Source organism: Dasypus novemcinctus, chromosome 11 (assembly GCF_030445035.2).
Source record: "Dasypus novemcinctus isolate mDasNov1 chromosome 11, mDasNov1.1.hap2, whole genome shotgun sequence".
NCBI classification, from domain to species: Eukaryota; Metazoa; Chordata; class Mammalia; order Cingulata; family Dasypodidae; genus Dasypus; species Dasypus novemcinctus.
Genome location: NC_080683.1, coordinates 15234392 through 15481647, shown reverse-complemented (window position 1 = coordinate 15481647; position 247256 = coordinate 15234392). Strand labels below are relative to the sequence as shown.

The 247256-nt window shown below is 51.1% G+C and overlaps 13 protein-coding genes and 1 long non-coding RNA gene across 27 annotated transcripts; 6 read left to right on the top strand and 8 right to left on the bottom strand.

The window, feature by feature from the left end:
* Window positions 1-10381: 10381 nt before the first annotated feature.
* Window positions 10382-13367, top strand: DNPH1 (2'-deoxynucleoside 5'-phosphate N-hydrolase 1). Its single transcript, XM_058306764.1, has 4 exons — window positions 10382-10600; window positions 12663-12731; window positions 12917-13027; window positions 13183-13367. Exons 1-4 carry the CDS (start codon window positions 10411-10413, stop codon window positions 13329-13331), a joined length of 519 nt encoding a protein of 172 aa, XP_058162747.1. The 5' UTR covers window positions 10382-10410; the 3' UTR covers window positions 13332-13367.
* A 460-nt stretch (window positions 13368-13827) lies between these two features.
* CUL9 (cullin 9) lies at window positions 13828-52836 on the bottom strand. Of its 6 annotated transcripts, XM_058306761.2 has the most exons (41): window positions 52742-52836; window positions 50351-50957; window positions 49663-49817; window positions 48825-49340; window positions 46261-46396; window positions 45921-46114; window positions 45259-45664; window positions 44664-44856; window positions 42080-42287; window positions 39977-40173; window positions 39381-39598; window positions 38368-38614; window positions 38175-38280; window positions 36972-37199; window positions 36623-36713; window positions 36314-36485; window positions 34760-34865; window positions 34372-34467; window positions 33931-34106; window positions 33501-33634; window positions 32973-33152; window positions 32720-32829; window positions 32434-32616; window positions 32122-32282; window positions 31629-31857; window positions 31342-31531; window positions 25729-25874; window positions 25462-25591; window positions 25105-25304; window positions 24058-24308; window positions 22745-23090; window positions 17719-17859; window positions 17415-17579; window positions 17022-17185; window positions 16577-16670; window positions 15986-16060; window positions 15747-15857; window positions 15511-15628; window positions 15000-15133; window positions 14266-14342; window positions 13828-14178 (listed from the first exon to the last, which is right to left on the bottom strand). In XM_058306761.2, exons 2-41 carry the CDS (start codon window positions 50946-50948, stop codon window positions 13983-13985), a joined length of 7578 nt encoding a protein of 2525 aa, XP_058162744.1. In that variant the 5' UTR covers window positions 50949-50957; window positions 52742-52836; the 3' UTR covers window positions 13828-13982. The 6 variants fall into 6 exon arrangements, with proteins under 6 accessions (XP_058162744.1, XP_058162745.1, XP_058162746.2 ...); XM_058306762.2 differs by lacking the exon at window positions 52742-52836 and having other exon boundaries at window positions 50351-51071; XM_058306763.2 differs by lacking the exon at window positions 52742-52836 and having other exon boundaries at window positions 49663-49782.
* Window positions 52837-53509: 673 nt separating this feature from the next.
* SRF (serum response factor) lies at window positions 53510-63035 on the bottom strand. Its single transcript, XM_004451372.5, has 7 exons — window positions 62410-63035; window positions 60441-60707; window positions 58635-58893; window positions 57949-58068; window positions 56746-56937; window positions 56140-56216; window positions 53510-55927 (listed from the first exon to the last, which is right to left on the bottom strand). Exons 1-7 carry the CDS (start codon window positions 62926-62928, stop codon window positions 55832-55834), a joined length of 1530 nt encoding a protein of 509 aa, XP_004451429.1. The 5' UTR covers window positions 62929-63035; the 3' UTR covers window positions 53510-55831.
* Window positions 63036-63931: 896 nt separating this feature from the next.
* On the top strand, window positions 63932-100554 carry LOC111762526 (uncharacterized). The gene is made up of 3 exons (XR_002795631.3): window positions 63932-64550; window positions 77101-77217; window positions 99368-100554. It is a non-coding gene; the product is annotated as an uncharacterized lncRNA (long non-coding RNA).
* On the bottom strand, window positions 89467-150408 carry PTK7 (protein tyrosine kinase 7 (inactive)). The gene is made up of 20 exons (XM_004451371.5): window positions 150109-150408; window positions 112883-113170; window positions 112358-112460; window positions 111784-111974; window positions 111530-111680; window positions 110539-110687; window positions 110049-110315; window positions 106486-106619; window positions 106236-106371; window positions 106001-106120; window positions 104636-104785; window positions 104373-104523; window positions 104149-104276; window positions 103177-103380; window positions 102269-102424; window positions 101410-101642; window positions 100551-100631; window positions 91987-92138; window positions 90892-91070; window positions 89467-90484 (listed from the first exon to the last, which is right to left on the bottom strand). The coding sequence occupies exons 1-20, from the start codon at window positions 150185-150187 to the stop codon at window positions 90324-90326; spliced, it is 3213 nt and encodes a 1070-aa protein (XP_004451428.1). The 5' UTR covers window positions 150188-150408; the 3' UTR covers window positions 89467-90323.
* A 1212-nt stretch (window positions 150409-151620) lies between these two features.
* Window positions 151621-172384, bottom strand: KLC4 (kinesin light chain 4). 2 transcript variants are annotated; one of them, XM_004451362.5, is made up of 16 exons: window positions 172201-172384; window positions 170323-170605; window positions 169612-169842; window positions 167585-167666; window positions 166791-167010; window positions 165777-165864; window positions 164109-164210; window positions 163703-163876; window positions 162699-162798; window positions 162449-162501; window positions 162173-162243; window positions 161416-161524; window positions 153471-153611; window positions 153107-153222; window positions 152707-152770; window positions 151621-152048 (listed from the first exon to the last, which is right to left on the bottom strand). In XM_004451362.5, exons 2-16 carry the CDS (start codon window positions 170578-170580, stop codon window positions 151998-152000), a joined length of 1860 nt encoding a protein of 619 aa, XP_004451419.1. In that variant the 5' UTR covers window positions 170581-170605; window positions 172201-172384; the 3' UTR covers window positions 151621-151997. The 2 variants fall into 2 exon arrangements, with proteins under 2 accessions (XP_004451419.1, XP_004451418.1); XM_004451361.5 differs by lacking the exon at window positions 172201-172384 and adding an exon at window positions 171277-171362.
* On the top strand, window positions 172368-176704 carry MRPL2 (mitochondrial ribosomal protein L2). 3 transcript variants are annotated; one of them, XM_012522514.4, is made up of 8 exons: window positions 172373-172486; window positions 172630-172750; window positions 174050-174218; window positions 175155-175296; window positions 175409-175524; window positions 175601-175711; window positions 175991-176064; window positions 176441-176704. In XM_012522514.4, the coding sequence occupies exons 2-8, from the start codon at window positions 172703-172705 to the stop codon at window positions 176651-176653; spliced, it is 873 nt and encodes a 290-aa protein (XP_012377968.1). In that variant the 5' UTR covers window positions 172373-172486; window positions 172630-172702; the 3' UTR covers window positions 176654-176704. The 3 variants fall into 3 exon arrangements, with proteins under 3 accessions (XP_004451421.1, XP_012377968.1, XP_012377969.1); XM_012522515.4 differs by lacking the exon at window positions 172630-172750 and adding an exon at window positions 172805-172907 and having other exon boundaries at window positions 172376-172486; XM_004451364.4 differs by lacking the exon at window positions 172630-172750 and having other exon boundaries at window positions 172368-172629.
* Window positions 176705-176948: 244 nt separating this feature from the next.
* On the top strand, window positions 176949-191649 carry CUL7 (cullin 7). Its single transcript, XM_071218460.1, has 27 exons — window positions 176949-177176; window positions 177330-177408; window positions 178276-178863; window positions 179262-179413; window positions 179566-180066; window positions 180515-180650; window positions 180748-180944; window positions 181202-181457; window positions 182040-182268; window positions 182356-182461; window positions 183544-183771; window positions 183957-184047; window positions 184153-184324; window positions 184489-184594; window positions 184878-184973; window positions 185123-185298; window positions 185538-185671; window positions 186206-186388; window positions 186629-186735; window positions 186824-187006; window positions 188744-188904; window positions 189013-189229; window positions 189318-189573; window positions 190321-190466; window positions 190584-190710; window positions 190807-191012; window positions 191255-191649. The coding sequence occupies exons 3-27, from the start codon at window positions 178284-178286 to the stop codon at window positions 191576-191578; spliced, it is 5070 nt and encodes a 1689-aa protein (XP_071074561.1). The 5' UTR covers window positions 176949-177176; window positions 177330-177408; window positions 178276-178283; the 3' UTR covers window positions 191579-191649.
* A 1800-nt stretch (window positions 191650-193449) lies between these two features.
* RRP36 (ribosomal RNA processing 36) lies at window positions 193450-200193 on the bottom strand. Of its 3 annotated transcripts, none has more exons than XM_071218464.1 (7): window positions 200027-200193; window positions 197161-197308; window positions 196958-197024; window positions 196770-196874; window positions 196333-196407; window positions 196106-196223; window positions 193450-195724 (listed from the first exon to the last, which is right to left on the bottom strand). In XM_071218464.1, the coding sequence occupies exons 1-7, from the start codon at window positions 200142-200144 to the stop codon at window positions 195588-195590; spliced, it is 768 nt and encodes a 255-aa protein (XP_071074565.1). In that variant the 5' UTR covers window positions 200145-200193; the 3' UTR covers window positions 193450-195587. The 3 variants fall into 3 exon arrangements, with proteins under 3 accessions (XP_071074565.1, XP_071074566.1, XP_071074567.1); XM_071218465.1 differs by lacking the exon at window positions 200027-200193 and adding an exon at window positions 199922-200009 and having other exon boundaries at window positions 194678-195724; XM_071218466.1 differs by lacking the exon at window positions 200027-200193 and adding an exon at window positions 199758-199837 and having other exon boundaries at window positions 194678-195724.
* Window positions 200194-200543: 350 nt separating this feature from the next.
* KLHDC3 (kelch domain containing 3) lies at window positions 200544-206719 on the bottom strand. Of its 3 annotated transcripts, XM_071218463.1 has the most exons (12): window positions 206241-206356; window positions 203861-204073; window positions 203526-203702; window positions 203241-203356; window positions 202984-203055; window positions 202807-202862; window positions 202649-202716; window positions 202494-202580; window positions 202232-202340; window positions 202040-202113; window positions 201838-201916; window positions 200544-201169 (listed from the first exon to the last, which is right to left on the bottom strand). In XM_071218463.1, the coding sequence occupies exons 2-12, from the start codon at window positions 204012-204014 to the stop codon at window positions 201103-201105; spliced, it is 1059 nt and encodes a 352-aa protein (XP_071074564.1). In that variant the 5' UTR covers window positions 204015-204073; window positions 206241-206356; the 3' UTR covers window positions 200544-201102. The 3 variants fall into 3 exon arrangements, with proteins under 3 accessions (XP_071074564.1, XP_071074562.1, XP_071074563.1); XM_071218461.1 differs by having other exon boundaries at window positions 202649-202862; window positions 206241-206719; XM_071218462.1 differs by lacking the exon at window positions 206241-206356 and adding an exon at window positions 204310-204330 and having other exon boundaries at window positions 202649-202862.
* MEA1 (male-enhanced antigen 1) lies at window positions 206560-214416 on the top strand. The gene is made up of 4 exons (XM_004451354.3): window positions 206560-206674; window positions 207173-207453; window positions 207539-207641; window positions 207957-214416. The coding sequence occupies exons 1-4, from the start codon at window positions 206560-206562 to the stop codon at window positions 208106-208108; spliced, it is 651 nt and encodes a 216-aa protein (XP_004451411.3). The 3' UTR covers window positions 208109-214416.
* Window positions 208236-226766, bottom strand: PPP2R5D (protein phosphatase 2 regulatory subunit B'delta). The gene is made up of 16 exons (XM_004484921.4): window positions 226604-226766; window positions 221875-221952; window positions 213524-213722; window positions 213077-213276; window positions 212881-212991; window positions 212657-212749; window positions 212105-212235; window positions 211907-211966; window positions 211703-211811; window positions 211432-211485; window positions 210963-211133; window positions 210731-210858; window positions 209989-210090; window positions 209805-209877; window positions 209560-209676; window positions 208236-209404 (listed from the first exon to the last, which is right to left on the bottom strand). Exons 1-16 carry the CDS (start codon window positions 226628-226630, stop codon window positions 209267-209269), a joined length of 1791 nt encoding a protein of 596 aa, XP_004484978.3. The 5' UTR covers window positions 226631-226766; the 3' UTR covers window positions 208236-209266.
* A 2711-nt stretch (window positions 226767-229477) lies between these two features.
* Window positions 229478-241726, top strand: PEX6 (peroxisomal biogenesis factor 6). Of its 2 annotated transcripts, none has more exons than XM_004451351.5 (17): window positions 229478-230431; window positions 233382-233542; window positions 233981-234064; window positions 236777-236879; window positions 236954-237087; window positions 237680-237791; window positions 238119-238327; window positions 238735-238930; window positions 239126-239202; window positions 239353-239485; window positions 239566-239771; window positions 239906-239967; window positions 240119-240227; window positions 240463-240579; window positions 240717-240794; window positions 240939-241078; window positions 241290-241726. In XM_004451351.5, exons 1-17 carry the CDS (start codon window positions 229550-229552, stop codon window positions 241424-241426), a joined length of 2940 nt encoding a protein of 979 aa, XP_004451408.2. In that variant the 5' UTR covers window positions 229478-229549; the 3' UTR covers window positions 241427-241726. The 2 variants fall into 2 exon arrangements, with proteins under 2 accessions (XP_004451408.2, XP_023442578.1); XM_023586810.3 differs by having other exon boundaries at window positions 229479-230167.
* Window positions 241727-241845: 119 nt separating this feature from the next.
* Window positions 241846-245108, bottom strand: GNMT (glycine N-methyltransferase). Its single transcript, XM_058306757.2, has 6 exons — window positions 244859-245108; window positions 243879-244006; window positions 242870-242986; window positions 242515-242657; window positions 242288-242409; window positions 241846-242207 (listed from the first exon to the last, which is right to left on the bottom strand). Exons 1-6 carry the CDS (start codon window positions 245062-245064, stop codon window positions 242036-242038), a joined length of 888 nt encoding a protein of 295 aa, XP_058162740.1. The 5' UTR covers window positions 245065-245108; the 3' UTR covers window positions 241846-242035.
* Window positions 245109-247256: the final 2148 nt, after the last annotated feature.

The window sequence follows — 247256 nt, the reverse complement described above, 5'->3', positions numbered from 1 at the left end:
GGCTCGGGGCGGCGCATCCCCCGCGGCCGGGGCGGGGCGGGGGCGGCTCAGAGCGGCGCGGGGCGGCCGGCTCCCTCCCGCGGCGGCGGCGGCGGCGGCGGCGGCGGCCTCCCGGCCCGGACCATCCCGGCCCGGCCCGACCCGGCCCGGCTGCTCCTCGGGCGCCAGCGGCGGCAGCGGCGGAGCGGGGAGCTGCCCACAATGCACCGCGCCGCCAGCATCAGCACCGGCCTGACATCACCGCCCGCCGCCGCGCCTGACATCACCGCCCCTTCTCTGACATCACGTTCCACCCTGCCCCTCTCACCTTCTCCCGCCGGCCGTCTGCGCTCGGATGGTCCGGCTCCAGGTCCCTGCTTCTTCTCATGGGTCCCTGCCACTCCCTTGCCACCCCCCCCCCCCACCTGCGACTCCATCACCCCTTACCTGTCCCCAGAAAACTCACCTGTCTCCATCACTCTTTATCGCCCTCACTCCCAGCAGGTCCCTAACAATCCCCGCCCGTCGGCGTCAGCCTCGCCTAACTCCCCCACTCCATTCTCCATATATTCATATTTCTTTACTCTAAACCCGTTTTCCCTCACCGGGACCCAACCTTCCACGTGTCCCCATCATCCGTCTCCTCTAATATCACCCCCTACTTGTTCTACCCACCACTCCTCAGCTGTAACAATCTCCGCTCCACACATATGCCTCGCCTCACGGCTCAATCTATCCCTCTCTTTTTTGACCTTTTCTCCCATCTGTTGACAAACTGTCATTGTTTCTCCCTGCTTACCAAATAAGATGCACACTCTTTACTATGACATTAAAAACTCTTCCCAGAGCCAATGTGGTTCAAGCAGTTGTGCTCCTGCCTTCCACATAGCTGGCCCCCCATTCGGTTCCCAGTGCCTCCTGAAAACAACAACAACAACAAAAACAAACAAACAACAAGCAAAACAAACGAAAAAACCGCCTCAGGGAAGCCGAGGTGGCTCCCAGCATCTTAAAACGATAACACTGAGCTAAATCCATTAGGTCAGTGTTTTGTTTTGTTTTTAGGTGCTGGGGATTGAACCTGGGACCTCAGCCATAACCCACTGAATGAACTGGGGGAGAGTGTAAACTACAACATAAACTATCATCCATGCGGTGTAGCAGTGCTCCAAAATGTACTCATCAAATGCCATGAACGTACCACACTAACAAAAGAAATTAACAATGTGGGAGGAGTGTGGGGTGTGGGGAGTGGGGTATATGGGAACCTCTTATATATTAAGATTTATTTATTTAGTATTTATTTTTTACTTATTTCTCTCCCCTTCCCCCTATTATCTGCTCTCTGTATCCATTCGCTTTGTGTTCTGTGTCCGCTTACATTCTTGTCATGCGGCACAGGGAAACTGTGTCACTTTTTTTGTTGCATCATCTTGCTGTGTCACCTCTTCATGTGTGCAATGCCACTCTGGGACGGGTTATGCTTTTTTTTTCACACGAGGTGGCTCTCCTTATGGGGCACACTCCGTGCACATTAGGCACCCCTATGCGGAGACACCCCTGCATGGCATGGCACTCCTTGTGTGTGGTAGCACTGTGCATGGGCCAACTCACCACATGGGTCAGGAGGCCTTGGGTATCAAACTCTGGACCCTCCATATGGTAGGTGGATGCTCTATCAGTTGAGCCACAACCGCTTCTCTTACATTGTTTAATGTAATATTTTGTGTGATCTATGTATCTTTAAAAAAAGAGATAATAAAAAATATCAACAACAACAAAAAGAAAAAACCCCAAACCTCTTTCCATCCTGGGCTCATCAAGCCTATTACAAACCTTCCAACCTTCTAACCTTCCAACAGTGGATTACTCAACATTCCCTGAACATAACCTGCACTTTATCTCTCCCAATTCTTTTCTTCCATCTTTAATGCTTTCAACAAATGCATACTGAATGCCCTCAATTATAAGAACAAGAACAAGAACAAGAACAATAGCAGGTGGCTACTTATTCCTGCCAAACTGTTCTAACTTCACACATATTAAGTCATTTAATCCTCATATCTGCCCTTTGAGGTAAGACTACTATTGCTATCCCCAAAGATACAGGAGTTTAGGTAAGTTTCATTAGATTACACAGCTGAACCGTGGCAGAGCTGGGATCTAAACCCCGGCTCCAGAGTCTGTGCTGGGCTACTGTAAAGAGAAAGGACCATTGAGTCTGCAGGGGGTCGACAAGGGAGGCTTCTCAGAGGAGGGGCATTCAGCTGTAATTTGAAGGATTAGTAGGAGTTAGCCAACAGACAAGTGGGGTCAGGGCAGAGAGTGGAAGGGACTTCCAGGCTGAGAAGACAGCAGAAAACGAGAGGTGAACAGGTGCAAGATCAGGCAGTGTCTCGTGTCCCAAGCTAAGAAGACTGGATTTTATCCATTGATCTGGTGGAAATGTAGGGGATGCTATAGTGAGACACTCAAATCCCCATTTAGAATCTAGGTACTTGTTCCCCCAGCTGCCCGGATGTTGAAGGCTGTCTGCTCTCAGCTGACTTCCTCTCTGGGAAATGCCTTTGGCCAAGGGATCTGCCTCACCCAAGACCATGCCCCCCTTCCTGGGTCATCCGAGATCCAATCAATGACCAGCCAATGAGTGTCAAGGCCCAGCCCATTTACCCCAACTTGCGACAGCTCTGAAGGGACATCCCATTTTCAAAACTCTTGATAGGGTCAGCTGAGGCTTCTGTCAAGACTGCAGCAGTGCTCCATTTCCCCATCTGCCCACTCCTGCTTTCTTCACTCCTCCATATACATTGGTCCCAAGAGTACGTCACAGTTAACCTACCACATGATGATCTCTGCCTTAGAGTCCTTGCTCAGAGGAATCTGACCCTTAAACAGGAAATCACTGAAGAATTTTGAGCAGAGGAAAAACACAGTCTGATCTGGGTAATGGGTTAGAATTCTAGGTTGACAGGTTTTTTTCTTTTTTCTTTTTCTTTCGGTACTTTAAAAATCTTTGGAAATAACTCAATTGTCCATCAACTGATGAATGAGTGAACAGAATGTGGTATATACATACGATGGAATACTATGCTGCTGTAAGAAGAAATGAAATTGGGACACATATGATAACACGGATGAACCTTGAAGACATTGTTGAGTGAAATAAGCCAGACACAAAAGGACAGATTTTGCATGGTCTTACTAATATGAACTAAAGACAAAGAATAAATGTATGGGGTTAAAATCCAGAGCACAGGTTGTTAGGAGATAAGAGGAGGGCTGAGAAGGAGCCGTGATGCTTAATGTGTATATTAATAAAAGTTTTAATTAACTTGACCGTAATGGTGTGGAAATGGATAGAGTTGATGGTAACACATTATAGTGAGGAGAATTAATGCACCTGGTTTATAAATGGGATTGTGGCTGAAAAGGGTAGTCCAGGAATGTAAGTGTCAACTGAAAGAAAGCTAGAGAATAATCTAGGACTGAATAACTCAGTGAACCCAGAGGTGAATGAGAATTATGGTTAATAGTAGAAATGCAAGAATGTACTTTTTTTTCCTCCAAATTCTACTCAATTTATTCATTTTTTAAAAGATATTACATTAAAAAAATATGAGGTCCCCATTCGCCCCCACCGCCTCCACCCCACCACTCCCCCCCCCAATAACACTCTCCCCCATCATCATGTCACATCCATTGCGTCTGGTGAGTATATCTCCGGGCATCGCTGCACCCCATGTCCCGTGTTCCACACCATAGCCCACACTCTCCCACGTTCCATCCTGTGGGCCATGGGAGGACATACAACATCCGGCAGTTGTCCCTGGGGCACCACCCAGGGCAACTCCAAGTCCCAAGAATGCCTCCACATCTCATCTCTTCCTCCCCTTCCCCTCACCCAGCAGACACCATGACCACATTTTCCACATCAATGCCACATTTTCTCGATTATTAACCACAATAGTTCATGAATAGATTATCATTAAGTCCTAGAACAAATGTACATCACTACTACAAAGTGGTAAGAATGTGGAGAAGCAGGGGAAAATACCATTAATGTAACCTATGGACTACAGTTAACAGCAATACTATAATATTCTTGCATCAATGCCAGAGATGTACTGTGTTAATAATAGGGGAGTATGGAAAAATATACCACATGTATGCTATGGACCATAGTTAGTGGTAATAGTCTGATGATATTATCTCATAATCTGTAACAAATATTCCACAACAATGTAGTGTGTTGATGAAGGGGTGTCATATGGAAATTTCACACATGTGCATGATTATTTTGTAAGTTCACAACTTCTCTAATAAAAATAAATTTTTAAAAATATTTTTTATTTTTAAAGAAGCTTTAGATTACATAAATGTTACATAAAAAATATAGGGGATTCCCATAAACCCCACCCCCTCCAAACTTTCCCACATTAACGTCTTTCATTAGTGTGGTTCATTTATTACAATAGATGAACAATTGAAGCTTTGTACTAAGCAAGAACTATAGTTTACATTATAGTTTACACACTTTGGCCCACACAATTTTATACATTTTGACAAAATGTATAATGGCCTGTATCCATCATTGCAATGTCATGCAGCACAATTCCAATGTTTCCAAAATGTTCCCCCATGTTGCACCTCTTCTTCCCTCTCCCTCCCCTCAGAACCTCTGGTGGCCACTCCCTTTATATCGATGTTACAATTTCTTCCATTGCTAGGATAATAATTAATCTACTTTAGTCCATAGTTGCTTTCCCCCCTTATATTTGTTCATTCCTCAATATTGAGGATTTGGGGATGGTGATGCCCACTCTGCCTCCAATTGAGAGGGGGCTTAGAAACGAGATTTTAAAAAATCTTGTTCGGGGAGTGGATGTGGCTCAAGCAGTTGAGTACTCGCTTTCCACATGGAGGTCCCCGGTTCAGTTCCTGGTGCCTCCTAAAAAGACAAACAAATATCAAGTAGACATTGAGCAAAACAATGAGGGAGTCATCTGCGGGTGGTGGAGGGGCGAGATCTTGTTCAGTGTCTTCTAGCTCGCATAGTATCTGACAAGTCTGCAGTCATCTTCCTTCTGTCCTTCTGTATGGCATGTGCCTCCCTGGAGGCAGTTGGCTGGAGCAATCCTAAAGCTTACCTCCTTTGTTTGCCATCTTTCAGGGATTATTGTCCAACGTGGCCTGATATCCAGTGCTTGGAAATCATTGTTTCATGTATTCTGTCCAGTTTTTTATTTGTTAAAGTGGAAGGACAAATCTGCTCCTGTTACTCCTACTTGGCCAGAGCAGAGATTTGACCTGGGATTTAAATGTCAGGAGGGTGAGGATAAACTTGAAGGGATCCTCCAGATGCTTGATTTCTACCTTCTTTGAATTGCTCAATGCTTTGCACTTGCTGCATGGCCTTAACTGGACTTCTTCTTTCTTTGAGTAAAGGCCATCCCTTCCCCAAGTCAAAGAGGGTCTGAAGTCTCAGACTCTCCTGTACTCCATTTTGTAGGTCCTTTAGTACACACAGCATGGCTTACCCAAAATAAATGCTTAAACCTGTAGATTAAAAGACATTTGAAGAACATAAGAAGTGGGTAGGATTAAACCATAGCGTCTAGAGATGCATATTTGGGTGATAAAACCATAAAGAAACATAAGGAAGTTTCTTTTTATCCTTCTTCGGTGTCCTTACTATAAAAGTAAGGACAGAGGTTACTTTTGGAGGAAGGGAGGGGGCTGTGAGTGGGATGAGGAACATGGAAGCTGAAGATTTTTCTCGATATGGTGATGGTTACCAGAGCATTTGTTTTATAATAGCTCATTTATTTTAGGTGGTTTTTGTAACTGGGTTTAATTTCATGACCAAAAGTTTGTTTTGTCCCCTAAATGAATAAAATGACTGACTGAATGAATATGGGCATTGAGCATCAATGGTTACTGACATCCAGGCATTCTGTGCCCAATGATGAAAGTACATAGCACCACCTGTGAAGTAGTCTTTTCTCTTTAGGGCCAAGCCATTTTGTTGAGGGACTTCTAGGGGCTCTAGGAAGGGGTGGGGATGGGACCCAATGCCGGCTAACCGGCAGGGACCTCCCGACCTCGCAACCTCGCAGCTGCGGACTAGAGTAGTTTTGCCCCAAACTGAATCTGAATCTGATCGGTCCAGACCCAGCTCCAATTTATAGAAAATACAGGGCACAAAAAGAACTTGTTAAAGGACACCACAGGGATAAAATCAGCAAAATCCAGACTGTAGGGAACTCTGCAGGACAAAGGAGCCCTTTTCTTTGAGAAGAAAAGGGAGAGTGAGAGGCAGGGGCAGCATACAGATTAAAGAGACTTAAAATACATGTTGGCTGGTCACAATATGTGCACCTTATTTGGATCCTGATTTTAAACATTGATGGAATATTTTAAGGAAATCTTGTTCTATCTTTTAGCTGACAATAGTAGTTTGGTTACATTTAAAAATAAAAGAGTCCTTATTTGTAGAGATACATTTGGAAATATTTAAAGACAAATAGTATGATCTGGAATTTGCATCACAGTAGTACAGTGAGGAAATTGGGTGAGTGTTTAAATGAACCAAGATTGATCATAAGGTGATTCAATGGTTATTGAATCTGGATGATAGGTACATGGGGGCTCATTATACTAATTTCTCTACTTTATTTTTGAAAAACAGCTTTATTGAGATATCATTAACATACCAATAAAATGTCCCAATTGTAAATGTGCGATTTAGTGATTTTTAGTACGGTTATCAACTACAGTCCAGTTCTAGAACATTGCATCACCCCTTGTATCCTCTGCATTCAATTCCTGTTTCCGCCCCAGCCCTAGCCTTAGGCAACTATGGGCCTACTCTCTGTCTCTATACATGGGTCTTTTCTGGGCATTTCATTTAATTGGAATCATGCAATATGTCGTCTTTTGGTATTCTTTCTACTAGTGTATAAATTTGGTATTTTCTACAGTAAGAAGAAAATAACTTTTGTCGAGTTGAACAATGACTTTACCTTTGTACAGCACTTTGTGTTTTGCAGTGTGCTTTCACATACTTTATCTAGTTTGCATCATATTTAAAATAGGTGAGTAAGTCAAGCAGGGTGACATTTCTTACCAATTTTACAGATAAGGAAACTGAGACTCATAGGGTTTAAGGGATCAGAAGGCCACAGAAATAGTGAGTAACTGAATCAGCACTTGACTCTGGCCTCCTGGCCTGGTGAACTATTTTCCCCGATCACCCTGACTCTCTAAACTGTCCACTGATCCCCCATCTCCCAACCCCACTCTGTCACCCTGCCACCCCACCTCAGGCTTCTCTGCTTTGAGCCTGAAGGCCTGATTGTAAGCCGTGGCTGGTCCTGCATTCTCAACCACGTGAATGGGATATAGAACCAATTTCAGGGATGGTTTCCCATCTGTAGAAAGATAAAATATCCCTTGTAGGGTAGTCTGGGGAAGTAAATGTCAGTTGAAAGAAAGCTAAAGAAAAATCTAGGGACTGAATAACACAGTGAACCCAGAGGTAGATGAGAATTGTGGTTGAAGGTACAAATGCAAGAGAGCCCTTCTGTGAGCTAAAGCAGATGTACATGCTATTGCAGGATGGTGGAAATGTGGAGAAGCATGGGAAAACTACAATTGGTGTTAACCACAGACCCATAGACTGTGGTTAACAGCAATACTATAATATTCATGCATTAATGCCAAAGATGTACTGTTAATAATGGGGAATGTGGAAAAAGTGTGCCAAATATATGCTATGGACCATGGTTGGTGGTGAGAGTCTGATGATATTATCTCAACATCTATAAGAAATGGTCCACCACCGTGTGGTGTGTTGGTGAAGGGGTGTTGTACAGGAGTTCTACACATGTGCAAGATAGTTTTATAACTTCACAGCCTCCATAATAAAAAATATTTTTTTAATAAATAGTGTGGGTTGGGGGGGAACACACCAAATGCGAGATAGAGACTATGGTTAGTAATATTTTGACAATGCTCATGCATAGTTTGTAATAAATGTTTCACAACAATGCAAGATGGTGGTAGGAGGTGATGTATGGGACCCCTGTATGTTGCTATGCATGTTTATTTTGTAAGTTCACAATCTTTACTATTCACTTATTGTTTATGCATGTTCATGTATGAATGAAATACTCCAGTGAAAAGCATGTTTTATGAAATATCCCCTCTACTCTTTCTCCTTCAGCCTGAAGTGGGAAGGGGATGCCAGCCACAACAAAGGTGTGACCCCTCAGGGGATAGGGGCTTTTTTTTTTTTACAGACACAAAGGCAGAAACAAGATGTTCTCTGTGTATGTGTGTGTGTGCATTTCTCATCTGTGGAGAGAACTGGAGGGAAGATGTGGGAGAGGATAAGGAGGGCTAAGGAGGTTGCCTCCATCTGGCTTGATGAACAGAAATACCTGAAAATCTCTTTTCCCTCTGTGTATCTTATTATTATTATCATGTCTTCTCTATAAGTCCATGCTTTGGAATTTTGATAGTTATTCTTCAGAAAGAATATGGAAGAAACCACTGGGGGTGCTCTCCCTCCGTGCATCTCAGGACTCACTTTCCCCTGTATACCTTCTTGTTCCATTTGAATTTTTAAAAAAGATTTATTTATTTCTCTCCCCTCCCTCCCCTCCCTCCCCTCCCTCCCCCCACCCCGGTTGTCTATTCTCTGTGTCTCTTCACTGCATCTTGTTTCTTTGTCCACTTCTGTTGTTGTCAGCGGTACGGGAATCTGTGTCTCTGTTGCGTCATCTTGTTGTGTCAGCTCTCCGTGTATGCGGCACCATTCTTGGGCAGGCTGCTCTTTTGAGCTGGACGGCTCTCCTTACAGGGCACACTCCTTGAACGTGGGGCTCCCCTATGCGGGGGACACCCCTATGCGGGAGACACCCCTGCGTGACAGGGCACTCCTTGCACGCATCAGCGCTGTGCATGGGCCAGCTCCACACAGGTCAAGGAGGCCCGGGGTTTGAACCGCGGGCCTCCCATGTGGTAGACGGACGCCCTAATCACTGGGCCAAGTCCGCTTCCCTTCATTTGAATCTTGTCATAGACCTGTGTTGTTTTCCTAGCAAAACAAGGGGGAAATCATCATTACTGGTGAGCGATGGTGTGTTTGCCTGTCTTCCTGAAGATACTGCTCATATCCACCTACTATAGCACTGAGCAGATTATATAGCACTGACAAATGCATCATTTTATTTAACCCACCCCTTCATTCAACAAATATCTAATAAGTGTGTCCTATGTGCCAGGCACAGTTCTAGAAGCCAGGGATACAGCAGTGAACAAAACAGACAGAACCCCCTGTCCTCCCAGAAGCTTACATTCCCCTGGGCTTAGGAAGACATACAACAAAGTAAACATGGTATAGGGAAAAGAGAGGAAGCAGGGAAGGGTGGGAGGGAGCACCAGGGGATGGAGGCTGCCATATTAAACGGGGTGGCTGGGGAAGGGGACTGTGAACAAAGTCCTGCGAGAGGCGAGGGAGCAAGCTATGAAGGCATCTGAGAGCAGAGTTCCCAGCAGAGGGAAGTGCAATGCCGCAGCTCTGAGAGAGCTGGGGAAAAGTGAGTGACAGGAGGAGAAACTGGGCTTAGGTAAGGGGGGGGGGGGGCTTGTGGACCATGGTGAGGCTTTTGGTTTTTACCCAGGTGAGATGGGAGCCATCCCAGGATGCTGAGCAGATGAGGGCCATGCTTAACTAATGTGTTCATACAGGCACTCTGGCTGCTGAGGGGAGAACAGACTGAGGAGGGGAGAGGCTGTTAGGAGGCCATTAAGAGAAGTGGGTGGCCCTGGCCCCTCCTGCTAACCCCAGCTCTGGTCTGTGTCTGATGCAGAACATGAGGTCGTAGTTATTCGGCTATATCTTGTGTCGCTCAAACTTAAAATAAAAGGGATCATTGAGAGAGTGAGAAGGGACAGGCGGGTGCCTTGGATGAGAGTGGCAGCAGGGGATTCTGGAAAAATAGGGCAGAGAGCACCGACAGGGGCTGCTGATGGAATGGATGCAAGGTTGGAGAGAAAGAAGAGTTGGAAAAAACTCCAAGGCTTTGGGCGTGAGCAGCTGGTAGGACGGAATTGCCTCTTCCTGAGATGGGGAAGAAGGCACCCGGGAGCAGAAGCGGGTGGGGTGGCGAAGACCGCGAGCTCCGCCGGCACAAGTCCAAGCTGAGGTGCCTGCCAGGTACAGGAATGAGGCATCTGGGAGATGGTGGGGGTCCTAAGAGGGTCCCGGCTGCAGGCGCACGCGGCTGTCCTCAGCGTCTGGACGGTGATGAGATACTTCCCAAGCGAGGTCCCCATTCCACAGGTGTGGACGCCTGGGAGCCGAGCCCCGCCCGCGCGGGTCACGTGGCCGCGGGCGGCCGCCCCCTGGCGCTGCGGGGCTGCGCGATGGCGGCGGCGGCGGGAGCGCGGGAGCCGGGGGCGCCGGGGGCGCCGGGCCGCCGGAGCCTGTACTTCTGCGGGAGCATCCGCGGCGGACGCGAGGACCGGGCGCTGTACGCGCGGATCGTGTCGCGGCTGCGGCGCTTCGGGACTGTGCTCACGGAGCACGTGGCCGCCCCCGAGCTGGAGGAGAGCGGTGAGGCCCGCGGGGGGCGCGCGGGGCGGCGAGGGTGGGTGCGGGACCCGATGGCGGGGAAGGCGGCCCGACTCTCCTCCCCTCACCCTGGAAGCTGCCCTCCCGGTAGGCGGTGACCGGCCGTGACCCCCGCGGCGCGTCCCCGCTGCCCGGAGCCCGCCCTCGCGCCCCGAGTGCTCCCTCTGACGCCCTGGGAAACAAGCCGCCGGGCTTAGGGCCGCTTTTGTCGGAAAACACTTGCAGTGTGAGCCGCCTGTCATCGTTCAGTTTATATCTTGACTTTTGGAGCCTTCTTGGAGAACTGTCCTCAGCTCCTTCCAGGTGCGTTTGCAACGAGGAGCAGAAGAGGGGCGGATTGGGCCTCTTTACTGTTTCCAGCCACCCGCTGTCACCTCCTTGCCTGTTAGTCATCCTTTGAGCACAGTTTAGCCTTTACCTCCCTGGCCCCCGGCAAGTTGGCTTTGCTTAGGAGGTCTTTACATACTTTGTTTAGGTACTTTGAAAAACCTGAGCTCACAAAAAATACTAGAGCTAACTCTGGTGGGAGATACTGAACTGCGCACAGGCTCACTGCCTGCAGGTGCACTGCCTTTTCCCAGGCCGTACCTCGGTGCCCCTCTGCTGACTTCGCCCCTGTCAGCCTCCCCTTCCTTGGCTTCCCTGACTTGATAGAGTTCCCCATCTCTCTGTACTCTCAACCTTTCTCCTTCGTGCACGCCTCCACCTGTTAATTCTAGCATGTCCTGGGGCTCAACTCCCTTCCGATTGAGCCTGTAGGGAGCTCTACCAGCTCTTGCTGGAGTTCTCACCTTTCTCACAAGCTGTGGGCCTGCTGGACAGCATCAGGTGGGAGAGCTGCCGTCATCTTAAAACTGCAAAAGAGTTCAGCATCTTCTCCCCCACCTGAAATGAAGCTTTTCCTCTTGCTTTCTCCTCTTCCATCTCTTAGATCCTGACAGAACCCGTTCTCGTGGTCACCCTCAGCCTCTCTCTCACACCCTCCACGGTTTGCTGGAGGCTGCTGGGTATCCTTAAGTATGGCTTGGATCCACTGATCTATTTCAGTTTAAAATTGTACCTAGAGCTCTTGTATTTTTGCTGAGGAAGCCTCAAGTGGTTCCCCATTGCCCTCGCCAGGAGCAGATCCACGTTCTGTGGGGGCCTTAGGCAATTCTGGAAGCTCTCTTTAAAAGGACAGCATTGCTGGGGGCTTGGAAAGGGCCTGTGCGAATGAAGGACTTGGAAGCTTTAAGTTCATTAGTTTTCATGATATATCCACCCCTCCCTGTTGATTCTTGAGCTTCAGGGTGTTTAGGTATCACTGGGGTAGCAGATTTCCTGGCCCCAGTAATTCTGACACAGCAGTCTGGGGGTAAAGCCTTAGATTAGACATTTTTGAACAAGCTCTTGGGTGACTGTGCTCTGGTGCAGGTGGCTGTGATCCTCCCCGTGCTGAAGGGTAACATTTAATCCAGCTGGAACTCTGAGCTCTTACCTTCTGACCCATCTGCCTCTCCTTCCGCTGTGCCCACCTCTTCCTCCTGGCTGTGCCTTGCATTAGGCCAGTGGTTCTCAGACGTTGGTGTGGATCAGAATCAACCGTGGGTACAGAATCATCAAGTTCTCCACTCTGTCCCCACCAGCGCTTGAGAAGGGTCACCTTAGGCTCTGCTGGTTGTTCATCCTTTCCTCCTGCGTGCTAGACTCTTGCTCTTGCCTGCCATTTGTACCACCTGGTCTGCTGGTCCTTCTCTCCACCCTAAGGCCAAACACCCTTGCGCCTTTCTCTAATCACTCAGACCCACAGTGAATTAGTCCTTCCCTGAATTCACCTGGATTGCTTGTCTGGCCCTCTCACATCCCATCTTACACAGGACTGGCTTTCACTTGTGGATTTTCCACCTCCTCACTCCTTTTCACAGACTTAGTGTTGGAAGGGCCATTAGAGGTCATCTAGCATCTGAGAATGATGGATATGGGGGCGGTGAGGGTAGAGGAAAGTTACTGAGTACTGAGAACCGGGGTGGGGGTGCATCCTTGACCAGCTCTCCTTCAACCACAGGGGAGGAGGCTGCTGGGGGCGACAGGCTCATCCATGAGCGGGACCTGGCCTGGTTGCAGCAGGCAGATGGTGAGTGGTCTCCCCCACCCCAGACTCCTCTGGGGTGCTGCATTCCCCTGAATATCCCTGGCCTCCACACCGAGCAGGGGCTCCCTAGAGCTCCCTCCTCACCACAACCAGACTGAGTCTTTTCCTTACAGTCCCCAAGCGCCACAGACACTGAGCCTTTTTCTCAGTCTCGCCTTTCTTCCCAGTGGTCGTGGCAGAAGTGACACAGCCATCCTTGGGGGTAGGCTATGAGCTGGGCCGGGCTGTGGCCCTCAAGAAGCCGATCCTGTGCCTGTTCCGCCCCCAGTCTGGCCGAGGTGAGCGCTCCAAGCCCTGGAGCCTCTGTGGACCTGTCCCTCACCTCCTCCCTGTGGGCTCTGAGGACGGTGCCTACCCCCATCAAGGGACGGGAAGGGAGAGGTGTGAGGAAATGTGGGAGGGAGACACCGCCACCTCCCTCCTCTCTCCCCAGTGCTTTCCGCCATGGTCCGGGGAGCCGTGGATGGCTCGCAGTTCCAGGTGTGGGACTACGAAGAGGGAGAGGTGGAGGCCCTGCTGGACCGATACTTCAAGGCTGGCCCCCCCACGCATGTGTCTGCCTCCCCTCACCCGACTGCTTGACTTGATCCCTCCTTATTAAATTCTTCTGAGCCCAGATCCTGCTCTAGTAACCTTCCTGCCCCTTAGCCCCAGCCCTAAATTAATTCTGTGTTTGTGCTTGTGGGCAGAGAGGCAGGTCCCCAGCAGCTCCTCTCCTTGGCCCACTGCATTTTAAGATCTAGAAGGAACTTGTGAAAGCCTATAAGCCCAAGATGAGGATACCTCTTAATACCTTCATGCCCCTGCCAGGAGCAGGAAGGCGTCTGAGGAACGCGGGTGGTAGAGGACAGCCGTGCTGCTGTCTCCTCTGAAGCTGGGCTGGCTCTGTAGCTGGAGCACCTTGATTTCCCTTTATCAGTTTAGGTCAGATGGGTCTACTTTGGGCCCTTTTCTGAGGGCAGAAGAGTCTGGAGGTTGACAGAAAATAGTAAAGACTGAGGAGGGGCAGGGGGTGGGGTGGGGAGAAGTGGGGTGTGAAGCTGGCCTTCAGTGAAGCTGCCTAGCCTACCTGCGGAGGTATGTGAAAAAAAGTTTATTCAGCAAACAGAGGAAGGTGCTGCGACACAGGGAGTTCCCTTCCCTGGAGAGCAGTGGGAAGGACCGAGACCCCTCCCTGCCCACTCAACCCCCGGACTCCAGGGGGGCGCCAGGTGGCCCCCGCGTCCTGCCCCCTCAGTCGTAGACCTCGTCATCCTCCTCCTCATCGCCAAAGAAGAAAGTCTCTCGGTCCAGGTTCTCCGACTCCTCATCATAGGAGAAGCTGTCGTTGTCCAGCTCCTCGTCGAACTCGTCCTGCTGCCACTCGGGTACATCGTCCTCGTCGTCCTCGTCGTCCTCGTCCACCTCCAGGCCCGAGCAGCCCTGGGGCCTGGGGAGAGCCGCCACCCTCAGCCCAGGAGGAAGTCCACCTTTCCCAGCGCCCCCGCCCTGGCGCTGACCACCCTTCTCCACTCACTGATGGCCGGGCATATTGGATCCCTTGGCCTCCCGGGCCTTGAAGCCTGCTGGACTCTGGAGGCCAACCCGGAAATCCTGCAAGGAGACAGGAAGCTCTGGGTAGGGGGCGAGGACACTGGGCCTTCATGCCTCGCGTTCCTTCAGCCAGTGTTTTCTGAGGGCCTACTAGGTGCCAGGCCTGGGAGGAATGCTCCCACTGCCTCTCCCTCCCCTGCCCTCCCCCAGCACTTATACCAGGACCTTCGGTGTCATGTAACTCGGTGGTCTCCAGGGCTACGGCGGGAGGCACACCCCTGTGCTTAAGGAGCTTACAAAGTGTGTCTGTGTCTTTCCTGTCTGAGCAGTCAGGAAGCTCCCTAGGGCAGGATTCATAGTTTAGACTCACCGTCAAGGTGTCAGAACTGGAAAGGAGCTTGGATCCCTTACTCCAGTGGGCCCCCACCCCTGGGACTCTGAATCTACACAGTTGAAAAAGTTCCTCAAGTGATTCTGATAAGCACTGGGCCAGATAACTCTGATCTGGGAAAGCCAACCCTTTACCCTGGAGGAAACCCAGGGAGGCTAAGTGTCAGGCCCTGGCAGCACCCAGTAGGCCGGCGAGGAGCTGCGAGGGCCACCCAGTTCTAACATGCACTCACCCTCACTGCCTCTCCTTTGGGACTCCCCCCAGAGCAGGAAACCCAAACCTGCCAAGGACAGGGGAAGAAGAGGGCAGGAGTCGGGGCAGGCTACCTGGGTGGAGTGCTGCAGGATGGCGAGGAGCCTTTCCTGGATCCGCCGGAGCAGCTCCAGGCCCGTGTTGAGGCAGTCCGCCCGCAGGAGCCGCAGGGAGGAGGCCAGGTCTTGGCACCGCAGCAGGGTCTCCTCTGTGGGGGGAGTGGGGTGGGGGGAAGAACAGGTCACAGAGACTCCCTCCACTTCATTCTCAACCATTCCTTCCTTCAGCCAACACCTACTGGACAGCTACCAAGTGCCAGGCCCCACTCCAGACACTCACTCTCACAGAGCTGACCTTGTAATGGCGGGGGATAGACTGGGATGAGACAAAAGGCTGGGTGAAGAGCTGTGCTCACAGCACAGACTTCATACCTAAATTTAGAAAAGCCTAATGGCGGCAAGGCTGTGAAGGAGTAAGAAGAGGAAGGCAGCGTGAACGGGTGTGGCTGGAGAGGGGGCGGCTTTGGCCACCTGTTGGTCTGGTTGGGGACAGGACCCTCAGGGCAGTGGGGGAAGAGCGCCTCACCGAGGAGGATCTGCAGAGCGTTGGTGTGCAGCTCCAGGTTCTCCGTCTGCTGCTCCACCACGTCCATGTGCTCAGTGTCCTGGCTGTAGAAGCTGTACACACAGGCGTAGGCCAGCACCTAGGGGCGCAGGTCAGCCCCTGCTCGGCCCCAACCTCCCTGGGCACCTCCCGCCCAGCCCAGGCAGGGCAGGTGAAAGCAGCACGGCCATCCTCCTCCCGCCCTCCCACCACACAACCTTTCGAGCCTGTTCAAGACCCCGGCAGGCATCACTGAGGAAGAGGAAGGCTTTTGGCGGGGGCACCTCGTGGATGGCAGCTACACGGTTCCGCAAGTTGATGGAAAATTCCTGTCCGGAGGAAGGCGGGTCAGCAGCAGCCACCGTCATCACAGCCCTCCATCCCCTCTGGGCCCTGGGCCCCTCCCCGTCTCTCAGAGCCCCCCACCTCACCCACCTGGCCACCTCCCCCTGCTCACCCGGGCCTGGTGATGGAAAGTGCACCTCTCGTTATAGTCCTGGAAGCGCTTCTCCTGGCGAGCCGCTTTGCTTACCTGGTAGAGGCAGGCGGGGGTTGGTGGGTGCTTTGTGTGGACGGGATGGGGCTGATAATTGTAAAAGCTACCATTTCTGGAGGCCTCTCTACCCTTGACCTAGGTTTTTTCCCTAGTCCTCATAACTGTGTCAGGTAGGTAACATTATCATCACTTTTTACCAATGAAATGTTGAGGCTTAGAGACTACACCGACCGGCTCAAAGCCCCACACTAAGTGGAAGAGTCAGGATCTGACTCCTAAGTCCTTGCCCTTCCCTGCTGTGCCCTGGTGTCCCCTGAGAATGCCCCAGTCCCCCGCCCTTCCCGTAGCTACCCCACCTCAAGAAGTCCTGTTCTGGAGCTGTGAACAGATGAGCTGTGACCAGACCACCCTGCACACCCCCACAGCGCCTGTGGCCCTGGGGGCATCAGTGCTCTCCTAACTGAGCCTCTGTCCCTGCAGCTGTCAGGCCCGTCTGCACCCACCCTGACTGCTCTCAGCCCTCCGCCCAACGCCCGGGCCTCGTGCCCTTACCATGGCAGAGCAGTTATAATAGTCTTTGTGACTTGGTTTCCAGGATTTGAGGCAGCGCCAGCAGAATCCATGGTTGCACTTGGCACAGGTCATGCTGTGGAGGAAGCGCGCTGGTCAGAGGGCTCCTGCCGCTGGCTGAGCCCTGGGCACGTCACTGATGGTGCTCCTGGCCCCCGTCCCCTCCCGCTGCCTGACAGTCTCCGTAATCCCTACTGAATGCACCCTGCTTCCGAATTTCTCCAGACAGCGTAGACTTAAAAGTGGGCGGGTACCGCTGAGATCGAGGAGACCACCCTGGTGGGTGCCGAGTGAGCGTGATCAAGTAGCTGCCCTTGTCTGCTGAGCTTATGATGAGCCCTACTGCCCCTTCCTCACTGCCAGGCCTCCCACCCTCGCAGACCCCTTGCCTTCTGACCCCTCACTGCCCACGGTACCCCCTTCTTACTGCAGACACCCCTCGTTCTTCTCAATGGGAGCCTGACAGCTGGGACAGCGCTTGGAGATGAGTTTGGCCAGGTGCTTGCTCTGGGCCTCCACGCTCATGCCATCGTAGTAGCCGCCATCATCAACCCACTGAGACATGTGGCTACAGCTGGCGGGGTAGTGTGCCTAGAGCAGGAGGGGGCCGTGAGGACACAGCCGAGCCCCTGGAGGGCGGCCCTGACAGTGCGCGTGCGGGAGGGTGGGAGAAGACACAGGCCACGGAGGAGGAGGAGGAGTGGAGCTCAGCTGGGTGGCGCGGGATGAGGAAGGGCAAGCCACAGTCTGTGTGCGTGGTGGCAGGGGCCGCCAAGCCAGGGAGGAGGGTCAGTCCTCACCCGCAGCCCGGAGCGCCCACCTCGGGGAAGCTGCAGTTGAAGCAGGAGGCCCAGCCGCACTTGGCGCAGGCCGTCCCGCAGCCCAGGCCCTGACGGCACAGGATGCGGTCGCAGCCCTGGGGGTTGGTGCACCAGGTCAGGTTGGAGCAGCTTTCGACGTAGCCACGCAGGAGGGCCTTCTCGAACTGTGGGGCCACAGGAGCCACAAAGTGAGGGCCTGGTGCTCCAGGACGTCACAGCTCTCCCTCAGCCCCACCGCAGGCCCCCAGGACCCGGCCTGCCCGTGACTCTGCCCTGCAGCCCCTCTGAGAGGAGGGTGGATACCTTGGAGATGACCTCTGGAGAGGAGACGATGGCCCGGACGAAGGCTCCGGTGGGCTGGGCAGGGCAGTCGGCAATGGGGCAGGTGCAGTTCAGCACAAGGTTCTGCTCAATTCGAGTTGTCAGGTACTCGCTCCAGCAAGACTAGGGAGGAGAAGGGTCTGCTCAGAAGGTGCGGGAGCAGCGCAGGAGGAAGGTGTCCTGGTCTAAGTTAGCAGCCTGTCTCACTCCTCCCCTTCCCTCCCTGGTGACTTAAGAGGCCCAGCCAAGCCTGATTCTAGATTAACATCACAAATCAACCCTGATCTTTCTGGCTTCCAAGGGTTTCCTGGAATTGGCCCCAAGTACAGCTGTCTTTGAGAATGCATGGGTCGGGGTATTTGCCTAATTATAATTACCCCTTTGGGATGGACATGGAGGGAATGGGTAAAAGAATCAAGAAAAAGCCGGGGAGGAAAATCAAGTTTTAGAACGATTCAGAGAAAGCAAGAAGGTCAGAGAGAAAGGAGGCCTGGGAAGCAGGTCACCTTGTCCCCACTGGGTGCCCGGCCCCGACCGCCCACGCAGCCGTGGTCTCCCTTCCAGCTCAGGTGCTGATCTCCGCTGCCTCTGCCTTGATGCCCGTATCCCGGGAACACAGGCAAGGGGCCCCAGGCCCCTTCCCCTAAACCTGTCTGCCTGGTGCAGCCCCCAAATGGCGAGCGATGGCGCTGCCGCCCTCCCAGCCAGAGCGTCAAATCCACTCTGCCCCTGGATTCTCTCCCCATCACTGCCCCGCCCTCAACAGTGTTAGCCCTCACCCGCAACTGCCCAGAGGGCCTGTCATGGTCAGTGGCCCCCCTTCTCCCCTGGCTCGCCCTCAAGCCACCTGGTACATGCAGCAGACGCTCCACTAACCCCTTCCCCTCCCATTACCTACTGCCGGCCTTTTCAGAACGGTGGCCAGTGGGTCAAAGTGACTCAAAGGAAAGCACCGCCCCAAACAAAACAAAATCCTTTTGGAACTAAAACAAATCCAGATGAATTGGGGAGCTGACTGTAAAATTCTTGTATTTTTCAGATGAAACAGGAAATGTCTCCAAATTCAGGTCCCACACTTGCAGGCACACAGGTGCCTCACGGTCCCTCACAGCCAAGGAAGTGAAACACTGCCCTGCGGGACAAAATTCCAGCTTCCCAGAGCCCCCTCCCCCCATCTCTGGGCTTGCTCTTGGCTTATGAAGTTTCCACGTCCAGCCCACCTGGAAGGCCGGGTCCAGGCCTGTACCAGCGTTTCCCTTCTCTGAGCTCCTTTGCATTTCCATTTGTGCCATTCAGCTGTGACTTATTCCTAAATTCCTCCTTGCCTGGGGCTCTTCCTCAGTCACGTTTTCAGGGAGTTTTCAGGCTCCCTGATCTATGTCTCTACAGGATGGGGGACCCCAGGGCTCTGTGCCCTGGGCCTGCTCCTCTTTCCCTGGGTGATGCCCTCCAGGCCTCTCCACTTAATTCCAAGTTCAAAAATCCACTGTCCACTTGCCAGGCCCTACAAGTGCCTGACCAGCAGCTCAAACTTTGCCTACCCTAAACAGATTTAATCTCCCCTCAAAAACCTGCTCTTCACCTCCCATCCCCAGAGCCATTTTCTCCAACTCAGAAAAGCCAACACATTTCATCCACCTAGAGGCTCAGGTCAAAGACACAAATCATCCTTGATTCTCTTTCCTAAGCCCCAGTCAAATCCAGCCAGTTCTGTCAGCTTGACCTCCACATGCATCCAAATTCACTTCTTCACCACGGCTGCTGGCTCCAACTACCACCATCTCTTGCCTCTTTTAATAACAGTCTCCTAATGTGCATCTGTTCTTGTTTTGTCTACACCTTTTCTCCATACAATAGCCAAAATTATCTTTAAAAAAATAAAAATTGCTTAAAACCCACCAGTGGCTTCCATCAATAAAATCCACTATCAGCAAACTGTACAGGGGAAGTGGATATGGCTCAAGCAGTTGGGTGCCCACCTACCACACAAAAGGTCTGGGTTTGATTCCCGGTGCCTCATAAAGAAGATGAGCCAGAGAGTAGGCTGACATGACGGGCTGGAGCAGCCAGCTGATGCAACGAGATGAAGCAATGACATGACACAATGAAGAGACACAAGGAGGAAACACAAGGGACACAACCAGTAGGGAGTGAAGGTGGTTCAAGAGCTTGGGTGCCACCCTCCCACTTGGGAGATTCCCAGTGCCACCTAAAAAAAAAGAAGATGAACACACAATGAACAGACAACAGAGAGCAGACAGCAAACACAAATAACGGGGTATGGGGAGAAATAATTAAAATAAACATTAAAAAAAAACAACAGTCTGGTGATTCCTCAGAAAGTTAAACATAGAATTACTATATGATCCAGCAATTCCACTCTTAGGTTTATACCTAAGTTAAAAGAACTGAAAGCAGCAACTCAAACAGATACTTGTACACCAATGTTCATAGCAGCATTATTCGCAATAGCCAAAAGGTGAAAACAACCCAAGTGTCTATCAACAGATGAAGGGATAAAAAGTGATACATATATACAATGGACTATCATTCAGCCATGAAAAGGAATAAAGTTCTGATACATGTGGCAACATGGGTGAACCTTGAAGCCTGACACAAAAAGACAAGTATTACAGGATTCCAGTTATATGAAATATCTAGAATGGGCAAAATCGTAGAGACAGACAGATAAGAGGCTACCATGGGCTGGGTGGGGGGTGGGGGAAGGAATGGGGAGTTATTGTTTAATAGGTAATAAAAAGTTATATGATGGAAGGTGGTGATGGTAGCACAACTTTGTAAAACTAATGAATGTCACCTAAAATGGTTAAAATGGCAGGTTTTATTATATATGTTACCTCAATTAAAAAACATGTGGGAGTGGCTGTGGCTCAAGCAGTTGGGTGCCCACCTCCCACATGGGAGGTCCCGGGTTTGTTTCCCTGTGTGTCCTAAAGAAGACAAGCAGATGTAACGAGCTGAAGCAATGAGCTGACGAACAAGCAGACACAACAAGTGGGGAGTGGCTGTGGCTCAAGCAGCTGGGCACCTGCCTCCCACATGGGAGGGCCTGGGTTTAGTTCCCGGTACCTCCTAAAGACGAAGAGCAGACAATGAGCGGACAAGGAGTGGATACAACAATCAGAGACAAGGAGTAGAGAACGGGCAGACACAGTGAGCAGACAAGGAGCAATGACTAGACAGATGAAGGAGCCATTTCAGGGGGCAGATAATGTGAAAGAAAAAATAAAATCCACTGCCAATCCTGACCTCAGTAGCCTGCCTCTCTCTCTGTGTCTGCTACCACTCCTCTGCCCCTCGCCGTGCTTTCGCCACCAGTGTCAGCTCCCTGATGCTTGCTGTTCTTTCTGTTTGGAACACTCTTTCCTCAGATATTCACCTCCTCAGGCAGGCCTTCCCTGACCTCCCAATCTAAAGAACCAGCAGATCCCTTATCCCTACTCCTAACCACAGTCACTTCCTCTGACATAACCAAGGGGTATTTTCTTTCACTGCACTTAGCATAAAAGAGGGGAGGAAGGGCCCTGGAGTGAGACTGCCAAAGTTCAAATCCTGTCTTGGGCAAATTACTGCACCTCCGAGTACCTTGATCTGTCATCTGTAAAATGGGGGGATAAAAATACCCAACTTGTAAACTACTAAAAGCATTAAATAAAATAATGCGTGTAAAACAAGGGTTGGCCCAAGGTGAGTCCTCCACAAATATTAGCTGTTATTATTATTAGACCTCAGGTCACTTCATGCTTGGATTTTTTCTTACTCCTTCATTCAGCACTCAGTGCTATGCACATAACGGGTCAATGACAAATATTAGTTGAGTAAAGAAATGAATGTATTAAAGAAAAGACTGAAGAACCTGGGGACAAGGGAGCATAAACAACTATGTGAGAAGAGTAAAGAGAAGCAGAGAAAGGGACGTGGAAAGTACATATCCACACACATGCAAACGGATACTTCCCAGGTGCGCCCACCACCGAGCAGGTGCTGTTGGGAGGGGCAGTGAGAATTCATGGCAACAGGAGCGCTCACCCTGCCAGGCTGGCGGAGCTGGGCTTGGCACCAGTTCTAAAGAGCAGTGAGGCAGGGACGTGAGCACTCAGCACTCCCAGTCCTGCGCGCCGCGGCCTCGCACTCAGCCTTTGAAGACTGCTCACTCTCCCCCGCTTCAGCCTCACAGCAGCAAGCCCTGACTTCCCCCAGTCCTCGTCTACCTTTCTGTTACTTCCTGGTTCACACCACTTCTTTGAATTTTAGATGAAAGTTTATGATAAAAAAAAGTGATGGCGTTCTGAAATAAGGGCACTGGGATGGTGATAAGGAAACCATAAACTGCAATTATCACCAGTTAAATAATTTCTCATCTACAAAGTGCTGTAACATATATTTCATACCTATGTCAGCAATTCTTGAACTTGGCTGAACACTAGAATGACCTGAGTTGGTTTTTTTTTTCACCTTTTAATTAGAAAATATTTCAAAAGTTCAGAAAAGTTGAAAGACTAGCACAGCTGTAGGCAAACTATGGCTCCAGGGCCAAATCTGGCCCATCTGTTATTTTTTTTTTTATTTTTAGGAGGTACGAGGGATTAAATCCAGGACCTCATTCATGGGAAGAAGGCACTCAACCAATGACCTACACACACTCCCCACCTGAGGAGCTTTTAAAAATCCAGACGCCTGGGTTTCATCTCCAGATATTCTGATTTAACTCACCTGGGGTGCAGCCTGAGCATCAGGACTTTTAAAAGCTCCCTAAGTAATAACAAAATGCAGCAACGTTTGAGAACCGCTGATATATACCACCAGATCCTAACAACCACCCTTCAGAGAGTCCAGGCAAGTGGCACCATCTACAAATGGCAAACTAGTTTACGTGGGACAGTGCTCAGGTTAGCAAAGGGTAGCGCTGGGACTCGAACACACGAGCTCCCGGGGAACCGCGTCAGGGTGGAGAGCAGGGAGAGGAGAGCAGGTGGCGGGGGCTCACCTTACAGCAGTAGTGCATGCAGCAGAGACAGGGCAAGTCGTCATCGGGCGCCAGGGGGCTGATGCAGACAGGGCAGTGGTCGGGGCGTATGGGGGCCGCCTGGGCCTGGGGTACGCATAGCCCAGCTGCCAGCAGCAGTGGCTCAGGGTCATCGCTGTAGCTCTGCAGCAGCTGCTCGGCGCCCCAGTGGGAATGGGCCAGCAGATGCCGAGCCACATCTGGCTCTAGGTTTAGCGTCTCCTGCACCTGCCGCACCGTCTGCTCCATCAACCCTTCCACCTCCTGGGGGCTCATGGTGCGGCCTGCAGGCAGCTGCAGCGATGCCAGGGTGCTCACAGCTTCTGGGCTTGGGGGCGAGAAGATAGTCGTTAGGATCCAACTTATCCAACCCGCTAAACTCCAAGCCACTAACCTCCACCTGGCCCTGAGCCTCCCGCTCGCCTAGTCAGCCTGAAGAAAAGCACCCTGAAGGCACTGCACTGTCAGATCACACTCCTCCATGCAAGTGTTTGGACATGCAGGGCTGGGGCTGGCTGTGGCAATGACTGAGGGCACTACTGGTTATCTAGTGGGCGGGGGTCAGGATGCTAACTGACCCACAGTAGATGGGACAGTCCCACTGTAGGTCCCACCCAAAATACCAACAGCACCTCTGGTGAGAAACAGTGGTCCACAGTCTTACTGCTCAAGGTGTGTGGTCTGTGCACCAGCAGCAGAGGTTTTATTGGGGCTGGTTTGAAACGCTCCACCCCTGACCTACTGAATCAGAATCTGCATTTTAACAAGAGCCCCTTGTTAAAGTTTGGGAAAGATTATTCTAGGGAACACATTTTACCCACAACGTAAATAGCAGACATGAAAAGTAGTGTCATAACTTCTGGTGATCTGGGTCTTCATGTTAACAGTTTCAGGGGTGCCGGCAAATTCCTCTGCAGAATAGGCTCCTTGAAAACTTGAGTTTGTGTATTTCACTGAGCAGAGTGCACAGTTAGCACTCAGCACATTTATACAGGTGTGTGTGTGTCTGGGTCCCTTGCCTAAGGGCTGGCTCTAGGAGGATGACCCCTGATTGGGAAGGCAAAGAAGGGGCAGTGGCTCAGGAGCCAGAATGAGGACCAGCAGAGTGGGGGAAATAACAGGGACAGAGAAAGTGGGAAGAGACAGAGAAAGACACTGTTTTTTCACAGGGGAGCCCGGCTTTGGTGGTACAAGCCTGTCCCATCTCACTGCACACTCATCTCTCCCAGACAGCCCAGGCCTCTCCACTGACATGGAGCCCTGGCAGTGGAGGCGGGGGGAGGCGGGGTGGCTACCTAGGCTTGGAGGCCTCGGTGCTCTGGCTGCCACAGAAGGGGATGTCTGCCTGACCCCGGCAGGGCCCCATGGGCTCTGGGGCGGCATACACCAGGATCTGGGGCTGATCGTCGTGCCGTTCCACGTAGCCTTGGCCCAGGAGGTGCAGGATGCAAGAGAGGACATCTGTACTGGTGCAGGCCACGCCCCCAGCAACAGTGTGGCCCAGGCTTCCGGGGGCGTTGGGGCCCTTCTGCCAGGCCTCCAGCACCTGAAAGGGAGGAGGGCAAACAGGCCGGCCGCTTTCACCTCAGAAGGCAGGCAGTACACATTCTCTGGAGCCAGCCTGTCTGGGTTCAAGGCCCGGCTCTGCCACTCACTAGCTGCGTGACTGCAGGTAAGTTACTAAACTTGCCTGTGCTTCACTTTTCTTCTCTATCAAATGGGGATAATAACATCTATCTCATAGGGTGGTTGTGACGATTGAAAGACTTAATTCAGGAAGCGGACGTGGCTCAATGGATAGAGCGTCCGTCTACCATATGGAGGGTCCAGGGCCTCCTGATCCGTGTGGTGAGCTGGCCCGTGCGCAAAGCTGCTACCACGTGCAATGAGGGCTGTGCCACTCAAGGGCGTCCCCGCGTAGGGGCCCCCCACATGCAAGGAGTGCCGCCTGCATGACAAAAGCGCAGCCCACCCAGGAGTGGCGCCGCACACATGAAGAGCTGATTAAGCAAGATGATGCAACAAAAAAGAGATGGAGTAGGATAATGCAAGCAGATGCAGGAGAACACAGAGCAAATGGCTGCAGAGAGCAGACTACGGGGGGGAAGGGGAGGGGAATAAATAAAATAAATTAAAAAATGAAAGACTTAATTCATATAAACTCTTAGGACAGGGCCTGACACAGTAAACCATGTCTTGTCTCTCCTTTCTTCGTACCTGCCCTATCAGGAATGGAAATGTCACCCCAGGACTCTCCTACTGAGGGAGTTTACCCTCCCCCATGGTGACCTTGCCCCAATCGTGACTCTGTCCCCCAACTTCATGGCCCCCTCCCCACCTACCAGACAAACCAGCTGATCAATGTGGAGGCCCTTTTCCCCATGGGCTTTGAGAATTCGGACCAGAAGACAGCTCAAGAGGTTCCTCTTCTGTTCCAGGCTTCGGCCCTCATCCTCTTCTACATTCAGGTATGTCTGGGGAGGTATCAGCCACAGGGCCGCCCCAACGGGCTGCGGCCCCGGCTCCCGAAGCCGCAGCACACCTGGAACCCACTCCCAGTCAGGTACCCGAAGAGGGAGAGGGAGATGAGGGGGGCTCGGAGGACACCGTCCTCCTCACTCCCTACTGCACTACCTTCCCTAGAGGCGCCCCCACCCTCTGCCCTCCGAGCAGAGCTCAGCCCGTCCCGACTGACGTACCCCCATGTGGAAAGTCGTGACCCTCGTGCAGTGTCAAAGGGCCATTCTCAGAGGTCAGGGGCAGAAGTGCCTGGAGCAGCAGCTCTGGGGAGAGGTTGGAATCCTTCAGCAAGGTCTCCACTGATACCTCCTGGAGAGGAGAAACAGGGTCCATCAGGGCCTCCCGAGGAGAGAGTGGAGGGCAAGAGGAGGGGAGGGAGGAGGAAAGGAGTGTGGAAGTTGGGGAGAGGAACAGTGACGAAGCGGCCGAGCTGAGGCAGCAGTCACCTCTGTGTGATTGAACTTCAGCAGCAGCCACATCTGCACGGTGGACACGTGCAGGGTCTGGTCCCCGAACTGCAGCTCGGCCCGGCCCAGCCACGTCCACTGCAGCCGTCTCTGCGGGCCTCGCTCGAGGGCTGGGTGGCTCTGACCTAGAGCAGGACCAGGGGGCGGGGGGGGGGGGGCAGATAGGAGGGGAAAGGCAGGGGTGAGGGGCTGGGCAAGGGACCCCGTTAGTCAAGCTTTGCTCCTGTGCGTCCCTGCAGGAAGCAGGCCTGGGCTTTTACAGACAGAGCGGTTCCTGGCCTGAGCCCCTAGACCCCAGCCTCCCTGGCAGGCCAGGGCTGTCCTGTGCCTCTCCTGTGCCTACCCTGTGCCACGCAGGCTCTGCAGAAAAAACTGCAGAGTGAGAAGAACTGGATTTTTCCCTCAAGGAGCTGACAGTTTTAAAAACCCATTAAGCTGGTCTCTTCCTCAGCCAAGGTGAGCCTGGAACGTTTTCTCATGGGAGAAATCAAGGAAGCCATCAAAGGGAGAGAATGTCAAAAGGGATCAGGACCTACCTGAGAGGTGGCCAAAGAAGGGACGATTTCAGTATCAAAAAGAGTAACAACTGAAATGGGTTGAAACACATGAAATATTTTTAAATCCTTGAGTTCATGATGACATGTATTTTTAAAGACTTCAGTGGTCATCTTTTTGGAGGATGCTAGGGAACTAATACATTATTTTGAAAACCAGTTAAAAACAAGGGGTTGGGGGAAGAATCAAGCCTTTCCTGTATAAACCATACTTCATCAAACCAATTGTTGATGAGAGGAAGCTTCTCTTTACAGAGACAGTATTCTAGCTAACAAATGAAGAAGGAATGACAAGATCAGAATATAACTATTTCGTAACCCCTAAGGAAGTGATGGGCCCAAACAACAACGATCGTGACTGACTGACTGCAAGTGAAAAACTGATGGGAGACTATGTGTAATATGTATATCAGACTGACAGCACTGAGGCCCACAGAACCATCCTAACATCACAAAGAGAGAGAGCCAGACCGTGCCTCAGGATGGACGCACCCAGCACCACCTATGAAGCATTCTAGCCCCGAAGTCCCAACCAGATTCTGAATAAGCCTCCATGTCTAAATATCTAAATAAAGGAGACAGGAACATGCTACAGGATGCTATGTGGATGCAGTTGGCAAAATTCAGACTATGGACAACTCCAGTTGGCAATCAATCCAGTTTCTTTCGGAAATAATTGCAAGGGGGATAAAAGGGACAGAGGGAACCTACAGATTAAGAGAGACTCAAGTCATAATTCAACCAAATGCATTAAACAAAATAAGTTTTGAGACAATCAGGGAAATATGAATAGAGAGTGTATAGTTGATGATATTAGAGTTACAAATTTCCAAAAATGTGATAGTTATGGTGTCCCTATTTTTTAAAAGAGTGACTTCGTTTTCTAGATTTGGTGGTGGGGGAAAGTGGGTGGGGTACAAATGAAACAAGATTGGTCACAAGTCGATCTATGTTGGTACACTGGAGTTTGCTATCTATTCTACTTCTACGTGTTTTAAATTTATCATACTAAAAAAGATTATTGAAGAGGGTGAAAATAAGCTATTCTCAGACAAATGGAAACTGGTTTACCATCAGTACTCCCTCAGTGAAAAAATTTCTAAAGAAGAAAACTGAACTTGGAAGGATCAAGACACAAAAGGAATGGTGACTAAAGTATAAATATAAATATCAACTGAATAAAATAATAATAATGACTAAAAAGAATAGTTAAAAAAGGTAATTCCAAAATACTGGACAACACTAACAAAGAAGATGGGAATTGGTACTGCAATTAAGATTTTCTGATGTCCTTTCACTGTGCAGAAGAGTGGAAAGTGTTGTTAACAAATCAGGCATATGGGTTGAAAATACAAGGGTCAAACTAAAGAAATAGAAAGTGTAACTTCCAACTGGTAGAGACAAACACGGAATTTAAAAAAAGAAAATCCTCAATCAATCCAGAAGAAGAAAGCACAAGACAAAATCTTATGTATAAAGGTATATAATTTATTCTTCTTTAAACTCTACATGTTTTATATATACCTTTGTATCTAAAATGAAAAATGTAAGAAGGACAGACAAAAAATATAAAATAAGAGGTTAAAAATCAAGGCCAAATATATCATTACTCATAATAATTACAAATAGGCTAAAATTGACCACTCAAGAGATTTTCAGGTAGAATAAAAAACAAGGGAGCTAATGTGGCTCAAGCAGTTGAATGTCCACCTCCCACACAGGAGGTCCCAGGTTTGGTTCCTAGTGCCTCCTAAAGAAGACAAACAAACAATGAGCAAAAATAACAAGCAATAAGGAAAAACTACTAAAAAACATTGAATTGTAGGGAAGCATGTAGCTCAAGCAGTTGGGTGCCTGCCTACAACATGAGGCCCCAGGTTCAGTTCCTGGTACCTCCTAAAGAAGATGAGTGAGGCAGAGAGCTGATGCAAGACGACACAACGAGGAGACACAATGAGAAACACAATGAGGGACACAACAAGCAGGGAGCAGAGGTGGTTCAAGTGACTGGGTACCTCCCTCCCACATGGGAGGTCCTGGGTTTGGTTCCTGGTGCCTCCTAAAAAAGGAAGACGAACAGACATAGGGAACACACAACCAACAGACAAAGAGCAGGCAGGGAGTGCCAACAAGGGGGGAGAAATAAATTTAAGGAAAAAAACCTTTTTTAAAAAAACATTGAATTGTGTACACTTAAAATGTGTGAATTATAAGGTTTGTGAACTATATGTCAATGAAATTATTTTTTTAATCTAAGATTTATAAGACATGCCTAAAATGTAAGGGTATGGCATGGTTAAAAGTGAAATGGTACTGGGGGGAAATTTTGATGAGTAGAATACTGGCATAGTTTTAAAGTACCTTCCCCCACACATTGCTTATTAGAATTAAGGGAAAAAATATTAACTATACAGTGGAGACATGAGAAAATCCTTTGACCAGATAATCAAAATGTCACAAATGAGGAGCAGATGGACACTGTGGGCCTCCAGATCCAATACCCTGAGGAGTACACAACCATCTCTTAGTTATTCCAGCGAGGAATGCATGCTCTGAATCTAATCATGAGAAATATCATAAAAACCAAGCATGAGGAACTCTTAAAAAGGTAAAAAGACTGTATTCATCAAAAATATCAAAGTCATAAAAGATAAAGAAAGGCTGAGAAACTGCTCTAGATTAAAGGAGGCTAAAGAAACATGACAACTAAATGTAATATGAGATCCTAGACGGGATTCTATCCTGGACAAAAACAAACAAACAAAAAAACATTATGATTATGAGGTCAACTGGCAAAACTGAAAGTAATTTAGGAACAAAGGGCCATCATATATGCAATTTATTCTCAATGGTTCAGAAAAAAACGAGTATATGTACATTTATAAACACACACACATAGATATTCAGATAGGTATAAAGAGGGCAAATGATAAAAGTTAAAGGGGGAAAGCAGATATGGTTCAAGCAACTGGGCTCCTGTCTACCATATAGGAGGGTTCAATACCCAGGGCCTCCTGGTGAAGGCAAGCTGGCCCATGTGGAGTGCTCCTCCGCGCAGGAGTGCTGGCCCATGTGGAGAGCTGACGCAGCAAGATGATGCAACAATAAGAGACACAGAGGAGAGATAATAGGAGATGCAGCAGACCAGGGAGCCTAGGCGGTGCAAAAGAATGATCGCCTCTCTCCCACTCCGGAAGGTCCCAAGATCAGTTCCTGGAGCCACCTAATGAGAATACAAGCAGACACAGAAGAACACACAGCAAATGGATACAGAGAGCAGACAATGGAGGGAGGGGGAAGAAATAAAATAAAAATAAATCTTAAAAAAAAAAAAGTAAATGGGGAAAATGTTAACAAAAGGTAAATCAGGATAAAGAGAATTTGGGTATTAGCATTATTCTTGCAGATTTTCTGTATATTTAAAATTATTTCCAATAGAGAAAAAGTTTAAAGTGAAAGGAAAGAAAGATACTAACCAAAAGAAAGCTGGTATACTACTAAGACCAGACAAAAAAGAAAAAAAGCTTTACTAGAAAAAAAGATGACCACTTCATAATGATAATAATAAGGTTTAATTTACCATGAATATTCTAAACCTGTGTAGTCCATCCATTATGGTAGTCTCAAATACCTATTTAAATTTAAGCTAGTTAAAATTAAATGAAATATTCAGTTCCTCAGCTACACTAGTCCCATTTCAAGTGCTCAGTAATCACGAATGACTACCATACTGAACAGTATGGAGAAGAATTTTTCCATCATTGCAGAAAGTTGTTCTAGACAATGATGTCAAATTATCCTAAATTTGTACCTAATGACACAGTAAAAAAATATAGAAAGCAAAATTGATATGATGACAAGTAAATTAGGAAATAAAATGATAGATTTTAGCACACCCTCTCTCAGTAATAGAACAAGATGACAAAAATTAGTAACCTTATAGATCTGAACAATACAATTAACATGGTCAATTTAAAGGAGTATGTAGAATCCTATATTCCAAAAGATGAAGAGTACATATTCTTCTTATTCACTCATGGATCACATAAAATTTGACCATCTATGAGGCCATAAAGAAAGACTCAATAAATTGCAAAGATTTGGAATCAGAGAAACCAGATTCATGGCCACAATGGAACAAAGGTTTCAGAACCCTAAAACAAAAAGATAACTAAACAAACTACAATTTGCTTGCAAAATTTAAAATATATATCTATAAAACTAATAGATGAAAGAAGAAATAATAATGGAAGTTAGAAAATTCTTAAAATTAAATAATAAAAATACTGCATAATGAAACTTACGGAACCTCCCAAATGTCCATCAACAGCATAATGGGTAAACATATTCATACAATGGAACAGGACTCAGCAATACAAAAGAACAAACCAATGACACAACTGACAACCTGGAAAACCTCCAGAGACTTCATTTGAAAGAAATCAGACTCATCATAATGCATATTCTATGATTCCGTTATGTGATGTTAAGACACAGGCAGACATCTATGGTGATAAAGGGAAGAATAATGGTTTTTCTTGGAAGAAGATACTGCCTAGAAGGAGACATGGAAGAGGAAACCTTCTGGGGTGCTGGCTGGTAGTTACATGGGTGTTTAAGTACGTAGTAATTCCTTGAGCTGTGTAATTAAGGTTTGTGTACTTTACTGAACGACTAGTGATACCTCAATTTCTAAACATTTAAAAAACTTTATGGAGTACAGCTAAAGCAATATTAAGGGGGAAATAAATAGCCTTAAATACTTTTATTTGGGGAAAAAAAAGTCTGAAAAAACAAAAAAACTAATTAAGCATGCAACGTAAAGTTAGAAAAAGAAAAAAGAAAACAAAGTCATTAAAATGTGAAGAAAATGATAAAAGCAGAAATTAATGAAGATACAACCCACAACTTTTTCTCCCTTCCCTGCTGTCCCTACAGACTATTTTTCTTTATATTTTTGTCCAAAGGTTCTCTCCACTTCCTCTCTTGCCACCCCAATCTCATCCCACTCTCTAATTTCCTCTCTCTAGCTCCTCACTCTGGCTGTAGAAGTTGGAGAAGTGGTCAAGGGCATCACAGAATCCTCCAGGAAGGCACTTTCTGGGATGGTACAGGTAGCAGAGTGGGGAGACCGGCCAGCAGCGTGGCGACAGGACCAGCACAGAAACTGGTAGACTTGGGTCTTCGATAAATAGCTCTTTCTTGGCCTCCTGTTCCTCCTCTTCCTCCTGAGGGATAGAAGGATTTCAAGGGCCCTTGGCTCCCTTCTTTGGGCTAATCTCCTCGTGCTCGCCTATCCTCCCAATTCTTTCCCCTGGTTCTTACCTCCTCTTCCTCCAGTCCTTGCTCCTTCTCATCCTCCCGCTCCAAGAGCAGCCTGTCAAGCTGCTGGAGCTGGTAAAGGTGGAACCGGCGCTGCAGCTCCTCGGAGGTGTTCAGGCTCTGCAGCATCTGCTGCGGGAGGCGGTTGGGGAAGCAGAGGCCAATCTGCTCCAGCACGGCCCCCTCCAGCCAGCTTGAGCCCAGGCTCAGGAGACGGTCTGCCAGGTAGTGCCTGTAGCACACAGTCCAGGCCGAGCCTCAGACTAGGTGCCCGGCATGGCCAGGCCCAGCCTCCCCTCCAGAACTCAGGTCTTCTGTCCCAGCCTGCCTGAGTCCACAGGTCCTACCTCACCTCTTCCTTTCTGCTCCCTTGCCATCTCTCTATCTTAATCTCTCCTCCTTATTGCCTCCTCCTTATCTCCCTTCTAAGACCCCCACGTTCCCCCTCTCTAGACCCTGAGCCTCTTGTTCCCTCCTTCTCAGGACCTGCACTCACTGGTAGAAGTGCTCAAAAGTGGTGGCCAGCTCCAGGCCAGAAAGAACCATGATGGGCTCCAGGTGCCGCTGAAGCCGCCCCAGCATTTCCACTGCAGGCGCTCCACCAACCAGGCCGCCCTGGATCTGCTGGTCGATGTGCCGGGCAAACTGCTCGCTCATCTGGGGGTGTAAGAAAGGGCACCGGGAAAGCCATGAGCACAGGAATGTAAAGGGAGAGTGGGGAGTGAGAGATCGAAGGGCAGAGCAGAAAGGAGACGCACATGGAAGCTGCTCCTGCGGCCCTGCTGACCAGGAGGCTGGCTGTACTCACGTGGGCAGTGGTGAGGAAGGACTGCTGCAGCAAGGCGCCGGAGAAGCCACTGCGCAGAGCCAGCGTGAAGGCTGCCCGAGGCCCGAACAGCTCCGAGCCGGCTCTCTGCAGCTGCTCATAGAGGTCACAGTAACGAGGCACGAAGTCCGGGGCTCTCCAGGCTGCAGCCAGGAACCTGCTGACCTGAGGATAAAGGGCAAGAAAAGCAAGGGTAAAAGGCGCAGTCCCATATGGTGACAGCCTAGCAGCGCACCCATCGCTCGGACTGCAGCTTCCTCCTGCGCACCTGTTCCTGCACCACGCTCAGCCAGCACTGGGTTATGTTTCTCAGGCTGCTGCTTGGAAGAACTGGGGAAGGTCCAGGGCTCCGCTCCCGCCCCTTACTGTTCTTGCTGACTGTGGAGACAGAGGGCAAAGGAAGGAGTGTCATCTCAGCCTCTGGGTGAGTCCTGACCCCCTGGAAAGGCAGGGGTGGGGGACGGAGCCAGACAGCACCATTGCCCAGATTCCTGACTCAACTGGCCCTGGCTGGAACTTACAGGGCCTGCTGGATGGCTCAGGGGAAGGTCCGGGAGGAGGCTCCACGTGTACCAGCAAGTGGCAAAGGCGACGAACTCGAGAGGCAAAGCACGCTGCTCGGCTCAGGGGATCCCGAGAGTTCTCCCTTTGCTCTAAGTACTGATCCAGCAGCCAACCCAGGGAGCTCACACCTTCGGCATCTGAGAAAGCAAATAGATCAGGAACAGGTCTCCACGGGCAACGGGGAACAGGAGAGCCTGGGAGCGGCAGAGAGAAGGAGCAATTGTACAAAAAGATTGGGGGACAGCAGAGCCCCAAGTGCCCCCCACCCCCACCAAGGTTTGCTTTAGCTAGAGTCTGGGGATATGGTAACAGGTTGGGGTGGTGGTAGAAGGGGAGACTCCAACACGAGAGCCTCAGGGAGGAGTCCCGGGGCAGGAAGACGGGATAGACAGGAACCTTGAGAACACGAGCACTGACTCGGGTGATCCCTGCACATAATTAATTCTGAGGAGCTGGTTAGTGGGGCCAGGAGTGGGGCTGGTTACCGGGGCAGGTGATGTTCTGCACCAGAGGGCTGACCAGGGCCTCCCAGCAGGTCTTGCCCAGCGCTTGGGCGGCCTCATCGTCAGGGAGGAAGCGATCCGCAAAATTCTGTTCATGACGCAAAACCCTATTCAGTCTGGGAACAAGGAGTGTATGGTCAAGGATTAAAGGCACAGGTTTCCCTAAGGCGTCCCCTCAACTGCACAACAACTCCACTCACTCCATGCTCTCTCCCATTGCCGTTTCCCAACTCCCACCAGGCAACACATACCTCTCATCTATGTCCATTTTCCCCCTCAAATCCTGGCTCCAGAGTTGCCTTCCAGACTCCCACAGAAACCTATCTCCCACCATTTCCTTCTTCACAGCGTCCTGCTCCCCTTAACCATCACTCCTCCTCCCTTCAAGCCTGCTGCCTCCAGCCCCGCACACCTGGGGCAGAGCTGGAGGAGGCGCCTGCGGTCCTCTGCTATGTCCTGGCTCCAGGCTTGTGCCCGAATCGTGTAGAAGAGGCAAGTGCGGCGACACAGCTGCTCCCGGAACAGTGGCCAGAACGTGGGCTTGGGGCCCAGGACCTCCACACCCCGAACCCGGGTGTCGATGCCGCCCTGCAACATGCACAGGCTAACCTGTCCCCTGGGCCCCCTAGCCATCAAGCACTACTGAAGCCAGGCTCCACGGGAGGTCACACAGGCTGAGGCCTCGTTACCTGCACTCCCTAGAGCCGCGTGGGATTCAGCAGGTTCCTGGACTGTCTCCCAAGCAGACCAAGGAGGAACCTTGGCTAGCCCTGGCCCCCAGATGTTAGAGAACCCAGACCCTGCAGGGACCCTGTGCTACCTCCTGACTCCCGAGCCTCTCCCCTGGCCCCACCTGCTGGCAGCGCTTTATGCGGATCTGGATGATGGGCCAGAAGCGGTTCAGATTCTCCAGGAGGATCACCCGGCTGGCGGAGGGCATCACATTCACCTGGCAGGACGGCGGAAGAGGGAGGGAGTGAGCTGTCACCTCCAGAAGTGAGGATGGAAGTGGGGTTGGCAGCAGCCAAGGCTGCTGGGGTTGTGTGCCCTTTACTTCCCCAACATCAAGCCCAGCGGTCCAGGGGGCTCCACATCCCGAATTCTACTCTTGCTGTTTATATGGGAATGTGTCACTGTGGGCAGTGGATTTGGGGGTTACCAAGGGACTGGCACTTCTCATAAGACCCGAAGACAAACAGAAGGATGGGGTGTAAGTGGAAAGGGGGCTCAAGGGTCCCCACCGTGTTGAGCTCAGTGCTGATGCAGCTGGCGCTGTCACCCCCAAGCACCACCACCCTGGCCGGCATGTAACTTGAGTCCTCACTGGCCACCAGCAGAGTCAGCTGTCTGGGAGAGAAGAGGAATCAGTCAAAACTGGGGCCCTGGTCTTAGTTCAAAAGTTACTTAACCGGCCACTTCCTTCTCAGGCTCCTGCTCCTCTGCTGGCTCCCTACATGTCAGTCTTCCCCAGGTCCTCTGCTCTTCCTTTATATTCTCCCAAAGTGACTTCATTTTGACCCGTACTTTCAACCCAAAATGAATACACCAACAACTCTACCTACCTCTCTAGCCCAGAATTCTTTAAAGCCGTGTACCCAACAGACAGTTCTACATCATGACCTAAAGGTCCCTCCAAGGCAAAACGCCCAAAACAGACTCAATCATCTGTCCACATAAACCTGCTCCCCTTCCCACTTTTCTCTCCTAATAAAACTGCCCTCCACCCAGTACTCAAACTAGAACATTCGGTTACAGTGGACTTCACCCTTTCATATCCTCCCACATCCAATCACTGGCAAGCCCTGTAGACTCTACCTCTTAACACCTCCCAACCCAATGCCTCCTCTCCAGTCCTGCTCCCTCTACGAAGACACCGTTTCTCAACGAGGCTGCAGCATAAACCTTGCAACTCTCTCCTGGCCTTCAACCCAAACTTCCACAATAACCAGAGTGAGCTTGCAAAATCAAAAATCTAGTCTTGTCTCACCCCTTCTTAAAGTCCTTCTGGCTCACCAATTTCAGAATAAAGTTCAAATTTCTTAGCTTTCTGTGTGCTGGCTTCTGGCTACTTTTCTGGCCTTAGCTCCTGCCACCCTGCTACCCACACCCTCCAGTCAAGTCAAACATAATCACATAAGGTCCCCTTAAGTACATCATCTTACTTCCATCTTGCACATTTGGCTGTCCCTCTGCCTGGAATGGCCATCGAGCCACCTCTTTCTCTAGCTAATTTCTATTACTAGTAAAATACTTCAAAACTCAGCTCCGTCAACCACTCCTTCAGGAGTCTTCTCTGCTACTTCAGGTGCTGTCGTGGTCTCTCAGGATCCGCTGCACACATTGACCATACCCCCTCTCTTACTCTATACCACTGATTTTCTATCCTGTCTCACCCACTAGACTGCATGCTCCCTGAAGACAGGCACCATATCTTACTATCCTTCTGTCTCCAGCCAGGCAGAGAAAACACATTACACAAATGCCTGTGGGAAGAATGATTCAGGGAGAGTTAACTGATCTCTCTCAACGCCACGCACAGGGCAGTGACATCTGTACTGGGGGCGGGGTGGGGGCAGGGACATGTCACCAGGCTTGGGCAGCAAGCGGGTGCCTATAACCAGCACAAGGCAGGCAGGTCAATGCGTTTATATGTTCACTGCACAAAACGGTTTGGGGTGTGTTCCTCAGGCACACGGGTGATGGATCGGGCTAGGTTGTAGATGGGTGTTTGTGTGTAGATGGGTGTTCGAGGCATATCTGAATATACACGGGTGGGTACGAGGGTGTGTTCACACCTGACAAGAACACCACGGTGCATGTGCAGCGTGATGGCGTGTGAGCCGGTGCTGCCGTTGGACTCCCAGTAGGTCTTGGGATTGCGGTCCGTCAGCTTGCTGGCCCGGTGCGGGTTGGAGGACACCTCCACCTTCTCCCAGCACTTGTCCTCCTTCACTTCCACACTGGAGCCTGCAGGCATCAAAAGGGGTGGAGGTCACAGCCTGGTTAGTTGAGGGAGGTAAAAAGAAAGGGCCTAGGGAATAGGAGGGGAAGAGGAGAACAGATGCTGGGATGGGAGCCAAGGGGAAGTAGATGGAAGCACCAACCTTGGCAGAGATGCCTGAGGAACACGTCAAAGAAGGGGATATTGATGGGCTGGTGGGTCCGTCTGTGGTCTTCAATCTGGCCCAGAACCATCTGCAGCAGGAACATCAGAGAGCAGCATGGAGAAATACACAGAAATCTTTGTGGGGAAAGCCAAGGAGCAAGAGCACACTCAACTCCTTTCTTCCCAAACTGGCAGAACAGAACCACGTGGGGTAAAGGCTGGGGAACAAATGCCCCAGATCTGCCACCTTCTGTGCCCCTGTACCAATCAGGGATATACATGGAATCCCCTTCCCTGCTTCTGGCTTACCCTCTCCCTCAGTTCCATACCCACAAGCCCTTCCTTACCTGGATGCAGCCAGCCAGGATGCTGGAGGTGAGGTTACTGTAGAGCTGGGCATGTTTTTCACACTCTGTCACCAGGTCCCGAAGCTCACAGCCCAGAAGCAGCTGAGCTGAGTGCTTGTCCAAGACTTTGGATAGGACTTCTTTGGCTCCCAGGCAGCAGAGCACCACCGCATAGTCCTTATGTGTTGAGGACAGGCGATGCAGGAAGCAGATCAGCTCCTGAACAATCTAGTACAGAGCCACACAGATAAGTTCATGGGAAACAAAGGGCAGGGGAGGGTGTGCAAGAGTTGACGTTTGGGTTCAGTAAAGGAAGTATGGCAGCTGAGATTTTGGAGAAACTTCAAAGCCCAGAGTAAGGAGAGTACCAAAGACAGGCTGGAACTGAACGCTGGGGTGCTGGAACTCCAGAGTGAGCTGGCAGGAGCTAAGATTGGGCACAGCTTCCCAGGCTTCTTTCTGCTAAGGTCAAACTATCTCAAGAGCCAATCCTGATGCCTGAGCCTCACACTACAGTGCACAAAACCCCGAATGGGGAAGCGGATGTGGCTCAACAGATAGAGCATCCGTCTACCATATGGAGGGTCCAGGGTTCAATCCCCGGGACCTCCCGACCCATGTGGTAAGCTGGCCCACATGCAGTGCTGCTGCGCACAAGGAGTGTCGTGCCCCACGTGCAAGGAGTGCACTCTGTAAGGAGAGCCGCCCCACGTGTAAAAAAGCACAACCCACCCAGGAGTGGTGCCACACACATGGAGAGCTGATACAGCAAGATGACACAACAACAACAAAAAAGAGACACAGTTTCTAAGTGCCACCGGATAATGCAAGTGGACACAGAAGAACACAAAGAGAGCAGACAATGGGGTGGGGGGAAGGAAGGGGAGAGAAATACATAAAATAAATCTTAAAAAAAAAAAAAAAAAACCCAAATGGTGGAGAGCAGGGAATATTTGGATTGGTGAATGTGGGCTTCTTCTAAATCCAGAATCTAAAATCCAGGTGTGGCCCAAAGATTCGTACTTGAGAGACCCCAGTTCTGGAGACTCTTAGATGACATTAGCCTTCTTCTACCTGCCCACACCTGCAGTCCCCACAGAGCCATCGGGAAAGTCTCTTCTGTGCTCTCCAGACCACCTCAGAGGGCATCTGGTACCCCAGATGCTTCCTTTCCCTCGCCCACCCCTGCCAGAGCCATAGTACCTCAGAGTCACTGCTGGGGCCACTCAGGCAGTTGAGGCAGGGCTCTAAGACCTCGTGCCAGGGGAGGACCATTGCCTCAGGTAAGTCCAGCAGCCAGGTCATGACCCTGGGGAGGGGGCGGAAATGAGTGCAGCCGCTCCAGGCTGCCAGCTCCCTCGCCCAGGGCACATGGGCATCTGAGTAGGGCCCTCACCTCAGCACAGTCAGCAGCAGAGTCTTGTGGGGCCCAGGGGCATCCAGAGTCCGCAGCAACAGGAGGAAGGGCTGGCTCTCCTGCTGGAGGCGCTTGAGGAGGGGCCTCACGGCGCCCACCGGGCCACCCTCACGCAGCAGCACCCGCTCCAAGTCCAGGAGCAGTTCTGCAGCTGGGCCCCCCACCAGGGATCGAATCAGTAGCTCAGAGGACCCATCCTGGCCCTGGGAGCGGGGGGCCTCCAGAGCTGCAGTGCAGACACATGGGAGGAAAAAAGCATGCGTGAAGAGGAGTCACGCACGGTGGTCAGACCTAGAAAATCACTCCAAAACTTTCCTCCCATTTTGAGGATGTCTGTAGTTTCTATCCAGTTGTGGGGAGTTTTCTTTTCTGGCCCAAAATATATACTTTGCTACATTAGGGAAAAAATCTAGTATAGCAAACATTGTCAATTAAACACGTCATTTTTATCTCATACAGTAATATAATTACCCTTTTATGTTTATTTCTAAATTTTGTATTGGACAGTCAACATTGGGAAATACTGTTTTTCATTTACTCTCAGAAACCACTGACCTTTTATTACTAAATGTTAACCATGATGTTACATAAGCCAATAAATATGTAAACACAAACGGTTTCTTCCCTATGACATCAGTATTTCAGACTTTCCACACCATAAATTACAATTCCTCTAAAGAAGGCTTCCCAGGAGTCGTTTCAGCCAACCTTCTACTGGACAGTAAGACTAGACCCAAAAGAACCCAGATAGAGGTGAATCCTGTTGTTTAAAGCTATTGAGAGAAGGCAATTTCATTGCAGCCAGACTCTCTCTCTCCTTATGGTCTGGAAGTTCTACTTAAAACATAACCAGAGCACCAGTGCCCTCACTGTTTCCTGAGGATTAATTGTGGCTCTCCAGTGAGGTACTGGTATATAAACCTGAGCCTTCCTGGCCACGGGCTGCTATTGTCCACTCCCTCCAGCAGAACCACCGCCCTTGACAAGGGTACCTGCATGTTCAGGACTGCCCAGGGGCTCTGAGTAGCGATTGAGAAGCATCGTGAGGATGGTGCGCGTAGTGGGCATGGGTTCTGCTCCGGGTGCTACCCCTGAGTGCCTAAACAAAGTGTCCCTCAGCTCGCGGGTTATAATCTGGTCTCCCAGAGTGTGGTGGTTGCACAAGAGCAGATTGAGCAGAAGCAGGCCATTTCTCACTGCAGAGGAGCACCTGGGGGAGGGAAGGTGACCCAGGAAGAAGTTTAAAGAGAGTGAACACAATGAAAGCAGGGCAGTGCAGAGGGGAAGAACACTGCAGCTGGGGAGGGAAGGCCTCCAGTCTCCCTGTGAGGCCAGGACATCTGGCCCCTGACCTCGGGTCACATCACCTAACCCCAAGAAGGTAGGTCAGGGTCTCCATTCTCTCTGGGAACTCCTTAGCCCCAATCACTAGGCTTCTCTACCAACAAGAGTAAGAGGTCCTGCCAATGTTGCATCCAGAGGTAACAAAGTGAGGGGAATTTCTGTGGAGTATATAAGATGTGGGCAGAGGAGTGGAGGGGTTTGGGGCCTAGTTGGAACTTAAGAGTTTGGAAGGTAATGCCCTGACCCCTCGGTGTTCAGCATCAAGATCACAGCTGCAGGGACAGTAAGGAGCAGGCTGTCAGAGCCTGGGCGCGTGGCAGAGTCAATGCTGGCGAAGATCTCTCTGGTCATCTGGGCATCGAACAAAGGGTGGACAGAATCTCGGCCAGTAACAAAAGTAGGAATCTCAGAGGAGCTGGCAATGGCCAGCATCTTCAATGCCTGCAAGGGGAACACGGAAGCAGATTTAGGAGTGGTGAGAGCCACCACGAGGAGGACGTGGAGATCCAGGGCCATCATGTAGAGCCCAAACCTGCAGATAGGTAGACTAAGAGAAGGCAAGAGGGAAAAATGGAGAGGAGGAAGAGGAGGAAGAAGAGGGAGAGGAGGAGGAGGAGGAGGAGAGGGAGGAGGAGAGGAAGAAGGAGGTGGAGAAGTGGGGGGAACAAACTAAGACACCTAAGGCTTGATGGTAAACTCAGCCCACAACTTGTCTGACCCCATGCTCCCAGCACCAAGGCTAACAGATGAGGATGACGACCTCTCCCACGTCTTCCCCTCAGAACAGTGCCCTTTCAGAAAACCTAGTTGTCTTCAAAGGCTTTCCCTGAATTTGTCTCCCCTCTTATTTGATCATTCGTACCTTTGTAAAACCTCTCTTCCCTTGAGTTCCATGACTCCATAATCTCCTGATTCCCCTCCTACCTCTCTGGTTGCCCTCGCCTGGTCCTTAAACACTGAAGCTCCTTGGCCCCTTCTCTTCTTGCTCTGCACTCCCTCCCTAGGCTACCTTATCCACTCCCACAGCTTCATTTATCACCTAAATGCCAACACTCCCAAACCTAGGGTCCCTGGGCTCCAAAGCCAGTACCAGTCCTCAGCAGCAAGGTCACTTGGTTGTCTCAAAAGCAGAGTGGTTGGAATTACAGGAAAAACATGTGTAATGTCCAAAAAAATAGTTTAGTGGCACCAAAGAGAAAAAAAAGAATTAAAAGGAAAAATAAACCATTAGGGTAGAGAGTCCTGGTGAACTGACTCTCCAAAGAAGAAACCCTCTAGGAAAGGATTAGGTTAGAAATAGTTCTCAAGACAACCCCCCTTGTGAGTCCTGGGCCCTCCAAGCAAATGCTACCTTCTAAGGAGGCTTTCTTCTTTTGCTTACCCAACTCTCCTCCAACTGGCTGAGTGCTGTAGGCCTTCAGTTAAAATAAGAGGATGCAATTTTGTTACAGGGAAAGAGTTTGAATTTAGGGACAAATGTTATATTCTGGTCATGCAATTTAAGAGGATCAAGAAGTTCTTTGAGCATACAGAGCCGAAACTGTGAATGCCTGGCTGCTCTTGGAATGAGCAGCATCTAGCTAGCCCCATGAAGGAAAGAACCTTCTGGCCTCTCCCTGGGACAGCCTGCTCTAAGAGGACATGAGCTCCTGTCCATGCTGTTGCTCTCATACTACTGGAATCCACTCTCAAAACTGGCCCTTTGCTATCTGGGTGGCCTGTCCCCCTTAGGGACTCTCAAGCCTACAGAGCTCACACAGCCAGCACCTCTGCCTGGAGTAGCCAGAACATCAGTGTGTCTGTGAGCTCCCCTAGACAAGGGCCTCCTCTATTTTCTGGGCCAAGGGCAGCAGGGAGATGGCAAAGTTGGCTTTTTTAAATCCAAATCTGGGATCTTTTCTGCCTACGGATCCCTCTCTTCCCAAGGAAAAATGGGGGAAAAATATTTTTAGTTTAATCATCACATCTAGAAAATTAGTCTTTAACCAGACACACCTAATTGTAACTAAAACAGCCAAGGAAAATTCAATATGCCTAAAAATTCAACTGCTGAACTTTTTTCCAAACCTCCCCCTCCTCCAACATTCTTCTACCCAGCAAATGGCTACCTCATCCACCCTGCTGCTCAATTTTAAACCTGGGAATCATGCTTAAAAACACTGTTCTCTCTTTCTCCAAATATACACTCAATTGCAGAACTGTTCAGATCCTTAAATCCATCTACTGCTTTCCATCCTAACATCTACTCACTGGTCTAAACCACATGTCATCTCCTCAAGATCAGCAGTCAGTTCCCAACCTGGCTATCACACCCAGCCACCTCTCCCACCAGGCCCAGTCCACTCACCGCCAGCCCTGCCTGCTGCACCAAGACGGATGTCTTATATTCCTGCATGCAAACCAGCACAGCGTAGATGCCACCCTCCCTGGCAAAGAGTGGGCGCCACTCATGCTTGGTCATAAGCAGGTAAAGGAGGCGCAGGGCCAGTACCACCACCATCTTCTCTCCCACCTGGTTGGTCAGCAGCTCCACCAGCGTCTTCACTAGCTTCTCTCTGAGAGAGAGAGGGAGGAAGGGCAAGGGGGGGAGGTAAGGGAGGGAGGGGACACTGAGATTCCCCATCCCATGCCTGACTCCCCATCCATGACTCCATCTAACTGCCTGCCCAATCCCATTCACCAAGACCCAGTCCATCAATCCTCTCTACTCCCCTCCAACTCGCTCCCCCTGCCCTAGTCTCACTCCTGAGCTGTCTCTTCTCTGCAATCTAACTGCTTCTAACTGGGAGGCAGTAGAATGAAAAGGCGAAGAACTCTCGTTCCTCTTTCCAAATAAATCTATAAATTCAATGTAACTCCAATCCAAGTGCCTAAAATGAGTTTTGTTTTTTAAAGAACTGACCAGTAGATTCAGACACAGTAGAAGAAAATATGCAAGAACAGTCAAGAAATTTTTGGAAAAGGAAATTTTGCCTACTGGTTATCAAAATACGAACATAAATGTATAATAATTAAAATTCTCAAACTTATACAGGGCATCCAAACTGATCAAGAGAATGAGAAGAGAGTTAAGGGTAGCATCTCAACCCATGAGGAAAGAAAGGATCATCCAAAAAATGATGTTTGTCATACATTTGAAAAAAATTGAAGTTGGCTCTACTTCATACCACTTGGCAAAAATAAATTCCAAGTGGATTTCAAAGTGATTGTAAAAACTGAAATCATGGATTTTTTAGAAAATACAAGGGATAGGATAGACCCTCTTAAGTAGGATAAAAATAGAAGCCATAAAAAGTTGAACATAGCAACACAAAAAACCTAAAACTTTAGCACAGTGAAAGACACCAGAAACAAAGTCAAGAGACAAGCAACATGAGCTGGAGAAAGGGTTCAATGGAGATGCTGATCTGTAGGAACAGGAAGAAAGCCTCTGGCATTCCAAGATCAGTGTTGGTCCCAAGAGGAAAAGCAGGTATTGACAGTAACTGTAGGCAGTAACAGAGATACTGAGAGAGGAACATAAAATGAGAAATCTGAGAAAGAAGGCAAATAAAGGTAGTGGGAAAGTTCTGTGTTTTTATCCATCTTTCCTCTGAGAACATAAGCTTTATGATGACTACAATGTGAATCAAATATGCATTAAACATCTATCCCCTTCTGTGGTCAAGATTTATTACAAGAAATTTAATACTCATGAGTAATATATATATAAAAATAGATATAGAGATATAAGTTAGACTACTGACCAAAACGTTAACAGTGGTGTTTCTGCATAGCTTTTGAGATGATTTTTATCTTAATAATTTTATGACTTTTAATGTGAGCAGAAAATACAAATCTAATAGTTTTGAAAAAAGCCACACAAAATATTTGAAACATAAATAACAATGGATTAGTAAGCAGAATGTATAAAGAATGTCTATTAATCAATGAGAAAAAGACAAAAACCCAATAAGAACATGGGCAAAGGTTAAAAACAGAACATTTACAAAAGAGGAAACACAAATAATAAATGCAAGCAAATATGCCTAACTTCAATAGAACTAAGGAATTAAACGAGTTACCAATCATTTCAAACTCTGTCAAATCTGATAGATAAAAAACAACAGCCAGTGTTGGGAGGGATGAGGGAAAATAGATCCATTCAAAGGCTATATCTGAACTTGGATACAATCATATTGCATCCAAGCAGTGAAAATGACCAAGCAGCTCCGTGCAGACTGGCATGGAAAGGCCTCTGAGACATTTGGAGTGGGAGGAAAAAAAAATGTAGAAACATGTAAAGTACGATTACATATATTAAAATGCAAAATCACAAAATTTTCTATTTCCAAACACACAACTACAAATGTAAATCTATAGAAAGTCTGCAGGCTACACACCAGACTGTTAAGAACGGTGAGATGGGACTTGGGCTTTTAATTTCATATTCCTTTATATTCCTCAGATTTTTAAAAAGGAGAATACATTCATATATTATTTATATAGCTAAGAAACATGTAAAAACTTTTAAAAAGAAAGTAGGGAGGAAAAAGAACAGAACAGACTCAAGCTCTAGAGCCAAAGGACCTACATTTGAATCCTGGCTCTGCTATCTGTAAAACTCTGGGCAAGCTACTTCATTTCTCTAAGTCTTGGTTTCCTCATCCATTATAATGGGATAATCAAGGTATTAACTTTTTCTTAGGTGTTAGGATTTAATGAGAGCATGCAAGTCAAACACTAAGCACAGTGCCTGGTACTGCATAAGTGCTCAAAAATTATGAGTCGTGGCAAGAGCCTCCCCTCCCACCCAGCTGCAACTTGGGCTGGACCTTCTTTCAGCCCCAGCCTTTCTCACTCTTGACCTCATAGCTCCTTCCCTTTCTAGCACCATTGCTTTACCACTGACAGCTTAAACCAAAAACCTCTTCCCTCCCCAACATTCTAACCTCAGGGATCTGTCAGGACGGACCAAAGGGTGGTCCCGCTCAGTGGCCTCCTCCACAGCCTGCGAGAGGGCGTGGAGCCCTGAAAGCTGCAGGTTTGTGTCCAAGCTGGAGATCTGCACAGTGGCCACGACTCCTGCCACATGCTGATCCAGGGAGCTTCGCGGACCAGGACCCCGCAAGTCTCTGGCCATCTCTGAAATTGGTAGGGGGAGAGGCAGTAGCTAAAAGAAGTGTGGCACCTCCAAGCCAAAAAGACTTTGCAAGTCAAGCCCGGTTATCCCACTGGTATTGAAATACAACGTTATTCGGTACTGTGACTGCATTCAGAACTTTTCCAACTCTGAGAGAGGGAGCTAATGGTCAAATAATGAAGATGAAGATACCTTGGAAAATGGACCCTCCTTTCCCAAGGATACTAAAGAAAAGGATTGATGGTTGATGAGAAGGTCAAAGGGAGGAAGATGGATGCATGGTTTCCAGCTTTTTCCCATGCAGAGGTGGCCTGACACCATGGCTTTCCCCCTACCCTGACTATCTGCTTTCACCTAGGACTTGTTCCAACTTCTTTGCCTTCCCCTCCCAGAACCTGACTCACCGCTTGCTGCCTCCTTCATCTCAGGGGGCAGAGCCATCCCCTCAGTCACCAAAAGCTGGTTAAACAGCTGTGAATCACTCTGTGCCATGGGGAGCTCTGCTTTTGCCTTGGCCGGCTCTGCTTCTGCATGAGGGGACTCGGCCTTTGCTTTGGGGGACTTGGTCTCTTCCTCTGAGAAGTTGGCCTCCGACTTTGACTCCTCTTCCAGATCTGGGGTATAGGAGTGACTTCGTGAAGAAGATGAGCTGTTTCGTTCATCAGGTAGCAGCCCGTACTTGGTGTAGATTTGGGAGTTGAGCAGGTCACTGAGGATGCTGCCCTCAAGCCGATTACTGAGAACCTGCAGCAGACCCTCCACCATCTCGACAGGCACGGAGATCTCGCCCAGAGCCTTTTCCCCCACTGCCTGTCAAAACAAGAAGTGTGCGTTTCGGACAAGCGGACAGCAAGGTCCTGGGGATGGTTATGGGAAGGGTGGCCGCCACCCACCTTGGGCTGCACACCTTCTACATCTAGACCCTCACAGCATTTGTCTCCTCCACCAGCAGGACCTTTTATAGCTCCAGCCTCCTCCTGAGAACTATCCCGTGTCTAGGGCTCCTCTTAGAGACCTCTACTGCTGACCCTATCGCTAACCCTCCAGGTATCCAGTCCTGTAATACCTCATCCAGGTTCTCCCGAAGATTCTGGAAGACTGACTGCTGCTCACATATGTCTAGCTTCTTGATGAAGAAGAGCAGCTCCCACCACTCAGCTTGGGTGAGGAATCCCAATTCTTCAGTTCTCTGAGGCTCGGGCTGGAGGTATGGCAAAGAGTAGAGCCCGTCCACAGGCTTCCAGTCCCAGGAGGGAAATGCTGAGGATAAAGGCATAGGGGTCTCAGCATCCATCAGGAAGAGAGTAGATTTCTGAATCTCTGGGGCAGCCCCTGGTCAGAGGTGGTTTTATCCCAGTCACCACTCCTCTGTTCAGACATGTTATCCATATCCCTCCTGGGCTCACCTGTGCCCAACACAGTAGCCCCTTCCCCCTTCTCCACAGCTGCTGAAGTCATATCCTCAGCAGTGTCCTCGGGGCCCAGGATTTCCAGCATGTGCCAGTGCACCCAGTAGGTGCGGCCTGTTGACTGCCAGAAGACCTGGTATGGAGGAAGGAAGGGAGAAGAATAAAGGGGGCTCAGCCCTTCTGAGCCCTAGGCTGTGAAGGCTTGAGAGGACACGGCTACGCTCAGAGCAGGGCACATAGCCCTTGGATACACATCTGGCCAGACATGGAAAAAACCTTTACTTAGCAAAGGGCTTCTTTTCTCCTGGGAAAATTAAACACAGAACTACCATATGACCTAGTAATTCCACTCTTAGGTATATTCCCAAAAGAACTGAAAACAGGGACTCGAACAGATACTTTTAGACTGAAATTCACAGCAGCATTATTTGTAATAGCAAAAGGTAGAAACAACCCAAGAGTCAACTGCCAGACAAATAAAGAAAATGAGCTCTATCTGTACAAGGGAATATTTGGCCACAAAAAGGAATGAAGTTCTGATACATACTACAACCTGGAAACCTTGAAAACATCATCCTAAGTGACTTAAGCTAGACACAAAAAGGGAAATATTGTATGACTCTCTTATATTACATATCTAGAATAGACAAATTCATAGAAACAGAAAGTAGATTACAGGTCATCAGGGACTGGGGAGGAGGAAATAGGGAGTTATTGCTTAAGGGGTACAGAGTTTCTATTTGGGGTAAACAAAAGTTTTGGAATAGTGATGCTGGTTGCACAACTTTGTGAAGGTAATTAATGTCACTGAATTATACAAAATGGCAATGTTCACATTATATATTTTTCCCACAATAAAAAATAAATTGTATAAAAATCTAAAAAAAACAGTCTTCCTTCCCCTATGTGGGGGTGGACCTTGCGTCACCTTCCTCCTTCCTTCCCTTCCTCTCCTTCCTTTCTCTCTCTTTCACGAGTGTTTTAATTATTTTTAATTTTTTAAAAAGATTTATTTATTTCTCTCTCCTTCCCCCGTTGTCTGATCTCTGTGTCCATTTGCTGTATGTTCTTCTGTGACTGCTTCTATCCTTATCAGAGGCACTGGGAATCTGTGTTTCTTTTTGTTGCGTCATCTTGTTGTGTCAGCTCTCTGTGTGTGCGGCGCCATTCTAGGGCAGGCTGCACTTTCTTTTGCGCTGGGCGGCTCTCCTTAAGGGGTGCACTCCTTGCACGTGGGGTTCCCCTATGCAGGGGACACCCCTGCGTGGCACGGCACTCCTTGCACACATCAGCACTGCGCATGGGCCAGCTCCACACGGGTCAAGGAGGCCTGGGGTCTGAACCATGGACCTCCCATGTGGTAGGCGGACGCCCTATCCACTGGGCCAAGTCCGCTTCCCCTGCGTCTCTTTTTTGTTGCATCATTTTACTGTGTCAGCTGTGGACAGGATGCACTTTTTTCATGTGGGGTGGCTCTCCTTGCAGGGTGCACTTCTTGCGTGTGGGGCACCCCTACATGGGGGTACCCCTGCGTGGCATGGCACTCGTTGCGCACAGCAGCACTGTGCATGGGCCAGCTTACCACACAGGTCAGGAGGCCCTGGGGATTGAACCTTGGACCCTCCATATGGTGGACAGATGCTCTATCAGTTGAGCCACGTCCGCTTCCCTAATATTTATTTATTTTTGGTTGTGGTAAAATAGACATAACATAAAAATCATTCTAAGTACTTTAAGTGGACAAGTCTTTGATATTGAGTACATTGACAGTATTGTGTAACTTTCACCAGTATCAATATCCACACTATTTTCAACATCCCAAACCAAAATTCACACTCACTTAGCAATAACATCCCATTCCACCCTCCCCCAACCCCTGGTAACCACTATTCTGCTTTTTGTCTTTATGAATTTGCTTATTCTAAGTATTTTATATAAGACAAATCATACAATATCTGTCCCTTTATGTTTGACTTATTTCATTTAACATGATGTCCTCAGGGTTCATCCATGTCATCCCATATGTTAATACTGAATTCCTTCTTTCAGCTGAGTAATATTCCATGTATGTATATTTCACGTTTTGTTTATCCGTTCATCAGTTGATGGACACTTGGGTTGCTTCACCTTTTGGCTATTTTGAACAACACTGTGAAAAAACACCGGTATACAGCACCTGTCCAAAACCCTGCTTTCAGTCCTTTAGAGTGTATAACTAGGAGTGGAATCACCGAGTCATATGGTGATTCTATGTTTAATACAGTGGCCGCACAGAAATGTGGAAGGGTTCCTAACACATCTCTTTCTATCCTTAATGGCCTCTACTCCAGCAGTCCTGCCGGGCCTCCACCACTGCAGGTGTTTCTCCACATACGTTTCTGCTTTCTGGGCTTGAATGTCCTCCTGACTTCACAGCCCACCCCCCCCCAGATTTTCTCGGCCTTCCAAATGATCCCTCTCCTCGGTGAGTGGTCCACTGCTGCGGCCCTTTTACATCCCAAACCCCTGCGTGGCCCCAGCCAAAAGAGACCTCGCCCAGTCCCACTGCCACGTGCACTCGCCTGCACAGGGGGCACGCCGTTGTTGCTCTGCCGGAACTCGCCCTCGTCCCCAGCGCTGATCTCTTCGTAGTCATCCAGCATCCGCACCCGCATCCCCGGCGTCAGTGTCTGCTGCACATACTCACCATAGCCACTACGGCTGGAGAACTGAGAGCGCAGGCGGAAAGCCCGCCCTTGTTTCTTGGGGGCACTGCTGATGGTGGGGAGTAAAAGGCCAGGGCCTGAAACGCAGGGCTGAAAGATGGACCGGGTCTGCCTTGGGGGCGACGTGCCCTGCTCGCTGAGGTTCCGGGCCCAGCCCATGCTCCGCACCAGCTCTGAGATGAGGTTGCCAACAGCCATACTGAACTCCAGCTTCCGCTGCCCACGGCTTTTCTCCGAGCTGAACTCCTCCCTCCTTGGGGAATGGGAGTCTCCATCTCCAGCCCCTGGCTCTGGACTGTTATTCAGTTGATCCAGCAGGGAAGTGACACACAGGTAGCGCTTCACCAGGGAGAAGAGCAGCTTTCCTGGGATCTGCAGGATACAATCTTTGGCCTAGGTTCATCTCCCAGCTTTAGCTCCTCCCCTTTCTTCTTGATATCATCCTCTACAGAAAAATATAAAGGACTCATCCCTGAGGCTGTAGTTCTCAAACTTTGGTTTGTGTGAGAAACACACACAGGGAAGGTCTTTAAACACAGATTCCTGGGTTCTAACCTCAGAGATCTAAGAAAGTCTGGAGTGGAGAGTGGGGCATGACCCTTCACTTTAACAAGCTCCCAAGTGGCTCTGGTACTGAGGAACAGTCCTGAACCAACTTTTCAGAAGCCCTAGGCCTCGTACAGAGCTGGAGTACCTGAGGCAGATGAATGCCTTCAAAGGCCATGCAGTGCTCCTCAGAAGATGTGGTCTCTGCAAACAGCTCCAGCAAAGTATAGCGGCTGTCAAAATCCATGTGCTGCTCGATGCCATCTTGCTGGCTCAGCGACAGAAGGACATGAGCCCGACTCCCTGTAATCCACACCCAATCCATATCTTCCCACAAGCCCCAATAATTCCCCTGCTCCCACCTTTTCCAGACTCTCCATCGCCTATCCAAGAGGTTTCCAAACTTAATTGTGAGAAAGCCCCACAGTAAGTACATTTCACATGGTAACCCAGTACAGCATGTGTACATGTAACTGCAACATACTACAAAACTTACCCCTATTAAGTGCTGTGCACTGCTATTTTACTTTCCTTTAAAAAATGTTGGTTGTAACCCACTGAATTGATTTCATAACCAATAAATCTCAACCCAGCTCAGAAAATGTCCCATTGTCTTCTCTGTCACTGCCCTGAAACCAGACAAACTAGGTTCTATCACTTTATCCTGTTGATATAATACCTGTAATGGCCTCTTAGTCTATACTTTCCTTTGCATTGAATTGCTATTCACCAAATTCTAGGTTCTCTTCCAGAGTTGGGATCTCTCTCTTTCTGTTCTTACTCCTTGTGGCCCCGTTCTCTCCAATGCTTTCTTTCTTCCCCTGGCTGATTCTTACCAGCATCGTGGGCTGCCAGAGCCTGCAGCATCTTGCCCGCACTCCGACGGATCTGAGACTCAGGGTTGCACAACATCTGCATGAGCAGGTCCAGGGCCCCTGTTTCCCTGAAGACCCCGGTGAGGGGCCCAATGCTGGCATAGGCACTGAGCACGTGGATGGTGTGGAGCACGGCGGCGGTGAGTTTGGAAGTCCCACCCTCTGCCAGCTGCCTGGCAGCCCTGCGTACCAGTGCCCGCACATCAGCTTCCATCTCTCCCATTGCCACTTCATCCAGACCTCCTGGATCCCGGGGAAAGCTTCCTGAACCCGCAGCTGGCTCATGCTGAGGTCCCTTTGATAGCACCCGTTCACCTAACAGCATGGGGCAGTTGGCATAGACCTCGGGGGCTGACAGCCACATGAGGATGTGCTCTGCCTTGCCTTCAGAGCCCACACCCACTCTGCCCACTTCCCCACACTTCAGGACACTCCATCGGATCAGGTATTCAGGACGCCCATCATGCCCAGGCCGCTGTCGAAGGAGCTCTTCAGGATATGCCTGCAGCCGGGACCCCAAGGGCACCATGATGTCCCCGGCACGCCGTGCCCCCACCATCCTGACCTCCTGGGACATACAAGGAGAAAGATAAAAGCAGTATGGGAAAGGGAAAAGAGTACATGGAGGGGGTGGAGTCTTGGGATATAGATGGGGTGGTGATTGGTAAATTGCAGGTGGAATTCAGAGGTCAAAAAAACGGGCCAGATACAGGATGAAATGTAATGACAGGAGAAGAAGAATAGAGTAAAAACAAGAAGATAAAAGGGACAGGTTTAAGAAATGGAAGAAGTTATGAGAGAAATGAGGAGTAAAAGACAAAGTAACAGAAGGCGCATGGCAGCTAAGCAGGGCAGTCTGGGCAGAAGAGCGGGGTGGCCGAGGGATACAGATCAGGACTTGGAAGGATGGCCTGGGGGAGCAGGAAGGACAGCAGCATGTGAGACAGTGGGGCCAGAACATATGAGAAAAGTTGAGATGAGGAAAGGGCAGGACAAGGAGAATAAATGAGGGAGCAAAGTTGGAATGTGGAGTATAAAGAGGTAGGCCTTGGGAGATATAAAGAATGGAGATGGAAAGGAGTCTGGGATGTGGGGGCAGATGGCTGGATGTGAATATTGTGGAGGGGGGAGGGGCCCAGAGGCCAAATAAAATTACGGGGGAAGAAAGGACCAGGTCCCACTTCATACTTAGGCTAAATGTATGGCAAAGATCTAAGGCAAAGGGTGGAAATCATGAGATGAGGGGTAGGGACTGAGGCCAGGAGATGGTGGGGGTATTTATAGAGAGGGGAAAAGGAAATTGAACTCTGGCTTTTTTGCTAGCTACAAAAATTTAGGCAAATTACTTGACTTCTGAGCCTGTTTCCTTGTCTGTAATTTTTTTTTTAAGGAGGTACCTGGGATTGAACCAGAGACCTTGTACATGGGAAGCAGGCGCTCAACCACTTGAGCTACATCTGCTCCCCTGTAAGAAGGTAATTTTTACACCTACCTCACAAAGTTGTTGTAAAGACTTAATAAGCTCATGTATATAAAGCACTTAAAACAGTGAGCAGCAAGTAGTGAGTGCTCAGTAAACAATCTAATATTATTATTTGTAGATGGGGAAGGTAAGAGCAGTCATTAGTAAACCGAAAGATTACGAGAGAGAGGTATTACTAGAGGTATTATGCCAGAAGATTCTAAAAAGAAGTGGGGTGATGGTTATGCTAATGATCATGATAGGTAGCAGGTGTAGTGGCAACAGAGAATGATGAGAATAAGAATATAAGGTAAATCCAAGTGAAGAAACAGCCGTCAGGGCAGATGTCATGTTGGAGTATAGGAACTGAAAATGAGAGTAGAAGACAGGAGGGAAGGGGAGGAGAAACAAGGATGTGGGGCTGGAAGGGGCAGAGATCAGCTAGCACGGGGAACCAGAATGGAAGGTAACCCGTAATGTGATGGGATCCTGATCGGAGCAGGTTGGAAAAGTAAAAACAATCGGATAGGCCTCAACTGGGGCGAAGGGGGACGGGGACACGTCTGTAAGGTGGGCCTAGAGCAGGAGCAACAAAATTGAGGTGTGAGGAGCAAGGATGCGGGCATAAGGCCAATAGGCAGACGCAGGCAGCAAGGTGAGGCCCACGCTTACACATAGTGGGGGCGATGGACGAGACCCAGCAAAAGGAACAGGACCGGGGGGCGCGGTCCGAGGTGACTGACAGGACCTAGCAAGTCTCGGCCAGATCCGGCTCCCTCCGTCAGCCCCACAGAGTGGGCTGGGGACCGGGGAGGAAACAGGGGAGGGATCGGGGAGGGATCGGGGAGGGATCGGGGAGGGGCCGGGTAGGCGCGGAACTTTCCTCTCACCTCCCACCTCCCGGTTTCGTGCTTGCTGGGACCCAGCGGCCGGTCCCGCCGTCCTGGCCCCGCCCCCCCAGCAGCTCCCTTCCGGGTCACTCCGCGAGTGCACGCAAGAGCGTGCATCTACGGGTCCCACCGCGGCCCACAGTCGAACGCTGCGGAAGAGCGCGCGAGAGGAGCATGCGTAGTGACCGCGGGCGGTTGCGCAGGGGGAAAGCGAGCTAGGCGGGCAGCTGGGACGCTGGGGTCATGTTGCTCTTTTCTCTGCAGGCCGAGTTGGCAGCTCTTTCTGACCACAGTAAACTTAAAAATGCCTCTTCCCTTGTCTAGGTCTGCCTTTCTCATCCCCCACCCTTCATCATGACATCCACTCATCTTCCTCCAACCCAGTAACCTAAATCACAGGCCCTTTCCCACACTCTAACCCTACGGCTGTCCTTTTGAGTTTTCAGTAGGTCACGTGTCCGTGTCTTGCTCAAACCCTTCAGTAATCCTTTGGGTTAATTGTATCACTTTTCCCTTCAATTAAAATTGCTCAACTCCACCTTGGCCTAAGCCCCTAGCTAAGCCATGCACAGGGAAAAAGGCCCCTGCCCCCCAAAAAGTTCCTTACATTAAATCTGGCAGGGTTCAACAACCCAAACTATCTCTTAGCGTTTCAGTTTTCATCAAGCAAAGAGGCTTGCTTCTCAGTGCACCAACTTTTTTGGGATGTGTTTCGTGTTCACACCTCCCTCCCTCCCTATGTGGAAAAACAGAGCCAAAGACCCTACAGTCTGTGCACAAAAATGATACATTTATTGAAAGAGTATTTTTTTTAATACAAAAGAAAGCTCTGTACATAGGACTGTGACCATGTCCACTATTCCTGGGTCAGCATCCCAGGGGAAGTAGAAACCACTGACATACACACCCACATTCACACATACACATTCACTCAGGTACACACACACAGACACACACACATACCCCAGAGCCACCAAGGAAGGGAAATACCAAGGGTTGCTGCACATATAAATGCCACCTCATCCTTGACACACACACATGTTCTCACAAGGCCACGCTCACACAACACACATTATAAGCACTTTGATTCATTCACTGGGTCTGTCTTTTGTGGGAAGGAGAGTAGGAATTCATCAGTCTCCTCCCATGGGTGGGGGAGTGGGGAGTGAGTGAGTGGTGGTGGAGTGAAACAAGAGCAGAGAAAGGGGGCTGGGCAGTTACAGACCTGAGTCCCAAGCTCCCCACTCTCTGGCCCCTGCTTTGCCATGTCCCAGCCTGGTAAGCCACCAATAAGCCCCAGCTATCTCCAGGAGAAAGCCCAGAAAGGTGATTTCCATCTTAGCACCCCAAATCGGGGTAAGACAGCAGTGGGGGTTATAGGTTAGGGGGTTCTCAAACATGTCGGCAAATCATCCCCTTGACAACTAGGCTGTGCGTAAAATCTTCCCCCACCCCTTCACCTAATCACAGAAGCAGGTTTGTTCGTACTGAAGGCAGTTGTAAAGCATTACATAAACTCCTCTGCAACTGCTGCCCTGTTTCTGAAAAAGCTCCCTTTCTGGATATAGGTGGTGAAGGTAGGCTCTGACACAGGGTAAAAGACCCTCCCCCGTGCTGGCCCACCCTCAAGGTCTACCCCAAGGAGGGTAGAGGCGGGTGGGGCACGGCCCCTGTACAAATTACATAAATACTGAGGTTACACTTAGAAAAATAAAGTCATTTTCTTCAAGGCTTTTTGTCTTAATTTAAAAAAGTTACAGTAGCTGCTCACTCCCTGGGAGAGCTGCCCATTTCTGGCTCCCATATGGCTGCACTCAGCCCAAGAGCTGCTCTCACTTCTTCTGACCCCTATTCCTACCTCTCACCCCTCCCAGACCCCACCCTGCTCACTGCAACTTGGGCCCCAGGCAGCTGCAGGCCTGGGGGAGCACAAGGCTGCAATGCCCATGCGTGTGGCACAAATGAAGTCAGTTGCCCAGATCTGACACCCTCCCACCCCACCCCCACATTTGGTCTCCCTCTTCCCTCTCCCTAGCAACAGCCCTAGAGGGCAAAATGAGCCCCAGGGCTGTGGGTCACCCTCCCCACCCCATCGGGGCATGGCCTGAGGGCCCCTCCCCTGGCTTTCTCCTGGAAACAACCCAGGACCGGGCCATCCCAGAATCTCCCCCCCCACACACTGGTGGGCCCCAAGCTCATGGGGTGGCTCTGTCCCCAGGGGCCCAGTCAGTTCTGGGGAGCTCTTGGGCTCCCCAGGGAAGGGGAGTTTGGGTAGGGAGGGGGACGAGAAAAACGCCATAAAAAAAAGTTAAATATTTTAAAAATATATATTTATAGATTTGTTTTCACTTCGTCTCCTCAAATAAAAAGTTCAAAATCAACTTTAAGTAAAGCAGCTGGGAGGAGAGGGGTGGGGAAGACAGGGCGGGGGAGAAGGGAACACTGGTGGTTCCCTCCATCCCAGAAGCCCCTGGAGGTCCAAGGGGAATGGCGAGGCAGGGCAGATGGCCCCAGGAACCTGCCCAGTGCACAGGCCCAGCTACTCAGGAGCTGAAGGGGCAGAAGGGGGGGCGTGAGGGGAAGCCCCCATCTCCCCAGCTGGCTCCCTGAGGGGCAGTGGCAGGGCTCTTTAAACCCAGCCCGTGGCAGACACAGTGCTGACCTGGGATCAGCAAGGAGGCTGGGGAGAGGGCCCCAACTGCTTCCTCAGGGGAGGACGCAGTGCCTGGTCATCCCACAGAAGGCCCATGTGTGGGAAGGTGGGGCACGGTCCCATTGGGTAGAGCTAATACTCATGGCAAACATGGAGCCGAACTGGTGAGGGGCGTCTGAGGATGGAGGGCAGCGCCACCGTCAGCAGAAATGGGGGGGGGTGGAGCTAGACAGAGGGGGGACGAGGGAAGACGGGGTGGAGAGCAGGCAGGCCCATTTCTTTGGCTGGAGTGAGAGGGCTCAGTTCTGTGGCTACCCACTCCTCCTCCCCGCCTCCCTCCTGCGGCCCGTCAACGTGTGTGTAAAGAAAACGTGAAAAGGCAACAATAAATAAGTGGTGCCGTCCCTTGGCCCATCTGTCCAGGGCAGCGGGGCGGATCAGTCACTCTTGGTGCTGTGGGCGGCGTCCAGGTTCACCACCTGTAGCTCGGTGAGGTTGCTGCTGCTCCCGGCCTGCTGCCCTATCACAGCCATCTGGGGGGAAGGGGATGGTGAGCAAGGGAGGGGGAGGGCCTGGCCAGCCAGCTCAGGCTCCCGCTGCTCGCCCGCCAGCCACAAGCCCGACCAGAAAACACGATGCAGGCCTCCGGGCTACAGATTCTGGCTTTGACCAAAACTGGTAATGGGGTCTCCCAAGGTCAGTATAAAGAAGTGGCTGGGATGGGGTGAAAGGTACCCCCACCTACCTGGTGAAGCTGAACTGCAGAAACAGGGATCTGCACTGTCCCAGACGGTGCTGTCAGGAACACCTGGGGGACGCCACCTGCATGGGAAAACAATATAAGACACTCATATCATTGTTCAAAAGAAACTTCCAGATATCGGCGGAGTGATGATAAATGCAAAAATGACTGGGTGAAAAATAAACAAAAAAGCGCTAAAAGTAACTTAAAAAAGAAAAATATTAATAATAAAAATAATGAAAGGAAAAAATAATGAAAATTTTTAAAAATTAAAAAAAAATGAGTGACCAGGTAAGCCTCGGATGCAAGTGTCCAAGGATGCATGTGGTTATGGGTGTTCAAGTGTACATGAATGTCCAGTTAGACAAGTGCATGCATGCAAGAGTGTGTGTGTGCATTTGCATGCAGAGGTATATATGCAGGCATCCAGGTGTGTGCGCAAGAGTGTGGGGGGGGCTTCCAAGTGTGTGTGGGGGAGGGCACATCTGAGAGAGAGAGGTGTATGTGTGCAGGCATCCAAGTGCACATCTGAGCACGGGGGGGCGAGGGGGGAGGCATATGAGTTTAAAGGCGATAATCCTACTTTCTCAGCCCCACCCCTCTGCTCACCTTGCTCCTGGACTTGGCTGTGGGACACCTGCATGGTGGATGGCGCCTGGGAGAAGGCATTGAGCACAGTGAGGCTGCCATCACCCAGGCCCGAGGTGGGTGCATACATCACCGCATGGGGGCTGGGGTACATCATGTGGCCACCCACAGTTGTGGGCACTGATGACGTCATGATGGTGGCAGGCAGTGTCACTGGCAAACACAGACATGTGTCAGGGAGACCGGCACTAATCCCTTCTGACAACCCCCACCCCAACCCCAGGAATTCCAGGCCTCCGGAGCCCTCCTGCCATTTTCCAGATCAGAAGCTAAACAAGATTTGCAACCCTGCTCACCGTTATTGACTAGGGAAGGCCTTGAACACAAGAGCCCCGACTTTTCGTTTTATCCTATCTCATTGTTCTATTTGAATGTCTGTCTGCTGAATTCTCAGTTCCAAGACCCTGAGGTCTTGGGAAAAAACAAAGATTACAACCGCTGACCCATTCTAGGGAAACTCAGATTCTCTTCATTTACGGATCTCCATCTTGCCAATTATATTTGTTCTCACTCCTTCTCCCTCTTCCTAAATGTGCAGCTAACAAACTTGTCTTTTAAACCAGAGCTTCTCAAATATTACTGTGCATATGATCACCTGGGAGTCTTGTTAAAATGCAGATTCTGATTCTGTATGTTTGGGGTAAGCTTAAGACTGAATTATCTACCAAGCTCTCTGAGATGCTAGTGCTGCGAATCACAGATGACACTTTGTGTAAAAGTAAAAACAACCTACAAGTACCACAATTTTGGAAGTGTCTAATTTCCGAAATAACTAGAGACACCCCAGGGGAATTATGGCCACCCCAAACCTAGGATATCCTCCTACGAGGAGACAACTGCTCTATAAATCCTTCCTGGTAGTTAAGCAAATATATGTCTTTGGGCAAGCTGCTTCTTTCGGGGCCTTAGGTTCCTCATCTGAACCAGGAAGGTGGCTTCAAAGGGTCCTAATTTCCCCTAGAACCCATTGCCCCCCTGCAGGGTGGGATTCGAAATCCCACCAGCCACCTTCACCCAATTCTCCTGTAAGGATTAGGCCCAACACTCCAGTCTTCACTTTAAAAAAATTCCCCAACTACATCCAAGAGGATGCTGCCGAGTACCTGCAGAAAGGCTGCATGGGGGAAGGTGGGGCAAGGAGGGTGACAGGGCTCCAAGATATACCTGTCCCGCTGGAGGAGGTCTGCGTGAGGTCTGTGCTGCTGTCACGAGAGGGAGACGCTTGCTGTGGGGCCTGGTGCACCTGAATGGCCTGCACTGGGACCTGCTGGGCCACTGCCCCACCTAAGAGAGAGATTTATTTGTGCTCGCCCTGCCCGGCCACCACTTGGACCAAGCACCCTCACATACCCCCAGGCCCAGGGTCTGGCACACTGGTTCCCAACTCCCATCGCTATCTTTCCTGGGAGCCAGAGGCTCTGCTTGTCCCATCTCGCAGGGTTTCCACACTCTGCTCTCAGCCCTCCCTTCTCCTCCTGCCCCAGGCCTTGCCACCCACCTTCTTCAGCTGGCCCAGGGGCTGGTATTGACCCACCGAGGACCTGATCTGCCTTCCAGTCAACACAGGGAAGTGGTAGAATGTCTACTGTCCCTGTGGCAATCAGGGCACAGAGCCAGGGCTAGCCAAACAAGGTCAGAGGGTTATGGTTGAAACCTACAGACAAGCAGGGGGTCTCAGTGGGGAGGGACATGACTGTCAATGGGACACAAGAGGCCTCTCTCTGGTTCTGGCCCATTTACTCTCTTTCTGAACAAGGAAAGTGGTTCTCCTTGTGCCAGCACTAAACCCACCCTTGGCATGCTCAGTTTGCCCCAGAGAGGACGATGTCTCCCTGACCCTTCAAACTCACCAGGCATGAGGGTGAAGCTGGTTGGCAGTTGCATGAGGCCCCCAGAGACAGGGCCACTGCCTGTACTCTTCAGCACAGTCCCATTGGCACTGCTGATAGCGCTGGGGCTGACGCTAGCAGACACCGGTGCCAGGTAGTTGGTGATGGGGAAGGAGGGGCCGCTGCTGACTTGCATGGTGGTCGAGGTGCTGGGTGCTGTCTGGATGGTGGAGGTGGTACCCGGCAGGTTGGTGACTGTGAATGCTGGCTTCAGCGTGTCCTATACCCAGGGTAAAGTTGGAGCAGTGAGCCTCTACCAGTCCCCACCCCTGCAGAAGCTTCGTGTGGTGACTGTGAGCTTGGACTCTGGCCAGTTCGCCTGGGTTCAGATCCCAGCTCTGCCCTTTACCTACTGCGCTTCAGTTTCCTATCTGGAAAAAGGGGATAGGATCTATCTCGTAGGATGCACGAAGGTTAAACAAATTAACATTCATAAAGCGCTTAGACGAGTGCCTGGCGCACAGAAAGAGCTCTGTAAATGCTGTGATTCCCTCTCTCTGTCCCAGCAGACGGTGGGAATCACACTGGTTCAGGAGTCAGGAAGCCCGGAGTCTGTTCCCAGCTCTGGCAGTGACTGTCTGGGCAACCTGGGACATCGCTTCCTCTCTCTGAGCCTCAGTTTTCCTCTTCTGTAAACATGAGGAGGCTGGGTAAGACATTCACTTTTTTAAAAAAGGGCCCTTCCCACTCTGATCTGCCAGCCTTCTGAGATGGGGTCTGAGAGTTTTTCAGGGACTTGGGGTTGGAGAAAGATCTTGGAGGTGTGGCAATGAAGCATTTTATGCCAAATATTTAAGATTTAAACTACCAAAGGAACCCATTCATCCAAAAGTTTCCTGGGAACAAATGAGCTGTACTGGCAAAAGGTTTGAAAATCATTACAGATGATACACCACTGAGGGAGAGGGGAGTCCAGAGTCCTGCCTCTCCCCTTAGGGAGCCTTTGTTCTTAGAAGGGGAAGGAGGAAGCCGCTAGAGCGGAGAACTGAGGCGACTAGGGGGCTTCAAGATAGGGGGGTTGGGGTGGGGACGGTGCGGGATGTTTGCTAAGCAACTGGGCTGGAGGCCCCTGATTGGCAGAGGCGTTGCTAAGGCAAACAGCGCCGCTTCCTTTGATTGGCCAGCTAAGGACACCCGGAAGGTGGAGCTTCCCAAGATGAGCACGGGAGGAAGCCCAGCCCCCTCTCCTAACCAGGAAAAGGAAGGAGGCGGCGTAACTAGGGCCGGCATCCCGGGAAGCAGGCGTTCGCTCCCTTACGCGCCCGCGCCCTGACACCCTGAGAAGGCAGGCGGCTGGTAATAAGGTAGTCTCCACACAGCCAGCTAGCTGGCCTGCCGACCGTGCTGGGTTCCCAGGACCCTGGGAGCCGGGAGGGCCCCCTTCCTACTCTCTGGCGGCCCAGCCTGCCGGGAGGGCAGGGCTAAGTTACTCCCCCGCCCTGGCCGGGGAGACAGCTGGCGGGAGGAATGCAAGGGCCCTGCCAGGCAGGCGGGCTGCGGGCGGGAGGCCGGCGTGGAGCCGGAGCTGGCCTTATATGGGCACGGAGGCCGCCCGCTTATCTAGGGGGCCGGCCTCCTGTCAGGGTAGCGAGGATGGACACCTGTCCCTCAGGATGAAGGGCACTAACCCGGCTTCACTTCCCGGCGGTGGTGGATGTCTATGCACCTGTCCTGGGCAAGGGAGGGAGAGACACTCCCTCCCTTCTCTGTGCAACAAGTCCCATCCCCTGCCCCCCCCTTCCTCTCCCAAAGGGGATCCAAACACACCTTGGTCTCCCCACTGCTGTCCGACTCAGACACCTGGTAAGTGAGGTCTGTCTCTTCAAAGCCTGTGGCACTCATTCTCTGGTCTGTGGTGGGGTCGGAGCGTGGTGGAGAGTCTGGCGAGTTGAGGCAGGTCTGAATCAGCGCCTTGCCAGTCTCACTGGTGATCATGGGCTGCAGTTTGCGGGTGGCAAAGGTATACACATGGCCTGTCTCGCTGGCCACCAGCAACAGCACCTGTGTCCCTGTCAGCGTAGACAGCTCATAGGCCTGGGGGAAGATGGGCAGATCAGCAAAAATTTTCATCTCTACCTTCCTTGAGAAGTAGAAAAGACCACGTGACTTCAAGCCCCCACTCCAACAATGACCTTCCTCTCCAGTGACTCTAGAGGTGCTTTCTGGATATCAGAAGGTGAGCTGGGGTACAGCAAACTACCCACGCTTCTTCTTTGAGAAGCAGCAGCATCCACCAGTCAACTTACACATGCCCCAAGGAAACAGCCATGGCCCCCTGGAGACAGAACAAATCATCTCTATGGACATGGAGGAGCCCAATTAGCTGCTCCCCACTGAGCTTGGTGCCCCAAGCATCATGGAGAAACAACTCCCATGCCCTCCTCACTGTCACAGGGAGCAGCAATGGCAGTCACACAAAGCATTAGGGATAAAGGACCACCTAAGCTCCTCAAGTTTCTTTCCAGAAACTGCACAGGCCCTAACCTGTGGCCATGGCACTATAATACTGTACACTACCCTGTCTTCTTTCTCTGTCTTGGGGAGGAAGGAAGGAAAAGATGGTCTTGCATCAGAGGTTTCCTTCATGAGCACCCCCAACCCTCTCTATTGATGACCAAGTGACAAGGGACACTGATAGAGTAGTGCCTCGAGTAATGAAAGATGGGGGATGATTAGCACCTCCTACTCCACTATGAGCCCAGACAGGGGTGCCTTTAAGGCTGGCCCCAGAGATGCGATCCTCACTCCCAACAAAGTTCAACACCCCACCTCTGGGAACAGCTCAGCTGGTTTCTATATGGGACAAATACAAATACTAGCCAAAGTCCCTAAGGTTCTGGCTTCTTATCTCCCAGTTCGTCTGCTTTCATCCCTTTCCTGTCTTCTGCACCCCAAGATGACTCCTCTCCTCATCCCTTTTCCCAGATAACTGGCTGACAGAGAAAAATTTCTAGGTACCTCTGTAAATCTCCCTGTGTTGCGCCCAAACTCCATGCACAGATTCTCCCTAGGATTGGAAACCCTATCTGTCCCAAAGGCAGGCAGTTCTGCTGCCTGTCCCACCTGGAGCATGCTGGCTTCCAGTGGGTGGCAATGGAAAACACATGGCCATTGCGGCGCTTGGTCCACGCTGCTCAGGGCAGCACCAGTTCTCCCGCCCTGCTTCCTGACCTGGGTCCCCAGCCCTGCCTGTCCCTCCAGCCAGCACGACTGGGGTGCTGCCCACCTTCCTCCCACACAGGCTCACCCGTTTTCATTACTGCTCCCCTCCCAGCTCCAGCTTCCTCGCCTCCCCACCTTTTCTCCAGCTCCCTGCCTTACAGGTGCTCACCTCCACCTCCCTACCTCCCCAGCGCCCACTCCCAACACCAGAGCGCAGCGGACCTCCGGACCCGACAGCTCAGTAGCCACCCCCCCGGCAGCCTCGCAGCCTCCCAGTGCCGCTTCCTCACCCCTCCACTCCACGAGGGCCCTCTTCCTCTGTCGCGCCGGTCACTCCCACCTCGGAGCCTTTCCCTTCTTTCCCGGGCGTTCGCGGCATGTCCCCTCGCCCCACATTTCCCGGGCGGCCCCTCCCCTTTCGCCCACTCCGGGTAACAGCCATCCCCTCCCACACACCTCCTGCGGACTCGCCGCCTCTCACCTCCGACCGGGCTCGGCCTCCCTCCCGGGCTCCCCCTGCCCATCCCCACCCCTCCCCGGCCCCCCGCGGCCCACCAGCCTCCCCGCCCGGTACCTTCTTCATGATGCCCGTCTTCCTCTTGCTGAAGGTCGTGTAGCGCCGCAGCTTGTTGTCGATGAACTCCATCTTGATCTTCACGCGGCCCCGGGTCTTCTTGCCCGGCTTGGCTCCGCTCACCGCGCCGGTCACCGGGCCGTAGCCCCCGGTGGCCGCCGCCGACGCCTCGGGCCCGCCGACCACCACGCCGAGCTCCATCTCGCTCAGGCTGCGCTTCAGGCCGCGCCGCTCGGCGCCCAGCTCCTCCTCCTCGCCCGACTCCGAGTCGCCCTCGCTGCCGCTGTAGAGGGCCCCCGCGGTGGGCGCCGGGGTGCTGGCCGCCGCCGCTGCAGCCTCCCGCTCGAGGCGGCCCGGGCCGAGCCCCGCGCCGTTCCCGGGGACCCGGCCCCCGTTAGCCCCGCGAGTCCCGCCGCCGCCGCCGCCGCCCGGCCGCCCCGTCGGGGTCCGGTTCAAGCTGCCCCCCAGGGCCGAGCCCCGGCCCAGCGCCGCCGCGGCCCCAGCTTGGCTCGGTAACATGGCGTTCAATGCAGGAGCGCGGACGGGCACTCAGCGCGGAATCGGAGCCGCCGCCGCCGCCGCCATCGGCTTCCCGGTTCCACCCGGCGCTCGCGCTGCCGCTGGTGCCGCTCTCCCCGCCGCCGCCGCGGCGAACCCGGGGCCCCTGCACGCCCGGGCCGACCTGGGCCCTCACTTTCCTGCCCCTGTGGCCCGGGTTGCCCCAGGCCGCGCGCAGCGCCCCCTGTCCGTACGCTCGGGCGGCGCGCCCGGCGGCCGTCAGCGTCCCCCGGGGGGCAGGGGCTGCTGGCCGCGGCCGAGACGGCGGGTGGAGGGGGCCGGGACCACGCGCTGGCGGCGGAGGGATCCCCCGACCCTTCCCCCCATATAAAGAGATACAATGTTTCCTTTTATGGCGAGGCCGCTCCTTATATGGTGAGCCCCAGCGCCCCCGCCCCATTGGTCCGCGGTTCCGGCACCTCCGCTCTCCATTGGCCCGCAGGGGGCGCATATTTGCATAGACAGACCAAACTCGCTGCTGTCATCCTGCGTCAGACGGCGACCCCGAAAGGGGAGGAGCCGACGCCTCTTAAAGGAACAGGAGAGGCGCTGTGACTCCGCCCCCCTGAGCCACAGAATGGTAGAGAATTGGGAAGAACTGGCTGAGAGGAAACCCGGGAGAGGACTGGAGAGCAGCCTTGTGGAGGAGAAGGAGCTGCACTGGCAATCCGAGCACTGGCAAAGCTGGACGCAAACACTGCGGGAGTCGCTGAGTGGATTGTGGGAGAGTTCAGTAAATAAGAAAATACAGCCCAGATACCAAGGAAGGAGTGCAGGGATTGAAGGGAAGGCAAAGTCACTGGCCAAGCGAAGGAGGCTTAGGGTCCCCGGTGTCCAGACTCGCGCGCCTCCGGCGCTGCGCTCCACCCGCTCCTCCCCCACCCCATCCCGCGACTTCCCTTTCCTTTCGCTCTCTTTTCACCGCGACGCGACGACACTTTAGGCCCGCTTCCCGGTTCTCATTCATCATCCCCTACAGTGGGGGGTCTTTGGCAGACGTACATCTGGAAGAGGCCGGAGGAGAAAGTCTGCCTCCCGTCCCCCAGAGGGGGCAGGGAGGAGAGCTGGAGGGCCGTGAAGACTTCCAGCTGCGGGCTGGGCTGGGGGAGGGGGTGGTTCCCAAGATAAAACCCACCCCGCAGCCGGTGCAAAGGCCTGCGAGAAAGTGTAGCTGGGCAGAAAGTTTAAGGGCACGCGCACGCACGCGCACACACGCACACACATGTGCCTGTGGGGGCTTGATGGTGTCTGTACCCCAGAGAGGCATGTTCCTAAATGTAATCCATTCCTGTGGGTGTGGACATTTTGACCCGGCTACTTCAGGTGAGGTGTGACTCACCTCATTCAGGATGGGTCTTAATCCTCTTTCTGGTGTCCTTCATAAACAGAATGAATAGAGACAGAGAAAGCCAGAGAAGCAAGCTGAAAGCAATGAAACTGAGAAGAAAAGGGAGAGACCGGCAGGGCTACCACGTGCCTTGCCATGTGGCAGAGGACCCAAGATTCCCCAGCGGCCAGGATTCAGGAAGATAACATCGCCTCAATGATATCTTGATCTGGACATTTTTCTCAGCCTCAAAGCGGTAAGCTAATAAATCCCATGGTTAAAAAGCCAGCCCATTTCGTGATATCTGCTAAAACAACACCCTTCTCTGAAAAGCCAAGAAAGTCCATGGGGGGGGGGGGATGGCAAGCTTAGAATTGTGACGCTGCAAAGCCCAGGTTCAGGGTCCTGAGTCTGGGTGTTAGCTTCACAGCAGTGAAAATAGCTGGATTATTCCAATCTGGCCAATAGCTAGTCCTGTGGTTGTGCCTGGAAACAAGTGATTTGACCTCTCTGAACTCCATATTCCTCGATGATGGTACCCATCTCATGAGGCTCTGACATAGATTTAAAAAGAAAAACTGTTACTTACTGGAGTAAGTAAGTAGTCAGTGAATAGTAAACAGGAGCTACCTGGGGTAACTCGTCCCTGGGATAAACCTTGAGGTGTATAAGGGGATGGGAGAGGTTGATGATTCCTGCCTTCGAAGTTGTGAGGATTAAATAAAGCAGTTTATTTTCTAAACTGTTGTTGGTGGTGAAATCAATTTACTGTATTACAGACAATCTTTAAAAGAGTAAGTTAGCAGACATCACAAAAAACAAGGGTAGGGGCGGCGGACTTGGCCCAGTGGTTAGGGTGTCCGTCTACCACATGGGAGGTCCGTGGTTCAAACCCCGGGCCTCCTTGACCCGTGTGCAGCTGGCCCATGCATAGTCCTGATGGGCGCAAGGAGTGCCCGTGCCACGCAGGGGTGTCTCCCGCGTAGGAGAGCCCCACACACAAGGAGAGCCGCCCAGCGCGAAAGAAAGTGCAGCCTGCCCAGGAATGGTGCCGCACACACAGAGAGCTGACACAAGATGATGCAATAAAAAGAAACACAGATTCCTATGCCGCTGACAACAACAGAAGCGGACAAAGAAGAAGACACAGCAAATAGACACAGAGAACAGACAACCGAGGTGGGGAGGGAAGGGGAGAGAAATAAATAAATCTTTAAAACAAAAACAAAAAGTAAGGGTAAATAGTGTATAAAACTTTTGTTTGAGTTATAATATAGATTGAACCATATGTAATTGCCATTTTATAAAGTCAAAAAGGTGGAATAGTGTCAATTGGCAATGTCAATGGCATTTCTTAACGTGAGTCACAATCCAAAGACCTTGAGATAAGATGCCTTATATATTAACATAGACTTACGCATCAAATCCTTAAACACTGGAATTAAGAACTTTCTCTTCCTGAGCATTTCCCAATAGTTTCAAAGCGCTTTTTTTTCTTTTCGTAATTTTCTCTGCCCAACAGGTAGTTAAACATATGGAATGTATTAGCACAAGAGGAAGAACAGTTCAAATAGATAAATAGGTTCCAGAAGGGTTTGGGGGCCACAAATGGTGCTTAGAGGTGTGATTTGTAGGAGCAGCAGTCTTATAAACACAGACATAGGGTTTCATTGCTGCCTGGCCTCTAAAGACTTTTTTTGTTTGAGCCCCGTTGTATCGACTCTCAGAGAGTGACAGCCACTAGAGTTAAACGAGGGCTGCTTGGGGTACTGCCTTCAGCGTGGGCGCTCCAGAGGGCAACTGCTCTCTACCCCCTCCAGCCGGGAGGGCATCCTGAATGAGCAAGTTCTCAGCTCCCCTTCTAATAGGCTGCCCTCTCTCTGATTTCACCGGCTCGCGTGTCAGCGCCCCAGCACTTCCACCTGGCTTGGAGTCCTGCTTGGGATGGCTTCATCTTCACAAGCTTTTGTCACCACAAGAGGCCTCCGCCCACTCTGCATTCATTATAGTACTATAGGCCCAGGGGCCTGCGACTGTTGACCGGGATACAGTCGAAAGAAAAAAATGGCTCAGGGATGTGGCACTTTGGGGTCATGTAATATTGAAAACTCAGGAGCTTGTATATAAAATTCTTGTGAATATCCATCCTTTCTAAAAAAATTGTAATTTCTGGCAACTCCAGGCCCCCTGACGCCTGGAGTGAGAGGCCATGTAGAAGAGGCATCTGCTCTCCAGTTCACCGCAGACCCCACACAGCTGAGAGGGCTCAGATAAGTTCTCTGCCTGTCCTCCCTCTCTGGAATGTCAACTTGGGGTTTCTCTGATAAGGCCCAAATCAGAGTAAAATTTCAGTCTAGCCCTCTGGAATAGAGGGAAGCTCAACTCTACCCCAAAGCCTGAAAGACCGCCATCTCGGTACCAAATTCCAGCCTGATCCTATGACAAAGGAAATTTTCCCCTCACACCACACCAGTCCTTTCCCGACCTTTATTTCCTTTTCCTGATTTTTATCACCCAAAAAATATCAGAACAAAAATTAAGGACTGCTTTTAAAAGTTACTAGTACAACACCTAAAACTTTTCATTTGGAATTACCCTTTACCTGGATTTTGTTTTTTTTTAAAAGATTTATTTATTTCTCTCCCCCCGCCCCAGTTGTCTGTTCTCTGTGTCCATTTGCTGCATGTTCTTCTTTGTCCACTTCTGTTGTCGGCGGCACAGGAATCTGTGTTTCTTTTTGTTGCATCATCTTGTTGTGTCACCTCTCCGTGTGTGTTGCGCCATTCCTGGGCAGACTGGACTTTCTTTCGCGCTGGGCAGCTCTCCTTACGGGGCACACTCCTTGCACATGGGGCTCCCCTACGCGGGGGATACCCCTGCGTGGCACGGCACTCCTTGCGCACATCAGCACTGAGCATGGGCCAGCTCCACACAGGTCAAGGAGGCCCGGGGTTTGAACCGCAGACCTCCCATGTGGTAGACGGACACCCTATCCATTGGACCAAGTCCGCTTCCCTACCCGGGTTTTTAAAAGACTTAATTTTATTTATTTTTAATTGTGGTAAAATATAAAGTAAAAATCATTTTAACTACTTTAAGTAGGCAATTCTTTGACATTAGGTACATTGACAAGACTGTGTAACTTTCTCCACTATCTACTTCCAGACTATTTTCATCATCCCAACCAAAACTCATACTCATTTAGTAATAACTCCCCATTTCTCCCCCTACCTCACTCCTGGTAACTACTATTCTGCTTCTGTCCCTACAAATTTGCTTATTCTAAGTTTTTTTTTTTTTTTTAAGATTTATTTATTTCTCTCCCCTCCCCCCACCCTGCCCCAGTTGTCTGTTCTCTGTGTCTATTTGCTGTGTGTTCTTCTTTGTCTGCTTCTGTTGTTGTCAGCGGCATGGGAATCTGTGTTTCTTTTTGTTGCGTCATCTTATTGTGTCAGCTCTCCGTGTGTGCGGCACCATTCCTGGGCAGGCTGCACTTTCTTTCGCGCTGGGTGGCTCTCCTTACGGGGCGCACTCCTTGTGCATGGGGCTGCCCTACACAGGGTCACCTGTGTGGCACGGCACTCCTTGTGCGCATCGCACTGCGCATGGGCCAGCTGCACATGGGTCAAGGAGGACCAGGGTTTGAACCGCGGACCTCCCATGTGGTAGACGGACGCCCTAACCACTGGGTCAAGTCCACTTCCCGATGTACCACATTTTGTTTATACATTCATCTGTTGATAGACACTTGGGTTGCTATCACATTTTAGCTATTGTAAACAATACTGCAATGAACATTGGTATATAGATATCTGAGTTCCTGCTTGCAATTCTTCTGGGTATATATCTAGGAGTGGAATTGTCACCCATATGGTAATTCTATGCTCCATTTTTTGAGGAATTGCCAAACTGTTTACTTCCACAGTGGTTGCACCATTTTACATTCCTATTTTTTGGCCATTTGATTATCTTCTTTGGAAAAATGTCTATTCAAATCCTTGCCCCCCCCCACCTTTTTTTTTAAGGAGATACTAGGGAATGAACCCAGGACGTCATACATGGGAAGCAGGCACTCAACCACTGGGTGTAACTGCTCCCCAGTGAGAGATGGTTTTTCGTTTGTTTTTAGGAGGTACTGGGGATCAAACCTGGAACCTCGTATATGGGAAGCAGGCACTCAACCCCTTGAGCTACATCCACTCCCCCATTTTTTAATTGTCTTTTTGTTGTTGAGCTGTATAAAATATAGTCTGGTTATTAAATCCTTATCAGATATATGGCTTACAAATATTTTCTCCCATTCTGTAGGTTGTCTTTTTACTATCTTGATAATGCCCTTGGATGCACAAAGTTTTAAATTTTAATGAAGTCCATTTTGTCTATTTTTTCTTTTGTTGTATGTGTTATTGATGTAAAATCTAAAAATCCATTGCCTCCTACTGTTGTAGAATTTGAAAGAGGTTCAATTATTTGTGTATAGAGAGGCCAGGACTCAGGAATGATTTTGAGAAGGAAAAATGGTTTATTGATGGCCGGACTTGGGAGCTTTCTGTTTGAATCCCGAGCCGGGAACAAGATTTTTGAGTCCCTTTTATACAGAGAAGAAAGGCCAAATGGTCCTTTTGTTTCAGTTCTCAATAGGCTTGAATTAGCATATATATCTTCCACATCTTAGGTAAGCTTTTAGCATGGACCTCAGGCATTCTAGATAAGTTTTTAGCATATTTGGTTTGCATTTCCCCTGAATACTTAAAGTTTATAGACCTTGCATTGTTAAACTGTTTCCTGGGACTGGAGTCCTTGCCCTGGTCACCACGGGCAGGACTGCAGCCTTTTATCATCCCACTCCCACAAGTCACAGATAGTTTAGGTTATCTCTGAAGAGAAAGAGCCTCCCACCCATAGCCCACATCATTTCCCCCCTTTGCCAAAGTTTAACTTGCTAAGCTTTGGCATAATTATTGTTGGAGCTATGAGGTGGATGGCTGTTTGTTGTTTTGATTGATTATTTATCAGTCTTTAGTGTAGCATCCAGGACTGTTTTTAGAAGTTTAGAAGTTTTTATTCTGGACAGCAGAATCCTGAGGTGGGGGCCCCCTGCAGTCATCCTGGGGCCACTGGTGCTCACATGGATTTCTAATCAGGTTCCAGATTCATCTATTAATTTTGTTTTACCCTTAAAGAGTTTACACCTTTAATCTAAAAGGGATGCTGAAGGGAGATGATCTTTTTTCTGTAACTGCTTCCTGCTGGCCATGGGCTGTTGTCATTGCCTAACAAGGTGTAAACTTTTTATTTTAACTGGAGGAAGATGGATCCGGCATTTTGTATGAAGTTGTATGAAGTTTTCATATGGTTAATAAGATGTTCACTCTGAAAGAAACAAACTTAATTAAAAATTTGGAATACCCGGTTTTAAAAAAGGACATTGGGTTACAGAGGTAGACAAGGTTAGGTGCCTATAAAGATGGCACTCCTTCTTAAAAGCTGGTGGAAATAGCATATATATTCTTTTTTAAGTTATTTATCTTTAGAGAGAAATTGGAACAGATACTTAGCTTTGTCTGAAGACACATTCCAAGCTGTTCAATGATTGGCACTCATTCGCTCCGTCAGATGCTCCTGGTGAACTGACACTCCTTGGGCACCTGGCTTTATTCAGGATTAGAACACTAAGTTGGAAATTCTCTTAGTTTTCAGCTGTGGGAGTGATCAGAACTACAGAATAAAGGTTTTTCATACCTTGGTTTTAATTGTACAATTTTTAGCAATTTTGACTTGTTCAATAGGTGATTCACCATCAGCAAGCAAGCCTCACCTTTGCTACACAGTAGAGTACAGCAGAATATAATAAGTTGACTGAGCCTGGCTGAGACTGCCACCTTATTCTATAGACATGTTTATTAATTGTTTAGAAAATGAATTTACTAGGAATTTAACATGTCCAATATACTCTCGTACTTGATCCAAAATAGAAAAGATAACATTATAATTATTAGGCATATATTTAGTACAGGATAAGAGTACAACACTTAATATTAACTAATGTATTACTTAATGCATAAGGATTCAGAGTTGCAATTATTAGTTTTAAGTTTTAGGTTTGTAATACTTTACATGTTATTTTTTCATGAGAGCAGGCCATAATGCCAGTTGTGTTTAAGTTTTACTTATAGTATCTTGGTATCATGGCTCCACTTAGCATGTTCTTCACGCAGTGAGCAAGTGGCAGCATCCTTGATCCTAGAGAGATTTTCCAGTATTCTACTAGCCTGGTGCATAGTGCTCTCTGGCACTATGGAATAGTGCCAGTCTGGAGGCGATGTTCATTGTACATTTGGCTGTACCGAGTCATCATTGGCTGCTGCATGAGCTTGAAACTGCAATGTTGTTTCCATCGACTTTAGGAGCAGAACCAGAGGCTGATATAGCAAATATTTTAATTGAGGGGTCAGTGACTAGCCTAGCCAATAACTCACATGGAGAGGCAAAATGCATTGTATACAAGGCCTGGTTTGAATGCACAATGTTAAATGTTTGTTAAAGTTTATTCCTTGTTTTTATATATATATTTTAAACAATTTAATGCAACACATTATATATCAAATGACTGTTTACTTACACAATTTTACTATGAAGATAACAGTAGGTACTTTAGTAATAGAGGGAAAAATTATTTTTCATTGTTAAAATGAAAACAGAATATTTCTAATAGAATCAAGATAACTTTTTATTACCATTTACTTAAATATGTACCTTGCGGTGGCCTTCAGACAGGTTTTATTATTACGAAGTTATTTTTTTGCAACTAATACCAATCTAAGTTTTAGTTAACAATGACTTTTAGAACTAGACCTATTTAAACGTTTTTAGTTTGGAAGATGTTTTACAAACTCTTTATAATTGACTATAACCACATTGACTAGCCACCTCATGTTTAAATAAACTTATTAAATTACAATTACCAACCAAAGAAATTTACTGTATTTATTTAAGAGAGCATATCTACAATTTTTTCTTTTAGCCTAATTTCACTAACGTGAACTTATAATTTTATTACTTTAAAGATTTCATACATATAATGTTAATTTAGTTTATAAATTAACTATGGGAGATAACACTTAAGTTAAATAAAATTGAAACCATTATAGTTTATGCAAGGAATGTTTTTTTTTTCCTTACAGGAAGCTAAAAACTTCGTTTCCTTGTTTAAGTTATGAAAATGAATAATTTAAAAGCATACTGACTACTAGGTTTTAAAACACATTACACAATTACTTAATTTGTTTAATCATAATCCAGGAAAGATTTTTCCATAGTTTTTATGGACTTTACTTACTGAAATTTGTTAATAGAGCCACTAATTACCTTTATTTTGTTGGAAAGAAATCTTCTGGAAGAAAATAAGGCTCACCAGACTGTGGAGAAGAAGAAAATAATTTATTCTCAATTTTGCAAGAAGGGGCGCAGAGCCAGATATGGCTGGCACCCCAAACAAAGAAAAATGACACAATTTATACCCCTAAACCTAGCATGCAAGCTCTTCCTCTGTTTCTCCGTAGATCTTCAGAAGTTACAGCTTATCTGAGAAGATCTAACTTTCCAGCGCAAAAGTTTGTGATTTAACTGCTTCCTCTATCACATTCTAACCATTTTACTTTTTACCTGTTCCCCTTTGTTAAATAAGGAATAGAATTTAGTGCTGAAAGGGCACCGATCCAGCTCCTTCTTGGGCATCCTTTCACTGCCCTAAACTGGTTTTCTCCACTGCTGTTCAACCTGGGAGTGGGAGACTGAGGCAGCAGGCTGCCAGGTTACACCAATCAACATTTTTTTTTTTATGTGAAAACTAACCTAATTTTTTGTTTTTTTACATTTTATGGCTGACAAAAGGTTTAAACTGGGAAATTACCGGGCAAACTGATTCTTAATTCCCTAGCCTAGTAGATAGGTTTAATTTGCCACACCTAGTCTTGCCTTTAAAGCTCTTGCAAAGAGGAGGCCCTTTCCCAATTGTTTCTTTTTTTTTTTTTTTTTTAAGATTTATTTATTTATTTAATTCCCCCCCTCCCCTGGTTGTCTGTTCTTGGTGTCTATTTGCTGTGTCTTGTTTCTTTGTCCGCTTCTGTTGTCGTCAGCGGCACGGGAAGTGTGGGCGGCGCCATTCCTGGGCAGGCTGCTCTTTCTTTCACGCTGGGCGGCTTTCCTCACGGGCGCACTCCTTGCGCGTGGGGCTCCCCCACGCGGGGGACACCCTTGTGTGGCACAGCACTCCTTGCGCGCATCAGCGCTGAACATGGCCAGCTCCACACGGGTCAAGGAGGCCCGGGGTTTGAACCGCGGACCTCCCATATGGTAGACGGACGCCCTAACCACTGGGCCAAAGTCCGTTTCCCTCCCAATTGTTTCTATAATCAGATTTCTATGTGACTTTTTCATCCTGCTTAGTTTAATTTGGACTTTAAGAATATTTACATATATAACTGCATATTTAATTTTTAACAATTTGAATAGAGCTCTTTTAAGAATTTTCATTTGTTAATTTGATATTATTATTCTCATGTATGAAGATATACACTGAGCAAATGGACAGACACAAAGAGTTAGACACAGAAACACAACTCATTGATATTACTTATAATTTGCATTATTTTATATACTATTTAGCTTAATTTGGGGTCCAGAAATATATATTACTTATATAACTGCATATTTAACTTCAACAATTTGTGCAAATAGGCAGACATGAATAGTTTGACACAAAAACATAACTTTAGTTACTTTAAATTTCTAATTTTTATAAAACAAGTGTGACTGCAAAACATTTTAAAGCCTCTTGAAACTTTTCTTAATTTGCACTATGACTGTGCAGTTTTACACTATGACCATGCAGTTTTACACAAAAATTTTTTTTCTTAATTAATGGATTGTTACTAAAATGTTCTCAATGCTTTAGCACCATTTTGTTTCAGAACTTTATATTTTACTTTGAAATTAGCAGAATTTTGGATAAGCAACAAGATTAATTTTATATATATTTACTGAGGATATTTGAAGCCTCAGGGAGACAGACTGGTTTCTCTCATGAATTACTACTCTTAAGAACACTGACCATCAGGGCAGGAGACTTCTCCCCCTCCACCCCCCTTTTTGATTTTGGAGATAATAAAACTCCAGTGGTCATTTAACTTTATTCCATCAGGCAGCAATTTATTTAGTTTACACTTGAATTCATGAGAGAAAGGGTTACTGATAACAGGAGAGGAGACAGTGATGTCTCAGCTTTTCTCTGGCCTGTAGGCGCAGAAGCTATTATGAAATAACCGTAGGCAAAGGCAAGGGGTGAGGTTAGGCTTGAAGTAACCATAAACAAAGGAAAGGTTAGTTTAGAATTTACACTTAAATAATAGTTTCAGGCTAAATTCACTCAGCTATAATTTCAGTTATTATTTTTTCACTGTTTTATAATATAAATGCATTTATAAATGATTTTAACTCTTAGTTACAGTTTTTATTAATTTTTTAACCTGTTAATTTTATAACACCTTTTATTCGACTTATAACATATTAAATGAACTTAACCATTACTTTAATTTTTCTTTTAAAGTAAAAGAATAAATCTCTTGCAGTTAGTTTGAAATAAAAATCTACTTTTCAGGATTTGATTTCTAGAACATAATGTTTTTTTAAAAGAGGTTAAGACTCTTCTTCAAACACTGAGGAAATGATGAGGTTAAGCACAAGAAGCTATTTTGATAAAACAGATTTTTTTTGTATACTGATTTTACTCAATTTTAATCATAAAATTTTCCTTCCACAAACCTTCTACACTTTCAGTATTCATTCAGGTTTTGTTTGACACTCTACTCTTTCCAATAATCAATCATTTTATCTTAGGACAAAATCATCTTCTGTTTCCTTAACATTAAAAACACATTTCATATACCCCACATACTAAGTTACCAGGCAAACTTCTTACAACATATAATTGCCATTAATACTAAACAAGCTTGTTAAAATAATGAACTTTTCTTCACTTTAAATACTTAGTAGCATGTAATACCAGAAACAGTTTTTTTGGAAGCAAGTTGGCAGGGGAGGCTGGCTGCTGAAGAAAAGTTTTCTTGTTATAAAATTACCTTTTATTATTATTATTATCAATTCAGTTTTTGTTTAATAATGACTTTCTGCAATTAGCCACTTAAATACCTTAATTTAAACAATGCTTTGTTAAACTTTTATAATTATTTATACCCTTAAGACAAATTTTACTTTCGCAGAACACATTCTCTTACTTAAAGTTACTACAATACCTTCTAAGTACCTGGGCAGAATGCAAACGTATTTTGGCTTTGACACTCTATGGATAAGGGAACTTTACTGCATTTATTCTGATTCTGCTTTTCACCCCCTTCACTCCCCGCCCCCCCCTTCCAGGCAGTCGCGTGCACAACAATCAAACAGGAATGCGGCTTACGAACAGAAGGTGTGGACTCACTGGAAAGGGGCAAGCCGCTCCCCCCTTTCCAGCTTTCTGCCAAAATGGGCAGACAGAACCTACTCAAATTCGCCAACTCTCCCAGGGACCAGCCACCCTGACTGGGGCAGCCCCAACAAACTTGGGTGTGTGGCGCATACACAGATGGCCTCCAAGCCCCGGCAAAGGGGCAGACCAGAGACAAGACAGCAGAGCATGCACAAACATCTAGACTCCGCAAACATCCAGACTCCTCAGTTTTGCCCCATAATCATTTCACCCCCTTGCCAATGGCAAGGGAGGGTTCTAGTGCCACTGAATTCTACTTTACATAACGACACAACTCCAACACTAGCATTGAGCTGACACAGACAGAAGCACAAAGGTTACTAATTTGACCCACAAGTTCTATATATATTTTTTTTCAGCTTGGCTGCCACCACAGCCATCACAAACCTTAGAACACTTAACATTTGGTATGAAGCGAATTCATTCACAATTTAGCACCATAACAAAAGATTTCAGCTAGACTTTTTCCACTGTTTAACTTTATACCCAGACCAAACTCCACTAGAAAAGCCGATCCATTTTCCTGTAACCAAGTTTTTTTTTTTTTTAAATCCAGACCAATTTCCAGGACGTTGGGACTCAAACCTATAAATAGCCCTTCCTATTAAAATCAAGCCTCCACTCCTTTAGTGGATATAAGACTAGTACCAGATTCTAACATGCAGTTAGACAAACCCAAAACACCAGGGTTTTTTCCTGGTTTTTCTCCAGGACATTAGAATTCGAACCGATAAATAGCCCTTCCTATTAAAATCAAGACTCCACTCCTTCAGTGGATATAAGACCAGTACCAGCTTTTAACATGCAGTTAGACAAACCTAAAACACCAGGGCTTTTCCCCGGTTTTTCTCCTTTTCCCAGGCCTAGAGAGAACAGCTTCCCCCCAATTTTCTGGGGCTACTAGGGTTCTCTCGGGAGGTGATCAGCCTTCCCTTCCTAGCAATTAAAGCTAAGGCTTTTCAGACTGTGCTCACCCAGGGAGTCTTACCTTCTTCCATGTTCGGAGTTCTTTTTCATTCCCAGAATCTTTCTCTTCAGACCTTCCATTGCCCTTGATTTTTGTCGGGAAGATTCTGGTGGAGCCCACATCTTTTCTGGATTAAATTTAATCCAGGGGCGCCCAGATTTGGGGTTCACCCGAGTCCTCCTGGCTTCCTTGGGGATTTGGAAGGGGCAGCAAAATGCTACCATCTCTGGCCTTCGTTTGCTGTCCCACCAGAGTCGCCAAAAATGTTGTAGAATTTGAGAGAGGTTCAATTATTTGCATATAGAGAGGCCAGGACTCAGGAATGATTTTGAGAAGGAAAAATGGTTTATAGACGGCCGGCCAGACTCGGGAGCTTTCTGTTTCAATCCCAAGCCCGGAACAAGATTTTTGAGTCCCTTTTATACGGAGAGGAAAGGCAAAATGGTCCTTTTGTTTCAGTTCTCAATAGGCTTGAATTAGCACTACAAAGTCCTGAAGATATTTCCCCATGTTTTCTAGTAAGAATTATATCATTTTATCTCTTATATTTAGGTTACTGACCCATTTTGAATTAATTTTTGTATATGGTGAAAGGTAGGGGTCCACACTCATTTTTTTTGCATATGGGTTTCCTGTTGTCCCAGCACCATTTGTGGAATACCCAGAGGTTCTTAACAGAAGGCAATAGTGACATTTGACAACCTAAACTGATTTCAGTTCAGCTCATTAAACATGGCCTATGTGGGGCCCCATTATGCACTTGGCACTGTGCTGAGTGCCAGAGGCACAATGATGAACTTGGATTAACTTCTTTCTCCCTGGCCCTCCCCTTACAGCCCCCATCCCTGAGTCAGTCCAGGCCTGATGCAGCTGAGCTAGGATGAAAGCTTCCCCCTCCTCCCCTCCCCATGGAGCAGCCTGCCAGCTTTGTCTTTTCTGGAATCACTGCACCCAAAGCCCTCATCAGTTTTCTCAGATATCCTTCCTACTGCTCCATCCTTGGGGGAGACGGTATGCAAGAAGGATGTGACTGGGTGGAGGGGTGATGTGTGGGAATTCTGCAATTAGGCAAGATTGTTTTGTAAGCTCACAACTTCTCTAATTATATATGTGTGTGTGTGTGTGTGTATAAAAGGATATAAATCCTTTTGTGGCTGGATCACAAATCCATCCCCACTGCTAAAAACAAAAACCCCAAACAAAACAAACTAAAAAAATCTGAAGATGCAGCCAGTTGGCAACATCACCTATCCATACAACAGCCATCATTTTGTCTCCCCACCTGTAACACAGCCAACAAGAACAGGATGGACAACCCGGCATGTGGGCACCTGGCAGGGAGCTCCTGAGGGCAGGGACCACCTTGCCACCTCTGCAGCCCAGCCGTGAAGCCCTGTACCTGGGCACAAGGTAAGTACGAAGAAATGAATGCTGAATAAACTCATCTTTGCCAGGAGTATGTTTCCACTTCTGCCTTTTGTTTTTTTTACATTGTGCTATTGAATCTTCATAGCAATACTTTTTCCTCAATCCTCACAACTAATTTTCTTACAGCTTTATTGAGATACATTTTGGATACTATAAAATCCACCCACTTCAAGTATACAATACAGTGAGTTTTAGTATTTTAAGAGTTGGGCAGCTATCACCACAATCTAATTTTTTTATTTTAATTTTTATTCCTCTGCACACACCCCCCACCACCACCACCACCATGGCTCCCTCCCCTGTCTGCTCGTTGTGCGCTCATCTTATTCAGGAGGTACTGGGAACCGAACCAGGGCAGCCCATGTGGGAGGTGAGTGCCCAACCATTTGAGTCATTTCTGCTCGCTGCTCATTATGGCTCATCTTCTCTAGCAGGCACTGGGAACCAAACCCAGGACCTCCCATATGGGAGCCGGGTGCCCAATTGCTTGAGCCACATCTGCTCCCCTCCACAATCTAATTTTATATATATAGATAGATACATACATTTCAAATCATCAGCCCTCCCAAAAAAATCCCAGACCCACTGGCAGTCACTCTCCATTCCTGTCCACTCCCCCTCAGCCTCAGGCTACAGCTCATCTACTTTCTGCCTCTATGGATTTGCCTATTCTGGACATTTCACATAAAGGTAACCTTATAATAGGTAGTCTTTTGTGACTAGCTTCTTTCATTTAGCATAATATTTTCAAGGTTCATTCATATTGTGGCATATGTCAGTACTTAATTCTTTTTTATTGCCAAATAATGTTCCATTGTATGGATATACCACACATATCCATTCATCAGTTGGTGGATAGCGGGTTATCTCTACTTTTTGACTGTTATGAATAATGCTGCTATGTAAGTTCGTATGCTAGTTTTTGTGTGGACCTATCTTTTCATTTCTCTTGAATATATAGCTAGGAGTGGACTTGTTGGGTCATATGGTGTCTTAGTTTGCCAAAAGGCTGCCAATGCAAAGTACCAGAAATGGGTTGGCTTTTATAATGGGGGTTTTATTTACGGTGAAAGCTTACAGTTATGAGGCTGTGCAATGTTCAAATCAAGGCACCACCAGAGATGCTTTCTCACCAAAGTCAGCGACTGCTGATCCTGGTGTCCAGTTATGTGGTGAAGCAAGATGGCAGCCGATCTCTGCTGAGGTCCCTGCCTTCTCCTCCACAATCTACCGTCTCCCGGAGCTCGGCGATGGGCACGAGGCATAGGGCTTGTCTCTTTTGGGCCTCCTCTCTCAGTCTCTTAGGGCTTCTCTGCCTTTCTGAAGCTGTGGGTGAGCATGGGAGTCCTCTCACATGGCAGGACCAAAACTGGTGACTTGCATTCTCCCTGTGTTTCTCTCTCTGTGTCTCCATTTATAGCAGACCCATCAAGGGGGCAGAGACCCAGGCTGGCTCTTGCCTCACTGATGCAGTCCAACCAAAAGCCCTAAAGCAACAGAGATTCTACAGCCCACAAAGTCTACAATATTTACTGTCTGGTCCTTTACAAAAACAACAACAAAAAACGTACAGTGATCTTATCAAGTAATCTAATCAAAGGCCCCTCAACTGAATTGAATGCAATTGAAGGGCCCCACACCCACAGAGACAGATTAGTTCAAGAACATAATCTTTTTCTGGGATTCACAAAATTCAAACTCACATATGGTAACTCTGTATTTAACATTTTGAGGAACAATCAAACTTTTCCAAAGCAGCTGCAGCATTTTACATTCTTGCCAACAATGTATGAGGGTTCTAATTTCTCCACATCCTCATCAATACTTGTTATTGTCTTTTTATTTTAGCCATGCTAGTAGATATGAAGTATCTCACTTGGTTCCCTAAGGACTAATGATGATAATGACTGATGAGCTTTCCATGTACTTACTGGCCATTTTTTTTTTTTATCTTCTTTGGAGAGATGTTCTTTGCCTTTTTAAAAATTGGATGTCTTTTTATAATTAAGTAGTCGAGTTCTTTGTATATTCTATTTTTACCACTGTAGCTAGTAAAATGCTTTAAAGTCAAGACATGAGAGTCCTCCAACCTTGTTCTTTTTCAAGACATTTTTGGCTATTCAGGGTCACTTACCCTTCCAAATAAATTTGGTAATTGGGCTTTTCCATTACTGAAAAAAAGGCTGTTGGGATTTTTATTGAAATTGCATTGAATGTATAAATCAATTTGGGTAGAACTGACATCTTAATGATATTTAGTCTTCCAGTCCATGAGCATGGACCTGTTCCTTCATTTAAGTTTTCTTTGGTTTCTTTTAGCAATGTTTTGCAGTTTTCTGAATACAGGTCCTTTATGTCCTTGGTTAAATTTATTCCTAAATATTTGTTTCTTTTAGTCATTATCATAAATGGAATTTTTTTTTCTGATTTCCTCCTCAGATTGCTCACCAATAGCATATAGAAATACTACTGATTTTTGCATATTAACCTTGTATTACACCATTTTGCTGAACTCATCTATTAATTCTAGTAGCTTTGCTGTAGATTTTTTCAGGATTTTCTAGACATAGGATCATACCATTGGTGAATAGTGAATGCTTTACTTCTTTCTTTCCTACTTGGGTGCTTTTTATTTATCTAGCCTAATTGTTCTAGCTAGAACTTCTAGCATTTATTTCTGCTCTTTTTTTTTTTTTAAGATTTATTTTATTTATTTCTCTCCCCTTTCCCCCCACCCCAGTTGTCTGTTCTCTGTGTTTATTTGTTGAGTCTTTTTTTTTTTTTGTCCACTTCTGTTGTTGTCAGCGGCACGGGAATCTGTGTTTCTTTTTGCTGCGTAATCTTGTGTCATTTCTCCGTGTGAGCTGTGCCATTCTTAGGCAGGCTGCACTTTCTTTCACACTGGGCGGCTCTCCTTACGGGGCACACTTCCTCCAGGTGTGCACTTAGATCTTCAACTTTAGCTCTTTTTTCATTTTTTTTTTAAAAAAGATTTATTTATTTATTTAATTCCCCCCCCCCCCCCCCCCGGTTGTCTGTTCGCTGCGTCTTGTTTCTTTGTCCGCTTCTGTTGTCCTCAGCGGCACAGGAAGTGTGGACGGTGCCATTCCTGGGCAGGCTGCTCTTTCTTTTCACGCTGGGCGGCTTTCCTCACAGGAGCACTCCTTGCGCATGGGGCTCCCTCACGCAGGGGACACCCTTGCGTGGCACGGCACTCCTTGTGCGCATCAGCACTGCGCATGGCCAGCTCCACACAGGTCAAGGAGGCCCGGGGTTTGAACTGCGGACCTCCCATATGGTAGACGGACACCCTAACCACTGGGCCAAAGTCCGTTTCCCTTTTCATTTTTAATATAAGCATTGAGGGCTAAAATTTCCCTCTCAGCACTGGCTTTGCAGTATCCCATAGGCTTTGATATGTTGTGTTCTCATTTTCATTCATCTTAAGATATTTACTGAATTTTCTTGCAGTTTCCTCTTTGACCACTGATTATTTGTGTTTAATTTCCATGTATTTATTAATTTCCCCCTTTTCTATCCATTATTATTTCCACCTTAATTCCATTATGCTCAGAGAAAGTGTTCTGGGGAAGTGGATGTGGCTCAGGCAACTGCGCTCCCGCCTACCACATGGGAGATTGTTGGTTTGGATCCCAGTGCCTCCTAAAGAAGACAGCAAGCTGGCGATGGGCAGGCATGGCTAGTTGACACAACAAGAGACACAAGAAGAAAAGACCATAATGGGTGACACACAGCAGAGGAGGGAGCAGAGGTTCCCGCTGCCTCCTAAAGAAGACAGCAAGAATGTTGCGACGGGTAAGCATGGTAGCAGATGCAACAAGATGACGCAAAAAGAGACATGGGGAGGAAAACCAGAATGAGAGACACAACAAAAAGCAGGGAGCGGAAGTGGCTCAAGCAAGATTAGTGACACCTCCCTCCCACATTGGAGGTCCGGGGTTTAGTTCCCGGTACGCCCTAAAGAAACAAGGAAGACAAACCGACTCAGCAAGCGGAAAAACAAGGGGGTGGGAAGAAGTAAATAAATAAAATAAAAATCTTTTTTTAAAAAAGTGTTTCGCTTAATTTCAATTTTTAAAAATTTATTGAGACTTGTCTTGTCACTCAACATATGGTGTGTCCTGGAGAATGATCCATGAATGCTTGAAAAGAATGTGTATCTTGCTGTTTTGGGGTGTAATGCTCTATAAATGTGTTAGGTCTAGTTCATTTATCACATTATTCAAGCTTTCTCTTTATTCTCTGTCTAGATGTTCTATACAATACTGAATAGTGTATTGAAGTCTCCAACTATTATAGTAAAGACATCTATCTCTCCCTTCAGCTTTGCCAGCGTGTGCCTCATGTATGTTGGGGCACTCAGGTTTGGTGCATAAGCACCTATTATAGTTATTTCTTCTTGGTGAATTGCCCCTTCTATTAATATATAATGACCTTTTTCATCCCTTATAACAATTTTGCATTTAAAATCTATTTTGTCCAATATTATAGTATCATTACTCCAGCTTTTTTTGGTTGAGTGGAGTATCTTTTTCCAACCTTTCACTTGCAACCTGGTTGTGTCCTTACGTACAAGGTGAGTCTCTCGCAGACAGCATAGATATTTTTTATTGATTTTATCAATCCGTGTATTTTGATTAGGGAGCTCAAGCCATTTTCAATGTTATTACTGTAAAGGCATTACTTACTTCATCCATTTTTTCCTTTGGCTTTCCATTGTCATATTTACTATTGTCTGTCTTTTTACCCTTTAATTTACCCTTCCTAATAATCTTCATTTCTAACTCGTCTCTTGCCCTTGTATTTCCTTTTTAGGTTCTGGCACACCCTTTAGTATCTCTTGAAATTCTAGACTTTTGGTAGCATACTCTTTGTTTTTATCTGTGAAGACTTTAAACTCACCCTCACTTTTGAAGGACAGTTTTGCCAGATACAGAATTCTTGGCTGGCAGGGGTTTTTTGGTGTCTTAAATTTATTATATCACTTTCTTCTCGCCTCCATGGTTTCTGATGGGAGGTTGGCACTTAATCTTATTGAGGTTCCCTTGTATGTGAAAAGGAAGAAAGAGTGTCCTTCTATGATATGTTTTGTTTTTCTCTTGCAGTTTTCAGAATCATCTCTTTATCTGATATGTCATTTTGTATAGTAGGTGTCTTGGAGTAGGTCTGTTTGGATTTATTCTGTTTGGGGTGCATTGTCCTTCTTAGATATTTATGTCTTTCATAAGGGTTGGGAAATTATCAGTCATTATTTCCACAAACACTTTCTCTGCCCCTTTTCCATTCTCTTCACCTTCTGGGACACTTATAACACACGTTTGTGCATTTCACATCATCATTCAATTCCCTGAGACCCTGTTCCATGTTTTCCATTCTTTTCTCTGTTCTCCTCTCTTCTCCAGTTTGGATGTTCAGTCCTCGAAATCACTAAGTCTGTCTCCAAGCAATTCAAATCTGCTGTGTCTCTAATGTATTTTTATCCATTCTGTCAGCCTCTATCTTTTGGTTGGGGGGGTTAATCCATTCAGATTCAGTGATATTACTGTAAATGCATTATTTACTTCCACCATTTTATTCTTTGGTTTTCATAGGTCATATCTTATTTTCTCTATTTTTTACTCTTGGTTAACCTTTCTGCTATTCTTGCCTTCTAAACTCTCCTTCAAGCCTCTCTCTCCACTTTCTTTTGGGCTGTAAGGCTCCCTTTAATATTTCCTGCAAAGGTAGATTATTTTTTACAAACTCTCTTAGTTTCAGTTTGTTTTTAAATATTTTAAACTCACCTTCATATTTGAAGGATAATTTTGCCAGATAAAGAATTTTCAGCTGGCAATTTTTCTCTTTCACTGTCTTCTCTCCTTGATGGTTTCTGATGAGAAATCTGTACTAAGTCTTATTGGGCATCCCTTGTATGTGATGGTTTGCCTTTTCCTTGCAGCTCTCAGAATTTTCTCTTTATCTTTGACATTTGACTTTCTAAGTAATATGTGTCTTGTACTAGGTCTGTTCGCATTTATTCTGATTGGGGTACACTGTGCTTCTTGGACGTGTAAGTTCATTTCTTTCATGTGAGTTGGGAAATTTTTAGCCATTAGTTCCTCAAACACTCTCTCTGCCCCTTTTCCCTTTTCTTCTCCTTCTGGAACTCTCATGACACGTATGTTGTTGCGTTATGTTTTATCACTCAACTCCCTGAGTCCCTGCTCAATTTTTTCAATTCTTTTCTCTCTCTCTTCTCCCACTTCAATTTCAGCTGTTCTGTCTTCTGTATCACTTTTTCTTCTCTCATTTCAAGTCTGCTGTTGTATTTCTCAGATGTGCTTTTTATCTCACCTATTGTGTTTTTCATTCCCGTGAACTCTGTTACTTATCTATTCAGGTTTTCAAATTCTTCTTTTTGCTCACTGTCTTCTTGGTGTCCTTTTTCTCTTTAGCCATATTGTCATCCAACTTACTAATTTTATTTTAGAAACTTGTATGAGTCTTGTTGATTAGTTGTCTCAAATCCTGTATCTCATCTGGGGCTTTGAAATATTCCTTTGCTTGGGCCATTTCTTCTGTTTTCTTAGTATGGTTTATATATATATTATGTCCAGGCATCTGATTATGATGGGGTGTTTACTCAGATGTTCAGTTTTTCTTTTCGTATGGATTTAGTGGCAGGAGGCTGTTACTGCTGTTCTTCGATTCTTGATTCAACCTGTTCTGGATATTCAGGACTGCCCGTTAGTTGCTCAGATATGGGCCCTGAACCCAGGAATGCTTTGCAGACCTGCTTCCAAGGGCACTGGGGAGGGAGGCTGTAAAGGCCAGAAGAAGCCTCTTAGTTATTTAAATTTCCTCACATGCAGTTCCTTCGTTGACTAGCAGGTGACAATCTTGGACAAGCCTCTCAATTCAAAGCCCGGTCAGAGTGTGTTCACTGCAACTGCGTACTGTATCAATGTGACAGAGGATCCTGCCTGGAGGCTCTAAGCCTCGCATATCAAACTTCCTCAGAGACTTTTCTCCAACCTTTCCTGGCAGCCTCCTCTCTTTTCCCAGGTGGGAAATAATTCCACTCCCCTCTGCATCCTCAACAACCAGTCCCGGTAGGGAGGAAGGGTCGGATCTCTTTAGTCTCCTGCAGGCTCCCAAGCTAAACAATGCAGCCCTTCCAGGCCAGGACCCAGCAGACCAAATTTGTGGGTCAAAAGCTGAATCAGACTTAGGCTGTGTGTCTCTCTCTCCAAGGAGGTAAATGCCTGCAGCCCCCTTTGTGTAGAGCTGCTGGCCGGAGGCTGGAGAATTAAAATTGTCTATAGGTGGGGAAGGGTGCTGGCAGCTGCAGCTCCAACCCCCAGTTTTGCTCTCAGGATTCTTTTCCTTTGCCCCTCTCTTCTAGGTGTTGTCCAGCCTTCCCGTTGTGTCCTAAACCCTAGAAGATTTTCTTCCAGGCCATTTTTGCCTGTCCTTTAGCCATTTTTTCTGGGAGAGGAGTGAGTCCTGCATTGCGTCTCTCTAATCCGCCATCTTCCCAGAAGTTCTAATGTATTTTTAATCTCATCCATCGTGCCTTTCATTCCCGTAAGCTTTTCTTTGCAGGCCTTCGAATTGTTCTTTATGCTCATTCACTGTCTTCTCAATATCCTTTATCTGTTTACATTTTCCTTCAATTCTTTAAATTGATTTAGATCTGTGTGATTATCATTGTTTTAAATCCTGTAACTCACCAGGATATTTGGTTTGGTCCTTTGGCTGGGTTATCTCTGCCTGTTTATTGGTATGGCTTATAATTTTTTGCTGACGTTTAGGCTTCTGAATATATTGGTGAATTTAATTGTCAATTTCTCTCTCTTGCTTCATATTGCTTTTATTTCACAGCTCTTCTTTGATTTTTGGTTCAATTTTTTCTAAGTCTTTAAAATTGCCCAGCTTAAGTTATCAAAATTGAGCCAGGGTGGGGTGCAGATTTTCTCCCAGGGGTGGGGCAAAGAGAGACCTAAAAGGAGTTCTCCCTTTGCAATTTCCTGGCTGGCCAGCAGATGGTGCTGATCAGCGAACCTTTCCACAGAGGTGTTTCTACCTCTACCTTCTGGTCTGGCCGGAGCAGAGATTGAAAGTGGGCTCTGTTAGCTGAATTCACTTAAAAGAAGCCTTCCAACTCACCCTTCCTTTTCCTGTGTAACAGCTAACAGGGAGGGAGACATCTGTTCCCTTTGGTTGGCTGCAGCGAGCCAGGGTTTTAACCCGGCATAATGTCTTTTTGTTGTTAAAATTTCAGCCCAGTACATTACGTATTATTACTACTACTTTTAGGATGTACTGGGGATTAATCCCAGGACCTTGTATGTGGGAAGCAGGCGCTCAACCACTGAGGCACAACCGCCTCCCTGGCTTAATGTTTTGAGGATGAGGGACAGGAGTCCTTCCCAGTCATCGCGGGGGTTGAGTAACTCAGGTTGTTTCGGGTTTTTCTCTGTCCCACGCCCTCCTGGGAGGTGCACAGCACCATCATGGTCTGCAGACCCCCAAAGAAGGGTCCCTCAGAGAGCTTTTGGCCCTATTGTTTTTGTGAAAGAGTTGACCTCTGCCTGCCTACTCTGACACTATCTTCCTGATTTCCCGACTGTTGCTTCTGTGTACATTTCTGTACATTCTGGATACAAGTCCTTGTCAGATTATGATTTACAAATATTTTCTCCCATTCTGTAGGTTGCTTTTTTTTTTTTTAAGGAGGAACTGAGGATTGAAACTGGGACCTCGTACATGCAAAACAGATGCTCAACCACTGAGCCACACCCACTCCTCATGGGTTGCCTTTTAATTTTCTTAATGGTGCCCTTTGATGCACAGAAGTTTTTAACATTGATAAAGTTTAATTTATCAATTTTTTCTTTTGTGGCTTGTGCTTAAGATGTCATATCTAAGAAACCATCTCCTTTTACCTTTTAAAATTCTTTTGTCTACCTCTATCCTCCCTTTCTTTCTCCTCTTGCTTTTCTCCTTCCCTTCTAAGTCTGAGATAGGCTAAGGGCCCTGTGACAGTTTGATGATATTATGTATGAATTACAAGAGATACTGTTTGTAAACTGCTCTGTTCCTCTGGACATGATAACCATTTGATTGTATTAGATTCAGCCGAAATATCTTTGATTAAAGTATGTTAAGATTAGGGCTTTGATTTGACCACATTATCATGGTTGAGTCCCCATCCCCTTGGTGGGCGGATAAAACAGATTCTCACAGAGAAGAACACAGAGGAAGAGAGACAGCTCATTAGATACGCAGAGGTCCTGGGGAGAGACGAGCCTGATAGTCTATAGCTGACCTTGTGAAGAGACCAGAGCAGCTGAGCCCAGAAAGGAACGAGCCCAGGGGAGAGACGAGCCCTATGCCAGCCTACAGCTGAGATCCAAAGAAGCCGAGACCACAGAACCTAAGAGGAAAAGGAAGGCTGAATCCTCACAGAGGTCGCCTGCCATCTTGCTTCAACAAGTGGCAAATGACTTTGGGTAAGAAAGTACCTCTTATGGCACCTCAAGTTGGACTCTTCAGGGCCTTGTGACTGTAAGCTTCTATCCCAAATAAATGCCCTTTATAAAAGTCACAGAGTTTTTGTGCTTTGCATCAGCACCCCTTTAGCTGCCTAATACAAGCCCCATAAACATTCCTTAACCAGTGATAATATTCCTGGCCAAGAACTGAACTTATTCATGGCAAAGCCCAGCACAGAGCAGGTGCTTAGAACATGTTCAAATAAGATGCTTCAGAGATGCTGGGAACCAGCGGGTCCTGGCCAAACTATTTGCTTGAGCAAATACCATGAACTGGATTGGGTTAAACAAGGAGAATTTATGTGCCCATGGTTTGAGGCTGGAGAAAATTTCAGATCAAGGTGTCATCAAAGCATTGCTTTCTTCCCAAAGACCGTGGTGTCCTGGGGCTGGCTGCTGGCAATCTTTAACACTTAGGTTCTCACATGGCAACACGTGGTGGTGTTTCCTGGTTTCTCCCTTCTCTCCTGGGCTCTGCTGATGTTCAGCTTCTTGCTTCCCATGGCTTTCTCTGTTTGAATTCCATTCCACTTATAAAGGACTCCAGTAATAGGATTAAGACCTATCCTGATTGGGCTGTGCCACACCGTAACTGAAGGAACCTTATCAAAAGGTCATCAGGGAGCGGATGTAGCTCAAGTGGTTGAGCACCTGCTTCCCATATACGGGGTCCTGGGTTCAATCCCTGGTAACTCCTAAAAAAAAAAAAGCCCTACTTACAATGGGTTCACACCCACAGTAATGGATTAAATTTAAGAACATTTTTTCTGGGGTATATATAGCTCTAAACCATGACAGTGCCTTTCAAATATTTTTAAGTGTGACCTACAGTAAGAAATAATTTTTACATGATAATAAATTATTGCTTCCAACTCCTCACACCCTGTGCTGGAATTATACAGCCACATCCTTTGTCATGTGACTTTACAATATCTCCTACTGGGAAAGCGGATGTGGCTCAATTGATAGAGCATCAGCCTTCCATATAGGAGGTCCAGGGTTCAAACCCAGGGCCTCCTAGCCTATGTAGTGAGCTGGCCCACGTGCAGTGCTGCTGCACACAAGGAGTGCCCTGCCATGCAGGGTGTCCCCCACACAGGGGAGCCCCACGCACAAGGAGTGAGCCCCGCAAGGAGAGCCACCCTGCGTGAAAAGCACAGCCTGCCCGGGAGTGGCGGTGCACACAGAGAGCTGACGCAGCAAGATGATGCAACAAAAAGAGACAGATTCCTGGTGCTGCTGACAAGAATCCAAGCAGACACAGAAGAACACACAGTGAATGGACACAAGAAAGCAGACAATGGGGGGGGGGAGATAAAAAATAAATCTTGAAACAAAACAAATCAATATCTCCTACTGGAGTTGATGTTGGGTTTCACCATGTGACTTGCTTTGGCCAATAAAGTGTAACAAAATTGTAGTTTTAAATATGCTTGTATGATCTGGCTTGCCCTCTTGTGCTTCTGCCACTGCATTAGAAGAGCTTGTCCAGATGCCAGGAGAAGAGACCCAAAGCACACTTCCAGCCTGGAGCCAAACCCAGCTGAACTCAACCAAGTCCAGCCAAGATCAGCCCAACCTCACCAACTTGCAGGTCCAAGAGCAAGAAAAATAAATGTTCATCGTAAGCCACTGAGATTTTGGGATTATTAGGCAGCATCACCACCCCCAATAACTGAGTAATACACAACCCAATATACATATATACGTATCAAATATAACAATATTTTATAAGACAATACTTACGGTATACAATATACTGATAGTTTCCATTATGCTTCATTCTTTAAAAATGCTGACTACATCCCAGTTTGAAAAAAACCTACTCTAGAGAAATTGTTCTTGATTTTTGCATCCACTCCAACATGCCCGAGGGATGGAATGTACTGTCTACATTAGCAATAGTGACTCTCTTACCGCTCTGTGATTCTGGGCATACTACCAGACCTCTCTGAGCCTCAGTTTCCTAACCCGTGAAATGAGGATAATTACGCCTGGGTAACAGTTGTGGCACAGATTAAATGAAAGAATGCATGTGCTTAGCAACGTGACTGGTACAGAGTAAGAGCTCAAAAAAAAAAAAATGCCAGCACTTTTCATTACTGAGAAATTTGGAGAGGAGTAGAAGAAACTAGGGCAATCTCAGAGTTGAAGGCTCATTTCTGTAGGATGGGGAAGCAGGCTGAAGTTACTAGAAAGAGGCAGAGGTTACCTGGCATAAGGAGGTGTAGGTAACGCAAAGGCAGGACTCAGACCAGCTGAGGGCTGAGGACTCGGGGGGCAGTGACAAACGAGGGCCCGGCTCTTTGCTCAGCTCCACCCACCTGCTGTCCAGCTCACTCCTAGCGACTTAAACGGACTCAGAGACCTGAGTCTATCTGTCATTAACTGCGTCCCCAGCCCCACCCCAACTTGGGCCCCCTCCCACCTGACCATGAGGACCAGGCCAGCCACAAAAATGGGTAGGAAGTGGGCAGCCAGGGAGCAGCACATGGTCACGGGACAAGGGGGCATCGCCGCCTCCTCATCCACATTCTCGGCTGCTCCTCAAGCCAAAGGGCCAGCGTCTGCGGGCTCATCCCCACCCCGCCCGGTGCGCACGGCCCCTCCTGGTAAGCAAGGGAAGAGGGGACATCATTCAAGACGACAGCAAGGAATGAGCCTCAGAAGCAGGTTGTAAAAAAGGCTTCTTTATTGAGAGCAGCGAGTGTAAAAAAACAAAAACAAACAAAAAAACCCCACACAAACAACAACAAGAAAGGCATGGGGCAGGGGCAGCCTGGCCCTTCCCATCCCCTGCGGGGCCCACCCTCACCCCCCATGCCCACCCACCCCACGCTGCAGTTACATACAAAAGCCGCCCGTGGCGCGTACAAAAAGGGCGGGTTATATAGTGTCAAAAGCTCCTGAAAACTCCTTCATCTGCCAGGCACTTAGAATGAGAAAAGGAGAAAAGGGTGGGGAGAAGGCATGGGTCTAGGGCAGCGTGCAGAGTCCAAGGTGGGGAGCACTCGCCTGCCGAGCCCCCACAATCCTGGCCTAGACCCCGAGGTGGGACCCACGTGCCAAGAGGTCCCTGGGCCCCACGTGCCAAGCACTACCCAGGAACTTGAGTATCTGCAGGACCCCCCAAGCCCAGCTCATCCCCAGCCTCGCCTTCCTCCAGGCAAAGGTGCCAGGTGAGTGGCAGAGCTGGACCTAGTCAGGGGGGGGAAGTCATAGGCCAGAAACTGGGGTTACCTGAGGCACCCCCACTGCCCCTGACGGGGGAAGGGGTGGCAGAGAAAGCTGCGCAGCCCAGGGTCCTAGCCACCCAGTCTGGGTCTGAATCAGCCTCCTGCAGGGCTGGGGGTGAGGAAGTAAGGAAAGCCCAGGCCCTGCCCAGGCCTCAGCAACGCCTGTCGTGCCAGGCCGCGGGGGCCGCGGGCCGCGGAGCACGGGGACCTTGCCCGTCGTGCTGCGGCGGCCCTCAGGAGGTCCTCCCTCCCCTGCCTGTGCCGTCCTGGGGCACAGCCTGCCCGCGCCCCCTCCTCACGGCTTGCCGTCCGCAGGGCCGTCTCCCAGGGTGCTGGCGATCTCGCTGAAGGACGGCCGGTCCTTGGGGCTGAGGGCCCAGCAGCGCTGCATCAGCCGGTACAGCTTGGAAGGGCAGCCCTCGGGTTGCGCGAGTCTTGCCTTCCCAGCCTGCAAGTCTGCAGGGAGGACGGTGGGCGGAGGGTCAGGTTGGCACCCTGGCCGGCCCTCCGCAGTTCCCACGGCAGCCACGAGATGGAGGGGGGTGTGTGCGCCTCAAGGAGCCCGGAGGGCATGCTGCAGCCCAGGGCCGCGAGGCCCCCGCCTGCAGCCCAGTCTGGCCTGCGGGCCAGGGCTGTGCAGGCACAGGAGGCAGGGGCGAGGGAGCTGAGGGGGTCGCAGGGCTGGAGCGGGCACCGGGGCCACGGCTGCTTACCAACCCGTATGAAAGTAGTTCCGTTGTTCTAACATTAGCACGGCCATACCTGTGCACATGCTAGATACGATCCCTGAGAGGGAGGCCGAGGAAGCGCTCTACCTGGAGAACGCCTGGGGTTGGCCCGGAGCCCCCTGGAAGGCTTCCTACCTGCCAGCACCTCGTCATCTGCCTGCCCCCCGTGGGGCATCTCGCCGTGGGTGAACACTTCCCACATCAGCACCCCGAAGGCCCAGACGTCGGACTTGGTGGAGAAGTCGCCCTCCAGGATGGCCTCGGGGGACATCCAGCGCAGCGGCACCCAGGCCTGGCGGAAGTGGTAGTACTCGCTGTGGAGAACAGCCAACAGGGAGGCAGGGATGGGGCGCCGGTGCTCGTGGGGGGCGGGACACGCAGCCTGGGGCGCCCACCTCCTCCCGGGCCCCGTCTCCTCCCGGGGCTGGAGCCCCATCTTTTCCGCATCAACACACTCCTAGAAATTGGTAATATTCATGCTTAAATACTGAAGCGAGGAAGTGTACAAGCATCCACCTGGCGCCTGATAGCTTAAAAATTCCACTACGGCTAAATGTTAATATCAAAAAGCCAATAATAAATAAACGCATCGACCAAGAAATAACAATAGGTAGCATGAACAAAATAAATTCTATTTAGTGACACAATATCAGATGCTGCTGCTGATAAAGATAATAACCAAACACACTTTCTGTATTGGTAGAACAAACAAACAACGTGACAAACGAGAAAATGAGAACGCATTAAAGGGAAAGAAACTTTAAATACTTTGTAGACCCACTCAGTGCTCTACTAATGATGAGCTTTACTGATGACTGAAGCAACAGCCGGAGGGACTGGGGTGACCCGAGGGGGGATCCCAGGAAGTGCTACTCCTGTGTGTGCCCCGCTTTAAAGCCTTAGGCACCAAATTAAAAGCACTGGATTCAGGAAGACAGAGAGAGCCATACAAATAGTTTTAAATATATATGTATATAATTGCACATATATACACTTACTGCTATAAAGCCTAAATACCTGTAACAAAAAAGGTCCATGCTTCTTTATCACTATAAAATTCACGCCCGTCAGGGACTCTGCCCTGTGGCTGGGAACCTGCGGCACCTGGAAGGGGGGTGGGCAGCTCCCCCCAAGGCCTGGAGCCCCGCCACACCCCTGAGCCATATCTATACACGCCCCCGCCCTTTGGGAGGCAGCGGCGAGCCCGCCCACCCCCGCGGGGCCCTCTACCTGTTGTACACGTCCTTGCTGAGCCCCAGGGCCGACACCTTCACCTGTCTCTGGGCGCTGACCAGGCAGTTGCGCGCAGCCAAGTCCTTGTGCACGAAGCGGTTGTTGGACAGGTGCTCCATGCCCAGCGCCACCTGGGTGCACAGGGCCACCTGGGGTGCGAAAGGGGCCTGTCAGGGCAGCCCAGGACCGGAGGATCGGGGAGACCACCCTTGACGTGTCCCTGGTGGGGTCTGGCATGATGCTTCGAATGTCCCCAAGCAAAGGGTTACCGCAGTAGGCGCAGTTTCCTTCTCTGCAAAACGGGGGTAATAAGAGGACCTGATGCACTGGTCGCTGGAAGAGCGGAATCAAATGATTTAATCTAGCAAGTGCTAGATTAAGTGAGTGGCACACAGGACGAGTAAAAAGTAACTGGGCTGTCTTCAAAACCACGTACTCTCTACTAGTTGTGTGCTTGTGTGTGCGTGCATGGGCATGCGTGTGTGACTGTGTTTATACACATATAATTGGTGGTCTCCAGAGAAGGGAACTGGGGACTAGAGTATAGAGAGGTAGGGAAACTTTTTTTTTTAACCTACTTTAAATTATGAAATACATACTGAAAAACAAAATAAAACATATGCAAGAAATAAAACATATGCATACTTTCACAGATAAGGTTAATGCCCACCAAGTTAAACAAAACAAAATTTTTCAGGGCTAGCACCAAGAAACTTCCAAGGCCAATCATACATTTTTCCTCCTCTCGAGAGGTAACTGCTATTCTGAATTTTTGTGCTAATAATTTATTTGCTGTTCTTTTTGGTTTTACCATTTACAGAAATGTTCCTAAACAATATTAGTTCCGTGTTGCCTATTTTTCCACCAGATAAGCCTGGAAGCATACAATAGGTATACATTTTTGTATCTTGATTCTTCATTCAACATTTTGAGTCATCCTTTTTAAAAAATATCATTGTATACAGTTCTCTCTCACTGCTGTATATTGGTTCATCAGGACTATACCGTAAGTTACCAATGCCAATAGATATTCAGTTTGTTTCCAGTTTTGGGCTATGAAGCACAGTGTTGCTAGGAAGATTCTTACAGATGGGTATATATGCATGAGTTTCTCAAGGATTGCCAGGAGTGGGTCATGGAATATGAGTATCTTCAGCTCTATAAAATAATGCCAAACTATTTTCCAAAGTGTAAGAGAGTAGGGAGAAGAGATTTTTCACTGATACCTTTTTTTTTTCTACCTTTGAGCCATGCACGTGTACTCTATTACATATGTTATATATATATACTAAGTGTAATTATAATTCAATTATAGTAAGCACTTTAAAGTATATCTTAATGCACTGAACAAATACTGAGCATTTACTGCATACCATACACAGCCAGAGCTAGTGGCATAAACCGGGTGGCCAAGGCAGGGCTGCTCTAAGAGGGCACTCCACAAGGCAGACTAAAATGGCACCCGCAGCAGGGTACCAGGGAGAACATGGTCCATGCCAACAGAGGAAAAGTCAGAGCTCCAAGAGAGTGGGTGCCTATAAAGACCTACGGCCTGTCATCTCTGCACCTTATCCAAGCCTCAGAGCACCCAGGGGACACCAGGGACCTAGAGCATCTCCTTGGGTGTAAAATCAAGGCAAAGGGGAAGCGCATGTGGCTTAAGCAGCTGGGCTCTTTCCACCATATAGGAGGTCCAGGGTTTGAAGCCCAGGGTCTCCTGGTGAAGGCAAGCTGGCCCATGTGGCGAGCTGGCACAGCAAGATGACGTAACAAAAAGAGACACAGAGGGCGGTGGACTTGGCCCAGTGGGTAGGGCATCGGTCTACCACATGGGAAGTCAGCGGTTCAAAGCCCAGGCCTCCCTGACCTGTGTGGAGCTGGCCCATGCACAGTGCTGATGCGCACAGGGAGTGCCGTGCCACGCAGGGGTGTCCCCTGCGCAAGGAGTGCACCCCATACGGAAAGCCGCCCAGCATGAAAGAAAGTGCAGCCTGCCGAAGAATGGCGCCACCCACACAGAGAAATGACAAAACAAGATGACACAGTAAAAAAAGAAACACAGATTCCCGTGCCGCTGACAACAACAGAAGCGGACAAAGAAGACACAGCAAATAGACACAGAGAACAGACAACCGGGGTGGGAATGGGGGAGGAGAGAAAAAAAGAAAGACACAGAGGAGAGACAATAGGAGATGCAGCAGACCAGGGAGCTGAGGTGGCGCAAGGGAATGATTACCTCTCTCCCACTCTATAAGGTCCCAAGATTGGTTCCCGGAGCCGCCTAATGAGAATACATGCAGACACAGAAGAACAAACAGTGAATGGACACAGAGAGCAGACAATGGAGGGAGGGTGGAGAAATAAATAAATCTTTAAAAAAAAAAATCAAGGCAAAGAGGGAAGCAGATGTGGCTCAGGCGACTGAGCTCCCGCCTACGAGGTCCATGGTTTGGTTCCCGGTGTCTCATAAAAAAGGCAGTGAGCTGGCATGACGGGCAGGCACGGCAAGTTGACACAACAAGATGATGCAACAAGAGACACAAGAGGAAAAACATAATGAGAGACACAACAAAGCAGGGAGCTGAGGTTCCTGGTGCCGCCTGAAGAGGATGAGCAAGACAGTGAGCTGGCATGACGGGCAGGCGCAGCGAGCTGACACAAGATGATGTGATAAGAGACACAAGAAAACACAATGAGAGACATAACAAAGCAGGGAACAGAGGTGGCTTAAGTGATTTGGTGCCTCCCTCCCACATCAGAGGTCCTGGGTTCAGTTCTTAGTTCCTCCTAAAGAAACAAAGATGAATTGACACAGCCAGTGCAAACAATGAGGGTTTGGGGAAAGATACATAAATCTTAAAAAAAAAAAAAAAAAAAAAAAAAAAGGCAAAGAGAAATGCAAAGAGTTTAAGGGACCTGCAGGTTATTTAACAAGTTCTGATGCAAATAAGAGACCACCCGATTAAAGAGAAGAAGGGAAGGCTGGCTGAGCACATCCTTTGCTACCTCCCACTGGGTGCAGTGCTAGGGTCTGTGCGATCCCACAGCCAGGCTTTACATCCAACCTAATTCCACAGCCTGGAGCTTTCCTCAACACCGCAGCTGCCTCTCACAGTTCACACTGCACCGGCATGGGAGGCATGGGAGGAGCTGTCTGCGCACCAGTGAGCCCAGAGGTGGGGCCCTGCAGCAGTCCCCAGAGGCTCAGGGCAGCTTCACCAGCCTGCCTCTCAGGGCAGGACAGCCGGCACAGGGGTCACGTGCAAATGCTGGGGAGGGCCGCTCCCAAGACAGACCTGCCTCGGCCTCCTCTGCACTGGCCAGTTCATCCCTGCTTGGCCCAGCTGCCTTCACTGGTGGTTGGTTTGTTTTTTTAATTTTTTATTAAATTGTCTTTTTTTTTTTTTAAGATACATAAATCACAAAAATGGTGATTTTCTAACTGGGTCACAACCTATTAGGATGTTATCAGATCAATTCAGTGAGTCTTATTCAGTATTAAAAAGAAAAAACAGAAAAAAAGAAATGGGATGGAAATATCAGAGTGTGCCATATTTAGTAAGAGTATCATTCATGAAACGATTTCATTTCTGTAGTATATAGACATGTGTATATTGGCTTATCATTTAAAATATACGTTTTGCTGCTATGGATCTTGGTCAAAAGAGTTTAAAAGATAGTGGTCTAGGGAAGTAGATGTGACTCAAGCAGTTAAGCACCTGCTTCCCACATGGGAGGTCCCAGGTTCAGTTCCTGGTGCCTTCTAAAAAACAAAACAACAAGCAAACAAACTAAAGAAACCAGCTCAGGGGAGCTGATGTGTGGCTCAGTGGTTGAGCACCAGCTTCCCACATTTGAGGTTCTGGGTTCAATCTCCAGCCCCCATACCTAAAAAAAAAAAAAAAAAAGGCAGTGGTCTAAAATCCCTGCTGCCCAATATGGTAAGCCACTAGCCCCTAACCCCTTGTGTCTACTCAGCACTTGAAGGCGGCTAGAGTCACTGAGGAACTGAAGTGGCTACTGCACTGGACAGCACAGACAGGGAATTTTCCATCCTTGCAGCAAGTTCTGTGCGGCTGCGCTGACCTAAACCACTGCGGGCTGGACCCGTCCATATAGCCAACGTACTGAGCGACTCAGCATACAACAGCGGTGCAGAGTGACTGACACCATCCGAGCTAGGAGGAATAAGGAAAGATCTCATCTTTTTGGTGCATTTCTTTAGCAAAAGTGAAGACATAAAATCTCCACATAGCTTCTAACCAGTGCTTAACCAGTAAGAAGGGTGAAAAGTGGTTGGTTGAATAGAATTACCAGGCTCGCCGAGCCTTCTCTGGGTGCAGAGCCCACCTTGGGTCTCTAGGTGAAGGTGAAGCCACAGAGAGGCCAAAATCCCTAATCCCCACCCAGACTGCCATCCTGAGAAAGCGCCAAGAGCCACTGGTGGTAAAAGGGCTGCTTTAGTGGTCACCATAAATGGGACGGACTGTATTTCAGACTGCAAAAGCCCAGGGCATCGTCCAGCCTTGCGTGGTGATCTGTAAGTGCAGAGGCTTCTGGAATGCTTCCTCATTGGGCACGCAGCTCCCCTCTCCTGTTCTCTCTGGTCTGGCTCACAGATTAAACTGGCAGCTAGTCCAGGAGAAGGGCAAGAGTTAGACTTGGCACGGTCACTAACTTGCTATCTTTCCAGAGAGGCAGAGCTTCTGGAAATACTGGCTAAGCAAGTTCAGTAAAAAGGAAATTCTTAGACCCAAACCAGCGAAGTGTTTCCTGGCGACGCTGGGCAAGACGCCATCAGATGATCACAGGATAAATTTTCAAATACTGTTAGAAAGCCTTCTCTTCGGTAAAGACCAGACCCACCCCTTCCTTTCCACCTTTAACACCACCAGGGCTGGCCCAGGTTCTTGGCAACCCATTGTTGCACTCTCCTCACAACAGGCTCTCTGTTTCCCAGCATGGCATCTGGCTGCACGAAGCACGGTCCACCGGGTGTGCTAAACTGATCCTGCTCCTCGGGTGTGCCATTAGGCTGCAGGTGATCCAGGAAGAAATCACAGACTATAGTTCTCTGACTTCAAAATCCCCATTACCTTATCAGCTATTCTAATAAGCATTACTACAACACCCAGGGCCCATGTCTTTGATTAGTATCACTGTCCCACTGCTATCTTGAAAACCTTTTGGGGCTCCTCCAGGCCACCCACAATAAGTACCGTACCCTTGTTTCACCTCCAGCTGGACGGGGAGCTCCCTGCCTACCATCCCCCAGGGTCCTAGAGATATAAAGTAAAAGAAGAAGAGCCCACTAAATTCTTAGCACAAGAAAGTAACTATCAAAAACAACCCTCCCCCCCACCAAGTACAATAGCTATAAGTTTGAGTTTATCTTTCTTAAAAATTTGTATTATCTCCATGAGCAGTGCCTTTCAAACTGTTGAAATCAATTTAGTGGGTCAAAAACAGCATTTTTTTTTTTTTAAAGAAAAAGGATGGGAAATAGAGTACATCAAATAGAGTTTTGTGAAATTTTTAGTTATGTGTGTGTGTGTATGCACTGGATCATGATGTAAATTGCATTTCTTATAGGGGATCCTAATAAAAAAAGTTTCAGAGCCCCTGTCCTACAGCAGGGTTGCTCAAACCTTCATGAACTTAAGAGCTTGTTTGAGGGGCGGCAGACTTGGCCCAGTGGTTAGGGCATCCATCTACCACATGGGAGGTCCGCAGTTCAAACCCCGGGCCTCCTTGACCCGTGTGGAGCTGGCCATGCACAGTGCTGATGCGCGCAAGGAGTGCTGCCCCACACAGGGGTGCCCCCCCACGTGGGGGAGCCCCACATGCAAGGAGTGCGCCTCATAAGGAGAGCTGCCCAGGGCCAAAGAAAGTGCAGCCTGCCCAGGAATGGCGCCGCACACACAGAGAGCTGACACAACAAGATGACGCAACAAAAAGAAACATAGATTCCCGTGCTGCTGACGACAACAGAAGCGGACAAAGAAGAGGCAGCAAATAGACACAGAGAACAGACAACTGGGGTGGGGGGGGGGAGGGGAGAGAAATAAATAAATAAACCTTTAGGAAAAAAAAAAAAAGAGCTTGTTTGAAACATGCAGGTCCTGACACTCAAATGAATACTTACACACCAACAGTCACAGCAGCATTATTCACAACAGCCAAGAGGTGGAAACATCCTCCACGGATGAACAGATAAACAAAATGTGGTATATACATACAATGGAATATTATTCAGCTATGAAAAGGAATGAGGTTCTGACCCTGGCTACAACCTGGGTGAATCCTGAAAACATTATGCAGAATGAAATAAGCCAGAAACAAAGGGACGGATTTATGATCTCAATGACATGAAATATCCAGAAAAGGCAAATTCATAGAGACAGAAAGGAAATCAGTCGTTACCAGGGGCTGGGAAGAGGAGGAAATGGGGAGTTAGTGCTTAATGAGTAGAGTTTTTGGTTGGAGTGATGAAAAATTGTCAATTTTGTTCAATAATTGAAATTGTACAATTTTATGAATGTAATTAATGACTGAATTGTATACTTAAAAATGGTTAAAAGGATCGTACGGTATGTAAATATATCTTAAAACTGCTTAAAAAATTTAAAAGAATAGTTAAAAGGACAATTTCCAAGTTATATACATTTTAACAACCACAATTTTTTACCAAAAAGAACACCCCCTCCGAAAAAAAAAAAAACAGGTCCTCGGGACTTATTCTCATTCCCTTGGACTCAGGTATGGTCCAGAAATGAGCCATTTTTTAAAGCAAATCCTCCATCTGCTGTAGAATATTGTCCCGAGAGAGTGAAGAACCCAACTTGTTGAATCTCCCTGTCAAGGTGAAGAGACCATAGCAAAAAAACAGTACGGCAGAGGATTTTAGGCAAGGGGGTCATGACTGCCAGCCAAACAGAAGCCCTCGGGCCATCTAACGGAGCTAACCGGCTTCCCGGAGGCCTGTCTACATCATTGTCCAGAGAAAGCTACCCAGATCCCCTCCTGAAGCAGCCTCCTTCCTGCCATTCAACCACTTCCAGGCCTTGACAATGAACTCCAGTGGCTTTCTCTACCAGGAAACCTTTGTCCACCCAAGCCAGGGGTTTTTAACCTTCCCTGTTCCACGGACCCCTTTGCCAGGCTGGTTAAAACCATGGACCCCTTACTAATTTCACATCATCCCGTGGATTATTTAATAACTGTATCTTACCGCACTAACACATCCCCACAAGGATAACGGTTTTTTGAATTTCACTTCAAGCTCGTGGACCCCTGGTTAAGAACCCCTGCCCTAGCCCTTCTTCCTCCTGGATGTCTCTGACAACTGACATCTGTTTCTCTCCTTCACTCGCCTCAGGTGTCTCAGCTGAAGTCCGAAAAGCCCGAGTGGAGCTTATGTACCGCATCTCCCCACGAGCGCCGAGGGCAGGAAGCCAGTGGATTTCACTTTGGCCTCCCCAAGGGCCCTTGGGGCCATGCCTGGCTCAGCACACATTTGCAGGCTTTACGAGTATCCTACTTTGAGAGCTCTGGGGCCTGAAGGCCGACCTAGCTGGCCTGTGGCTTCCCAGCTGCAGCTGCTGCAGGTAGTTCCTGCAGCTTCACAAGATGGAGGACGTGGGTGACGTCCAGAGACCAGCTCTGAGGGACCCTGGGCCAGGTCACTCACCCTGTCTGGGCCTCTCTAATGAGAGGGACCTAACCTAAAGGGCATGGAGCAGCTTCCCCAGAGCACCCCACTCGCCTGACTGATCACCCAAACTGTGACCCGGGCGGGCCTACGGGCGAGGAATGGCCCTCACAGTCTCAGCTAAGCCTGACCTGTGCTTCAACTGGTTTGTGAGGTGACTTTGCTGTCAGCTGGGAAGCAAGAGGCTCAGTTGTATGTAAGGAAGAGGATCCACTTCAGAAGTGAAAGGAGGAGGCTGTGGGAAGGAAAAGCCCGAAAGAAGAAAGAAAGAGCTGGGCCACACAAACCCAGGCCTCAGCAAGGGGCTGGCTGAGGTGAGTTTTCCCTTCTTCACTGTTTCGACCGGGGCCTGCTCAACCAGGGGGCCTCAGCCAAGGGCTGTGGGCGCCCCTTTGCCCCAAGAGGAAAGGCTGGGCAGACCTCAGCCAAGTGGAAACCACAGAGGCAGGGGGCCCCGGCAGCCCATTCCTGAGAGGGTTCCGCACTCGAGGGCTGAGGAGAGGTGCTTGGGTCCACAAGCGGCACAGCTGGAAGGGCCCAGGAAGCTGGGCTGCCTGCGGCTTCTCCTGCCAGGGGAAGCCGGGCCTCTTGCCCCAGAGGCAAGGACCAAGAGCTCCACTCTACCAAGGCAATACAAAGCCACTTTCAGGTCTGTGGTCTGGGACAAGTCACTCGGCCTCTCTCCCTCTGGAGAATGGGGACAATAACATCCGCTCTGAGGATTGGTGCGGCCGTGCGGATGACACGCAGGGCTTAGCCCACGCAAGCCCTGGCTAGACGGTACCTCGAGTCCTGGGGCTGCCCTCGCGCCTGCCACCCTGAGGCCTTCTCCCGCCCTCCCTGTCCTCACCTTCTGCCGGGTGCTCAGGGGCTGTGGCTTCAGTTTCTCATCCTTGCTCTTGGAAATCCTCAGGAACTGCTTGAGGTCTCCCTAGAAAAGAAGGCCAGCTGCATGGAGCCCCCGGTCTAAAGCACCCGTTGCGCCTGCCCAGGGCGGGTGAGGAGCCCCCACCCGGATGCCTGCCCCCTCCGCACCCCCGAAGGGAAGGTCCAACGAATGCGGGAATTCATTAACAGACAAAAAAGGAAGAGGACATGCGCCTAGAAGCTCACACAGTAGAAAAGGGGGGAAGATTGTCATTCCCAAACAGGAGAGCCCCCAGGCGGCAGGGCTGACAAAGCCATTGCCCCCAGGGAGCCCCCACCCATATTCATGCACCCCCCCGGGGTTTCTAATCCAACAGACTAGACAGGGGAGAGCACCTGCCACAGAAACATGCATCAAGCGCCCACAGGTACTTGTTGAAAGAACGATTAGGAGTTACCCCCCCACCCCCCAGCTGGAGAACTTGGCAAGTAGCACTTTGAGGACCAAGGGGATCAGGACCCAGACCAGTCGGGGATGAAGAGTCAGGGGCAGAGCTGGGAATGACAGCTTGGCCGCAGCCACAAAAGGCACCGGGGTGCTGAGAAGGAAAGGGAAGCCGGGCTCTGCTCAGTTTACTCTTAAGTGCTGCTGAGCTCGGGGAAGAAGGAAAAGTGACAAACCCAACAAAACCGCAGTCAGGGAAGAAGACATGGGGCCACAGGGAAGACGGGACACGGACGAAGGAAGGGCAGGGGGGCGGACAGCTGGGAGTGCAGGGAGCTGCCCTCCTGTGCCGGCGGCACACCTGCCCCAACACCGCCAGGGCCCCGGGGCAGCGTACCAGGTCCACATACTCCAGCACCATGTAGTGGGGCTCGGCCTCCCGGCACAGCCCCAGCAGCCGCGCCACGTTGGCGTGGTTCAGCTTCCCAAACATCTCGAACTCCCTCCGGAAGTCCAGCTGCTGCTGCTCGTCGCGGCTCTGCAGGCTCTTCACCAGCACCAGGGTCTCTGCCACCCCTTCCTCCAAGCCCTGCGCCTTGGCCAGGAACACCTCCCCGAACTCACTCTTCCCTGTGGGTGCAGGTCCGAGTCAGCCAGCTGCCCGCAGCCCAGCAGAGGGGCCCCTGACGTGGGGCCTCGATGTGACACACTGGGGAGGCTCTACTGCACCCCCACAACCTCCTGGACCGGGCACTAGCCCCGGTTCTGTTGTATAACCCTGAGCAAACCACTCCCGCTCGCTTCCTCTCTGGGCTTCAGTGTCTCCAACAATAAAATAAAGAGAGTGGACAAACATTCAGCATTTTCCCAAGGGTGGTGTGTGTGATAATCGTAGGTGGCTGATGATACACGTCTTAACAGTTAAAAGTTTTAATGTATAGTAAGAAAAGTTGAATTTACTAGTATAAACCCGTAATTTCTCACATTTTTTCCCTAGGTAGGAGCTGACTTTAAGTTAAAAAAAAAAAAAACATTAAGTAAATAACAGTAAAGATGGTGCACAGGAATGACAAAAAAACGTGGCGGTGGATGCAACTGACAGGCATGCAGGGCCACAAGGACTAGCAGCCCCCCACCTATGCGCCCCTCTCCCTCCACCATTCTAGACTCCAGGGACTTCAGAGCCCACAGCACCCAGCCCGCACCAGCTGCTGGCATGTGGTTAGGCAGGGGTAGCTGTGGCCCAGGTGACATACCCAGGGTGGTGATGGGCTGCAGGCTGGTGCGCGGGAAGTGCATCTTATCACTCGTGCTGTGGCGTTTGTTGGTGGCCGCGGGGCCGGAGCCCACGCTGGTCAAGGCCACTTCCTCTTGGATCTCTGCTGAGGGCTGCCCGTTCTGCAGAGGCCCCCCTGGGAAGAAGACGCACAGTTCTCTCTCCCCATCTCCCACTTTCACCAAGTTGGGTCAAATCACGGCATTTCCCGTGAGAGGGCCAGTCCAGCTGTTGCGGTACGTGGCTGGGGGGCTAGCTGGGCATCCCTGAGGGTATGTCCACTTACAATGATGCAGCTGATCACGATCTCTGAAATGGAACAAACTGCACGAGTCTAACCTGTGCCACTGGTGCCCAAGCACTGTATCTACATAAGGGTTTTGCTTTCATAGATGCAGAGCCCTACATGACACAAAAGGGAGAGCATGAAGAGGGAGATCCAGCCCTGGCTCCCCAACGCCTAAGCGGAAAGAAGAAACCCAGGCCCTGCCCCCAGGGAGCTGCCAGGCTGGGGGAGAAGGGTGAACTCCCAGACTAAAGGAGACAGATAGACAAGATGCACAACAGAAACTCGTACACAAATACTAATTATGTCTGCAGTTTAGTGCTGGGGGAGTGAGGCAGGGAAACGTGGAGAGCTGATCCAAGAGGCTCGGGCAAGGAGTCTTGAGCTGGGGGGCTCGGAAGCCAAGGTGCTGGGGACGGGCCAGCACCTGCCTCCAGCAAGGGGCGGGCAGCGCTGCTGCAGGCCTGGCGGCGAGACCCAGCTCCCACAGCCCGCTTCCTGCCCACTTCCTGCGGTGCCTGCCTGCAGCTCTCACGCCTGGGCCTGCAGGAGGGCGCTCAGGACCTGCCTCTGGCCATGTCCACCGCGAGGGGCCCCCTCACCGTTGAGGCATTCCATCTCCGGCTCCTCGCCCTCGGGCTGCTTCTGGAGCCGCTTGGCCTTGCAGCGCTTCTTGCAATAGAACATGAGGCCCAGCACGGCGATGATGTAAGCCACGGCAGCGCCCACCGACAGCCCAATGGTCTGGATCATCTTGTAGGGGGGAGGGCTGCCCAGGCCCTCCGACTCCTCCAGCACGGGCTTGTCTGGGACACACAGAGAGGTCTGTGCAGGGACCCACTTCTCAGTCCTCCCCACCCCACCTCCCAGGCACTCGATGGCCTCACGGAGCCAAGGTGACCCAGGGAGGAAGGGTCCCTCCACTGCCTGCAACCACAGGGGACCACAAGGCCTCGTGTCCCGCGAGGTGGTGGGGAAGGGCTCCAGAGAGACCAGGCCAGCAGTTCCCAAACCAGCTGTGCGTCGGAGCAGAGGCAGGGCGCGCGGTCAGGGCGAGGCCAAGGGGGACCAAGCGGGACCCCCAACTCCTATGCACACCTCAACGGCTTCCACTGGGGGGGCGGTGCTTCCCTTTGATCCATTTAAAGTTCCACTGAGACTAGAAAACTGATTATGCGGCTAAGCCAAGAAAGTTTGAGACTCTCTCATTTAAACCAGCCCCATCTTGTAGATGAGGAAACAGGCCCCAGAGAGGAAGGAGTCTTGTCCTGCCATGACCTGACCTGACGTCCTCCCCAGCCACCCAGGGGAGCAGGTAGCAGCCACGGGAGGCCCGGGAGGAAGCATCTGAGGACATGAGCCACGGGCCACCCTCCCTCCCCCAACACACATGCCAGCCCAGATGGAAGCAGAGGGTCCAGACTGTCCTCTAGCACAGCGGAGGGGACACAAGAGAAGCCCCCCACCCGCACCCCACGAAAGGGCCGGCGGTGCTTTCTGTGCCAGGGGCCTGATGCGCACCGTAAGAAGCCCGGCCCCACTGCCCCCGTGTGGGACACCCCTGCCAGCCATACCCACGACGTAGAGGGGGGCCTCTGTGTGCTTGATGTTGCAGCTGTTGCCCGCGATGCAGGTGTAGCGGCCCGAGTCCTCGGGGGCCACGTCGTGGATCACCAGGGAGCCGTTCTGGAAGATGTGCATCCTGCCGGAGACAGGCCACGGCGCTGCCCACCTCGCCAGCCCGCGGGGAGGCGGGCTGTGGGAGCGGAGGGCTGGGGCACGAGGGGGGCAGCCCTACCTGGGTCCTAGCCTGGTGGGGTCCAGGATGCGGTCTTTGCCCTTCCACTGAATGAGTGGCTTGGGGTCCCCCTGGGCCTCGCAGCGCAGCAGGGCCGTGTGGCCCTGGTACACGGTCGTGCGCTCCGGCTCCACCTTGAAGGTGATGAACACTGGACAGGAAGAGCCAGCGAGGGACAGGGACGTGAGCAGAGCGGCCGCTGGGACGCAGGCCGCAGGCCACGGGCCTGCCAGCCCCGCCCCAGGGCCCGGCCACGGCCGCACCTGCCACGGTGAGCTGGACGTGGGCACGGATCTGGCCCTGTGGCCCGTTAGAGGCGATGCAGGTGTAGTTGCCGGCATCACTGCGCGTCACCTTGGAGAAGTGCAGGTTCCCGGCGTTGTCTGTCACCCACTCCGGGAGGCTGCTCCCATCTGCAGGAGCAAAAGAGGAGGAAACTGGGGATGGACCAAAGTTCCAGGAGAGGCTGACGATGCTCCTCAATCCTCACTGCCCACGAAGTCGGAGCCCTGAGCTAGGCACTGGAAGCCCCCCCAGAGCTACCCTTTTTCCAGCGTGGCAGTCTCGCCTCCTTCTACTGCCATTCCGTTTCCACCACGTTGCACTTCTGCCTGGGCCCAGAATCTGCCTCATTCATGTCCTCACTGCCCATCACACCCCACCACCCCAGGCCCCCACCCTCCCCGAAAGCTCCCCGGCCACCTAAGTGGACAGCCGCCTTGCTCCTCAGACCTCAGCTCCTAGGACCCAACTCTCTCACGCGCACTGTCGGTGGAAATATGAAAACCAGCCCAACCCTTTACAAAACCATTTGGCAATCTGTATCAAAGGTTGTAAAACTGCACACCCTTTTAAACATAATTATTCCAATTCCGGCAATCTCTTCCAAAGGAAATAAACCTAAATCCAGAAAAAGCTTTAGCTTAAAGACTTTTACTGCAGCAATTAAAAGAAAAAAGAGAGGATAGTTAACAACCCAAATCTCAACCATCTAGTAAATGTTTAAGTAAATTACAGTGAATCTGATCATTGGGATATTACTATAATCATCAAAATCAATGTGCACGCCGTGTGTGTAAAAACATGGGAAAATGCTTGGTAACGTTAAGTAAAAAGACATAAAATTACATACAGTATCTACATTTTCTACCTTTTCTAAAGTATGTCTTATTCATATAAGTTGAATAAGTGAAAACTGTTGGTACAGTAAAACTGCTATGTAAAAACAAAAAGGTATGCCTAGAAAAAGAAGAGGACACACACCAAAAAAATGATGGGTGGTGGGATGATGGATCCACCTTTCCCTCAAATTTTCTATCAGAAATAATTTCCACTTTGCTGTTGGAAAGGATAAATTATTTGGAAAAAGAGGAGGGAGGGATCGACAGCACAGTCTGACCAATCACCTATTGCCTGGACTCACCTTATACTGCGTCCGATGATGTAATTTGACCCCCTTTGTGAATGGCTGCCACCTGCCCTTTTCTTCCTAACTGGACTACATAAATGCGCCCCATGTCCCCTGTCCATCCCCACAGTTCCCGGCATGGTGTGGCACTCTGGGGTCCTCAGTCACACATACCTGACCAGTGGGCCGCCCTTCCTGCCCCTGCCCCCATGGTGCCCACCTGCCCGAATCCACTTAATAGTGGGCTTCTCGCGGCCTGTGGCTGAGCAGGACACCGTGGCCTCCTTGTCAAACTCCATGCACTGCTGCGGCTGGGGCGGTGGTGTGAATTTGAGCTTTTCTGTTTCAAAAGAAGGAAGTGAGTGGGCAGAGGAGGAATGGACGACGCTGCGGTTCCTTCCCTTTTGCTCTCCGGCCCCGTGGGCAAGGCACTCCGCCCGCCCATGCCAGCTCACCCAGCACTTGGACACGAGCCTGGGCCTCGACGCTGCCGGCGGGCGTGCTGCTCACGCAGCGGTACCACGTCCCGTCGTACACCTCCACATTGTTGATGCGCAAGGTTCCGTTCTCGGACACCTCGAAGCGCGAGTCCTGCAGCACACGAGGCGCAACCGCAAGAGGTGGTCCTGGGGCAGCCTCAGGGGGAAGGGAGCTGCGGGGGTCCTACCGCCACCCCGATCCGGCAGCAACAATCCCCACTCTCACCTCCGAGATGAGCATCTGGTTTCGGAACCAGACGACTGTGGGTTTGGGTGTGGCCTGGGTCAGGCAGTGCAAGTAGCCAGGCTTGCCCTCCTCCAGCTGGCTGTCCTGGGGCTTCCTCAGCCATGTGGGCACAGCTGGAGGGACAAGGAAGGACGGCGGAGGCTGGAGAGCAGGCCTGCAAGACCGACGGCTCCAACTCCAGGAAAGTCTAATATCCCACGGAGCCCTGAGTTCAGAAGCCCCATCTGCTGGGATGGCGGACGCAGCCGTTCCCTCTTACCAAAGGCCTGGGTGCTGGGACCTCTTGGATATTATCTTGGCTAATGGTCACAGTAAGCCTCCAAAGTACACATTTCTATCCCCCTCTTACAATGAAGAAAACAGAGGTTCAGAGAAGTAACAGGATACAGAACTACGGTCTGTAGGATGCTAAAACCCCTGCTCTTATTATACCACAATGCCAAGGATTGGTCCTCAGATATCTGTTCTGTTTTAGCCACACTCGCTCCCTAAATGATCCCATCCAGCCCACAGTCTTCAAAACTCTGTGTGTGTGGGAGGGGAGAGAGTGTAGCTCAGTGGTTGAGTGCCTGCTTCCCACATACAAGGCCCAGGTTCAATCCCTGGTACCTCCTAAAAACAAACAAATGAAAAAAAAAAAAAAAACAAAAACAACTCTCATTGGGGAGTGGATGTAACTCAGTGGTTCCCATGTGCAAGGTCCTGGGTTCAATCCCCGGTACCTCCTAAAACAAACAAACAAACAAACAAAATGAAACCACCCTGTGTGTGGATGACTCCCAGATCTAAGTCCTGCACCAGTCCTCTCCCCATGAGCTTCAGACTTGCAAATTGCACTGCTCACAGACATCTCCAATTGGCTAACAGATATCTCAAACTTAACACATCCAAAAAGGAACGCTAGATTGCCCCCACCTTCTCACTCAGGTTTTTCCTATCTGAGTAAATAGCACCACTGTCCAGTTAACTGCTGAAGCCAAAAACCTAGCAGTCGTCTTTGACTGTCCTCTCCCCACGTTCACTCCATGCAAATCCTACCTACTTTAGCTCCAAAACAGATGGCAAACTTGACCACCTCCACCTCTGCCACTGTTGTTCAAGCCCCTTCAACGTCTCCCTAGACTACTGCCGACATCTCCTAGCTGGTTTCCCCCTTGACATTCTTGCCCCTAACTTTCTAGTCTCTCAGAGCAGCCAGCGCAATCTTTTGAAAACGTCACTCTCCCACCCAAAGCCCTACAAGGAACTACCTTCCAGACTTGGTGTGGTAGACTGTTTGCAGCAATGGCTGCAGCTACTCCTCCCATCCCTGTGGGATGCGATCCCACCACTTGCCCCACCAAAAGGCAGAGCCCACCATGCCTTGACCCCCTGGAATCTGAGGAGCCCTGTGACTTGCCTCGGCCAACAGAATACAGGGCAAAGGACACCGTGACTTCTGAGGCAATGCCTTCACAGGTTTGCACAGTGTGTGTCTGTCCCCTGGGAACCCAGCCTCCAGGTGAGGAAGCCTGAGCTAGCCTGCTGGAGAAGCCTTGTCGGGGAAACCAAGGCGCCCCAGTCGAAAGCCCCAAGCCGGCTGTCAAGACACAGGAGTGAAGCCATCAGGGCCCAGCACCAGCTGACCCAGCAGCTGACTGCAAATGCCTGCGTAAGTCCGGCCGACCGCACGTGGAGCCGAGATGAGCCAGCTGAACCCTGCCCATGGAACCATAAGCAAATAAAAAGCCAATGTTTCAAGCCACTGGGTTTTGGAATGGTTTTGTTACACAGCAATGGATAACTGATACACTTAAAATACAATTCAAAATTCTTACTGTTCTTACAAGGCCCCACATGATCTAGTCTCCACCTCTCCAGTAACTCAACCATATTCTCAATCATTTACTCAGCTAAGCCACCTGGGGCTACTGCTGCCTCTCCAACATGCCAAGCTCATTTCATCTCAGGCCTGTTCTCCTGGTTTGCTCCCTCCTTACTTTAGGTATCAGCTGAAACGCCACCTTCTCAGAGAGGTCTTCCCTAAACTCAAGCTGATCCCCCACCCACCTCTGTCACTTGTTTTTTCATGACTCATGTAGTCAACTCAATTATTTTTCATTTATTTTGTCACTCCTACTAGAATGCAAGCACCTCAAGGAGAGGCTTTTTTGTATGTTGTAACACAGTGTGCTCAGTACTGAGAACAGTGCCCAGCACACACAAGGCTCTTGACAAATCTCCCTGGAATGAATGCAACCACGGAGCTCTCCCTCCTCTCGCCTCTCCCCTCTACCACTCAGCACCTGACCCAGCCCTCCTTGTGTCACGCCTGCTGCCTCTCATGCCCACAACCTCCTGCTCAGAGTGCACAAGGCTTGGCTCTACCAGTGTCTGCCAAATGACTGAGCAGAGCCCGTGCGCTCAGACTTCACCCTGTGCAAGCATCACCTGGAACACCTGTTAAAAACACTCAGGCCTGGGCCCCCCTCCCAGAGATTCTGGGCCAGGAGATCTGGAGCTGAGCCCCAGATTCTGCATTTTTAAAAGCCCCCCTGATAAGGCAGGTGATTTATAGACCCCCATTTGAGACAGTCTGACTCTGGCTGCTTGCATCTGTCTGGAGACCGCTGTGTAAGTGTTCTGGGCACATGTAACGTGTGCGGCAACTTCTCACCTGATCGACGTGCCCGATCACGAGCAAGTCTTTTGAGATTTCAGTATCTTATCTGGATAAATAATATCATTATGACTTCAAGTTTTTAAAGCCCTTTTCATAGTCAAAGTATTTTTGCAAATTTACCCACTTGGAAAGATACTAGTAAAGGTAAGTGGAAAAAACAGGTTGCAAAATGGTGTGTGTGTGTGTTAACAGTGTGTATCATATATTCTATCTGTAAACTACGGCAAAGGCTTAGAACAAGGCACAGTATTAAAAAAATAAGTAAATACATACATAAATCTTTATGCCTATAGCAAGGCTAATTGGTCTTCACTGTATGTACTTTCAGTCTTATTTACTGCTTTTTTCCTCTATTTCACGGGTAATACATTCACTGTAGAAATTTAGAAAGTATAAGCTAAACAACTAAACTAAACCAAAAATCACTTATAATTGTATCTACCCCCACCTTCCCCAAAAAGAAAAAGGAAAACCCTTTCCGCCTTCTTCATTTGATCTGTCCAACCACCCTGTAGGGTAGATCATGGCTTATCAGTCCCATTTTATGGATGAGGAGACTGAGTCCTAGCAGGGCGGTGATTCTCCACCTAGGTCACCCGAGCACTGGGGGCAGAGCGGACCTGGGCCTCTGCACGCCCCCAGTCCATGGCTCCGTCCTCTGCAGCCAGAGGACCCTTTCCTGCAAGAGCAACCGCCACCTCCTCTGGGTGCAGCCACCCCTCCACCTTCCACCCCCAGCAGTGGCCTGATTCCCAGCCCTGCAGGGCCCAGAGCTGAGGGGGCCTGAGGTGAACGTCAGGAAAGACTCAAGTCCAGGGAAGGCCCCTGGGACCTGGGCCCTCCTCCACCTCTCCCCGACCCTCAGGGCAGAGGTACTCACTGGCCACCGTGATGTTGACGTCCTGCCGCCGCTGCCCGGCCAGGTTGGCTGCGTGGCAGGTGTAGACGCCAGCGTCACTCTCGGCAATACTGGCGAACACGAGCTCATGGCCCTGCTGGGAGACCCGGCCGTGGGAGGGCAGCCGGACTCCTGCATGCTCCCACCACACACTGGGCTCCGGCAGGCCAGGGGGCGGCGGGCAGGCCACACGCTCCTCACCGCAAGCTGTGAACACTCGTGGCTCGAATGGCGGCATGTCTTCAATCTCTGCAGGTATGTGAGCGGGAGGGGACAGCCCAGTGACTGTGCGCCCCGGGTACATGTGCTTCGAGCCACACACCCTCCCCTATGACCCCGTAAGCTTCTGTGCCTCCTCTTTTTACCCCCAGCATCCTTCTCCTCCCTAGGCCCTCCAAGCTGCTTTCTGAGTGGACACAGGAGCCTAAATCTTCTCCAAGCCCAGGACGTGGAAGGCAGCCCAGAGACCCACCTGCGAGGTGCAGCGTGGCCTCCAGGACAACAGGGGGGCCCCTCTGGCCCTGGCCCACGCAGCGGTACACCCCGGCATTGCGCGGCCGCACCTGGGTCAGCAACAGGGACCCATTGGCAAACACCGTGGCTCTGCGGAGGTGCGGAGGCCTATGGAGGGGAGAGGGTGCCATCTGGAAGTAGCCCTCAGGCCTCCCTTTTGGAGGGAAACCTGATGGAACCTCGCCTGTAAAGAGGTAGGAAGGACTCAGCCGGGGACAGGGGAGGAGGCTGGCGTTCCGCACAGGTGTGCGTGGACGTGCACCTGCCCTCGTGCCTGTACAGGTGTGTTCCAACCACAGGAGACCCTGTGCTTGGGACGGCGAGGTGAGGAGCAGTGAAAGGGAGAAACGGTGAGTAACTGCAGAGCTAGAGCCCCAACCAGAAGGACAAACTTTAGCTAAGCCTGCTGGTGGGGCAGCCGACCCCGCAGTGACACCAGGCGGGTGTCTGGCGACATCCTTGGGCTGAGCGCCGGCCCGGGGAGCCAGGCCTCCAAGGACCATGGCCGCGCCTGGCACCGCAGAGGTGCTCTGCTCTCAGAGGCCTGGGCAAGACAGAAGTCCCCAGAGAGTTTGCTTCCTCCAAAAAGGCACGTGTGTGTGTACGGACAGGTGTCCTCGATCCCTGGGATCTTGATATCCAAGCTGTGACCACTCAGGTCCCAAGTCCTCCCATCCCTGGGCCCCTCTCCGCTCAACCCAGAAGATCCACACGGGGAACAGAGCGCCCCCAGCTCATCTAAGCCTTAGTACCAACTGGAAGAAGATGCCCTTCCTGAAGGCCCTTCCCTTTGCTGATCCTGTGAGACTCACCTTGCAAGAGCAAAACAATCTACTGCCACCTACTGGAAATCTGACATAGTGCAGGTGCAAATCTAAGGGGTCTGCAACAGGAATCCACAGTACACAGCCTGCACCCTGGGACCTGAAGGTTCCCTCCCAGAGCCTTACCGACTGCGGTTAGTGATGGGAGTCTCATCCTCAAAGACCCACTGCAGGCTCGGGGGCGGCTGGGCTGAGAATTGGCAGTGGAACATGGCCTCTTCGTTCCTCGCCACCACCACGTCCTGGGGTGCCAGCAGCACCCGGGCAAAGCTCTCATCTGGGGTGGGGGCGGGGGGGAGGTGGAGCACAGGGATGTGAGCCAGCAGGGCGGGAGCCCCTCCCCTCCCCTCGTGACCTCCCCCCCCCAGTCCCAGGCTCACCAGCAATGCTCAAGGTGAAGTTCTGGCTGCTGCAGACCTGGCCGAAGGCGTTGTGGGCACAGCAGGAGTAGAGGCCGCTGTGCTCGGGGCTGGCAGGCCGCAGCGTCAGGTTGCGCTCCTTGCTGCTGACCGTGTGGTTGCTCTGACCATCGGGGAGGGGGCTCCCATCTCGGAACCACTGGTAGGTGGGCCTGGGGGCAGAGGGGGGTCACCAGGGAAGGGGGCCAGTGGAGAGGATATGGAATAAGGTCAGGGCTGAATCCTCATTTACAAAGGGGGACACTGAAGCCTGGGCAGGGGAAGTGACTGGCAGGGGCAGAATCAGGCTGGCAGTCCAGGTCTCTTGGCTCGCAGGGCCCAGGGATCGCTCCACGGGGCAGTGCCGCCCCACCCCGGGTGGTCAGGGGCTGGCATGGAGCAGCACTGGGGAGAGGTTAAGACCTCTGGGGCTGGGGGAGAGCACAGAATGGAGCGAGCCCAGGATTTGGGGGGACGTCCCTTACCTGTCTAGGAAAACCCTCCCCCCAATCTCAACGTCGGCCCCCAGGATGCGGGGCGCGCCCTTGGCTCTTACCGAGGGTGCCCGTCGATGTGGCAGCGCAGCGTGACCTGGGTCTCTGGCTGGATCTCAGCTTCTGAGGCTGGATGCTTCAGGACCACAGGACCCGCCTCGATCCCTGCAGAAGAGGCCGCAGTTGCAAAGCGAGGGCCGAGCAAGCAAGGGCGGGAGGGAGGGTAAGCAGGAAACGGTGGAGCCTAGAGACGCAGGGCAGGGAGGCCCCAGGAAGCTGAAGCCAGGGCTCTGGGGTGGTGGCAGGGACTGGATACCGAATGCCCACCTGGGCCCTGGCAGGTCAAGCCTGATATTTTGCCAAGCTGCCTCACTGCCTTTCCCACATACAAAAGCACCCAGCAGATAAATGGGCCAGAAGGAAACAAAACTTTTAGAAAAAAAATGAGACTTCCCACTTCATCTTATCCACAAAAGCAGAGAGGAGCCGACAGCGCTGCATTCTGCCCGCCCACTCAACTGGGAACAGGAGAAGCTGAGGAAGGCTGGGGGGGTGACAGGAGCCCAGGTCCTGTCCCGCACTCTCACATTTGATGTTGAAGGAGGCATTGGCACTGCGGGCTTCCTCCCCCGTGCCGTCATCCCGGGCCACGCACTGGAAGGCGCCAGAGTCCTGCAGCCGGTCCACGGCCGCGAAGCTCAGGCTGCTGCCCTGGGCGAAGCGCCGCTCCGTGTCCCGGACGGGGGCCCCGTCGAGCAGCCAGTACACATGCACCGGGCCCGGGGCCTCGACCTCGCAGCGCAGCAGTGCCCGGCGGCCCTGCAATGCATCCTGTGAGGACGGCTCCTTGATGAAGACGATGGCTGCTTGGACACCTGCAGAGGGGACACGGGAAGGACAAAGGCGGGTCAGCAGGGGCCGCAGCCGCTGTCCCAGCACTGAGGCCACCCATCACCTTGTGCACAAGGGGACCAAAGGGGCTGGGTGCCCGGGAAGCATTCGGTAAGGGCTGGTGAGCAGGGACCTGGTTCCACAATCACCAAGCGTCCATGGGAAACTTGAGACTGTGCTCAGAACTTGCAGCATAACAGGACGTGGTGCCCTCTCGGCAAGAGGATGGGAGCCTGGAGGGCTACGAGACATCATCATGGCAACGCCAAATGCCAGATGAATGGGGTGGGCAGTCAGTGCCTCTGGAGTGCAGGGAGACCAGAGCCCCAGGGCTGGGTGGGGGCTGCTAGTGCAAGGGGAGGCTTCCAGGAGGAAGAAGACTCCGGCCTGCAGAATCAGATTCCAGGGTCTGATGCCAGACTGAGGGTGGGGGGACACTGGCAGGCGACCTCCCCACCATCCTCACAATGCAGGATGTTGAGCAAAGTTAAACGGTGATGCAGGGAGCACCTCTGAAAGATGAACGGCACTCACACACCCACTGAGGCTCCCGGGTCAGAGGTGGCCCCAGGTGGGGGAGGCTTGGAAGACCACCCACAGGTGCTCTGCAGCCAGCATTCCCCGGGGGCTTCTTGAGAGAACCAATTCCTCCACCATAGAAACTAATATTCCCCAGAACCAGGGCTACCGCCAAAGGCATGTCGGGCCACCCTCACCCCTGCTCTCTAGCTATCGCTGGCCAAGGCCAGCTTTTCTGTGCTAAGGTGAGAAACGAGCCACATAGTTACAGGTTTTCTCTGCCCCCCAACACATACAGGGCTACGGTCAGCTCTGGCCCAGTCCCCCAGGCCAGGGGGGCGCCAAGGGAGAAGTGAAAAGCTTGCGCTGAGCAGCAGGTGGGCTGGGAGGCAGGGGGCGGGGCCTGGCGGGGCGGCTTGGTTACAGCAGCGGGAGTGACCCACTGGGCTCGGTTCCTGGCCCACGTGGGCACCTGCAGAGGCCCAGCGCCGCCCGGCCTGGAGCACCAGCCGCCTGCAGGGGTGGGTGACACAGCGGGAGAGGGCAGCGGGAGCTGGGCAGCCAGGACACACCCCCCGCCCCGTGAAGCGGAAGCCGGCCACCTGGGGCTGCTACCGAGGGAGGCAGGTTCTGCTGCGACCAAACTGGACCGAGCAGCGGCAGGCAGGAAGGGACCGGCGGATTCCTGCCCTCCACGTCCCTGGAGGTGGGGCTCGGTTCTGCAGGGCACAAGAACCAGTCTCCTCACGAAGCCAGTGTCGAGATGAGACAAGTCCAGGATCCCTGGGGACTGGGACCCAAGGGAGGGCTGCCCTGGTGCTGGGCCACCTCCCGACTTCTCAGAGGGGCCAGCCCACCGCGCCCGACACAAGATGTGGTCGCGGAGCTGGACGCGGCGGCTCAGAGCACCCCCAGTGTTTCTCCACAGAGCACCTTTGGGAGAAACGAGCCTCCAGCACGCGGGGCTACACCCCACTCCCGTACAAGTCAACAAGCGTTGTCCTCCGGGCACTCCTTAGCACTTCCCATCACCAGGACAACCCAAACAGCCCCACGTGTTTCCATAGGCCCTATGCAGGAGGGGCCACTGGGCATTCTGGTACAACCCCTTTGCAGTACAGATGGGCAAACTGAGGCCCAGAAAGATGCAGGGACTGGCACAAGATCAGACAGAGCTCCTCCTAGCCCTGTGCTCCTCCTTTCCCCTATCCAGGACTCGAAAGCAACCCTGGAACTAGCTGATCCTACAAAGGGAAGCCTCACTCCCCGCACCAGGTAGGGAGGTGCTCACAGCAGACACACCTCTTGCAGACCGTGCCAAGCACTCAGAGGCGCTTAGCGAGGACTGGCTAAACTGAAGTAACCTCAGAGGAAGTGTGGAGAAGACCTGGCGTGCATGGAGGCGTCTGGAACATTTCCCGACCCCCTCTCATGCCAGATGGGCAGGCTAAGACGGAGGCCCTAGTGGGCCCCTGCAACGTGACTCCCCAAGCCTTGGGCTCCTCGACCCAGGATTCTGGAATTCTCTTCGGGGTCCCTGACATGGTCAAAGACCCAAAACCTCAGAGTATGTATTTGTAACTCCACTTCCTCACTCACCTTCTCCAGGCTAGGTGGGGGGCCAGAGTCTCGCCCAGGGGAGGAGCAGGTCAGGGTTTGGAATCAGACAGATCTAGCTCAAACCCTGGCTCCCACTCGGTGTGAATGGCCTTGGGCAGGTAACGTGGCCCCTCTGTGCCTCCTTGTGCTTCTCTCTGCCTCTCGCACTGGGCATCATGAGCCATAGACGCAAGAATACACAAAGTGCCTTGGACAGAGCTGACCTTAAAAAAGGTAGCTCTTGTGGCTACTGTCGTTATCAGCCTCCCTGCTCAAGGACTTGCATCCAAAGAAAAGTAGAAGCCCTGCACAGCAGACCCAGGAGGCCAACCAAGGTCCAGGAACACTCACACACCCTGGCCAGGGGGCGAGCCACACACCACACACACCAAAGCAGGGGTCTGAGGGCAATCATCAAGTAGTGGGTGGCATGGAGACCCCCTGCCACAGAAACCTGTGCTAGGCAAGGAGACAGCGAGCCTCAGAGGAGCCCTGGCTCAGCTCCAGCCTTCCCCACCCCTGCCTCCAGCATCTCCTCCGGGGGCTGGGGTGCTTCGTGGCTGCGGTGGCGACGGTGCATTCCCAGACTGCCACTCAGAGCCCCCTGCCCCCCATGACAGGGCCTGGGAAACATCAAAGCTTGCCCCGCGGGGCCCTCCATACTGACGTCAGCTCACAGCAGGTCCTGGTTAGTGCTTGGCAGGGGCAGACTTTAGATGTTACAAAAGGCAGGGAGAGCACGGCTTCCAGGCCTTCTCCAAGCCCCCGCCAGACAACGTGCCACCCGGGGGGCCGGCCTGGAGCTGGGGCCAGCACCCGCATTTGCCCGCCATGCCCAACTGCATGGCTTATAAGAGGGGATGTTGGGTGCAGGAGGGTACACAGCCAGGCTCCAGGAAAATGGAGAAGTGAGAGACTTCAGATGCTTCAGCTGATTCCAACGAGAATGGTGGAAAGTGAGGATGGAGGGGGAGGGAGGCTTGGGGGGCTGAGGCCTGCCTCAGGGTGGTTCAGTCGCTAGCACGTTCCGGTTCACAGGGCTGTGGTCTGGGAAAGACCCTCTCCGGCAGCTCACCTGTCCTGGGCTCCCAAACCTGCTCCCTCTTGCACCCTCTGGCCACGCCACGCATCACCCGTCTGCACAGCCCCTCACGGAAATACACAGCCAGCCCAGGTGCCCCCACCGTGGAGTCTTTGTGCCAAAACAAAGAAAGCAGTGCCAGTCTGCCTCTGCTGCTCCCTTGTGATGCCACCGTCGGCTGGCCTCCGGCACCCCTTCCCTCGCTGTGAAATGGGGACACCCGCTCCTACCACCTGGGCTGAGGGCGGGCTGAGTGGACTCCCACCCGTAACGCCCATAGTGCAGTGCGGGGCACACAGACCTGCCGCTTCCAGGCCTGCCCCATGGAAAGAGCGGACTCGTGGAGCCCCTCTGCAATGACAGGCAGGCAGTGCGCGCCATCTGCCCACCCCGGCGCCCGACCCCAACAAAGCCGGGGCTGCCAATACCCAATAAGGAGATTTTCTAAGCCATTTCCTTGGCTCCCGAACAGCCATCTATATGCAGACACTCACTCAGCCCGAGCCCCAGCCCAGCCCCGGGACCCCCCTTTGCCCCCCACCCCCAGCGAGCGTCTGCTCCGGCGCCCGCCCACCTGGTTGCTCTCTGGGCTCCAGGCCCAGCAGCCCCATGCATGTGTATGTGTGCATGCACGTACGTGTAAACACGAGAGCAGCAGGAAGGGTTCCCCATGTAGTTTTGCTCTGAAATAATTTTGGCGACTCCAGTCCAAGTACCCAGCTGGGCTGCTCAGCTACCCATCCCGAGGGGCCAGGCCTCCTGGTCTAGGGAAACCCCCAAGGACCTGGACAGTCACAGACCCACCAGCTGTGATGCCCATTGCCCTCTCTCCTCCCCCCTTGCCGCCGTCAAGTCCATCCATTGGACAGATGCCTCAGGAGCAGGCCGAGGCACCGAGACCCTGGCTGGGAACCAACGCAACTTCCTGCCCATCACCCTCAACCAGAGAAGTACAAATGCTCCTGGTAAGCGAGCCCAAGAGGTCGGGCCTCCTCTCAAGTCTCCCCCACCCGAAACCCTCAGGGCACCAAGCATGAGGCCCCAAGGCCCCGGCAGGACCAGGGTCCCCCCAGCCACCAAACACCCTTGGCCCGCTCCTCCCCCCAGGGGGGCCACACACCGTCCTTGGGCCTCAAGGGCTGAACAGGCACACTTCCACCTGCTCCTGAGCCAGGCCAAGGGCGCAAGGCTCAGAGACACTTGTCGCTTTTTTCAAGACCAAACTGCAGTAGAAAGAAGTCACGTGCATGATGAGTGAACTCATTCTCCCAGCTCTTTGCAGAAATGCAAAAATCCCTGCAGGGGTGTTTGTGAACCTGGGGGTCTGGAACGCCCCTTCCGGCCACCCCCCCAGCGAGGGTACACAGGTTTTAGTACCAACAGCCCAGGCTGTCTGATGATGAGCCCAGAACAAGGGAGTTCAGGGGACAGCTGGCTCTAAGACCCAGAGGTAGAGAAGATTCCACCAGCTTCGGTCTTCCCAGTGTCTGCAGAAGCCTCAGGTCCACTGCCAGGAGGCTCTCTGGCCTCCAAAATCCAGCACAGTCCTTGCTTTGAGCAGGGCAGGACAGAGTGAGGAACCCTGTCCTGGGATTTAACTGTAAGACTGGAGAGGCTCCCAAGTCCGGATTAGAGGCAAAGGACAAAATCACCAGGGATTAGGGCAGACCAGAGCGAGCAGGCCAGCTCTTCTACCCGAGAAGAACCCACAGCTCAGCCCTGCCCCTCCTACCCCGCAGGCCCTGGGCGGGGGAAGATCGACCTCCACCAGGAGGAGCGCGTCCTCGCACCCAGCATCACCTGGCATCTGAGCCCCCAGGGACAAAAATGCCAGCTGGAAACACCGCTACGGTGCCATTCAGCCAGGGGCCACGCCACCGACTCAGAGCCCGTCAGCCTCTCCCGGGGTGGGGAGGGCCACACCCAGAACACGTCCCCACCGGCTGCAAGAAGCAGCCGTGAATAAAAAACACAGGCTCTCCTCCGACACAGGTCAGCAATTAGGCGGACCCTGGCCGAGCACCACCCTCTCCCTGCCAGTTTTATTATCTGCAAAATTAGAGAAACGAGAATGCAAACGGTCATTCCGTCACCAAGCCTATCACTGGAATAGATGTTATAGAAACAAACGGCCCCCCTTCCCAAAGGACCCGCCTGCCCCAGCCCCCAGAGCCCACCCGGCAAGTGCAGGGCCAGGCGCGGAGGGATTACCAGCGAGCCTACAAATGGCAGGTGTGCGAGGACTGGGGCAGCTGGGGGGTTGCAAACAGAGACCCAGCAGCACTTCTGACAAGCCTCCTCCAGGCAGCTTTCCCAGGAGATCCCCTCTGCCTTCTACTGCCTTTGACACCCCCGATATCTAGCCTCTGTTGTGGCTGAAAGCAGGGAACGGACATTCTGTGCTCCTCAGGGCCACAGTGCAAAGACCCTAGCAGCAGTTATGGGGACTGAAGTCACTCAAGTGTCCATCTGACCTGAAATCTTGGCCTCGGTTACCTTTATCCTACCTTGGTCAATGTTACTTTTGCCTCTAGGCCCGTTTCCTCACCAGTAAAATGGCAGCCTTGAAAGAGATTTTAGTGATTGTTTTTCAGCCCTCAGACCCTTATGATAGTCAACTGAAGCACACACCAGGCACACACAAAAGTCTGCACATGCACCTTGAATCAAGATGTGGTTGGACAAAAGTGACAGAGCAGCCAGGGGGCATTGCGAGCTCCCTGCGCCCTGCGTGCCTGGGGATAGATCCTTTCTTAGCTCCAAGGAGAAAGACAGACAGGAGCCAGCTGTTTCTGCAAGAAGTCAGAGGGGCCTGCGGAAACATTACACATCACAGGGAAGGCTCGGGGGCTGCTGGCGGCTGGGTGACGCTGGCTCTGCCGAGCCAGAGTTCTCAGGGACCCCCGAGGGGACGGAGTCCAGCCCCCCGTCATCCAGAGAAGAGAGTCCTCAGAGGAAGGACACTCGCTGCAGGCTGCACAGCCATGGCTTAGGGCCACCCCAGGTCTCTAGCTCCAGATGCCGTGGCTAGGGGCTCCGGATGCGGATGCGCGGCAGCAAAGGTCTTTTCCGGTGGAGGTAGGGGGCGGGACTAAATGGCAGGCAGGGTGTTGAACCAAGCCATAGTTTGGTTTGGTTCAACCAAAAAGACAGGCCCAGAAAACTCAGGAGATCCACCTCATGAGCTCTTTTTCCCACCTCTGCCTCGCCCCAGGAGGCTGCTAATCCCAACAGCTGAGTACAGTCCCCAGGCCTACCCGGGCAGTCACAGCAATTCACCCCAACACCCCTGCAGCGGGGAGCACACGATTCCCTGTATTTTGTCCTGCATCCACTCAGCTCTGCTGAGCATTGGGGGTAGAGGCTGATTTCATTCAATAAGGAAAATCCTCCCTGGCTTCTGAAGAATTTACACTCTATCTCAGACACGCACTATCCTATATAGTAGCCACTAGCCATGAGCGGCTTTTTAAATTAATTAAAATGAAATAAAATGGAAAATTCAGTTCCTCGCACTAGCCACATCCCAAGGGCTTAGGACACCACTGTATTGGACATCATTGCCTTAGCGCCTCTGACCATGCACTCTGGCTGGGCCTGTGCGTGCACACATTATTTCAGATCCGCAACACTGATTCACCTCATTTTGCAAACAAGGAAACTGGAGTCAAGATATCCCAGTAAGCGGCAGGGTCAGGAGTTGCCTCCAGATCTGTCTGCCTCTGGAGTCTGTGTTCTTTCCATGGTGCCACAGTGGCTGCGTTTCATTCCGTTCATTTATTTCTTTTTATCTGCATTTCCCCACAACTGTTCTATTATGTTTTATGTAAATGCTTTTGTTTGTATGAGTTCTTATAAAACGTGATTGTTGTTTCATGGGCAGGTATTCTTTAACTTGCATTAGCTCTCACCCTGCCTCTTAGCATTTTCCATTTAGCACTGTGCTTTGAAGATCTGTCTCTGTGGCATCTACATCCTGCTGACCTTCCCAGTAAGGGAATGAAATACGGGCTTTTTTTAAGGGGGAAGCAAATGAAAACAATTTTTAAGCAACTGAATGGATTAACATAGCTGTCCATAGTTTGAAAATCAGTCTTTAAATCTACGCCCTCTTCTCTGTGTGCCCCAGCACCTCACCCTGGCCTCCACGACTGCATCTAACCCCGAGACTGCCTGCTCCCCAACTCCACTGGGGAGGCACTGTCTCCACATCCCCAGAGCCTGGTGAAGCCCCCATACACACACACACACCCCTCCTGAGTTCCCATTCCCCTTCCTTCTCTCCCTCAAGCCATAAAGTCATCGAGCGGCTGCATCTCAGCTGGTTTCAAAGGAGTAAGAGAAAGCGGCAGTCCCATACTTTTCTATTTAGAAGTGCTCTGCAAGCCACTTCCCGGAGCAGGCCGAGCAGGGGATGTGAGGAAATCACTTTGCTATGCCGCGGTGATGTGCAGAGCATGAGCTCAGGGCCTGCGGCCGCGGGCTGCGTGTGCTGCACAGCCGGCAGCACGCGGCGATGCCGGACACATGTGCAGGAAGCGGGACGCACCCTTGGCAGCCCGGAGGAGCCCCGGCCAGACCACTTGCTCCACGGCCTGACATTCTCTCAGCGCAGGCCCCACAGCCCTGCAGGGGGCAGAGCCCAAGAGTCAGAGTGTGATGCCACCCCTCCAGGCCCCCGGGCTCCCTTTCCGCTGGAAAGGAACGTCTCCACCTGTCTGACATGTGCTTCGAGAAACCAACCTTCCCTCTAGGGGAGAGTCTGAGAACAGAAGGCTGTTCTGTCCAGGTCTATGCAGCTAGACTTTAGGGACACAGAGAGAGGAACCCAGAACTGAGGGAGGGGGCAGAAGGACGCTCAGAAGAGCTGCCGGCTTGAAGAGGGAAGGGGGCACCCTGGACTGCGGATCCTGGAGGGGCAAGGCCTGCTGCCTCTTTGTAAAGACAGGTCAGCTCCTGCCATCAACACCCTTCCACTCAGTTCCCTCTGCTACCACCTACGGCTGGGAAAATGGGGACCACAAGAATGCACAGGAGAAGGGGGGATAATTTGTTTGCCCCCACATACCAGTAGCAGTGACCAACTGCAGCCATGATAATGCTCAAATCTTACTCCAGAGTCCTAGAGCCCGGGCCAGTGTTTGGGGTAAACTCCGGGGGGAGGGGCGGGGACAGGGGCCCAGTTAGGAGGGCAGAGTGGGCAGGCAGAGGCAGGCCAGTTGCTCAATTAGAGTGAAACAATCAGAATTTCCCCCATACTTCCTGGATTCCTTATATACCCCATTTTACTGCTTAAAATATAAACTTTCTAATAACACAAAATCTAATTTCATTCTTTCATTTACTCTCCTAACTGCATTGCTAATGATTTGTTCCTTTGTCTTTAAGAAAAGTAACCACACACACAAAGAGTCATATTTTAAAAACAGCTGTTTAGGAAAAGCATTCTGGCTGAAGAGCACAAAATAAATATTTTAATCTCCAAATCAATAACAACAGATGAAAAAAATACAAACTGATGGATAATGGACAGAAACAACAGCTTGTAAGTTATTTTTAAAAGCACCCAAAACTTGCAACTCATCACCAGATGCTTAAAGGCTAAGGGCAATCTACTTCGGGGGTAAAATTTTATAAAACATGAATACTTTAGCTAAAGAAAAAAAAGTAGCAACAGAAAAAAAATCACCCTAAGAGTGGCTGATGCAATAGCTGAATTGAATAGCCAAAAAAACCAACAACAGACCTAAAGTTTACTTCATGCCTACTCGTGGATCTTTAAGTCAGGGTCTGGAAGGCACCGAGGTCTGGCTTCACTTAAGCCTGGAACTGGCTGTCCCTCCATTCCAGGAGGTGCCTCTGACAGACGTTCAAAGTCAAGGCAGCAGAGGTACAGGGACAGAGCCAGCTGGAGATGGGTAGAGACAGAGACACGGACAGAGAGGGACCGACAGAGAGAAACAGAAAGAGGAAGACAGAAGATCAGCAAAGAGACAGACTGACAGGGACACACACAAAGAGAGAGGCATACCGAGGGAGAGGGAGAGGGACAGGCAAGGCTGGTGAGAAAGTGAGGAGCAGGCAGAAACATGTGCAGAGACGACCTGAAACAGAGGTGGAGGAACAGCAGCACAGAGAGACACGGAGGAAGGGGCAAGAAAGACAAAAGCCACGGCACACGCATGCGAGAATGCAGAGCAGGTGCGGGCCCCACAGCCAGCCCAGCCGCCCCTGGCCAGAAAACCCCCTGGCAGATCTGTCCCTGTGTCCCACGCCGCCCTGCCTCCCTCCCAGCAGCTGCCCTGTAACACTAGACAGAAAGGTGACTGCTAGTCTGTAGGCAGGAGAGCTGGGGGAGCCGGGGAGCGGGGAAGGGGCTCCACGCACGCCAGGTTCACACCACTGATAATGACAGCCCTCAAATTAGAGGCTCCTGGTAAATAATTCACCCGGAAAAGTACAGTGTCTTCCCTGGGCTCATCCATTATTCACCAAGATAAAAGTACCATATTGTTATACTTCCTGACATCTAAAAATGGCCCAAGCCATTAAGCCCTCAGTAAGAAGACAGCAGGGCAATCTCTACCCAAATTTTCCAGAATCCCTGATCCAACAGTCCTGCTGCTTCTGGAACTGAGTCTACCCTCCTCACTCAAGGGCAAAGCACCCGAAACCCCAAGAGCGGGCCCCCCACAGCCCTCGAGAGCCCAGCGCCAGAAGGTCAGAAATGTGCCCACAAAGAAAGAAAAACCCCATGTTCACCAGGCCCCAGAGGTTTGGCCCTCTAAAAGGGAAATGGCAATCCTTGCTTACACCTGTTTAAGAAGAATGTTATTCCTAGACAGTTCAGTTTCACTTTGATGCCAAACAAGTACCAGCTACCACATGCAGAAAGATCTGGATTCTAGACCTGGTGTGCCACCGACAAGGGCCATCTGGGCAGGTTGCTCTGTTCTTTCGGCCTCAGTTTCCCCATATGTGTAAGCTGGGAATACCTGCTCTCTTTACCCTGCAGGGTCTTTGCAAGGACAGAATGTCCTCTGGGTTCTATCCTGGCATACAGCCTATAGGCAGGATGGCACTGGAGTCTGCAGCCAAACAGCCTGGGATCAAATTCCCACTCTCCGACCCACCAAGAGCATGACCTCGGGCGAGTTATCCTTTCAGTGCCTCTATTTTTGTATCTATAAAATGGTGTTAATAACAGTATCTGTTTCATAGGCTTGTGAGGAAAAGTAAATGGATTAATACATGTAGCATGTTTGGAAAAGTGCCCAGCACATAGAAGGCACTACGCCAGGTAAGTGTCTGATACTATTAATTATTGTCATTTTTTTATTTTCAGCATTTTATTACTCTTTAGGAACCGCATCCCATCACAACTATCTCTTACCCAGTGCAGGCCTTGATCAGCATACCTCCTAACAGACCGCTTGGAGCTGTAAAGTGCTTGATTTGCACACCCCCAATCTCTGTCATCTGAGCATTCAGGTTCTCTCTGAACAGACCCTAAGAACCTCCAACAAAGTCTCAGAGCCACCCAAAGGCCATCGTTCGGCCAGGTGGCCACTGCTTGCTGGGAGCCTTGCACTGGGCACCTCCCTGCCATGCTCTGCTTGTGTCCCTAATGAGGGTGTAGATCAGCAGTTGCTTATCCACCCCCAAAGGCTGTTCAAAACAGAATTACCACCTCACACCACTCTCTAGAAAAGCTATTAAGAGTTTAATGTGGGAAATGGATGTGGCTCAAGTGATAGGGCCTCTGCCTACCATATGGGAGGACCTGGATTCAATCTCTGGGGCCTCCTGGTGAAAAAGAAGGAGAGAAAGCGTGCCCACGCGGCAAGCCAGTGCCTGTGTGGTGAGCTGCGTGCCCGCGCAATGAGGCAAGTGCCTGTGTGGCAAGCTGAGTGCCCACGTGAGTGCCTGCAAGGTGAGCCAGTGCCCACGCAAGTGAGTCATGCAGCAAGATGATGATGCAACAAAAAGAGAGATGAAGGGAAGACTCAAGGTGAAGCAAAGCAGAGATCAGGAACTGAGGTGGCACAATTGACAGGGAACCTCTCTCCCCATGAGAGGTCTACAGGATCGAATCCTGGTGAATCCTAGAAGAGAAAGACAAGAAGAGAAGACAAAAAGAAAAACAGATACAGACGATCACACAGCGAATGGGCACAGACAGCAAAAATAGCAGGGTGGGAGGAAGAATAGGGGGATAAATAAACTTAAAAAAAAAAAAAATTAAACGTAGAACTACTATATGACCCAGCAATCCCACTTCTAGGTACATACCCAAAAGAACTGAAAGCAGGGGCTCAGACAGATATTTATACACCAATGTTCATCGCAGTATTGTTCACAATAGCCAAAATGTGGCAGTAACCCCAGAGTCCATGAGCAAATGAATGGATAAATGAAGTTTGGGATATATATACACCACGGACTAACATTTAACCTTAAGAAGGAATGATGTTCTGATACATGGTACATGGATGAACCTTGATGACATCAGGTTGAGTGAAAATAAATCAGACATAAAGAGACAGTGCATGATTCCACTTACACGAAAAATATGCAAATTCATAGGGACAGAAAGTAGAGATTACGAGGGGTGGGGAAGAGAGAATAAGGAGTTAATGCCCAGTGGCTGCAGGGTTTCTGTTTGGGATGACGGAAGGTTCTGGTAAGAAATGGTGGTGAAAGTAACACAACATCATGCATGTGATTAATCCAACTGAATTTGTACACTTGGGAGTGGATGAGATGGGAAATATTATGCTGTATAGGTTTTTCTGCAATAAATAAATAAATAAGTAGCCAGAAGCACCTTCAATAAGAACAAGAATCAGAATCACAGTGTGTCTGTCTGGACAAAAATGGATCTAGACCATCTCTGGGCTTCAGGGACACAAACTGCAGGCAGGTGAGGAGAGCTCAGGTAACACTCATGCATCAGCTAATGCCTGGACAACTACTCGATTTCAGCATTCTGATCCCTTAAGGTCCAAACAAGAGAGGCCTGGTAAACTCTATGCTTTGTAAAGGAAAATACCCAACTACATTAAAAAAAGCTGTACACAACTCTCAATGGCAGATGACAAACCGGGAAAAGTATTTTCCGCAAAAGACAGAAAAGGATGGGTGGTTTAACAGTTACACAAATGCAAGGTGTTAATAACAGGGTGGTATGTGGGAATTCCGTGTTGTATGCAAGACTTTTCTGTAAACCTACCACTTCTCTAATAAAATAAACAAATAGTTACAAATCAATTATAAAAATACCAAAATCATAAGAGAAACACGGCCGAAAGAACAAGATAGTGTTCTCAAAATAAATATATATGATTCATAAACATCAGAAAATGTTCCAATGCAGTAGTAATCTAAGAAATGCAAATGTAAAAAAAACTATTCTGCTGATCAAATGAAAGCCAAGATTTTAAAATAACACTTAACACTGGTAAGTATATGGAGAAAATATTTTGTTGGTATGAAGGTAAATTATAATAATTCCTTTCTGGAAACTGCCCTTCTCCTTTGAGAAGTGACTGATTCTAGGTATGAGCAGGAAACGTATAAGCCTGAAAAATTAAAAAATAAAAAAGAATAGCCTGAAACATTGTATACTAGAAAACAAAGAAATGAGCAAAGGCTAGCAGATTTTGTCAAAAAGTTCAGGGCCAACTGGAAGAGCTAAATTAGCCCATTAGCCCATTAGCTAAAGAAAGATCATTTATGCTTCCATAAGAGTAATAATCACAATGGACTTGAACATATGAAACGGGTTTAAAAGACGTGAGTTCATAATGATGCTTTAAAAAAGAAAAAAAACAAAAGGCCCAAAAGCCTCTTTGGTCACCCTTGAAGGATGCTGAAGAATCAACTCATTATTTTGAGAACTGTTAAGAAAATAAATCAAGCATTTATTTTCCTTTCTTAAACAACTACCCTCCAGGGTAACCAAATAGTTAAGCAGGGGAGGTCTGTCTTTATGAAACTTTCCAGCTAATAAATAGAATATCTCATTTTACAACCCCTAATGAAACAATGGATGTAGCAATGATTATTGATGGCTGCTAACACCAGAGAGACAACCAGCTGTTATGTGTCTACTGAGGGAAGTACACATGGGGAAAAAAAAATCACATCTGAACCTAATCGAGCCTGTAGATATGTTTCATTATGTAAAAGTTTAAGAAGCTTTCTAGAATGAATTTGAAAAACAAGGAAGAAGTGAGGTAGCATCTGCCACCACCTAAAATAATAGCTGTGAACACTCGTTCTGTCTCTTCCATTACTCCCATAAATGCCCAGGAAAAAGTTAACGTTTGCATGCTTACAATCTTGGCTCTCTCACTAGACTCTAAGCTCCCTGAGGACAAGGGCTGGTCTTATCCTTCTCCACTGTTGGAGGTACCTTGCCCATTGGAGGTACTCAGGAAACACCCACTCATGTGGGGTGATTTTACTGAGCCAGATATTTAGCCATGATATCCCTACAGGATGTGGAGCCAGCAGAGAGTCAAAGCCCAGTATGGGATCCTGGGAGGCAATTACATTAATTATCATTATTAATTCAACAAACACTTATTTAGAGCCTACCATGTGCCAAGTACTCTGCAAGGCACTGGAGATGGGATAGAGGAGGGAAAACACACAATTACTGCCTTTAAGCATCTCAGTTTAGTGGGGGAGTCAGAAAAGCAAACGTGTAATTACAATAATAACTAACACTTCCTGACCGCTTCCTACGTGCCGGGCGCAGCTCCAAGCACTTTAACCATATTAACGTGTTAATGCTCCTAACAACCCAGTGAGGTAGGTATTTCGATGCCCAATATGCAGGTGAGGAAATTGAGGCACAGGAAGGCAAAGCACCTTAGAGCCGGTAAATGGCAAATGAATTCAAAACTCAGATCACCTGGCTCCAGGGTTGGTTTCTTAACCACTAGGCTTTAGGGTATTATCACACAGATGAGGGGTGAACTCCCTGTGCAGGAGAATCTCCTTCCTTAGAAAGGGGAACAAGGGATCAAGGAAGCCTCCTGCAAGGATCACCTACCAAGGTTTTGTTTCGTTTTTAATTTATATTGTGGTAACATAGATACAATACAAAATTTCCTATTTTCACCACTTTCACATGTACAGTTGAGTGAAACATTCCTACACCGGTTTTAAGAAGGAATGGGGCCTAGCAAATTGAACAAGACAGAAGCCCAAAACAAGGCATGGTCATAGAACTCTGAGCAACTGAGAACGCTCAGAGCTTAAGGGATAATGATAGGGAAGTAAAGCAAGAAGACCTTGGAACATTCCCTCACCAGAGGGACGCAAAGGATGTAAAATGCAAATATATGTTGCTCAGGCTGTCTCTTGACCAAAAAAAAAATCACTGCCACACTGAGTCCCTGTTTCTGAAGAGGTGGTTGTTAGGGTAGAAAATGGGTTGAATAACTTCTCTATCTTGAAGAGAGTAGTGGGCACATTCACAGAAGGCATGGCTATGGGATAATGCTATAAAAACCCGCTGTTCTGCAACTTGCTTTTTTTGCTCTACAATTAATCGCAGAGATCTTTCCATGTCCATTCACCTGGTTCTTGTTCATTCATTTCATCCACGATGTATTATTTCACTGTATCAATGATCTATAACCTATTTGTCCAATACCCTAAAATGGACATTCAGATGGTTTTCCAACACTGTTCCAACTACTTCCCTGTACAGGCACCCATGCGCACTGGCAATGAGAGTTTCTGTGGGGTAACTTCCTAGACACGGAATTCCCCCTGGACCAAACAGTATACAATTTCAAGTTTTTGTTTTTTGTTTTTGTTTTTTAAAGATTTATTTATTTTATTTAATTTCCCCCCCTCCCCTGGTTGTCTGTTCTTGGTGTCTATTTGCTGCGTCTTGTTTCTTTGTCCGCTTCTGTTGTCGTCAGCGGCACGGGAAGTGTGGGTGGCGCCATTCCTGGGCAGGCTGCTCGTTCTTTTCACGCTGGGCGGCTCTCCTCACGGGCGCACTCCTTGCGCGTGGGGCTCCCCCACGCGGGGGACACCCTTGCGTGGCAAGGCACTCCTTGCGCGCATCAGCGCTGCGCATGGCCAGCTCCACACGGGTCAAGGAGGCCCGGGGTTTGAACCGCGGACCTCCGATATGGTAGACGGACGCCCTAACCACTGGGCCAAAGTCCGTTTCCCCAATTTCAAGTTTTTGATGAATTATAAAGTGCTCTCCAAAAACACTGGCCAATTTATGTTATATTACCAACAATGATGATTATTAATCTCTGTCCATCTACAGCAGTCTGATATTATTGAATTCCAAAAAGAAATATTGGATAATGTTTGTAAACTGGTCTTTTCCTCTGGGTATATTAGAGTGTATTGGATTCAGAGCTTTTACTTTTACTTTTACTTGGTGGGTAGGGACTCACAGAAAAACCACACCACAGAGAAGGGAGGTTGAGTTTTGAGCTAGAGCCCAGGAAGTGAACACACAGGAGAACACAGAAGAGTAGAGATGACTCGTTAGACAAGGCAGAAGCCCCAGGGAGAGAGACAGAACCTGATAGTCTGCAGCTGGCCTTGTGGAGAAAACAGAGGAACTGAGCCCAGAAAGAAAGGAACCCCAGGAAGAGAGGAACCCAAGAAGCCTGAACTCTTGGCAGACGTTGGCAGCCATCTTGCTCCAATACGTGGCAAAAGACTTTGGTGAGGGAAGTAACTTACGCTTTATGGCCTGGTAACTGTAAGCGTCTACCCAAATGAACACCCTTTATAAAAACCAACTATTTCTGGTATTTTGCATCAGCACCCCTCTGGCTGACTAACACACCATCTAAAAGATGTAAAATCTTTATTTTATTTTAATTTGCATTTCATTTGAGACATTTTGTTTGTCCCTAGCAAGGTGAAGCAATCTTACATATGTTTACTGATTAGCTAAATTTCTTATTGTCCATTTTCTATTCACCTTCCTTGCCTACTTTTCTTATTAGTTTGTCAATATGCAGGAGAACAAGGCCTTTTTTGCATTACATATTGCACTTTTTTTTCCTTAGAATGGTCACTAAATTACTGAATGCTTTTTCTCAGTCCTGGGAATAAAGAAATGAACAAGACAGCAAAGGTTCCTATAATCAATTATTCTTAAACCTGTCTGAAGTAAAGGTGTTTTCCTTTGTTCTATTGATGTGCTATATTATATTACATTGATGGATTTTCTTCTGTTAAACTGCCCTTGCATTCCTGGGATAAATCCCATTTGGTCATGGCATATCATACTTTTAATACACTATTGGATTCAGTTTACTGGTATTTTGTTGAGGGTTTTTGCATCTATATTCATAAGGAATATTGGTCTCTAGTTTTCTTTTCTGGCTATGTCTTTGCCTGGTTTTGGCATTAGGGTAATACTGGTATGAATTAGAAAGTATTCCCTCCTCTTTTATTTTTTTGGAAGAGTTTGAGAAGGATTGGTGTTTATTATTTAAACATTTGGTGGAATTCACCAGTGAAGTCATGTGGTCCTGGACTTTTCTTTTTGGGGAGGTTTTTTATTACTGATTCAATCTCTTTACATGTTTTATGTCTATGCAGACTTTCTATTTCTTCTCTAGTCAGTTTTGGTAATTTGTATATACAGGAATCTGTCCATTTTATCTAGGTTATCTCATTTGTTTGCATATGTTCATAGTTTGTTGTTTTGTTTTGTACTCAAGGAAATCGTTTTTAAGAAACAAGAAAACGAGAAAAGCACAAGGTCCGAAGCATGGGTCACAAGCACACTGAAGGGTGAGTTAGGCACATGGGGCCCCAGGTTGAGGTTTTTAAAAATCTTTCCTCCTTTCCCTTCATTATGTTGGGGCAAGGCCCCAGCTGCTTGCTCTTTCATAATCCTTTTTATTTCTGTAAGATCTGCAGTACTACCTCTATTTTTATTTCTGATTTTAGTTATTTACACACTTTTTTGTCAGTCTAGCTAAAGGTTTGTCGATTTCGTTATCTTTTTAAAGAACCAATGTTTGGGTTTGCTGATGCTCTTCACTGTTTTTCTACTCTCTTTCATTTATCTCTGCTCTAATCTTTATTTTTCTTTCTTCCTGCTCACTTTGGGTTTAGTTTGCTTTTTTTCCTAGTTCCTTAAGGTGTAGAATTAGGTTATTGATTTGTGATCTTTTTTTTTAATGTAGACATTTAATGCTATAAATTTCCCACTGAGCATTGCTTTCACTGTATTCCATAAGTTTTGGAATGTTGCATTCTTGTTTTCATTTGTATCCAAGTATTTTCAAACTTTCTTTCCAATTTCTTCTTTAACCCATTGGTTATTTAAGGGTATGTTTAATTTCCACACATTTGTGATTTTTCCAGTTTTCCTTCTGCTACTAATTGAAAAATAATGTGTATGCACATGCTCTGGGCTGGGAAATAGGAAGCGGATTTTCGGCCTTGGGTGAAAAGTTGCCTTAGAATTTATTTAAATTCTGTCCCAATGTGATTCATTTGAGAGCCTTCTGGGGGAAAACTTACTCTGCTCTCCAGGAGTCCTAGAAGGATCCACAGGGGCTAGTGAAGGTGGAAGCAGGAATAGCTGAGAGACAGCTGCACCCCCCCTTCAGTGAAGGAAAGACCCACAGCCCCCCCAGGTGTCCAGGACCTCACCTGTTCAAGAGCAGAGGATAAGGGAGGACCAATTCTTCCCCATTCCAGGGAGAAGGAACACTGCTGGAGCAAGACGCCTGGCTCCTCCACCTCCTCCCACATACCCCTGGGAAGGGTGACGCCTCACTGGGCATTGGGTGGGGGGATGTGCGAGCCTACAGAGAGCCCACCCACTGGACCCACCCAGGTCCGCAAAACCCCAGCACTGCCGATGATCAATCAGCCAAGTATATCCACTTCAGACTTAAGCCTCATTCCTCACCGAGCCTTTCTCAGTAATAAAGGTGATACTTGGTCTCCATCTGTCCAATTCCTATGCCTCTCTCTGTCACAAATGGTTCCAAATCAAAAGAAAGGATGATATTTACTGGCTGCTTCAACATCTAGTTTCCATTATATTGGTTTACATTTAAGTATATTTTTTGTGAAAGGGATAAATGTCTCTATCATGTTTTCTATACAATTACTGCTGATAAGTAGCAAACCTTCTAGGTTTCGAATACGTTCTGTATTTAACCAAATGACTAAATTCTCCCATGGATTCTAATGGTTTTCAGTTGTTACTTGAGTTTCACATGTAAAAAATATATACCATCTGCAAAGAACATAACTTAATTTTGACTTTTATTGTTTTTCTTATGGTATTATTTCAGCTGGAATTTCCAGAATGTTAAATATTAGTGGCTTGTACTCTATTTTAATGAGAACAGCATTATAGATTCATTTTTAAATATAATGTGTAATGCTGGTTGTGGTTTGAGATCCTTTTTCAAAAATCAGGAATGGATGTTAATTTCTGTCTAGTATCACTTTGGCATCTATTGAGATAATTGTGGGGCTTTACTCCTCTGAGAGGATGAGCAGACACAGAGAGCACACAGCAAATGGACACAGAGAGCATACAGTGAGCCCAAACAACAAGGGGGGAGGGGAATAAATAAAATAAATCTTTAAAAAGGCGGGGGGGGGCTTTATTTTTTATTTAAATCCATTTTGATTTGTTTGAAATGCGTGACCATGGATTTTGTTGTTGATGATAAAAAACTGAATGGAAAGATCCTCTGCCATGAGAAAGGCCTGGGCACAGCTGGCCACCACTCCCCCATGTCCCAGTCCTATCTGCTGCCCTGCCCAGGTCTGGGGTGAAATGATGGGATCAGCAGGACTGAGGGTCCAGTGGCAACACACTGGGGCAAGGGCTGGGGAGGTGTGTGTGGGGGTGGGGGTGGAACAGTTTGTCCCTCCAGCACTGTAAATTAGGAAACCCACCCATAGGGAACACAGCCCACCCATAAGCAGCACCCAAGTGCACTTGCATGCCCGGTGCCTAACACTGAGGCTCAGGAAGGCGCATGGCTCCATCAAAGTGCATAAAGGGCTTAGTGGGAAATGCCCGGCCGATAGCTGCATGAGCCACTCAGAGGAGCCAGGCCACTCAGCCAGCATAGTCAGGAGGCTAGAATGCAGCATGCAGAGACCCCCCTGGGAAGGGTCCCGGTGTGAGCATGGCACAATCTTGACTCATCGTCTGTAGCCATTTGATATGGTCATGACTTCCAAAAATAGATACCGGATTATGTTTGTAATTTGGTCTGTACCTGGGTGTGACTGAGTTATGATTAGGGCTTTGACTGGGCCACATCATTAGGGCGTTGAGTCCCCATGCCTTGGTGGGTGGGGACTTACAGACAAAAGGCATGGCAAAGGGGGTTTTCAATGTTGAAGTTTTGATATTGGAGTTTGATGCTGAAGCCTTTAGCTGGAGCCCCAGGAAGTAAGCTCTCAGAGGAAACAGAAGCCAGCCCCAGGAAGAGAGGAACCTGAACCCAGAGAGAAGCAAGACCCTGAAAGGGAGAACCCCAGAAAGCCTGAACCCTCACAGACATCGGCAGCCATCTTGCCCCAACACGTGAAAATAGACTTTGGTGAGGGAAGTAACTTATGCTTATGGCCTGGTATCTGTAAGCTCCTACCCCAAATAAAAACCCCTTATAAAAACCAACCAATTTCTAGTATTTTGCATCAGCACCCCTTTGACTAATACATCGCCCCAGACATTTCTGATGCTTACCTCAAATTAGTACCTCTCTGAACTTGAGTTTCCTCACCTGTAATATGAGGATAATAAAACCTATCCCAAGGATGTTGTGAGAGCTGAGTAAGATAATGCACATAAATGCCCTCAGCACAGTACTTGGCAAACACCGACGACGATTACATTTGTGATCTACTTCTACCCCGGGGAAACCCCAACAAAGCACCTCTTCTTGACAGCCGCAAGGTGAACTGCGAGGTAAGTGTGTGGCTTCATCAGTTCAGAACCACCCTCTCAGCCAGTTGTACACTGGGGAGAATGGGAGGGCAGGGTCAAGGGGAGCACAGCTCCCCTAGTCCTGAGCTAGGACCCCAAAGGCTACTACCTGCACCTGAACATTTGAGTCTACACCACTGTCCTGGTGAACAAGGGATTCCCTGAAGGTTCTCTGAGCATTGCTGAGTGACCCAACCAGAGACCAGCTTCCAAAGTGCCTCCTGGCCCAGGAAGCAAGTATTCCAAGATTTGCTCTAAAAGCTCCAAGATTTGAATCTTGAACTGTAGCTTCCTCTAGCCTCGAGTCAGGGACTGCTTGTAAGAGTAACAGTAAGAGCAATCACAATTATTGAGAATTTGCTAAGGGTCATACGCTATTCTAAGGACTTCACCTGTATGACTGTTCTAATCCTCAATATCCTACGCAGAAGGTACTGTTCTTATCTCCACTTTATAGACAAGGAGACTGAGGCACACACAGGAATCACAAAGCTTTGCCCAAAGTCTTACAGCTTTTATATATGGTGGAGCCAGGAAATGACTGTGCTCTTGACCACTGTATTAGTCCATCAAAGGGGTGCTGATGCAAAGTACCAGACATCTGTTGACTTTCATAAAGGATATCTATTTGGGGTAAAGGTTTACAGTTATAAGGCCCTAAAGGTCCAACTCAAGGCTGCTTTCTCACCAAACTCTTGTCACATGTTGAAGCAAGATGGCAGGCGCGAGAGCCTGCCTGGTCTTTCCTTCTGAGCCTTCTCCTTTCTGTCACATGGCAGGACCGAAATGACCCAGTTTTCTCCTCTTCTGTGTCTTCCTCTCTCTTCCTGTGTGTCTTCTTGAGTAAGTGTCCATTTTTATCAACCCACCAAGGGGGCAGGGACTCAACCTTGAGTCACATCCGCTGGCGTGGTAGAATCAAAACCTTAATCTTAACAGGTAATTTAAACTTAATTAGGGACATCTCAGGTGAACCTAATACAATCAAAGGGGCTCACACCCAGAACAGACCAGTTTACAAACATAATTTTTCTCTTTTTGGGGGGATTCATAAATAATATCAAACTGCCACAGCCACTATAGAACTTCGTTAGGAAAACCAGTGCCAGAGCGTCTCTGGACCACAGGATTAACACCACAGGCCTGTCCACAGGGCTGTGGCCCATCCACAAAGACTTTTTGCTGTTACCACATTCCTTTGCCTCTGAACAGTCACAGGTAAAAGAAAGGGTGAAGAATGATGCTAGGTAAACCACAGAGGAGACCTGTCTGAGCTAACATGGACTCTTACAGCAACAGCTACGTGTTGGGTATCAGAAGCCCACCCAGTACCAGCAGTGTCATTTTATCCTAAGGACTCTATGGCGAGAGGTGGTAGCGCTCCTGTTTTATAGATGGGGAAAGAAACAAACCCAGAAAGGTGAAAGAAATCGCTCCAGCAGCAGCTCTACCGGAATCTGTACTCAAGTCTCTATAATTCAAAGACAACACTTCCTTTAGGTCAACCTTCCCCTCAAAAGGTGCAGGGCCCTTCTTGCCCCGACCCCAACCCCAACCTTGAACCCTCAACTGGGCAAGGTCCTGGGGGAGGAACTGACACAAGCAAACACACAAGAGGAGGCTAAATAATGAATTGTGTGTGTTTTCTTTGGCCAGGGCAGTCTGGCCAAGCTCTGGGGGCTGCTGGGCAAACATTTTTCATATTTTAGTAGCTGGCCTCTGCCCAAGGCAGTCAGAAGTTAAGTAAGCTTTGAATGAGCAGAGCCCATCCTCTCCCTCTGAACCTCTTAATGAGGTTCTAAGGCAGCCGCCGCCAGCAAACCGGTCCTGTGGCCTTAAATATCACTCACTCCTAACTACTTTTAATGAATGCAAATGATTCAGCAACAAAACACTTAGCCTAGAGTGAAATCCTGCTTTGTGTGGCTGGTTTCACCAGCCGAGATCCCAGCACAGGCAGGGCCCAAATGGGCGGGTGGCCCAGTGGAGCCAGAGGTGCCCAGGCTAGCCCAGGCAGCCCCTACAGACGCAAGGCAGCTAAGGAGACTGGGAAGGCAGACCCCGCAAAACTCAAGGGGTACACGGGGAAGATCCCCTCCAGGTCAGGGCCCGAGCCCCAAGCAAGCTGCCCCTCACCCCGCCCACCACCCTGCCAACCAGATGCAGACCCTCACAGCTCCACCTCTTTACGACTCTGGCTCCCGAGCAGAGAAAAGTGTCAGCGGAAAAACAAAAGGCATTTCTTTGATCTAATGAAAGGGGCTGGCCCCAGGCACCTCAAAGGCCTGTCCGGTCTCCACACATCCTGCATTCAAGGAGCACTTCACCCAGGACCCGCTCCCCCCCACCTCTTCTTCGCCCGAGGCCAGGGGCCTGAGGAACTCGGCACCCCAGAACCTGAAAACCTCACTTGGATCTGTGCCCTCCTTCACCAATTTCATAGAAGCAACAAAAACAGACACAGTGTAAATAACCCCGTTTACACCCTGTTTTCAGAGTTCTCTTTTGGCAGCAAAAACTGAAAGCAATTTGTCAGGAATCTAAGAGCAGCTTTTAACTAATTTATTTCCGACCTGGGGCTCAGGGGGATTTGTTGCCTCGGCCCGATCAACACCTCTCCCCGGTGTGGAGGCAATGGCTTGGCTGGAATGGGGGGGGCGGGGGGGAACTGTTAATTTAGCTGCCACGGTCTTCAGCCACGAGGCCGGCGCTTGCAGGAGACCCCTGAGGTCCATACACATTCTTCCCGAGGCTTTTCTGGACACGGATGTAAATAAAAGGAATGGGGGAATGTTAGACCCAAATTGGAAAACTGGCTAAACTCAGGGTGACAGAGGGCCCACAGGTATCTACCTGCTTGCTTTATACATAAAAGGAGCTCCAAAGTATTTGTTGACTTGGTTCGAAAGGAACCAGCTTTTTAATTCTCAAAGGACAGCAACGACAGGAAGATCGGCCAGAAGAAGAAATTTTCAGGTTAAGTTTTAGAGGGCCTCCAAAAACAAGTTTTATATCTTCAAAAATGCCCTTACTGGTATATTTAAGTCTTTCAGGAAATGAGCACTGAAATTTTCTTAACATTTCAACACTGTTCCCCCTGATTGTTCAAAGCACTTCATCTATGACATCTTATTCCTCTTCAAAACACTCCCAGAAGGAGGCCAAAGAACTAAAGAGGGGCTTCCCAGAGGGGCTCTGTCCCCTGGCCCCTGGGCCACGGGAGTACTGGCCTTCCATGTGATCCCTTCATCAGCCCTTTCCAAGCTGGGCACAACTGCCAAGGGTTAAATCTGTGGGCTGCAACACAGAAAGAAAGCTTTCTGACATCCTTAGGCAAGTGCCTAATCCTACAGAAATGAACATCTGGAAGGCCTGAAACACAAATCTGTGCCACAATCTATCTAAAAAGCGAGGGAAAAAAAAAACCTTGGCCTTAACATTCACTAATACATACAAAAGGGATATATTTTCCTCTTTCCATCTAACACCTGAACCCCAATCCCACAGCCAATCCATCCCACCATCAAATGAACTAGGAATCAACCAAAAGGAAGAGGTCTCCAGTCCTTGGGCCACCTATAAACTGGAGGTTTTGGGAAAGGTGCCGTTCAGCAAATGACTGCTTAGCACAAAAAAGAAAGAAGGGCTCCAGATGTCTCCACAAAGCCGTGGATCAATACTACATTAATGTGCTGCATTGGCGGGAGTGGGGAGGAAGGTGGAGAAAATGCCACCATCTCCTATCGTCTCCTGCCTGCCCCACTTGGGTCTCCAACCTTCGAGCCCCAGGCACACTCTATGCTCTAACCCCCTTTCCTTACTACTGCTCGACGCCCTGGTCTTGTTAATTATTCTCTTCTGGTTCTGTCTCGATTTGCCTACCAGACAATCCATCCCTGCAGTGACTCTCCAGTCTTCCCTTGGAACACCTCAGCCTTTTAAAGTGGAGACTTTGAGAGTTATTTTATTCTTTCCATCATAGACAGTTTGCCTCTTAGGGACATATATCTCCACTTCTGGACATCTTCTGTCTTCTGAGGACTCAAAGTGCCCCCATAACTCACACTCTCTCTCACACACACACACACACACTTCTTAAAATGCCTTAAACATCATTTGTTATTTATATGCCGGACAAAAGGAAAAACAGCAGAATAGTTTCCTTGGAAAGTTACTGGTAGATAACAGCAAAAATAAGCCTGAAAACAAATCACCCTCATCACAATTACTAGTGTCTTTTATTTCGCATTTACTACATGACAGGCTAAGTCTTTACCTACACTGAATTTCAAGGGCTCTAAGACACCACTGATTTCAAAACACACGGAACCATTACTTACGTTCCATTCAAAGGAAAAAGCTGACAGTTAAGCTAAGACAATACTATACCATTGATTATAAGTCACATCCCAGTTTTGGAGAATAAAAATATAAGGGGGAAAAAAGGAGTACCTTAGAGTTAACAAAACATATACTATCTCATTTAATTCTCACAAGAACCCTAATGGGACTGGATAATCATTCCCATCTTATGAAAAAGGAAGGTGAAGCTGAAGTGAACTAAGGTCTCTCATGTGAAGCCAGGACTCGAGTTCAGAACACTCAGATTTCTGAATTTGCCTGAGTTCTGGGGTAGGGGGTTGGAGGTGCTAAAACAGACCCTCCTTAGCTAAGATGCCCTAGCAAAGGCAAATAACACGTGCTTGGCTGATTCCTAAAAGCAGGGTCTTTTTTCAATTGCACCTTCACAGATCCTGCTTCCAGAAACAACAACAAAAGGAAAACAGGTTTCCCTAGCTCCTTCCTTGCAAGACTGGCTGGAAGTGAGGGGGGACTCTCTCAGCCACTTATTATATATAAAGCACATTTAATGAGCCTTTCAAGCCCTGGGAGTGGGAGAAGGAAGGGTTCACCGAAACCTGATACTTTGGCAGCCAAGCGAGAGGGATAAGGCCCTTCGCATCAACCTCCCGGGACAAACACCATCCCAAACCCTTTTGTCTGCCACAAGGAGATACTTCCTGGAGGGCAGGAGGCGGCAGCGATTTTTATCACAAAGCCCACCTAACGACAACCCTCCACCGGAGACCTGGCTGGGTCTTTGTACGACCCACCTAGCCATAAACCCTCCGTCCTTCCCCAAACCGGCTGGGGTCCCTCTCTCCGCAAATACCTGTGACCGCCATAAACGCCCTTAAACAGCCCCCGTTTATTGCCCAGCCTGCCTGCTGCTAAATGAGGGCATTTGTTTCAAATTTGTAAATACCGAAAGCAGTGGAAACCTAAGTCCACCCTTAAAATGAAATGTTCTGCATTCCTCCCGGCCTAAAGCACCACAGCTTCAAAAGCTGCGAGAGGCCCCGGCTGTTTACTCACTGGTGGGGCTATCGGGAGAGGTATTTCCCTGCTCCCTGTGGAGGCTCCTTTGATCCGGGAAAGTGGGAAGGGGACGGGCAGGGGTGCCACCCGTGCCAGGCCAGGCTGGGCCCGTGCTTCTGGCCCCGTTCCTGGGTCGCCGGCGGTGGCCGCAGGGGCCTAGGAAAGTGGGTCTGACTCCAGGCCACGCAGAGCCTCGCCTGGCACCACAGTCTGAAGGACAGCGAGGGGACTTCGGCAGGGCCTCTGAACCAAGGTAAAGAGGGCGAGAGCAAGCAGCAGCCGCTCCTGACCAGTTCTCCACCCAGGCCCTCACCCCACCAAGCAACTCCAGACACCTCATCAAGGCTGGGTGCGGGTGCTGACCAAATAAAAGCCTTTTGTTTTAAGCAGCTAGGTTTTCAAAAAGGAGGAGACAGAAAGATCCTCCTGTGAGCCCCCAGGGCTGTTCCAGGGCCCAGCGTCCTCCTCCCCAGAAAGCTCCTCTGCCTGGACCCCTGGGGTGGAGGAGGGGCCCAGATCACAGCCGCCAAGCTGCTGGCAAGCTGGGCATTTTTTAAATTGGTCATTTTAACTATTGGTTTAACATGCTAAATTAACCAAACAGAGTGATTTGCTCTTTGTAGCCGGAGCTATAAGACCAAGAGCATTTCCTTTTTTCACCCCCCTAAGGTTGCAAAACAAGGTTTTCTTTGTTTGTGATTTGTTTTGTTTTTCAGGTGGCTGGAAATGAACTTTGGATCTCAAATGCCATCCTAACACATCACCCCTCTAAGGACCTGCGGGCCTGGAGGACCCAGCCAGGAAACAACACAGCTTTGTTTGTATTTTAATAAAGGAGCCACGACTGAATCAGACCCCAGAGCGTCACTCTGCACCCTTCCTGCCACAGGCCCTGCTGTTCCCTGTTGGTACCCCGGACCAGGAGGAGCGCTGAGAACTTCAGAAGCAGAATGGCCAAGAGCAGTCAACAGCTCAGCCAAGAGGAGACACGGGGCACCAAAAATCGTGCATTTCCCAGGTCAGAGGCCACGGTCCAACCTCTTTTGAACCATCCTGAGGATTAAAGACTTGCTGCCAAAGTCATAAATGGAAGGGAAAACTATACCCCTTGCACCCAGCTAAGTGCCAGGCCCAAAACCAAGAAGCACAGGCACATCTCTCTCTACACGAATGCAGTTAGAGGTGGCAGGCTGCATTGCCACGGCAGGGATGACTCTACCACCACCTACGTGGTCTCCACCACGGCATAAGCCAGAGTACAACTCCCAGCAAGCAGCTCTGGTCTGGAATGTAGCTGCAAGCTGGGGCCTGTAACTGCCCGTGACCTTCCAGAAGCAGCAGGCAGAGGAGACCGAGGACTCCACCGTGCATAAGGGCTCAAATCTTGGGGATTCAGGCCTAGTGTTCTGGACTTCTAGACCGTACAGGGTCTGATCACGACTCTAGAAACCTTAAGATGTGTACAAACCTCTGAATGGGCCCTTCAAAATTTTAAACTAGCTCTTTTGTAACCAAAAAAAAAAAAAAAAGCAGGAGGGTGGAGCGGGCAATCTCGAATACTAGGGCCCAAAAGAGCTCTCCATGTATGTTCATCAATAACTTCCTTATGTAGAAAGAAGCCAGAGATAGTTATTATCCACCCTATGATTCTGCAAGACTGCTCCTAAACCTATCTGGAGAGTTCTCTAATCTGCAAGATCGACTCCCCAATTTTCACTTGCTCCAGGGCACATGTGTGTAGCATGTCATAGCTTCTGGTGACAACATTCAAAGACCGAGGCCTCTAAATTGAGAGCACGGAAGATAACTGCACGCTGGTCTCAACTCTACTACTTCCAGTTCTACAGCTCTGAGCAGATCACACTTTGTGCCTCAGTTTCTTACCTGTCCAATGCAAACAAAACAAAAAACAAATAAATCCCTTGTCCTGCCTACCTCTGAGGCTGTTTGAGAGGATCAAATGCCAGTGCAGTGAAAGCAAACTGTAAACTGCAAAGTAGGGTACAGATGTCAGTTGTTATGGAGCTTTCCCAAAGTAAACCCAAGCCCTTCTTCCCAACTTTAAACCTCCATTCAGCTGTTCTCCCTTCTGTGTAAAAGAAGAAAAAGATGTTCCCCATCCATGCACAAGTCCCTCAAGCACCTGAGGGCTGACCACATAAGCATTTCTGTCTTTTCCTGTTCAAATAAAAACTCTCATTTTTCTCCAATATGAACTCTTTCCCAAATCTCTCCAAAATTTACTGAAACCTTCCCACTCCCCTTTGTGCCTAGGGAATTACACTCTAGTACCCACATCACTATTTGATCAAGTCTAAACACGTCTGAGCCCACGTACTAGAGCAGGGATTCTTAAGTAGGGGTCTGTGAGCTTGAATTGAAATTCAAAAAAACGTTATTCTTCTGGGGATGTGTTGGTGCAGGTATGATACATTTACTAAACAATACACAGGATAGTGTGGACTGGCAAAGGGGTCCATGGAACAAAAGAGGTTAAAAACCCCTGCACTAGAGATTCCAGGATAAAATGCAGCCCTGGGATCAAAGTGCTCTCCCCAAAACCAGAGGCAAGGAGGACAGCTCCGAGCGGTGGCAGAAACACAGGTGGAGGTTGCCAAGCAGGGTCAGAGAAGCCTCCAAAGCCAGTCACCACAGGAAAGGTCCTCTGCAGGCTTCTGTCCACAAGTTGAGGCCTAGAAAGGCAAGTAGGGACGTGTTCAAGGTCTCGCAAGCAATATGGGGCAAATGCGGATTTATGTCTGCCAGCTCCGAGCCCAGTGCTGCTCACAGTGGTATGCACATCACCAGGAAATCTAGAACATGAGCATATCAAGACCTAGGACCCACCTTTGAGTCCAAGACGATACCCCCTCTTTGCAGATACAAATCAGAAATGCGGGAAGTGAATTTGGGCCCAGTGGTTAGGGCGTCCGTCTACCACATGGGAGGTCCGCGGTTCAGGCCCCGGGCCTCCTTGACCCGTGTGGAGCTGGCCATGCGCAGTGCTGATGTGTGCAAGGAGTGCCGTGCCACGCAGGGGTGTCCCCTGTGTAGGGGAGTCCCATGCACAAGGAGTGCACCCTGTAAGGAGAGCCACCCAGCACCAAAGAAAGTGCAGCCTGCCCTAGAATGGTGCCGCACACACAGAAAACTGACACGGCAAGATGACGCAACAAAGAGACATAGATTCCCGGTGCCGCTGATAAGGATAGAAGCGGTCACAGAAGAACACACAGCAAATGGCGACAGAGAGCAGACAATTGGCAGGGGAGGAGGAGAAATACATTTTTTTTAAAATCCTGGGAAGCGGACTTGGTCCAGTGGCTGGGGCATCCGTCTGCCACATGGGAGGTCCGCGGTTCAAACCCCGGGCCTCCTTGACCTGTGCGCAGCTGGCCCATGTGCAGTGCTGATGCACGCAAGGAGTGCCCTGCCACGCAGGGGTGTCCCCCACGTACGGGAGCCCCACGCGCAGGGGGTGCGCCCTGTGGGGAGGGCCGCCCAGCGTGGATGAGAGTGCAGCCTGCCCGGGAGTGGTGCCGCACACGTGGAGAGCTAGCACGGCAGGATGGCGCGGCAGAGGGAGGCACAGATTCCTGTGCTGCTGGCAGCAGGTGGACTCAGGGAACAGACAACTGGGGTGGGGGGCGGGGAGGGGAGAGAAATAAATAAATAAAATAAACCTTTAAAAAAATAAATAAAAATTAAATAAAATACAGTAAAAAAAAAATCAGAAATGCCCACATCCTTCACCTGGGACCATGGGAGGCCCATGGAGAGAAGACACAGGCAAGACTGAAGTTCCTTAATGAAATGTGGAATAAACCTCCACCCTGAAGGCCCAGCCAGCCTTCTGGTTCAGTATCTTCAATATCGCAAGGCTAGAGGCCCACATCTGCAAGGCAGGGGGGTGGGGAGAGGAAGGGCTGGGCAGAAAGAGAACACGAGCTCAGGAGCCACAGACACTAGCTGTGAAGTAGGTTCAGTGAAGCGGCTCCCCGGCTTCTCCTAGTGTATGTAACGGGCAGTCCCACCTCACCACTGAGGGATGCAGGAGAACAGTGATGAAGGGGCACATCTGGGGAAGCAGTTGTGGCTCAACTAACAGAGCATCCACCCACCATATGGAAGGTCCATGGTTCTACACCCAGGGCCTCCTGGCCCATGTGGTGAGCTGGCCCATGCACAGCGCTGACATGCGCGAGGAGTGCCGTGCCACGCAGGGGTGGTCCCTCCCATAGGGGAGCCCCACGCGCAAGGAGTGCGCCCCACAAGGAGAGACATCCAGTGCGAAAAAAGCACAGCTCACCCAGGAGTGGCGCCGCACACATGGAGAGATGATGCAGCAAGATGATGCAACAAAAAAGTGACACAGTTTTCCGGTGCTGCATGAGAAGAATGCAAGCAGACACAGAAGAACACACAGTGAATGGACACAGAGAGCAGATGGGGGGGGGATTAATAAAATAAATCTTTTAAAAAAAGGGGGAGCCACATCTGAAACCTAAAACTAGAACAGAGGTTGCCAAAATCATCTTGGCCCATCAGCTGAGAAACACATAACCACAAGTTCAAGGCCTTCATTCCAATGGGGCAGTCATGCCTGACTGTGCAGGATGTGCATTGCTCAAGACGCCTGGCCAAGCGTCAATACTGAAATGCTGCCTGCGCCCCCCTAGCCAAAGTCCTGTGCCCTGGTGTGCTCTGCATCCCCCTGGAGGAGGTGGTGCTTATTTCAAATTTGCACAAAGACATCAGATGAGCCTGGCGTGGCTTGGATTCCAAGCGTGCACATCAGCGGTCCCAAAGACTTTATGTGTCATTCTCCTTACTGCCCCCCAACCACCACCCCAAGAAGGGGACAAAGGAGAGTCAGTGTCTCCTGCAAGAGAGGCATTGCATCCTAGCACAGCTCTGCTGCCCTGGCCTCCTTAACCACCCGTAGGGTGAGCCCTCCAGCCCTGGCCACACAGCACCTCGGGATGCTCCCCACAGCATCGTCAGCGGTTCCCACAAGTCACCCAGTCACTGACTGGGGAAACCCTGAAGCCTTCCAGTGATGACTGAAGCCTTGGGTGTCGTAAAAGTCTTGGGTGTGCACACTACAAGAAGCACAGTTTGCTGCCCACTCCCTGAAAGAACCCCTGCATGCCAGGGCATAGGGGGTCCCCAAGCCGACAAGGCTCAGGAGAATCCGCTACTAGGAGAGAGGGACAGAGTCCTCACCAGGAAATGTGGAGGGGCTGTGCCCACGTTTCTGAGCTGCTGTTGAAATGCTGCGCCCCATTTAGGAAAATCTATAAAGCTGCCAGTCAAAGGGATTTTGTTGAGTCACACGAACCATGATAGGGACTGAGGACTGGAAAGAAAGGCTTACAGGGGGAAAAAGTGTCAGGAGTCCCTGGGAAGAGAGATCATGGCTGTTCAGAGGGGCTGCTTCCCTGAGTCAAACATCTCCACCATGGAGGCAGGAAAGGCAGCTGTCAGCATCATTTGCATTTTGCAGATGATGAAACTAAGGCTCAGAAAGGTTAACTGACCTGCTAGGTTCAGCTGAGGACCAGAATACAGAGGAACAGGTTCATGGGACTACAGAGGCCCACAGACTTATCACGCGTTGATGCTGTGTGATACTGGAAAAGAGGCAGCCAAGTTTTCAGATTCCTAGTCCAGTACCAGTGTCTCACAGCACCCTGAGTGGTCACTGCCGCCTACCCGTCCTAGCAATTCCGTGTCTTCCTTCCAGCTCCCCATTCGCTCCTGCAGCAGGCACTTACTGTCCCACACGTTCTGGAATGACCAAATGGTGTCTTCCATGACTCTTCATCTGATTTGCTTCTCTCGTCCCGTCTCCTGCCCGCCTCCTGGCCCACCTCAGACACTCACAGAAATGACTTTCTCCTAAGCCCCTCCATGTTCCTACCAGCCTCTCTCACCACCACACCTCCACCTGAGCCTGACAAATGCTCCTTCCAGCTACCCAAATGGTTTTTAAATTTGAGTGTATACAAGAATCTCCTAGCCAGCTCTTTAAAATGCAGTTTCCTTTTGAAATCTGAACTATGTAACCATATTATTCAAAAAATGAAATATAATCTAACAAATAATTAGAAAAGAAAATGCATTTCTGACCTCACCCCCAAAGATTCTGATGGGCGGGTCTACAATAAGGCCCTGGAAACTAAATTTTTAACCAGCACCACTAAAGTCAATGGTCTCTCAACCACATTTTTTAGAAACATCAACCTGTATCTTCCCAACATGTGACTCACACCTCCATCCCAAGACTCAGGACCCGATTTCCAGAAGGTACCTACACATGGAAACCAACAAGTGCAGATCCTGCTCACCAAGATGAACGTGCACAGATATCTGGCCAATTAAGCTCTGCTCATCTGTGCATTCATTCAACCTCAGCTAATGCACACAGGGAGAGACCAGAGCCTGGCAGTTCCAAAACCAAGTAGTGAGAGGGAAACGCTGCTGCATGTGTTGGCTCTCCGAACAAAGCTTTTTCCCTGCCCCGCTGCTGTTTCTGTAGCATTACTGAGAGGGAAACGGCCTAAATGCAGAAAAGAAAAGAGGATGGAAAAAGTGACATACTACACAGGGCTTCCTCAAACCACTGATTAGCTGTGGCAGCTCCTTCTCCAGCTCCACCGACGTGCCAGGGGGCTCAGCTGGGGCCAACTGGGCACACAGCAGTGAACTCAGAGAACCCCAAGATAGGACCCGACACCCTCCGCAAAAAAGGACCCGGCAATGGGGCCAGGGCAGGAAGCAAGGAGAGAGGTAAGCAGTGGTTCGAGGACAAGGCTAGAGCCAGCGCCAGCAACCATGGCCCTGAGCCTGTAACCCCCCCACGTGGCTTTGGCCAGGGTCAGTGCCAGGGGCTCACAGCAGAGAGGCATGCTCCTGAGGTTAGGGAGAGCAGAGGGAGGTCGAGGGATGCAGGCCAAGCACACCCAGCCCTGTTTAATGACTTTCTTCCATTAGGAAAACACCAAAGACTGAGTCCCTGGCCCCAAACGTCTCTTGGCTCAAATATTAGAGTCTGAACCCGCCAACCTCCATCCCAGACAACTCTCACAGAAGCTGCACTGGCTCACCCTCACTCCAAATTACGAAATGCTCCAAAGACTAGCAACGCCAGAAATGTCAAAGCCCAGGGGAGACGTGCCTCCCTTTGCAAACCAAATATATTCCTGAAAAGTCGTCCGCTGACCAAATTTCTGCCTAACAAATCTAATTTCTCCACTGGCTTTCATTTTAAAAAGTAAGATGGGCCTTCTTCCAGGAATAGATGAGGCTCCAAAATGAACTAAACAACACATTTAATGTTGCAAACTGTCTAGAGTCACACATTTAATGGCCAAGTTTCCTGACAAAATCTAACTCAAATCAAATGCAAAGTGAGATTTTAAGTGCATACATCACACCAAAGAGTGCATACGTGAACTAAAAGTTATTTCAAGCAAATCTTCAAATATTGTGCAAGATATCAGGCCTCTAATTTACACTGTTGCAACAGGATAGCTCAGTATCTTGAATTTCTGTATAAGGGGGATGCCTAGACCAGGACTTCTGGAACTTTGGGGTACAGAGTCACCTGGGGATCTTGTTAAAATGCAGATTCTGACTCTGATTCATGCTCCCAGGGGATGCTGGTGCTGCTTATCTTTGTGCCTTATTTTGAGCAGCAAAGTTAGAGATAATCTAGCCCATTATACGGTTTTACTGTGGAAGAACTTCCACACCAGTTTTTAAGCTGCAGCCTTTCAAGGCAGGTCAGGTTCATACATAGAGATGGATGCGCATATCCAGAACTCTTGGAAAAACCCAGAATCCCTGTCTCATCAAAACTCAGAAAAGGGAGCAGATGTGGCTCAAAGCGGTTGAACGCTTGCCTTCCACATGGGAGGTCCCAGGCTTGGTGCCCAGGGCCTCCTAGAAACAAAAAAAACAAACAAACAACAAGCAAACAAATGAAAAAAAGCAACTCAGGCTTGCTGATGTGGCTCAGCAGTTGAGAGCCAGCTTCCCACATATGAAGTCCCAGGTTCAAGCCCCTGTCCTGGAACCGCGAAAAAAAAAAAGACTCAGAAAAGCTGCCACTAAGAACAGACAGCCCAGAAACGTGGCAGGAAGGTCTTGTCCTGATTCAGCCCCGGTAGGGCAGGCACAAGGAGGCAACCTCAACCTAGAGAAAGGGACCCCAAATGCCCAGGGTACAGAGGGGATGTTTCACCTTGCCTTTGATTACTCTGCCCTAAACTCCAAAGGTTCATTCACTTTTTAAATAAACATAGATAAGGACCCATTATAAATACAAGTACTGTACTGAATTGTAACAGGGTGAGAGCTCTTCAGTAAATTAAAACCCAACTAGGTAAAAAATATGGAAAGTGACCTAAGAGTAAGAGAGTCCAGAAGTTCTACAGGCATCTACCTTCTTGTTGGAGAGAAAGGATAGCTGCCAAGAAGGAAGGAGGACTGGGGATGGGCGAGAGAGATGAGGGGAGGCAATACTTACGAGAGAACTGACCCAGGTGATGGGAAAGATCAGAGAAAACCAGGCTATGTTTTAGGGAATGGATGGTAAGTAGACGGGTTGGGCTGGAATGGAGGGTTCCTTTAGGAACAAGGTGAAAACGTTTCTTGTTAGGGGTGACTATAAAGTTGAAAGGTATGTTGGAAGCACACAACAGAGAAGAGAACACCCAATGAAGGGGCCTTGATATCCTTCATTATTTAATCTTCAAAACAACTCCATAACTTAAAGAAGAATAAACTGAGAGGTCAAGAAAGTTGCCCAAGGCCTGTGGATGAGCTGGAGTCCCTGCTCTGCCAAATAGTTCATCTTCACAGCCTGAGTTCTCTCCACCATACCATACTGCTCTGAATGCCAGGAGTTTGACTACACTTGTGGGCAATGCTGAGCCAGTGAGGGCTGAGAGGAGGGATGCATCATGCTAAAAGTAATGTTTAGTAATGTTTGGGGTGTCTGCTTTGGCAAGCGATATGCGCAGATTACCCTTGCCCTCCCACTATCCTCCCCAACATCTGAGAAAACCCATCACTGATGAAAGCAACTCCCGGGCCTGAATTACAGGTTGTGGAGCCTTGAGCAATCTGCAAGACAGTCTCTCCCAGAATGTGACAACTCAATTTCCCCAAAGAAACGAGCCTGGGGGAAAGAACCGGGAGAGCTGGAGGTGGAGGACGGGGATGGGGCAGTCATAGCTGACCGTTCAGGAAGTTAAGAATCCCAGGTTTCAAACATCGAGCCCTCTCCTCCTCCTCCTTCACCATATTTATCTCAACAGGGATCTCAATGTTTGGAAAGTTACTCGGCCATTTACAGCATAATTGCCCTAACTTCAAAAAGGTCTAATCCACAAACCTAGCCAGCCTAGTTCCCTTACTCCAGCCTTATTAACAGCGGGGTCTCGCTACAACTCCAGTCAATTACACAGTTAAACAATGAGATGGAAAAAATCTACTGTGATATATTTTTTAAAATCTTTGGCCCCTGAAATCACGCCGCCTGGGGGTGGGCAAGTCCCGGGATTTCACTGGAAGACAGCAGGCGCCTCAGTCTGGGCTGGAATTGTTTACAGGCTCCACACCAAGGCACATTTGGTGGAATTGATTTAAGGCTCTCATTAAAATGTTCCTTTGTTGAGCACAAGACATCCCCCCACCCCTAAGGAGATTCCAGACCTCCATCCCAAGCCCTCAACTGGCCCCAACTCCCACCCCCACAGGACTCCACCCTTCACTAAACACCCGTCACCAGTCTACAGATTAGCACTGATTAACATCAGAGTCCTCTCCTCACGGAAGGAATTTAGGAATTTAGCATTTGTTGAACACGAGCCCCAACTCCACCAGAATCCCCCTAGACGCTAGAGCTCCAGCCTGCAGCAAAGAAGGCGGCCTTATCAGGCGACCCTCACTCCGAAACCCAAGCAGCCCACCCCGGGGGCCTGTGAGCACGGGCTGCTCACCCAGATGGCGGGGCCGAGATCCTGGCTCCGCAGGAAACTTCCATACTTCCTCTGGGAGCAGATGTGGATTCTGCTATGAGCAATAACCACTTCCACACACCACCAGGAACACGGGGCAGCCCAGAGACACCTCCTACAGGTCCCCGAATCTCCTCTCTGTCCTGGGCTACAATGCCCCTTTTACAACTAAGCCTCCAGCACCAAAACCCCTCAACAGCTGACAGGCCGGGAAGATGCCAGAAAAGCAATTACCTACAACATACACACACACCACTCTTCAAAGGAGGGTGACAAGTGATAAGCTGGGACCACCTAAGATTTTGCTTGTGTGTGTGTGTGTGGCGTATTTCCAGTCCCGGCTGTTGGGAGCGGGCGCGTAGCTTTGTGTTTTCCTGTAAGGCACTTCAACACCTCAGCGGCGACTCTCAGGAAATAAAGGTTTGGCTGGGGATGGGAGGATGAGGGGGCTGTCTGCTCCAGAGATGCAGGCCACACCCTCACCAAAACGCTGAAGCTCTCTAAGAAAAGTCAGAATGAGCTCTTTTTGCCTTTCCGTCGTGGAGAGATTTGCCTCCCTCCGTGAGACGGGCTGGGAATCCAGGAACACGCCGAACCAACCCCGTCCGCACCTTTGCAGGCCGGCCATGCCCGATTTTGGCAGCGGCCTTCACACATTAGTCATCGCGACAGCCTGGGACTCTCCTCTCCCCGGATTCGACCCTGGCAGGGAGTAGGCTCAGGGCACGGGGCCCAGGAGCTAAAGCAGAAGGGGCGGCCCTCAATTCCTCCCTTCTTCCGCCCCCATCAGCAGGGCCATCTGGGGTCCCGGCTCTGCCCAGGAACTTGGAGGAGGGAAGCCGGGAGCTAACCGCCAGCGTAGGTAACAAAGATCCGCGCTTGGCGCGCCCCAGGGCGCTCCGGCCTCGGGCCCCAGCCCGGCTCCCCACCTGGACTAAGAGCTGGCTGGGGGGGGGGGAGGCTCTTTCTCCCCCACCGCCAGTCACCCAACCGCATCCCCCAGGGGGCATGAGTCGTGCCTCGCCCGAAAAGAAACTCCCCACCACAGCCCGGGAGCCGGCAACTCCCGGCAGTTTCCGAGCAAACTCTCAGGTCAGGCCGGGAAACTCTGGAGCCTGGAAACGCCGGGCCCGGGTCCAGCGCGCCGGGGTCTCGCCAGCCTGCGGTCCCCCGGGCTCCTGCGCCCTTCCGCCGGGACCTCGCACGCTCAGCGAGCCTCCACCACGCCAGGGTTTCCGCCCCCGCTCCCGCCGCCCAAATCCACCTCCCCGGCTGCCCCGTTTGCCCGCGGGGCTCCCGCGCTTCCGAGCCCCGCTTCCCCAGCTCGCCGGGACTCACCGCCCAGCAGCGGCAGCAGCAGGACGCTGAGCAGAGGCAGGCGGCGGGGGCTGCGCGGGGCTCTCCGCACAGCGCCCATCGCCGCAGGGTCAGGGAGCGGGGCCGAGCGGCGCGCAGCGGGCGCGTGGACTGCGCTCCGCGGCGGGCCCAGTTGGCCGAGCGCACCGGAGCGCGGGCGCCGCTGCAGGAGCGACAGCAGCAGCAGCAGCCGGAGCCCCAGCCCCGGCGTCCCGAGCCCGAGCCGAGCGCGCCGGGTACCTCCGAGTCCCAGCGCGCTGCCGCCGCCGCCAAGCCCCGCCCCGCGACGCCCCCTCCCCGCCGGCCTCCGCACGGCGCCCCGCCCCTCCGACGCCCCCTCCTCGTCGTGGCGGGGAGGAGCTTGCTTTTCGAGGGGTGGGGAGAGGGATCTGGAGAAGGGTGGGAGACAGAGCTAAGGGAGCCCCCGGGATTGCGTGGACCTGAGCAAAGTAGGGGAGGACAGTCTGTGCCCACCGCCTACAGTCTGCAGGGACCGAGGGGAATTACGCGACGTGGAATTCCGTGGCCCCTGGGGAAAATGAACAGTTCTAGTCCTTTCTGGGGCGTCCGATAAACAGCTCCCCAGAACTTTTCCCAGGAGGAGAGGGTGGATACCGGCCCACTCTTCAGCAAACCCGAATTCCTGCGGGACACCTATAACAACAGGGTGTTCTTGTGTCCCCTGGCAGGGTAACCCTGCGATGCTACTGAGGAGCCCCAGAACAGCTGTAGCCTGGAGCAGGAGGGAGTGCTCCGCTAGGGTCTGGTTTGGCTCTGGACCAATCTGAACCCAAAGGTAGAAGAAGACTGGGCTCTGAAGGCCGGGTTGAAGGCTGTTAAACTGACAAATTCATCCAAGTCCATCTCCAGGCAGTCTGGGCTGTGTCAGGGCATGGCCAAGTCTCCAGCTGTGGGGAGGCCCTGCACAACCCTTGTTCCAGGCACCCCTCCCCACCCCCAGCACCACCACCCCCACATTCTTTCTTTGTTGTGAAAGCAGCAAGGGGTGTAGGAGGCGGGTCAGGAGGAGTCAAGCTTTAGAAGATGGGCCCCAGCTGCTGCTCAGGCCTCCAGGATATGCCGAGAGCGGATGGATACTGCCTCATCCCCCCCCCCCCACTCCGGAGGGCCCCCCAGGCCTGCTTAAAGGCCCCCCTTCCCCCAAGCAGCTGGGAGGAGGAGGGACAGCCACAGAGGGCCTCACAGGGCAGGAGCAGTGGCGCCAGGACTCCAGGGTCCTGCCACATGGCCACCACATGTCCCCAACATCCACTTCACAGCACCTTCTCCTTGGGTTGTGGGCCTCCTCCCCCGTCCCCCAGATGCCTTTCTGCAGACTCTGCTGGATAGGATACAAGCGGGAAAGGAAGAGAGGAGCGATCCCAGAATCAACACTCCTCCTGCTGCCCCATCCATCACTGCCCCTTGCTTTTCTGTGAAGGGCCCCAACACAGCCCCTGCGTCCTACCCTCTTCAGTCAGGACTCCAGTGGCAGAATGGTTACCTGATTCTTTTATTTAAGAAAAGTGAAATACACGGACCTGAAGTGAGGCAGCAGAGGGGAACAAGAGGCCAGGGCTGGGGGCTTGGCTGGCCAGGCCCCAAACCCTCTGACAGAAGCCAGCAGCAGGCTGCCTCTCTGAGCTGTTCTTACCCTCCCTGGGGGCCTTAGAGCTGGCTGCTCTGGAGGACCATCGGGTGGGGAGAAGGTGTCCTGAGGGTCTTTCCTGAGGAGGGAACAGAGACCCTAAGGGCAGCAGCAATCCCCTTTCAGCTGCTCTCCCTTCACCTCCCACTTAGGGTGGGGAAGAGCCAGGAGCAATGGGGAATACTGCGGGCGGGCCCCACGGGCCTGGGCAATGGGTTCAATGTCAGCTGCTTGAAGAGAGGTTCATGGTACTGGCACTGAGGCCCCGGGAGACCTGAAACAGACAACAACATCCCATCAGCCCAGGGACCTCAGCCACCCAAAGACTGTCCCCTGGAGTCCATCTGTCTCATGGCTGCAATCTATCTCTGAGTCTAGGATTGAGTGTATAACTTCAGCCCCAAGCTCTGGGACTTTGTTTAACAGACTCTGCTAGAATTTTCCTAGAGGCCACAATCTAAAGGAGAAAATACCTAGAAATGCCATGTGAATGTTGGCCTTAGACTCTGAATGTGTTGATACAAGTGGTCATTTCCCATTAAAATGCCATTACTGTTCTCTTAGATGGAGATTACTTCTTTTTTTTTTCCCCTTTTCATCCATTACTTAGTTCCCAAGGTAAGAAATACGGTGGCAGCAGGAGGAAGAGCACTTAGTGTCCACGAATCATTCTTGAATTATTCATAATTACAAAGAATCAGTTTAGAGAATATCAATTCCTATTCCTCTCTTGATAAACTTATTTGCTACTAACTCTGATGTGAAACCATCCCCCCAACAAACTTTCTGCCTGATTCCTAAATGACTCCAAGTCCCTGGCCGGAATCTTCATCCCAGATGACTCTCCCCATCTCCCCCAGTTCCCATAGGGTTTGTCTGCTGCCTGTCCTTTATTTCTCACCCACCAATATGCTCACAAGCATGGCTCTCACCTGGAAGGGTGCTGCACTGGGTTGGTTCAGATAACTTAAGGAGGCTGCCCGCTTCATGTTGCTGCTATAATGGAAAAAGAAAGAATTGAGGCCTCTCTTCCTGAGTGGTCCTAAAGCTATAGGCCTCTTTGGTACTGCCCCTCGAGGCCTTGATTTCCAATCACTGCCTCCCACCATCACCCACACCCATACACACACTCTCTTCATCAGTAACCAGGACCTCCTCTGGCACCCTCATTCCCCCCTTTGAAGCACCATTCTTCCTGAACTCTCTCTCCATGGTACCCTCTGACCTCCCCTGTGAAGAGATCCAAGCACTTCTCCAGGGATCTGGGGCCAAGAGGAGCTGGACTCAAGGGCTTACTGGCCTGCTTTGCCATATCTCAACCTCACTGTGTACCTGGAGGGCCGGGGCTCGTTGCCTTGGAGCTTCTTCACTAGGAGCTCGCTGCTTCGACGAAGCACATCCCGGATCTTGCCCAGAGAGCCACTCCTCTGTAGGGTCCCACTGCCATCCTGTAGGGGAGAGATGGGAGCTAAGGAGACCTCATACAACTGGCTTCTGAGTCTACTTATGCCTTTTCCTAAAAACAAGAGCCCTCTCAAAAGCTGGCTCCCAGAGACCCCTGAGAGGAATGGGGCTAACTAAACTGGGATGGGGACTCACATGTGCTTTGGCCTGTAGGAAAAAAACAGACTCAGAGCTTCTCACCACCAGCAGCAAGAGTGAGCCCAAGAGGTCAAGGGGCAATGAGCTGACTTACCCCTGACCATTCCACAGCCACAGACGCATCTTCACCTCCCTCAAATTTCACGCTGCCCCCAGGGCCCTCCTGGGAGGTCCTTCCACTGTCACCTTCACTAAGCAGCTCTGCCACCTTGGTCTGGCTGATGGGGTCAGTGCCCTGGAAGGAAAAAGAAGGAGTTGGGATTTCCCATTCCTTAACTCCTCAGGATGGGGCTCTCAGACTCTGGTTGATCATCAGCCACCGTAAGGAAAATGTTTTTCCATGTGTTGTCCCAGTATACACATACTGGAACAGTACTCACCTTTACTATATCCAATGTATTGTCATATTGATATTGATACCGATATAGATATGGATATGGATTATATCTTTTTAGCCATGACCTATACTGAATTGATTTCATGACCCACTAATGAGTCAAGACCCATAATTTGAGAATCTCTGACTTAGGGCTCCCCTCAACCCTCTCACCCATACCACCCATGGCTCTCCTAAATAGATTCTTCAAAGGTCGGCTTGAAAAAGGGCAGGGCTTCCCCTTCAATATTCCCATTTAGTGAGGTAAACCTTGAATCTGGGGTCCAGATCACAAGTGACAGATGGAGGGTAAGAGGACCCTTAAAAACAAGCCTAAGGAGAATATGGGAAGATGGCAGAGTAGGAAGCTCCAGGAGTCAGTCCCTCCACAAAAACAACTATTGAATTGGCAGGAACAATCTGAGTCAACTATTTTGAAACTCTGAAGAGTAGTGGAACATTGCGCAGCATCCAAGGAAGAGCCTGAGGAAGAGGCTGGTAAGTAAATATTGGTGAATTTCACCCTTATGCAGTAGCTACCAGTCCCCAGCCCCAAATGGGGCAGGGAGCAGTGAGGACTGCAGCCCTGGCTCCTGGTACAGCTTGCTGTGTAGACTGTAAGGACTGTAAGGACTCCAAAATCGGGGGGCTGGGGGTGCTGTGTATGGTCTGACCGCTGATCACTGCTTTGGATCAGCTACTTTGAATGGTTGGGGGGCTGGGTCTGAGGCCATTGTTCTAACACCTCCATCCCCCCCGAGGCAAAAATGGCAAAAATAGCAAAAATGGCAGAAGAATCTTAAAGAGGCAATATTCCCCCCCTCCCTTTCCATTCTCCTTTTGGGAGCAAAAATAGTTGGAAAAAAATCACAAATGGATGGCTCTGGCCCCCAACAACAAACAACAAGAGAAGTAGATTTCCAGAGTTATAACAATATAATACTCAAAATGTCCAGTTATCAACAAAAAAGTTTAAAACAGAGAAATGGATGTGGCTCAAGTGATAAGGCCTCCGCCTACCATATGGGAAGACCCAGCTTCGATTTCTGGGGCCTCCTGGTGAAAAAGAAGAAGAGAAAGCATGCCTGCATGGTGAGCCAGTGCCCACGTGGTGAGCTGAGAGCCCATGTGAGTGCCCACGTGCCAATACCTGCATGGTGAGCCAAGTGTCCATGTGGTGAGCTGAGTGCCCACGCAAGTGCCTACATGGCAAGCTGAGTGCCCACATGGTGAGCCAGTGCCCGCTCAGTGAGCCGAGTGCCTACATGGTGAGCCAAGCGCCCATGTGGTGAACCAAGTGCCCATGCAAGTGCCCGCTTGGCAAGCCGAGTGGTTGCGCAGTGAGCCGAGGGCCTGTGTGAGTGCCCATGTGGTGAGCCGAATGGCCACAAGTGCCCGCGTGGTGAGTCAGTGCCCGTGTGGCAAGCCAAGTGTCCGCACGGCAAGCCAAGTGCCTGCATGGCAAGCCAAGTGCCCATGTGGTGAGCCAGTGCTTGTGTGGTGAGCTGAGTGCCTTCACAAGGCAGGGTAGGGGTTAGGGGAGACGGAGGAAAAAAGTTTAAAACAATTTTAAAACAAAGAAATGGGAAAGTATGACCCATTCACAGGAAAAAAAGAATTTGCCAGAAACCATCCATAAGGAAGCTCATATCTTGAAATTATTAGTCAAAGAATCAACTGTATGAAATAAGTTCATTGAGCTAAAGGTACTCTTATACAAAGAACTAAAGGAAATTAAGAAAATATTATCTGAGCAAAATAAAGAGCTGGAAATTATGAAAAGGTTCCAATCAGAAAATCTGGAGCTATAAAGCACAGTAATTTAAATGAAAAACTCATCAGATGGTAGATGGTGCATTAGTCAGCCAAAGGGGTGCTAATGCAAAATACCAGAAAATGGTTGGTTTTTATAAAGGGTGTTTATCTGGAGTAGGAGCTTACAGATACCAGGCCATAAAGCATAAGTTACTTCCCTCACAAAGTCTATTTCCACATGTTGGAGCAAGATGGCTGCTGACATCTGCGAGGGTTCAGGCTTCCTAGCTTCTTCTCCTCCCAGGTCTTGCTTCTCTCTGGGCTCACAGTTCCTCTCTTCCCAGGGCTTGCTTCTTTCCAGGCTCAGGGTTCCTCTCTTCCTGGGGCTTGCTTCTCTTTTCTCTGTGTGCTTACTTCCCAGGGCTCCAGCTTAAGACATCAGCATCAAACTCCAACATCAAAACTCCAACATCAAAAACCCTCCAACTCTGTCCTTTGCCATGCCTTTTATCTGTGAGTCCCCACCCCTTGGTGAGGTTTTTGTTTTTGTTTTTTGGGGGCAAGTCTGGGCAAATCACTCCCACGAGAATTGTCCTTTATTCCCAAAGTTGCCAAAATCATCACCAAGGATCCACCAAGGGGTGCATGAGGGGAAAGACGAGGCTCAACACTGATTTGAGGGGAGGCCAGGAGTTTGAAGGTAAGGGGGTGGGGGTGGGGGACCCCAAGGGGTGGGGACTCAACACTCTTTTTTTTTTTTTTTTTTTAAGATTTATTTATTTATTTAATTTCCCCCCCTCCCCTGGTTGTCTGTCCTCTGTGTCTTTTTGCTGCGTCTTGTTTCTTTGTCCGCTTCTGTTGTCATCAGCGGCACGGGAAGTGTGGGCGGCACCATTCCTCGGCAGGCTGCTCTTTCTTTTCACGCTGGGCGGCTTTCCTCATGGGCGCACTCCTTGCGCGTGGGGCTCCCCCACGTGGGGGACACCCTTGCGTGGCACGGCACTCCTTGCGCGCATCAGCACTGCGCATGGCCAGCTCCACACGGGTCAACGAGGCCCGGGGTTTGAACCGTGGGCCTCCCATATGGTAGACGGACGCCCTAACCACTGGGCCAAAGTCCGTTTCCCTCAACACTCTTCTGACATGGCCCAATCCAAGCCCAAATCATAATTTAATCCCGCCCAGGTACAGACAAGTTTACAAACATAATCCAATATCTATTTTTGGAATTCATAACTATATCAAACTGCTACAGATGGTTTGAGATTATTTGTGAATCCCAAAAAAGAGAAAGAATGTTGTAAACTAATCTATTCCTCTGGATGTGCTACCTTTGATTGTATTAGCTTTAGCTGAGATGTCTTTGATTAAATTACATGTTAAGATCAGGGCTTTGATTCAACCAAGTCAATAAGGTGTGACTCACTTGAGTCCCTGCCCCCTTGGTGGGCCGATATAAATGGACACTCACTTAAGAAGACAAACCAGAAGAGAGAGGACTCTGTCATGTTTGATCCTGGGGCCTCGAGGAGAGATGGAAACTATTTGCCTGACAGCTTACAGCTGACCTTGGGAAGATAGCCAGGACTGATATAGGAAGACCTGAGACAGGAGCCCCAACCAGGAGAGAGGGAGGACGGGAAACCTGGAGGGAAAGGGAGACCAGCAGAGATCAGCAACCATCTTACTTCAGCACGTGGCAACTGACTTTGGTGAGAAAGCAACCTTGAGTTGGACTCCTTAGGGCCTTGTAACTGTAAGCTTTTACCCCAAAAGCATACCCTATATAAAAACCAACAGATTTCTGGTACTTCATATCAGCACCTCTTTGGCAGACTAATACAGATGAATTAAACAGCAGATTTTGACAGGCAGAAGAAATAACTAGTAAACTTGAAGCTAAGGCAATTGAAACTACCCAGTGTGAAGAGCAGAAAAGAAGATAATGAAGAAAACTGAACAAGCCTGAGGAACCTGTGGTGCACCATTAAGATATATCCACATAGGCAACAATGGAGTTTCAAAAGAACAAGAGAGAAAGAAAGAGGCAGAAAAAGTATTTGAAGAGGGAAACAGACATGGCTCAACTGATAGAGCATCCACCTACCACATGGGAGGGTCCAGGGTTCAAAACCCAGGGCCACCTGACTTGTGTGGTGAGCTGGCCCATGCGAAGAGCTGCCGCACACAAGGAGTGCCGTACCATGCATGGCCGCCCCTGCGTGGGGGTGCCCCATGCACAAGGACTGTGACCTGCAAGGAGAGCTGTCCCGTGTGAAAAAAACGCAGCCCGCCCAGGAGTGGCACTGCACACACAGAGAGCTGACGCAGCAAAATGATGCAACAAAAAAGAGACCAAGGGTGCAAGCAGACACAGAACACACAGCGAGTAGATGCAGAGTAGCCAAGGGGGGGGGGGGTGGAGGAGAGAGAAATAAATAAATAAAATAAATCTTTTTATTTTTTTAAGTATTTGAAGAAATAATGGCCCCCTGAGCATTAACAGGTGGGAGAGCCAATCAGAAGAGCAAACAGATGGGGCCCCTACTCAACATTAGGAAAGGGGAGGAAAAAAGGTCTTAAAAGGTCTAACCCGGGGCCCCACATGCACATCTCACCCTGTAGCACAGCCCATGATCCATGTCTCAGATTGTGTACTTAGCTCTTTTTTTGTTTATTAACAAACTGTTTACTCCTTTGCCAAAAAATAAAAATAAAAAGGCCCCTAACTTCCCAAATCTGAAGAAAGGCATGAATACACATCGAGGAAGCTCAACAAACACCATGCAGGATAGACTCTAAGAAATCTAAACCAAGACACATTACAGTGAAATTTCCAAAATCCAAAGATTAAGAGAGGATTTTGACAGGAGCAAGAGAGAAGGGACTTTCACATACAAGGAATCCACAATAATATTAACAATGGATTTCTCATCAGAAACCATGGAGGGGGAAGTGGATGTGGCTCAAGCAGTTGGGCACCCACCTACCACATGGGATGTCACGCGTTCAGTTCCTGGTGCATTCTCAAGAAGGCGAGCAAGACAGCAAGCTGACACAACAAGATGATGCAATGAAGGCACACAACAATGAGAGACACAACAAAGTGGGGAGCAGAGGAAGCTCAAGCAATTTGATGCCTCCCTCCCACATAAGAGGCCCCGGGTTCAGTTCCCAGTACCTCCTAAAAAGAACACAAGCACACAACAAATGTATACAGAGAGCAAACAGCAAGCAGCGAGTGCAAAAAACAAGGGGGTGAGAGATAAATAAATAAAATATTTTATAAAAAATGAAAACCACGGAGGCCAGAAAACAGTGGGTGAGCATATTTAAAGTCCTTAAAGAAAAAAAAATAAAAACTGCCAAGAATTCCATATCCAGCAAAACTACCTTTTGAAAAATGAAGGGGAAATTAAGACATTTATAGAGAAACAAAAGCTGGAAGAATTCATTACCAGAAGACCTGTCCTACAGAAATACTAAAGGGAGTCCTTCAGATTGAAATGAAAGGACACTAGATGGGAAGCAGATGTGGCTCAACTGATACAGCTTCCGCCTACCATATGGGAGATCCAGAGTTCAGTCCCCAGGGCCTCCTGGTCCATGTGATAAGCTGGCCCATGCGCAGTACTTCTGTGCACAAGGAGTGTCGTGCCATGCTGGGGTGCCCCCTGCGTACGGGTGTCCCACATGTAAGGAATGCTCCCTGCAAGGAGAGCCACCCCGCATGAAAAAACACAGCCCACCCAGAAATGGTGCCACACACACGGAGAGCTGATGCAGCAAGATGACACAACAAAAAGAGACACAAATTCCCGGTGCTGCCTGACAAGAATGCAAGTGGACACAGAAGAACACACAGTGAATGGACACAGAGAGCAGACAATAGGAGTTGAGGGAAGGGGAGAGAAATAAATAAAAACAAATCTTAAAAAAAAAAAAGGACACTAGACTGTAACTTGAAGCCATAAGAGAAGTAAAGAACATTGGTAATGGTAACTATATAGGTAAATAGAAAATTCTGCATTATTATACTTTTGGTTGATAATTGCTTTTCCCACCCTATATAACTTAACAGACAAATGTGTAAAACAACATTTTAAATCTATGTTAATGGACATGCATTGTATAAAGATGTAATCTGAACAAATAAAAATATAAAGGGGGAAGGATAAAGATACATAGGAATAAGGAGTTGTGTACACTACTGAAACTAGGTTGGTACTAATTGAACTAGGTTGTTATTGGTTTACGATCACATATCTGATATGGATTTAATAGCCAGAATATATAAAGAAGTCTTACAACTCAACAAGAAAAAGACAAATGACCCAATTAAAAAATGGACCAAGGATCTGAGGAGACATTCTTCAAAAAAGATATTCAAATAGCCAATAAGTATATGGAAAGACACTCAACATCATTAGCCATTAAAGAAATGCAAACTAAAACCACGATGAGCTATCCCTTAACACACACTAGGACAGCTATTACTTAAAAGCTGAAAATAAATGTTAGAGAGGGTGTGCAGAAATAGGAATCATCATACATTGTTGGTGTGAATGTAAAATGGAGCAAACACTGTGGAAAACATTTTGGCAGTTCCTCAGAAAGTTTAACATAGAATTACCACATGACCCAGCAATTCTACTCCTAGGTATCCACCCCAAAGTCTGGAAAGCAGGGACTCTGGCAGGTATCTGCACACCAATGTTCATTGCAGCATTATTCACAATAGCCCAAAGGTGGAAGCAACCCAAGTATCCATCAACAGATGAATGGATAAACAGAAACAGGGTATATTCATACAATGGAATGTTATTCAGTTGTTAAAAGAAGGGAAGTGCAGGTACATGCTATAACATGGATGAACCCTGAAGAGGTCATGTAGAGTGAAATAAGCCAGACACAAAAGGACACATATTTTATGATTTTTCTTATAAGAAATACTTAGAATGGGCAAATTCATAAAGATAGAAAGCAGAACAGTGGTTACCAAGGGTGGGAAAGGGTCAAACAGGGTGCTACTGCTAAATGAGTATGAGTTTTGGTTTGAAGTGATGAAAATAGTCTGGAAATAGACAGTGGTGAAAGTTACACAGTACTTATTGCCAAAAAACTGTCCATTAAAATGATTAAAATGATTTTTATGTTATATAAATTTTACCACAATTAAAAATAAATTGTTTTTGAAAAAAAGGGCACACAGATATACTGTGCCACGTCAGAAAGAGGAAGTTCCTTTTAAAAATAGCACGATGGTATGAAATATAAATGAGTAATATCACATATATAAGACTGTTTTTCTTTGAAACTGAACAAATGTATGTTTATTTTACAAGATGTTAATATCAGGCAAAAAAACACATTATGCTAATTGAAAGAAACCAGACACAAAGTATTACATATTGTATGATTCCATTTATATAAAATGTAAATATAAATAATTTTATAAAGGTGGAATTAGATTAGTGGTTATGTAGGGCTGGGGAAGGAAAGAGGGATTGAGAGGTGACTGCTAAGGGGTATGTAGTTTTTCTTTTTGGAGTAATGAAATTGTTCTAAAATTTTTTGTGGTGATGAATGCACAACACTGTGATTATATTAAAAGTCATTGATTGTTTGGATGAATTGTACGGTATGTGAATATATCTCAATAAAACTGCTTTAAAATTTTAAAAATAAGATACCAAGATGGGAAATGTGTAAGAAAACATGAAACATATAACTTTAAAACGATCAACAACAACAACAAAATAAGCGTAAGGCGCTTTTGCCTTCCTGTCCCTCCTGCCCTCCTCATCAGCCGCTCCTCTTACTCTTGGGAGACTCACAAGTAGCCTCCGTGGTCCCCCACCCCTCGGGCCCTTCCTTCCCTGACATCCTTCCCCTCTAGGTCTCTGACCTGTTTCCGGGAACGAAGGGCACATTCCTCCAGGGTCTCAGCTGCCTCCAGTTTTCCCTGGCGCCTGTACAGAGCTCCAAGGTTCCTCAGAGTAGTGTTCACTGTGGGGCTGTGGGGTGAGACAGGGAAAGGGAGAGAGAATGAGTTCAGAAAAGAAAGCAGGAAGGAAGCGGATGTGACTCAACTAATAGAGCATCCGCCTACCATATGGGAGGTCCAGGGTTCAAACCCAGGGTCTCCTGACCCATGTGGAGCTGGCCCACGTGGAGTGCTGCTACACGCAAGGAGTGCCCTGCCACGCAGGGGTGTCCCTCATGTAGGGGAGTCCCATACGCGAGGAGTGCGCCCAGTAAGGAGAGCCGCCCCGCGTGAAAAAGAAGTGCAGCCTGCCCAGGAATGGCGCCGCACACACGTAGAGCTGATGCAGCAAGATAACGCAACAAAAAGAGACACAGATTCCCTGTGCCACTGACAAGAATATAAGCGGACACAGAAGAACACATAGCGAATGGACACAGAGAGCAGACAACTGGGGGGGGGGAGAGGTGGGGAAGGGGAGAGAATAAATAAAAAATAAATCTTTAAAAAACACACAAAAACAACAACAACAAAAAAAAAAAAACAGGAGAGAGAGGGAGTGGAGCTAAGGCCCAGGGAAGGCCAGAGGGAAGAAAGGAAAAGGTCCAGAAGGCTGGGATCAGGGCTTGGATGGAGGGCTCCAGGCCTCAGAGGCCAAGCTGGCTTCTAGCTGGCTCACCTGCTCACTTTGCAGGCCTTGTACCAGCCTCCATACTCAGCATAGGGTATGCCACCATCACGATGCTGGCTCTGCAGGACAACAGAGGGGCAGGGGGAGCCAGGGATGAAAGGATGAAGGTCCTGGGGCACAAGGTGGCATGGGTATAGGCTGGGATGGGAAGGCACCATGCAAAGGGAGTGCTACTCAGGTGGGAAGTAAGGGGATGGCTTAGTGCAAGGAGTAAGACAGAGGCCCTGGTAGCCTCAGGCTCTCCAGGCTGGGGCCCCCACTCACTTTGCTCATTTCCTCCCGCTCCTCTGCATGCATCCAGATGGGCTTGTGGTTGTCTGGGGGTGATACATGGAGCGGAGTGATGAGGTTAGAGAAATGAACTGGACAGTACAGGGGAGCCAGGGCGCAGAGGCTGACAGGGCTAGACTAAAGGGGTCTGGCTCCCCCAGGAAATCACGGTGGCCTATGCCCACCTTTCATCTGCATTTCTCTTCCTCCTTGCAGCCCGCTTCCCCAGGCCCTCACCACTCACCATCCACAGACCCAAACTCCTGCACATGGGCACGGGTCAGGATCTCTTTGTATAGCATCTCAGCCTCAGCAAATTTGCCCTGTTTCAGGTAGCAGGAAGCCTGGAGGGCAGAAAGGCAAAAACACAGGAGCAAGAGATGGAGACAGGGTCACAGCCAGGCCAAGGATTTCTACTTCTTGACTTCTTTATGACTTTGCCCTGAAAGCTGCTGTAGCAGTTGGATATGGTTTATGAATTCCAAAACTAAATATTGGATTATGTTTGTAAACTGGTCTATAACTGGGTGCGATTAAATTATGATCAGGGTTTTGATTGGGCCATATCAGTAGGATGATATAACTACACAGAAAAAACTATACAGCAGAGCAGAGGAGTTAGTTGGAATTTTGATGCTGGAGTTTTGAGCTGGAGCCCGGGAAGTGAACACACAGGAGAAAACAGAGGAATAGAGACAGCTCCTTAGACATGGCAGAAGCCCCGGGAAGAGAGACAGAGCTGCTGGCCTCATAGTCCACAGCTGATCTTGTAGAGAGAACACAACAGCTGAGCCTGGAGAGAAACAGAGCCCTGGGAGGACCCCCAGAATCCTGAACTCTTGGCAGACGTCAGCAGTCATCTTGCCCCAACAAGTGGCAAAAGACTTCGGTGAAGGAAGTAACCTATGCTGTATGGCCTGGTAACTGTAAGCTTCTACTGCAAATAAATGCCCTTTATAAAAGCCAGCGATTTCTGGCATTTCGCATCCGCAGCCCTTTGGCTGGCTAATACAGCTGCCTGTACCTCCTGTTCCACCGGTATATCAAAGGTCTTCCCACCCTACTCCTAAGAGGTGAGGGAACTTCTGCCCTCCCACTGGAATGCAGATCCCTCACTTCCAAAGGCAGCCCCAGAGACCGGCAAAAAGGAGAGGAGGGTAGTAAAACCAGACTGTATGCTTGCAGTTCCAGGCCCCCAGTGCCCTTCCCTTCCCCTCCTTCCACCCACTTTGCTCCTTCCTCCCTTACCAGGTTGTTCTTGGTCCGGGTTACATTAGGGTTGTCCGGCCCCAGCCGTTCCTCATAGATGGCCAGTGCCCGCTGGTAATAGCGCTCCACGGCCTCATACTTTCCCTGGTTTTGGCACAACAGGGCCAGGTTGTTCAGCTGCTTTGCCACATCTGGGTGGTCAGTGCCCAGGACCTGGCGGGGAGCAAAGAAGCCAAGAAATGGCTATATCTGTGTGTGTGCCTGCGTGCGCACATGCACATGTGGGGAGTAGAGGGAAAGGAATGATGGAAGCAGGAACAAGGCAGAGAAAGAAGGATGAGCTTTAAAAAAAAAAAAGAGGTGCGGGAAAAGGGTAAACCAAAAGGGAAGATGACGGGGAAGGGGTCACAGTGACAAGGGAAGAAAGGAGAGAGTGAGTGGGCACCTTTTCTCGAATCTCCAGTGCCCGCTGGCACAGCGGCTCTGCCTCCTTGTATTTGCCCCTTTTTCCATAGAGCACAGCCAGATTGTTGAGTGTGGCAGCCACCTACAAAGACAGACCTGTCCCCGTCAGACACTCATGCTGCAAAGGAACTACAAAATTCTGACACCCAGCAGGGCCCCCATGCTGCACGACTCCAACAAGAAACAAGGATACTACCACCCTGTGCAGAGGCTGGGGGAAGAGGAAACTGTTGAATAGGACAAGTCTGAGGTTCTCTACAGGGGTGGTATCGCCCCCTCGGGGGATTTGTGAAAATTTCTGGGGCGTTTTTTTTTTTTGGTTGTCATAAAGATTGGGGGCACTATTACTTTTGGGGAGGCAAGAATGCTACAGATGTTCTGCATGTGTGGGACAGCTCTGTCAACTTTTAAATGTCCTGCCAGACATTCAAACACTGAAAGAATCCTTTGACATGTAGTGGGATATCAAGATAGGAGTTCTGTTTTCTGAGATACATCATCCCTGCCTATCATATGCCATAACATGGGGAATTATTTTCATATACAAGCTTGTTTTTAAAAATAACCATATTTTTCATTTTCTCTATTTTGACTATCTATCATTTGTCTTGGCATGGTATCCCTAGTTAGGGTTATTTCTCTTTTTTTCTTATATCCCATACAAATAAATCTGACCTGTGGTTACTAATTTTAACACTGGTTTTTAATCTACTGTCCACCTATGCTTCTGTGTCCATTTGCTGCAGGCTCTTCTGTGTTCTCACTTGTCTCCTTTCTTTTGTTTTGTTTTTTAAGATTTATTTTTTATTTATTTCTCTCCCCTTCCCCATTCCCCCATTGTCTGCTCTCTGTGTCCATTCACTGTGTGTTCTTCTGTGTCCACTTGTATTCTTGTCAGCGGCACCAGAATCTGTATCTCATTTTGTTGCATTATCTTGCTGATGTCAGCTCTCCGTGTGTGCAGCGCTGCACTTTTTTCACACTGGGTGGCTCTCCTTACGGGGCACACTCCTTGTGTGTGGGGCTCCCTATGCAGGGGACACCCCTGTGTGGCAGGGCACTCCTTGTGCATATCAGCACTGTGCATGGGCCAGCTCACCACATGGGCCAGGAGGCCCTGGGTTTGAACCTTGGACCTCCCATGTGGTAGGCAGACGCCCTATCCATTGGGCCAAATCCACTTCCCTCCCTTTTTTTGTTGTGTCACCTTTGCTGAGTCGGTGGCACTCCGTGGCATCTGCAGGCCAGGCAGCACTCTGCGGTGCTTGCAGGACAGGTGGTGCTCCGCAGCATGCGGGCAAGCCTGCCTTCACAAGGAGGCCCTGGGACACAAACAAAGGGCCTCCCATACGGTAGACGGGAGCTCATCTGATTGAGCCACTCTCAATATTATTTTTTGTAAATGACTTTCCTTATTTCCCTTTTATAGTAATTAGGGTATTATAGTGAATTGTTTTTGACATTATGTGTAGGTAGGTCACATTATCCATGAGTTAAATTTCAGGAAAATATTCATTATAAAAGGAGTCATTGGGTCTCCGAGAGTTGAGAACCACTGCAATCAGTGGACAGTGCCTGCAAGAAAGGAGTCCTCTCTTCTTCCCTGAGCACCTCTAGAGCACAGAGGAAGAGGACAGGGAATACTGACCGCGGGGTGGTCCTGGCCCAGGGTGTTCTCCCGGATGCTGAGAGCATCATTCAGCAGGTGGGCAGCTTCCTTATACTTATTCTGGTCCCTGGAAGAAGACAAAAGAGATAGGAGTTGCCCTGAACTCTGCCCCCACGCCACTTCGCTCCTCCCCTCCTTTGGAGAGTTGGGGTCCAATTAGGCATTTGGGGCCCCCCTGGAGTGAACTATAAGCCTGGTATGGACAGTGAGAGAGGTTCACCAACACACCCTTACCTGGACGCAGAGTAATGCCAGCCCAATAGGAAGCCACAGGTGTAGGAAGCAAGAGGTAGAAACAGAGAGAACCTCCCCAAAGACACAAAGAGCCTGAAAGGTGAGTATTCTCTGAGTTTGAGGACACAGGTGCAGTAGAAGTGAGAGCTCCAGGAAGCAGATTTGGCTCAGCTAATTTAGTCCATCTACCATATGGGAGGTCCAGGGTTCAAACCCAGGGCCTCCTGACCCTTGTGGTAAGCAGACCCATGTGCAGTGCTAATGCACACAAGGAGTGCCATGCCATACAGGGGTGTCCCCCGCATAGGGGAGCCCCACGCTCAAGGAGAGCGTCCCATAAGGAGAGCCGCCCTGCGCAAGAAAAGTGCAACCTGCCCAGGAATGGCACCACACACAGAGAGCTGACGCAGCAAGATGACACAACAAAAAGAGACACAGATTCCCAGTGCCGCTGACAAGAATACAGACGGACACAGAAGAACACGCAACGAATGGACACAGAGAGCAGACAACGGGGGCAGGGGGAAGGGAAGGGGAGAGAAATAAAAAATACATCTTAAAAAGAAAAAAATAAATCTAAAAAAAGAAAAAGAAAAGTGAGAGTTCTGGTACAGGAGAAACACCCTAGTGGATTATATCTGGGAGGCCCGGCAGGGGGAAGAGGCACCCAGTAGAGAAAAAAGAATGGGGGCAGCCAAATGATGATTAAGGTGGGAATCCAGAGGAAGATTCCTGGCAACGGAGAGGGGCAGGACTCACCGATACACCAAGGCAAGGATGTTGAGCATGGTGGCGACATCTGGGTGGCCACGGCCAGACGTGCGCTCCAGGTCCTCTAGTGCCTGCTTGCAGAGCGGCACGGCCACTTCATAGCGACCCTGGGCTGCATACTGGATCACCAGGTTGTGCAGTGTCCGCAGCCTTGCTGGGATCTCATATCCACCCTGCTGGGCTGCCGCAGCACCCTGACCGCGGGACACTGAGCCATCCCCCCAAATAAACAGAAGACTTTCTCAGAGGACTCTTCCCTTCCCTTTGCTGCCTGCCCTTCCCCCCCCATGTCCTGTTCCCACACCTGACCCACCCCCTCACCAGGCCACTCACTCATGACCTGCCTCGCCTACTCTTCTCTTGCCCACTCCCTTGCATCTCTGCCCATCACAACCCCATCTGTCCACCCAGTAATTCACTGATTCAGCAATGATTTAAACAAGAAGCATGAACCAGGGTTTTTCCAGGTAGACCCTGATGAGAAAGATCCGGTTCTCTCCCTTGAGGATTTCATGCTCTCCCTATTTCAAGGTCGTTCTCCTACTAGACTGTGAACTCCTTAGTGGTGAGACCTTTGTCTTTTTCATTTAGCACAGTGCCTGGCATATATTGTTTAATAAATATCTGATAAATAAGGGGGAAGCGGAAGCAATCAAGAGTCCTAGCCCCAGACCCTGCTCCATCATTTCTGGATAGTGAGCATTTGGTGTCCAGCGTGGGCCACAGCCGGGACCAGTCTCCTGATGTCCCTTTTCCCCCTCCACCTCCCAAAGCAGACTCACAGCCATTGCTGGGATCTTCTTCCTCCTCATTGGGGAAGAGGTCATCCAGGGAATCCTTGGTGGCGTCACCCTCCTTCTCCTCCTGGCAGGGAAGAAGCAGCATGTCAGGCCAAGACATCCCAACTACCTCCTCAGGGGCCCCTCTAAGCCACAAAATCATGGGCAGATTCATGCCCCTGTCCCAAGGAAGGCCAGCATCTGGCCTAGTCAAACTCAATCCTCTCTTTTTTTTTTTTAAGATTTATTTATTACTCACCCTCCCCCATTTCCCCTGTTGTCTGCTCTTTGTATCCATTAGCTATGTGTTCTTCTATGTTTGCTTGTATTCTTATTAGGTGGTTCCGGAAACTGATCCTAGGACCTTCTGAAGTAGGAGAGAGGTGATTACTCTCTTGTGCCACCTCAGCTCCCTATTCTGCTATGTCTTCTTATTTTTTCTCCTCTGTGTCTCTTGTTGGGTCATCTTGCTGTGCCAGCTCTCCACATCAGCCAGCACTTCTGCACGGGGCAGCTTTCCCGCACTGGGCGGCACTCCTGCACGGGGCGGCATTCCCATGTGGGCCAGCACTCCGTGTGGGCCAGCTTGCCCCCACCAGGAAGCCCTGGGCATTGAACCCTGCACCTCCTATATGGTAAACAGGAGCCCAGTTGGTTGAGCCACATCCGTTTCCCTCAATCCTCTCTTGCTTGTAAAAACCAGAGATGCTTCAGCCAAAACCTCATGACTGTCCCTCCCTTCATATTCAGAAAGTTTCCATCCTGGTTACCCCCATGCTCCAAACCCCCTCCCTCCTCAACTCTTGTAATTATAGCCCTGTGCTGCTCCCTGTGTTTACACAGATTATATGTCTGCTCTGCTTTCCCGAGGGCAGGGAGTGTGTCTGACCTTACTGACACGTACCCAACGTTTCAAGCTCAGCCCCGTGCCCATCACCTGCCACTGCTCACTCTGGACTTAGTGCCCACCCTTCACTGTGAACATACCCCCCACACTGATGTGCTCCGCCCCCCCGCCCCCAGATATTACAACCTTGTATGAACACCTTCAACCTTCCTGCCCGGCTTCACCAATCTGTGTCCTAAGAAATCATCTCCTCACTGTCCCTGGGATACCCGTGCTCTCCAGCCCTGGAGCCTAATCAGTGACATGCCCCATCCCACCCACAGTCTAGAAAGCTCTGCCTTCCCCTCACCACCCATCAAAATCCATTGCAGCCCCCAACCCATTCAAATTAAAAATCCAACCCAAATTCTGCTCATGCTCATACCTCACCACCTCTGAGGCTCCTTCTCAGACCATTCCAGCCCCCAGAGACCTTGCTCCTTTATCTCCTCGGAATTCCTGTCGCACTGACTGGGTTCCTTATCCACCACTGAGAACTTGCTGCTTTACACAGCTATAGTACAAGCTTGAGATGGCAGGAATTCTCCTTTATAGTTCTTATACATCTCCCCTACATACATCCTCCTGCATCACATAAGGCACTGAGCTTTATAAATACCTGCTGAACATGGGTCAAATTTCACATGCACATTTTTTAGGAGGTTTCAGGGATTGAATCCAGGACCTCGTGCATGGTAAGCAGGTACTCAACCATTGAGCTACATCTGCTCCCCAAATTTCACACATTTTAAGAGCAAACTTCAGGAGGATCTTACTTATCTGGGCTCTGCTTTCCCTGGTTGTAGCACTGAAGCTGCTGGGCTGAAATTATCCAGGTGCTTGTCTGCCTCTACCCTCTGCCCCCACAAACCTCTAGAGTGAGAGCAGGGACAACGTCTGCCTCATTCACTGTTGTATCTCCAGCAGAGTACACAGTGCCTGGTACACAGTAGACATTCCATTAAATGGAGATGGAATAAGTGAATACTGTTTGCCCCTTGCTGTCATGTCAGGACTGACAAGGGAATTCTACCAGTTGGGGGCAGGTTGGGCAGAGCTGCTGGCGCCCTCAGATGATGGGTCGATTGCCTCCATGTTTGTGATGACTCCCAGCCGCCCACCCGCAGCCAGCCCTGCTGCTCACCATGGTGTGCCCATCTTCGTCATACTGCCGCAGCTGCCCCAGGAATTCCAGGTGCTTCTTTTCCTCCTCCAGCTGAGCCACGGCCTGTTCACTGCGCTGCAGCCTCTGCTGAGTGCCTGCCAGCTCGTCCCGGAGCCACTGGTTCTCCTGGCACAGCCGCCGTACCTGAGCCCGCAGCTTCTGTTTCTCCGACTCCACTGTGCTCAGGTGGCTGGCTAGAGCCAGCATCACCTAGGTGGGCACATCTCATGAGCTCCAGACTCTGGACGGGAGTGCTCAGGGGTAGGTAGAAAGGGAGCCTCCTGGGAGGCAGCAAGATTGGCAGGGGCCTAGAGGGGGCCAGGAAGAGTAGATCATGCTGGGGGTGGGTAGGAACAGTCCTACTCTCAACATATATCCTGAACCCAATTTCTAACTACCACTACCACCACCACTCTGGACCAGGTTGTACTGTTTCTCTCTCCCAACTTGAATAAGACAGCAAAGACTTCTGGTTGTCAGGTTCATTGATGTCTGCAGTACCCAGAAGAGTGCCTGGCATATAGGAGAGGTTTAATAAATATTTACTGAATGAATGAATAAATGAATGAATGAATGCCAGGATCTAGGACAAGGGGATTCTAACTGGCCCCAAACCTCCAATCAGATGCTAGTCTGACACTTGCTCCTCTGTCTACCTTGATCCACTTGGCACCACCTCCACCATCTCACCTGGGCCTCACTTAGCCCCAGCTCGATATTTTCCATGGAACGGCGCAGCTGCCGGGCCTTCTCATGCACCAGCCCTTCCTCATGGCCTCCCTGCTGCAGACACTCGATGGTTTGGGATAGGCTTTGCAGCACGGCCTGGTGTTCACTGTGTAGGGCCTCCAGCCCCTGGCTCACCAGACGAGTACTCCCCAGGATCTCCTCCTGGCTCAGCCGGTGCCCTGCAGGCTCATCCCGCTGCCCCAACACCAGGCCCGACATCCTTGCCAGGGGGTCCTTGCCCAGGCTAGGGAGAAACAAAAGGATTCAGCTGGGGCCAGGGAAAGCAAGAGAGGCTGAACTCCTTGATTAGAGGGAGTGCAGGCAGAAGAGAGAGTAGGGGTGACCCTGTGGCTTAGCAGGGGAGAGACGGACAGACTAGTGGGGAGGTAGCCTGCAACACTAAACACAAAGCTATAGACGTGGCCAAAGGAAGAAAAAGAGCAACTGAGTTGAACAGAGGAGAAAAACTAGAAGAAACAAAGGTGCTTAGAACTAGCAGAGGGACTAAGGACTTAGGAACATTACAGAAAGGGAATTGGATAGTTTGGGTTAGGAAAAGGAATCAGCAGGCAAGAGACAGCATTACAGGAATCACAGAGGTGTTTGGGAGGGCTGCAAAGGAAAACAGGGTTAGAGTAGACAGGAGATATGCAGAAAATAGTGCAGCGCTTTTGATAAAAGGGAAAGAATAGATGTCAAAGTGAAATCACAAAAGAAAAGAAAAACAGGAGCTTTCGTTGCAGGACCCAGGGGAGAGGGCCCTGGAAGGTTCAAGGTCTTTAGGCTGTGTCACCCATGGAGTAAGACCCAGCATCTCCAAAATTGATCTGCTCTACACCTCTCCCCACTAAGCTTCAATCGGTACTGCCTACTCTCTCAAAAGGGTCTTGTTTCTCAGCATTGAAGTCCTCTTACCTGTATTCAAAACAGAGCCAGAGCTCAGGTCCCAGACAGGAAGAAACTGCTCAGCGGTCAGGGATTCAGAAGGACATGCCCTGCCCAAAGTCCAGGAGTCCAGTGTTCCCACCCCCTCTCTCACCACTCACAGCCACCCAGAGGATCTGGCACAGAGCCCCTCCCAAGACAAACAAGTTTTCCTAGCCTACAGGTCTTCAAACACAACAAAGTCCCTCCTCCTTCCCCAGGCCAGCCTCCCACCCTTAGCCCTGGGGAACTACCGTCTCCCAAGAAGGGAGCGAGGGAGAGCTTTGAACAGAGACCTAAAGGAAGGGATGTATCAGGGAAAGGGTGAAAAGGCAGATGTGGCCGCTCCAGGCCCAGCCACTTCCATGGCTTTATTCCCCGAGGCCAAGTTGGAGGAACTCTCTGGTCTCTGTCACAGTCACCTACTAAAAGACTCAGAGAAGAGTCACCTTCTGGTGCCTCCCAGTTGCCTAGGGTGCAGGAAAGAGAGGCTGTTTGCTGAGCTGCTGTGGGGTCACAGGGCAATGCGGCGTTGGGAATTGGTCTCCCGGGCCGCAGAATGGGGTTCAAGAGTGTCCCAGGCTGTTGACCTGCCCTAGTACCCAAGGTGGGGGTAAGAGGAGGCGGGGGAGGGGCTCGAGGGGACGTGCGAGATCCGCGTCGCGGGCGAGGACCCCGCGGCCAGACAATCCAAAGGTCAGCGAGTCAGTTGGTCGCTCAGGGGGCGGGGCAGGCCGTCCGTCTGTCTGTCTGGTTGCCGAGGGGCGGGGAAGAATCGGGGTGGGCGGAGTTTTTGAGTCGGTCTGGAGTCGTGTGAGGTCTGTCGGAGGGGGGTTGTTCATCTGTCCAGGAGTGCAAGAATATGAGGTGGCGGGGCCCTCCACACGCTGACCCAGAGGTACCTCTAAGACTCACCCGCCGTCTCTTGGTCTGACTGTCGCCCTTGCCGGTACTGCCCCTTTAAATCCATCATGGCTGCCGCTCGAGGCAATTGTTTTGACGGTTCTGAGGGGCGGGGCCTGTTCCCCAGTCAGGCGACAGAGGAGGTGCGGGAGGATTGGCTCTGACCACTCGCTGGGAGGAAAGGAGAGGCGTATCCGGCCTGGTTTCCCCGTCGCTGGCCGCCTCTTTGCGTCATTAGAGATCGACAGCACCCGGCGCAGTTGGCGTCATCCAGGAGCGCCAGGCGGCCTGGCTAAAGGTAAGGGTGGCTCCGGAGCCCAGCCGCCTCTGACCTCTCCTATGGCCCTTCGGGCGCTGAGCCGTACTCTGGGCTCCCTGAGCCTGGCGCCACCGCCCGCCGCCACCCCCGTCCCGCTCCCGAACCTGCTTCCCTCCGCCCAGGTAATCTGCTACACCGGGAAAGGAAGCTGTTTCTCTTCTGGCGTCTGGGGAGGGAGAAGCCGGGGATGGGAGAATGGGGCATGCGAATCTGGCCAGGAGTCACGCCGGTCCGGGACCTTGGGTAAGCCACTCTCAGCCTCAGCTTTCTCTTTTGTAAGATGGTGTTCCCTTATAGGGCCGCCGGCTTCTTCAAACAAGATACTGGAGGCGAAAGCGCTTTGCAGATCGCCCGTTGTTGGGTTTCAAGAATAAGCAACATTTACTGAGTGCCTACCTAAGTAGGTATAAGTAACAGGAACTTTAAGCCAAGCATAAGCAATAGAAACTTTAAATAAATGAACTCACAGTCAGTCACTCTATAAGGTAGTTATTAAGCCAGGTACAAGCAATAAGAACTTGAAATAAATGAACTCACAATCAATCACTCTATAAGGTAGTTGTTATCGTTCCTCTTTTTTTTTTTTTTTTTGAGGTACCTGGGCCAGGTATTGAACCCCAGACCTCATATATGGGAAGCCAGTTCTCAACCACTGAGCCTGAGCCACATCCACTCCCCTATCATTTCTATTTTACAGATAAGAAAACTGATTGACCTCAAAGGTCACGCACCAAATAGTGGAGCTAGGCTGTCTGGCTTCAGAGCCTGGGCTCTTAGCACCAAATAGTGGAGCTAGGCTGTCTGGCTTCAGAGCCTGGGCTCTTAGCAATTATGATATGCTACCTACAAGGATGAGTTATTGCTGAGATCAGAGAATGCAGGGCAAGTACCAAAAATAGAGACCTCAGGCGAAAGTGTCACAAGGTCCCTAGTGGGTTAAAGCAAATAAGCTGGTGTGTCACAGGAAAGAGAAATTGTAGGTCTTGTTCATCTGGGGCTGTCTGGCTGATGGGAGAGTTTGGCAGGTGGATACATGAAATTCAAAACTAAACCATCCTACTCTGCAATGCCAGGAATAAGCAGGGAACAAAGCGGACATGATCCTTTCACTCCATTTATGAGTGAAACCTCCCAGAAACATAATGCAGGTGAACAAAGGGGTTTAGTGGTGATGGTAGTATATGGATGTGTGGAAGCTGCCAGCTCTGGAGAAGGGAGTTGTTCAGGGAAGGAAACACTTCCTAGAGAAGAGTTTTGAGCCAAATCCGAAAGGATATGTACCAAAGGGAGAATATTCTATTGAACAAATACTTAAGAGGTGAAAAAGGATCATATGAGGAGAGGTAAACAACACACATACAGTTAGATAAACATTTGACACTGGTCTCTGCAAATTGATGGGTAGAATGTTTAGACAGCTGGTTAGGGATGCTTCTGGGAGCAAGTAGGCTGCAAGCTAAAATTGATCTCTGTCCTTTCCTTGGTTCTCTGGTGCTTCTCCTTCATTTAGCTTTCCAAGTGAAAAATTCTGTCTATCCCTAGGTGATAAGCAATGCCTTCCTGCAGTCACCCTCTGCCTCGATGTTGCTCCTCTGCCGCCCAATCCTTACCTCTGTGGCCCTCAATGCCAAGTTTGAGTCCTGGAAGAGTCGTACCAAATATACCGTTACACCAGTGAAGATGAGGAAATCTGGGGGCCGAGACTACACAGGTGGGAGCGAGGGCAAGGGGATTTAAGCAATGAAGATGAAAAATATGTGACCCTAGGCATGTATACTGACACACTTATACCTTGTGGGAAAGAGAGATGCAGTTAAAAAGCATGTAGTAGGGGAGTGGATGTGGCTCAAGCAGTTGGGCACCTGCCTTCCACACGGGAGGTCCCAGGTGCAGTTCTCAGTGCCTTCTAAAGAAGACAAGCAAGACAGCAAGCTGCTGCAATGAGATGATGCAACAAGGAGACACAATGAGAGACACAACAAGCAGGGGGTGGATGTGGCTGAAGTGATTGGGCGCCTCCTTCCCACATGGGAAGTCCCAGGTTTGGTACCTGGTGCCACCTAAAAGAAGATAAGTAGACACAGCACACAGTGAACAGATGCAGAGAGCAGACAGCGAGCGCAAACAGTGAGGTGTGGGGGGAAGAGAAATAATCTTTTTTTAAAAAAGGCGTGTAGTATGTATGTATGAGTCAGAGAGTGGGATACAAAGCTACAGTGTGGTCTGTGCTCCTAAAGAAAATCTAGGTAACTGAAGAAAACCGGCCATACACAGGAAGTACCATAACATTTCTCTTTACACCATTTGAAGATTTACAACAGTTGGAATTGTTTGAGCACTAAATTCATGCCTCACTAGTAAACTTAATGCTGTAATTTGAAGAGATTTTATACAATTTCAATATTTAATATCTTCCCTAATACTCCACATTTTCATTTTTCTTTTTTCCTTGTTTTAATTGTTTTATCAAACTCCTTAGGTGCCCCCCACTCCCCCTTACCCCAGAGTACTGGGCAAATTTTTATCATTTCTGCTTGTGCCATAATGTTGGGAAGCACTGCTCTTGATCCCAGGGTGGGCTTGTTCTCAATGCTAGAAACTGAACTAGTCTAACTCGGATCATGTTCCCAACCTCTCCTGACCACAGGCCGCATCAAAGTACATGGCATTGGTGGAGGCCACAAGCAACGTTATCGCATGATTGATTTTCTGCGTTTCCGGCCTGAGAGTGAGACCAAGCCAGGACCTTTCGAGGAGAAGGTCATCGTCGTCCGATATGATCCCTGTAGGCAAGTTTGAGATGGGGGACAATGACAGTGTGTCTGATTGACTGCTCTGTGGCCTCTCAGATGATGCAGAACTGCCTAGATGGCCTGCTCACTTGTCCCTCACCCTGAACAGGTCAGCAGACATAGCTCTGGTAGCTGGGGGCAGCCGGAAACGCTGGATCATTGCCACAGAAAACATGCAGGCTGGAGATATAATCCTGAACTCTGACCACATAGGACGGATGGCAGGTGAGGAATGGCAACCAGATGCACATAGGCTGGGAGGCCGTAAGAGTTTTTGTGCTGATGAAATTCTGTCTTTTAGTTGCTGCTCGAGAAGGGGATGCCCATCCTCTTGGGGCTCTGCCCGTGGGGACCCTCATCAACAACGTGGAGAGTGAGCCAGGCCGGGGAGCCCAGTATATTCGAGCTGCAGGTACGAGGAAAGTAGCTGCTTGGAAGACCAAGGGTACCTGTGGTCATAATTCTCTAAACTCATGGACCAATGACAGAAAGAAGGAGAAAACAAGGAAAATGAGGATGAAAGTGTGCTCATGTTTTTGACCTAAAACATTGTGTGCATCCTGTTTCAGTGTTTCTGCTCCTAAAAGGCAGGGCAAGAGCGGTGTGTGGGGTATAGCTCCCATGAAAATCACCACTGCCCCCCACCTCATCTTTTGTGGAGGGTGGCAAAGCTACCTTCTCGCTTTTCCAGGTACATGTGGTGTGCTGCTGCGGAAGGTGAATGGAACAGCCATCATCCAGCTACCTTCTAAGAGGCAGATGCAGGTGTGTATGTGGCTACAGGTGGGAGGGATCAGCAAAGGAGGACTTTTTGGAATGTATCTTCCCTGGCCAGGAATGGTTCTCAGATGTTTTATGATGCCAGGAATTGCCTTAAGCTGGGTCTGCCCTTTCTGCTACGTGATTTGGCATGCCTTGTCAGGCTGGCACCAGAAAGGAATAGGCAACAGTGTCCTGTTTTCAGCTACCCACTTCCTACTGTAGGGTCTCCACTTAGGTTTGACCATATTGTGCTTTTCCCCTCTTCCCTCCTTTCTCTCAGTGAATCTGAGAAACCTCCCAAGAGCCCATGCCCTTGACATTGTCAAACTCTTTTCCGTTCCCCCTCTGTTCATTCTCTTCCATGTCCTTTCTCTATCAGGTGCTGGAAACGTGTGTGGCAACAGTGGGCCGAGTATCCAATGTCGATCATAACAAACGGGTCATTGGCAAAGCGGGGCGGAACCGCTGGCTGGGCAAGAGGCCTTCCAGCGGGCTATGGCACCGCAAGGGGGGCTGGGCTGGCCGGAAGATTCGGCCCCTGCCCCCCATGAAGAGTTATGTGAAGATGCCCTCTGCTGCTGCTCAAAACTGATAGCTGATACCCCTGGAATCCAATAAAGTGCCCCCCCTACTTTTAACTTAATATTTTTATCCTGTGTGTGTGGGGGGGGGGAGGGTATGGACTGGACCAGGGGAGAAAAAGCAGACAAGTGTGGGGGGAAAGGAAAGGAATATGACTGCATATTGCAGAGACTGGGACACACGCACACACAAACACACACATATCCACCGCCAGTTCCTTCGTAATGGAGGCGCGGGGCATAAACGACCTCCAGGGTCTTTTCCAGACCTGACTTTGGGAAAAGGGGGAGGCACTTCCGGTGGCAGGAGGGAGGATAAAAAGGAAGAGGAAAGGGCGGCGCGGGGAGAAGGAGGCGCCGTACGTCGCCTAGGTGGCACCGGCGGCCCCGCCCGGGCGCTCTCCTCCCACGGCCCCTCATTTTCCGCTAGACCCGGCGGAAATGGGCCGCGGCTCCGGGCAGGCGGCGAAGCCCCGGGAGCTGGGCGGGGAGCTGGGCTGGGGGCGCCGCGGGCCACGGCCAGGACCCGCCCCGGCGCGGCAGCCGCGGACCCGAGCGCGCCCGCGGTGACGGTGGCTCAGGCCGGGCCGCGGGGGCGCGCACCACGCCCCCTGCCCGCGGGGCACGCCCCCTCCCCCACGGCGCCTGGACCCCTCGGGGGTCCAGGCGGCCCCAGACTGCCGCCAGCGCTGCCGCGGTCTCCTGCGCCGCCGCCCTGGCTCTGCGAAGAAGAGGCCTCGCGCCAGGACCGACGTGGACTTCTGAGGTGGCCAGAGCCCCCCGCGGCCCCCTGCCCTACCCTGGAATTCCGCCCGCCCGCCCACGTGCCCCCTGTCCTCGCGGTCACCCGCCCTCGCGCACCCCCACCCCACAGTGGCCCGGGCTTCCCGAGTGGAGCTGGCCGGCGCCCCGCCCCCCACCTGGCCGCGCACCCCGCTTAGCCTCAGTCCCCTCCACCAAGCCTTGCGCCCCTCTGCCCTCCCGGTCCCCGGTGTACCCTGTCCCGCGCCTCGCGCGTCGCCCCCACCGGCCTTACTGCTCCAGCTTCTTCAGTCAGAGGCTCCTCCAGCCCACCAGCCCCTCCTCCCAGCCCCTCTGGCCTTGCACCCCTTCTTTTTGCCCCCCATTCTCTTGGTCTCTTGCGTCTGTGACTCACACTGTGCCGCTTCAACCCTCAGAGCTAGCGCCCCATTCCACACATATTCAGGGTCTCCCTGCCCATCCCCCAGAAAACACACCCCACTGGGCTGCGCACACCTTCCCTGGACTGTGCCGCTGCCTGTCCCCGGGACTTGGGATTCGCTTGTGACTCCAAAGCTGCCCTGTCCCCACTCCCCCACTGTCCCTCTCCCACTGCTCCAAGCCTACCCTCTTCAGGCTGCAGGGCCTTGGAGACCCTCCTTTGAACCCTCAAATTTTGTGTTCTCCCAGAGTAAACACCCCAGTGCCCCTTGCTCAGGCCTGGTCCCACCCAGACTGTAGCCCCCGATTCCTGGGCCCTGCTTTACCCCACCTGGCCCTACGGCTGTTGCCACATTCGCTTCCCCAGCTCCTGAACTGTCCTTGGTTTCCTGACCTCCCCTCTCTCTCTGCCCAAAACTGATAGCTGTTCTCTTTCCCTTGTGTGCCCTAGGTGCCAGGATGGTGGGGGAACTCCGCTACAGGGAATTCAGGGTGCCGCTGGGGCCTGGCTTGCACGCCTATCCTGATGAGCTGATCCGCCAGCGGGTGGGCCACAATGGGCATCCGGAGTACCAGATCCGCTGGCTCATCCTCAGGCGCGGGGATGAGGGGGAAGGCGGCTCTAGCCAAGTGGACTGCAAGGCTGAGCACATCCTGCTGTGGATGTCCAACGACGAGATCTACGCCAACTGCCACAAGATGTTGGGGGAGGACGGCCAGGTCATCGGGCCCTCCCGGGACTCTGTGGGGGAGGCTGGGGCCCTGGACAAATCTGTGCTGGGCGAGATGGAAGCTGATGTGAAGGCCCTGATTCAGAGGGCCCTGCGGCAGCTGGAGGAGTGTGTGGGCATCATCCCCCCTGCCCCTCTGCTTCACACCGTCCATGTGCTCAGCGCCTATGCCAGCATCGAGCCCCTGGCTGGGGTATTCAGAGACTCCAGTGTCCTGGACTTGCTCGTGCACATGTTGAGTAGCCCTGACTATCAGATTCGTTGGAGCGCGAGCCGGATGATACAAGCCCTGGCCTCCCACGATGCTGGTGAGACGAGGCATGGGGAGGATGGGGAAGCAGGAGAGGGGCTGGGTCAGCTCAGGGACTCACCCAACACGGTGGCAGGAGCCTCTGATCTCATCAGTACGTAAAAGATTCTGTGAAAAGGAGAAAAGGAGGGGGGTGTGGGGCTGGGGCATCTGTGCAGAAAGAGGCAAGACGGTATCCTCAAGTACCTTGACTTTCTATGCAAAGGAAGAGGATGGAGTCTAGAATATTGCAGAGTATGTACATAGCAGAATAAGATAATAAATTCTGGCTTTCAAAGCAAATCATGACATTGCTAAAGTGTGGTGTCCAAAGGGCTGGACTGAGCAGAGGGACTAGGAAAGATTGGTGGGAAGGGCGAGGTGAGGGAGCAGTACTGATTGGGCTGTGGGTTGCAGGGAGCCGCACAGAGATCCTTCTGTCGCTGAGCCAGCAAGAGGCCATTGAGAAACACCTGGATTTTGATAGCTGCTGTGCTCTGCTGGCACTGTTTGCACAGGCCACACTCTCTGAACACCCCATGTCTTTTGAGGGCATTCAGCTGCCACAGGTATTCTCTCGGGGTGGGTGGAAGGCAGGGTTGGGGCGAGCTGTGAATAAGATCTGGGGACAAGGTCTTTGTACTTGTGTACCGAGCATGGTTACGGGAGAGGGGCTAAAGCTGGGACAAGGTGGATGAAGGCCACAGGTTGTATCCTGCAGGTCCCAGGAAGGCTGCTCTTCTCCCTGGTCAAGCGCTATTTGCATGCCACCTCCCTCTTGGATCAGCTGAATGACAGTGCCGTGGAACCAGGAGCCCCCAAGAGCTCCTCTCCTGGGGAGCTGAGCGGGGAGAGGAGTCGGCTGGAGCTGGAGTTCAGTATGGCCATGGGGGCCCTGATCTCGGAGCTGGTGCAGGCCATGCGCTGGGGCCGGGCCTCAGGCAGGCCGGGGGGCGTGGCCCGGGCAGCCTGTTCCATCTTTCAGCCCCAGCTGGCAGATGCAGGCCCTGGGGTCCCGCCCGCCCAGGCGCAGCCCTCCCTCAGGAGGTCAAGGAGGTTTCGCCCGCGCTCCGAGTTCGCAAGTGGCAATACCTACGCCTTGTATGTGCGGGACGTGCTGCAGCCGGGGATGCGGGTGCGGATGCTGGATGACTACGAGGAGATCAGCACCGGGGACGAGGGCGAGTTCCGGCAGAGCAACAACGGCGTGCCCCCTGTGCAGGCCAGTGCACGTGGCGGTGATTCTGGGGGAGGTCTCATTTGGGTGGGGCCACGCAGGGGCGTTGGGATAGTAAAAGGGCGTCAGCAGTTGACCACTCAGCGAGGAGAAGGGTCCTTTGAAGGACCGAGAAGATCCATGCCGTGAGCCAGGGAAGAAACTGGTATAACCGGACTCCCCACAGGGTGAGGGTTAGGCGTACAGGGTGGCTGAAGCCAGGAAGAAGTGAAGGGGTGCGAGTATAAGAGGCCTTTGGCGCGTGTACATGTTCTCCATGTGCCAGTGTTCTGCTAATTGGAGGTTTTCCAAACCTGGCCAGGGGGTCACTCTGAGTCTCTATGTCCTCATCACTGGGCCACAGCCAGTCAATCTCAGGCCCCACAGGCCCTCCAGGGTCCCCTGAAGTAAGCGTTCCCTTCCCCTTTCCTCCTCTTTTCCTCCTGTCCTCCAGGTGTTGTGGGAGTCGACAGGCCACACCTACTGGGTGCACTGGCACATGCTGGAGATCCTGGGCTTTGAGGAGGACATTGAGGAGGGGGAGGCCGATGAGCACCAGGGGGCTGGGGCCCGTGGAGCCCTGGGTTTAGGTGAGCCCAGCGTGAAGCAGGGGCGGCTCTGAGCAGAGGAGCAGGGGCCTGCTGGGTGGGCGGTGACAGCCCTGGGCCCCACGGCCCTTTTCCACAGCCCTGCCCTCGTGGCGGTGGAAGCCCATGACAGAGCTCTACGCCGTGCCGTACGTTCTGCCTGAGGATGAGGACAGAGAGGAGCACGAGCACCTGAGCCAGGCTGAGTGGTGGGAGCTGCTCTTCTTCATCAAGAAGCTGAACGGACCCGACCATCAGGAGGTTCTCCAGATCCTCCAGGAGAACCTGGATGGGGAGGTAGAGCCGGCCTGGATATACGCAGAGGTTGGAGGACTCCTCTGCAAGGGCTGGACTGTAATAGAGCAGTTGGAAGGCTCAGGATGAGGAGTGCTGGGGGTCCACAGAGGGCCCTGGAATGTTTGGAGGTGTTGGGCAGCGTTTGGGAGGAGCCAGCTGCCAGCCACAAAAGGTTCAGAGATCCCTACCCTTACCTTGTGCACGTTGGAGCCTATGGTAGCAGGGCTGCTGCAGCGAGAATTTCTCTTTGTCAACAGGTTCTGGATGACAAGACCCTGGCTGAGCTGGCCGTGCCCAGAGAGTTGGCCCGGGACCTGCTGCTAGCTCTGCCTCACCGACTCGACATCAGCGCCCTCAGGGACCTGCTCAGCTGCCGCGTCACCAGGAAGTATGGGCCCAAGGCCCTGGCAGGGCAGCTGGCCTGCCCATCCCTTCTAGAAACCCAGAAAGATGACCTCCCATGGGCGACCTGGGCCCAGCCTCAGGAATCAGAAGGTGGAGCCAGAGCAGAAGGTGGGTGCCCGAGAGCCACAGCCGCTGAGCAGACCTGCCGTAGGAAGGCATTAAGTACAGGGCAGATGTCTGTGCTGACTGTTTTATAATCCTGCCTGAGAGATGGCACCTTAGAAAGAATCTGAAGTTAGAAACAAGCAACAAGTGGAGAGGAGGATATTCTGCTCCCTCTAAGAAATGAAGGATGATGTAAACTTGTGGGAGGTTTTGAAGCCTTGGGAACCCCCACCCCACTCAACTTTTTCTATCCCTTCCCCCACTCAACTTTTTCTATTATAGAGGAAAACAAGTCATTGCATGATTTTAAATATAAGGAAATGTTCTGCTGTTTACAGATGGGAGGTTATTTTCCTATTTTAAGAATATAAAATATAAAATTTGTTTGAAACTGCCTTATAACTACCTTAAGAGATGTTATGATACCTCCAAATATAACTTCTAGGGGAAAAAAAAAAATCAAAACATTTTTAGGTCAAGTTAGAAAAAAGAAAAGAATGTGCATTACGGATCTGTCTGTTCTTTTCTGAGACTTCACGTTACTACAATGGCCAACTCTTTTGTGACATCCCCCTTCCCTAAAAGAACCCCAGACTCAGGGGCCCAACACGCCCCTGCAGCATTTGGTGGAGGGTTATGGTCCAGCTGGGAAAATCCTCCTGGATTTGGAGCGAGCCCTCACGGAGGGGGCCCGGGGGAGCGAGGTCAGGACACTCCTGTCGCAGCTGCAGCAGCAGCCCCAGCCCTTCCTCATCCTAATGCAAAGCCTCAGCTCTCCGGCGTCCAACAGGGCCCTGCACCTGACCGCTCTAAGGTGAGGGGGATGTCAGGCGGAGTCGGGCCAAGGGGCTGCTGAGGCTAGCTGCCCATCTCTGTCCTACTCCCACCCTTCTCTACCCAGAATCCTGATGTGGCTGGTGGACTTCCCGGAGGCGCCGCTGCTCCCCTGGCATGAGGCCATGGACGCCTGCATGGTCTGCCTGCGGTCCCCAAACACCGACCGCGAGGTACCCCTCAGGAGATGCTGGGAGGGAGAGGACACAAGGGCAGCAGTTGGCGAGGCACACAACTCTGGGCACGGCTCTGGGGGGCAGGATGGAGCCTTTGTGCCCTTGGTTTGGGCTTTGTCTTTAAAATGGAATAAAAAAAATAATAGGTAATACCGTTCACAAATCAAAACAATGTAACATACCATACTAATGAAAGAAGTTGTTGATGTGGGAGGAGTGGGGGGGGAGTGGGGTATATGGGAACCTTATTTTTTTAAGGTAACTTTTATGTGGTTTAAGTATCTTTTAAAAAAAAGATATAACAAAGTATATGTTGAGAATTCTCATTCTCATCCCAATCCCTGTTCTCCCAATGCCCCCCACACACCCCTGATCAGTAACCACTTCTGTTAATTTATGTATCCTTTTTGTATTTCTTTATGCAAATATGAACATACCTAAAGACTTTATATATCTATGTATATATACACACACATGTGTACATGTGTGTATGTGTACATGCATATACCTGTGTGTGTGTACACTGAGAGCTTCAGTGGTGCATTTTTGGCTGGGCCTGTGGAAGAAAGGGGGACAGAGGAGGCAAAAGCTACATAAAGGTCTTGGGGACAGAGAACAACGGTCCTGGTGGCAGTGGGTATCTGCAGTACGCACCTTTGGCTGTGACCCAGGTTTTAGTTTCTGAGACGGGCACACTGGGTGCCGTACACAAACCCAGCCCCTCTCTGCCTCCCTCCCTGCCTTCAAGCTATCTGTGCTTGGGGCCTGGGCATCTCAAAACCCAACCCCACAGCTGGATCTTGGGACAGCTGGGTATGGGTAGAAAGAATCAGGGTGCTCTGTACCTGCCAGCAGCAGCAGCCCTGGCCCCTGGGTGCAGGGCACCCCTTGGCTTGTTCCATTTCCCTTTGTCTTTGGTTCCCTATGTCCACCTGGCTCTCGTGTCTCCCCGCCCGTCTTACTTCCTCCCTCTGACTTGTTCACTGCGGTATCCTGAGCACCCAGCGTGCATGTGGTAAACAGAAGTGAAGTGCCCTTGTGGGCCCTGCCTTTACCCACCGTCGCTGTCCCCATCCCAGGTGCTTCAGGAACTGATCTTCTTCCTGCACCACCTGGTCTCGGTGAGCAGGGACTACGCAGTGGTGCTCAACCAGCTGGGAGCCCGAGAGGCCATCTCCAAGGCCCTGGAAAAGCACCTGGGGAAGCTGGAGATGGCTCAGGAGCTGCGGGACCTGGTGTCCAAATGCGAGAAGCACGCCCATCTCTACCGGAAGCTCACCACCAACGTCCTGGGAGGCTGCATCCAGGTCAGGCGGAAGGGGAGGGCTGGGGGAGCGCAGGAAACCCGAAGCAGAGGTGGGGTCAGGCCCGTGTTCCTGAAGGGAGGGAACCTGCAGAGGAGTCCCCCGCTCTGCCTCTCTCCCCCATCTGGCCCTGGCTGCTTGACCTCTTCTTCCCTGTTTCTGTGCTGCTCTCTGCTGTCCTGCTACAGATGGCGCTGGGCCAGATCGAAGACCACAGACGGACCCACCGGCCCATCAATATCCCCTTCTTTGACGTGTTCCTCAGGCATCTCTGCCAGGGTCCGTGCCTGTCCCCCATTACTCCGTGTCCCCCCGCCTGCATCTGTTTCCTTCTCTCCCACACCCTGCGAGGCTGAGACCTCCGCCCCTTTCGCTTGCCCGTAGGCTCCAGTGTGGACGTGAAGGAGGACAAGTGCTGGGAGAAGGTGGAGGTGTCCTCCAACCCTCACCGGGCCAGCAAGCTGATGGACCGCAATCCCAAGACCTACTGGGAGTCCAACGGCAGCACCGGCTCACACGCCATCACGCTGCACATGCGCCAGGGCGTCCTCGTCAGGTGGCACGCCCCACGTACCCGTGCAGCCCCGCGCCTGTGCTTTCTCTCAACTTCCTAGTGTTAGCCCTGGGAGGACCCCCCCCCCCCAAAAGTGGCCAGGGTCTCCTTGGCTCCATCTGCAAGGACCTGGCAGGTTCCAACGGGTTCTTCCTTCCTGCTCCCAGGCAGCTGACTCTGCTGGTGGCCAGCGAGGATTCGAGCTACATGCCAGCCAGGCTGGTGGTGTTTGGGGGTGACAGTGTCAGCTCTCTTACCACGGAACTCAACGCGGTAGGGACCCTTGTGCTGTTTGTTAGGCTACCCCTCACAGCACCGCATCCCCTGTGCGCCGAGGCGCCCACCTGCCTGGAAGGTGGCGTTCTCTGTCCCTGTGCCTGTGAGAGGGCATCAGGTCCTGGGCTGTGAGGGTGGAGTTAGGACACCATGGGGGGGAGGGGGCCACGTCCCAGGGCTGGGGGAGGGAACACAGCGATGGGATTGGCACGGACTTGCGTGCTCTCAGCGCTCCCACTCCCCGCTGGGAAGGTGACAGCCCTCTCTGTCCCGCTCCCAGGTCAACGTGATGCCCTCGGCCAGCCGGGTGGTCCTCCTGGAGAACCTGAGTCACTTCTGGCCCATCATCCAGATCCGCATCAAGCGCTGCCAGCAGGTGGGGCCAGGGAGGTGGGAGTGTGGGCCCCGTGGTGACACCGGCAGCCGTCCACATCTTGGGCCAGAGCTGCAGCCTGGGTCTCAGGCAGCCCCGGGGGTGAGGCCTGAGGGGGTGGCCGACCCCAGCCCATCCTGTGCACGCTGCAGGGCGGCATTGACACGCGCATTCGGGGCTTGGAGGTCCTGGGCCCCAGGCCCACGTTCTGGCCGGTGTTCCGGGAGCAGCTGTGCCGCCACACGCGCCTCTTCTACATGGTCCGGGCACAGGCCTGGAGCCAGGATATAGCAGAGGACCGCAGGAGCCTGCTGCACCTCAGTTCTCGGTGTGCGGGGACACTGCGTGCCTGTGTCTGGGAGAAAGGGAGGCTGTGATGGCAGATGTGGGGAGGGCGGGCTGGGGGAGCCACGAGCAGGAGATGTCGAGTTACAGTGCTCTGGGCAGGGGCCAGCGTGTTGCGAGGTCTGGGTAGGGGATGCCTGAGAGAGGGAGAAAGGAAAAAGAAGGGATTTCTCTAGTGGGCAGGGTGGGACTTAACTTAGTCATCCCCGCTGCCAAACCCAGACTCAACGGGGCCCTGCGCCAGGAGCAGAATTTTGCGAATCGCTTCCTCCCGGACGATGAGGCCGCCCGAGCGCTGGGCAAGACCTGCTGGGAGGCCCTGGTCAGCCCCCTGGTGCAGAACATCACCTGCCCCGGTAACCGGCCACTCCGGCCCCTTCCACTTCCCCTTGCTTGGTCCCACCGGCCTACTCCTTGTGTATCTGGAACCTCCTGGGTCACGCTGCTGGCCCTTTTTTTTTTTTTCTTTTTAAAGATTTATTTTATTTATTTATTCGCCCTCCCCCCCCTTGCCGCTTGCTCTTGCTCTCTGTGTCTATTTCCTGCGCATTCTTCAGTGTCTGCTTGTCTCTCTTCGTTGTGTTATCTTGCAGCCCAGCGTTCCACAGGGGCCTGTGGGAACTGAACCCAGGGCCTCCCATATGGTAGACGGGGACCCAGTCACTTGAGCCACAGCTGCTTCCCTCCTGGCCCTCTTGGCTCCTGCACCCATCTCCCAGTATCCCTCTTCTCACAGCCCAGGGACTGCTGCCATGTCTCCTGAGTGCCAGCTGACACCATAGGATTAGGGGGGGGGACCTGCAGCCCCTCGCCCCAGAACATTCTATCAGTAGCTCTTTCTTTACTCTCCTGGAAACATGCTCTGACTCTTTGTCTTTCTCCACCTCTAGATGAGGATGGCACCAGCCCCCTGGGCTGGCTGCTGGACCAGTACCTGGAGTGTCGGGAAGCCGCCCACAACCTCCAGAGCCGTGCAGCTGCTTTCTCCTCGCGGGTGCGCCGCCTCACCCACCTGCTGGTTCATGTCGAGCCCCAGGAGGCGCCCCCTCCTGCCGTGGCCACCCAGTGGCCCAGTGAGTTCTGGGGAGCCGGGCAGGAAGCATTTCCCTGTGTCCCACTCATGCGCTACAGGCTTCTGTCCATCCTCACCCCTCTCCCTCCCTGAGGGTGTGGCCTGTTTGTCTTCCAGGTGTCTGCCTCCCCCATCCAGGAGTGTCATTCGAGGTGGCAGCACCCAGGCTCACCCTGGGAAGGGACCCAGAAGCTGAGGGGCTGCCCCCTCCTCACCGCTGCCCCTTTCTCTGTTTCCACAGAGGGCAGGAGCAGAACTCACGACTGGAGCTCCTTGGCTACCCGGGGCCTTCCCAGCAGCATCACGAGAAACCTGACTCGCTGTTGGCAGGCGGCGGTGGAGGAGCAGGTGGGCAGGGGCGGCGTGGGCAGGGGCCGGGCGGCCGCGGCACGGCGGCAGGGGGTCGCCTCTTCACACTCCTGCCTCTGCCCTGCAGGTGAACAATTTCTTGACCTCATCCTGGCAGGACGACGACTTGGTGCCACGCTATTGTGAGCACTTTGATAACCTGCAGAAGTCAAGCTCCGAGCTGTTTGGGCCCCGGGCAGGCTTCTTGCTGGCGCTGCAGAACGGTTGTGCCGGCGCCTTGCTGAAGCTCCCCTTTCTCAAAGCTGCCCACGTAAGCCTTGCCCGCGCCTCACCGCCGCGCCTCTCCCCACAAATCCCCCTTCCCACCTCCTCAGGGTGCCCCATCCTCCCATCACCATTCGGCAATGAGCATGTGTTTAGGCACAGACATTTTATGAAAAAGTTTGAAAAATAGAAGAAAAAAAATCAGTGACCCACAGGGCACCCTCCTGGTATGTTTTGGTTTGCTCTGACCTGTTTGTATGCACCATCTAGCCTGGTGGCCTCACAAGGAGCTGCAGTGTTCTCCCCTCCTCTATTTGGACTGTTTCCACAGAAGCTCTCTCCTCGTGGCTCTCTGGCCTCACTTTTATTTGGGCATATAAACTCCATCTATTGGATGTCCTATCATTTACTTTACTTTCCCATCCATTCACCAAATAGTTCATAAGCACTTAGAAAGGTGCCAGGCACTGTGGTAAACACAGACATAGAAGAGTGAGCGAGGGAGAGAGAGCTCCTCTCCTCTGAGGTCGTGGCCTTCTGGAGAAGAGGCACACTTAAGCAAAGCAACTACAATGTGAAATGTACCTGGTCAGTTAAGTACACTGCAGTGGGAGCAGGGAGCAGTGGCACCTTGAGTTGCTTCCAGATGTCCTGGTTTTATCAGTGACACCACAACATTGCCCTCTTTGTGCATATAACTTATTCCTCATTTTACATTATCGGTATGAATTTTATTTTTAGCATAGTATGAAAGAACATTTTTCACAGTTGTATTAGTAAACTTCATCATTGTTAATGACTTTTTTAAATATTTTCTCCCATTGGGTAGGCTGTCTTTTCACTTTCTTTTTTTTTTATCCACCCCGCCCCTTGTAGTTTTTTGTGTGCTCTCTGCCCCTGTGTCCATTTGCTGTGCATTCTTCTGTGTCTGTATTTATTTTTATTTTCCCTCCCTGCTTGGGGCTTGCCTGCTGTCTGCTCTGTGTCCATTCACTGTGCACGCTTCTGTTTTTGCTTATATCCCTTTTTTGCTGCGTCACCTTGCTGAGTCAGATCTCCATGGTGCCTGCGGGCTGGGCGGGCGCTCCGTGGGCTGGGTGGCAGTCCGTGGGCTGGGCAGCACTCCGTGGGCCGGTGCTCTCCGCAGTGTGCAGGCGAGCCTGCCTTCACAAGGCGGCCCCGTCACGCTAACCCAGGGCCTCCCATATGATAGATGGGAGCCCAACTGATTGAGCCACAGCCGCTTCCCTGTTAATGACTTTTATTTTAAAGATTTATTTTATTTATTTATTTCTCGCCTCCCCCACCCCCCATTGTTTGCGTTCACTGTCTGCTCTCTGTGTCTGTTCTTTATATGCTCATCTTCTTTTTAGGAGGTACTGGGAACCAAATACGGTACCTTCCACGTGGGAGGGAGGCGCCCATTTGCTTGAAGCATCTCCGCTCCCTGCTTGTTGTATCTCTCATTGTGTTTCCTTGTTGTGTCTCTTCATTGTGACACCTTATAGCGTCAGCTCAGTTCACCATGCCAGCCCATCGCATCAGCTCACCATCTTGCTCGTCTTCTTTAGGAGGCACCGGGAACCGAGCCCGGGACCTCCCATGTGGTAGGCAGGCACCCATCTGCTTGAGCCATGACCACTTCCCAATAACTTACTATAGACTAGTTTTCTACCAACGTTGACCAATTTATGAAGCTGTACCCCCCAGCCCCTCCTCACCGCTCCTATGTGCCTGCTCCACTCGCTCATTCCTGGTCTTCTGTGCCCTTCCCAATGCCCAGGTGAGTGAGCAGTTCGCCCGGCACATTGACCAGCGGATCCAGGGCAGCCGGATCGGCGGAGCCCGGGGGATGGAGATGCTTGCACAGCTGCAGCGATGCCTGGAAACCGTCCTGGTTTTCTCTGGCCTGGAGATAGCCACCACCTTTGAGCATTACTACCAGTGAGTGTGGACCTAGGGAGTGGGAGGTAGGGCAGGCAAGATGACCAGGGTCACCCCGGGCCCGTGCCAGGTGCCACACTGAGGCTCGGCCTGGGCTGTGTGCTGCAGGCAGTACATGGCGGACCGTCTCCTGGGTGTCGGCTCGAGCTGGCTGGAGGGGGCCGTGCTGGAGCAGATCGGTCCCTGCTTCCCCAACCGCCTCCCCCAGCAGATGCTGCAGAGCCTGAACACCTCCGAGGAGCTGCAGCGCCGGTTCCACATCTACCAGCTCCAGCGGCTCGATCAGGAACTCCTGAAGCTGGAGGATACAGAGAAGAAAATGCAGGTAGCAGCCAGGGAAGGGTTTGGCAAATAGAAGAGGGGGCTGGGAGAGAGGAGGCCCACGGGCTTTGGGGAACCCTGTGTTCCTTCAGGTGGGTCCTGAGGCCAGTGGCAAGGAGCAGGAGAGAGAGAAAGAGGAGGAAGTTGGGGCAGCAGAGGTGGTGGAGGAGGAGGAGGAGGAGAATGAGGACCTCTACTACGAAGGGGCGATGCCAGAAGTGTCTGTGCTGGTCCTGTCACCGCACTGCTGGCCCATTGCTTCCACCTGCCACACGCTGAACCCCAGGACCTGCTTGCCCGCCTACCTGAGGGGCACCATAAACCGATACTCGAACTTCTACAACAAGAGTGAGGAGCCCAGCGGGGCCTGGGGGCTGGGGAAGGGGCGGATACAAGGGGAGGGCCTGGGACTGGGCGCTCTGATGTGTGAAGAGATGGTCTTTGGGGATAAGAATCCTCAGGCAAAGAGGGAAAGGAGGTAGGTTTGAGAAAAAAGGGCAAGGGGTAGTGGGCAGGGAGGATCAGGCACCAGATCCCCAGACTGGTACCTCGTCTGTCCCTAAAATCATACCCAGGAATCTCTTTGTGGGTGGTGGGACAGGAGGCACCAAGGCCCCCAGAAGGGCTTTTCATCCCATGGCAGGCGTCTGGCTCCTGGCCTGACACCTGGAATCCCAGGCTCCCCAGTGGGGGCCCAACAGAGGAGGGAGTAGAGACTCTGACCCCGCCTCAGGGCTTCAGACAAATGGGGGAGGCACCATTTCTTCCTCCAAGATATTCCAGTCTGATGAGAGCCCCAGTCATTCCTCCTTTCGTGGCTTTGTCTCCCTAAAACCCTGGGGAACTCCCTGAAGGCACTGATCAGAGCCTGTGTGGCACAGGGTAGGCACAGGAGAGGCACAGGACAGCCCTGGCCTGCCAGGGAGGCTGGGGTCTGGGGGCTCAGGCCAGGAACCGCTCTGTCTGTAAAAGCCCAGGCCTGCTTCCTGCAGAGACGCACAGGAGCAAAGCTTGACTAACGGGGTCCCTTGCCCAGCCCCTCACCCCTGCCTTTCCCCTCTTCTCTGCCCCCCCTGCCCCCTGGTCCTGCTCTAGGTCAGAGCCACCCAGCCCTCGAGCGAGGCCCGCAGAGACGGCTGCAGTGGACGTGGCTGGGCCGGGCCGAGCTGCAGTTCGGGGACCAGACCCTGCACGTGTCCACCGTGCAGATGTGGCTGCTGCTGAAGTTCAATGAGCTGCAGGTGCCCCGGGCCCTCCTCCTTGCTCTTCACCTTTCTTCCCTAAGCCTGACTCCCTTTCACTCCTCCCTTCCCCCCCTCCCACCCTTGGGGTGGCTCTGAATGTTTCCTCCTCCCCAGGCCGTGTCTGTGGAGCACCTGCTGGAGCTCTCGGGGCTCTCTCCAGACGTGCTGCATCAGGCAGTCGGGCCTCTCACCTCTTCAAGAGGCCCCCTGGACCTTCATGAGCAAAAGGATGTGCCAGGAGGTAGGAATGCACCTGGGGCCAGAGAGGCCTCTGCTCTGAGCTGGGGCCAGGCTCCTCGGGGGCCCCCCCACCCAGAGTGACCAACGCTTATTTCAGGGGTGCTCAAGATTCACGATGGCAGTGAAGAGCCCAGGCCGAGGAGGGGCAACGTGTGGCTCATCCCCCCGCAGACCTACCTAAAAGCCGAGGATGAGGAGGGCCGGAGCTTGGAGAAGAGACGGAACCTCCTGAACTGCCTCATTGTCCGAATCCTCAAGGCCCACGGGGATGAGGGGCTGCACGTCGACCAGCTTGTCTGCCTGGTAGGTGGAGGGTGGCCACGGTGGGTAAGCGGGCTGAGCGGGGAGACAGCCGCAGGAGGGCGTTCACGGTGGAAGTAACTGGTTCACTGTGGAGCCTCGGGTACGTGAGGAGTGGAGGTTTGGGGGTGCCTCGTGTACCTGGGGCTTCCCGCCCTGGCGGCTTGTGGGGTGGGGGAGGAGCTACAGGCAGCTAAGCCGGGTGTCCCCCAACCTGTGGCTTCCCTGCTCCTCTCCCACCCCAGGTGCTGGAGGCTTGGCAGAAGGGCCCGTGTCCTCCCAGGGGTTTGGTCAGCAGCCTTGGTAGGGGGTCTGCCTGCAGCAGTACAGACGTCCTCTCCTGCGTCCTGCACCTCCTGGGCAAGGGCACAGTGAGACGCCACGACGACCGGCCCCAGATGCTGTCCTACGCAGTGGCCGTGACTGCGATGGAGCCTCACACCGAGTCCCTGAACCCAGGCTCCTCGGGCCCCAACCCCCCCCTCACCTTCCACACCTTGCAGATTCGCTCTCGGGGTGTGCCCTATGCTTCAGGCACCAGTACCCAGAGCTTCTCTACCTTCCGGTAGCCCTGGAGGAGGGTCAGGGGGAGGTAGGACAGGGGCTTTCTACAGAAATAAAATGCAGGAGTTTGACTGTGTGGCCTGCGTGCGTTTTGGTGATTGCCAGAGATCTGATGGGTGAGCAGGGGTGGTTTTCCTGGCTGGAAGGGGAGAGGGAGCCGTGTGGCTTGGAGGCGGTCTCTTGTTAGCAGGATGGTAGGATGCGGACAGAGGCGGAGTCAGGTGTGACTTTGCAACCCCCTCTCCAGGCAGGGAGTGTAAGTGGAGAGGGATGAGCCCAGGCCCTCCAGAGGGCATGTCATCAGCAGCTCTTTGACCTGGCAGGCTGCAGACCCATGCTCCGCGCCTGCCTCGGCACCTTGCTGGACTTGGGCAGCTGTCCAAGCAGGGCTTCATTTTCCTGTTTGTAGAAGAGGACCAGCGTCACTCTGGGGCTTTGAAGAGTAGCAGGTGTGGGAGCATCTGACATGGTGAAGGCTTTGCCAATGCGAGTCCCTATTTGGCCACCACTCCCTGCAGTGAGGGCAGTGCTCGCCTTCTCACGGCTGATCTGGTGAAGGTGGGAGAAGACGTGCAGCTGCTGCAAGCACACCAGGGCTTGTGTGAGTGTCCCATCCTGGCAGTGTAGCATCCAGGTTGGAAGCAGACCTAGAAGGAACCGCACAGTCCCCAAACCCCTATTCCCAACTAGCCCCCTGGGTGAGCATGTGCCCCTGTGGGGGGCAGGCTGCCCTGTGCTGCTGCCATTGGGCAGGGCTGGCTAGGGGACCATGCCAAGGGCGGGGCCCTTCATCTTGGCAGGGGCCTTACGGGGAGGAGGGAAGGACAGATGGCCCAGGCATTCTTGTAGGCTGCAGAGGAAGGAAGGGGGAAGGAGGGAGGAAGAGTCTGGTGGTGAGGGATGGCATAAAGGCCAGAGTGGAGGTGCCAGCCAGGACTACAGGATGGAGATTTGGAAGAGAATCTGCACGAAACCTGGGGTGGGAGAGCCAGGGTGCCCACAAGGTAGCAAAGCAGATGTTAAAGGGGGCCAGGCTTGTTTTGCAGTTGGGTGGCTCCACAGTGTGGCGCTGTTGGTGGCTCTCCCAGCAGGCACCATGCAGAGCCCAAGCAGGCTGCTGTGAGCCCCAAGACACACTGGAGTGGCTGCAGTCAAGGGGCCTCTTCACCTTTGTACCAGAGATCATGGCCTATCATGGCCTATTTCTTTTATTGCCCCAGGCCTTGCCCTTATTTTTGAGCAGCTCCCAGGTGCTGAAACTTTGTGCCCTGCGCTGGGCTCTCATCCTCTGTCTTTTCTTTTCCCTTCAGAGGAGCCTACCACTGACTCTAGTAGCCAGGCCAGCAGGCAATACGTGTGTAGAGGCAGAGGATACCATTTTCTTCCACCACCACTCACTGTGCTGCTTCTACCCACACAGGCTCCTGCATGGGCTGAGTGTCAGCCACCAGGCTATACGCTCTGCACTCATTCATCCCACTCGGTCACCCGAGCCATCAGTCTCCCCTGCACACCTCTCTGCTCCATCTGCAATGCATGAGTCTCAAGCAGTTCTTAAGGGAAGAATACACCAGTCTGGGACCTGAAACCCTGCATTTCCTACTTGCAGCATGGCTCCCTGGTGTCAGCCAGTCTCTTCATCACAAGTCTCACCCCAACCCGACTCTGGCCTTGAAGACCTGCTCCAGGAGAGCAGTTCTGACTTCAGGCCTGGCCCTCCCTTCTTTCAACAGGGCTTTAAAGGACCGGAGCCTTTCTCTAACCTCAGAACTTTCCCTGCCTGGAGGGCAGACACTTGGCTCCATTTCTAAGATGGTCCTGGTGACAGAAGTTTGGTACCCTGGGACCTTGGCTTGTCAGGACTAAGTAATCAAAGTTTAAAAAGCACACAGAAGAACATGTATTGATTTCATTTGTATGAAATGTTTAAAATAGGCAAATATATAGAGACAGAAAACAGATTAGTGATTGCCTAGGGCTTGATTGCTAAAAGGAAGTTTTCTTTGGTAGGGTGATGAAAATGTTCTAAATTAGTGGTGATGGTTGCACAACTCTGAATATACTAGGAACCAGTAAACTGTACTCTTTAAATGGATGAATTGTATGTGAATTTTATCTTTAAAAAAAAAAAAATACAGCTGAAGCTTAGAGCTTTCCAACACCAATTTGGGTCCTGGTTGAGGGGGAAAAGTAGCAGTTTGGGGTGGCCAAAGCAGCCTTATAGTGGATATATATCATGTTTTCTAACGACCCACCACCTGAACCCCCTTCCCATGCTTAGGAAACGCTCTACCACAAATCCAGATGGACAAGAGTCTACCTCCCACCAGACGCTTGCTTCCCCACTCTCCCCCCTTACGTGACCAAGGATTAGCTAATCAGATGATTCTGCCTCAAACTTCTCAACCTAGAGCAAAGCAGAAGGGCAAGTAAAAACTGCATTCTGGTGTCAGCAGTGGCATTTTCACATCAACACTCCAGTTGAGGTAGGATCAGACTCTCACTGCCCCACCCACCCACCCCCACCCAAAAGTGCCTGTGGAGCTTCTCTCCAGCCTAGTGGTTCTGTGAGCCCAGTTCAATAGCCTTTTTCTGCTTTTATCAGCCAGAATCCATTTCTTTGGTTTTAAAGGAAGACTGATATGTGTCACTGGGGACCCTGTAACATGGGATTGCTTACAGCAAGGCAAACTATCCCAGTAACTACCTGTAGCTTCCATTCTATCATCAGAACATCCTTCTCCCATCCCTGAAGCATCAAGCTATAGATTTTCTAGGTTTTAACTGTATTCTTTATGACTGCTTTTAAGATCTTGTTCTTTCTAATGTTTTGAAATTTCTTACGATTTACCTAGGTTTTCTGTCTCTATCCTGTTTGGAATTAACTGGGTTTTCCTAACTCTTAGGGTATATAAATATCATCAATTCTCAAAAATTCTCAGCCTTTCTGAAATATTCTCTCCTTCTGGAACCCTAATTAAATATGTCAAACTTGCTCTCTACCTTCCATATTTTTTAACGTCTTTTCCTTAGTTTCCATCTCTCGTCTCTATACTCCATTTTCTTCAGACCTACTTCCAGTTTCTTCCTGTAGATATGTCTAATCTATTTAACCATGAAGTTTTTAATTTCAAATACTGTATTTTTCATTTTTACAAGTTTTACTTTTTTCAACTCAGTTTGATCATTTTTGATCTTCGTTAGTCATACTTTTTCTTTAAACCTAAATAAAATGTCTTATAGTTTGTATTTTATAATTTCAACACTCGTCTCAGTCCATTGGCTGTTGTTCCTCATGACTCTCATTCACGGTGGTTTCTTCCCTTGTGTGCTTTGTTTTTACTGACATTTTATCTGAAATTCCTTGAGGACTGGGTTCAAAGTACACTCCTTAGGAGAGGATCACGTTTGTTTTCACCAGGTACCTGGAGGCACTGCTTTAGACTAAATTATCAGCTTGAGGAGTTTCCAGGCCACATGGAAGTATGAATGCTAGTCCCAGACAGTATGAGGCCCAGCGTGGTTACAAATTATTGGAGAAGCTTTCTCTCCCCACCTCCTATCTCCCCTTGCTTCTAAAACCAAAGTTGAGTTTTCCTCTGTGGGACTGTTTCACACTTTAAATGATGGAGTCATAAAAAGAAGAGTGACAAGAATGCTTATGATGGGGATCCTGCATAAAGTCCCAGCCCTGGGAATCAGCATACTCTGTGGCCTTTACCGGGCCAAGGTCACTCATGGGCCCCTTGTCTTCTACAGTTTAAGGCAAGGGTGTGAGGAGGACATGAGGATATAAAACAGATCTAAGCAGAGGCAGTGGGGCATGGGAAGAGGCTGAGCTGCTCTTCTTTTCCAGACCTATGAGAAGTCCAAGAGACTTTGAGCCAACCTAGTTCAAAAGGGCAGCTGTAATCCTTGCCCTTGAATGGGAGAAAACCAGGAGAACAGGCCAAGTTCAAGGCCCACAGATCCATGTCTTTCTAGGGCAGTTGCAGAGCAGAGGACAGTTCCTTATTACTCTTTACCCAAAGGGAGATGTCTCCTGTCCTTGCTTGCATTTCGGCGCCTCTTTTGACTCAAGAAACTCTCCAGCTTCTTGCTGCGTTTCAGCTCCTTGAACTTCTCAGCGAGGGCCAACTGGCGCTGCTCAGCTAGAGGACAGGGAGAAACTTGGTGAGCAAAGAAGGAAGCTGCCCTCCTTCCCTTTTCCCAACCACAATGTTAGGATACATGAGTGGAGTTTGCTGGTGTGTATAAGCAGGTTTATATGACTCCAGTCTTACTTCAACCAACTGTGAGCTCCCTCCATATGATACAGAGATAAAAGTGATAATCCTGCCCATAACCTAAGTAGGGGTACGAGACTGGTTACAAATAACTCCTCTCCTCGTTTTATGTTCCTTCAAGTTACCATGGGATCCAGCCCATGCCTTTCTTAAGGAGCTCACTATAAGCCCAAGGCAGTATTCTGCCACCATGGCCACCCCTTGCCTGCCCCTGTAATCAGCCAGTGATAGATGTGTCCCACTCACATTTCTTCAGGAAATACGGCCGATGGCCCTGCTGGGCCTGAGCCCGCCGCTTCTGCTTCAGGGCCAGGCGCAGCTCCTGCTGCTGCTTTCGTTCCAGCTGTGCCATTTCTTGCTGTTCCTGATGAGGCAAGATGAGATGGGTGAATGGGAGACTATAAATCACCTTTGTGAATCACCTCCTACCCTGAAACACTATCCTCACCCACCTGCAATTATTACTCACTCACCATTCGCTGAAGCAGCTGCTGCAGTTTCTCATGTTCCTCCCCTGACCGGTGCTTCTTCAACTGTTTTTTCAAAATCTTTACATTCAAAACAAGTATCACAATAGTTAGCATTAGTTAGCATTCTTTAAATGCCAGCTGAAATTCTGTGCCAAGCACTATTCTAAGGGGTTCGTGTGTATTAACTCAGTAGCACTGTGAAATGAGTTATTATTGTTATCCCTTCTTATGACTAGAAAACTGAGGCTGAGAGAAAATGCATAACTGACTGATGGTCACACAGATAGTAAGTTGATGAGCCAGGATTTGAATATAAGAACCAAAATCAGGGAGAGGTAAATCTGCCCACACACTGTGTACCCTGTTCTCTCCAGCCCACTCTAAAACTGTGCCCTGGTTCCCCTCCAAAAACCCCCATGACCCAGTCTCGGGCTGCACACCTCTTTCTCTTTGGCTCGGATGTCATTCAGGAATTGATATGTTTTGTCAAACACCTCAGGATTATATTCCCCTGAGAGATCATCAAAGCGGGGGTCCCGGGCCACCTTTGGAAAGAACAGAGGGAACATGAAACACGGACTGTTCAGTCTCCTTTCACTGAGAAAGTGCTTCCTGCCTCCTTCCTCACCTTCTTACTGATGGGAATAACCTGACGCAAATATGGCACCCGGACCTTGGCTGACATTTCCAGAGGCCTAGAGAGAAATTAAAGGATAGGTCAAGCAGACTCCACTCTTGGTCAAAGGCTCCCCACTTGTCACCCAAGAAAGCATATTATCAGCTCGAGGTCCCAGGTATCCTCCAACTCCTGGGGCAGGCCTTGCTCCTCACCTGTGCCTATCTGCAACACATGCATTTTGGACAGGTGCTTTAGAACCCTGCTTCCTAGTGCTGTTTCCAGCTACCAAATGTTTGTCCGTCTTATTCCCCACTTGGCTCTGCAATTCCAACAGCTCCTCAAATGACATATTGGATGTGTCTGTGGAAGCAGGGAGGGGGTGGAGGTCAAAGAGACACGACTCAGCTAAGCATCTCCCACTGCTGCAATAGTTTTTCCATCCCCATTCCTGAGGTAACTGATTCCTTCTAATATCCCCAACATCCTCTACAAATCTTAGACAGCACAGCTGTAGTGGTACTACACTGACACCTAACTCCCCAACTGTTCTGGCTGCCTGGGGCCTCATTTCTTGCTAAGGCCTTACATGCATAACACTGGAGGTGGACCAAGAAGAGCCATAGTCTCCTATTCTTCACTCTTTTAAATGACTCCCTTACAGGTTTCCTCACTCAGTTACCATTGTCAATTTCCTGTTCATTCTCTTAGCATCCCTTGCCCAGTCAGTACCCTAGCCTCCTAATTAGTCGCCCAACATCTTAAATCTCTCCCCTCTTAAACCTTTGCTCCCCACTTCAGCCTGAGACACATCTAAAATGCAAATCTAAACTTGGCACTCTCACCGTGGCTCAGATCATGCCCCCATATTCAAAACTCCCCAATGGCTTCCATCTTGCTCAGAGGAAATGCCATAGGCCTTACAATGGCCTGAACACCCCCATATGACCTGGGACCTGTGATATTTCTAATCTCTCCTACTTATCTCCTTCTCATTCCTCTCCAGGCAACTGGCCTCCTAGCAATTCCTGAGCAGGAAGGTATACTCCTGCCTCAGATCCTTTGCACCTGATGTTCCACTTGGAACACCCCCTAAGATACATGCAGTGATCGCTCCCTCATCTTCAAGCATTTGCTCAAATGTCACTTTTGCAATGAGACCTTCCTTGTGCCCTATTTAAAAAAAACTGCAACCACTCCCAGCTTTCTCTCCATCCATAACCTCTGCCTTTTAAAAAAAAAATCAAGATATAACTCAATGCTTTAAAATTCCCCCTTTTAAAAAAAGTGCAATTCAGTGTTTTACTGCCTTTTTAAAAATTTTTAAATAACTTTTGATTATTTTAGATTACATTAAATAATTTTAGATTATTTAGATTACATAAATGTTACATCAAAAATACAGGGGAGGGAAGAGATGTGGCTCAAGAGTTGAGTGCCTACTTCCCACACGGGAGGTGCCTGGTTTGGTTTCTGCTGCCTCCTAAAAAAAGACAACAAGCCAGCGCAAAGGGCAGGCATGGCAAGCTGCCACAACAGGAGACACAAGAAGAAAAACAACGAGAGACCAAACAAAGCAGGGAGCAGAGGTTCCCGATGCCTCCTAAAGAGGACAAGCAGGACAGTGAGCTGGAATGACAGGCAGGCACAGAAAGCTGATGCCGCAGGATGATGCAACAAGAGACACAAGGGGAATGGGAGACCCAAAAGGAAACTGTGGTGGCTCAAGCAATTGGGAGCGTCCCTCCCATATGGGAGATCCCTGGTTCAGTTTCTGGTGCCTCTTAAAGAAACAAGGGGGAAGTGGACTTGGCCCAGTGGTTAGGGCGTCCATCTACCACATTGGAGGTCAGCGGTTCAAACCCCGGGCCTCCTTGACCCGTGTGGAGCTGACCCACACGCAGTGCTGATGCGCACAAGGAGTGCCGTGCCACGCAGGGGTGTGCCCCACATAGGGAAGCCCAACATGCAAGGAGTGAGCCCTGTTAAGGGGAGTCGCCCTGCGCTAAAGAAAGTGCAGCCTGCATAAGAATGGCGCCACCCACACAGAAAGCTGACACAAGATGATGCAACAAAGAGAGACAGATTCCCGTGCCGCTGACAACAACAGAAGCGGACAAAGAAACAAGACACAGCAAATAGACACAAAGAACAGACAACCAGGGTGGGGGGTGGAAGGGAGAGAAATAAATAAATCTTAAAAAAAAAAAAAATCAAGAAACAAGGAAGACCAACAGACAAAGCAAGTGCAAACGAGGAGGGGGTGGGGAAGAATAAAATCAATCTTTAACAAAAAAAAGAGGAGACAATGAGCCAAAAAAAAAAAGAGGAGACAAGACAAAGAGCCCAAACAAGGAGCAAACAAAGAGGGAGCCATTTGGTTGTGTGTGGGGAAAACATAAACATATATATATATAGGGGAGGGACCGATGTGGCCCAGTTGTTGAGTGTGGGCTTCTCACATACAAGATCCCACATACCGGGCCCCCAGTACTTAGAAGAAAAAAAAAGGATTCCCATATTCCCAACGCCTCCCCCTTTACTGCTTTTTAATGTAATAATCAACGTGGATTTTTTTTTTTTTTTTTTTTGAGATGCTGGGGATTGAACCTGGGACCTCCCAGGTGGGAGGCCAGCACTCACCTGCTCAAGCCACATCGGTTCCGCTGTCTTTTTTTTTTTTTTTTAACTGCCTTTTTTTAAAGAGCAAGGAGCTTAAAACTGTGCCTGAATATGAAAGTCAATAAATGACTGCGACTTGTTTAATACTAATCCTCCTATTCTTCCCAAGCAACCCGTGCCCTTTCCCAACCTGGTGCTTTGGCACATGCATTTTCTCCTTGCTGAAAACCCTCGTCTGGTGTTAAATAAGCTGCTCAGGACGTCCTATTTCAGGAAACACTCTCTCCCACTCCCGACTTCCCTTGACGTTGGGCGACACTCCATTGTTGAGCTTTTAGAAAACCTCGGTCTTACCGTTACTGCCGGCTCGGAAGCCCTAGATCTGGCGCTCCGGGAGCCAGGCCGGCGCCCGCCACCCCGCGCCTCTTCCCACCGCCGACCCCACCCTCCACCCCTCACCGGTTCGCAGGCTGAGGGCCGCTGCCCCCGACTCCATGCTCCCGCTGGCCTCCCCAACATCCGGGGCTCCGCGAGGCGACCGGGCCCCGGCCCGGGCTCGGGGGCTCACTTTGGGCATCCGGGCGTATAAGGCTCAGAAGACGAATGGCGCTACTTCCGCTCAGACGACCCAAAGACCCGCCTCTTCCGGGGTTTCCCGGAGGCCGAGGTTCAGCTTTTTAATGAAAGAGGCGAATACCCGGAGCGCAGGGCTGCCCAGGAGCCGGGCCGGGAGAGGCAGGAGGGGCGCGGGAGGCCGAATGGAGAGCCGACTCCGAGATAACGGCGATACCTTTCGCCCCTGCGTCACAGGGCCTTGGACTCCATGCCCAAGAGCAGAAGCCAGCCCAGGTCTTGGTGACATTTGGTTTCCTCAGACCTGGCTGAGAAGCCAGAACCTCGGGGGTGCCTTCTCAGCACCCTGCCCTCATTGCAAACTCCCACCTCCCCGCCTCATTCCAGAAACAGAGATCACACATTTTGAAGTTTTTAATTTGTTTTTATAAAATCTGAGCTGACTGAGATTCAGGGTACAGCAACAGCTCAGGGAAAGGTGGGATTATCTGCTGGTCCCCATCTCCCCGGGAGGGGGAGAAGGAGGTGTCATGCCAACAGCTGCAACTCCTCTCAGCTCCTAATCAATGCTCATGGCTCAAGCAGGGGGAAGGGGTAGGTAAAGGGATGAGGGGAAGCTCCTGAGGCTCAGACACTGCTTGCTTCTCCCTTCTCCCCATTCTATTCCCTTCCCTTCCCAGCAGAGCCTCGCTGGCCTGGGAGAGCACAGGCCCAGGAGCAGTTGGAGGGAGGTGGATAGGACAGAGCACCAAGGGAAGGGGCCCTCGGCCCAAAGGGGGAAGGACCTAGTCCTCCTCCCTACAGCTCCCCACTGAGTTCACAGCACAGAAAACACCTCTAGTCCAACAACTCCATGTGGAAATATACCGAGTCCAGGGTCCAAAGGGGCAGGCAGGTGAGAGATGGGCAGGGGCAGTGAAGACAACAGCAGGCTCAGGAGGGGAGGTGGCAGAAAGTTCCTCCTACCCATGGGAGGACACGATAGGACGACTGATATTGCTGTTGGTGGTCATGGCATTCAGCTCCCATCTGGAAGGTCAACAGTGACAGGCAGAGAGGCCAGAAGGGGAAGCCCCCAGGCCCAGACCTGCCTCCTTACATACCAGGCCTTTCAACCTCCCAAAGCCAGCCATAGCCACCTCCTCCTTACAGCCCTGCTAGGTTTAACACGCAAGTTCCACCCGCCACCCAATCCAATACCACCTATTCCTCCACCCCCGAAAGCCCCATGGGATTCCTATGTATGTTTACATATAATCTTGTGTCCAAGCACCTGGGGAAAAGCATCTGTGTACATATCACAGCAAACATCCCAACCCACTTTACCTGCTCTACTCAGATCCAATCAGGCAGTCCATCCACTTCACCCACTGAGACTGTCCCTTTTTGCTTAACTCCCATCCTTGAAGGCCCTGACTCAGATCCTGCCTACCCTAAGGCCTTCCCCTCCCACTCCACTAAATTCAAATTAAATCCCTCTCTTTTTGATAATTCTTTTATTCTGCAAATAATACAAGTAGTTTTATTACCTGATGAGTATAATTTCATTTCCCTCCATCTCACTCACTCCTCACATGCACACTATACCTCCAGTACAACAAAAACATAGGTCTCTTCCATACTGAAATCTAATCAGGTCATGCCTGTGCTGCCTTACTCACCCCACTCAACCTCTCCTTCCCAACCACTCACTATACCTGATGTCATGGGGCAAACAGGACTGGTCCAGGTTATACTGAATCACTGCCAGTTTGCATAGGGTCTTCAGACTAGGGCCTTTAAGGGAGGAATAGGGGAAAGGGAGAGGGTCAAAGCAGAGGAAAGAGTCCAGTTCTGGGTGCCACCACCCTAAGAGAGGGGCCTCGATGGCAGGAGCACTTTGGGAATAAGTGTACTTACTAAAGTCCAAAATGTGTAAGTCAGAATGATCTATGAGGTCAAATTCATCTCCCAGGCCTTCCTCAGGAGATGGACTGTAGGGATAAAAAAAAGAGCTGAAAGAAAGAGGAAAGACTACCCATTGGACCCTCCACCCTAATGTCGGTCACAGATTTAGGCCCTTTCCTGAGCCCTCCCCTCTCTCCTCCTAACCTGGTACCCCCAAAGAGGACAATCTTGTCACCAACGATACAGCAGCACTGGCGCCGACGGGGACATGGCCCCTTACCCTTCGGTTCAATCTTCTTCCAGGTAAATGATACTAAAGAGAAATTTATATGGAGAAGAAGTTCAATACCTGCCCAGGCCAGATATCTTCTCCCACCTCCATCCCCTTTCCTATTCAGGATCCTTCTTTTCTTTCTCCCCCACCTGAACTGCCCCTTCTTTCTCCCATAAAGGCAGTGCTCTTTACCAGGGTTAAACTTCCAAAGGTCATGGAAGTGCCGGTTCAGCCTTGCGTTATAGCCACCGAAGATGTACAGCTCCCCATTGTAGCCAACTGGAAGGAGAGTGGAATGTCAAAGATGTGAGGGCAACGCGCTGGAAGGGGCCAAAACAGACACTCACAGGCTGAGTGGCTCCGGCGCCCCTCGGGTAGCACAGGGGTGGGTGGACAGTCCAGCCAGGCCTCAGTCCTGGTGTCAAAGACACGGATGCGGTTGCAGTAAATCTCATTGTTGGAATGGAATGGCCCAAAGCGGTCGGCACGACCCCCAAAGACATACATATGACTGCCCAGCATTGTGGCTGAGTGGAAGTCCCTCCAGCGAGCAGGGTTGCCCTGGACAAGAACAGAGAAGAAGGGTCAGCAGGGAGGCCTGGGGATCAGCTCTCACTGTTTAAGCCTCCTATGATTTCTTCAGTTGAGGGTGGGGTTCTGGAAAAAAGAAGAAAGGACAAACCTTCGTACAGATAAGGGTCCATGTCATGGTGCTGGTATCCAGCTTGTGAATGTCATTGGAAAAGCAGTCTGCCTGCATGGGGAGGCAGGAGGAGGAAAGTGAAGGAAGGAATTAAAAAAAGAGCTGATGGTCATTCCCTAAACCTCCATCTGTCCCCTTAAGACCTACAAGCAAGCCAAAGCCTCCCATTCCACCACCCTCAGTTCCCCCTTCCTTGTTCTCATTCCCACCCAAAACCTCTTTCTTCCCAGACGTACCAGCTGTTCGTAGCCCCCAAAAATGTACATGGTCCTGCCTAGGACACAGGCCGAGTGTCCATCCCGGGCCCCAGGAACTGTTCCTGACACTCGGGGTGTGGACCACTTGTGAGTATCTGAAGGAGGTGAGAGGATGACCCAGGTAAGCAACCTGACACTTCCTCCTCAACTCTGGAGTACCCTCAGTCCCTGGTCCCCTGCCCCCCGCCCACTCCCCCCTCCACACCTGTCCCAGTCCCAAGGGACCATGTGACAGAACACAGCCTTTCTCAGACCAATACTCACTGACGTCAAAGGCATAGAGAACATTGCAGGCCCCTTCAGTGTCATTCCGTCCACCCCAAAGGAAGACCGTGTCGTCGATGAGGACGGTTGAGTGTCCGTACCGCATGTAAGGTACCACAGGAGCCTGTCCGCGGACGGTGGGCCTCACCGGGGGCAGCTTTGTCCAACGCAGGGACACTGTGGGCACAACTCTGCTCAGCCTCCCTCCAGGCTTTCCTAAACCAGATGTCTGTTTGCCCATCTCCATTCCCACACAGATCACCACCAAACCTCACTTAGTTGTCCATTCCCCTCCCTGCTGTGAGCACCCAGAGACAGCCTTGACACTGGCTTACCTGCATTGAATATGTGCACATCAATCTGACGCAGTGTCTCATAGTCTTCACCAGAGCAGTAACCCCCGAAGGAGTATACCCGGTGCCCGACGGCCACTGCAGCATGGTTCACCCTGCGGGGCCCGCCCTCCAGGTGCACTGTCCACCGTAACATCCCCTGGGCCACTGGTTACAGCAACATGCCCCCCCGGCACGGCCTGCTGCCTCTGCTACCTGCACACAAGTCAGGACCACAGGCTCCTCAGGCAAGGCCTCTGCCCAGGTCACCGCGACTCTGGCCAGGATCAGTCCCTACCTCCAAGCGTCACCCTGGTGGCCCTCCCATGTAACTCCTCTGCAGGGACACTAGTCATAGCCCAGGTGGCTGGTCCTGCCCCTGCAGAGCTGCTGAGGTCAGGGAGCTAACCCTGGCCCCAATTCTCCAAAGCAAGGGGTGGGGCCACTCCAACCTGTTTGCCAACTCAGAATCTGCTGATCAAGGACTCAGCATGGTCACCCCTTACTCCACGAGACTTCATCCTGTCCTTGGCCTGACACAAGCACCAAGCCCTCTTCAGAAGCCAGGCACTTTCCCTTGTCTGTCTGGCTCTGCTCTGCTTATTGCCACCTCTCTAAGAATCTCTGTGCTCTTTAAGGTAGGGAGAGGGATCTCAAAATACTCAGGGCTATTAATAGCCCAGTCAGCCCCAGGCGGCCCACTGAAAGCTGGCATGGGTGCTTCCAAGCAGAAAAGCTTTTAGACTTTTAGAGTGAACTATCCCCCTATCCAGTTCAAGGTGGGTTTGAATCAGGGCAGTGATGACCATGTTAGCAGGGTTGGTTAGCCCCTCACAGGGAGCTCCGATCAAGCTGAGCTGTTGCCACTAGGGTCACCCTGGGCCCCCCACAGGCACAAAGAGTTCCTTTAACAGCTGTGCCTGGTATGCTCCCAACCCTAGGAACTTAAGCCAGAAAGGTATGTGTCTGCTGGGGATTGGGGGGATGGAGTGGGGAGGAGGGAAAGTATCTCCTACTGTCACTTTTCCAGCCCTGCTATTGTGGTGGGAGAGAACAAGCTGTTTCCAGCAGCACTTCTCCCACTTGGGTCCCTGGAAGGGGGATGGGATCAGGGTAGGAAGCAAAAATGTCCTTGGGTAGAATATGAACAAGAGCCAGGCATGAAAGGTCTTTACCTCTTAAAAGGCAATCTACCAACCTAGTGGTAAGAGGAACATTAGAGGACCCTGTCAGGCAAATCCTGCAACTGGCACTGCCTTTGTTGGCAGGCACCTGCTAAGTTTAGGTGGATCATCTGCTCCCTGTTCAGGAAGCCCTGGCAGAAGAAAAAGCCAGGCAGTACCTCAGGCTTTTAAGCTCAAATAAGGGAGGCCCCTTGCAGGAAAGAGACTGCCTTCTGCTAGTGTGCCGGCCCTACAGCCCGACCCCCCCACCCCGACCCCCCAACCCCATGCTTTAAATAGCCATCCCACCCAACCTGAAATAGCCCCAGTAAAAAGCTACTAGCACTGCGTTACTCCCTCCCTCAATCTAAAACATCTTGGACCTGGGCTTGTAGGGACAGATAGGGGATTGAAGGGCTCATCTTCTCTTACAGCTTCAACTCTGCACGCTGCCCCCCGTCCCCAACCCCCGTCCCCAGAATTCACAGGTAAAGAGATAAGTAATTTCGGCCAAAGGTGGAGAAAGAATTTTAGCTTCTCCTCCATAAGGACAACTGGGTCTCATGGAGAATAAACCCCCAGGGTCTGAACGGCTCCTCATCCGCAACTCCTCCATCCTCCATCATGGCGCATTCTCAAGCTTCTTCAATTCCCTTCAAGTACCTACCCCTCTCCCTGGTCTCTCATAATTATCACCCCACCCCACCCCCATTTCTGGTCCTTCTTGATCTCCTAAGGGCTGTGCCATTTTCCCATTGCCTCTTCTCCCACCATTCCAAGCTCCACCCGACAGCCCTCCAGTTTCCCCTCCTCCACTAAGGAAAGAAAAACTAACATTAATTGGCTCCATTCGGCCAGGGATATTCCTTTCTTAATCTCATGCGACCCCTTTTCTCTTCCTACCGTCCCAGCCTCCCCTCCCCCATAACGCCAGCTCCCCTTTCTTCCATTCAGCTCAGCTTCCCCATTCTCCCCGTAACCCAGTCTTCCTTCCAATTCCCTTAGTGTCTCCTCTAGCCACCAGGTCTTTGCCACGGTTTCTCCATCATCCTCCCACAGTCCTTCTTCCCCTATTAACACTCTCCTTTCCCATCATCCCCCCAGTTCTCTCCCTACCCCCACTCATTGCTCTCAGTCCCCTCCCCCACCACTCCAGCTCTAGGCATGGGCGTCTCCGGCCCCCCCAATTCTTCCTCATCCCTTAACCCATCCCGGGCTACCTGCCAGGCCGGGCCGGGGCGGGGCCTCGAGCCCTCGCGCTGCCTGCAGCCTAGAACCCGTTGCGCGCCAACCGACGACTCGGTCCCCAACGAGATAAACACAGCCTGGCTGGGTCCTTCCGGCGGGCAGCAGTGCGCGCACGTGCAGTCGGAGGAAAGTGCCCGAGGTCTACCGGGACTTGTGGTCCACAGGTTTCCAGAGAGAGGAGAGGGGCTGAAGAGGCCCGGAGACGGAGGAAAGATTCTGCGCATGCACAGATTTGTGTCAAGACCGTGGGGGTTACTGGGTAACGTAGTCCTTTGTTATCTTGGCTAGGGGATGGCGGAGGCGGGGCATGGGGCGGACTCCTCGTCCTTGCTCGCGTCAATCATGGGCGAGGGGCGGAGCTGGAGGACCCGGCGTCTTGGAGCGTCCTGCCACGCCGGAAGTGAAGGTGCGGGTTCGGCCGCGGGCTCTGAGCGGGTGAGGCGCGCGGAAACAGCCGCCAGCAGAGTCCGTGGGGGCGGGTGGGGGACCCTGCAGCTGGGGCCATTTGAGGGGAGCCCCTGGGGGCTGAAGAGCGTCTATCAGGCGGTACAGAGGGAAACCCTAGAAGAGGGAAGAAGGGGGCGGGAACGCCGTTTTCTAGGAGAGCCGGTGTGGCGACCCGGGGGTTCCCAAGTTGGGAGGTGGGGGCCGGGGTTCTCTAAGGGTGTCTTGGCAGGTAGCGATACCTCTGGTTGAGCTATTTAGGAATTGACGGAGCGCGGCGGGTGGATCCCAATTCGAGAAGGAGAGGCTGGGGGTGGGGGGACGCTGGAGCTGAGCTGGAAGGTTGGGAGCCGGAAGCTTGGAGGCATTTAAATGTTTTGTGACGCTGAAGGAGACCCCAAGGAACTGAATAAAGAGACTGAAGGTGGGCCCAGTTACATCTGCTTCCCTGTTCTTGCAGCCCCTGCCCGGATGGCAGCAGTAGTTCTAGCCGGAGACACCATGGGCCCGGAGCGAATCTTCCCCAATCAGACTGACGAACTGGGGTCGCACCAGGGCCCTACGGAAGGCACTGGGGATTGGAGCAGTGAAGAGCCTGAGGAAGAGCAGGAGGAAGCAGGGTCAGGCCCAGCTGGCTACTCCTACCAGCCCCTGAACCAAGATCCTGAACAAGAGGAGGTGGAGTTGGCACCAGTAGGTGATGGAGAAGATGTAGTTGCTGATATCCAGGAGCGGATCCAGGTAGTGGGAAGGGACTGTTCCTGAGCTGGTAAAACTGGGAGTCCTGAAAGATTGGCCCCAAACTGTTTTCTTTCTGGCTCTGCAGGCCTTGGGTCTGCATTTGCCTGACCCACCATTAGAGAGTGAGGATGAAGAGGAGGAGGGAGCTACAGCATTGAGCAACCACAGCTCTATTCCAATGGACCCAGGTAAAGTGACCGTTCTTTCATTCTGGAATAATTATGGAGGAAAGGGACTGGCCAGAGCCAGTATACGGAAGTCACAAAGGAATGCCCTGTTCCTAAAATGATAGTTTGTAACCTCTGATTCAGATTTTGCAGATTTAAGAATCCAGGCAAAATACTATTCTGCTAGATTTGAGGAACAGGCAGGCTTGCCTAGAAATAACAAGATGGATTTGGTGACCTCACCAGCCCAGGGGCTTTTGGTTGATTCCAGGAGTGGGGAGGGGAGCTGATTTCCATGGTTTCTGTCTCCTAACTGGCCTCTGGTTGTCGTTTCAGAACACGTAGAGTTGGTGAAAAGGACAATGGCTGGAGTAAGCCTGCCTGCACCAGGGGTTCCTGCCTGGGCTCGGGAGATCTCAGATGCCCAGTGGGAAGATGTGGTACAGAAGGCCCTCCAAGCCCGGCAGGCATCCCCTGCCTGGAAGTGACCACACTGAGAGTTGCCTTATCTCCCTGCATTCCAGGCCAGACCCAGCACAGGACTGAACACATCCCTGGTTTTAATGTCCATCTCCATCCTTCCCATCTCCATTTCCACATCAAGGCAAATAAGACTTCTTCTCAGAGACCCACTTTATTCAGTTCTGTACATATGGGGACTTTGGCCCAAGCCCAACCCACCTTAGCATGTATCGCTCTGTGGAGAATAAAGCACCCTATGTACACAGCCAAAAGCCGCACTGCCTATGCCCCTGGGACCTGGGTTTGGCCCTCCTCCACCCCTTGCCCCTCCAAGGTGCCCAAAAGGGGCAAGTGAGGGCACAAACAGAAATAAATAGGTGTTGGGGGGGCCATGCTTGGGACACTGCTCCCTGCTTCCCTCCAGCTTTGGGAACCAATGGCACAGAAAAGCAGTCAGCCCCAGGGTGGTCCCTTCCATGTCTGTGATCCTAGGGCTGCTGTTCCCCAAAGAGGGGGCAAAGGGTAGGGTATTTGTTTATCCTCCCTGTCCCCCTTGGTCCATCAGGGCCAGTTTTTTGTCACCTTTTGTTCTTCGCCTATACTTTCTCTTTTTGACTTCCCCACAACATTGTGTCGGTCAGGTAGGGGGTAAGAAGAAATAATACAACCCTATCAGCCGGCACACTGCTGGGGCTGGAGGCCTATTTGTGCTGTTGGGGTTGGCTCCTCTAGGCGCCACTGGGGCTTGACATGACTTTGGTGAGCATATTCTCCTGCTCCTCACATGCCTCTGCAGGGGAAGGAGAGAAGGAAAGACACCTGTAGTCCAAATGAGGATGAAAGGAGAAGAGGTTGCATGTGTGTTCCTATGTGTACGTGTTTTTCTGAGAACAGCCCCAGGGAGCTGTGGGGTTAGGAGCAGAAGAGAGATGGACGTCCCCAGGTTGTTTGAGCGCTCACATCACATCTCAGTGCTCAGCCTGTCTGTACTAGCCACAGGAAGGCAGGAATACATATTGGGGAGAAGAGGGACCTCTCTGGGTGTCCCTGCTTCAAGTGCCTGCATCCCCCTCCCTAGAGGAGCTAGAGAGGCACTGCCTTGCCCCAAGTAGCCAGTGGGGAGCAGATGGGGGAGGGCCGGGGCTGAGTGGGCTGTGGCCCTGTGGTGTGGGAAGGTGAGGGGGTCAGAGAGCCTCCTGGCTGGCAGTTAGGAACTCTTCTGCCCGCTTATGCGCCTCCAGTGCCTTAATGGTGTACACGTCCTGGGGCAGCTCTGACTTCCGCCGAAGCAACACTTTCTCCTTCTTGATGTCCTTCAGCATCTATGTGTGGATAGGGAAAAGGCAAGAAACGATAAACAATTCCCAAGTAATTCTGTTGTCTCCCTGCCCTCATTCTTTGGCTCTGCTGCTCCTGTCTTTTCTCCCTTCCAGAGCTGTCTTTGATTTCTGTTCCCCCCACACTCAGCACCCTGCACCTGCACAGCCTCTGTCTCCACTGTCCTCTTCAGAAGCTGAATGTCCTCTGCTGTGGGGGTCTCAGTCTCCATCGAGTACACAGGGGGCAGTGGTGGAGGAGCTCGGAACATGGGATACTGAAAGGGAGAGGAGGCATGGACTAGTGGGAAGAGCCGCTGCAGAGACTGCCTCCTAGTCCTCAAATAAACCTTCCCCCAGCCCAAGGAGGGCCTCCCCATTCCAGGCTGTGGCAGGGAAACCTCACCTGGGGATTAAGCCGGGCCAGTTCCTCAATCTTTTGCCACATCTCTTCTCTTTCCTTCATTCTGAACCGGCCCCTAAGGGAGCAGTACCAAGAGCAAAGGTAGGATTGCAGTGGGCTTGAGAGAAACGGGGGGGGGGGGGGCTAGTGGTCAAAGATGAAAGTCCCCCAGGGGGAGATAACTCACTTCTGCTTCTCTGCCTTGTACTGCTGTGTGCAGTCATCAAACAGCTTCTGATTCATCTCCATAAACAGCTTTAGGGCATTGTAGATCAGCCCATGGATTGTCCTGCCACCGGGAAGAATGATGAGGTACAGAAGGCCACGGACTGCCCCGAGAGCCAGGATTCCAGTTTGCTCTCCCAGGAGGTGTCTCTGCTAAGAGCTTTCTCATTTACTCCTTTTTCACAAACTCTGTATGAGGTGAGCTCCCCTCTCTGGCCAAGTCAATGGGCATGCAACTTGGATTTGGCTTTCCAGGGTTTTTTACAAATATTGGTCCACCTGTCCATCCTTCCCTCACCCCAGGCACTTCCCTCTAACACATTCTAAAGGCCTCTGAGCAGCACAGCGGTCTGTGTTTGCACCTGAGCTTGCCTTCAGAGGGAAAGCCTTTTCCAACACGTACAGCCTCTAAGAGAACCACATCAGTTTCTCACAGCATGGAATTATGTCTCCAAAGTTGCAATGTGACCTGTAGAATTATCTGGCATAATGAAGGCACTGCTCCACTCTTGGCTATCACAGAGATCTCTCGCATGGGAGTATCTCTTCTGCCAGCCAGTCCCTCGCGGGTGCTGTCCACACACAGTAGGCACCCGCCCCACTTGCTGAGTGACCAGGTGAGACCCCTGGCTCTTCAGTTCTTCCATACCCTCAAAGATCCCAAAGCCAGATCCCCACCTCCCAGCCCCACCCCAGCTTCCTACTTATTCCAGTGGCTCTTGGAGTTCCGGTAGAGTGCGGGGAACATGATGGGGAGGACTCGGGCAGCGTTGTCACTTATCAGGCTCATGATGTACTCATTGTTCCAGTAATAGAGAGCACGCTCCGCCACCTGGTGGGGAGAGTGGGACTCAAGAGGGGTACTGCTCGCTTCTCTGAAGACCTTTTCCTCAGATTCTGGGAGGCAGGGTCTGGGATGTGCCAAGTCTGGGTCACCTGGAAATGGGGGCTGGAGACACATTTGGCAAGCTGGCGGAAGAGTGGTTCCATCACTTTGCTGAATTCTGAAGGTTCAATGACATCCAGAATCTCTTCGAGCTCATTCAGGAACATCACCTCCTTGGGGCTGTGGGTCTTAGGCCAGAACTTGAGAAGTCCCACGATCACCTGTGGGGAGAGTAGGCCATGGGGGCAAAATTCTCAAATCAACACTTGCCTCTTCCTCCAGGAAGCCTTCCTGCCCCCTCCCACATCCTGGTGAGCTAACTGCTTTTGCTTCTCTGGCATGGGTCTATTTCCTATGCATGTATGGGTTTCACTTTTTCTTCAGAGAGGAAACCAAGTCATCTGTCAGGCTGCATCCCTCCTGAGAGCCCACTTAGGGCACTTCTTTAATAGGTACAGACTGGCAAGTGATGCTGATGGCAGTTAAGAGGTGGACCCTGGGGCGTAGAAGGGGAATTACCGGCTCAGTCAGGCTGCTCTCCTTCTCCAGGAATTGTACCACACAGTATGCCAACTGCAAAAAGGTGAGGTAAAAAGGTGAGGTGCAGGTCCCAGGATGTCTCAGAATGGTCGGCAGCAGCCATTAGATCCCAGAATGATAAGGGAGGTGCAGGGAAGGAATGATCCCACCTACTTTTTCTGCCATCCTATCCCAACAAGAATACCTTCCCTCCCTCTTTCTCTTTTCGCTACTACCTGAGTCAGGCATCATCAGGAGGAAAGCAGCTCACCTGAGGGTGATAAACACTCAGGGACTTGACCTTGTGAAGGGGAAGCAGAACCCGGATGAGAAACATCTTGTGCTCTTCCTTAAGGGGCAGGGCAAACCCATTGATGATGCTGAGTGTTCAGAGAGGGAGATTTGTTAGGACCAAAGGGCCAGGTCCAAGCTCAATGCACCTTTTTCAGGCATCGGCGCCCACACCCCCTCTCACCTGCCCAGAATCTCCAGGAGCTCAGCAATCCCGTTGTGATGCTCTGTCTCGTAGATGAACCTGAGGGAAGAGAAAGTCCTCTTGACACAACCCCTAACGTTCCTCCAGCCTCTGCTGTCTGCAGAGTCCTCCCTACCAACCTCCTCCCACCCCATCTCAGTGGGGAGCTTGCTCTGCTACTCGGGGTCCTGGCCTCACCTGTAGAAGATATGGTTGATTTGCCGACGGATATAGGCTCGGAGTCCCAAAAATTTGCCATAGATGCGATGCAAGATGGTCTTGAGGAAGTCCCGCTCCCGAGGATCCTCACTGTCAAACAGGTCCAGGAGCTGGGAGTGGGAGGGCAGGCAGGTGGCGTGTAAGGCAGGAGCCAGGGAAAGGCAGGGCTGGATACAGGGTCCTGGCCAGGGGAAGCCCAGGGCTGCTCTGGAGAGGGTGTGGACAAGCCTCTGAGAAGCAGAGTGACTACTGTATTGCTCGAGCTGAGATGACATCTGGGTAAATGTGTACATATCCAGTTGAGGGGGAAGAGGTGCTGTGTTATTTTTTGTTTCCATTATGCTCTAAGTGTCTTCAAGGGCACAGAATAGGCCTTTTAAACCCTTGTAGTCTTCTTGTACCAGACACAACTGAAACCCAGTATGTTTGGCATAAAGAAAAACAGCAGCTGGCATAGGGGCATGGGGGGACATGAGGCTAGAGTTCATGGAAAGGAAGGAATGGGGAAGAGCAGGAACTTCGGGAACTCACAGCAAGGACAAACTTCTGGTCAATGTACTTCTTGGCTATGTTTGGTTGAAAATCAGGAGACTCAAGGAAACGTAAGAAAAACTCGTATACAAGCTGTGGGAGAAAGAAGCAGCATCTGCTTAGCGGGTACTCCCCAAGGGCTGGGAGATGCCCCTTAGCTGCGGTATCAGAGAGTGCCCCCAATTCTCTGCAGCCAGGGCCTCCCTGTCCCTTTGCCTTGATACCTGGAGATGTGGCCAGGCAGCTTCCAGGGTGGGCTCATCTTCCTCTGGGTCAAACTCAGCCCCGGTAGGATTTGATGAAGGTGGCAGCGTGCGGAAGAGGTTCACTGAAAACTGAGGGGTGGGGCCCAGTTTAGAGCCCCACTGGTCTTGTCCAGGGCCCCAGCCCCTGACCCTTTCCCCCTTTCCCTGAGCCCACCATGGTGACAGCCTCAGGGTAAATGGCTTCTGTGACAACATCGCGGCTATGGGTGATGTACTCCACCATCTCGTTGAGTCCTGCCCGCTTCACCTCCTTGAATTTGAGGTCACTGAGTGGGTCTGACACAAAGTCAAAGAGGACGCAGCACTGGCGGAGCTTCTGTATGAACAACTCCTCTCGCTCCTGGGTTGGCGAATCTGTGGGGGGCCCCAAGAGTCAGGTTGTCCTCCCTGGTCTTTCACTGCAATACCCTAGTCACCTTACAGGCTTTTCCCTCTCCCCACCCTGCTGCTGTCCTGCTCCCCTAGCACTGCTAGCCTAGTGGCACCCCATTGCACATCCTCTAGAATTCCCTTCCCCTTAAAATGTCCCCCAAACCTCTATCTCCACGGTCCAATGCCCCCTAGGCCTGTTGCACTAGCCCCCTTGCCCATTTCCACGTACCTTTCAGGGCAGGAAGCTTCTGCAGCTCCCGGTTCTTGCTGAGGTTAAAGCGGGAGGAGCTCTGCCGCCGCTCCTTCTTGACGATCTGAGGACCCCCTGAGTACTTGATTTTGCTCAGCTGCGTGGGGGGCGGCGTGCTATTGCTGGGACGCTTGTTGGATGATGGGGGTTGGGGCTGGGGCTGCGGCTGGGGCTGGGCCTGGTCAAACAAGTCATTCCTTGAAGTCTACTCCCCAAGATACTTTTCCCCACCCTGGACCTGGGCCCCCGCCACCCCCAGCCCATTGATGCCAGGGATCAAAGTCACTGGCTGTGAAGGCACTAAGGCCAGAGGCCTAAGGATAACCAAGAGCTGTAACCCTGGGCCTATCACGTCTCCCCAGCTGATGCCCACTGTCTGTGCATCAAGAGCCTCCAAATGTTCATTCCAGTCCAAGAACTGGCAAAAGTAAATGATCGTGATGGAAGTAAGAAAAGTGGTTATCTGCCCAAGCAGGGGACAGGGTGTGCAAGTACTGAGAAGGGGTATGAGGAACCTTCTGAGTGATGGAAACATTCTATATCTTGTCTGGATCTGGGAGGTGGTTACATGGTGTATACATATGGAAACTATCCATGCAGCAGGAGATCTAAGATTGCTATACTGGATCTGCTTAAGTGTATGTGTAACCTTCTTCAACTAAAAAGTAAAAGAAACAATGTGTTTCCATGTCTCAGCAGTTTAACTACTAGAAATTGACCCTAAGAAAAAGTCTAAATATACAAACGCTTTGTGTGAAAACATTTTCAACACTTTTTTATAATAGAAAAAATTAAATTTTAAGTACATGGAATATTATGGAGTTTAAATTGTGTTTATGAAAACTACACAATAAACGTAATCATACAAGGTTCAGCTGTGCAAAATATTTACATAATCATAATAATTTACCCAAAATTGGTGATAAATATTTTGGGAAGAGGGGAAATGACTATGCAGGGTATAAGAGAACTGAAGCCTTAATTTTTCCATAGCAGAAAGTCAAGAGATGATGTCTAAATCTAAAAATCTTAAAAATAAAAGTGGCAAAATAATCTTATTTAGAAATATAGAAGCCAATCTCAGAGGAAAGAGCTAAGAGTTTAAAGCAGTTGCCACAGAACAATTGGGAGCACAGCAACATGGAACAAGGGCTACTCTTTTCCTCAGAGGCCTACTGGTAGTATATGACTTTGTGAACTATGTGCACGGAATTACTTTGATAAAAAATTTAAAACAAAAGAAAAAAACTAAAATTATGTAATGGTAGAAAATTGCTTCCTCTGCTAAGTTAAATAAGGACAATATATAACTTCATAAGCAAAATGAGCTCAACTACATTAAAACACATGTACAAAACCAAAAAACAAGGTAAAGAAACAAACGAGAACAAGCCCACCATCGTGCTAATGACTGTCTCTGGGAGTAAGAGCTCACAGCCTACTTTTTTCTACTTTTCTAAACCTTCTGCATGCTTACACTGATTTTATTATGGGAAAAATACAGTTAACTTTTAAAAGATACCCCTTGACTTCCTCCCAGATACCGGTGTCAGAGGCCCACGAGGCCCATCTGCAGAAGTCTAAACACAGGTGTTTGCAGGAATGTCCACCCACAGGCGGGCCTGGGCTGCCCAGGCAGTGCCCTCCTGGGAGCAGAGAGAGGCTGAGCTGCAGGACAGTCCTTGCCCCCAGCCAGAGACTAGACCAAGCCCAGAAGTGCCAGGCTATATCCAACAGGTGCCCACGTCGCCCAGTGACCTCTTGCCCTCGGGCCCCCGTCCCCACACGCAGACTTCTCGTACTCCTTACTCTATGAATGGGAGAAGCTGAGCGCCTCTGGAGTGGGAGGAGGGAAGAAGGCAGAAATGGTATCATTTGTATACTCTGAATTTTGTATAAAAGCAATCATCCTGGGTTTGTGACTTATCTGAGAATCAGAAAACAGGAGAGGTGTCCTGGGTCCAGGCTGGGGCAGACCTAGGGGTCCAGGGTAGCTCATTAGCATGTTGCCCATTTCTCCCTCTCCACCTGAAATGGGACTAGTCCAGGGGTTCTTAACCAGGGATCTGTGAGCTGGAATGGAAATTCAAAAAAAAAAAAACACTATTCCTGTGGGGACATGTTGGTGCAGGTGTGATATATTTATTAAATAATACACAGGGTAGTGTGGACTTAGTAAGGGCTCCATGGTTTTCACCTCACTGGCAAAGGGGTCCATGGAACAAAAAAGGTTAAGAATGCCTGGACTAGAGGAATGCAAGAAAGCGGGGTCAGAGCAGCCAGCACGTGCCTTTCTTCCTGCTATCGGTGCTCCACCAGGGTGACTTTGGTTAGAGAGTGAAAAGGCATACTGGAGTCTGGGGTCTGCGTGTGGTGGACTTACAATGTCTCAGTGGCGGGGGATGAGGGCACGGAGGGGAAGATGGCAGGAGGCTGGGAGGGCCAGAGCTTGTTGTGCGCCCAGACCCTCCTCTGCTCCAGGCTCCCATTCCCCCGCCCAAGGAACAACCAAACCCTTAACCGTGTAACTCAGCGGTCAAGAGCACAGGCTCAAACCAGACTTACCATCTGAGTGACCCCCAGAAAGTCATAATGCCTCTTTGTACCTGAGCTGTCTCATTTACAAAATGGGGATGATCAACAGTGCCTACCTCACAGGTTTGTAATAAGGCACATGTACATGGCACACGAAGGGCTTTTTAAGAGCGTTCTTTATTATTATCATTATTATTACTTCCCATCCTCAGATTCTAGCAATGCAAACGGGAAGATCCTGAAATTAGCATACCTCAAATGCTCCTTTGAGTCCATTATCCTCCTTGTGTTTAAAATGGGGGGCCCAGGAAAGCAATGCATCTTGCAGACCCAGCATAAGTCTCTAGAAAATTTTCTGGCCCTTGCGTGCTTCCCACCCCACAACCCTGCTGACACACCTTGTCTGTTCCATGGGCTCTGTGGTCACCCTTCCCTGCAGCAACACCTCTTACTCAGTTGCTGATGTGTTCTTGCGCCATCCACCCACCTAGCTGGCCAGCTCCTTGAGAGCAGGACCCCTGCTTACATTCCTCTGGGCTCCCCCAGCACCGGCACCTACAGGGCACTCAACGAAGGCCTGATGGGTTAATTAAGGCTCTCGAGGCTGTCCGTTCCTGCCCAGGCGCCTCCCAGAGCCCTTCTTCTGTCCCAGGAACCCAGGAACCCTCAGAACAGAGCACTGCCCAGCGTCGGAAGCAGAGTGGTTCGGGGAGGCATGGGTGATAGGAGAGTGAGGGGCTCGGTGTCAGCCTGAGGGACAAGACACTGAAGAAGAGCATCTCTCTCCACCCTCCCAGAGAAGAGGCAGACGCGCGGCCCCTCCATGATGCTGGAACTGAGGGGACATCCGGGGAAAAGCAAGACCTCAATTTTCTCTGCCGACAAGGAGGGGGGTGGACTAGACCAGTGATTTCCCAACCGTTCTCCTAGTCAGGTCTCAAGAAAACAGAGGGTTGCAGAGCTGAAAAAAAAGAGTTGTTTTTTTTAAACACCCGAGGTCCCTGCCACTGAGATCGTACCACTGAAGGCTGGAGTGGCCAGAGAGCAGCTGAGCAGGCTTAGCCTGCCCCACCCCCACCCCCACCCCCAGAGCACCCTGGTGCTGTGAGGACCACTGGCTCCCTGGTGCTGTGAGGACCACTGGCTCCCTGGTGCTGTGAGGACCACTGGCTTCCGACACAAGAGGCATCTGAGAGACAGCTGCCTCAGCCAGGAAAGCCCCTGGCCGCCAAGGCCCTACAAGCCGTCCCTGGGTCTGTTCGCCTTCGCTAGGGAACAGGCTTATCGGAAGGGAGGTATGGGCACAGGCCGGTGACTCACCTCGGGGTCAGCCTTTTCTCCTCTAACTTCTCCAATGAGCTGGAGTGGGGGTGGGAGGCAGATGAGTCCCGAGAACCCTCTGCAGCCTACGGAGCAGCGGTAGACACTGACCCAAGGCGACCGGACCAAACTGTCCTCCACCTCCTGCTATGTCCTGCCCATTCCCACTTCCGAGACTCGGTAACGGCCATCTCCTCCACCTCAAGCACCTTTTCCTCCCACTTCTACGCTCTCAACGAGATCCATACTCCAGGAAGCCTTCCTAGATTCAGGCCTCCAGCGGTCAGGTGGCACTCTGAATTTAAGCACCAGATGGGCTGAATACCACGGTGACCCTCAAGAGCTATATCCACCCAGAACTTGTGACATTAGGTGGAAAAAGGGCCTTTGCAGAGGTAATTAACTGACGGATCTGAGAGGAGCTCATCCTGGATTATCTGGGTGGGCCCTAAATTCAATGACAAGGGTCCTTATGAACGAAGGATAAAGACACAGAAATAGAAGACACAGAGGAGAAGGCCGTGTGAGGGTGGAGGCAGAGATCAAGTGACGCTGCCACAAGCCAAGCAACGCCGGGGGCCACCAGAAGCCGGAAGAAGCAGGAAGGGTTCTCCCCCGGGAGCCTTGGCGGGCACTGGGCCCAGCCAACACCTTGATTCCAGACCTCCGGCCCCCAGGACAGTGAGAGAATACATTTCTGTTGTTTTAAGCCATCTCCTATGGCAATTTATTACAGCAGCCTCAGAAAACTAATACAAGCACCAAAACTCACACCCAGGATATTTCAACCAAACTTGACCACTCTGAAGCAATCCTAGTCAGACCTAACACAGACACCAATTAAACCCAAACATGTAAACATAAATAAAGGAAGAAACAGAAACATAATTTAAGCACGATAGAGTGTACTGAAAGAGAAAGCTGAAAGATAAAAACCAACAGTAGAAATTGCAGATTAAATGCTAAGCATTAGAGGTAAAAGGTGAATATGACAAGGCTCTTGCCGTCAAAGAGCTCACAGTCCAGTGGGCAAGAAAGTCACGGAAGCAGTTGATAGTACAAGGGAAAAGTGACAGAGCCACAAGGGATACGGGAACATGGGTGACTGAGCTACAAACTCTGCCTACAAGAAAAGAAAGACGTCCCAAAAGAGGTGACTTTGGATTGACTCTTAAGGCATAAATCTGATTTTAGAAAGAAAGCTAAGAAAGGAGAGAAAGCCAGCCTTCCTGGCCCATGGAACTGCATCAGCAAAGGCCCTGAGTCATAAAAAGGGCTTGTCATATCAGAAGATGGAAAGTTCAGCAGGACAAGAAACAAGATAGGTGCTAGAAGAATGGGGTGGAGGCAGTTCAGCCAGCTAGCAAGTTTGGATTTGCTTTTAACTTGTAAGCAATGAGATGCCAACAGAGGCTTTTAAGTAGAGGACTCATAAGACCAAAATGTTTTTAGGACAAGTCATTATAGGAAGGACAGGCCAAAGTGGGAAAGATTGAGATAATTTCTCCCTTCCTCTGCCCCCACTCTCAGAACTCAGCATTGGGCACGGCACATGGAAGAGTCGACGGCATTGAACTGCTTTCTCTGAAGATGGACCTGGAAACCCCCTTTCCTGCAGAGGCAGGTCACAGTGTGTCTGACCTGATCTCCCAAAGCACCCTTCAATTCTAGGATTCTCTTCCAGGATTTCAGAGCCAGAGTATCAAGTCATTTAGGACACAGGAGTGCAGTGCTCTGATCTGGGCTGAATTCCAGCTGTGCCATTTACTTGCTGAGTAAAATCTATTTAACATCTCGAAGCCTCAGTTTCATCTGTAAAATGGGGGTGACAATAATAGTATGACCTCAGGGCAGTGTTGTGACCATTAAACAAGGTAATGCATGAAAAGTACTTCACACAGAGTCTGGCACATGGTAATTGCTCAATAAAATAAATGTGATCTGCTGTTATTATTAGGATCAACTGGAAAAGCACTGGCAAAAGCCTGACACAGGGTGAATTTGGTTGGCAGAGCCCAAAATTCTGGACTAGAAAAAGGGCAAGGGAAGGCCAGAGCCAAACAGCTTTTGACAACGTGGGCCTCACAGTCTGGCCCCCAACTTTTCCAGCATCCCCCTGGCCTGGGACCAAAGGGGTATGTTTCTGGAAAGTCATGGGTTAGAATTACTGCAGTTGTCTCACTGGAAGCCCTGAGCAGCCTCTCACGAAATGGGACCCAAAGTGAACGCAACACTCTCCATTTCCAGAGGGCTTGAAATGGACCCTCTGCCATCAACAGATACGTCTAAAAGGAAATGGAGAGTTCACAGCAGTTGGTCCCAGCAGACTGCTTAACCTGTCTGAGCATTCATTTTCCCATCTAGGAAAGGAAAGAGTTAGACTCTAAGGTCCTTTCCAGCTCTGACCTGACGTTTGTTCATTTCTTCATTCACCAGTTCACTCATTCACTCTCTAATGCCATTCAAATCCCGGTGCCTCCCGTGTGCCTACCAACAGCGGGGAGCAAGAGCCTCATGGAGTTCACACACTAACACAGGAGGCCGCCAGTAAACAATGAATTCACACAGAACTGTTTAATTACAGCTGTCGTTAAGTGCCGCCATGGAGCAGTACCGGGTGCCAGAAGAGCAAATAGCAGGGGTGCTGACCACATCTTGGGCATGGGGGGTGGCTGGTCAAGGAAGGCTGCTTCAAATAAATGACTTCTCCAGTCTGTTAACTGAAGAAGGAGGAGTCAGTGAGGCAAAGGGTGGGAAGAGGCAGCTCAACATTCCGTTCTCTGCCTTTAAATCCTGCTTCTAAGTCCCTCTTGCTGCTTTGAATGTTAGGTGCTAGCACCCAACCACCTTCCCTTAAGGTCGCACAAATGTCATCATTCCTGTAGGGGAGACAGAGCCCAGAGGTTGTGTTTCCCAAGAGCATGTACTGGGGACCTGCTATGAATAAGTGTCTGAGCACACAGGTATGAGGAAGAAGCAGTAACACAGCTCCTGCTTTCAGAGGTCACAGTCTGGGAGGAGACACACATATGGGAACAAATGGTTACAACACCAAGTGATAAGAACGATTCAAGAAGCACATTCAGGGAAAACGGACTTTGGCCCAGTGGTTAGGGCGTCTGTCTACCACATGGGAGGCCCGCGGTTCAAGCCCCGGGCCTCCTTGACCCATGTGGAGCTGGCCCATGCGCAGTGCTGATATGCGCAAGGAGTGCCCTGCCACACAGGGGTGTCCCCCGCGTAGGGGAGCCCCACGCGCAAGGAGTGCACCCATAAGGAGAGCCGCCCAGCCCGAAGAAGGGAGCAGCCTGCCCAGGAATGGCGCCGCCCACACTTCCCGTGCCGCTGACGACAACAGAAGCGGACAAAGAAACAAGACGCAGCAAAAAGACACAGAAAAACAGACAACCAGGGGAGGGGAGGGGAATTAAATAAATAAAAATAATAAATCTTTAAAAAAAAAAAAAAAAAGAAGCACATTCAGCTTACTGCACAAGTGTAGAGGAAGGAGTAATTGATCTTCGTGGTCCTCAACCTCCATGCCTCTACCGTGGGGACAAAATCTATCCTGCTCCTTCTGATTACTCAAATGAGGCCTCAAAAGGTGGTCACAGATGTGAAAGCGCTTTGATCTCTTTAGAGGCAATAGGGACCAGAAGGACCCAGAAAAATCTGAATCCAGTTAACCCCAAACACTTGTTAATCAGTCCCTGGTTTAAAAAAAACAAAAAACAAAAAAACCCACAAGGCCTGCCCAGAATGAGAGTGCTGAGAGCAGTTTCCTGTTCTCCTCTGTCCCTCCAAAAGGTTTACAGAGCAGGAAGGAAGGATCGCCAGCTTCCAGGTAGTTCGGGTGCTCAGGCAACCTGCTCCCAGGATCACTCTCCATCCAGACCATTCCACGGGGCACCCCCCCAAACTTTCAGGAACGTATGCAGGGCTTCTTCAAGTCCCTCCACCCTCTGGTGCCCTCTCGGCCTGTCATTTATTGCTTTACAGCCCTAGATTGCCAAGCTGTGCTGCCCTCTGCTCGTGACTGTGCTTCTGGAGATCCCATTTGCTGGAAAACATGGGCACAGGGCCCAGCTCCTCCTGCCTCAGGGGCACTAGCCACTCCCAGCCCCAGTCACTCATCACCCCATCGCGTGCCCATGTGCTTTTTCTCTTCTCCCCAACACTGCTCCCCACATCGGCCTGAAGAAAAAAGTTCTCAACACTCAGGGTTGGTAGGCAGAGAAATGACTTCTACAGGCATCTCTGAGGAGTTTGAAGAACTGGAGGGTTTATTTGGGCTACACCAAGCCAAAGAGAAATCCTACTTGAGTGCAGTCTGGATGGGTTGTCCAGAGCCAGCTCAGGCTGTGGAGCTGAGTCAATATCCTCCTTCCCTTCTGCCTGGATGACTTCTGCCCCTGGGACCCCTCACCCCCACAGCCACGAAGGAGCGGGAGCTGGCACATGCACAACTTCCTTACCTCCTCAGTGTTCTCGCCTCCACCATCCTTGCCCGAGCTGCTTGGCTTGGCCGTGCCTTTGGCAAGCTTGGGGGTCTCCTGGAGGGAGAAGATGGACATAGGGTCAGCGGATGCTAGAGAAAGAAAGAGGCCTAGACTGGACCCCCATGGATCTTTGTGGCAAATATCCTCTGTCCAATTCAATTAATCACTTAATCAGAATTACTGAGTCTAGCCCTGGGGGGAGGTGGAAGGGGGGAGAGTACAAACAGGGATGCTCGGCTCCTCCGAGGAGTTTAGAATCTGCTTAGGAAGACAACACGGTAATTGAGGAGAATAATGTTCTTTCACCTCACACAGCTGATGCATGAGTTAGGGCCTGGGAGGGCCTTCTACCAGGCAAGAAACAGGGTTAGGAGTCTTAAGGGACAAGCATCATGGAACAAGCTGCTCGGGCAGCCTTCTGGCTCATGTGGTCAGAGGGATGCCTGAGGCTCTCACACTGGAGGCGGGAGTCACCACTTCCCCAAGACCCACCTGGAAGGATCTGGAGGCATTTTTTGGGTGTCACAAATAGCACCCAGATTAGAGGTACTGGTATTTAACAAAGGGCCCCAGAAATGCCACCAGGCACATGAATTGTCCCACCCAAAAGGCCAAGAGTGCCTCAGTTGACAAGCACTGGGAAGGGGATGGAAGTAAAGCTCTGAATTGCAACAGAGTGAACACTGATTTGAACTGAACCTTGGGAATCCAGCAGCTGGCTCGGAGCCCCGGCCTGCCCACCATCTCTTCCTATGCTTTGGGCCAAAATAAGCAATTGCACAGGGACAGGATGGGGGAAATGTGAAAAGACTTGGGGACTGCGATCTGGCTGCACACTCAACACCAGTCATCTGTGCGCTGAGGCTGCCCTGGCCGCTCCTGTGACCTTTCACTCAGTTAAAGGACCTGGGTGGGGCACCCACCATGTGCCTGGTGCTTGGCACTGGGGGACATGGAAGTGCCCTGTCCTTGGCATCAATAGGGCCATCCCTGGAGGAGCCAGTTCGGTCATGAGCATCAGACTTTGGGAAGGGCGGTAACAAATCGTAGTCCTTCAGGGGAAATGCAACCCATTCTGGGAGTGGACTCAAAAGCAGTCCAGCAAAGCAACAGCTGCAGGAACAGGGCTAGCTGACAATGGAAGGGAGGAGTCAGGGGGTGGGCGGAGGGGGGGGTGCCGAGCAAGATGGATCTCTACAAACAAATGAACGGCTGCCATGTGGACTAAAGATGCAACTTGTTCCCTATGCATCCAGAGGCCCAAGAGCAATGGGCTGAGGTTGCAGGAGGAAAGGCTGAGACTCCAGACAAGGAGAATTTTCTCATGGCAGAATTGCACAGAAACTGGCTACCCTGTGCGGCTGAAAGCTCCCCATCCCCGGGAGCATTCAGGCAGAGGCTGGGTGCTCTCTAATGGATGTTGCAAAAGGGATTCAAGTCTTAAATGAGGACTGGATACGAGGACCTTGGAAATCACTTTCAGCTCTGAGACCCTACAATTCAAGAGCACCTGGGCCCCTTCACTGAGAAGGAGGGTTAAATCGAGTGATGCTGACTCTGAGGGCAAAAGGATTCCAGAGAAGAGAGAACTGTGCGTGGGCTGGCGGAGGGGGCGGCTTCGTGGAGGCGGGGAGGAAGAACGCCATCCCCAGGCGCGGAGCTGCTCCAGGCAGTTGCACGAGTGGCAAGGCTGAGTTTGGGTAGAGTCCCCACTACCTACTGACCAGGCTGGTCACACTGCCCCACTGCCCCTCTCGTCAAGGTGTGTGACATGGAGTATGGAGGAAAAGGACGGGCTGGGTGCAGACAGGACGCGACACGACGCTGTGGGGCCAGGTGCACACACCGCAGGTGCGGGCTCCTCCAGCGGGGCTGACCCATCTGCACACATGTCTGATCTCTCTCTACTTGATCATAAGCTCCTTACTCTTTTTTGTCCCCTTCAACCTATGGCACTTAGCACAATGGCTCAGACACATCCCAGGGAGGGTGCCTAAGAGAGGTCCCAGCTGCCTTTGAAGGGGGGTGGGGGTGGAGGTGGGGTGGGGGTATAGGGAGACCAGGCCCATCACCCTTGTCCCCTGGCTCCTGCAGAACAGGCGTGCACGTTCTTCAGCCCAGCCTGCCTGACAGGTGCTGGGAGGCATCGTGGTTAAAAATTGGGTTTTGGAGTCAACCTTGTGCTCTGGGCCCAACTTTTCCTGGTGGTGTAATCATGGATAAGTTAACTGTCTTCTCTGAGCCTCAGTTTCCTCATCTCTTAAAACAGCAGTCATCACAGTTCCCACTCCCCTTAGGATAGTGCCTGGCACATAAAAACCTAAATGTTGATTATTATTATTATTATTATTATGAACAAGAAGAAAGGGGGAGAGAGCAGGGGCACCCTACCCAGGAGCTAAAGAGATAAGTCCCAGGTCAGAACACAGGGGAAGGGAAGGGATGCAAATAGCCCCAAGACTGACTCAGCACCTATCCACCGAGTGCCTACTGTGTGCTAGGGAGATGCCAGAACCACAACGGTGCTTCTCTCAAGGAGGAAAAAAAGACTTGTCCACGATTAATTCCACTCCCCCATTAGCGGCCTATCAAGTGCTCTGCAAATCCAGGGGAGGCGGGAGCACTCTCTCCCGACTGAGGCTCGGCAAGGCTTCAGGCAGGAGGCCGTCAGGATGGCCAGGATTGGGACCCACAGAGAAGGAGGAAGAGGAAAGGTGACACGTGAGCAAAGAAGATCCTCGAACCCCCGGCCACTTTCTCTACCCCTGGCCCATCCAGGCAAACCTGTCTTCTTGTCACCTCCTTCCCCCTCAGGACTTGCCAACCATTGAAGGGAGGCCAAATGCAGCCAAAAATCAAGCAGAGAGTTGAACCTGAAAGGAAATCAGAGTTATGCCTGGCTGCGGGCACCCTGATCCCAACACCCTTTCTCAGTCAAATACTTATACCCCTGGTCCTCACAAGTCTAGTTAAGAATTTTTCTTTTTTTCAGTCATCTGGTAGGCAAAGGCTTTCTGTGGACAGGACAGGATCTGCTCTATCAGATTAAAGCTATAGATGGGTGGGGACCTCAACTGAATTCTGCCCTCGTCCACACTCCCTTAACCCCTGGCACGGCTGACTTTTATGTGCATCGTCTCCAGCTAAGCTGCCCCAGTTACCTTGGCATGCCCACTCCCCAAGGACAGGGCCTAGGTGGGGCACACAATCCTGCCCAGCCTAGCACCCCAGGAGGTCCAGTAGCTAGTACACCTTCCCCAACCCCATACTCAGAATCTCTGGCCCTGAGAGGTTATGGGGACAACCCACTATCAGAGCTGCCTGGCAAATCTCCAAGTGCCTCAGGATGAAGAGTTTGATTGATAAGGTCAGAGATGGCAGCCTAGCAACTCAACCGATCCAAAGGCAAATGAAAGCAATACCTCTAGGGTCATAAAGTAGGTGGCTAGAACACCAGGCCAGAGCCAGCCCCCACCATGAGGGACCAGTCCCAGGAGAGGAGAAGCTGGGGGAGGCTGGAACTGGTATCCTAGCATCCTCTGTGTGAGTCTGTACCTCAAAGGAACCACACCTCTGAGTCAGATCTCAGCAACAGCAGGAAACTGAGGGTAGAAAAAGGCAAGGATGAGGAAGGGCGGAAGGCGGCATGGAGGTAGAAGAGGAAGGTGAAAGAAGGCAACATCGAGAAATGGCCTGTGTCGAGGCATCATGACAAAGGCCACGAGTGTGCAGGGGTGGCTGGCCCATGAGGGTAAGAAGGAAAGCTAGTCTGACTTTGAAGGCATTGACTTGGAAATATCAGCACTGTTGCAAAAAGGAAAAATGCAAAGGTTACCCTAGGATTAGGAATAAGGGGAGGAGCCTGCTCAAATTAGGAGGGATGACTAGTCTAGGCTGAAACTGGGGGCAAGTTGCTGCCTGCTAAGGGGTGGGGTAGGGGGGCTTTAAGTCAGGAGACCCATATTGCAGCTCTGCCTCCAGCAGTCTGTGTGACCTTGGACAGGTCCCTTCCCAGGCCGGGGCCTCAGTCTCCTCATCTGTACCACTAGAGGCTGGGCTGCATGTGCTCAGAGGGCCCTTCCAGCGCAGCCGGCCTGAGGCTCCATCAACAGAAGGCAGGGCTCAGTCCTGGCTCACAAGTTTGTGTGTGAAGGAAGAACTGGAGGGAGGGGCCTAGTCCAGATTTGGGTGGAGGAAAAGAACGCTGCCTCCTGATCAGGGGGCTTGGCGCAGAGAGAGGAAGGGGCTGTAGGGGATGGTGGACGAGGCCGTCCTAGGCGGTGAGACGGGGAGGGAAGGGGCTCCGCAGGGGGGAGGGGGCAGATGAGAGGGGCTGTCCCGAATGGGTGTGGGGCGGGAGGAGGGGGGAGTTGGGAGGCAGAGGAGGGGGAGAAAAAGCCGGGGAGTGACCTGAGAGTGGGGCAGATCTGGAGGGAGAAGGGTACCCTGGGCAGGGGATAGGAGGAGGGAGGAAGAGTGGGAGGTGTATTTGAGGGGAATGTGTCCCGGGCAAGGTGGGGGAGCTGTCCCAGCTGCGGCACAGGCTGGTGGTGCTGCCAGCGGCGGGGGCGGCGGGCTGGCCCCGGGAGTCCTGCGGGGGCCAGACGGGAGGGTCAGTCTGGGCTGTCCCGGGCCTGGCTCGGGCCCCTCCCAGAGCTCCGCGCAGGCCCCACGGCGGAGGCGCGGGGGAAAGGGCCACGCTCACCTTCTCCTTCTTCAGTTTATAGGGCATTTTGGCCCGTCCGGACCCAGCCCGGCTCCTGCGGCCCCGCTCCGGCTCCGGCTTTGCTCGGCCGCACTCGGCCCGCTCCGCCGTCTCTTTGCCACCGCCTGCGCGCTGCGCCCCGGTCGAGCGGTGGCTGCGCCTCCAATTGGCCCGAACTCTTACAAACCTGCCTGACAACCCGGCGCCGCCTCTTCCGATTGGTCTTTGAAGCCAAGCTGCTTCCTTTTTTTCTCATTGGAAAGAAAGAGTACAAACCGCCTGGGTTCAGCCCCCAGAATTGGCTGAAGTGCGAGGTCCCGCCCTAAAGTGGGTCGAGCTTAGCGAAGGAGGCGGGGGTAAGGGGAAACCCAAGCTTGGCTCCAAGTGCAGCGCTCCAGCGTATGGTGTGCGTCGGCCTTGGCCATTCTTTGCAGCCCTTGGAGCGTTGCTCATTCCCGTCTCAAGTGGTTCTCCTTCTATTCCCACGCTGCTAGCCCACCCAGTCCGAATTGAAGGAAAAAAAGCCCTGAAAGGAAGGGCACCTTTCTTTATCGGAGTAAAGTAGCGCTTAATTGCAAATGCAAAATAGGCAGAGCGAGCTCCCTAGGGTTCTCGAGGGCATCGGACTGCCTAGACAGGAACTGCAGAAGAACCTGGTGGGGCCGGGACTTGGGGAGCTCATCCTGGCTTTGTTCCAACTTTGGGAAGAGTGTCGCCCTTCTTACTGCAAATGTTCTGAGATTGGGGGACCAGCTAGACTTAGCAGTTGGGAAGACGGTAGAAAATGAGCTACATTGTTGAGTATGTCAGGGTATCCATCCGTTTCTCCCACCCCACCCAAGTCAACGTCCTCATGGAGAAGATTCAGTTCCTGTTCTCAAGGAGTTTATAGTCTGGTGACATTCACAGACTTATATAAACAGATGGTTAAGATAAATGGAGGGAGCAGACGTGGCTCCAACGATTGAGTGCCTCTCCCACATGGGAGGTCCCAGTGCTTCCTGAAAAAACAAAAACAGACAACAAGCAAAGCAAATGATAAAATCAACTCAGGAAAGCCCATGTGACTCAGTGGTTGATGCTGGGCTCTCACGAGGTCCTGAGTCCCTGCCTTAAAAAAAAAAAGAAAAAGAAAGAAAGAAAGAGACTAAGCTTGTGGTCTTTGCCCAGGACAGCAATGTTATAGTGTTATAGGACAGTGGTCATGGGACTGGAGAAGAGAGGATGGAATTGGACCATGTATAGCCTCAGCAGGATTTGGTGATTTGGTGATTCATTGGATTGAGAAGGATCGTAAGGGAAAGTGAGGAGTTGAGGGTGACTTCACGCATCCTTAAAAGACGGAGGCAAGCTAGTGTCATAAATGCAAAGGGAGTTAAAAACTTCAGGAAGAAGATTGGTCAATAGTGTTAGATTCCAGAGAAAGGTCAAGTAAGATAAAGATCAAATAACATCCCCTGGGTTCTGCAATTAGGAATTTATGGGTGACCTTTGTCAAGGTAGCTTCAGAGGAGTGGAAAGTGCAAGCAAGATTGTGGAGGACTGAAGAATGAGCAAGAAATAGGAAAGTGAAGACAGCAGAGGCAGGCTATATCTTACAGAAGTTGTATTTGGCTTTTCAGTGACTGGTGATGATTCCAAGGTAATCATGGTTTGGGAACCATAATCAGCCATTTAAAAAGGTTTTTTCTTTTTTTTTCTTTTGTCATTCTGGAGATAGAAATCTCTTATAACATGAAAATCTAATATTCAACTTTCAGATATTTGACTTTGAAACATTTTTTTTTCAGCAGTGCATAATGTGCAAAATAGAAGACTGCCTCAAGATGTTTACCTGTGAAGGAAAGGAGACAGTTGGGCTAGCAGAGAACGCAAGATTCAGAAAGAGTAGATTGCCACCATCCAATCCACTGATTCTGAGTGCAGATATATTATTAATACTTGCAAATGTGTGGCCTACCAGTGTTTGCGTGTCTTGTACAGAATAGTAGGGGGTGGAGACAAGGATGGAAGCTAAGTAACAGCACAGGTGGAAAGCAGGCTTGGTGCTTCCTGCGCATGACAGAATCCTGGACCTTCCCCCACCCCCCCACTCCCCACCCCCACCCTTTGCACCTGCTCTGCTGCTCTCCCTGCCTCCTCTAAAGTAGAAATAGGGACTGGGCTCCAGTCTGCAAAGATTGGTGTGGGGAGAGCAATTGGATTGGGGGGATGAAAGAGCGAAACTGCTTTGTCTTGCTTCCGGTCTGGTGGGAGTAGAGCGAACAGGATAATGAACAGGTCAAGAAGCGTTGGAACGTTGGTTTTGTGTAGGATGTCTGTTGGAACAGGTGTGGCAGCACCAAGCACTCCAGGGCTACATGAATGAGTAGTAATTCCGCCAGCAGCCACTAAATATCCATAAGCATGTCTAAGACAAAGAGTTTTATAATCCTACCACTCCCTCCTGCAACCTTCTCCCTAACTCCCAAACCTCAGTGTCTGGCGGTTCCACCCCGAAGTGGCAGGGGCGGGTGTGGGGGGGGTGTTAAGAAGAGGGGCGGACTCCCTAAACAGTCCACCCACAACTCCCAGTACCAAGCCAAGTCCAAGGCACTCTGACTGTTCACTGGTCAGTCCATATACTAAGCACAGGCTATGGGGCCGGGCAGTTGAGAGCACGTTGCTTCTCTAGAAGGCACAGAACGTAAACCCAGGCTCAAATGGCGCATGCGTAAAGGCTTCGCAACCGAAGCAATTACGGTTACTGCCATCGAGGCACCATCCTAATCAACCCGAGGCGTAGCGCATTCCTCTCAGAGCATGCTCGCTGCACGCGACGCCCCCTGCCGCTTTCCTCTCTCCTCCCTCGACGGAAGCGGAAGCGCTGCTCGCGCCGCCGGGTCGCCCGGCTCGCTGGCTCCGGAAGCCGCGCTCCTTCGCCTTCCTGCTGGGTCTCCTGTTGCTATGGCGCTGGCAGTCCTCCGAGTCTTGGAGCCCTTCCCGACCGAAACGCCCCCGTTGGCGGTGCTGCTGCCACCCGGGGGCCCGTGGCCCGCGGCCGGGCTGGGCTTGGTGCTGGCCCTGCGGCCCGCAGGGGAGAGCCCGGCGGGGCCGGCGCTGCTGGTGGCGGCCCTGGAGGGGCCGGGCGCGGGGACTGAAGAGCGGGGCCCGGGGCCCCCGGAGCTGCTGGTTAGCCGCGCGCTGCTGCGGCTCCTGGCGCTCGGCTCCGGCGCGTGCGTGCGGGCGCGGCCCGTGCGGCGGCCCCCGGCGCTGGGCTGGGCGCTGCTCGGCACCTCGCCGGGGCCCGGGCTCGGACCGCGGGTCGGGCCGCTCCTGGTGAGGCGCGGAGAGGCCCTGCCAGTGCCCGGACCGCGGGTGCTGGAGACGCGCCCGGCGTTGCAAGGGCTGCTGGGCCCGGGGACGCGGCTGGCAGTGACGGAGCTCCGCGGGCGGGCCAGACTGGGCCCGGAGACTGAGGACATCTGCCGGCCTCCACCGCCGCCGGTGGTGTCCACCTTCGCGGCTCTTGACACGGTCCGGCGGCTCCGGGGAGTTCTGGGAGGGAGCGGAGACTCACTGGGGGTGAGCAGGAGCTGTCTCCGGGGTCTCGGCCTCTTCCAGGGCGAATGGGTTTGGGTCACCCGGGCAGGAGAGACACCGAACGCTTCCCAGCCGCACTTGGCCACGATGCGGGTCTTGGAGCCTCGCTGGCACCTGTCTGAGAGGCTGGGACCCGAGTCTGGGCAGCTGGGAGAGCCCCTCGCTGATGGACTGGCCCTGGTGCCTGCCGCTCTGGCTTTTAATCTCGGCTGTGACCCCCTGGAGGTGGGAGAGCTCAAAATTCAGGTAGGAAACAGGACCAAGATCAGGAAAGCATCCTCTTCCTTATCCCCTCTTAACTGGAAGACCAGAGCCCTAGAATTTAGGCCCCTCCTTATTATCTTGGACTTTTCCCTTTATGTCTCTTAGCCTTATTTATCTGTTCTCCATAATCAAAATAACACAAGCCTCCATTGTGTGGGTAGGCGGAAGGTGAGAGTCACAGTCAGATTGCCAGGTGTGACTAGTAATCTACTCAAGCTAATCAGTTTATTGAATTGCTGCTGGTATCCAGTATTGTGCTGGGTTGCATGGAAGATGATACCTAAGAGCTTTTGCTTCTACTTATCTTTGACTTCAAATTCCTTCCTATTCTTCTAGGTTTATCTGTTAAAATCCTACCCTCCTTTCCTTCAAGGCCTACCCCAAGATGCCACCTTCTTCACAAAGCCTTTCATCATCTTCCCATAACATGATTTCTCCCTCCCTTAGCATTTTGCACCTTTCTTAGGGCATTATTTTATTGTGTATATAATCTGTTTAATCTTCCAACTATGTAGTGTAAGTTCCTTGAAGAAAAGGCCTCTTTTTTTTTTTTTTAATCTTAACAGGTAATCAAAGACATCTCAGGTGAATCTAATACAATCAAAAGGGATCACACCCAGAGGAAGAGACCAGTTTACAAACATAATCCTTCTCTTTTTTGAGAGATTCACTAAAATGATTTTAAACTGCCACATTCCACCCTCTGAATCCCAAAAAGACACCACAATATTCAAAAAGACCTTAAATCAGTGGCAATGCTAAGTACAAAACCACATCACAATCAGTGTATAGAAATACAGTTTGTCTTGCAGCAAAGTCCCCTCTGGCTGTAGACCTATAAATTTACAAAACTATTTATCTGCTTCTAATATACAGAGACACAGACATAGAGTAAACATTTGCATTGCCTCAGAGCAGTGAGGTAGTGAGCTGGCCTTCCCTAATCTGTGGGGAACGGGCCCTCCCTCTCAGAGCAATAGCGTATCAACCTCACTCTCCCCAGCCTATGGGGAACAGGTCCACCCCTCTCAGAGCACTGGGGTGGCAACCTCACTCTACCCAACCCTTAGGGAATGTGCGCCCCACTCTCTGTAGCCTAGAGTGGTAAAACTCTCCCTGAACAGTGGGCTGGAACATCCACCCTCTCCAAGTGCCAGGGCAAACTCACCCTCTCTGTACACACGGGTGGGGTTCCTCTCAGCCCAAGGAGATGTCTTAAGTCCAGACCTCAGCTTCCGTGGTGTTCCTCTGAAAGCTGTTTTCCTCTCCATCTCTCCCCTCTCTGTCTCTTTCAGTCCAGGCTGACAGTGGTTTTATTTACACAGATCTTACAAAAAGCTTGTTGGTATAGCATGCAGGAAACGGGTCCAAGCCCTCAGACATTAAGATTTTCCACAAGTCTTACCTGGATGATTGCATTTTCAATCCTGACTTACAAGTTCCAAGTTTAGTTAATTCCTCAAATGGGGCACTACCATCTAGAGGCTTGATTTCCAGAAGCTTGTAATTTCTGGAATCAGTTTCTAATTGCTTTATGCCCAACACTGCAGTTATCAGCCTATCTCTTTCATCTAGCATTTGGCCATAAGCTCCAAAGAGAAGCCAGGCTGCATTTTCCACATTTAGTTTGGAAATCTCTTTGGTTAAATTGTCTAAGCTTCTAATTTTCAAATTCTGTCTTCCATATAACATCAGGAGTCAATCTTGCTAAGTTCTCTGCAACTGTAAAACACAGACTGCCTTTCCTCCACTTTCCAGTAATAGTTTCATCATTTACTTTTAAGTCTTCATCAAAAGTCTCTTTAGCGTCCATATACCTACCAACAGTCTCTTTTTTTTTTTTAAGATTTATTTTATTTATTTATTTCTCCCATCCTCTTGTTGTTTTTCACTTGCCATGTCTGTTCATCTTCCTTGTTTCTTTGGGTGGCACCGGGAGCAGAATCTGGGACCCCTGATGTGGGAGGGAGGTGTCTAATCACTTGAGCCACCACTGCTCCCTGCTTTGTTGTGTCTCTAAAGGCCTGTGTATTATCTTTGGTGCCTGGTGTTTAATTTTAATATTTAACCTAATACATCTGAGAGAAAGTTTTGGTTTCTACCTTTAAGGAGCTTACTTCAAGATCATTGTATTTGGGGGACAAACACAGTCTAAAGTATAATTAGGCACCTAGATGTATGGTTTACACCTACACTATCCAGTATGGAATCTACTAGTTACTTTATGACTATTTAAAATTATTAAAACTAAGTCAAATTAAAAATTCAGTTCAGTTGCTTTAGCATTTCAAGTGCTCAGTAGCCACGTGTAGAGAGAACATTTCCATCGTTGCAGAAAGTCCCGTTGGACAATGCTAGTGTAGCCAATTAGTGCTATGGGATATCAGCAAGAGACGTACAGGAACAGGAGTGGGCGTGAAAGTTACCTTCAGTATAGAAGCAAAACTACTTGAGTCCTCAGACTAGAGCTCCTTCTGCAGCACCAACCCTTTCAGCCGCAGTGAGAGCATGTCCTTTTCCCACAGCTGGAAGGCAGTGTCCCCACTAATGACTACTTAAATATCCATCCCAATGGATGCCTGATGTTCCTCAAAGGACTTGTGAGAATTCACTGTCTTTACAGTTTCACTGGCTCTGGGCCAACTTCAAGGTGTCAGAGGAGGCTGTCTTTACTGGGAACTTTTTTGGAGCCAAAGCCAGAAAATGAGTTGACATCTCTTCCTGGTGTCCCTTAGAGGGGGCGGTTTCTGTGTGAGGTCAGCATTCTAGGGAAGCTATAGGAATTCAGCTCTACTACTCCACACCTCCCCTTTTACCAGCCTTGTAGGTATGTGAAGACTAGAGGATAGAAGTAAATATACTGGCTGCTAAGAGACAGGGCAAGGCCTAACTCCTTGAGAAGGTTATAAGGTGGTGGTTATTTCTCTGATAGAGGTACTTGGAAGGCTCCAGTGCCCCTGATGACAGAAGCTGCTCAGTGCTGCCAGGACCTCCGTTTGCCAAAGAGTTACACATCGAAATCGTGTCCTCTCCCCACTACAGCACTAACGGAAATTACGACCATGTTCTTTACCAGCATTTTCAGACACCCAGGTTAGCTGCCTACCCTTTTCGGGCAGATAGTGTCTTACCCTCCCATGCCATGCCTCAGATCCAGGTACCACAGAGCCTCTGGGTAAGAGAAGCCACATTGAGGAAATACTGTGGCTAGGAGCCTCTTGGTGTGCCAAGCAGATAACAGGGGAGAAATCTGGATCTTGCGGTGAATTTGGACATTGTAAACTGAGAAACTTCTTGCATCTGAGTTGCCCTCAAAAGAGCTAATGCCGTGCTCTGATCCCCCCTTCTATATGCTCTGCCATATGCTGCTCGTTCCAGGCCTGACTTGTTCTCTAGAAAACTCCCTGGGAATCTCTGGGTAGTAGGCCCCTTGGAAGTAGTCTGCGTGTCTGGGGTGGGCACAGGGAGATGTGTCCAGCACATGCTTATGACACCCGTTGTGAGCTGACCAGGGCCGCTGCTGTGTTGCAGGGTAGTCCAGGAAGGGGATGTTCTGTGTGTGCCAACAGTTGGGCGAGTAGAGGTCCTGGAAGGAAGCCCAGAGAAACTGCCCAGGTACGCGGCTGCCTCCTAACCTACAATTCTTACCTTGGGTGCAAGAGTTCTATGGTCCCCTCTTCCCAAATTATAATTTTGTATGTAAGAACACTTTTTGTTATATACATTTTTCTGAAGAGAAGGTCATTAACTTTCTTCAAGATTCTCAAACTGCAAAAAAGGTAAAGAACTGCTGCCTGCTGGCTTTGGGAGGTGTTTCTCCTCAAAGCAATTGCTGTGTGCGTTCCTAGGTAAAGTTAAACATTAGGAATAGTTTAATTCTGTAGACTAGCCCAGTCCCCAGGTGAGATTTTCTTTCCTTCCTTCGCAGCCACAGTTCAGGCCAGGGCTCCAGCCTTTGTCCCATATACTCCAGGAGTTCAGGCTCTAATTTCTGCCCAATTCCCGGAGTGTGCGCATGCTGCTTCCTAATCCTGTCTCCTAAAAGCGGGAAGAGGACTTGTTCCTGTCCTTGAGGGCCTTCTCTCTTTATCCTCAACAGAGGATGAAAAATGGAGGATAACAGAGTCAAGAACCCAAAACAAGGAGTCCAGCTTTTCTCCTCTTCTGTTGACTCTGACCACAGGGGTTCTACATAAAATGGTGAGGCAAAGAATAGGATTGCCCGGGCCTTATGTGAAGGCAGAAAGATCCTAGCCCCGTACCCCAACCAACTCCTGCACCTCAATCTAGACTTGCATTCTGGGTGCGATTTAACTAGAAGGAGGACACAACTGATAGACATACTAACCCACCTTTCAGGGAGATCTCAGATGCGGTGGCACCAGCCTGCAGGAACTTGGACATGAGAAACTCCCTGCCCAGAGTCTCTGGCGCAGCCAGGCGGGGTCCTCTGCCCAGAGAGATGCCTTGCCTGGAGCCCTGAATCCCCCTGGCCAATATTCTGAGTTGGGTCCTGAGATCTTCTGGCCAGTGCCCGGTCTCCTCAGTCTCAGGGCTGTGGTGCCGGGGCATAGGGACTAGTTGTGCCCCCAGTAAGCCCTGTTAGTGCTCCACAGCCAGGCCCTGGGGGAGATGCCCAGCTGGCACTTAGCCATTACTTCTCACCTCTATCACCCGTCTTAAATTTAGCCAATGTCGATGAGCTGGCTTTCTGTAGGAAAACTGTAGAATTTTCACCCTTTAAACTCTAAGGAGAACCGACACCAGAACCTCCTGAAATGGACTCCCAAGCCAGTCTTCTTCCCGCACCTCTGCTGTTCCCTCCTCTAAGCGCTGAGCACGTGCTTCTTCCCAGAGCAGGTCCTGAGGAGAGCAGGGCGAGGTGGGCAGGTGGGCCCAAGGACAGGTAGAGATGAGTACGTTAGGCCCTCCCTGGGCACGGTGAGCTGGGCTCCACCGTGAGTGATACGGAGCCTCTTCAGCTTTTGCCGCGTTCTCCCAGCTCCACTGTCTCACATCTGGCCTTCTGGAACACAGCAAAGTTGCCTAAGAGTGTCCAGATACGTTCCAGAAGTCTGGCCCTTCTACTCACTGAGGCCGTTCTACTTGCCCTCTGTTGAAGAGGGCGAGACCACACACAATGCTGTTCCTCCCTGGATTCCGGCGTGGTCCTTCCAGTGCCGTCAGATGCACTCTGGCTCAAGATGTTTGGCTTGGCTGAGGTTTTAGGTAATAGGCCACCCCTTGTTTTTATATATTACACAGGGTACAGTTTTCCTTGTGCTCTATCTGGAAAGTCGGGTTAGCTGCTACTGCCTGCTTCCCACTCTTCCCAGCTGGTAGGTTGAGTCAGCCAAACTCACTACGACGCCAGCCAGGGACTGCATTGTCCTGGCTGTGCAGCAGAGTCACGGGAGATTTCAAAAAGTACAGACCCTTGAGCCGCTCTTGGATCTATGAAAGCAGAATCTGGGTGAGGCTGGGGCCTATGGGAACTTTTTTGGTTCCCGAAAGGTGGAGAAATACTATTTTTAAATTGAGATATAACCCACATACTATGAAATTCACCCTTTTAAAGTGTATAGTTCAGGGGTTTTTAGTATATTCACAGGTTGTACGACCATCACCACTGTCTAATTCCAGAACACTTTCACAACCTGAAAAGAACCCTGTGCCCCTCAGCAGGCAGTTGCCATTCCTCCTCCAACCCCTGGCAACCCCTGCTGTACTTCTATCTATGGATTTGCCTATTTGGGATATTTCGTATGACTGAAATCATGTAATAGGTGAGAAATGCTGAGTTTCAAGAGTTTCACAGGTGATGGTAATTTGCAGCCAAAAGACAATCATATATCATTAGATGACATTTTTAAGGAATCTGTGGCAATTAGATTTTGTGGATTACCAAGTAAGAGCCAGGGGACCCTTCTCTGATGTTTTGGGAGGCTTTGGTAGCCATGTGGGGAGAGCTTGCATTCTGAAGTCAGTGGAAATGCCCAGAGGTCGTGAGCAGCAGTGGCTTCTCCCCTTGGAGGGTGTCAGTGGGCCAGCTGTCTGGAGAAACACACCCAAAGCTCTCCAAAGGGTGTCCTGGGGGACATGGGAGGACAGGCGCAGCCCCTGTCCTCAGTGCGCAGGATCCAGCGGGACAGATGCGCAAGGTTTTTCCTTTCCCCTTTTCCTTCCCTGCCCCCCCCCCTTTTTAATGCTGCTCTTGAGTTAATTCCCTGCAGTAGAACCCCTATGACTGAGTCAGCCACCTTGTCCTTGGGAGGGGGGTTGTCTGTGGGCTCTGGATCTGGGGTTCACTGGGCCTCTTTCCTGCAGGTGGCAGGAGATGTTTTTTAAGGTGAAGAAAACAGTTGGGGAAGCTCCCGATGTGCCACCCAGTGCCTACTTGGCCGATACCACCCACACCTCCTTATACATGGTGAGGTCTCGGGGCTGGGAGTAGACCCGGGGTAGGGGGCGGAAGAGTCAGTCTAACGCTCGTGCCTTCCACAGGTGGGTTCTACCCTGAGCACTGTTCCAAGGCTCCCTTCAGGAGAACACCCTCTCTGGAGCAGCTTATCCCCTCCGGGCCTGGAGGCCTTGGTGACAGAGCTCTGTGCTGCCCTAAAGCCTCGCCTCCAGCCGGGGTGAGTGAGGCTGCAGCCCCGGGGTGTGAGGACAGCGGGCTGGACAAGTAGTTCTCATGACAGAGCGGGATGGGGAGGACTTCCCTCAACCAGTATGCCCAGCCCAGGCCACCACCACCCCACATCCTTTCTGTAAGCAAATTCCCAGGCTCCTTTCCTGGGATAACCTCCACCTTCCAGTGTCTGCTGTGGAGGGAAGACTCTCCACCAGAGGCAGCTGTCTGGGAGATGCCCTTCCCCTTGGGAAGCCCACTGGCCACCCAGGCCCTAAAAGGACCTACCATACCACTGGCTCAAGTACAGACATGACCCTTCCCCTCGCAGTGAAGCCGAGACCGGACGTAGCAGTCGTGGCTTTCCTGAAGGCACAGTGATGACAAAAGGGGACCAGTGTCTGGCTGCTGGGTGTGCCCCCTGCCAGGGCACTGTGGGTGTCCTGGGCAGTGTGGCCTCCCCAGTGGAGCCAGCCCTGGGGGCGGGCCTCAAGGAGAGGGAAACGGTGTCCACTTTCTAGATCCCAAGTCTCTGTGTTGCTGGGGTCTCTGAAGTTTGGGCTGGGTGGAGGAGACTAGTGTCTCTTCTCTGGTTGCAGGGGGGCCCTGCTGACAGGAACTAGCAGTGTCCTTCTACGGGGCCCCCCAGGCAGTGGGAAGACCACGGCAGTCACTGCCGCCTGCAGCCGCCTCGGGCTCCACTTGCTGAAGGTGAGGATACCCGGAGCGTGGAACCCCAGCTACTTCCCTTCCAGGGCCAGTCTCCCTCTTCTTTGGCCTATCAGCTGGGCCCTAACACTTCAGCCCGGTGGGTCAAGCATATTCCCATGATGCCCAGAGGTGCTTTCAAGAGGGAGGGAGTTTCAAGATTCTGGTGGACAGTCCAGGCACCCAGGGAATGGGTAAGGAAGAGGTGGAACTTGGCTAGTGTTCCCTTCTACCCCCGTCCCTTTCCTCCAAAATTGAGAATGATTCCTGTCCCAGTCTCACCTGCCCCTTGCTCCCATGCTCACAGACCCATTGGGGTCCCCTCTCCAGGTGCCCTGTGCCAGCCTCTGTGCAGACAGTAGTGGGGCCGTGGAGGCAAAACTGCAGTCCACCTTCTCCCGGGCCCGGAGCTGCCGGCCTGCGGTCCTACTGCTGACAGCTGTGGACCTACTGGGCCGGGACCGTGATGGGCTAGGGGAGGACGCCCGCGTGGTGGCCACGCTGCGTCACCTCCTCCTCGATGAGGACCCCCTGGCCAGGTATTTATACAGAGCTGGGCCTGTTAAAGGGGCAAGGCCCAGCCCTGACTTCTCTCCAGCCTCTTGGTCCCCTTGTCCCCCCCACCCCTCAGCGGCTTCTTAGACATCCACCACCATTTGACTGCCTCTAGACACCCTCGGGCCGAGGATCCTAGGGGTGTCCAGCGGGAGGAGGGGCTGGTCCCTCACTCGCTCGGTTGAAGGAAAAGCCTCTGTCCTCGTGGCGCTCCAGGGCGAGGACACAGGTCTCCCCCTCAAGGTATTCCCATGGACCCCTGTCCAGGAGCCTTTGGGGTGCTCACCTCCCCACCTCCACCCCCACCCCCTCCCCTGCCTTCCGCACTGGACGAGGCAGTGCTCAGAGCTGCTGGCCTCGTCCTCGCCCTCCGCGCCCACCCCTCCTGCAGCTGCCCGCCCCTCCTGGTTGTGGCCACCACCAGCCGGGCCCAGGACCTGCCTGTGGACGTGCAGACGGCATTTCCCCACGAGCTGGAGGTGCCTGTGCTGGCAGAGGGGCAGCGGCTCAGCGTCCTGCGGGCCCTCACCACCCACCTTCCCCTGGGCCAAGAGGTGAACCTGGCACAGCTGGCGCGGCGTTGCGCGGTGAGCACCACGGCAGGGTGCTGGGGCTCCCCACGGGCTCTGTCAGCAGATCAGTCCTGCTGCCCAGCCAGCGAGCGGAGAAGGCCCCAAGGCATCAACCCTGGGCCTCTGCGGCTGGCCGGGGACCACCTCCCGTGGCCCCAAGAGTCCCCACCTGCTGAGCCTTGCTCATCAGTCCTGTCCTCTGGTTCCCAGGGCTTCGTGGTGGGGGACCTCTATGCCCTTGTGACGCACTGCAGCCGGGCAGCCGGCACGAGGATCAAGAACTCGGGGTAGGGGAACTGGGGGGCCCAGGGAGGAAAGGCAATAAGAGGAAACGGGGATGGGCAAGTGGCGGGTGGCGAGGGGAGAAGGGAGCGGGACCCTGAGGGGTGGACGCCCTCGGAGAGGTCCTCCAGAGGCCGCCCTGGGTTTGTTGGCAGGCCGGCAGGCGGCCTGAGCGAGGAGGACGAGGGGGAGCTGTGCACCGCCGGCTTTCCCCTCCTGGCTGAGGACTTCGAGCAGGCGCTGGAGCAACTGCACTCAGCTCACTCCCAGGCCGCTGGGGCCCCCAAGGTACACACCGCAGGTCTCTGGAGGTGGGATAGGGCCTCCCTCTACCAGAATATCCCGACCACCCTCCTTCCGTCTCCTAGATACCCTCGGTGTCCTGGCAGGATGTGGGCGGGCTGCAGGAAGTGAAGAAGGAGATTCTGGAGACTGTTCAGCTCCCTCTGGAGCACCCTGAGCTGCTGAGCCTGGGCCTGCGGCGCTCCGGCCTCCTGCTCCATGGGCCCCCTGGCACTGGCAAGACCCTCCTGGCCAAGGCGGTGGCCACCGAGTGCAGCCTCACCTTCCTCAGGTGGCCAGGGGCCCCAGGAAGGATGGTGGGTGGGTTGGGGGCCGCAGCAGGCCGGGGAGCAGGAGGGGCGGCCCGAGAGGCCGACGGCAGGTGCGTGCGGCTGACGAGGCCCACCCTTTCGCACCCTTGCTCAGTGTGAAGGGGCCCGAGCTCATCAACATGTACGTGGGCCAGAGTGAGGAGAACGTGCGGGAAGGTGAGCAGGGGGACGGCGTGGGGCTTCCAGCCCTTCCCAGGCCCTGACCGCCCCTGTGCCGCCGCCACCCCCAGGCTGCTTGTGGCCCTTCCCCTCCGTGACTTCAAATCCCTGCACGCCGCCTCCCGTGGGCCCGTCTCTCTCTTCGCAGTGTTCGCCAGGGCCAGGGCCGCGGCTCCCTGCATAATATTCTTTGATGAACTAGACTCCCTGGCCCCCAACCGGGGGCGAAGTGGAGACTCTGGAGGTGTGATGGACAGGTGGGGGTCTGAGTCTGGGGTCCCAGATGGGAGGGACGGAAGACCAGTCACAGCAGTCTTCCAGGCAGTGGGGTTGGGTGTGGGACATTGGGAAGAATGGGGGCCTACGAGGAGGGGGCCATGGGGCACAACTGAGCAGCGGGCCCTGAGGGGAAGGCCCACATGGAGAGGCACCACAGCAGGGGCATCTGGGGATGGAACAGGGACTTGCAGGCCTTTGCTTCCTCCCGTCCAGGGTGGTGTCTCAGCTCCTGGCTGAGCTGGACGGGCTTCACTGCACTCAAGATGTGTTTGTGATTGGAGCCACCAACAGGCCAGACCTCCTGGACCCTGCCCTGCTGCGGCCTGGCAGGTGGGCACCCCGGACCTCTCACCTCCACCAGGCTCATCGCTCTCCGAGCCCCGTCCTATGCCTCCCCAGCCCCTCAGGCCAGCCCAGCCTCCCGGGAAAGGGGGAACTTGACCTTGCCCTATCTAATGTCCCTAAAGGTTTGACAAGCTGGTGTTTGTGGGGGCGAGCGAGGACCGGGCCTCCCAGCTGCGCGTTCTGAGCGCCATCACACGCAAGTATGCCGTGTTAGAGGGAGACTCCCGGGGGCTCGGGCCTCGGGACGGCTCGGGGAGTTGTGCACATGCGGACAAGCTGGTCAGCGATGGCTTCGAGGGAGTCAGTGATGCCAGGTGTACCTGTTTCCCATGTCCCCACAACAGATTCAAGCTGGAGCCCTCCGTGAACCTGGTGAATGTGCTGGATCGCTGCCCGCCCCAGCTGACGGGCGCTGACCTCTACTCCCTCTGCTCGGATGCCATGACAGCTGCCCTCAAACGCAGGGTTCGGGACCTGGAGGAAGGTGAGCCACTCACACCCCCAGACTCCAGCTAAAAAGCTAGGAGGAGGCAGGCCTGGTTCTGGATTTTAGTGGGAGGACTGTTGACTCCCAGTGGACTTGGGAAAGGCTGGCACCTCCCCCGGGACTCTCCCCTGCCCAGGCAGGGACCACAGCCTCTGTTTCCCAGCCGGGATAGGGCTCCCGGCTTTAACTGCTCGTCGTCACTCCCCAGGGCTGGAGCCGGGGAGCTCCGCACTGCTGCTCACCATGGAGGACCTGCTGCAGGCCGCTGCCCGGCTGCAGCCCTCAGTCAGCGAGCAGGAGCTGCTCCGCTACAAGCGCATCCAGCGCAAGTTTGCTGCCAGCTAGGAACCCGCCGCGGTCTGGGACCCCATCCACAGTGGCTGCCTAGGGAGCCTGACCGACCCAAGAAAGAAGGCTCTTCCTCAGGCTACTGGCGGCCCACCCGAAGGCCACCCCCCTCCAGGAGCTCTCCTGGGGCAGAATGGCCTTAGGAGCCCCAGGGAGAGCTCTTGAGCATCCCTTCAAGGCCAGCACCAACACTCAGCACAGGAGGAGGGGCAGGGGCCTGGGGTGCGGCAGATTGGGCCCAGGGGACATGGGGTGAGTGGACATCTGTGCTGAAAATAAAGCATACGCTGCCCCCTGCTGGTGGTGTGGTGAGGTTGGGGGGATACAGAGCAAGTGGTGGGGTAAGCCTTGGGGAGGAGGGCAGGCGTGGGAACTGCAGGAGCCTGGTCCTCCCAGTAGAAACACAAGGCAGGAGGGAACTGGAAAGGACACAGCCTGTATTGTTTGCTTTTCCATTCGCCTGGACCCAAATCCCAGCGCCGCAGCTGCAGTCTGCCCCTCTCCACACCCCCTGGACCTGCGCTGGGGTCTGGGCTGGATGTGCCCCCCACCCCCCCTAGACAGGCCGCCATGCCTGGGCAGAGGGCTGGGGGAGCCAGGCTGCCCTCAGCCAGTCCTCTTGAGCACGTGGATGAAGTAGCAGGGAATGTGGGCCTGGCCCGGCTCGTAGGACTTGAAGTCACCCAGGACGCTGTGCTGGCACTTGCCCCCGAAGGCTTCCCGGAGCAGCTCTGTGAAGGACTCCAGGCAGTGCGGGTAGTAGGAGAGCCGGAACTTACTGCAGCAGAGACCCTTCCACCGGTGAGGGCCATCCCCTCCACCACCCCCTCCCCTCCCCCGGCCTAGCCGTGTGGGTACCTCATGCCAGGGGAACCATCCTGGCCAGCCCCCGGCACCTGCACCGTGTAGTCCAGGGTCACCATGTGGGCTTTGTTGTTCACGGTCAGCACTGACGTCGTGATGTCCTTGGTCAAGTCACTCTGTAGGCCGTGGCGCGGGCAGCGTTAGCCTCTGCAACCCGCCGGGGGCTCTGGACCCCAGGACCACACCTCCCGCCCGTGCCCGCCCTCTCCAGGAGGCCCCACCTTGTAGTAGATGTTCTTCCCTGGGGGCGCACAGCCCGTGCTGAGGATGTGGTCGTAGTTGCGGTGGTCGATGACCAGCAGGCCTCCCGACCGCACCATGCTCGCAATGTTCTTCAGTGCCAGCCGGTGCTCGCTCTGGTCCCCTGAGTGCCAGACAGGGACAGGGAGGGGGCTGCCCGGGGCTCCCAGCACCAGGCTCCCTCCCATCTCTCCCCGTCCGGGGGTGCCAGAGCCAAGGCAGAGAGGGGGCAAGCAGAGAGTCTGCTTTAGCGAGAGACCAGGCAGCAGGGCAGGGGTCTCTAGGAAGGGGCTGAGCTCCGGGCAAGGCCCTGCCCAAGGCCATACCCTCCCTCACCTATGCAGTCTGGCAAGTGGGCAAAACTGTTTCCAAGGCAGATGACCGCATCAAAGCCACTCCCTGGTGACTGGGGCACATCTTTGTCCAGAGTCATCCAGTTGGCTTCTTCAATGACTGGGGGCCAGGAAGGGGGAAGAGGAGTCAAAGTGGTACTGTTTCCATGGTATCAGCTATACCCACCTTTACCTACCTCAGTTTCCCTATCAAGATAGACCTGCAGTGGGGTATATGGGAACCTCATATTTTATAAAGTAAAATTTTGTGTGATATCTTTAAAAAAGAAAAAAGACAGGTGGCGGACTTGGCCCAGTGGTTGGGCGTCTGCCTACCACATGGGAGGTCCGCAGTTCAAACCCCAAGGAGTGCCCTGCCACGCAGGGGTGTACCCGCGTAGGGGAGCCCCACGCGCAAGGAGTGTGCCCCGTAAGGAGCCACCCAGCACGAGAGAAAGTGCAGCCTGCCCAGGAATGGCACCGCACACATGGAGAGCTGACACACAATATGACGCAACAAAAAGAAACACAGATTCCCATGCCGCTGACAACATCAGAAGTGGACAAAGAAGACGCAGCAAATAGACACAGAACAGACAACCGGGGGAGAGGGGGGAAGGGGAGAGAAATAAATAAAATAAATCTTAAACTTTTTTTAACAACAACAACAAAAAGACAGACATGCAGGGACTCCCCATCCAGTTAGGGGGGAGGGACGTGGGAGGTAAGGATGGAAGAGGGGCCAGGAGAGGAAAAAGCCATGGTGGCCAGGGAGGGCTTCTGGGTTTTTATTTGTGGGGGAGGGACAGGGCACTAGAAACATTCAAAACTAGGTCCGCATGCCCCACCCCATGCCTAAGCCTCCCTTTTCAGGGAAATGGCAATACTTTTTCCTCTGATCTTATTGTCCCCTGGAGAAAGATAAAGACTGCACCCCAGGGGCTAAAGGAGCCCAGGGCACAGGGAACAGAACCGGGCAGCAGAGCCGGGAGGGCGTGGCCGCACGCGCGTACCCCACTTGTCGAAGCCGGGCTCGTGCCGCCGGTTCCAGCGCTCTTTCAGCGCATACTTGAGCATCTTGTCGCTGGCATCCACGCTGGTCACGCTGAAGCCCTCTTCCACCAGCATGATGGAGTCCACCCTGGACAGAGCCAGTGATGACAGGCAGGCGGCAGTCAGGGGGCGCCGGGAGGGCTGGGCACCCTCTGCTCAACAACTCAGACTCCCCTCCTCTCCTCTGCTTCCCCTCCCTGGGCCCTCTCCACGGGCCACGGTGACCTCACGGATCTGTTTCTTATCACCAGGTAGCAACTTTTCTTGTTTATAAAATTTTTTTAGCATCGATGCACAGCCAGGCACTAATCCTCGTGGCAACCCTGTTGGTAGAAGGTGTTGTCCCCACTTGGGCGATGAGCAAACTGAGAGTGGGGTGCGTTCAGGCCCTCGTGCAGGAGGCGGTAGAGACCGTGAGAGACAGGTGGCTTTCAGCACAGCCAGACGCTAACCAGCTCGGGGCTGTATCTTCTCTGCTCTATTGCTCTGAGGCCTGATTTCCATTTCCCTACAACTCACTTCAGGGGTTTTGTGAGGGCTTTTTTTTTTTTTTTTTTAAACGCTGCATCAAAAGCTCCTGGCAAAACTTTTGGCACCAGCAAATGTTGAACAAATGTTACCTTATGACCCAAGGCCAACAAACAAGGAACAGCCCTGGAGCCAGGGTCCCAACTCTCTTTGGCTCCAGAGCCCAGGGCCCTCCACTGCCTGGGGGCACCTCCGCCTTCCCCAAAGCCTTGTGTAGGACACCCTCACTCCCACCTCGGTCTCCTCACGCCCCCCGCCCCCGTTCCGGGCCGCGGTGACAGGTCCCCCGCCTCCCTGCCCGGCTCAGGGTGCGCAGAGGCGGCTGCCCCGACGTGCCCGGCTGTGGACCTGCAGTCCGGCGGCCCGGCCCAGCCACCCCCGGTTGCGCGCTCCGGCTCCGGCCCAGGCTCACCCGGTGCCACAGGCCACGTCGAGCACCCGCTGGCAGCCGTGTTGGCGCAGCAGCCCGAGCAGCCAGGCCTTGTACTCGGCCGTGCGGCTGCGGGTGTCCCCGATGTAGAGCTGCCACACGCGCGCCGCCTCGCCGTCCGCATACTGGTCCGGGAGCCCCTCGGCCGCCACCCCGAGGGAGCGGGACCGGTACACGCTGTCCACCATCGCGCGCCGCGCCTGGCTCCGCCGCCACCCGCCCGGCCCCGGGAGCGCGGCCGCCGCCCCCGGCCCGCCGCCGCCCCCGGCCAATGGCAGGTGAGCGCGGGGGCACGCCCCTGCCGGCTCCCCGCCCGCGGCCACGGCCACGGCGCCCGGCCCGGGAGCTGAGCGCCCGGCCCTCGGCGCAGGCCCTCCCCGCCCGCCGCCCACCTACCCCGGCTCGCGGCGCGGCGGCCCCCGGCAGGAGGGGGAGGGAAACGTCCAGCCTCAGCGTTCACCGCGCCGAGAGCCCCGCGGGCAGGGGGCCGGGATGAGCGTACCCAGGGAAGAAGGAACGTCCGGCCGAAGCGGGGCCTGGTCAGCCCGCGAGGAAGGCAGCGGAGATCCCGGATAGCGCTGGTCTGTCCGAGCAAGTCCAGGGACCGAGGGCCCTGGCCGCCAGGCGCCGCCGCGCCCACCCCGACCCAGCAGCGCGGCGGGTTGTCCCTGAGCCGCCGACGCGGAGGCGGGTCCCGCGCCCCCCCTTCTAATGACACCTGTATCCGAGGAGGTGCGCCCGGGGACAGCCGCCCGGAGTCAGGGGTGGGAGTGTCCGGCGCCTTGCACTGGGCTGTCCGCTGCCCCTTCCTGAGCTGGCGCCCCGGCCGAGCAGCTCGCCCTGCGCGCCCCGCGCTGGAGGCCGCCCGGGCGCTCCACTCGACGGCGGCGGGCTCGCCGAGGTGGCAGCTCCCGGTCAGGGGGAGCTGCTTCTCGTCCCTCGGCCTTCTGGAAGACTGAGTGATGGGATTTAGAACCAGGGAGGCTCCCCTAAGCCCTTACACTCTGTGGAATCGTGGGGCTGGAGGCACTCCTCGTTTCCACTCGTGTTTGCAGCACGCACACTGCCTCAAGGAGCCCGCGCTGGTGACGGAGCCTGGGGCCCACCGTCCTCCGCAACGGGCTTGGACGGGCGCTGCAAGGTGCAAGTAAACCCAGATTTACTCAGGATATTCTGAGGGAAAGTCACTCCACGACTCCCACTCTTTTTTTTTTTTTTTTTTAATCTTATGTTTAAAAAAGTATCCTCTCAGTTGCCGGCAACAGTCTTAGGTACTACATTCTGGTCCTGGCACCAAGGCACACTATGTATTCACTTCTCTCTGTGGAGTTAGCTTTACCATTTTTTTTTTTCTTTTTAAAATTTTTAAATGTGTGAGGTCTCTCAAAGTTCTTTCCTCAGGTAGAAAAATGGGTCTTTACTTGAAATAAACTTTATTTATTTTCCCTAAATCAGGAGAAATGCAATTATTTGGCTATACATTGATGAGTTGAGGGTTAAATCTATTAACTAACAACTTGGTCATATTATGAGAAATGACATTTTAAGGAAGACTAGCCCCGTTGAATTATTTAATTTTGTCATACTGAGTTCTAAAAATGCATTTAAGAAATTTGGAGAAATATGAAGAATGAAGTCAAATTGGAATATACACAAAAATGATAGGGAAATAAGTTCTTTGCCACTATGAATGGATTGGCTAAATATAAAATACTTGAGAAGTTAAGTGGGTTAGGGCAATGATTTTTTGCCTTACTACTTACTCCCATTTGTTTTTTGTCTAGGAAAGGAATGCTAAAGTAGGTAGGAGGCTGGCTCACTCTTTTAACCCTCTCTCAACATAGCTGGAGGTAAACCTGGGGGGATTTTCTCAGGGCTCAGATGCTGCTGAGAAATGTCACCCTTAGAATGACCAGGATAATCTTGTCAACAGGTTAAGTTTACCAGACTTTTTGGGTCACACAAGGCAAGGATGCTTGTGTTTGTGGTCTTTCCCTTTCTTCTTCTGATATTCATATAAAGAATGAAGCCTGAGAGAGCATTATTTTATAAATTCAGACCTCTTTCACACCCTCTTATATGGAAATTACTATTCAGGGAAGATCCCACTTTGATACTCCTTTGATAAAACTAGCTCCAAAAAAAGTATTTTGTTCATCTAGATTTAGTTCATCTAATTTAGTTCATCTAAATAAGAAAAAAGGCACCTAGAACATCTCTTTAAGCAAAGCCTTTTTGGTGTTAAGTGATTTCCCTCACCTAGGGAAAGATTTTCCATGTCTAAAAGCTATTTCAATTTGTTGTTTTTTCTCCTCCCATTTCAAAACTGAGAGTTGTTCGAAGTTTTGGCATAACCCACCCACATTGGGAATGTCTGTAT

Excerpts from the sequence above, each read along its gene's own strand:
- DNPH1 (XM_058306764.1), top strand. The coding sequence starts at position 10,411 with ATGGCGGCGGCGGCGGGAGCGCGGGAGCCGGGGGCGCCGGGGGCGCCG. Across the intron at positions 10,601-12,662 it reads CCCCGAGCTGGAGGAGAGCG|GGGAGGAGGCTGCTGGGGGC; the intron begins GTGAGGCCCGCG and ends CTTCAACCACAG. Across the intron at positions 12,732-12,916 it reads CTGGTTGCAGCAGGCAGATG|TGGTCGTGGCAGAAGTGACA; the intron begins GTGAGTGGTCTC and ends CTTTCTTCCCAG.
- CUL9 (XM_058306762.2), bottom strand. The coding sequence starts at position 50,966 with ATGTCCCAGGAGGTCAGGATGGTGGGGGCACGGCGTGCCGGGGACATC. Across the intron at positions 16,061-16,576 it reads ATTATAACTGCTCTGCCATG|GTAAGCAAAGCGGCTCGCCA; the intron begins GTAAGGGCACGA and ends TGCCTCTACCAG. Across the intron at positions 15,858-15,985 it reads CTTTCCATCACCAGGCCCGG|GAATTTTCCATCAACTTGCG; the intron begins GTGAGCAGGGGG and ends TCCTCCGGACAG.
- SRF (XM_004451372.5), bottom strand. The coding sequence starts at position 62,928 with ATGTTACCGAGCCAAGCTGGGGCCGCGGCGGCGCTGGGCCGGGGCTCG. Across the intron at positions 58,069-58,634 it reads CAGCTTCACCCTCATGCCTG|GTGGGGCAGTGGCCCAGCAG; the intron begins GTGAGTTTGAAG and ends TCTCTCTCTTAG. Across the intron at positions 56,217-56,745 it reads CAGCCAAGTCCAGGAGCAAG|GTGGCGTCCCCCAGGTGTTC; the intron begins GTGAGCAGAGGG and ends TTTCCCATGCAG.
- PTK7 (XM_004451371.5), bottom strand. The coding sequence starts at position 150,187 with ATGGGCGCTGTGCGGAGAGCCCCGCGCAGCCCCCGCCGCCTGCCTCTG. Across the intron at positions 106,620-110,048 it reads CGTCAACATCACGGTGGCCA|CTGTGCCCACATGGCTGAGG; the intron begins GTGAGTACCTCT and ends TTGTCCCTCCAG. Across the intron at positions 102,425-103,176 it reads GGAGATGGAATGCCTCAACG|GGGGGCCTCTGCAGAACGGG; the intron begins GTGAGGGGGCCC and ends TCTTCTTCCCAG.
- KLC4 (XM_004451362.5), bottom strand. The coding sequence starts at position 170,580 with ATGTCGGGCCTGGTGTTGGGGCAGCGGGATGAGCCTGCAGGGCACCGG. Across the intron at positions 169,843-170,322 it reads TGGGGCTAAGTGAGGCCCAG|GTGATGCTGGCTCTAGCCAG; the intron begins GTGAGATGGTGG and ends GTGCCCACCTAG. Across the intron at positions 162,799-163,702 it reads CCCGGACCAAGAACAACCTG|GCTTCCTGCTACCTGAAACA; the intron begins GTAAGGGAGGAA and ends TCTGCCCTCCAG.
- MRPL2 (XM_004451364.4), top strand. The coding sequence starts at position 172,528 with ATGGCCCTTCGGGCGCTGAGCCGTACTCTGGGCTCCCTGAGCCTGGCG. Across the intron at positions 172,630-174,049 it reads ACCTGCTTCCCTCCGCCCAG|GTGATAAGCAATGCCTTCCT; the intron begins GTAATCTGCTAC and ends GTCTATCCCTAG. Across the intron at positions 174,219-175,154 it reads TGGGGGCCGAGACTACACAG|GCCGCATCAAAGTACATGGC; the intron begins GTGGGAGCGAGG and ends TCCTGACCACAG.
- CUL7 (XM_071218460.1), top strand. The coding sequence starts at position 178,284 with ATGGTGGGGGAACTCCGCTACAGGGAATTCAGGGTGCCGCTGGGGCCT. Across the intron at positions 184,048-184,152 it reads CCTCAGGCATCTCTGCCAGG|GCTCCAGTGTGGACGTGAAG; the intron begins GTCCGTGCCTGT and ends GCTTGCCCGTAG. Across the intron at positions 186,736-186,823 it reads AGGCGGCGGTGGAGGAGCAG|GTGAACAATTTCTTGACCTC; the intron begins GTGGGCAGGGGC and ends TCTGCCCTGCAG.
- RRP36 (XM_071218464.1), bottom strand. The coding sequence starts at position 200,144 with ATGCCCAAAGTGAGCCCCCGAGCCCGGGCCGGGGCCCGGTCGCCTCGC. Across the intron at positions 197,309-200,026 it reads GGCCCTCAGCCTGCGAACCG|ACACATCCAATATGTCATTT; the intron begins GTGAGGGGTGGA and ends CTGCTTCCACAG. Across the intron at positions 197,025-197,160 it reads TGTGTTGCAGATAGGCACAG|GCCTCTGGAAATGTCAGCCA; the intron begins GTGAGGAGCAAG and ends ATTTCTCTCTAG.
- KLHDC3 (XM_071218461.1), bottom strand. The coding sequence starts at position 204,014 with ATGTTACGGTGGACAGTGCACCTGGAGGGCGGGCCCCGCAGGGTGAAC. Across the intron at positions 203,357-203,525 it reads TCTCTATGCCTTTGACGTCA|ATACTCACAAGTGGTCCACA; the intron begins GTGAGTATTGGT and ends CACCTCCTTCAG. Across the intron at positions 201,917-202,039 it reads CTTACACATTTTGGACTTTA|GCCCTAGTCTGAAGACCCTA; the intron begins GTAAGTACACTT and ends CCTCCCTTAAAG.
- MEA1 (XM_004451354.3), top strand. The coding sequence starts at position 206,560 with ATGGCGGAGGCGGGGCATGGGGCGGACTCCTCGTCCTTGCTCGCGTCA. Across the intron at positions 207,454-207,538 it reads ATATCCAGGAGCGGATCCAG|GCCTTGGGTCTGCATTTGCC; the intron begins GTAGTGGGAAGG and ends CTGGCTCTGCAG. Across the intron at positions 207,642-207,956 it reads CTCTATTCCAATGGACCCAG|AACACGTAGAGTTGGTGAAA; the intron begins GTAAAGTGACCG and ends TTGTCGTTTCAG.
- PPP2R5D (XM_004484921.4), bottom strand. The coding sequence starts at position 226,630 with ATGCCCTATAAACTGAAGAAGGAGAAG. Across the intron at positions 211,486-211,702 it reads TGAGTGTTTATCACCCTCAG|TTGGCATACTGTGTGGTACA; the intron begins GTGAGCTGCTTT and ends ACCTTTTTGCAG. Across the intron at positions 211,134-211,431 it reads AGAGCAGCCTGACTGAGCCG|GTGATCGTGGGACTTCTCAA; the intron begins GTAATTCCCCTT and ends CTCTCCCCACAG.
- PEX6 (XM_004451351.5), top strand. The coding sequence starts at position 229,550 with ATGGCGCTGGCAGTCCTCCGAGTCTTGGAGCCCTTCCCGACCGAAACG. Across the intron at positions 239,486-239,565 it reads AGGCCGCTGGGGCCCCCAAG|ATACCCTCGGTGTCCTGGCA; the intron begins GTACACACCGCA and ends TCCGTCTCCTAG. Across the intron at positions 240,228-240,462 it reads TCTGGAGGTGTGATGGACAG|GGTGGTGTCTCAGCTCCTGG; the intron begins GTGGGGGTCTGA and ends CCTCCCGTCCAG.
- GNMT (XM_058306757.2), bottom strand. The coding sequence starts at position 245,064 with ATGGTGGACAGCGTGTACCGGTCCCGCTCCCTCGGGGTGGCGGCCGAG. Across the intron at positions 244,007-244,858 it reads GACGTGGCCTGTGGCACCGG|GGTGGACTCCATCATGCTGG; the intron begins GTGAGCCTGGGC and ends GGCTCTGTCCAG. Across the intron at positions 242,208-242,287 it reads GATGGTTCCCCTGGCATGAG|TAAGTTCCGGCTCTCCTACT; the intron begins GTACCCACACGG and ends TCTCTGCTGCAG.